At 46.5% G+C, this 288358-nt stretch overlaps 2 protein-coding genes across 9 annotated transcripts; one reads left to right on the plus strand and one right to left on the minus strand.

Moving 5' to 3' along the window:
* Positions 1-9965: 9965 nt before the first annotated feature.
* RASAL2 (RAS protein activator like 2) lies at positions 9966-174742 on the minus strand. 8 transcript variants are annotated; one of them, XM_054285626.1, is made up of 20 exons: positions 174578-174742; positions 93041-93168; positions 84403-84526; positions 57462-57568; positions 47043-47152; positions 38254-38407; positions 36655-36753; positions 35331-35885; positions 33057-33201; positions 30327-30471; positions 29219-29455; positions 28360-28561; positions 25898-26097; positions 23729-24581; positions 20329-20463; positions 19084-19286; positions 18561-18648; positions 16632-16662; positions 14711-14770; positions 9966-14609 (listed from the first exon to the last, which is right to left on the minus strand). In XM_054285626.1, exons 1-20 carry the CDS (start codon positions 174735-174737, stop codon positions 14545-14547), a joined length of 3801 nt encoding a protein of 1266 aa, XP_054141601.1. In that variant the 5' UTR covers positions 174738-174742; the 3' UTR covers positions 9966-14544. The 8 variants fall into 8 exon arrangements, with proteins under 8 accessions (XP_054141601.1, XP_054141603.1, XP_054141605.1 ...); XM_054285628.1 differs by having other exon boundaries at positions 9966-14770; positions 25898-26076; XM_054285630.1 differs by lacking the exon at positions 16632-16662.
* Positions 174743-201421: 26679 nt separating this feature from the next.
* On the plus strand, positions 201422-221976 carry SEC16B (SEC16 homolog B, endoplasmic reticulum export factor). The gene is given in 25 exon segments (XM_054286197.1): positions 201422-201678; positions 202644-202750; positions 203251-203350; positions 203468-203564; positions 204638-204794; positions 205153-205310; positions 205896-205957; positions 207557-207692; positions 208846-209070; positions 209719-209816; positions 210745-210826; positions 210941-211058; positions 211574-211685; positions 211875-211980; positions 212665-212805; positions 215680-215793; positions 216412-216484; positions 218487-218738; positions 219581-219627; positions 219897-220055; positions 220196-220303; positions 221162-221243; positions 221346-221437; positions 221511-221603; positions 221914-221976. Coding segments are annotated over 25 exon segments (3039 nt in total).
* The last annotated feature ends 66382 nt before the right edge of the window (positions 221977-288358 follow it).

The following is a 288358-nucleotide window of genomic DNA, read 5'->3' on the forward strand; positions in this document are numbered from 1 at the left end:
CTAAATGAACTTGCAGTTTTAATGACAGGAACCTTGAGAAATTCAAAGCTAGCTCCAGCTCTGTTGGTTGGCCAAAAACTAAATAGTTCATGTCTGACCTAATTAATGCTCAAATACACATCAGCAACTTTCAGGTGCCAAGGCACAAATTTGTGATGAGTGAGGTTCAGGAAAATATCTCTCTCTTCACCCACCAGAAAACCCCTTCAGTATCCCTATCATGCAGGATGCTTTGGGGTGGCACTGGAATGCCTCTTTGGGACTCTGGGGAGCAGGTTCTGGGTTAGACAGACTCAAGTCCTGTGTGAAATGTCAGAGCCCTTTATTCTAGTTCTCATCACTGCTCTGGTCCCTCCTACCTGCCCCAGGTGCTTTTCCTCAACTTTTCAGAAGGTGTGTCATATTTTTACCTCTTTATTACCCCCATATCATACTGAGACTCCCATATCAGTATCTTTACTGAGGCTCTATTTACATTTCAAAGTGTTGAGCCTGTAGCATTTGTCTGTGAGTTTTGAGATTCTAATTAGATGCAGTGCCTCATTTTAAGCTAAATACGCAAAAACATATGCAAAAGTTGAAATACATTTTAACCAGTGTGTGTTGCATGTAAGCAAAGCTGTGGATTTTTTCCAGTCTGAAAAGCTTCCAAACCTATTCACTTCAAGCATTCCCTTGTGGGTTCCCTCTCACCTACGTAGAGAGGCCCATATTTATTTTCATTTTAATAATATCTTCACCACAAAACTGGTTTGATATGTTTATCTATCAAACTATATCACATTCATCAATTAAGGCTTGGAAATGATACACAAACAACATGAAAAAAATGCAGCCATCTTTCCTTCTCCCACGCAAAATCTAACTTGTAAAACCAGAATTTCACGGCATTTTATAGCAGCTATTGAATTTTCCAGCTCATCCCAGATCAAACTAAGTTTTATATGCAGCAACAACTTGTACAATGCATGCGATGGTTTCACTTGCAGGAGGAAGGGAAGTAGCCAATGCATGGAGGCTCTAACACACACCTACCACTGCCAGGCTGGGAAGAGGGAGGAAGGTGAAAAAAAGGTGGATGCTTCTGTTCCATATGAATTCAGCAGGAATTTTATCACAAACCCCTCAAAATGTGACCCTTTGTTAGCACAAATGTGATGCCATGGGAGTTTGTGAACCCTCTGATTTGAAATAACCCTCCCTCCATCTGTGCCCATCTCCCCACCTTTTGGGTAGTGTTCTTGGTGGTTCAGGAGATTTTTGTCAACTGAAAGTATTTTTATGGTGTACAAGTTTTGTTTTTATGGAAGGTAGTTTTTTCCCCCTAAGCTGTGTAGGTAAAACAAAATCTGCAAGAGCAAATTTCTAAGAAAAGGGGTTCACTCTACAGCTAGAACAGTTATTTCAGTCTTCCCTCTGCTATGTCATATAGCAAAGCCAGAAGATAAATATTTTGGGATTTACCATCTAGTCACTAGCCCAAGCACCTCATTTCTGGCCTTTCATTAGATCTTTGGCCAAATACAGCCTGATATATTTGGAGGTCCAAATACTGCTTTAGTAGCACTCAGGGGAATTTTCAGGGAGAAAAAGCCATTTCAGAGCCCCTCACCTTCCAAAACATCAACACACCCACAGCTCATATTTTAATAAAGCTCTATCAGGTAGAAACAAGCATCCAGCTGCCAAGCATTTAACTGTTAGACCACAACAAATGAGGAAAAAAATCTCTCTCTTCTATCAAAATCATGGGCTGAGGGGCAGAAATGCTTTGATGATATTTTTCTGAAAAATTAACCTTCAAACATAATTACCAGAGGCACTGAGGTTGCACCTGAAGGCTGCACTGTTGGGGAGAAGTGCTGCAGAAGGGGCCTGCAGGGCAGGAACGTGGCAGGTAAACACAAGGAAAGTCTGCACAGAGATAATGGGATGCAGGGCAGCAGGAAGAGCATGGCTTCAGGGCATGGAAGTGCTGCCACTGCCACTTTCCACATGCCAGCAGAGGTGATGGTGACTTGGTTGACATTGCATGAACAGTAATCTTTGAAAACAGACACTCTGAAGCATAAAGCTGAGCTGGAGAGCATGAAACCAATGCTGCCTCTGCTAAAATCTTGTAATGCTGAAACCATTTTAGTAGCAGAAAAAAAAGAACTGAGCTAGATTCAGTCTGAGCAGTTCTACATCTACATTGTACCTTGAGATCAGAGATAAAAGGAGCAGCGATTTCAGTCTTTGCAAGCTTTCCATCCCTATTTTGCAGATCCATGAGTTAAGGAAGAGGCATAAGCATCCAAAATCTGGTGTGGCTACATGATCCTTATCTCCTGCCTGCATTACCTGGTGTCTGCAGAACACTGAGACTGTGTGCTGTGCCTTCTGAAATTACAGTGAGGGGAGGGACAAGACAGGACTGAAAATCAGCTTTTCAAAATTTCTGGACCACAGCACTATTTAGTGCCAGTACACTTGGATATGTATCAGGACAGTATCTAGCCCAGAGTGATTTCTTCTTCTTCAGGCATCTGAGCTAGACTGATCTATCCAAACTCCCTGCACTTCCCCACTCAGCCTGACCTTTACAATCAGCTCAAAAGCATTCAGGAGTTGTATGCAAATATAAAAGATGTAATTCTTGGAGCTCGTGTTTCAGGGAATGCAAATAAGAGCAGCATGGAAGGGGGCCAGGCCTGTTTGGGGTGTGATTTGCAGAAGCAATTGATGTGGAAGATCCCAGTGTTAGCAGGCACAAGAGAAACGACACACAGCCAGTTTTGAAAGGCAGCAATTTCCAGTTTCTACTTGGCCTTCCAATTTTTTCTCCCTGGGATGAAGGGCCCTGGCTCACACCACTTGCATTGCACCCTGGCCTGAGTTTCTGCCACCATAAAGCAGAAGCAGTGGGCTGGCTTTAGTGTTTAGTGTCTCAGAGAGAACATTCCCAAAACAGCTTCTCCAGCAGTCCACTGAACCAAACATGCAGGGCTTTGCTCCCAACAGCCACAGCTGTGTGTCCCAGGATAGTGCAGGGATAGCACAGCATCCCTTGGGATTTGCTTACATCATCTCACAAATCTGCATGCTCTGATGGCTGTGATAAATTTGTGCTTTAAACCACTAATGCTGCAGTCAGAGCTGAGCTCCAGGGATTTTACAGCTCTATTCCTGTCTGCCTGCAGCTCCACAGGGGGCTTGTCTGGCTCCACAACAGAGAGAGAGGCACCAGCAGGAAACACAGGCAAGGAACATGTCTTACCTAAGTTCTTGCCTCCACAACTCACATCATACAATCCAGACAATCCAGAGTTTTGCTTCTCTGTTGGTTTTCTGTTCCTGGCAAACTGGGTGCCTGAAGAGGGAGAGAATACACCAAATTCCATGGCAAAGCCATCGGTTGTAGTGTTCTAGCTCAGTGTGAAGGCAAGGTAAGCCCCACAAAGCCTCTGCTGGGAACATGGTATTAAAATCCTCCCATGGAGATAAACTCCCTTCACTCAGGGCTGAATCTGTCCTGCTTGCCTAGCACACACTTTGGATGGAGCCACAAATGCCAATCCTCAGAGGATCCTGCCCTCTTGGAAGAACACACTGAAATATGCAATTATTACTCTCCAAAATGGTGCCTGAGATGGCACAAAAGCTGAGCCTCTTTTTAGCCCTGTTTGCAGTGAGCAAAGCATCCAGCCCATGTAACAATAGTTCATTATCCTCAGGATTTCTGTTGACACAGGGGGGAAATTAAAATCCCTGCTATGTGTAACAAAATTCCATCCCTGCAAAGGAGATGCAAACTGGGTGGTGCTGCCGTGGCTCTGCTCTGGTTTGCTTGGTTAGCGTGGAACAGCCTTTCTGTGCCTGCTGTCTGTCTGCCTCATAGGCCAGGTGGGATTCCCTCATGCATTTCTGCACAGTGAATCACTAATTACTACATCCAAACCCAGTCACACTATTATTACTATATGTAGTTGTATAACTTGTCTGTTTGTACTTTCAGTACTTTCCTTCCTTTTCCCACACCTGAACCCTGTTATTTTTATTCCAGCCCATCCAGTTAGTTTTCTAAGATGCTCTAGTCCTCACATTTTTGAGAATAGCTCCCAAATTTGTATCCTCCAAGTCTTGTTAGCATATCCATGGTGTTCATCCTGAGGTCAAAATCAATAAATGCTAATCAGTGTCACAAGTTGAGACTCACCACACAACTTCAGAAGGCTTTAAGCATTTGCCCACACAGAGTAACACCAGACCACTTCAGAAGGCTGCAAGCATCTGCTCTTCTTGTTCTTTAGCCCAACCTTTTATCCCCTCATGTTCAAACAGTGTACCTGTGTGCCCTCTGCTCCCTTTGGTGGTTGCTCAGTGCCCTGGGCACTCCATGGCTCATTGCTGTCAGTGCTGCTCACCTGCTGCTCACAGCTGTAACCCACTCCCCATCACCACAAACTCTGTCCCTACAAATCAAGGTCTTGGAACTGCATTTTATGACAATGTACTGCCCTCCTTTCCAGAGAGATTCTTACATTCCAGTCTGCTAGTAATCTTCTGACCTCCACTTAAAGCTACAGCTTTCCATGTCTTATCCAGGATCTGTCCAAAGCTGAAGCAGCAAGATCTGCTGCATATCCCTCATGGGGAATGCCCCCAGCTCCCAAACAGGAGATATTCCCTGTTACCACCCCTCAGTCACAGAAACTTGAGGCTCTTTACTCACAGTCTCTTTACTCACAGTCTTGACCTTTTTTGTTGGGGTGAGAATTTGCCAAGGGGGAGTAGGTTCCATGGTGAAGAGCTTTCAGCTCATCCTCATTGATACAAGCAAAGCCTGTGATTATTGCTCTCTGTCCACTTCTCATGCCAGGCTCTTTATTTACATCAGTGTGTTATTGCACAGCCATTGATCATTAGCTCACTTTTCCTAATAAATATCACTTCTGTAAGAGAAATATTTCAGCCCAGCCCTGTGGGTAGGAAGGAGAGATTTGTTTAGCTGGGCAGCATCTGTTTTGTCCTGTTTTTTATGTTACTAGTTCTTCAGGGACACAAATTAGAGGGCAGCATGAGTGGGAAGTCTCCATGGACACTGTCACAGCGACAGATTTTGATGTGGTCTCAGAGAGGTCTGGAGTTAGCAGGGATGGCCTAAGGCCTTCAGGAAAGATGAGCATTCTACTGACAGCCATTCCAAGTGGATTGAATTGCAAATGTTACTGAACCTGTTTGCTGATAAGGCTTGTAGCTCTCCCAGCATCTGCACAAGTGTATTTGCCCAAGATACTCCACATACTTGTTTTTCGTGCTGATAAGGGAGCAGTGGTTAAGGAAACACTTGTAGCAATGAGTGTGTTCATGTCATGCCTGCGTAGGAATCATTTATCAAATTCATTCCAGACTCACTCCAGTAGAGGCCCCTCTGATAGCTGTGACCCTTAGAAGCCAAAAAGTGCAGCAGGAACGTGAGAAATGAGGAAAAACTGGGCTTGAGTGTGGTATGTACTCACCCACCACTCACACAGCTATTAGAGACTAAAATGAAATTAAAACCTTGCAGGTTCCCTGTGGAGCCCTGGCAATGAAAATGCCAATCCCCACATGGAGGAACTACAGGCAGGTTGAGATAACGATGCCAAAACTTTTGATTCACTGCATTTTCTCCTTTCCCATGGGGAAAGCAGCCAGCCTGCCACAAACTGGGCTGGGCCAGGTCCAAGTTAAGCAGATTCCAGGTTACTGGGCTCCTCCAGGCTTTCTATCAGCTGATAAAAGCATCACCACTCTGATGAGCCCACCAGGATGGTCTCTTTATGATCATGCACCTTCAAATCTCTGATCCAAGTCAACTGCAAATGTTGTACTGAAAGGTGTAAAAACTTCATTGTCACTTTAAAATCTTCAAATTATTTGATTGCATCCTGCTTTGTGTCTGGGGCGTGGGTCAGCAGCCAAAGTACTGGTGCTGATGCTCCAAAGACTGTGAGACAATGACTCCACTTTTACCTCATGCCAAGGAGTGCAGTGAGCATATCTGGAGCAAAAATTGATTTTAATGTTTAGGGTCAGGGCTAGGCCATTTATTGCCCCAATCTGGAAGGGCATCTGTTGTTGGGGAGCATGAGCATGACACCAGGCCTGCCCCAGTGTGAGAGTAAATCAGTACCAGCACAGTCCTACACCTGGGCAAGCTGCAGGAAAGCTGCGAACCCAGGAAAGCTGCACAGAGCCAAATCACCAGGGCAACACCTGCCCAAATCTTCACATCCAGAACCAGCCAAATACTTGGATCCTAAAATCATCCTGAAATCAGATGCCTGTGTATTTTTGACCCAAGGACCATCTGAGCTGCTCCCAGAGGACAAATCTGCCAAAGCAGCTCATTCCTGCCCCTTAGCATTGCAGCCATTCCTGCCCTGGGCTGAGGGCAGGGCAGCAGCTGTGCTCCCACCAGCGCTGCTGACAGGACACCAACCCCGGCTGGGACCCACCCAGCTCCTCTGGGCTGCAGGGGCTGCAGTCTGCAGTCAGGGCCCAGCAGCCACCAGATGAGGAGGTCATTTTAGTAGCTTTGAAAGGCACTTGAAAAGCCACTCTTACAATAAATTGTTACCACTGCTGCTTGCTGTGAACTCCCCAGGTGCCCCTGATAACCCTGAGCCTCTGTGCCTGGCCAGGGCAGGAGAAACCCTGCAGCCAAGAGGGAGCAGCAGCTGGGGACATGATGCCAGCTCTCCAGAGCACATCACCACAGCAAACACCCTCAGGAACACCCCCCAGACAGCAGCACACGGGCAGAGCTCTCACAACACCTGGGAGCCACGAGGGAGCAGAGCATGGCTGTGGTGAGCTGTGAGCAGGACCGAGGACATGGCTTCCTTCACCCTTTGCCTCTTCCCCTTAGGCACATGGCTGATTCCAGTGCTGATTCCAGCACAGTTGTCAAGTCAGCAGCTGGGGCAGATGGACTTTCCATTTTAAGATCCCTGTTTTCCCAAAGCCACAGTCTGGAATCTGCCCATGGGGAGAGCTTTCAAAAAAAAAAAAAAACCCAAAACAAAAGCAAAAAACCCCAACACAAAACAAAACAAAAGCCCAACAACAACACCCACCAAAAAAAAAAAAAAAAAAACCAACAAAAAAATCCAACAAAAAACCCCAACAAAAACCCATGACAAAAAAGGGGTAACTGAGGGAGCAACAATCTCTCCATCCTTCAGTCAACCCCAGAGGAGATGGCAAGTATTTTATTCACTTTTTTAGCCTTATTCATTTCTACAGAAATGACTTTTAAAATACTTCCCAGTAGAGCACAGATTCTGGCATGACAGGGAGCTGCCAATCAGTTTCCCAAAGTATGAGAAAAATCTGAAAGGCTCTACTTAATCCCAGTTATGACAGTCTCTATCAGGCCCAAGTTCTTCTGGCCTTCCTGATCCTAATAACCATCCAACAATATAAACTAAATATTTGCAGTACCTTCTGGTACTGAGGAAAAGGGAAGTCAATCCTCCACCAATCCTTCCCACCAGGGAAGTCCTGAGTCCTGGAAAAAGTCCTTTGAAAGTGCTGAGGGAGCCAGTGCACACAGAGGTGTCACTCAGGAACAGAGCTCTGAACTGTGAGACACAGCTATGATCCACACCTGAGGTGCAGGGAAAAGGGACTTGTTCTAGGAACAACCCCATGCCCAAAGGGATGTGAGCTCCCAGGCACTGCAGCTAACTGGGAGGACACACTCTCACTGGTAAGAACTGAAATCCACCCAGCAACTTTTCAAAGCCTTCAGAGAGTTGTTTTTTACTGGACATTCCTAGTTTGTGTCCCTGGTGAGGGCAGCTCCTCCTTTCAGAGACACTGCTGGCTCTGCAGCAGGATGTTCTGCTCTGGAATGCTCAGGGAATGCTCAGGAGTCACAGCCCTGCTGCCTGACAGAGCAATGCAAGCCCTGTCCTCTGAGGGAGGAAGGGCAAATCCTCACAACAGCCCCTCCAACAACAGTAACAATCCATAGTGGAGTTTCAGGTAGGGTCCAGCATGGATGGTCCATGTCAGACCCTCGTGAGGGCAGGGAAGGGCTGAGTACCTGCATCCTGCAGTAATTGCATCCTGCAGTACCTGCATCCTGCAGTACCTGCATCCTGCAGTAATTGCATCCTGCAGCTCAGCTCCAACTCCTCCCTCACTGCAGGCAGAACTTGCACCTAGCCATGCAGAGCAGGAACTGCTCCCACTGTCTGCATCCTGCAGCCAGCAGGAGCCTGGACAGCAGAGAAAAGGTGGTGAGAAATGTCACTCATCTCTGTGCAGGTCACTTTTCACTCTGAGTTAGCTTCTGTCATCACTGTGTCATTCTTCACTGGGGTCAGCACTGAGTCCCTTGTGATCCCCCTCCACTTGTGACACAACAACCCTTTGGCTCCCATTATAGTGTGAAAGCTGGGAAAACTTGGAGGGTACTGGGACCATCCATCCCAAATGCCCTGCTCCCAAATATGGCATCTGCAATATCAGTAATAATTCCTTCCATTTCAGCCCAGGCTGCTTTGCTACTGAGCTGGGCTAAGGAGGGCCTTGAAAAGTGGTCTCAGGTCCACAAAACTCACATTTCCAATCACATCAGCAGGATGGAGCTGAGTAAGGACAAGGAATTCATGCTGGCTGCAGGAAGAACAGACAGGTAGCCAGGTCTCATGCCTACAACCAGGATATTTGATCTACCCCTAGAGCAAAAAGCAGAAATTTAATACAACTTCTGGAGACATGAGGATATTTAATCTGTGGGACCAGGAGAAAGGTGAAGGGCAGCAATGTGAGATGGGCCCTAGCAAGACCAAGGACTCTCTTCTCCTGACACTCATATCTCAGAGTAAGCAAATTGCTATTCCATCTGCTAATGGATCTAAGCAGCAGCTGCTGTTCAATGTAAAGCAGCAGCAGACATCCTTGGAAATCAGTCAAGGTTGTACACTTGCATCCTTTGGGCAGGAGGACTCTTGGAGGGGAGCTTCTCCCAAGGAATTTCCCAAGGGAACTGCAAGAGTGGCAGGGCAGGCTCCAGAGCCCTGTGTACTCTGTCCAGAGTGGCTGGAAATGGGAGAAGAATTTGCACATTCACATACAGTTTTACACAGTGGAGTAAAGTGGAATCCAAAGCCTTCTGCAGGACAGAACACCTGGGTTTGGGACAGAAAAGCCCAGAGCTGCCCCAGTTTTATTGCTGTACTATCCCAGTGCCATGCAGGGGCTGGAGCAGAGCACACAGGGCAGGGTCAGCCCCAAGGCACAGCAGGTCTGCCTTTTGCATCCTGCAGGCTTTGAAACTATGGAGAAAGAATAACTCTGTGAAATTCAAATAGAGACTTTGCCAAAACACCCCCTTGAATATGGATTTTACTTACTCAGTAAGTTCACTGTGGAAGGTTTTCCCATTCACTATACACAAATTTTCATACATATATGAAGAATAAATGTAAATATCAGAATCCAGCATTTGATGTGAACCTGTAAATAATATCCCTCTGCATGTCCATGCCTCCAACTCTGCAGCTTTGGGCTGCTGTGTGAGAATGTGTAATTTAGGAATGGTCTGAACAGGAAAACCAGGCTGATCACATTCTCTGGTTTGGTGTGAGGGGAATAACCACAGTAATTAATACACAGAACTCTCTTTTCAGCACTCACTGAGAAACCCCACAGCCAAAGGAAGCAGAGAGCAGTTCTCCCTGTCTCCACAGCTTGTCGCTCTCTCACTCCACAATGCCAGGATTTCCCAGCCTCAGGAGGCAGGAACTGATCCTGTTCCCCTCAGCCCTTGGTTTGCTGGGGTTGTTCCAGGCAGGAGCTGCTCTGTCCCAACCATTTTGTCCCAGTGGGAATTCCTTCCCCTCCACCCCCTGCATTTACACAAACACAACCCGAGAACAGAATAGAGGGGGACTTAAAATCAGTGTAAGTTTACAGAGTCCAAACTGTTTAAAGTTAAAGTTTATTTGTATTCTTTGTAGGAATATCAATAAAAGTCCTCAAATGTATCTATATCTGTACATATTACAAGAACCTTCAAAAATTATTCACAGAACAAAAATAAATCTTCTTTAGAACAAACCCAGGCAATGAAATGCAGAAATGGATCTCAGAGACCAAACAGTCCAGTGCTACAAGCATAAAAATACGGCTTGAAAAACAAGTTTATTCCTTTTTAAAGGTGTACTTTGTTGAAATAAAAAATAAATTATTTAGAGCTATCACTGTAGAACAGTTCTGTGTAGTAACACTCTTATTAAGGCCCTTGAGACAGAAAAATCTATTTTTGCAGGTAGGATTCCTGGCAGGCATGATCTGAAAGGACATGCTCACTCTCCTGGGGGTTAACTTACTGTGGAGAAGGAAACATTTAAAAACATCACCCTAAATTTAACTCTTTTTCCTCTGGCAGACCATGCCCACCACTGATGGAAATGCACATCATGGTTCAACTGGGACAGGAATTGTTCTCCAGGAACAACACAGACATTTTTGCAGAACACAAGCAGAATTCATCCACACAAGTAAGTATTGCTGACACATTCCATGGACATGGCTGTAAAATTCATGGACTTCCAAGTTAAAAGCTGGTGGGTTTATGCAAGCATCAGAACATGAAATGAATATATCATGGGGGAAAAACTCACAGCCAAACCAAAGCAATTACATGAATGCAAAATCAACCCCATTTCTTTGATGATTTATTAGATGGATAAATAATTTATTAGTGATTACACCTCATATTCTCTAACTAGAAAATACACACATCTCTTTCCACGCTCCTGTAGATTCCCTGCCTGAGTTATGCCACTGGAGAGGAATGTGGCAAAATGTGTAGCTGTATGGATCTGTGCTTTTGTAAAAAGCTGCCCATTTTGGATAGATCAAGGAAGTAACAGTTGGTAATTCCTAGATTTGAAACCTATTTTCCCTAAAGAAAAAGGGCTGAATTCCTACAGTTGCAAAGAACAGGGATTTACAGGATGCTGCCTAGGCCGTGCTCCCTCTGTCCTCTCAGAGCCTGTCCCTGCTCACCTCACACCCTGCAGACACCACACACGACATGCCAAGGGGCCACACACAAGAGGCTGCTCCATCTCCCTGCCCTGCTGTGTTGGCCTCAGGCTTTTCCTGAGCACTCAGGAAGCCCAGGTGGCTTTGGGGTTTGGAGAGAACCCTCCTAGAACGTGGCTAGCACGGACTGCGACACCAAGATGGGGTGACTTTCCTGTTCAGTCTGAGGAACACGAGTATTCCTCCTCCAGGCTATCCAATTTTTCCTGCACTACTTCATCTGTTCCCCAGTGAGAGCAGCAGCTCCTTGCACAGCATTAGACACAGCCATCAGCCTTTGCTCAGAGTGTGAACACAAAGCCAGCTCCCCATCACACCTTGCACCATTTACTCCCTCAGAGCCCACTGGCCACGAGTCTAAACCCAAATGTGATCAGGCCCAGGCAGGGCTCCTGCTCCTGAACAGAGCATGGATTTTATCAATCTGGACAAAATGGAAACTGGCATTTTCACATATTGTCAGCTTGAGGCGGCTGAAAGTTTTCTGGAAGGCTGCTTGGTAACAAACTAGGAGAGACAGCTGCCTGCAGGACTCAGGAGCAGTGTTTTGGGCTGCAGCAGATCAATTCCAGTCCAGCAGCACTGACTCTGCAACCTTCACCCCTTGGTGGCAGAGCTGGAGGAGCACGCCTGGCACCTGAGGGGAGAAACTGGAAAAGCAGAGAAACAACCAACCTAGCAACGAGCTCTGAGACCACAGAGAGGGGTCAGGCTCTGAGAGAGCCACTGCTTCTTCCTACAAGCATCCTACAAGCTTGAGAAACACACAGGAGAAGATACAGTATTGGAATGATGCACTATCCAAGATCTCACCAATACTGGGGCAGGGATTAATTCCCCTCTAAAAATCCAGGCTGAAATGCTGCCTCTACTGCAGAAACCAAAGTGGACACCTCAGCATCAAACCACACAGGTCAGCCAGTGACCTCTGACATTACCAGAGCACTGGGGAGCTCTGGGGAAAGGTGTTTCCCAAGATAATGCTGGAATAACTCTCCTAGACCAACACATCTGCTTCTGCCTCGTTCTGTCAGTGCAGCCCCACGGGCGCTCGCTCACACCTCACCCACATCACCTGCACCGTGCCACAAGGGAGCAGTTCACATGCCCATCCCAAAAGGGATGGGAACACGTTCCCCCATGCTACAGCTGTGCAATTACAGTACATGGCTACAGGGACATGCAGAGCCCACAGAAAGAGCCCACAAAAAGGGTTTGTGTAAAAGAGGCCCTCACGTGACAGCTCAACACAAAGTGGAGAAGTTGCTACGGCTGCGATGCCTGAAGGGAGAAAGGAGAAACTCAAAGGCACAGTTTGAGGAATAAAATATCAGAGGTCAGCAAGGATCTGAGCTGGAAGACGGTTTGGAAAGTATGGAAAAGTAACCACTGCTGAGCCAATGCAGAGCACAACCCCAGGTGTGTCAGTGCCACCAGCACCGAGTCCTGGCCGAGCAGCCAGAGCAGCTGTGATCCCAAAGAGCGGAGCATTAACCCCAAATCCCAGCTCACTGCTGTGCTCCAGAAGGCCTGGCTAGGATGGATGCACACACATCCTACAGCACAGGAGTCTCTGCACTGATGCACAGAACACACAGGGGTGGTGATGGTGGCTTGAGCATCGTGACACCAGAGCACACACAATGCTCTGCCACCTCCTGCATCAGCCACAGGGCTGGGGTGAATTCATTTCCAAAAACCAGGCTAACTTAGCAACGGACACCAGGTTTGGGTCTTGGTATTGCCAATAACTCGTGTGCAGGGAACTGGCTAAGAGACTCCTGGATTTTTCATGAGACAATCCCACACTGAGGCACCTCTCAAGGTTTTGTCTCAAATTGAAGTAAACTTTTCCAATTTCCACAGCACGTGAGAATGGTTAATCACACTCACTGGTATCAATATGCTTCTGTAATGAACAATTTCAATCAGTGCTGCAATACTTTCATTTACTGTGAAGGTTTGAGGGCTAGAAATGAACAGCAAAAGCTGGAAGTAAAAATTCACACTTGACTTCAGAATCTGAGATTTAAAAAAAAAACAACAACTCTCTCTCAGATTAAATATTGTGGCACTTGATGAAATCATGAGAATTGACAATACCAAGCCATTTAGTGTTCATCTGTTACAGGTGGTGAATGTCACTGTCTCCCAGGAGAAGGTCACTTTGGAGCAATATCCCATTCATACACAGTCTGGAATCATGCTTCTATGAAACACAACTGAAAGAAACTGGAGACAAAAACTTAGTCAAAACTCCTGAAAAGAACTGCAGTGTACAGAACTCAAAAAAATCCCTTTAAATTATCCAGAGAAAGGAAACTTTTAGCAGAAATGGAAGATCTTTCAACAAAGGTGCCAAAAGCACCTTTCATTGGAACTACACTGGCTAAGCCAGTGGCTGAAATAGTGAAAATTAGCAAGCATTAAAATACAGAAATCCTCTAGAAAAAGGGACTTTTGCATATGGAATTTCCTGTGCTGGGCATGGGCACCCTTTGGTTAGCCCTTTCCCGAGAGGATTAACCTGTCTGTTCCTGATGGAGAGCAGAGAGGGAATTCAGGGTGCCTCTGCAGGGAGTGTACAGTAGGGATTGGCTAGAAATCGTTAAAAAAGTATTTACAGGTCTGTAAATCCTCCAAACAGAAGAAAATATAAAACTGCATCAGAACTGGGCTACAAAAGAAAGAATCCTACCACAAAATCCTGCAGATTCCCTCTGTCTGACAGGAAGCCTGACTGTGCAAATTCCAGGAATCCAGCTTGCTGCTGCCACTTTGTACCTTCTCCAGAAAGGCTGTTTATGACAGAGCCCTATGGGAAGTAGGTACAGGACACAGCAAGAGCCAGTTCTCTTGCTAAAATGTTTGCTATCAAGTTTGCATTCAGCTAAAGACCAGCTGGGGAAGAGGGGAATAAACCCAGCTGGTGAGTTTTCCTATGGAATTCATTTCACTCCATTCATGTCCTTTGATCAGCCAGTTGCTGCCTCAGGTCATCCACAACACGCACGCACACACACCCCCCTCTTCCTCCTCCCAGGACTGCAGTGCTTTCAACAAGAGAAAAACAACAACATCAACAATAACAACAACAACAACATAATTATAATAATAATAAAAAAAATAGCAATAATTAAAAAATCTACAGTATTCACTTCCTTTTGGTATATTACATTGGCATTTTCTGTACACAACCCAAGAGCTCCCTCTATTTACACAGTGATCCACAAGGACTTCTTCTGGGGAGCCTGGTTCTCCTGGCCCTGAGTGGGGAATTAAAGCCCACCCTTCGGAGTTGCTTTTCAATTTTATTGAATGTACAATACTATCTTAAAACAATTTAAAATACAATTTTAAAATACAACTCTAAAACAATTTTAGAACAATCTTCAAACAATACAATCTTCAAACAATACAATTTTCCTTTTACAGAAGAACTATGTGCAACAATCAGTGACGGTGAGGGGTCTTGGCTCTGCTCCGTCTTGCTCTTCCACGGAGGTGGTTGGCAGCACCTGCAGAATTAGAAACTGCTGTTCTTAAATTCACCATTCTCCGTGATGGAAAGCTTGGGAGGGTTGCCATTCCGGACGTGCATGGTGTAGCGCTCCTTTACCTGCGTCAGGGCACTCATCAGCCGCGTGTTGGCCGAGTCCAGGAACACGATCCGCTTCTCCTGCAAAGACACCCCACAGCGTCAGCGCTGCCGCCCGCCCTGGCTGGGAGCAGCCTGGGCTCTGGCAGAGGCAGCTGGGCCAGCGCTCCCTGCCCACATGGGCTGTCTGCCTCTTTCTGTTTTCGGGGTGCCACGGGCTCCTCTGCGGCCGCTCCGGCCCTCCGGGGCTTTTTGTGCGACGAATCCGAGTTACAGCGGGGAATTGATAGAAGCTCCACCCAGCCAGGCAGGGTTTTGCCACAGGGGAGTGGGAGGGGGTCGGTGTTAATAACAATGGTAGCCAATTTCCATATTACATTTTAGAAGTATATTAGAAAAACAGAAACAGGCAGCAGAAAATAAAAGTGGTGTGGGGGGGTTTCATCTGGCAGAGAAAAGTGCAGGTGGTATCTGCCGACCATTGTCTCTGTACTTTGGATGGAGTGTGCTCAGAGTAAACTCATGGGATGCTTGAAATAAATAAATAAACAATAATAAAAAAAAAAAAAAGCAGATAATGGCAGCCTGCGGTGACGGTGCAACAGCAACACAGAGAAGCAGCAGCCAAAGCTAACGCTGAGGGTTACTGGAGGTGAGGGGGAGAGGGCACTGTGGGTGGAGGGGAGATGCCATCGACAGAACACAAAGAACAAACATGGAACACGCTGCTCCTAAACCCATTCCAGCTCGGGGGGCTCCTGGGCTCCTCGAATGCACGTGCCTGGTTGATTGTCCTTGCACAGAACGTGCCAGCCTCCACTCGGAGCAGCTCAGGGATGTGTGCTGCTAAATTGACATAACCCATCACCAGACCCAGCCTGCTAACAGCGGGATACAGCACCGGAGGGGCAAGCCAAGGCATAATCAGAGATGACAATTTCCATCTTTCTCCAAAAAAATAATAATAATGCAGCTGCAGAAAGCAGTGCTAGAGATAGCAGGAAGGTTACTGTGCTCTCCATGCCACCAGCCGATTGGCTTTTGTTCTTTGAGAAGGAAAATGTCTAATTTGCTCAACCAAAACAAGTTGCACGTGGGAACTCTTCCCAGTCCAGCCCATTGAGAAACAAAATGGAGGGAAAAATGACGCACAGAAGGCATAAACATTAAGGAACAGTTCAGACACACTGCTCAGGAGACTCACGTGCCACCACAGCCCCTTGGGATTCGGATCCCAGCACATCAGTGCGTGCTACAGCACTAATCAGCAATGTCTGCTTTTCTCAGTGGGCTCCCCAACAGGGCTGAGTGCTCAGGTGCAAAAACAAACCAGAATTTAAGTCCTGCTTCTCTTACAGCCCTGAAGATGCTGAGCTCTGTGTAAAGCCAACAGAGGAGGAAGAGGCAAAAGAACAAGGCCTGCTTTAGCCCTCATCCCAGTCCAGCTGATGGGAGCAGGGAGAACACAGAGCCAAGGAGTTACAGGCCTCTCCTCCCAGGCTGAAATGAGCCCTGCAGAACACAACTGCCTCAGAAGGAATGTGCTCCTCAGCCAGGCAAAGCTCCTACTCCTCCAACTGTATTTCACCTGGAACATACAATTTAAAATGAAAATTTTCCTTCTGCAACTTTTTCAGAAAACTTTCTAAAAATCTTTTCAAAGAGTTGAGAATGAAGGGCTGGGTGTTTTCAGACACTGCTGAGCACTCACTGAGCCAGTCTGCAAAACAGCTGGAAACCCACACTTGGAAAATCAATCTGAAAAGCACAAGGTTGGTGAGTAGAGGCATCTTCTCACTGAAAGGAAAATTGGATCTACCAGGCACGTCTCTGTAACATGCTCAGGGCACAGGGAGCAGGAGGAGCTGGAATGGGTAGGAGGTCAGTGTGCTGGGCCAGGACTGGGTACTGCTCAGCTAGAGAACTGATTGGGTTTACTTGCCTGTTGGAATTATCTCATCCCCATTTATGACCTGTAATTTAACACAGCGGAGATGTCACTTGCAATAGCAACCGGGCCAGTTCTCTTTGCAGCTGCGCCGCTCCGAGGAGAGACTCTGGCCAGACCTATCCCTGCTCAGGCTCCAGAGCCAGAACAGCTCGTGTCTGTGTGCATGGGGGCAGTGCTGGGAGCTGCCCTGCACCCCTCAGACCATCCCAGGCTGGTGTCCCTAAGCACAGGGTCCCAGGGCACTGCTGCTCCTGGCGCCTTTAACTCTTCAGCTGGGGGTGATGAGCCAGGGTCCAGCCCCACTCAGTGAAATCTCACACAAAAAAACCACCTTTCCTTCTAGCCACTGAAGGAATCAGACTAAATAAAATCTTCCCAGCACGACTTCAAGGGATTGCTACAGAACCCAGCAGACACCTGGGCTCCCCTGGTGAGTCTGCTCTGAATCTTTCAGCAGTTTCCTCCTCTGCTCAGGTACTCGAGGAAGGACAGTGACAACTGCACCTCCCCCATGCACTGCCTGACAGTGAAGCAGTTGAGGTTTGCCAGTGACCTTGCTTGACCAAGAAAAAGAGAAATCATTAATGCTGCTGTTTTGCTCCTTTTTTTTCACTGGTTTTTCACTGGTTTCCACCACAGGTGATAAATGCTGCATCACTTGATGAAGTGTGACCGAGGATTACACCCTTCCAGCCCTGAGGGTCTGAAGGTCTCACAGGTCAGCAGAGGTCCCCTCTGCCAGCTGGTGACACTGGGACCACAATGGTCCATGCTCCACCTTGCTATCCCATAACCAACACCAAGGCTGAGAGCCTCGGGGCACACACAGGTAACAGGCAAGTTCCTTACTCAGTCCCAATCTCTTCCCTCCCAAAATCACTTTGCATGTTTGCCCAGTTTCCTCTTGAGGCAGATGAAAAATGCATCCACCCATTTCAGAATCCAGGCTGCTGCCTGGATGAGCTGCCATTCCATGTCTGTAACAGCAAGATGCCCTGACTGTGCCTAGCTCCAAAAAACACAGCTCTTTGCTGCCTTATATTTTCCCTACAGCTCCACAGGAGTTCAAGTATTTCTAATACCCCAGTGCCATGTTTAACCATGTTCAGCTGAGACTCCCACCACCATTCTTTGTGTAGGGAATAACTTAGGTTATTCCTGAAAAAATGATTAAAGAAAGTTTCCATATGGAACTACTGAAAAGCCCAGAAGCAGGAAAGAGACCCTCCAAATGCAAATACCACAAATGTAAACATGGCAGGCAGATACAAACCAGTCCCAGGTTCTGTTGTGGGATCAGCACACACACAGAGGAAAAGCTGGAATGACCCCCCAGGATACACCCACATGCACTTCCCACTGGGTTCCCCTCCCCACAGCTGCCCAGGGTGACCGAGGTGGGAGCTGCAGGTTTGTGGGAAATGGGCATTTCCCAGGACTGCCGGGGACGGCCAGTGGGTGAAATGCCACAAGTGACATTCCCAGGACAATGCTCCATTGCAGCATTCTCTTTCCTGGACTCCACTGTCCAAAGCCATGCTGTTGCTGGCACAGCTGAGATGCATGCACATGGCAGCTAAACTATGCTGGGGTGAGGCACAGCTTCCCACAGGTCCCAGGCCCACACTTGGAACAACATCTACACAATGCACTGCTAATCCTTTACTCCCTTGGGATCTCAAAAAGCAGCAAAGGTTTTGGAGACGTGATCAGTCCTAGGATTTGTTGCCAGGCTGCCTCAAAGCCCAGGTCAGACAGTATTAAATAAAGCCCAAAGTTGTCTCCCAGAGGCAATAAGTGACCTGTGTCACACTGAGGGCTGATATGGCTTGGAAGTAGAGAACAGTGCTGGGGCAGGAGAGAGGGGCCAAGAACAGGTTCTACACACAGGTTCTGGGAGATCCCAAGCTCTTTACCTACCTGTGCATCAATGATTTTCTGCTTTGCATCAATGACTGCTTGCATCTCAGCGTGATCCTTCTTCAGCTCCTCTTCAACAGCCATGAGTCTGATGAGCAAAGAGAGGGACAGATTAGGACAGTTTAATATTATTCCAAGTGTTTCAGATACTCTGGCCTGTTGGTTTGACTTCTCTGCTTCTCCTGGCTCTCCAAAAGAAGAATTCTGCTGCTCTCAGGAAAGCTTATCTCTCCATATGACACTCCCAGTTGCCCAACCATATTATTTTCAGAATGGATATTGCCAAAAATTTCACTGCTCTGAAAAACTGATTTCATGAACAGATTCCAAACAACAACAAAAATAAAGACCTAGACTCAGAGACCTAAGGTAAAAATTCCTGAATATTTTCTTTTACCTTCCTGACAATCTCAGGCAAGTTTCCACACTGCATCCCCATTTCTTCAGCTCTGAGGCTGGAGTTGCACAGGGGAGCCGCTCGTCTCGTTTGGAAAACCCAGTCCTGAGCTTCCCAAAGCCTCACCTGCTGATGATACTTTTCATCTGGCTGTCCTTCTCCTCCTGCTGCCTGCGCAGCCTGTCCTCGCTGTCTTCCAGCCGGGATTTGTAGTCTGTGAGCAGCTTCTGCATCTGCTGCTCCTGCACCAGGAGCCGCCGCTCGTACTCCTCCAGCCGGCGGCTGGACACGCGCAGGCGCTCCTTCAGCTTGGCGATCTCCTGCTCGTACTGGCAGCCAGGGAGGCACCAGGGAAACAGGAGAAAAAAGAAGAGATCAGATCCTTATAATGCTTTGCTGCTCTTTAGGAGAGTGTTGTTGTTTGGTTTTTTTTAGGGAAATATAAGCTGATGGAAGCAAAGGAAGTGAGAAGCAAACATAGGGGCGACCATAGAGAAGGAATATCCAGCTGCTCCCACGCTGTGGGGTATCACTCTGCAGCACAATTCCAGCAGTCAGAGGGCTCTGACATGGCTCCTCAGCCCTGACTGGTCACATTCTGCCTTACTCCAGACTCCAGCAGTTCTCAGGCAGATGCTGGTGACATCTGGAAATGCAGCTAATGGTGACATCTGCTAATTGCAGAAATGGCCTGGGCTGCCCAAACTTACAAACCCAGAGCTGTGTAGGACCCAAATAACTCACTCTTCAGGACCTAATCAATCAGGGCAGGTCAGAGCAAACCAGTCACTGCAAACCAGAGCCTTACTTGGCTGAGCTTTTGTTCTTCTTGTCTCTCTGGGCAATCATTTCTGCAATAGTGCCATGAATCTCAATATATTGCTTTGTTTTGGGTTCATTCCCCTTTCCTAACAATCCTATGCTTCTGCTTCTTTGTCCACTAAACATTCTTCTCACTCCCTGCCTTCTCAAAATACCAGACCTCTTACACAACAACTCCATCCCCACAGCAACACATGACTGTGACTGTATTTGGAAAAATGGGATCTACTCCTGAAAAAACACACACTTTCAAATACAGACCATGCAGATTTCTGGTGTATCTGGGTGACAGGCATTTGCCTCAGGAGAAGCCCAAGACAAATCTGACTGCTGCTACTGATGAAAGCTGAGCTACAGCCCTGCACAGTCCCTGTGCATGTCCTAAGCCATGCTCAGTGGGGGTTAACAATCCTGATTCACTTTATTTACTGAGTTAATGATTGCTATAACCAATATAACTTGTGTGAGAATGTGTGACACTGTGACAGCAGGACCTGAAAGCCCCTCTGAACTCGCTGTGGGGTGCACAGCACTCAGAACCAAATCTACCTTCTCGGCATGCTTGACTTCATCCAGGCTCTGAGTTGTGTCCTTCTTGGTGTCCTCGTACTGGCCGTTGTTGAACACCCACGCCGCCGTCCTCTCCACCGGGGACAGCGTGGCCGAGTCCACCGGTGACTGCACCTGGGGCAGAGACACCTGGGTGTTGGCATCCACCAGACAAACTGCACACTAACCAGCTCTGACATCCAGCTCAGCTGGAGGAGAAAGGTACCCATGGATCTGGCAGCCTCAAAGGATCCCCAGAAGGTCTCCTGCAGGGATACTCCATCCCGCCCTGACTTTGGACCTGCAGCACCTACCTGAATCCTCTAAAACCAACCCACTTTAGAAATTTTTCTTCCTCTCCAAGTGAGTTACTCTCTGAAAGTTCTTGTTTCCCAATCCCATTCACATCCACCTCTTCCCTTTGCCACGCTGTCAGCAAGGCTTTCTCACCCTGCCACCTCTTGCACAGAGAACACACAGTGACAGAGCTCTGCTCACAGCGTGTTCCAGTGAGACAGGTTGGTTTCCCTGGAGTGCTGAGGAGCTGAACTTGGGAGCAGCTTCCTCAGCCAGGCTGGGACAGACTGCAGTGGAGCCTGGGACTGTACAGTTGATGTGGCAGGGAGGTGTGGCATGATCCCAGCAGTGCCTGCCAGGTTTGGATGGTCCATTGCAGCGTAGCTGCCCTGCCAGGGCCAGCTGTGCTGATGGGGGAAAATGTCCAACCTCTCTGGAGGCTCTCTCTCCCCTCTTCAAGGGAATCCAAACAGGGAGCCAAGAAAAGAGACAAGAAACTCTCTGCCTGGCTGGGGAAAACATGGCTTGCTACAAATTCCAAGCAATTTTCACAGACAAAGACAAGTTTATAAGCGCAGGAATTAGCATAATGACTCCTGAAAGAGCAACATTGTCTTATGTTTTTGAGAAATGCAAAAGATCAACTTTTCCCCAACTGCAGCTTCTTTTTGTGTCCAGGCAGCTCTTCAGCTCCCTGCCTGGCCCAGTGGTGCACCCAAGTGCACTGTGCTCCCTGGCTGGAGCTTGTCAAATCCCAGTCTCAGCCAGGAGCTCTCCATGGGGGAGGAAGAGCTGCTTTAGGAGCCAGGGATCATGTCACCCTCCTGCTGTGTTTCTCCTGCTCAGAAAGAAGCCTCAGCAGAAGTGTAAAGCCAAAGAAAAGGCATAGGAATTAGGCAAAAATCCCTGGATTTACGCAAAGGCCTTTTGTGTAGAAGGAAGTCTTCACAACAAGAAAGTTAACAGCCCCTTAGGTGTGGTGTGGCAGCCTGGCAAAGCTCATTAATTCAGATTTTTTTGATGGCATTTGCTGTCAGGCAGCCAGAGCAAGGGAGACCATGGCCCATGCGTGGCTGTGAATGGCTGGAGAATGAGGAGCAGGATGGATGAACACTGTCACCAGCCACTGGAGCTGCAGGGGACTCAGACAGCAGAAAGGTGACTATAAAGTACATCCCCAGCCCTGCACCAGACTGCTGAGCAGCAGCAAACCTGGCCAAACAAGCTTCCAAGTGTAGGACAGAATATTTCCAGCAGCAAAATTGTGGAAGCTGTCAAGACCAAGTGGATGGTAAGTCACACATGCTAATGGGTCACAAGTTATTCTCCAAAAAAGGGCAAAAAAAAAAGAATTAGCCTGCTAGGATCATGTATTAATTCCCCTCTTTGCCTCTCTTCCAGAGGAACACACTGACATTTCTGTTCCCACCTACCTCCTAAATGGAAATGGAAGGCAAGAAGTGACCTCTCCCAGCAAACAAAGGGCCCAGCTCTATATTCAGAAACAAATGGGACTTGTAGAGAACAGAGTCTAATAATTATAACGCCCACAAAACATGCCTAGAAAGAACATGCCCAGAAAGAACATGCCCAACTTCTCTTTTCTCTTTCTCTTTTTTAAACAAGAACAGAATTCCACAACAAGATTTGCAATTAAAAGGATGCAATGGAATTTGCCTTGACAAAAATGTTGGCCACTCCATTTGGCACCATTCAAGACGTTGTTCATGGGTGTGGGGAAGGAGAGAACAAATTGATTTCTCTGGATAAAGCAGGAGCAAGCACTCTAATGAATCCAGTGGAAACAATTAGTACAGAAAGTACAGTGGGAAAACAAGTGGATGCACATCCCCTTCAATTTATCCTTGTTACTGGCCTAAAATGTGCTACCAGAACCACACAAGGTCTGGTTGAATTCCACAAAAAACCCCTCACCTAGCCATGCCCCTATGCCCCACTGTAAAACACACACTGCAGGGAGTGCAAACACACACACACTTCAAAGAACAAACAATTACTTCTTTTGGTATCACTAACTTGGCATACTAAGCTTAGGCTTGTGATTCAGTGTTTCTGGTCTCATACTTCAATGAACTTGAGGTATATCAAAGTAGTTTTGAAGCCCTGATTGCTCCTGGGTTCCCAGGTATCACCCAGGTTTTTCTGTAACATTCAGGACTTTGCCAAAAAAGCTCCACTGTCAGGGAACACCAAGAAAACCTTGGGCACAGCAGAGGTTGTTCTGCCACCTTCACCTCACAGCCCAAAGCCTTCCCCCTGCAAGAGCTCTGACCTGCAGATCATGTTTTCCACCTTCACTGTAGCATTGAAATACTCACTTCTTCTGTAAAATTAAACTAATGTAGGAAAATATTTTCATACATAGCAAATCACAACAGGATTGTTATTATTTTTTTTTAAAGATAAAGGAATGTTGGCTTTTTGACAGGAAAACCTTGATTTATAGTTGCCTATGAGCAACTGATAATGTGCATTAGGAGTTGGTAGATATAAGCATTCCTTTCCACAAAAAAATTTGCATTATTCATAGTTTGGGATGATTAATGAAAAAGCAGCAGTTTTCTGAGGAACAGCAAGAGATTGCTTCATCACGGTGAAATATGGATTTCTCTACACTTCAGACAACTGTGCTTATTTGTTATTTTGGCAGCAATTATCCTGTGATGTTTTATCTTTGTTCATTTCCCTGTTTCGAGGCAGCTCTGCTTTTAAATTAGCACCACAGGGCAAACACAGTCTCACGTGGTGATCTGAACTACCACTACAAAGCTGCTCCTGGTTTTTTTTTCCTTTGTATTCAGGGAAATTTTCCAGTTCTGTTTCTTACAGCAGGTTTGCTGCTACCTTAGTAAATGGAAAACAGTTATTTTTTTCTTCAGATTTAGTACAAAAGCATCCCAGTGGCACAGATAAGGCGGCTTGCCGAGCTTGTGAGAGTGACAAGCATGATTATTCCTTACACTCGCTGCTATCGGCCACCGGTGTAAGCGCTGCTATTATTGATTCAGCTTAGAGGTCCAGAAAGCTTTGGAGGCCAAGGGCTGAGCACCAAAGCAGAGGCCTGGAGGCAGGACTTCCTTACCTGCTGCGTTTGCTGCCGCTGGATGGCGCGCACCTTGGGCACGGGGCTTTCCCTGGAGGACGAGGACTGGTGCCGGGAGCGGCTCCCGTTCTGCACGGGCTCCGCGCCCAGGGCCCCCGAGGCCCCCGAGACGCTGCCGGTGCTGCGCAGGGAGGGGCTGTGCGTCAGCGTGTGCAGCGTCTTGGCCCTGGTGCCCAGCACGGCCTGCTCCATCTTGCGGATCTGCGCCTGGCTGCTGCTGTTCTGCCGCGGCAGCACCACGGGCACGTGCCGCTCGGGGCGCCGCGCCGAGTCCTCGCTCTGCGAGCTGCGCTTGGCCGACTCCTCCAGGCTGCTGTTGCTGCGCCCGCTGGGCTTGAAGTCCTCGCTGTTGCTGCGGCTGCGGGAGCTGGCCGTGCTCAGGTTCTCCGGGCTGGAGTCCACAGAGGCCTTGGCCGTGGGGGGGCTCGGGTTGTTCAGCTGGTACACCGGGTTTTGGAAGGAGAGGGGCCGCAGGCTGCCCTGCTGGTTCCAGGCCGGATGCAGCGGCCTCCGCACCTGGGGAGCGCTCTGGGGCGTGCTCTGGGTGTCCCACAGCTGCTTGATGGTGGCCACCTGGGTGACGGAGAGCTGGCTGCCCGCCAGGCGCAAAGGCACGTCGTGCATCATGGAGGCGCCGTCGCCGTGAGCGGCGTGGGGGTCCTGCAGGTCCATCAGGGAGATGCTGCGGCCGTTGGGCAAGACACTTACCTTCTCATCCTTCTCTGAGCAAGTCATGCTCTGGGTGGATGCCTGCTGAACCAGCAGTAAGGTCTTGCCCCTAAAATGTCCATCTACATTTTCCTGGGTTGGAGACTTCAACTTGTTTATGTCACTGTGGAGTGGAAAGGAATTTGGTTAATTTTTGAGCAGCCAAGATCCCGAGAGATCTGTCCCAGAGAAGTCTTTCTACCTCACTTAACCTCCCCCCACTGAAAGCTTCAAGGAGCCAGACTTCCTTTTATGAGCTCTTTGTGTGCAAGTCAGAACACACTCTTCCTTAATTACTGCTTATCTTGGAGAATTGTGCTTGATTCAAGAAGTTCTTTATCTTTATTTTTTTACAGGTGAAATCTAAACCACTCTCCCTAAATCCTCCCCCCCCCCAGTCACTTCTGTCTCTAGCAACACTTCAGATGCCATTTAACCCTTTGCCATTATGTAACAAGAGATGGGACAAAAGGAAATTGCCTCAAGTTGTGCCAGGGATGGTTTAAATTGGATACCAGGAAACATTTGCTCACCCAAAGGATTGTCAACACTGGCTCAGGCTGCCCAGTCAGTGCTGGAGTCACCATACTTGGAAGGTGTTAGGATGTGGCACACGAGGACATGGTTTAGTGGTGGCCTTGGCAGTGCAGGGCTAACAGTTGGACTCAATACTCTCAGAGGGCTTTTCCAACCTTAATGATTCTACGACTCTCTGTATTGTGGAGGTCTTAAAATTCAGCAGGAGCTGTGTGAAGGCTCCTTCAGAGCTGGATGTAAGCTCAGGGGGCATGTGACAACCTGGCCCTTGTGCCTGACAGCACAGGTACTGCAGCAGCTGAGCCCTTTGGCAGCTCTGCCATGTCACAGCTGCAGATTAATAGCTGTTACAGCATTAGAAATGCTGCACAAACACAGGAGGGACTATTTCTGCTGTTCAACAGGCAATAAGTTTCACCTACAGCTCAGTTTTTCCATTAGCAGCCTGCTGGCCAGAAGGAAACACCATGGCTGACCATACACTCAGGCTGGCAGTAAATCACAGAACTGGTTTTTTTATCAGCTCAAGTCATTGACTCCCAGAGATGTGGTTGAGTCCTGGGTAAGTCCAAAGCTCCCGGTGCCCAGTGCCACCTTGTGCATCTCTTACTGGGATGGTCTAGTCCCCGTGAGAGAGGCTCCATTCCACAGCTCAGGTGATGAAGCCACCAGCCCTCAGAACCACAGAATGGTTTTTGCAGGAAGGAGACAAAGGTGCCCAGTGCCACCTTGTGCACCTCTTACTGGGATGGTCTATTCCCTGTGAGAGAGTTCCCATTCCACAGCTCAGGTGATGAAGCCCCCAACCCTCAGAACCACAGAATGGTGTGGGCTGGAAGGAGACCTCGAGGATCATCTCATTCCCACTCCTCACAGCTTTACAACCCCACAGCTGGGACGTACCCATCGCTGGGGTCCTCAGTTATCTTCTGAAGTCCCGAGGAGAGACTCCCGGCGACATTGGGGCTGGAGCTGTGCTCCGTGAAACGCTTCAGCTGCTGCTGCGTGGGTGTGGGGCTGCTCATGGATTTTGTGATATCCGCAAGAATACGAGGGAGAGGTCCCAGTTTTGCCACGGTTGCCTGTAGGAAGGAATTTTCACCCTAATTGGATACAAGCACCACGACATCCGGCGGGTTTGTGATTTTTTGGTACCGATGCACAGAGGGATGGAGTGGAAGGAAGGAGGGTGGGTGGTTGTGTGCGGGTGTGCCAGGATCGGAATGCAGTGTTATGGAGCAGCGCAACGACGGCGACCAGATGGATGGAGGAGACGAAACGGGGTGCAGCAGACATTGAGGAAAGAAAAGGAAATAGAAAAGAAATTAGGATTGACCCCCAAAAAATAAAAATCATGCTCAATAAAACAAAACTACTGCCATTCCAATGCAAAACTATCATGCAAAGCACACTGGGTCCCGGGTGGGTGAGGTCAAAGTGAAAACTACGGCATCTGCTCATTGAAGGGCATTCAAAGGCTACAGATTCGGCTGGTGGGGGGGACTTTCCAGGCAAAGGGGGTCATGTGGTAAAGGAAATGCATGCCAACAGATGAGGGGATCATGAGAGGATCGAGGGTGACGGGGAAAGGGAAGGTTTTCATTTCATAAGCCTTTCAGTTTTGGTATCCTGCATGGATGCCATCTCCTTCTGCACCGTTATCAACAATTAATTAAGCCATTCTTCCCTACCCAAACTTGAAAAATAACTGCATGAGAGCATCAGTGATCCTCATCCCAGTATCACCCCATCAGCATGGGATGAAAAGTGTGGCTCCAATTACAGGTTAGCTCAGTGCTGGCCAGGCTGAGGATAAGAGCAGCTGGCCTTCAGCAAGGAAGGCTGCTCCTCCAGGCCCTGGCTGCTCACCCTTTTGGGCCACTGCTGGGAGATCAGCTACAGGGCATCTCCAGGCTCCTGGGACTGCAGGAAGAAGGTGAAGGAGCTGCAGATTCATTAAAAAATTTAAATTCTGCTACAAAACCAACGTTCTTCTCAAAGATACCCTTGTTTTCCCCATAAGCAGGTATTCAGCCAGTTTGGCTCCAGAGAAAGGTCTCTTTACAGACACTTTCATACAGCACTGTGGCTATTAAAATCTCCAAGGTGGCTCCTCTCCTTATTTACCAGTCATTCCCTGCAGTAAAGCCATAATGCAAGTAACTTTACCCCTTAATTCTTTTTTTAGGAAACCACTGTGCCAGCTCCCAAGGGCCTGCTAGGATAGATCCATACATCTAACCTACAGAAAGGGCCATGCAGATCCATACATTTGGAATCTACACTGGATGAGGCAAATTGAAAACCAGCATCATAACTTATTATCAAACTAAGATTAATATACAGACTGTCTTTTTGAGTCAAGGGCATTTCAATTTACTCTGACACAACAAGCTCAGATTTTTGTTTTTTCTTTTAAGTAATGTAGAGTGAAAAAATAGATACACAACCAGTAACTACTTTGGCAAACCCTAATGCAATAAAAATTGAGTGCATTGCTATTCACCTTACTTCTCCAGTTTCAAAAGAAAGAATAATATACATGGAAAATGGACAAAATAATGCACCTCTAAAAATTGAAGTATGGAACAGTTCCAAGCACTTAAAAAAATAAAAATACTCAGTTCAGCTTTTCTGGGCCTTATCAACTACATTTGCTACCAAGATTTTAATGATTTTGGTTCCTGCAAACCCACATAGCCAAGGAAGATCAAAGTTCTGCCTTTCCTGCTTCTATAGCTAAAAGGAAGCAGTGCTCATTGCTGGTGGTGTCTGCTGGGATCAGAAGAACAGAACCTGGACCCTGCACAGGAGCCAGCCCAGGGCACAGCAGAAAGCATCTTGCTTTGCTGCAGGATGGCACTCGGAGCAGATCCAGCCTCTGACATGGCATTCCTTGTGTGCCAAAATCAAAGGAAATGAGAGCATCTCAGCAGGCTTTGGATGGGGCTCTTGATGAGCACAGCTCCACAGGGCCAACTCATTCCTCCATCAGAACAGGGGAGGGCCTGCTGGGCAGCAAAGCACCTCCCTCAGCACCACCAGGCACAGCAACCTGGCCTTTTCCTGTCCAAATGCCTCACTTATGAGACAGGATGGGCTGCCCAGGGATTTCAGGTCCACTTCCAAGCAATGCCCTCAGCACCTGACCTTCCTAAAGGCTCTGCAAAGGGTCTGCAGTGCTGCTGAAGCACAACCACCTCACACACCCTGCTGCAGGGCCGGATCTGAAATCACAGATGGAGCAGCTGTGAAACAGCACCATCACACATTCCACTCCTGCCTTCCCCTGGTGCTCCCCAGTGTTTGCTGTTGCCATGGAACCATCCCTGTATTCTCCTTCCAGGGCCTCCAAACAGCTTTACCTTATCAAGCTGGGACACAACCTCCCAGAGGAGGGAATGCAGCACCGAGAGCTCCTTGCCCAGGTCGATGTAGCCGTCGTATCCAGGCATGTTGGAGATGGTATCTGGGTTAGAGAGCTCCCTCAGAAAACGCTGCATTCCTCCCCACTCATGTTCCAAAAACTCATTCATGAAGGCCATGTACTCTTCCTTGATACCAAACCTGCAGGAAAAGGAGGTGGGGGGAAACCCAGTCAATAACCTCCACACAATATACAGAGTACAAGTGCTTACAGACAATTACTTAAACTTTACTTTAGACCCATCTTCCTGAAGATTTGGAGTATCTTCCAAAAAATAAAAATTCAAAATCTGAAGACTTTGAAGTCTTGGAGAGAAAAAACCACATGGACAATTTAAGAGATTCACTGCTTTGTTGTACTTACTTAAATACTACTACCTCACTACTTATATTACAAATCACACCTCTCCCTGCTCCCTCCCACACATACTCTTTCTCTCCTGCCATGTAGGAGATGTGCCATGCCCTTTGTATCATTCAACTGAGAATTCTGGAGGGAGAAAACATGAAAATCATGATCCTTGAAACAGCAAGGATCTTCTTTCCCTTTGAAACAGCATAGAAAATATGGTAGTGCATGACTCCTCTTGGTTTTATGCTGGGTCCCCTCCACAGAATCCAACACACTCCAGTCTGCACATAAGGAGAATTTATCTGAGGTGTCTCAAGTGTTCACATCCAAGTGAGAAGATTCCCCCTGTGCTAAATCTGGCTTCAGTCTGCCACAGAACCAGCTGCCTGTGAGCACAGCCAGGAGTGGGGCACGCTGCAGGTTTTGGTTGCCCTGGCAGCACCTACTTGGCGAAGTTGGCGAGGTTCTGGATGACCTTGGCGATGAGGGTGAGCGTGCGGGAGGTTTGGTCGTCGGGGTACTCCTGCATCAGGTTGAAGAGGCTGGGGGACATGATGGCAGGGCACAGGAAGCGCAGGAACAGCGAGGCGCTGATCAGGCGCTCGCTGATGTCCTGCTTGCCCCTGTTCAGGCACTGCTGCTTCCAGGATGCAAACACCTCCTTCAGCTCACGAGGGAACACGCTGGAAAGCAAAAGAAAACAAAAAAAAAAGGGAAATTAAATTGCACTGGCAACGAGATGCAAAAAGTTGAACTGGTGATCAGTCACTCAAAAACATCAGCTCTTTTTTACCTCCCCTTTTTTTCTCTTTCTCTCTAGGCTAGGTAATGTCATTAAGCCTCTATTCATAGATCCCCATTTAATCTGGTGGCACTTAAGTAGTCTTTAAAGCACCCCTTGTTCATCTGTGTTAAGTGAAGCCATTTCCAGACAGGCTGATTTGCAAGCTAGAACTACTTATCCATTGCTACCCTAGAGCAAACAGGGTATTAGAATACCGAAAACAAACGAGCCAAACTGAGCTCATCTCCATATCTGACAGTTTTACCTTGCTTGTTAGGCTCTCAATATTATGCCTTTGCTTCATGCCAAAGCAGAAAGGCCCCTCTTCTTCCACTGCTACTCAGAAACAGAGATTAATAGAACTCTCCCTGCCAGGGCTTCCTCTCTGTGATTTCCTGTTCAATCCCACACATCTGAAGGGTCTAAAAGTCTTCTGTACACATCAAAACTTGCAGCTTTTTATGGCAAGTCCAAGCTAAGCTGTTATCTCCTGACTTTATTCCCTCCTTATCCAGTCACACTCAGCATGTGCTCCCTTGGCAGGGATTTGGGGAGGTGTGGTTTGTGGGTTGGACCCCTCAGTCTGGGCACAGGTTCACCTGCAATCTGGAGTTTTGCAGGAAGGCAGTGAGGAGAGGGCACAAAGGCAGCCTGGGAGGATGGAAGGGGCTGCGCTCCTTCCCTGTCCCACTGCTGCTCCCTCGCCCTCAGAGGAGGAACAGGCACCCCATAGCAAACAGGGACAAAGGGAGGGAAGGAAGGTGCCTTACCAGTAAGAATTGATAATCTTGCAGAAGACCAGCTCACAACACATTTTCAGGTTGCACTGATGATCTGCTAATTCACTCTGTGAGCACCTGCTGGGATCTGCTTCACAGTTTTCATCTGACTCATACACAGCCTTGATAAACTCCCCTGGAAAAAGGGAAGAGAAGGAACCAGGGTAGTTACAAGAAAAGCCTACTTGACACACCTTTAAATCCTGCTTATGTTTTTCCCTGGCAACTGCCTGTCCTGCTCTGGGGGTCTGCAGCTCAGCCTCCAGACACCAGCTGTTGGGGACACTCCTCCCAGCCCTTTCCCAACAGAGCACAGCCTGGGCTCTGATGCTGCAGCCTCTGTGCCCTTGTGTCCCCAAGCACAGGTGTAAAAACAGGATGACTCTGCTTAGCAACCCTGCAGGCACTTCCCTTATGGCCTAGAGAGGAGGATTTGACTTGGTATTCAGTGTTATCAAGTATGAAATTATCCACAGTCCTAGAAATGAAGCTGTGTGCTATTTGTCTTCATAATTTCCCCAGAAAATGCTCTGGCAATGATATTTATTTATATTAATGCTAAATCTACCCTTTTTTTTTAATTTTAAAAAATGTCACCTTGCTCTTGAATAAGAGTAATACCCAAGCCCTAGCTAGATACTGCTAATTTTCTCAATCTCTTATATCAACACCTTACAGTGTTTTTATGGCCTGCATCTTTCAAGCTCCTTGGCATTTCTGTCACCCTTCCCTTTCAGCATCACAACAGAAACTGCTCACATACAAACCACATGAAGCTGCCTTTGTCTGACTGACTGGAATGAGCTACTCAGTGCTTTCCCTCCTCTGTATGCAGGCATTTCAAGTGATTTTTAAGCTGTTGGGTGTTCACTAGGAAAAACCCTTTATTCACTGGTTTAATGATTCAATGTCTTTCAAGTTCATCTCCTCAGATGATCTCACTGGCTCTGAGCTAACACAAGGCTTATTTGTGGAAAAGGGGTTTGTTTTTAGCCTTTGCTTTCCTAAAACCCCTTCAACACCTCTCAGCCCCTTCCCAAATCTCAGCTTGGTGTTGTTGCAAGTAAAGCAGGCACCACATTTTCTTAATTTTTGCTTACTTGCAAAACTGCTGGCATCACTTTTGTTGAGTCGATTCTGCTTTAACTCTTGTTTACTGGATAATATTTTTTTATCCTTAAATATATTTGAAACTCACTCTTTGTGGCCCAAAAGACCCTGCTATAATCAGATATAAGATTCCCTTCCAGACATGTTACATTGCTAACACCAACCACAGTGTCATTAATCCTTTCAAAGAACAGGGCAGTTGAGTAAAATGACATTTAAAACCCGACAAAGAATTAGATGGGGATATTGTCATGAGCAAAGTTGCCCTGAGCTGCAGACAAGCTGGACAGCCTTGGGGGCATTTTCCATCTCTCCTGCCTGTGATTTACCATCTTATCACTCAGTGCTAAATGATGTATTAGCAGTCATTAATGTTAGAATATTTTATGCAATTACTGCACATTAAGGAGCTTGCAGTCAGCTGTAATGGAGTGGTCCCCCAGCTGATGTTCAGCCTGCTGGGAAGCACAGCACAAAGCACCAGGCTGCTCGTTTCTCTGTACGAGGTGAGAGCCCACAACTGTGACTTGCACTCAGAGGTCCCACCCAGGAGAATAAAACTACCAGAACAGGCTCATTACACTCCAGAAATGGCCAAACTGGATGTAATCCCAGTGACTGCAGTGACCCTTGGAGCACTAATTTAGCCAGCTATCTCCTTGATGCCTTGCCAGAGTCTGGGATTGCTGAGGACAAGCGACACTGCTGGGAAAGCAAGCAGCTTGGCTTTTTTTCCCCCCTTTTTGAGAAAGGATGTGGTGTGGGACTTGGCTTTGGCCTGATCTTGTTTCTCTTGTATCAATTTCTAAAGCTTTCTTCATCCCAGAAACAACCGGGGGTGGGGTGGCTCATTGTGCAACTGTGGAGAAGGAAGATTTGTGTGGAGCTGCTGAAACCCGACTGTGGTGAGGCTGTGTGAGGCAGCCAGCCTGGGTTTGGTGCCCTTTGCTGCTGACTTTGGGTGGCCAGGAATTCCCCAGGCACTGGGTTATGACTAGAGCAGAACCTTTTGGTGGAAGGGAGACAATCAGAGTCCACCCTGGCACATAACAGTGGGCATGAGGACCCTGTGGGGAGGATGGAGTAGGAAATCCCAGGATGGCCAAGGAGTTTTAATGAGTCAGTGAATAAAGAGCAGGGATAAACACAGGCAAGAGGCTTCTCAGACAGGATGCATCTTGATCTCCTGTCCTGGGATGCTCAGCAGCCTTGCAGCCTCACTCCCTGGCCTTGTCTCTCCAAGGACGATGTGTCAAAACCCCTTTTTCAAGCCTATATCAGATGGGACAAGCACCATTGCTCACAAAGAAATGGCAGTGTTATACCTATTTAGCATGCTAGAGACACAAAACAAAGTTACCCAGAAAAACAGAACATGGCAATGCAAACTTGAAGAGGGACTCAGCTACATCAAATCTTGCCTTGCATGGGTGCTGCTCCTGCAGGCACCAAAGAGCACCTTCTCCACATGGAGGAAGGACACGGAGGGCAGGACAGTGTGCTGTCTGTGTATGGGACACTGAGGCTGAGGCTGTTCCTTCCCATCCCACATTCCCAGCTGCAGCCACAGCTCAGGGTCAGCCCTTGCTGTGCAAACAGGGGGTTTCTTACCCAGAGCATCCTGGAGGTACTTCTGTCCTACCAGCTTGAGGTATTCCTCAATAGCTTTGGTAGCAAGTGTGTTCTCCCTGAAGATCAAGACATCATGTTCTGCACAACGATCTACCTCAGCCATCACCAAGTCTGTCAAGAAGTCCTGAGGGAAAAAGGTCAAATGGCAAAGGTGATTTGAACCTGCTCAGTTGTGCCAGGCTAACTGCAGAAGCCAAGAAGGAAGGATATTTCAGGATAATAAATGATTTCTCAGCCTGAGACAAGGGGTGCAGCTGCCACATGAAGTAAGGACTGAGGAAATAGCCAGGTCTCCTCTTGGGTTTATTATATTTGTAGAATGATATAGATCACAAATTATAAAGGATGAAGCAAAAGTCTCTAAAAAAAACCTTTACAGCCAAGCTTGTGTTTCAGTTCAGCTCCAGAACAGAACCTCTCAGCAGCTTGTTTATCAGAGGCTTTGTCTGCTGACAGAAACTGTGCTATTATATTAATCCTTATCTTTATAAGCAACATTCCATAGAAACATGGATTTAAAAATCCAAATTAGAAGTGACACACAAGTTATTACAGCTTGATGATATTTGAATAAGAAAAATGGCTTAACAAATTAAATTCGCAAACCAAGACTGCTTTAGGATTTGGAAAAATAAAAGTTAACATTCAAATTGCTGGTTATCTACATGGCTTAACTTGAACTGTATTTGATTGTCCAGGCAGGAACTGTCAGCAAGCCTTGATACAGAGAATAATCTCTTGATATAGGGTCTAATTCTACAGTAATACTTATTTCCTCAAGTGGTAACTTTATGTGAGTAAACAGCATTTAGCACTCTTGGATTTCAGTCCATTATTGTTGTTTCTTTTTTAACAAAACCCACAAGAATTCTTTTCACCTGGCACAAACTGGGAACATCCGGCTGCATCCCCATCAGCAGAAGTATGAGCTGGAAACACCCTCTAAGGAGCTTTATGGCAGCCTGAGCCACCTGTGCTTCCCATAAATAGAGGTTCAGAACTTCACACACCAGGAATGCAAAGTTATAACACTAATTTATCAACTTGTTGCAGCAGGCACTGCAGCAGTGCAGAGCCTGTTTTCCAGCAGGGTTTCAACACAATCTTAGCTACCCGCTTCTCTCGTCAGATCACTTAAGGAACATGTTCCTGTCACACACAGTGTCACAGAGATGTTTCCAAGGGGCAAGCAGAAAAGCACCTTTTTGGGAATAGCTGGGTGAGGCTGTCCCTTGGGTGTTGTTTACAGCCATCCTTCCCCATCTCTATCCCTCTGATTTGTGCTTTGTTTGCTCTAGCTGGATTCACTGGCAGAAGGTGCCTCCAGTGTGGCCCTACTCACACAGCAGCAGTAGCCAGAGAGATCAATGCAGGCCAATGCTTCCAGAACTTCCCATGACCTGCAGGACACTCTCCCACAACCCATCTGAAGGAACCAGTGTGCACCCAGAGGTCCTCAGAGCACCCTTGGGGCAGGTGGGATCACCATTAAGTCGGTACAGATCCCCCAAATGGCTGCTCAAACACTGACCAGATCGATGCTGCATTGATCTGCTGACTCAGCGCTGACTCAGCACCAGCACCCACTGCTCACTGTAGCACAGGCTTATTTATAGAAGCACTTCTCCAGTTTACCAACCTCCTGTTCACTCCTCTCTTAACCTACATCCTGACTTTAGAACTGCAATGGGACACTCAAAGATAGGTGCTGATTTTCAGAATAACACCAAGTTACAGAGTCCTCCCGCTTACACTTCATACACAACATCCATTGTAAATCAGAGGCGACTGATGAAGGTGAGAGAACGATGAGGAGGACTCCATGGATATCAGAAGGCTAATTAATTATTTTATTATACTATACTATATACATTCCATCTAAACTGAATCTGCCAAGCACTCACTCTGCACACACTGCACTGAATCTTGTGACTGTCCCAACAGTCCCAACACAAACACACACACACACTTGGCCCTGATAAGTCAAGGAAACAAAACACCATCACTTTGGATAAACAATCTCCATATTGCATTCTACTTTAGCACAACACAGGCACAGCAAGTGATAAGAATTGTGTTTTCCCTTTCTCTGAGGTTCAGAGAATGTGAATCTTAGAAATCCTTGGGAAGAATTGTGCCTTGCTTTTCTCTGTGAAGAGAAATGTGGTAACAAACATCTGCTGCTCTCCAGTTTGCACCAGGAATCCCTTATGAGTAGCCAGAGTCACTCCAGCAGGAGCCACCTGTGCTTACCTTGGCTCTCCCAGTGCTCTGAAGGATGTGCACCAAGGCAGAAGCCATCTCCTCCTTGTTCTTGACGCTGATGACGGGTTCCAGCACGGAGCACAGCAGGGCGTAGTTGCTGGTAACATACTCCCCAAATTCCTTGTACTGCTCCATGGGCAGGATGGTGATGGTCTGGTAGCGGGATTTGATGCGGATGGAGGGCCCCCCTGCCTTGCCTTTGCTGGCTGTGGGGGTGCTCACTGGGTACCATTTCTCCACAAACTGCCGGCCGCTCACGCTGGCCGTGGGGATGTTGACCAGCCCTACGTAATTGTTCTTGTCCTTTTTCTTCTTCTTCTCCACGTCCTTGTAGATGTGAACAGTGATGCTCTGAATGTGCGGGAGGCTGTAGAACTCAAAGTGCTCCCCCCAGAAAATGTTGTCTGCTTTTGCTTTGCTGGTGGTGCGGGCAAAGAGGGTGTCATCAAGGCACAGCTCACAGAAGTATTTCTTCTTAGGGGTCAGGTCCTTGGCCTCTATGATCCAGAGGCGAAGCACGTTTTCAGCTCGACGGCAATTGTCCTGTGCAGGAGAGAGAGATCAGTTCTGATTCCAAACCCCTAAAAGTTGAATATTTCATCTTCTGAAGCAGTAGCAAAGGTGCTGCCTTTTCTGTCTGAGGCAAGGACAGAGTCAGAATTCAGAATCAGACAGTCTGATCCAGAGAGAATTGGAATCTCTAGAAAAATAGACATTTTCTAAAACAGAGGCAAAGGGCTGTCTTTTGTATGTCAAGAATGCTGGAATATTTTTCTTCTTCAAAAGCTGTATTTGAAATGCTTTAGAAAACAAACACTCCGCACAAGAGGCTGTCCAAAGCTGCCAGACTGGTGAGGAATCCCAGAGCACTCTTAGTCTGTCCCTGGGAGGTAGGATTGGAGCTATGGAGTGACCTATCAGACATTTCCAGCTGACCTATAACTTGATTCCCTGTCTCACTCCAGCTCCAATTGGTTTAATGTTGGATTTTTTCGGTTCCTAGATTAAAACACGACCCTTATGAAGGCATGCCCCATCTTTCCCAGGTGCATGGCCTCAGGAATCCAGCCTGCATCCCAAGCTGGCACTGGGCAGGGATCAGGAACAGGCTGGTGTGTGTTTACTCATTAAAGGTCTGCCCTGCTGCACTCCTGGAATAGCACAGGGCAGCTTTAGACACACGGATGAGCAGACAGCTCCCCAGACTAAATTAATTGAAGATGCATCTGTGGGAAGCCCTGGTACACTGGACTAAAATCCAATCATCCCACCTCCATTCCCCCACTAATCTCATTTCTGCAGCTCCCATTACCTTCATCGGCTGCGATAGTCTGCGTATGTTTTCCATCCACCAGTCCCTCTCTGCTGCAGAGGAACAACTGAAGCATTTACTGCCCTTGGAGTAGGTTACCTGCAATGAATAAATGACAGACTGAGCCAAGGCAAGCCTAGAAGACATGGAAGAAGCTGCAAAAAGCAAGGAGGAAGATAAACAACGTTTGAGTAACAAACTAAATATGAAAAAGGGAGGTGAAAATACAGCGGCCTAGAAGGCAGAGAGGATAAAAGGCCCACAAAATGCAGAGAGCAAAAGAAGTTTGAGGTTCTATAAAAGTAGAGAAACTAAAGAATTTATATAAAATTAAGAGCACCAGAGGCTCCTATTAAAGACTTTTAAACAAAGCTTTAATCAGCCAGTTAATCTTTCTATTTTAAAAGAGTTGTTAATTGATCTGTGGCTATTAAAGCTTGCTGATTTCCCTGTGAAGGCCCAGGGGCACAGGATCTGGTTACCAACAGTGTAAGGACAGACAGAACTGACAATGCATTGGCATAAGGCAAAACCCACTGGCCATAATGACTTCAATAAATACAAAATATTTCCAGGGGTCCATATAGGCAGCAGCAGCCTAAACAAACTGAGGGAGCTGTGCTCTGCTCCAGCCCTGACAGCTCTGCTTTCCCACACCAGGGAACCGCCTTGTTCCTTCCCCTCTTACGTGGCCTGACAAGCCTCATTTACTCTTTCCATTCATTTGTGCTCACAATTACAAAGCAGTTTGAGGCAACAGCCTCAGAGCTAAGCTGCTGCCAGTGTTTTCCACCCAACTCCCCAAGCCCAAGCAAACTGCAAAGTGTTTCCAGCCAGAAGAATGAGGCTGAAGCAAACAGGAACAGTTCCTGGATGCATCATGAGGGACCAGAGCCTGATATGCTGATTTACTGCCAGAATTTTTCAGGTTGTAAACAGATCTTTGTTCCAGAAATTCAGACACATCTGACTAATCCTGCTGAAGGCAGAGTGACCTGCCCCTGCCACGACAGGTGATGTGGCCTCAGCTGCATGCAGACACACAGGGCTGCACTGCTGGAGCTGTGATGGCAGGACTGAGCTCACACAGAGCCACAGCCTGCAGCCTCTGCTGAAACAGCCAAGGGAGCTTTGGATCCTGCTTCACGGAGCCATGGACACGTCCACAGCCACTGAGGCTTCTCCTCTGGCAACTTGAAAGCACTGAGCTAATGGAATGGGGCTCTGACTGGAAAACTCATTTCTTGGGTACAGTCAATTTTCTAAATTCAATTTTAGGTGAATTTGGAGGGGTGAACACACAGCTAATGTACACACTATTGCATATCCATTGTGCTGTATGTATCAACCATACATTTGCATGCACACTACAAATGCTTATCAAATGAAGAGATTTTTCAATTAGAAAAAGACTTCTCTCTGTTTCAGTGACTGATGCCATTAGCCTCAAGGACTTCAAAAGTCACATGGAGGCTCAACAGCTCCCACCCAAACCTCAGCCAGGCAGTGGCTGCTCTGTTTTCCAGTCCCCAGTCCTGGAGCAGCATTCCCCAAGGGTTCAGGGGGATGGCAGCTGCCTGTGTTGGAGCCTGTCCCTACCTCAAAGCAGAAGTCTCGTCCAAGGATGCTGTTGTGAAGTGGTTTGACAAAGACTGCTTCTTCTGCTGCAAAGTCCAGAGTCTCTATGGTGCTGGCTTGGTTCAGTAAAGACTCATGGGAACGGGACTCCTTCAGCTTGGGCAGCTCACGTGGTCTGGAGGACAAGGAGGAAAGGAAATGTCTTGGTTTTTCTCACAATTACCAAAAAGAGCTGGCAAGATGCCAGACAAAGCTGCAGCTTGTCTCGGTGCTTATTCAGAGCAACTTCCACAATTAGTCTGCAAACCTTATGAAAATAACATTAGGCCAGCAACCCCAGACTCCCAAGGCAATATCCAGCCTAGGAAGTTCATTCCCACTGACCTAGAAATTATAGCTGCCAAGCTGTCAGTGAAAGAATAGCAGCAAAAAATTCAGAACTTAACTGCTGAAAATTTTAAAAAGCCCATATAGGTAGCTTTGGATGTAATACTGAAAATACTTGTTACTAGCTAGATTAGTAGACAGATGTTGTGTATTAGCAGCAAAGAGCACATGGATCCCTAAATCTGTAACCAATGCAGAATGAGGATTATTCATTAGAGCAGATGACCCTTCACAATATACTTGATTTTTCACATTCAAAGCCTTTACACTAAATATACAAATACACAAACCACACAAATTCCATCCCACTTCACGATTGCTCAAATCAGTCATCTTGCATTTTCCTTTTCAGCCGCTTCTTCCAGCTTGAATTTCCAATTTTTTTGATACTTTCTTTCTCTTTAACTTCTCACTAACACACACTGCTTCTCCTTTCCAGCTGATTTCCTGTAAATCCCTGAGCTCCACCAGAGCTGAAATCTCCCACATTGACAGCACTTTTTTATCAAGGCAGTTTTCTCTTTGTCCCCACCAGTTCTTGAACACTTCTCAAAGGCATTTCCCTCCCTCCACTGTGCCACAGCTTTTGACAATCAACAGTGACATTATCAAATGTGTTTTAACCCTTTCTGTACTCTCCCAATATGATTTAACGCAACATTTGTGCACAGTGGGGAGCTCTGCTGTCAAACAGCACTGCAAAATGTGCCCAGTGTAGAGGTGATGTGGCTTCTCCTTCTGCCTCCAACCTGCCCTAGAGGCTTCTGCAACAGCCACAGAACACCTGAGGCACAGCTTGCAGCTCAAGGTAAACATCACATGCAGACACATCTTATTTTTCCTGTGGCTGGAATTGAGTCAAGTCCTTCACAGCTGAGCAGCAAGGAGGAGGAGCACAGAGTCCCAGCTTAGCAGAGAAGGAGCTGCTGGCCTGGCAGGTCCAGCTTTTGTTAAGATATTGAAGTCCCTGTGCTCAGTGATCCCTGAAGGCAAGTCCATAAATGTGGCTGCCCATCCAGCAAGTGTGACTGGGCACAAGGAACAGATGTGGAAGCAGAGAGGCATCAGCTCTCAGCACATCACTCAGAGAAACACAGAGCTCCTGTGTTCATCCTCACAGTGTTTCCTCTTTGATTCAGTCCCCAGTATCAAATGGAAAATGTTAAAAAATGTTATTTATAGAGGAAAGAAAAGCACAGCTACCTCCAACAGCTTCCCTAATTTTGAAAAGTAATTAGTTTCTCTACACTTCTCTCACATATACAAAAAAAGTTCCTCACATTCTTTATCCTTAGCAAAATCAAACTCCTCCCACCTGTGAGCAATTCTATAGGGGAACTCAGAGGCAAAAAACCCCAAACATTTGGAAAAGGCATCCGAACGAAGGCTGCTTAACAAAACCCTGGGTACCACAAAGGATCCAGGCAATGCAACAAGCAGAGCTCACCCAGCTGCTCTTTTGTATGGTAAGAAATGCTGCAGGTATTGGAGCAGATTCACACACGATAAGATTTATTAAACAGCGAGGGAGGACTTGGTTCCCATTTCATATACTGAATGACCTAAGTGCAGGCAGCAAAACTCTTTGATGGGAGGAATATTCCAAAGCCAGATTTCAGATGCAAAGCAGCAGCCCTGGCTGTGCTGTGCTTTGTTCTAACAGGTTCCAGCGGCAGCTGAACCAAGGCAAACCCAAACCTCAGCCATGTATAATTGAGCACTTGCTGCAGTTAAGGTAGGGCAAGTCTAAAATAAACACACCACAATACACCACTCTAATGTCATCTCTGCAAAATCCTCTCTAATTTTTCCTCTCAAGAAAGCACTGCTGAGGTCACTTGGCTTCTGTCCCTGCCTCAAACTGAGCAATTCCTGTCCTTACAAAGTACTGGGAGCCTGCAGCCAGCGCCTGGTCAGTGAAGGAAAGCATGGAGTGAGCACAAAGAGGGGGAAGAGGAGGGAAAGAGAAATAATTACCAAAGAAAGAAGGGGGGGGGGAAATGAAAAAAAAGATATGTAGCAATTTCCAGTTAAGCAGAGGCTGCACTTGGAGCAAGACAAGGCAGCAGACCTACACAAAACAACTGTAGAGCCACTTAGCAGAGCATCTCCAGATCATAGCGGTGCCTCATGCCACAGCCCTTCCTTCCCTCCAAACCTCCTGCTCCTGCCACATCTCACACAACAAATCCTGCCCAGAGAGGAAGAAAGGCACAAACAAATCCAACAGGAGCTCTTCCTCAAGCCTCAGGTTACAGATTTCAGAGGAACACCGTGCCAGGCAGACAGGCTGGGACCAGGAGAGCAGCCACAGGTACAGTGAGGAAAGCTCCCTCCTTGGTGAGGAAGGCTCCCTCCTTGTCAGCTCTGCTCTCTCCCCACAGAGCCAGGAGAGGCTCCTGCCTGCTCCTGGGTTGCCAAGGCACAGACAGCATCCCCTAAGGAGATTAGGGGGGGCTGGCAGCCAGCAGAGGCAGCTCTGCAGGCGTGGCTAAGGTGACCTTCCTAGACACAGAAGTTCCTCCTTGTCCTTTCCTACAGCTTTGATGAGATCCAGACATTAAAGGCAACGTGAGAGAGCAAGGAATCTTCCAGGAAAGCCTCCAAACAGCCTCGGGGAACAGGGCAGGGGCAAGGCAGGTACACACAGCAGATGCACTCCAAGCCTGCACACCCATCTGGCAAGTCACACCTTTCAGGAGCATCTCTGCTGCTCCACTGCTCGTCTGACCAGTGGGCTGTGAGCACTGGGGGTTGCTGCAGAGCAGCTGGAGCACTGGTAGTTTTGTTGACTCAGGGTCCCGTGGCAGACAAATGTCAGTCTGTTCCAGCAATCCTTTGAAGTTACCATATTTAAAACAGCTCAATAAACTGATGAAGTGGCTTAGAACTGGCACTTTATCTTCCACAAACATCAGAACATCCTAAAGCTGTTGGTTAGATGCAACCACATGCATTTACAAACACAAGTGCATGCATTTGTGAGCACCACAGTATAGATTTCATCTATTGATAGATCTGCAAGGCAAATCTTTGACTTGTGCCTATATCAGCAGCATCCCAATCAATACAGGCAATAATTATACAGAAATAATACTTCTCTGTTGCTTTAAAGCCTCATCTGATCTGCTGAATCTGTAAAAAGGAAAGAAAATTGCTTGCTGGCTTCCTTTTGCCATAGATGCCACTAATTCACATCCCAGTGTCCAGCAAAGGGGCTGGATTAACAGGGTCCTTCCTGTATTAGGTAGGAAGCTACTGGGAAAATGAGCATTGCTCAGACTCTGTCAGCAGAGAGGTAATCCCAGGGAAGCAGATTACTGTAAACAGGAAGATCACACATGCAAAAAGTGGGGGAAGGGTTGTTTGTCCAAATCTGTTTCTGTTAAACAGCTCCATTAACAACACAAATCCTGTTTTAAATTACAACTAACCTCCCATGATCAACTTTTCATCCTGTTGCTTTTTCTATCTATGTCTGTAAACAACAGAGATTGCAAAGGAACTACATGGGAGTTCAAACAGTTATCAAGGCACCAAATAATTCTTATAAACTCTCCATAAATTCTTTCCCATAGGACAAACAGACAGAGGAGGAGCACGTCAGGGAGTATTTTAAACTTCTCACCTCTTTTCACATGTTTTGGAGCACTGGTCTTCAGAGCTGCATCACTTCCTTGTAAATCAGAGCCCAGACAATGCCCTAAACCACTGACCTGGCAGCAGCATGCAACTGCCACTGAGAAAGAGCTCTCCAACCACCCCATCTTGCCGGCCCAGCCCCAAGCTGACCCTTTCTCCTTGCACACCATAATTCAGTAATTTTCCATGACAGGAAAATCTCAGTTGTAAGCCGGGAACTGGAAACCTCTGGCTTTCAGTGGCTGCCCATGGCACACAGCAGCCTATTAGCAAAGCCCTATTATAGTCTACTGTCTGTAAGGCACGTAGAATAAAGGGTTAAAATCCTAATTGCTCTGGTTATGAAGTTCTCCTGCTGATTTTGACCTATTTAAAAGCCAACCTACAAGGCACAAAAGACTTCCAATTACCGAGCTTACCAGGGAGAGCTCTATATTACTTGTAAAACAAGCCTGTGGACATCAATAATCCAAAAGATTTGGAAGAAAAAAAAGTTTAAAAATGAACTTTCCTTTACCAAACTGGTGTGAAAGGAAACAGCTCAGCCCAAGCACCCAGCTACAGCCAAGTCTCCAAATTGCCTTACACCAAGCTGCTCGTCTGCATGCTTCAAATAATTCCAGCAATCCCCATGTGCTGGGAGGCACTCCCCAAGAGCAGAAAGTCGAATTCAATACTCAGCCACTCTGCAAAGTCACAGGGGAGAGCCTGGACTGTAATGCAGAGAATTTTCTGCTGTTCTCCCAGCTCCCAGCCCCGTGGAATGGGACCCTACCGTCTCCAGCATCCCCTGCAATTCACCGGCTCTGCCCGTGCTGCAGCACCAGGATTTTCCCTGTCCAAATGCTCATTTTGTAGGCACCACACCCCTCTTCATTTTCCAACTGCCAATTATCTGAACATCCTATTACCTGGTCAACAATTCTACAAGTCTAACCAGTTTTATTATTAATTTTTTTTTTGAAAAATCAGAAACTTAGGGTAACTTATTTATCTGCAAGTCACACTCAGGTGTGATTAAATGCTGGGGTTTTCTGGGTATATTTTTCTAGTCTTCCACTGAGATTCTGGTCCTTTCTGGCAAGGTCCTACCCAAAGCCTCATTGTTTGAATCCTGGATTTGCAAAGCCCTTCCCTGCCTGCCTTCTCTCCCTGCAGATCACAGCTTGTCTAACAGACACCTCTCAGGGCTCAGCCAAGCAGGCTGCTGAATTTCACAGCAGGAGAGTTCTCCTCTCTCCTCTGGTCTCTGCTGTTAACGTTTCCAATTGGTTTGTTTTGATGGACCAGAAATGCTTAATTGATGCAGTTTCATTTCCCTGCTAAACTCAAGGTGAATGCTCCACGGAGGAGCCTTTGCAGAGAAGCATCAGCCATTAGGAAATATCTATTTATAAAGGGGTCAAGTGAGCTTGCAGGTGGGAGAGAGTAGCCCAGCACTAAGGGGAAGGTCTGTGACAAATGCTGGGGTCTTGTTAAATTTTCAGTGGAAAACCAAACAACTGCTGAAAGAAATAAGTTCACCAAAGCAGGAGTGAGGCATCCCTCCAGAAACAAACCACTCCTCCCTCCCCTTTCCCCACACTCCAGAGTGCTGATAGCTACAGATATGCTGAATGAATGCAAGCTGGGAGTGAGTCAAGCCTTAATAAGGCATTGTGTAACACAGATTTCCATCCTGACAGCTAAATCAGGGAGAAAATCCCCCACCCTTTTTTTCAAAAACCGACGTTAAATTAGAGCGAACCTGAAAAACACGGCAGGTTTTGCTTCTATGAGTTACACGAGCCCTGCTATTTTCTCACTGCAAAGAGGCAAGGAGGGAGGAACAGGAACTCACCCAAAGTAGAAGAAGCTGTGGCTGGAGGAGTGGTACCTTTTGACCATGAAGCCCAGAGCCATGGCTACCTGCTTCCCTGTGCCCTGCCGGAGCCCATTCCCAGCCCCGCTGCCTCTGGCTCATAATGCCAGAAATGACTTTTAGCAAAGCAGGAGGATTCCCACGTGGCAGTAAATCCCAACAGGGCAAAGCCCTCCCAGCTGTCTGCAGAGCTTTGCTGCAGTCACTGAGACCATATGCAGCCAGTCACAATCATCGCTGCTCCCTCTCTGTAAACAAAACTGCTGGTCCTCTTGGAGATACCCTCAAATTCCTGCCCACAAACTGGAAATATTCATTTGGCCTCTCCTTTCAAATAAAATTTTCCTTAAGTCTTTTCTCAAGCCTTTTTTACATGTTTTATATATTATGGACACTGAGAAAGCATTACAGATGAATGTGTGAGTTGAAAAGCCCAAAGGAAGCAGGAGGAAACAGGCTGGAAAAGCTGTGAAAGATGCCACGGTGACACGGTGCCAGGTCCCCTCATGGTGAGAGCTGTTGGCAACCTGGTGAGATGCTGCACTGGCCACACATTAAAGAGCCTCATTCCCACCTGCCCTGGCTCACAAAGGAGCACAGTCTAGTCCTGCCACAGCAGTGGCTTGTAAAGACAACACATTCAAGCACAAAAAACCACCAGCAAACAACCTGAGCCTGAGAAACAGGAGGGATGTGAATTACAGACTGAGAGGTTATGGATTTATTCCTACAGGACACCTGGATGCTGATCCATGTTTCTAGAGGGGCACCAGAACTCTCTCCTCTCCCTACCCACTAACCCAGACACACTGAAATAAAGTTAAAAACCAGAAAAGGTACATTAGCCAATTGCTTTCTGCTGAAACAGAAAATCTGATTACAAAAAAATCTGCAACTCATCTCCATCCCTGCTCCCGACAGCATTCCTGACTCCCTTCTGTTTTAAATCAGCTCTGAACAGACAGCATCCATCCTCTGTCATCATCCAGCATGGCATGCAATGTTACAGTATCCCACATCTTGATGTGCACCAGGATAACCAATCTTCCTTAGTCCAGAATTTTAGAGGTATTTATCTGTAAAATCTCCACTTTCTTGACAGGTCCCAAACACCCTAAAAAGCATGAAAAGACAGTGTGACAGCAGCCTCTATTTCCTTCTAATCCATGCAGGGTTTTCATTTATAAAGCTGTATAATACTTTCTTTGAAGGCAGGGCTCTTGTGTTTGTCAGAGCAAGAAAAGGGAGATGCTATCACTCATCCTGGCCCTGAAAACCTGTGCAACACCATGACATCACCCAGAATCACCTGCCTGAAATGGGAAAGGGCTGACTCACCAGGGCAGGACAGCAAAGTTCTCACTGCTACAGACTGAGAGGCTCAAACAGAATGGGGGGGACAGAAGGTGAGAGAGAGGCAATTCCTGCTCATGGATTTAGAGTCAGCTCTATGTTCAATAATGGCACCATGTGATCAAGTACCTGGATTTTATGCTTTTGTGCTTTCATGAATTTCCTGAAATTTTTTTGAATTTTCATCAAAGAAAATTCACATTTCATTTCAGTCTAGTTGAAATTTTGTGCCCACACAGGCAGGGAGTGGAAGGGGGTCTGCTTTTTCAGAGAAGGCAGCTTTGCTGTGTGTTACATCATATCTTAAACCAAAGATGTAGGAATTAATTATAGCTATATTTATTAGCTTTCCCAGAAAAACAGTGCTTCCCTGACACTACAAAAGCAAGTATCCAGGAAAGACAACCAGATTATTTATGGCAAAGAAATCTTCACATTACAAAAATTCAAGCAAAGCTGCTTTCAAACAACGGTAAAAATAACAGGTACTTGATTGCCTGGTCGCATTATTCAAGATGCTTATGCTCACTGAGTTGCTATTATAGCCACATTGCAACACTCTGAAAGTAGAGATTTATGGGAAAACTTGCATCAAAGCAGCCTGGGTGGACTACAGGAGCAAGGCCATCTAGATGGTTAGTCACATCTGGTAAGCAGCAGGCTTTTCTGTAACTCCTGATGTTAACAGACCTCCAACATCCACAGCCTTGGTATCTCTGTGATTTTATGGTCTGCCTTTCAGATGGAGAAGGCAGCACCATTGATTGAAGCAGCACAGCATGACAGATACAACTAATGAATTCAGCCCAGCTAAAGGAGAAGGGAAAATGCACTGAACAATGTCAGATCACAGAAGCCTGCCGTGGCCTCCAGTACAGGCCAACTGATTTTTCACTCTCTCTACTTCTCCTGCTGGGCTACTCTGGAATGTAACACAGAATATGTTTAATAAAAACAATCAAGGGACTTTGCAAACAGTTAGGAAACACTGTGTGTAAGAGCCTTTGCTTGCCTTGTATACAATCCAGCCAAAAGCCAAGATAAACCAAGTGGAGCACTAAGATGGTCAGAAACTACTGAGTTTTCCAGTTTTCTGAAAAAACAGATCATCGGTTCCTTGTGGTAACACTGCAATAACCAAAACACCAACACTGCAAGGGTCCTCAGAGTGCCTGAATTGCACTGCACACCTCTGGGCTGTGCCAGCACTGGTGGAACCACCCTGCTCACACCAACACAACTCCTCCTCTCACTGGCCTGCAGGCAAGCCCTGCATGCTGCAAGGCAGATTTCTCTCCAGCTGATCAATCCCATGGTTTTGTATCATACAATTGGAAGTCTGCAGCTTATTTGAAACAGATGCAGGACAAGGTACTGGAGTCCATCTGCTTAACCTGAGCTTTTGGACAGCTGTGAGGAGCAGCAGTATCAGCAGTACACTGCACACTAAGCTTAAAGGTACAGAGGCAGCCCCACAAACCCCCCTCATGCCAGCTGGACAATAAATCCCCCTCCTGCCCTCCTCCCCTGGGTGCACCCACTGCTGGGTGCCAGCTCTGCCCCTTACCTGTCCTCAGAGTTGTTGGGGGAGGGCAGACGGAAGCTGATGTTCCTGTCCAGCTTGGACTGGCTCTTTGTCCTCTTGATGGACCCTTTCAGGCGCTTGCTGAAGAAGCCCTGCAGTGAGAAGGTGCAGAAGTGAAACAGGGAAACTGATGGCAGCCATGAATCACCCAGTGCTCTGCCACTGAGCCCAAACACAGAGGTTTGATGCCAGCCACAGGACGGGCTGGACTGGGATTGCTGGGAGCAGGAAGAAAGGCAGGGCTGGGTTGGCAGTGACAGTTCCAGGAGGGGAGAGCCTCAGTTGCAATAATTAGCACTACTCACATTACTGGGGCACTTCAGTGGATTCCAGCTATTATACAAGAGATCCTAACCCCACAATCATCATTTAAAAAGGAGCAATCTTCAATATCAGTATTTGTTCCTACTTCCCCTCTCTATGCCATGTTTTTAATTCTTGGTGAGCTTCAAAGTACAGAGGTTCTTATATTATGAGCTTCTATTAAGCCTACAGTTGCAGCCAGGTTTGCCTTTTTAATTGTGATATAGCACATTAAACCTTTAAATAATTCATAATTTCAATAATCTGGCTAGCCAGAACAGAAAATTTCAAAGCATTTCCCACACCACTGGGAAATCTGGCTTCAGATATCAGTTATAATATTAGTAAGAAGCAAAGCTCAATTAAAAAATCTGCTTAGGATCTAAAAATAAAATAAATCTTCAAAGAATCTCTCTTCAAACTACAATTTTTCCCCCAACAATCACAGCCCAAAGCCATGTTAGTTGGAGGGAGCCTCTGGGATCATCTCCTGCTCAATGGGAGTGTGCTGCCAACACTAGGTCAGCCTAATTCTGAGTTGGTCTAGCCAAGTAGTGAAAACCTCTGGAGACAGAGGAAACAAAGGAAGGGGAATCTGCTTTCTGCATCTGAAGGCAGTGCTACATTTAAGACTGCCCTTCAGTTTTAGTTTCTGAGCCAGAGGCTCCTCAGGAGTGAAAGCTGCTATATTCTCCTGATAAAGCGGAAAAGAAAAGGCTTGATATCGAAATAAAAAAAAAAAAAAAAAAAAACCCACACCAAAACCAAACCAACAAAAAACCTCAACCAGAAAAAAAAACAAAACAAAAACCACCCAAAAACCCCTCCAAACAATAAAACCAAACCCCACAAATGTATCCAATGTGCTCAATGTGCTGGGGGGGAAGGTCCCGTCAAAAGGGCAGAGTGTTTTCAGCTGTGTGTGCTGCTCACTCTGCCCATGATGCTGCATTTCTCTTGGTCCTGGTATTGAAAAAGTGCCTTTGAAAAATCACTGTAATCAACAGATGCTCCTGGGCTTCTCTTGGGGCAGTTGCTGGAATTCAAGTAGAGGATGTGCAGCCCTTTCAAAGGCACTTTTGTATATTCTGACCTCTCAGCATAAAAGGTAACAAACCCAGCCACAGGGATTCAGATCTGCTGGACCCTGGCTTCAGTCCAGGCCCTCCCAGTCTACTCCAGCTGCAAACATGAAATAAGAAGGCTTTTTCCCCTTAAGGGCAAATAAGACAAAGCTGACCCAATTCAGCAGGGGTCCAGAAGTATTTGTATTGAATAATTCCAAATCACACTCAGAGAAAGATGGTGAACATTCATTTTTGTGTGCATGTACAGTTTTAAATTGGTACTGCTTTAACATGGAACATGTTCTTGGTTTAATTGAACATAATCTATACCCCACTGAAACAAATGTTCTGTGTGGGGTTGAATAAGGCTAGCCAGAGCTGACTATACAAAAAACCAAAATAAAACAAAATCAAAAAACAAACAGGGTAAGAACATATTTAAAGACAACAATTTATTCAAACAAAGGGTGTGCTTATTGGTCATCCTCAAGAGTTGAAAACATTTTCAGTATTTGTTCTGTGCTGGCAGTTCATGCAGGGCCAGTGCTTACAGATGGACAAACTGGGAGCAGCATGAAAAATTCACACGTGCCAGAACTGAGCAGAGTTTTTTGACTTCCATTTGCCAAAGGAAATGCTTTTAAATACCAAGTGCAGATAGAAAAAAAAAAATATAGTGATGAAAAATAAACTTCTATTTGCAACAACACCACCTAACTGAAAGTTTTATTTCCTTTTACTCCTATAGACAAGAAATTCCCGCCAATGTTTACAAAGCAGCCTGCACCATTAAAAAGACAAAAACACCTCTACTGCTTTTCTTATGTCTAGCCATTTCTCCTAAATACTTATTTCAACACAAAACTGACTCTTGTTTGGCTCTTATACCTAAATGTAATGGAGTGTCTGAGCTTTAAGAATCATCATGGAACTTCTTTAAAAACAGTGAGAATTTTACTGCTTAAACAAACACCCTCAGACAAAAAGATGTAAATTATTACCCAAACTGCCCAAATTGATGAGACTATGTTCTTAATCAAAAAAAGTACAAAATATCTGGTAGGATAACTAGCCAGGATGAAATTTGAAAAGCGACAGATTTGAGGTTCACACTTGATGAGATGGAGTTCAGTGCAAATAGCCCTCAGAGTCACGGGTTTAGGGGAACAAGGATGGAAAAGAGAGATGGGGAGAGAGCAATGGTGCACAACCACACACACACAATCAGGAACAGGTCAGGGCTGGTTTGTCACCTCATCCAAAAGCATCAAACACTGGCCTAAGAAAACCCAATGATAACAACCTCTAAAAATAATTCAATCCCACTGAGAATTCTGTTCATCTCATTTGGAAGTGAAGCCACTCGACTCTCCCTCTCTGCCAAGAAGCAATCTCCACAGGAGAAGGGATAATTCAGCAGGCTCTTGGAAACTTCCCCTCATGGCTGCACAGGGAAAGCACAGAAACTCTCACCCCCAAGTATTTCCAACCCAGGAGTGGTGGCTGTTGAGGGCAGTTTAGGCTTTAGGAAAAGATGAATTTGTTTAAAGATGCCAACTGGCTGTTTGTCCTTAACCTGAGCAGGGCAGCACAGAAGTGTGTGACAAATTCAAAGGCAGCCCAAGTATGAGCTACTCAACTCCTGGACTGCTGCTCCCTATGGACATGATGATTCTCCACTCCAGGGAGAGCAGCCCATGCATAATAAATAATGATTGTCCTGGCTGTTCTAAAGGGAAAGGTGAATTCAGCCATGAACAAATGAAATTGTGTATAACCAGAACACAGATCAGCCATCTATAAAAGGCAATGGTATCAGTGCAAGTTTCAGAGCACTAAAAGTGGGGTAAAATGGGCAACAAAAAAATTCCATCTTACACACGGTGCTGTTCCCTCCATTAGTTCTTTCTGGGGACAAACACACTGCATCTGAGCCTTGCAATGCTTCTTGAACATCTGTAATTCTTGATGAGGAGCACCAATGCATTATTAATAACACCAGGTGGGTAACTTCATTTACAGAGCCATGAGACTCATCATCTCTGAGGGGAAGGGCTGGATGGGTACAAAGAGAACCCTCAAGTGGCTGTGGATGACAGCAGAACTGCCTCCCCACAAACATGCCTGGTGAGGACATGAAGCATTTTATTCCTTAAGCTGTTCACAAGCAGCTATCAAGGCAAAAAACAATGTCATAGCCAAGTGAAAACACTGTCCTGTGCCAGTAATGCTGTACAGCTATGGGAAGGCAAAGAAGCAGAGGAAGATGGCCAGGTGGTAAAATGGAAAGATAAAACTAGAAGGATATTCCAGGAATGAGCAGCAAAATGCTGAAGTTTGCTATTCCTTGCAGAACAACAGCAGAAGGCAAATTTAACTATCAAGGAAGTGAAGTTTGCTTATGAGCCCAGTAACACTCAGCATTAAAATATCAGCAGTGACTCCCTTTGAAAAGCCTCAGAACCACTCACACAGTAGAAAAGCAGAAGAAAACAAGCCTGGATAGACTTTGGAGGTGATATCCAGAACAAGACAGGGACTTACAACAGCCACGTTCCATCATCCCAAAACCTGGCCCTATGTTACTGAACAGGAGGTTTGTGCACAGGCACAGAACAATAAAAAGCATGTTTGAATGTCCAAACAAACAGAAGATAAAGCCCAATAAAAGCAGAGTGGTGTTATGTAAATCTGCTGTAGCTTTCACTCTAATGCATCACTCTTCTGATTTTCTCATCTCAGCAAGAAAGCTGGAACAAAACAGAACTCCAGAAGTATAAACTGATTAAAGGCAACAAGAGGGGGATTTACAAATGATATATTTTAAAGACCAACTATTTATTTTAGGAACAAAGGCAAGACAGGATTATAGATGTATAAAACAAATAGAATGGAAATTATCTAAGCTCCTCATGCACCCTGTTACATAAGAAAACCAAAGGGCAATTTAACATGAGAGGCAGCACGTTTCAGATTGTCAGGAGACTTTTCCTAATGCTATCTATAAATGAGCCCATCCAATTCACCAGCACAAGATATTATACAGACAAATTTTTTTTCAGCAAGATTAAAAAAGGATTATGTGTTTATATAAGGAAGAATAACATATGTAGCTGCATTAGTCAGGTTTAAAAATAACAAGAGTGAGCAATAATCATGCTTCAGGACACAAGCTGATCAACAGCAAGGATCAGGAAAGATATTTTTCCCCTGATGGGACAGCACTGCAGATTTGGCCAGATAACAATTTCAACTTCCCAATGAAAGATGGTCTGCAGCCACAGGAGGGATGCAGAATAGGAGGAACAAGTTTAGGAACAGTAATAAGAAACCCAGGGAAATGCAGAGGATACTGTAACAAGGGTACATTGATAATACACCTGTTAATAAAATGCATCCTAGCATTGCGTGCACTCTGCATGACGTGCAGCCAGAAGTCCTGCAGGAGTCCAATTTCCAAGTCCCTGGGAATTATACTGAAAAATGCATGAGGAAACAAGAGCTACCTGATAGCCAAGAGGGCCACAGCAGCTTTTCAGATCCCAGTTCAGCAAAGTGTTTAGCATGGACACAACTGGGAGCAGCACCTGGCTGCCCACAGCAGGGACAGCAGATGGAAGGAGCATCCTAAAAAGCCCCTATCCAGGAATTAAGGAATAAAGGTAAAAAGTCTGTTTGGAGAACAACTGAACAACAGTGATAAAAAAGTAACATGATAAGAAACAGGTCACCTGAGCCTGTCAGGAAGGGCAGGCAATGATTTCCTGACCCTGGCTCTCTCCCTGGCATGCAGCCCAACACTTCAGAACACCTTCTGATAACGTAGCACACATGCTAATTACAAAAAAGTTATTAAAAATGAGCTTTGCTAAAGCTTGTAACATGGACCTGAGGAATGGCTGCAGGAATATCTAACAAGAGTAATTACAACAAGTGATAAGGTATCAAGGCAGAAGGAAGGGTCCAATGGGATGTGGTGGGGATAGTGGCCTGACTGCTTCTGCTTAACATCCCTGTTAATCATCTGGAAGCAAAGTTAAACAGCACATTAATTACACTGAGCTATATTAAATTAGGAGGTGAAGCGAGGGCCAGGGAGGACAGAGAAATAACACAAAGGGTTAGGAGCAATTAGGAACTGGTAACACACATTCCTGTGAACTTCAGTACCAGAACTTGGAGAATCAATTGAAGGGAATTAAAAACACAAGAGCAAGAAAAGTGATAAAAGGGCCAGAAGGATTCATTTGCAGAGGATGCATTAATTAAACTTTGCATAACTTGACTAAGTCATGATTTGGAGGTGAAGAATAAAATGAGTTGGTGCATATTTAAATACTACTAAGCCAAGGACAACTGGAATGTGAGCAGTGTTTAAAGCTATGTACATTCATAGCTCCCCTACACTAACTAAGGAATAAAAGGAATTGGATAAGGTCAGGTTTACACCAAGCCAGAGAATAATGCTCGTGCTGTTGAGGTCCACCAGAGAGTGTCAGAGCCTGGATATCCCCATCATTGATGCAACACTGAAGTTTGATATAATGAACAAATCTGCTGTGGCAGCAAGACACTGTGAAGGTTACAGAGCCTATGAGCAGCACTTCCCCAGAATAAACATGGATGAAAGTGTGGTGAGCACCCTGGAGATAGTCAGTCACCTATTTATGCTTTCTGACATAATTCATGGAATAGCCAGCATATCTAAGACATCACAGCACAGACAAGTGATAAAAACTGGAGTAGATTCAAATAAACATGTCACAGGAAGTAAAGAGTAGAAAGTGGAAGGAAAAATGTAAATTTCTATTGAGGGGACAGATTTGAGCACAATGTTTTTCATGGGGGATGCTGTGGTACCTCACACTGATGCAAATCCACAGCTCCATCTCTGCATTGGTGCTGATGCAGAATTAAAAATGTGTATTTGTATGCCACAGGGTCACACAGGCAGCACAGCTCAGCCTTGTCTTACCCGGGCAGCACAGCAGGAGCAGAGCAGTGCTCTGGAGAAGCAACAATCTTGCTGACTGCATAAAAGATGAGGCTGGGCAGCCACGAGATCTCATCAAGCTTTGACCTTCACTGGGGCTGGCTGCATTGTCTTCTGTTCCATTTAGCAGTACTCTTAAAGAGCAAAGAGGCAGACAGCACTTCTATAGATCCAATTATACCCTCAGCCAGAAACAAACCAAGGAAGGCAATCTGCAAGTATCCTACATCAGGGTTCCTATAAAAATCATTGTATTTACTTCAAGGATTGTGCTCTGGCTTTCCTGTCTCATTCACACTCGTTCCTTTGCCTCTTTCTCATCTTTCTCTCCCCATTAGCCAGCAGACAGGGATGAATCATATTATTTGTAATGACAACTCTGAGCCAAAACTGGAGAGTGCAGCATGAGTCTGAAGGGTGAATTTAGAGATTCCTCTCCATCCTGCAGGAGGACAAGGATGTGCACAGTCCCACATTTACCCAATTCCAACTGCAGAGCAGTGAGGGAATGTGCCAGGCTGCAGCAGTGCTGCTGGGGCTGCACAGTGCCCCAGCAGGGAAGGGGATGCAGGGAGAAGGAGGCACTGCCAGGACATGGTGTGTGTGGGAAGGGAAAGCTGCTCTCTCGCCCACCCATGCGTCACAGATCCCACTGGGAGCCAGCTCCCTCTGCCTCCCTGTTTGTTCAGTCAAATAAGATCCAGTATTAAAAATATGACTTCTTCTATATGTGTATTTATAAACAGCACACATCTGTCTGTATGTGAGTAGAGACATTTCTTCATCTCTGTTTTGCCACCTTTTGTGCCCTTCCCTTCTCTCCTGACACACCTGGAAGTTGTCAAACATCAATGTAAACAGCTGAACTTAGATGGAGACTAATGTTTCAAGTGCAGATAAGAAAATTTGAGGCAGTGGGGAAGAAAAAGAAAGGACAAGCACCAAGAGCTCTTCTCTCTGTCTGTGTTGTGCAGTGTCAGCATTTGCAGAATACCCTTTACTCCCCTTGGTGGGAGATAATCAGAATCATGGAATCAGAGAATGGTTTGGCTTGGGAGGGACCTTAAAGATCATCTCATTCCAACCCCCTGCCATGGGGGGTTTTCCACTAGCCCAGGTTGCTCAGAGCCCCATCCAGCCTGGCCTTGAACACTGCCAGGAATGGAGCACCCACAGGTTTTACTGGGCAGCCTGTGCCAGGGCCTCACCACCCTCACAACACATACGGCACGCTGGTCCATGTAGTGGTTCATCCTGAAATTCTGCTTTTCACACACTAGTACATTTAAAAATACATCTTTTCCTCCAGTGCCCATGCAGGAGGTAAAAAGGCAAATTTCCCAAACTTTACACATCAGCCCTTAAAAATAAATCCCTCATTGACCACCACCACTGAAGAGATGACTTAAAAAATGCATTGTCAAGGAAATGTTTGCTTAAAGGCAATTATGCTGTGATGAATCAAAATTCCAGATGCTAAAGCAATGCCAATTAGCAGCATTAAAAAAACAGATGCCTTGTTCTGAGTGAGTACCACTGCCTGTGCTTGAAAGGAAAAAACCTGCACAGAACATGCTGGAAGCCACTGTCCTATTGAGAAGACAGCTTTTAAATAGCTGCTCTGAGAGACAAACTTAAAAAGCTGTAAAAGCAACTTATTATGAAAGTCTCAGCATAATTTTCCATCAGGATGGAAGAAGGTTAAGCTGTCCCCTGCCTTAAGCTGCTTTCTGTTAGAAATCCAAGCAGTGAGTAGACAAGGTATGGCACAAAGTCAGGGCCAGGGGAAGAATCACTGAGACAGCACTATGCTGCAGCTGCCTGGAGCCCTCCAACCTGCACTCTAGGTGACAAAGCCTGGAAAAACAAAAAAGCAAGTTCTTTTACTGGTAATCTCCTTTATATGCAGAATAAATCCCTGTCAACTAGGGACACCCTCGCAGACACAAATTTGAAGCCGTCTTTTGCATCCTTCACTTACAGCGCTTCTCAGATCACTGATCCAAGACTGCCCAAGTCACCTTTCCTCCTTCTCTGAGAGCTGGGAAATTCTTATTATCAATCAAAGGCAGGAACATGATTCCTCCCCATCTTCTCAGCCACCTATTAGGTGTGTGCCAATCTACCAAGTTAACAGTGGGTTTGGTTTCAGCAGTTTTGGCTTGAGCTCATCTGTATTGTTAAGAAAGCTGACTTCTAATTGCAGCTTGTTCTTTTAAACAGCAAGGTGCCATGCTTTAAAGCAGGGTGATCTCAGCCCCCATTTAGGAGTAACAGGGTATAAGTGGGTTACTCAGAACAAAACCTCCAAAGCCAGAAGCCTTGTCCCCATGAGCAGGACAGGAGGGTGCATTATGCTCCTGGGTGTACAGGTGGTCAGGCAGACAAAGCAGCAGAACCCAGCTCCACGTGGCACAAATAGCTTCTAGCTCTCTGCTGGTTTGTGCCCAAGGAAAGCAGCCAGGTACTGCTTCCTGAGCCTATTTGCCAGAGTCCTAAAAGCACAACACACCACCAGGGGAAATGAGAAACATTCTGCAGGGTTCTTGTTTTGAAAGGGAACAGGAGCTAAGAAATATCAGAGAACTATTAGAGAAGAATTAGAGAGCCATTAAAACATTACTTAAGAGATAGGATCATCATTAAAAGGAATGGTACAAAAAAAAGGAAAAAAAGGAGGCATATAAAGGCATATAAAATAAACAATACAGATAGTCATCAAACACTTCTGACACTTGTTAGACAAAGACTACTACAAAGCACATATACATCTAAAGGATTGAGCTATTACTTATAGATGAAGGCAAAGAAAACAGAATTTCTTATAAATGAAGACATGGATAAGACTTTTGAAGGTTCTCAGAGTTCAGAAATCTTCCTGGAACTCTGTGTATCATAGATTCAGTATCAAAATCTCAGAACTTGACATAACAGAATATTCTTTTGTCAACTTCACATACAACTAGATCAAGGCCCCTTTTTCCCCAAGTACCATCCAGAAAACAGATCTCTGAAGTGACAGAGGATCCTTCACAGAACACAGAATAGCTCAGGTGGGAAAGCACCTCTGGAGATTGTCTGGTCCCTTCCAATCTGTACTAATCTGTGACTCTGAAAAGAGCCCAAGTAAGGATATCCACTGCATTCACTGCTTCCTTGGTCCCTTTCTGCATTCCAATATATCATGAATTCACAGGTTGTTTTAAACACCATGTATTCTATACACTCTGATCAACCTTAATACTTGAATAATTTAAATAAGTCTCATTAAATCTTTTGGCTGTTTTTTAATTTTATTTTTAAAATGACATGATGCAGGATTTATTCTGAAGTACAAAGATTGCTTGCCAAAAGTAAAGGAGAGCATGAAAACATTCACAATATTCAAGTTAGATATTTTAAAACATGAACAAATATTGTTGAAAATTACTGGGCACCTCATTTTAACTTGAAGCATTTGTCTTCAGTCTAATAATAGAAATGCCTTTGTGCTCCTGGACACACTGACCAAAGACTGCCCAAGCAAAACCCAGGCTGTAACTGAACCACTCTCATGCAGACTCACAGCCAACCAAACTCAGGACAAACCCCAAAGAGCTAAAGAGGAATTAAAGCACCTGCAGAAATTTCATCAGCTTCTGAATAAACTATAAAGCATTTCAATTTTCTATGTACTTCACTGGCAAGAGGGAAAAATAACCAACCTAAAGGAACTTGTTTCCTTGTCAGGATTGAATATGGAATGCAATCCCTGGAGGTGACTTCAAAAGTATTTATATAGGTCGCTGCCTACATTAACACTGATGTTTCTCTATCTGCAACTTCACATCAAGGCAATGAAAAGGAGCAAGTTAGGGATACATCAGGAATCTTACTGATAATATATGACACTTGATAGCAAAACCTCTTGGTCTACTGGCAATATTAACCAAATATCCCTCTGCCCCCAGGCTCCCCCAGCCTGGCTGTACGCTGATATTTGAATGTCCTCCTCCCATGCAATGAGACAATGCCCCTGTGCAGGGCAGGCACACTTACTGGTACTCTGAAAGGAGAAGTGTTCGGGACATCCATGGAGTTGGTTTTCTCAGAGGTGCTGGTCCCCGAGATGCTCCGTCTGCGAGGAGATCTCTCTGCTGGGACCTCTGAGGGAGAGAAGAACAAGGTGGTGAATGGGTGCCCGGGGGTGGGGAATAGTCAGGCTTTGTGCTCTCTAGGACAGGAGCCTCAGGAAAGTTTTGAGTGCCTTACTAAACTGCTGAATGAACCCACCTCTATTTACCTGTATCTTATTCCCTTGTTAACCTACAATGGCATTTTCACTGGCAGATTCAAGGTTCTGAATCTGATTTGACTGTGGAAGATTAAAATAAAAAGTGCTGGTAAAGATCAATACCTGGCCATACTTAATATTCCGTTACTGTTTGAGAGACAGTATTCAGAGAACTTAAATCTATTTTGTTTTAGATTGAATTTTTTTACGTAAGCAGTGCAGTAATTAAGAGAAAACTCTAACCAAGACCCAGGGCAGCTCAATTTTAGTCCCAGCTGAATGCAATTCAGCAAAGGTCAAAGTTTGGTCCTGTATGATCCCACTACTTGCTCAAAGCATGCAACCAGCAGAAGACTTATAAGTGCCTGGCAATATGACATATATATCTCTGCAGATAAAAAAAAAAAAAATAGGTCAACTTCTCCTTGTTCTGGCTGTATGACCTTACTAAGACATGACTTTGGCATCTTAAATCCATGCAGACTGATCTGATGAGCACGAATATTCATAAAATCTGCACTAGTCTTTGACTAGTACAAATACTGGAATAGCAGCATGACAAAGTACACACAGCATTAAAAACCTCTCCACAAACACACATCTATGCATTTTTATATCGAGCTAGATATGCATATGTATGCATACAGATACCTTTATCACAAGTGCTGCCCATCTCCAGCTCAATTGCCAGACTTTAAAGAATCCAGCTTCACAAAACACCCCCCGACACGGGGAGGGAAAAAATCACTTCCTAGCAGAAAGTCCATTGTTATCTTCTGAACCTTAAAGAGCAGGAGCAAGCCGTGACTCCGGGCAGGGACATTCTGACTCCTGCCGTTCTCCTTTCAAGAGCCAGACGCTGCCTCAAGTTCCATTGCCGGCCCCGGGGATCCGCGGCTGGCCCCGGAGGGATCGCGGCGCTCGGACCGCCCTGCCTGCCTCCCTCCCTGGCGGGGAGCAGCGAGCGGAGCGGCAGCAGCAGCGCCCAGCGCTGACTGCAGCTCCTCAATCAATCGCTCCGGCTGCACATCCTCATTAGTTACTTTCAGGCTATTAACAGCCGCCCAACTGCCGCCTTCCCTCCGCTGCCGAAATTTTCCCTGAGCATCCTGATCCACGGCAGCGAAAAGCAAGGTTTATGGGGAGAGACAGCCAGCTGGTGCCACGAGAGCGGCGTTCTCCTCCAAAGAGCCGGGGAAAAAAAAGGAGAGAAGCTTTCTTCAGGGATAGCATTACTTGTGATGCCTTTGCACGCCGGATTTTGATTTCAGCAGAGTTATGATGCGTCTCTCCCATGGATGCTTGGAGACTGACAAAATGGAGCACAGAGGAGGAGAGGCGAAGGAATCCGGACCCTGCAGTATTAGTCTCTCACTCGGCAGATATTTATCTTTTAACAAAAGCAAACTGCTGACATGGAGCCCCTCGCTGTTGGGGAAAGGAGTGCTAAGAGGGGGAGCAGCCTGGGGACCGGGCAGAGCCCAGCACACACAGGTGTGGTGTGGCACCGAGGCACAGCCGGCTGTGGGGGCGATGCCCCAGCCCTGCCCGCAGCCACCGAGCCCATCCCGGCCCACCAGAGCCAGCGGGAACAGCAAGGAGAGAGAGATGCTCTGTGGGCACAGCCCTCCTCCTCCTCCGGAGCAGCACCGGCTCTGCTACAGCATCACCTGCTCCAGAGCTGCGGGGTGAGTCCCCACCAGGGCACCCTTGGAGAACAAAGCACTTGGAGCAGGGCCAGTCCAGCCCAAGGTTTTGAGTCCGTCAGTCCCAGCAGCTCAGGAGCCTTTGCAGTGCTGCCAGTTTTACCTGACTGTGCACTTTGCTATCACCAGCTGCCTCCCTGGCCTAGATGAAGGGAAACTTTATTTTCTGCAGCACCTGTAAGTACTGCTCTGCCCAGGGTATAAAGAATTGTCTCTGCCATTCCCATGTCCATGTAACAAAGGCAAACGGGATTGATGTATTATTCCATTGGAACGGGGCTAGAGTGAGCACCTTTGATCTCACTCTGACTAGGAAGCAGTAACGTAAGAGGTTTGGCTTCCTCCGCTCCTCACGAGCAGGAAATCACATCAAAGCTGCCCCGGTAATTTAAAACACTCTGTTAACTTTGCTGAGTCATAAATGGAAACACCAGCACTAATTCCTCACTATTTTCCACAACACGTTCTGCAGGAGGGGCAGTTTGGGGAAGAGCTTAACTTTAAACTGAATGGAGTTGAAAAGCTTCCACAAGGAATGTGCCTGGCTCCCTCACCTTCCCTCTCCTCCCCAACATCCCCCCAGCAGCAATCCAACTTTTCTGCAAATAAAATGTAGGCATTTCATCAGCAAAATGAGTTTCTTCTTTTCTCACACCACCACAGAAGTGTACCAAATGGGGAAGGGAAAATGAAATATTCACTAGGTGCCTGCAGTGAACTAAAAATAAAAACTACCTTTCCCTCTTCTTCTCCTTCTAAAAACAAGAGCAAATAGATACACTTAGTCCCTAGGAAAAGGAAGACCCAGATGCAGCAAAGTTGTAGGGATATATTAACTGGAAATCAAAAGCTGAAGCAACTTGCTATGACGCCTGTAGAACAGCATTTTTGCTGAGTCTTGAGAAAGAAATCTATACTGTCACCACCAGGCAAAAAATTAAGACAGTTCCCTCCCCTGCTCCACTAGTAATGCTTGAGGCTACTCTTGCATAATCTTCACCTGCTGCAAAAATCAATGCACCTCTCATCAGCTTAGTATTAAATTACAAGTGCTTTCTGCATTGCTCACTCTCAGGGAGCAAGGCTACAGACAGATCACATTGTTTATCCATCAAAACAACCTGAAAGCATTATCAGCCCATCTGTTTCTGGGAAGAAAAGGGAAAAAAAAAAAGGCAAAAGGGAAGAAAACCCACCTGACAGCTCCTCCCCATTTCAATCTTTAACAAAAAAATTGTAGAATCTTGCAATGGTTTGGGATTGAAGGGGCCTTAAAGACCATCCAGGCAGGGACACTTTCCACCATACCATCAAACAAATGAGTTGTAAACATGCCAACGGGTCACTTTTATCACCTGATATCTTGGTGATACCAGTAATACTTATGGAAATAAGTATTTCTCCAAATAACTATTTACACATTACATAGCAACAGTCATTTCCTAATTAGCTGAGCCAATGACTCTGCAGTGGCACATGCCTCTGAGGAGGGAACTGCCCAAGGATACAATGCAGGTAGGTCTCTTCTCCCATCCTGTTGAGCCACTCTCCACCCACAGCAACACCAAGGCTTGTTCTGTAGGCCAGGAGGAAGGTTTGTGTAAGCCAGGTGCCAATTACTACATGGAGCAGTGGTGAGGGTGCCCTCCTCTGAAGGAACCTCTCTGCCACAGTGGTGTAGCCTCAGTGCCCTCTGGTCACCACAGGGCTCTGGGGGCTCCCCTAAATTTCCTGTTGCTGGGCCCTGTGGCCACTTGGAACATTTGCTGTGGTGGAAATTTGTGTTTTCACTGTGAAGAGCTTTTTCTCCAGGTGGGAGAAGCAGACACTAAACAAACCTCCCAGCTTTCTGGTTCAGCCGCACCAGCTAGGAATTATTTGCAGATATAGAAGGAAGAACAAGAAGAGGAAGAAGTGTTTCAACAGCATTTTTCTGATGGGGATTACCTAGTGAAATAGGAAGCTTCATATAAAAGTAAATAAAAAAGTTAATGTTTTATCTTGCAATAAGCATTCTCTCTCATTTTGCTCACTTGGGGAGAATTCAGACTTGGGCCCAATCCACAGATTATCATAAAAATTTCATTAAATGCCTGTACAAAAAACCTAAGGTAAAAGAACACTCAAACCCCCTAATCTCTTTTAAGTCCTGAAGTCCAAGTTTGTATTCTGACTAAAATACATTATGCAAATCCTGCAAGGTATAACTTAAAGAAAAAAAGGGAAATTTGCAGAGATAGCTTTTCCACATTTATCAAGGCAACCAGACAGGGAAAATAATCACAAGAAGATACATCAGAGTGAATGCAACCAAGTTTCAGGACACTGAAGTGCACAAAAGCTGCCAAGCCTGGAAAGGGAAATATAAAGGGAACCCTGCAAAGCTCACTGGCTGTAGAACTCCAGCATCAAATAACTGCTAGATACAAACTATGATCAAAAACTCTCCCAGTCCATTAGCAGGGGTTTGAAAAGAACTTACTGTGCTTTACTAAGAATTGGGTCGATCAGATAAATCTTGGAAGATGACCCAGGTAACTATAAAAGATTTTTAATTTACAGACAGGCAATTCTGTTGGTGTTAGACACCTGCATTGTGCTGGCACATAAAAAAGGTATAATTGAATCAGTGCCCAGTATGGAAGGTGCATAGAAAGCAACCGAAATGATACAAACAGTCACTTAAAAGATTCTTAACTCATTATTCCTAAACAACTTTACAGTCTGAAAGACAAGACCTAACATGTGCAGTAGGGGAACACTAGAGGAGGCTGGAAGAAAAGGCACAGATATCACAGGAGAGAATAATTTGGGGGATTCAAGTAAAAACTTCCGCAATTTATTTTCCCTGAAAGTTTGGAGGAAACTGTAATGGCATTGAGTGAGTACAACATCAGTTGTTCTTACACTGATGCATTCACTTTGAAGCAGAAGAACAAATCCTCCAGCTCTGCAAACCAAGTCAGAAATGAAGCAGATGCACATCCCTAAACTGCTCAACACATCCTCTGCCTGGCTGTACAAAACTTGGGATAGTTGCCCCTTTCTGACCTCCCCATGCAGCAGCCTCTAAAACCTCCCTTAATGGTTGACTCCACACACAGCCAAACAAATTGCCTGGACAACAGCGCCAACACAAAAGCAGAGACAAGGAGCTGCTGCCCATGACCTGGAGATGCTGATGTCCTCGTTAGTTCCTAATGATCTTGGACTGCCCCTGCTAATTCAAATTACCTTGTGTTTGCTGCAGAGATTGCACACAGACAATTAACACGGATCAGCTGAGGCATGGTAACTTGTTCCTGCAGCCTAATTTGTTTAGAGGCTTATGACTTAAACACACATTAGTATGATATCAATATTTATTGTCCTCATTATTAAACAACGGCCTTGAGCCACAGCTTTCCAAACCAATCTTTTCACTGTCTGTAAAAGGGCTGTGAATAGAGGCATTCTATTGCTATCCCAAAGCAATCCTTTGGGACAGCCCCGCTGGCTCTTGAATACACCAAAGCTCAACAGCTCCTGCCTGCTCCTCTCCATGGCCCAGAAAGCTGCTCCCAGCCTCAGCACTTCTTGCTCTGTGGCAGGATTTTGTCCCTGAGCAGAAGGAATTATTGTTATGGACACAGGAAAAGACACAATGCACTGCAGATGTCCAAGAGGTGCCAGTGAACCCTAAACCTGGTCCCACAGTTAAGACACCCCTTGGGAATTTTGATTCTAAATGCATCTGCACATTTCTCTTAAGAAGAAAAACTTTGAGCAGTCTCCCCTGATTTATCTTGCTGCCATCACACAGTTCAGAAGTCAGGCAAGCTGACAGAAATGAGAGGAAGTGGACTGAGCCCAGCGATCAGCTTGTCAAAAGGCACAGAGAGGAAAACCAGAGCAGTAAATAACATTGTTTATCCAGTTCAGTTCATGGGCTGCAGGGCACATGCCCATTTACAAGGTAACCCTTGCCCAGTGTGTTTGTAACTATTTCAAACACGCTGTAACCAAGTTCTAATTAAACTTGACACCACTTAAAAGCTCCTAAAAAGAAATAAGGTCAGGTAACTGAAACACCAAAGAAATTAAGCACCAAAGTGGTAAAGTTTCCCAGTAAAGTGTTAAAACCCCAAAAATGCAGTTTGTACCCTACCGTACCAAGGAACGAGAGAAGGCTTTTCTCATCTTCAGTGCTGCTATCCAGCCATTCAGCCACATGCCCAGGAGAAAGCAGACTTATTCTCCAGCCAGAAAACTTTTCCATACAGAACACAGTAAGTGATCGAAGCAGGGTAGGAAGGATGGGGAAGAGCTGATGGTCTTGGGGTTGCAGCACTCCAGTTATTGCCTACACTGGCAAACATGGGAGCCTGATCTGCACTGTTCTCCCAACCCTACCTCTGCCACGGCAGGCATGGGTGGGAGCAGCAACTGGGATTTGTACCTGACCCTTTGTGGCAGATTTCAGTCCAAGCAGGAACAGAGAGAAGGCAAAAAAGGGAAGCAGGGGACACTGAGGTCTCAAAATCCAGAAAAGGCAGCAGGTTATGACAGAATCAACTTAAGCAAAAAAGTAGAAACACATCAGTGCTGAAGAAGCTCAAATAAGTCAGCACAATAGCTCATCAGCTAAGTGCAATGTAGCCCTACCACTCCTCACAGTGTTGGCTTTGTTTGAAGGCTCAGGTATTGCGCTTTTTGCTAGGAAAAAAAAAAAAAAACAACCCAGCAAGCTCAGAGGCAATTTAAATCCCCTCCCCACTTCTAACGAGCCTGCATTCCCCTGTTTACAAGCCCCTTCCTGCTCCAGCTATTATCCCAGCATCCCAGCCTTCCTTGCAATGAATTTGTTCATGCAATGGCAGGTTGATCAATGTGTGAATAGGAAGCTCCCACCCCTCCCTCTCCCCTCCTCCTGCATGGCGGCGCGTTGATCGGCAATAATGGAATCTGCTGCTGGCTGCCAACAGCAGCACGGACAGGGAACTGCTCCTCTGCCTCAGCACCACGACAGGGGAATCCCTCCTCTTCCTCAGCACCGAGCACAGCCACAGCCCTGCTGGACTCGGCCCCCACTGCCACAGACACAGGTAAGGACACAGCAGCAATCCCGGGGGCTCAAAGAAGCCAGCAGCACTGATGGGTGGTTATTTATCTAAAAAAAATAAAAACCAAGCCATCAGCACTGATGGGTGTTATTTGTCTAAAAAAATTAAAACCAAGCCATCAGCACTGATGGGTGGTTATTTATCTAAAACAAAAAAAAATAAAAACAAGGTAAATGGGAAATAACTCTGCCCTGCCTGGACAGCGAGCTGGCTCTGCAGTGAAGCCTCGTTGCTGTGACTTTATGAGGGGTCACATTTAATGTGCAGGATTTACAGTGTAGGATTTATTCCACACAAAAGAGCGTTTTGCAGGTTTACACATGCACGAGCAGTGACGAATCCTGGTAAGTGAGGGACTCCTGGGCCCCACAAATCAAAATTGCCTTTGTCCTCAGGGGATGGGGCTGATGCTCTGATCAAACTGCACTCTTTAAAGAGACAGCTGCCTTTTGCTCACCAGTTTCTGAACCTGTCTTTATTTTAAATAATTCATACACTTGCCAGTCCCTATTACAAATAAGGATATTTGCTGACCACTGACTAAAACCCAAGCTACACCAAAAAGCCATTAGATCAGCAAAGCAAAAAATTAGATACCAACCAACAAATGAATTGGAAAAAAAAAAGAGAGAGCTATCAAGTCCCAGCAGGGAGGAAAATTCCAATTACTAAGACAAACTGTAGCAAGTATTGTTTGTGCAGGACAGATATTTTCATAAAACACCTGCCAAGCAGGGCAGATGCTCTACAGAATTCCCAGTTAATGAGGGAACATGGGACAGGCAGTCAGGAGCCAGGTACCCCAGCAGCATGCCAGACTGAGCAGAGCTGTCCTCCTGTTCCCACTGAACAAGTGCAGCTGTATCCCATGGCTGGGATGGAAACCTAAAAACATTCCCTACATCACATAAAATCCTGTGATAGATAGATTTCCACCTGTGGTAATTTAATTTAAAATTTATTATTAAGTCACCTGAGCTGATTTATATTTTTTTAATGAACTGTTCCAACAGATTTCCCTCTGTGTGTGGGAGGATCACATTTTGTCCAACTTTAACAAGTAGAACCTTTTCTTTAAGACTGTGCAAATCGATGATGTAAATCTACTCGCAACAAGAATGGAATTAAATAACTTTTCCAGAAAGGATTAGATAATTATTTTGGTCTATCTGGTTGGTCAATATGAAATTAAAATTTCAACTCCTTTCTTATAGTTCCCTAATCAAATCCTGTACTTGCAATCACCTGGGTGTCTTTCCATTAAAAACTTGCTATATTAACTATCTTCTCTATAAATAAAAGGTTCTAGAGAAAACAGAGTTATGAGTATTGATTTCCTATGAACACTTACCAATTTTGTGTCCTTTCTAGGAGTACAAATCACATACAGATCCTGTTTTCCTCCCTGGCTGCCTCATCTTGTGTAATAATTTATCTTTATTAATCCCTTCCAATATTTTAAAATGTTCATGATAGCAGGGAAAATATATTGCATATCAAATAAGAAACTGGCTTATTGGAGTATTTTAAAATATGGGAAGATTAAAAAAAGCTTTGTTAAAAATAGAACTAGAACTGGCAAAGACTTCAGGCAGGAGGATGCAACTAGGAACTGAAAGGACAGTGAAGTTTTTGATAAGCAGATTTTCCTGGGAGTTAACATTCCTGGGGAAACCCTGCATAAATGCATCCCTATTATTTATCTTAGTTCTGTGTGGTTTAACAGGTCACACTAACATGCAGTGCAATACAACAGTAACCTGCCTGCAAGGGACTGTCAGGAGGTGGAGACTGACATCAGAACAAAAGCAAGAATTAAAAAGTCCTTGTAAGAGAGTAAGTCATGAACACAGTCCCCCTAGAAGTCCTGGGAATTTGAAGTGATAGAAAAGATGTAGGAGAGACACCAGATCCATCTAACCTGACTTGAAACACCTTTAGAACCTCCCCCAGTGACTTTATCCATCCCCTGAATTCTCTCTGAACAAAGACCTGGCTGCCAGAAAAAGGGACCCCCAGTTGTCAGCACCCTCACAAAGCCACAAAGAGCCTGTCTGATCCCCTGTAAGCTGTTCCAATGGTTAACTCCCCTCTGCTTAGCAAATTGCTCCTTAGATCCAAGACTGAATTTATCAGCCTCATCTCCCAACCACTGGGCTCTGGCTGAGGTTTGTGTGCTTTGACAGACCATTATCAAACCCTGGGATCAGAAGTGTCATCTCTGCTTACATCCTTTGAATACCTAGTTTCAAACAATTCCTTCAAACATATCTTCAGACTCCTCTGAGCATTGATTTTGATTTTAAAACCTTTGCTGTGCAAGAAAGCCAGAGACAGGCTCCACAGCTGCAGGAGGTGCTGCTCACAGCAGAACTTTTATTGTGAATACCTTCTTAAATTTGTCTTAAAGGAGGTCTTGTGCTCTAAAGCTTTCCAAAAACCATAAAAAAGTCTTGTCCAAATTTTCCAGGACAGCCAGATTGTAAGATAAAATGCAAATCAGCATGAGAAGACTATTCAAAATATGACTAACTTATTTTCATGCTGTGGGACCTACCTACACTGGGAGTTTGTTGAACCAATGCAAATCCAGATGCAAATGGCTCTACTGACCAGAGCAGAAGTATGGAAAATATGAAAATATAGAGAGGTGGGAAGGGTCAGCAAAGTAGTAATTAAAAAAAACAAACCAAAAAAAACCCAATCAAAAAGCAGGGACAAGAAGCAGTTAATATCTATCTTGAGAGACTGCTTTCCAAAATTAGCACCAGTAGCTGCACAGGATAGCAGGTGAGAACATGAGAAAACCTGTTCAAAGTGTTTGGGTTTATCTCCCTCACCCCTGAGTTCTAAAAGCAGATGAGTTCTCAAGTCTGGAAATTAAAGCAAGCACTTCTGCTTTGGAGCATCTTAAAAAAACCAATCATTTAAAACTTGTCTGCATCCCTCCCTGGTAATTCCTGCATTACAGCCACTGACTGAACTCTGCAGTTGTCACAAATGTCACTCTCCTGAAGTTATGAGTCTGGAACCTGTGAAGCTAAGCAGCTTTGCCATCCTGTGAATTTAAAAATTAGCAAATCAGCTGTCTTGATCAGTGAAACTACCCAGAAGCATAAGTCTCAGAGTTTTCTACAGGAATTTTTAGTAAGTGAGAATTCATAATATATACAAATAATAGAGCAAAGATGCCTTGTGATGCAGATGCTTTGTAAGCACATAGTGTAGGATTATAAATCATAATGTATTAATGTTCTCTGCATGAGGCATTTTCAAGGGGAGGAAAAATGGGTCTTACATGCACTAGGGACAGGTGCTGACAGACTGACTGATGGATATTGCTTTAGGCAGGAGATGATGTCCTCACAGCAATATATGTTAGATATTGTACACCCAAGTCATTCTTAATAAAATGTCTTACAGAAAATTTAGGAGGGAATAAGAAACAATGAGTGTTTGTTTCTCCAACCTCTGGAACAATGTCATGTGTCAGGCAAAACTACTCACCTTCATTCCTGCCCATCAGGAAATAACAGGAGTTATCTGAGCACTTTGCCCCAGAAAAATGCAAAGCAGAACTAACTTTCCAGTCCTATTCTCAATGCCATAGCATGGAACGAGCAGCTGGCTTGAAAATAAATTTCTCAGACACCTAAAAATGTCAATTCTATATGCACAAGGCTCCGTTTCCTTCATTAAATCATTTTAAGTGTCTATCTATAATGAAAGTAATTTTGCTTTGAGGAGCAGCATTACAATCTAACAGCCTCCTAACCAAGCTGTGATCTAGTTCAACAGGATCCCAGTGGACAAGGCTGAGTAACTCAGTCTGTATTAGGAAATAATGATGGGAGTATTCACAGTTATTCTGGAACATGGGTAACTTTTTTGGCTTAAACTACCTGAGCAAAAGCAGCGTGTAGTGAGTGCTGTGACAGGATCCTGTGAGCAAGCTATGAGCAGAATAACTCTGTTGCAGTGTAAATCAATAGCAGAATTATGTCAGACATGAGAAGATGGAGACAGCCCCATTGGAGCATGGCATAGTACACAGAAAACCCTTTTTAATCAGAAAAAATAAATGGATGGACACTCAAGTCTCTCTTCAAGCCAGTTCATTTATTGTGGAAAGTGAAACCCTGCTGATGAAGTGCCAGCCCACACATACACATTATAGCCCAGTGTTTTATCCTTTCAGATTGCTTAATGAAGTGATTTTAGCACAGTCACTGATCTCTACACTTACTCTCAACAGCTCTTAACCAGCTGCAGATGACAACCTCTGCACACTGGTGTAATATTGTCACTTAGCTGGGAAATTGTCCTCCTCCCTTCCAGAGTGAGCACCACCAGCCCTCCCAGCCCAGCTGAGATCAGAGACCTTTACCAGTGCTTACTCAGGATGGGGGCAGGAAAAAAGAATTTCCTAAATAACAATTTCAGGAACACAGAGGAATCCAGGGGCAGTGAAAGCTGTGCCTGCTGACAGCCTGGAAAGATAAATAGGGACAGAAAGGCTCAAAAGGAAGGTGAGAAAAACAACAAACCTTGAACTTCTGTAGTATATAACAATACAGGTAATTCAGCTGGGCACAACTGTTGGATTTCCAGAACTTCACTGATGAACAACCATGGGGTATTTTTTCCCACATCCACACCAACTTAATTACATTTTTGTACTCAAGCCAACTTCCCTGGTATCCTCAGAATAGCCAAGGGATTCAGCTAAGTTACACTTCTAGCAGGACTGCAAGTTTCTAAGTACCTATTAATGACCACTCCAAAAATATTAAGCTAATTTAATTCCAAATTAGGGCCAAGATGTTATTTACAGAGCCATCCACTCTGGAGTGCCTTTCACTGTGAACCATATGCCTCATGTCAACAGGCATTTTGTATTAAAGTGTGAATACACCCAGCTATATATATTTAAGGAACAGAATGTAAAGGGTGCTTCACTTCTGATGCTGGCATTCACAAAATAACATTTTTCCCAGGAGTTTTTCTTCCTCACCTTGCAGGCCACATAGTTTGCGCAATTCATGTGTTCACAAGTGCTGTATTTTGTGAAAATAATTGATTAAGGCAGTTTTGTTGGCATGCTTCCACCATTCATGTTGGTCTCTACTATTATTTCCTGACCTTCTGTTTTTCCTTGGGCATAGAGGCTCAACCAGAGCTGGGAAACACCCAGGATAGATTTTTCTTATTTAGACTCATTTAGATGACATCTCCAACAAGCAAACAAATGAAAGAACAAGTTAGTGAGGGCTGGGGTTTGGGTGGTGGTTGGTTTGGAGTCCTTCTATGCCTTCACAGAATAACAGAACTAGAATTTTGAGAAAACCAGTTCACATGGCAGAGAACTAAATATGAGAGAGAAATAAATATCTTATCATTCAGTCTGCACCATTCTGGTTCCATCAGAATGCCTGACACCCACACAGATGGCTTCCATTCACCATGACCGATGTGATGATCTACTGACCATGACACTTAAGCTTCTGGCCAGATCACACAGGAACTGCCCAATCAACTGAAGCATTATTTACCCTCTTCCTCCAAGGTTTGGCTCCAGGTAACAGCCTCTCATAGCACTCCCACAACGAGTCCAACTTGTTGCTTTCAGCACAACCCAAATACCAGCGATTCCTGCAGAGCAGGGTTGAGGGTGCCGTGCCAGCAGGGAGCTTTACTCCACCCTCAGGTCACTGCTTGCTCCCTTTATGCACCAAGAAACCACAGCTTTGCCAACACCATCAGGTGGGAGCTGAACTCTCCATGACTGGCACAGACTAAAAAAGAAGTTACCTGCATTTTTAACACCACTTAAGGAGACAGAAAACCACCACCAAAAAGCTCTCAGTGTGCAGTGGCCCCAAAGCACCTGGCTGGCACTTCCCAGGCAGCAGAAAAGTAGGAGCATTCCAGAGAATGAGTGACTGTGACCAGCAGCATGATTCCCTACCCCTGCCCATGAATCATGGTCTCCCTCCCTCTCACCACTCAGTTCCACCTGTGTTTATAGGAAGACTATGCTAATCTCTGCCTGAGCACCAAAATACAGCAACTGCCAAAGACCAAGGCCCTGCCAAACACTGGGGATTGGTGCAAGAAAGGCAGCATATGGAGGGGATTTTTAATCTGTTCCCAAATTAGGGACCAGATTTGGTGGTGAAGCAATGAAGCACAGCAAGGGAAGAGACTGCAGAGTTGAAGGAATTTTTACAAGGACATACCAAGTCCTCCATCTTGTGGACACGACCTTAATTTCTGACTGATGCAATATCTTAGAGCTTCCTCCTCGACACTCAGTATGGAGAAAATACAGCTGACATTTTGGAGTGACCTTGGGAGATACTGGGCCAGGGTTTAAGGGCATGAATGCTGTGAAAGCTGGCATTGGAATTGTGCTTTCTTTTGTATAGTTGGCATTTTTCTGTAGCCATTACCCCTGGAACCAAACAGATGTGGAGACAATTACAACATCTATTCTAGAGAAAGGACCTGTCTGTAACAGTTTCAGTGAGACTGAGCGTGGAAATCTGACTGAAGCCTACTCAAAACGAATCAAAACAATTAGGAAAATGGATAAATAAATAGAAAGAAATGGTTTCAATCCTCTCTTTTAAAGCCAGATGTTGATTTTTCCATGCTTGTGGGTTGGTGCCACTTTTGAAGGTTGCCCAGAGACTCGACTCTAAGGAACATTTTGGCAGAGCTGCTCCACTTCCCTGGCAGGTGTTCACATCACAACATTGCCCTCCTAAAGTCCCTGCTCATCACACTGCAGGTGCAGGAGAAGAAAAATGCAATATCACACATTACCACAGCAGACCCACAGCCCAAGGATCAGCACTGTTCTGCTAGGCAAGGATGCATCAGGAGCAATTTCTTCACTGAAACAGTGGTGAAGAACTGGAACAGGCTGCCCAGGGAAGTGGTGGAGTCACCTGGAAGTGTTAAAAAATGTGTGCATGTGGCCTTTAGGGACATTGTTTAGTGGTGGCCTCAGAGGTGCCAGGGTAATGGTTGGAGCTGATGATCCTGGAGATCATTTCCAACCTTAATGGTTCTATGGTTCCACACAAACTCACCACAGCCATTTGTAGCTGCCACCACCTGCTCAGAGGAGCAGCCATTCCTCTGTAACCCAATTTTACAGTCGTGTGTACCACAACAGTTTCACCATCATTTCCCATTAAATCCATAACAAACACACTCCTAGCCTGTAGACAATTTTACATGTGGAAGTGATAGTGCTGAAACCATGAGTTCTGCCTGTAGTTGCATTACTTGCTTGCTGACTTCCTGTGCAGATTTCCCTCTCCCTTACCAGAAGCAGTCACCCATAGCTAAAGAAAATTAAATGGAAGGGGATCATTAGGTCTCCCTTCTGCCACTGGCCCAGTTTCAAATCCCACCATTATTGGCCCTCCTAAAAAACATTTGTGCTGTTTGATGCCAATTAGCCAAGAAATCTAGATAAAAGGAAGCTTTGCCTTTGTGGAGAATTAAAGCTTGGACAAGGTACTTACCTCTAGAGGCTGGAGAATGAATCTGTCTCTTGATGCCAATGAGCCATTTACAAATGCCATCCACACCTTGTAATTTGCTGCAGCCCCAAATTCTTTGACTTCCAGTATTACACGTTACACTGACTCCCAGATAGCAGAAAATGGCAATACAAGGCTCAGTGTAGCAGAATGTCCCTTCCTCCTGCTCATGCACAAATGAAGCTGATTTGTTCCCATGAGCTTTAAAGAGCCATGACAGATCTTTCTGACACAAGTCACCTCAAGTATTCATTGCAATTACACTTTTTTTCCCTCCCTGGAGATTTTAAAGAGAGAAAGAGTACCCACAGAATATCAGATAAAGCTGGGCAACAACATGAAGAATTTGCAGGAATGTAAGTTGCTGCTCACATCTGCCTTCCACAGCTCCCCTGTATTGTACTCTTAATTCTCTACCCTATTAACATGTTAATCACATGAAAGAGCCCCAAAAAAGAGACAAGAAATTCTAAAGGCAACCTCGTGGTAACTACCCCAAAAATCACTTAAATGAAATTTGGAAGGAATAGGCATTGTGGTGCCTTGAACTTTTCTGAGCAGTTTGCCAAAAGTTTGCTTTCTCAAAGAATTGCATGTTTGTCTGAAAAAAAGCTGAGGCAGAAGGTTTTCATTTTCTGATCATGTAATTCAAAAGCAGCTGCAGAACAAGCCCATTGGTTCAGGCTAACAAAAACAGTCTCTCCAAGTTAGTAAATTAGTATTCACCCTGTCTATGGATGAGGAGGATAATGACTAAGGAGGAGGTCGTAATCAGTACCTATTAAAGGAGGTTTCCAAGGTAGAAAACATTTGACTCAGGAGATTCCATTCCCCGGTTCCTTAGACAGCATTTATTGGTTTTGTACCTACTGGAAACTGCTCAACCATATCAAAAGGCAGAAAACTTAAATGCTTTCTAGCTTGCTATCACTTAATATATTTTAGGACAAAAGCTGCTGGAAAAGCAAGTGCCATTGCTAAGGCAGTGTCCTTTATATTGAAAGGAAACCGAATCTTCTTGTTTTTTATGTGCAACCTGTAGGATTCCCTGAACTGCTTTGATTTACCATCACTTTCTAGGGGACAGGAAGCAAGGTTGGCAACACCCTTCCTATGCTAGAAACATCTCATAATGCCTGCCACAAGGAAACCCTGACAAATATTCCTACAGGGTGCCCTTAAATGATGGCCTTATCTAGAAATCCAATGTCATTTAAAAATGTACTACCTTAGGTAAAGTAAGGGCTTAGGTAAGGGCTTTCAGTGAGAGGGAGAAAAAGAAACCTCGTGATTTTAGTGGCAACAAAATAGATTTTAAGCAGTTTACAAAAACCTGTTCTTCATCTTTGCATCTACACGTTGTTCTAATACTAACACTTAATTTCTGTACCAGTGAACAGAAAAGTACCAACATAAACATCTCTTTAAAGGAATGTATCCCTTTAAGGACCTTTGCACCAAGCTGAAACAACGAATAAAAGGAAAATGCATAAATGAATAGAAAATGCACAGACGTGTAACAGGGACAAAACCCCGGCAAGTTTCTAGTCGCTTTGAGTCAAGTCATTTAAACCTCCAGCAGAACACCTCTGTGCCTCGCAGCCAACCCCGCCCCGCTGGGATCAGGGCAGGAATCGCGGCAGGGATATCCAGGCAGGAATATCGGGGCAGGGATAGCGCGGCGGGAAGATCGGGGCAGGGATATCGGGGCAGGGATCACGGCAGGAATGTCTCAGCAGGGACATCGCGGGCAGGGACATCGCGGCGGGGATATCGGGGCAGGAATATCAGGGCAGGGATATCGGGGCAGGGATATCGCGGCAGGAATCCGGCCGTGTCCGGAGGGATGTGTCTCACCTGCGCCCTGCATTCTCTGGGGATCCCCTCAGCTCCACCATGGTCCTGCCAGGATGCCGGGCAGGGGCAGCGGAGGCTCCGCGCTCTGTTCCCCGCGCAGCCGGAGCCGGGTCCGGCCCAGCCCAGGCTCCCTATGGAGCTGCCCGGCCCGGGCTGGCCGAGAGCCGCCCCCCGAGAGCCGCCTGCGCTGCCAGCCCCGCGGGTGCTCCCCAAAGGCGGCGGCAGGAGCCAGCCGGGACGGGCACACGACCCATTCTCCCGTCCCAGGGAGCCGGGAGGCAGCGCAGGAACGCGGGGTGGGGTGGGAGGGGTGTGGGCAGCAGGAGACGCTCCTGGGAAAAGCTGCCTGAGAAAACTCAGGGATTGCGAGCAGCTGGCTCCGAGGCTAAAATCGGCGACAGGGAAACTTTAAGAGGGTGGCATCTCACTGCAGACGATGCCCAGAGTGCAAGAAGCCGGTTTACATGAAAACAGCTCATGAGCTGGACCAGGAAATGTATCGGAATCTGCTTGGAAACTGCACTTCCTTTGAAGATGTTTCCCCACTTCAAATGCTTCTACAGCTTAGGAAATACACAGCACCAAAAAAGCCCCAAGAGCCACTTAAGCAAACAATAAACTTCCCTGCCTCCTCTTTGTTTTCTGCAATGCGTTTTATTTTTGTCCTTAAATTCAAAGATCTGTGACTTTGGGAGTGAAACGGTGGAGTCTGATACCAATTGCTTTTTCCTGAGCTCTGTTCCTTTTATTTTTTTTTTATTTCAGAAGTGCCGTGAGATGAACTTTCAGGCATAGCATTTTTATTTATTTGTAGCTCTTTAAGGCACAGAAGCCAAACCCTACAGAGTTTGGTTGCTGCTGCCACCACGTTGTGACACCCCGACAAAAGAGGGTGTCATATTTAAAAGCCCATTTTTAAAGTGCCCTCCGGCAGGTCCCACCTGCCAGCCAGGGGCACCAGAGCACACACACACACACACAGAGGAAGAATGTGAAGTTGTTCAGCCTGTTGCTAAACAAAAATTACTCATCAAGCACTGAGGGGCTGCCTTTTGCTGTTGACAAGAGCAAGTGTTCTATTTATTTTTAATTTTCTTCAATTTTTCCCTAATTTTATCTAATTTTGCCATTTGATTGCAATACCTCTGATTCACCCCTTTTTTTCCACTACCTTTTTTTCTAGCAGGGTTACTTAGAACAGCTCCTGCACATTTTTACCTGAGACAATTTCCCACACCCTCAGTGTCTCACCCAGAAAAAACAGCTTTGGTCACCCTGCCTCCTGCCAAGGCTCAGGTGGAAAATCTGTGAAAAAAAACAAGCCAACCCTTGGGAAAGAAACTTACTGAATGTATGCTTAAACAATACTGACTCCAAAGTAAATAATAAAAAATTGTTATTGCTCCATTGCCCTCTAAAACCATTCACTAAATTACACCCAGGAATCCTGCATCAAGAGTAGCACTGGAAGGGAAGCTCCAAAAAAAGGCATTCTCCCACAAATAGCAGAGTAACATAATATACAGTCCTTCCAAAGCACAAATTGATTTGAGATGCTGCTTGGAAATGCTGAATTACTGTAAGCAGCAGGGAAAACTTGGGACCAGGTGGAGCCAGACTTTGTAGAAGGGCAGCAACAGCTCCTAAGGGCCCATGATCTCCTCTCCCCAAGGCACAGAGCCAGGAACGCTCAGTAATTACACAGCATCTCCACTCCAGAGCTGGGCACCAGCACCACAGAAAAGCATCACTCCAGAGGGTGGAGCAACAGCACACAGGGCATGAGGGAAAAGATGGAAAAATTAAGGACTGGGACATGAAAGTTAGCCTGTGCATCTCTACAAAGGGTTCTTGTGCTTTTTTGGGCAAATAATGGATTTTTGTTGTTATTATTATTATCATCATCATCATATTAATTATCATTATCATTACCACCATTATTACCACCATTATTATCACCATTATTATTATTATCATTATTTTCATTATAATATTTATTTTTTAATTGCTTATTATTTTTATTTATTTATTCGTCATTTGGATTTGTTCCCATGTTTTCCTTTTTTCTTTTTCCGTCATTTAGGAATCCTCTGTTTTAAAATCAGGTTCTAACAGAAGGGTTAAAACTTCAGATTCATCTCTGAAATACGGCCATAATCTGCCTATTTCTCCCAAAGAAGCCATTTTTAGTGATGCAAGAAGGTTCCATCCTGGTAGCTATTTCTGTCAATCCTACAACTTGCTGTATGGGCCTCAAAAAAAGATTTCTGAAATGCTGAAGAATCTGTCTGACTCAAGCAAAGGCATCTGCTGAAGACTTAGGTAGAAAGAGTGAATGGGGCAATAAATAAATAAATAAATCAATTAGGGGTGGGAAAGACAGATTATTACAAGTACTTGGAATTAATCTAGAAATCTACCCAGATTCAGAAATTCAAAATACAACTTGCAAAGTCTAGGGATAAAAGTTGTTTCCCAAAGACTGTGACATTGAATAAAAATTATTAGAAACCCCTGATAATATTACATTACTTATGGTCAAATATCAGGACTTTTATGCTACTGCTTTAGCTTGTCCATGGCACAGAACTGTGGGAAAAGACCATTGGTGAGGAGGAACAAGTGAAATGACTAAAGTTTGCAGTGGTCAGATCCTCACCTAAACTGCATCCAGCTCACTGAAAAGTCAAGGAAATATCTGCAGTTTCAACTGAGACAAAAAAATGAAGCAGAAAAACCCTTCAGTTCTTCACTGGGTGATGCACGAGATCAAGCAGCCTCAAAAATCAAGAATTATTAGTCTGTAGTCAAAAGCACTTTACTGGACACCAATTGTACCTTAATGGGCACTAATCACTGCTAGTATGTGCAGTCCTCTCCTGCTCCAAGGCTGCTTTTGGGTCTCCAGGATGAGCTTGCAGCACAGAGGTGCCTGCTGGAAGAGCTCCTGATGAACTCCAGTGGAGTTCAACAGCCCAATTTCCTCTTGGAGGAGTACAATTTTCCTCTGTGCCTTTATTATTTCTCCTTTAAGTAAATTATCTCTCTCTGCTGAGCTGCTCAAACGCTTTTTGTCCATTTTGCAGATAAAAATCACAGTTCTAATCCTTCCCTCCCCTTGTGCCTTTAAAGAGGGATCACTGACAAAGGGTGGCAGGTTAATAAAACCCCCAGTACACGCTTGGGTTGTGGCTCCACTCCTACTGTGAGCGCACTGGCTCCATCAAAGCCAGCACAGAGAGCAGCTCTGTTCTACACCCAAGCTCCTGGAACTCCAGGCTGCTGCTGGGGGTGATTTGGAACATCTCCCAGGTCAGACTCAGAGCCAGCCCATCACCACAACAAGGATGTGAGCAGGATTTCTCTGCATGGAGCCGAATCCATTCCCCTGGCAAGAGACAGCAGCAGCACCAAGGAGGGTGGGAGAGCAGGGAGAGAGGAACGTCACACCCCTGCACAGCACAGACAGCTTTGTACACTGAATTTCAAACTAAATGCACCTAACCCAATCTCATCAATACCTGCATTTTTGAGCATCAATTTATACTAAAGCAATAAAATGAGCAACAGCTAATTCTGTAAACTAAAACCCAACTCTGAACCAGATCAGTATGTTTAAGCTTAGCTCAACAGTCCAAACTAACTCTAGACAAGACAAGGTAATACAGGCAGTAGGAAGGAAGGCTAATTGTCCATTAAGTGTTAAGCCAGTTGTTACTGATGGAAAAAAGGTAAGTATACATGGTTGAGTGAAGTGTAATTACTTTTTGCCACAAGACAAACAACTAGAAAAGAGAAGCTACAAAATTGAACAATCCATGGTGAGTTCTTGTATGATTTAAGGTAGATTTCTCTAAAGAACTTCAAAAATATTTTTTATTGCTGTTCCTGAGGAAACAAAGGAAAATCACAGAGTCTTTCATTACAAACCAAGGTTTGGTTAGAACACAGGCAACAAATCTGCCCTAGATGGCACAAGAGCCACCAGTTCTCAGAAATTGCTACATTGCACAACATGCTCTCCTTACAGGGTGTTCTTTATACTCTCAACATAAAATTAAAAAATCACTAAAGTGATTTTTTTGTCTATGCTCTGGAAGCAGTGGGCAAGGATGTAATATACATTTCCAAGGGGAAAAAAAGCCCTAATGGATTGTGTGTCAATATTAGAAAGCTGAGATTATGTGTTCTTACGCTTTATCTCTGCCCTAAAAAGGTTTAAGATCTAAACAGATAAAATTTGCTTCATGATGAAACTCAGCTTTCAGCAGAGATGATCTATGTGCAGGGGAATAAAGTTTCAGCAGCATTCAGAACAAACTAAAATCCTTTGGCTTCACTTGTGTTATAAAAGAAGAAAGATAGCAGCTTGGCAATTTTCTGTATACAAATAACTCCAATTGCCCAGGGGAATGTCACTGAGATCCAGGCTCCTGTTTGTTACATCCAGCCTCCCTGGAGTCAGCTTTAATTTCAAGCAGAGTTGCCTAAACTCTCCATCCTTCCAAGGCAGGCAAATTGCACTGTACATTGTCCAAATTTCAGATCACTTCAGGGCTTTTCCCAAAGTTTCTTAACCTCTTTTGTGGATGCAAAAGATAGCAGGGCACTTTTCACACAGTAGATGTTTCCCTCTGTAGCCTGTAAAGGTGTCCAAGATGTCCTGGATTTCACAGAAGGTTTTTTAAAAGGCAACTCATGGTTTGCATGCATTTGCATTTTGGGATAGATCATGATGGGTAAACAATACCATCTAAAGACTTAAAAGTTTTCAAATTTCAATTGATCTTGGCATAATTACGCTCCCTACTCCTCATACCCAAGTCCCAGCACTAAGAGATCATGACCCAAGGCAGCAGACAGGGAAGCAGGCAAAGGTTGTGGTTGTCAGCAAAGCCTTGTTTGTGTAATTACATCAGCCAAAGGCTTCAGATCCCAGCTTGCTAAAGGCTCCCACACATGGGTTCTGCAAACTCTGGGCTGAAGGGAAGTAGAGAATGGAAGCAGAAAATGCATGGGAGCACCTGCAGCCTGTGGAAACACAGGGTGGTGTCACATCCCCTGCTCCCTGTCCCACCTCACTCCAGCATCACCTGGCAGCTGCTGGGGGCACTGAAATTGAGCTTTGTGGTACAAAGCAGAGGTCAAAAAGAAAAAGAAGATCCCCAACCACCCACTGAGGCTTGCTAAATGACATGATAAAGGGAACTGGCAGCAAGGCATCTGATTCTCCTGGGTCTGCAGAGAGGAGGATGGGAGTCTCTCACAGGTACACACAAACAGGCTCGTGCAAGCCCAGCTTGGGCAAACCCAGAGAGCTGCAAACATGTCAAGTCAGCACATCTGAATCCATCTTCCTGCCAGAGATACTGCCAAACACACCCCTCAGTGTGAGGGCTGAACCCAAGCCCTGTTTTGTATCCCTGCCATGCACAACAGTTGGCAGTAGATGGGGATTTTGCACATGGCAGCAGGATGAAAAAGCAGACAGGGCTACTGGGAAAATGACTGCACCAAGACACATCATAAATCCCTACAGATGAGATACAGGGAGCTGTGAAGTGCATTTTTTCATTCCTACTTCCTGACAGATATTCTTTGTAGGCCAAGCTGAGTGGTGGAGGCTGAAGGACAGCCCTCTTGTTGGCACACAGTTTTCTCAGAAGTTACAGGGCTTCCATCATATCAAATTCCTGAATATCTCCTAAATAAATCTTTGCTGAACATAAAAACCTTTACTGAATGTAAAAACTGGTGCATTGCAGATTCTTCCATTGAGCAGGTCACAAACAATCCTTTTTGTTCTAAAACAGTCTCCCTCTCTCCACCTCCAAAACTAGTAACCCTTTCCAGGTATTTATCTTAGCTGTTACTGCACAGGGATCTTAATTATGTGGTGAGCACAGAGTAAATCTATTTTTTCTTTCATCACAAGTACTCATTCCAGCTGGAATATACAGAAAGCAAAGCTCAGCTTTGATAGTTTTAGTTGTAAACAACTTTGTCTTAGAAAAAGAAGTTATTAAAATCACCCCAGGAATCTTTTTGGCTCTTTTCTGCTCTCTCCTGCCAGGTTTTTACCTGAAGGAAGAGCATGGGCTGGGTACTGGAGCAATCCTCCCCAGGCAGGAGGGCTCAGCAGAGACTTGCAGGAGCTGTTCTAAGAGGCACACAGCATGCAGCAGTGAAACCAGATGCTGCTTAACTCATCTTCTGATGCTCACTCCAATTCCAAAGCCTCTGGATTTTTAGAAGAGTAGAGAGGCAGGATTTCTGTCTGAGCCCAGCTAACTGCTCACCTGGTGGCAATGTAGTTTAGGCCTGGCATCAAAACACATCTGAGCTTCATTCTCAATGCTAGTGACTCAGGGTGAGGGCAAAACTGAAATTTGCAAGGGGCACCTTCATCTCTGACCTCCTTTCAGCAACCCTTTTTCAAGAGATGCATATTCAGACTGAGAAAAAGCAGGGTTAATTTGTTTTGACAAGTGAAATAGTCTTTTTTATGCTTCTTGGATGATTTCACCTCCAAATATAAAAATATTTATTTACATCACTACTAGCCTTTCCAAAAACTCTCACTAATGATGCTCTTTCCTGATACTTTAAAATTAAAAAAAAACAACAGCAACAAAACCAGATCCCAAAGCCTTTCCTCACTTTCAATTTCTCCTGATATTTTCACATATGCAGGCAAAAAAGATCTCTTATTAATGCCACAAAGCTGCCAGAATCCAAACTTTTGCTGCGTAGTCTCCTTAACAACTCTCATTTAGAGTGAGCAGGTGGCAAGAAGGAAGCAGAGCAAGAGAGAAGACAATTATTTTGGGAAAGGAAGTGGTAACTGCTACTAGCCTGTCAAACAGCATGAATGGTGGAAATCTGAATCATGCTTTTACTGTATGAATGGGCTAATTCCAACAAACTGCTATAAACAACAATCCTCTAAAAGGATGTAATCTCCCCAACAGGAAAAAATACACCTGTTAGAAAAAGAGCAGGATCTGAAGCAGAAATCAGGCAAAACAGAGATGGCCCAGCTTGAGTTCCTCTTCCTGTGACATTTAGGTGCTGCTCTCCAGGGTCTGCATCACACTTTGTATCAGAATTACCCCACTGCAAATAACACTTGAAAGAAGGTTAGGGGCTGTCAAGCTGGAGTTAGGAAGAAATTACAGCTCCATTTTTAGCTTTCTTGAATGGAGGCTCCTCTGAGTAAGTGGTGCCAAGATGAAATCCTAGCAAGCAAATGACATATTTAGAGTGTGCCTGTTCACTCACAGAGGTATTACTACAATGATAGGGATTATGCACCAAGGAAATTTCAGGGCATATATTTAACGGATGGCTTGCTGACACAACTCAGGGTACAGTCTATCTTCCAGACAGGAATTAGAAATCTCAGCATTAGCAACAACCTCTCCCCTGCCTGCAAGCAGAGAGAAAGCTGCTAAGCTAGCAGCAAATGCTGAGTGTCTGGAGTTAGAGTTTTTAAATGATCTTATTAGTTTTCAGTGTTTAAACAAGTCACTTCCTATCTTGTGCTTTTTTCCTGTGCTGCCCCTCCGGCCCTTGTTTGAGGGTGACCACAGTGGTTTGTGCTGCTCAGAAGGGATGGCTCAGCTGCTCCTCTGGCAGCTGCTGAACCATCACAAATTACAGCTTGCTGTACAGAAGTATGTGGAAATTGGTGTCTATCTTAGTACAAGGGACTGTAACCACAGTGGTGCAGCAGCTGCCTCCCAAACAGCTGAGCCAACCCTGCAGCAAGGGGGAAAATGAAAGACACTGAGAGAATGACTTCAGCAGCCCTTGGGTGAAGCACACTTGACTGAGTGCTGAACTTTGGGGAGCTACACATTTCTTGCTTCCATTTCTCAGATGTAACGTGGGTAGTTTGTCTCCCACACACTTCCTAGGAATGGTGCCACACGGATGTGTGCATAATTCTGTAAAGAATGCCACAGAAATCTGCAGAATGGGTGCTACAGCTGATGATGCAAAGCCTTTGAATAACACACACTGTTCCACTTGCTCCATTAACAAAAAGATTCTCATACAAGTTATAACTTCATTGCTACCAATGAAAAAGAACCCCATCACCTTACAGCTCCTTTTTGATTTTTAATAAATAAATCTATTAATTAGCAAATCACAAGAGAGCAAATGCCTTCACCTCTGCACTAGAGCAAATCCTAAGGAGCTCTTCTGCAAGGAGTAATTTCAGATATCACTGTCAGATACATGGCCTGCAGTTACCATGTTATCCACATGCTTCCCTGGGACAAGCTTGATATTCTTATCAGCTCTGCATAGCAATTTCTCTACCAGATACTGTAGCTGCCTCTGCTGTGCCTTTCAGCTTTTGGTGTCCATTCCAAAGCTATTTTAGTGCAGTTGTTATCTGTACTGCTTGTCATAGGTCCTGGCTGCCACCATCTCCTTCTTCCTCTGTATAAGGATATGCAATGGTTCCCTTCACTAATGTGTCCTCTGGCTCAGCATCTTGACATAAAGCCATTCCCACTGCTTGCTATCAACCCACTTTTTTCATTAGCAGGAATTCTGTAATCATGACAAGAGACATTTTTAACCTGGATGTGAGAACAAGAGAAGTACCTAGGGCACTGCAATCTGAGATTACATATGACCTTCCTCACACTCTCATCTACGCTCACAGAAAGGGCATTGCTCAATTTTTCCCTTCCCATTGCATGCCCAGTTCCTTTACCCACACACTCTGTGACATCTGTATTCACTACAGCTGTAGCTCTCACATGGAGATATCTGGTACTTTTAATATATTCTTGTCAGGCATATATCAAATAACACACTACAAGATGCCACTTGCATCTAAAACTGCAGCAAGATACACAGCAAAGCAGATACCAAATAGCAGAGTCATCCATTCTCTATGGCCTTGAAGGAAAACAAAGAATGTTACAAGGTTTCATGGAAAAACATAACACTGGCGTTTCCAGCTATTGAGATGCTCAGAGAAGTCTAGAAAATCCACTCATTTTTGCACATGGTATAGAAGAAGAAGGAATTTAAATCTTATATTTTTAAAGGTCTTTCTAGCTTATGAAGCTATAAATAATATTCAGAGCCTAGTGCAGACTGGCTGGAATACAATTCTTTATTCCCCTCACTCGCCATATACCTGGAGTAAGTATTTTGCCTACAACACCATGTAAAGATGATTAATACCAGGTTTAGTTCCAAGCAAGAATGAACATTTATTCATCTGGCAAAACAAAATGATCATTCAGAAGTGTATTTGAAACTCCACAAACAAATCCAATCAGGGCTCTTTTCATGTCACTCATCTCAAAGTATTTTGCAGTTTTCCCTCCTAAATCCCCAACTTTGCCCTGTTTATTTTCTGACTTCCAGTCTGTAATCTAAGAAATACAAAAAAAAGAACCTTATCTGCCTTCCTTAAATAAGAAAGAGTTAAACAGTGCTATTGACAAGTACAAATAAATAAGCAATACAGTTCAATATGTTAATTTACCATCTACATGGGTGGGATTTTCCTTACTTGTGTGCAATATACTCACAAAATAAAATACTTAGTAAAAAAACCCAACAGCTGAGGCTGTGAAATGAAAAATACCTTATCTGCTCTTCACCTTGGATAGCAGCTATCAAGGCTGCTTTACTATTTACAGATCCATGTTTATTCCTCATAGTTCACTCTGTCAGGAGTGACATTTTTCAAAGCTGCACCAGGGAAGAACTGCTCCTAAGTCTCACCAGCCTGTGTGAAGGAAAGCTTCTTGCACAGGCTGGGAAGAGAAAGAAAAGCTCATTTGTGTGTGGTTGCTGCTTCTTCCTTCTTTTCTGGGAAGAGCTGGAATGGTGCTGTTCATGCAACCACAGGTGGGGTGGAAAACAGGGGGAACTGGGCCAAACCTGGACCTGGGGAACCACTGCAACTTTGCCTGTCATTTTTAATACTTTTCTTATGCTTTGCCTAAACTTCAAAATGTATAATTATAGCCAACAGCAGTCAGATAGCTGCTTCTTTTAGAAATGGCACCCTGAACAGGTAAGCTAGAGAAAAACCTGTTACTGGGTGCTTGTTGTGAAAACATGAAGCCAAGGAAATTCCAGAGGTGAGGTAAAACACAACCAGCTACCAGCGCTAAACCAGCAGGAACCACTTAGAGCCATCCACAAGAGCTGCATTCCTACTGACCTGCATCCAGCAGCTCTCACCTCTAAATCCCAGCGCTGCCTAGTGAGTTTAAAAACGCAGCTACAAAGCTCCCCAGGTACCAGCATCCCATAAGCATCTCCCTGATATGTGGATAAGTCCTGGTGTTTGGCAGTCGCTTTGCTGGGGGCATTTACACACAATGTCCGGGCTGCATCCTGGGGTGGTACCTGCCTGGCCAGGCTGCTCTGGCAGGCGCGGCCCTCTGAGAGCTCGCAGCTCCCCGATATATTTATTTTATTTCTCTCTCGCGGTTCTCTTACCTAGCTGGGCGGCCCCCTCTGCCGGGTACTCGGGGAACTGGCCCTCCGAGGGCACGCTGACCGTGCGGCGCAGGCAGCGCCCGCGGGAGGCATCCGGCGCCTCCGGGATCCCTTCTGCAGGCACCTGCGGGAAAAGCGACAGCTGTTAGCTGGGCACCGGGACACCCTGTTCATGTGCCATCTTCACAGGGGACTGTCACTGCCAGGTCTTCTGAAAAATCCTCTTTGCCCAGGATTTCTTCTCCTGGGAAGCTGAGAAGCCTCAGAGAAGAATAAAAACAATAATTATCTGATTGCTTCTTCTGGTTTTTGCTGCTTTGGAATGTGGTTGGAGATTGTCTATCCAACAGGTGTTTGTTTGATTGGTTTCATGTGAATTGTTTTGACTTAATGACCAATGTCCAGCTGTGTCAGGACTCTGGAAGCAGTCACGAGTTTTCATTATCATTCTTTTATAACCTTCTGTCTGTATCCTTTCTCTATTCTTTAGTATAGTTTTAGTACAGTATATAGAATCAAATTCTGAATTCCTCCTTCATCCTGGGAACCCCAAAAATACCACAGGGGACTTCATTTTCTCCTCATCTGCTAATAGCTCTCGGGCATAGTGTGCATTTGTGGCCTTAACACAAAATTCCAGAGGCTCCCCAGGAGAGTGCAGCAGCAGTGAAGGGCACGCTCAGCCCAGCATCCTCTGACCCCCTGACTACCTCCTCTCCTGCCTTTCCAAACTGCTTCCCTAAGGCCAGACCATGGCTGCTTCCAGATGCTGCTGCTCAGATTGCTCCAAGCCAAACTTGGAGAAAACTTGTGCCAGCTACCTGGTGCACATAGGTGCTGCACAGGCACTCCCAGGGTTCAGAGAGCCTCACCACGAGCAGAACGCTCATGGCTACGGCCCGGCAGGTCCTGTCATGCTCAGGTGGTAACTGAGCTCAGGATTGGAGAACCACTGGTTCACCAGTTGGTGAATTTGTACTTCACCACCGTTGGTGAATTTGTGGTTGCTCCAGCCCAGAGAGACCTGCAGCCACCTGCAGGCAATGGCACTGCTCAGTGCTGGCCACCACACCCTCTCTTGGTGGCCACCACGCCTCCTGGTGCTTGTTTCCATGCCTGGAACCTGTGGCTGGGCAGGACTCCCCTGAACCTTCCACAGCTGGAAGGAACCTCAGCGATGAGGGAGATTCAGCACCCAGGGGCTGGAGGGAGGCACAAAACACCTCAGTGTACTTTTGAGTACAACTGCAGTACATGTAGCATGGCAGCTTCTTTTCATGTGGCTACATAACACACAGCTGGCACCCAAAGAAATAGAAGCCCCTGTCCTATTTCCTGTGCTGCTTCTCCTTTCATATCTTCCATCAACTCTGAAAAATGAGTATTAATAGCAAACAAAAAGCTATCATTCATTTGCACTGAAGGTTGTAAAAGATCTCAGAGATACTGCATTTTTTAGAAACAGGCTGGACACTACAATGGCTCTCAAAACTAGCTCTGGCATTTCCTGATTTTCAAGCACTTAACATTCTCTTACGGTCATTTTAAATGCTATTTATTACTATCCTGATTTATTTGTCTCCTTCAAACAGCGCCCATTTTTCAAAACAAGTTTCCCAAACCCCTGGTGCTTATTCTGATCAGACTATTGTCTTCTCTGGTGATTGTTACAGCTGTATAAACTCTTGTGCAAAAGCAGATTGGTAAGTTAAACAGAGACTAATTTTGTTAGTTTATGCCACACTTGTTCAATCAAATTCACATATTAAATTTTTGGTTCTCATCTGGAGGCTCCATTCAGTCTTATTCCCTTCTAAACACTCTCCTGATCCTCTGCCTCTCCTGATTTCCCTGGTTTTCTTTTGGGAGATGCTGCAAGCCAGATTTTCCTGAGGATCTTTTGGTGGGATGCTGAGAGCCAGATTTTCAGATCAGCTATTACCAGCCATAGCCCACACCTGCTTCAGCAGCCCTTAAAGCCCTGCCACAGTGAACTCACTGCACTACACCCACCTGCTTGCTCTAGACCAATACAGCTACTGCAGCATTGATTTCCCCCCCAGAGTAACTCAAAAAGATCCCCTTAAGTCAGACTTGAAAATGCTTTATTTAGTAAAACTTCTCCAAAACCATTGTCTCCATTTGTATTGACAAAAAGAACCAACTCCAAGACTGCAGGACCAGTATTTATTGCTTAGCATGAGACCAGCCTGCTCTAAAAAAAATACAGATTTGTGAACATGTAAAATGAGCTTGGTCAGCAGCTCTGCATCCCTTGGGACTGAACACATTTTAAACAGTTCTATAAAGTGCTCTGTGGTCAGACAATGGAAAAATGGATGGAGACACACCAAAACCCAAGGAAGAGCACAAATAAATACCATGTGAAAACCAAGGCAGACATCTGCAACCTTTCCAACACTCCTGTAGCCCCTCCAACCCAGCAGGCAGTTCAGCAAAGGATTGAAGGGAATGGCACAGCCTTGCAGAGTCAGGACTCTAATGGTGATTCAGTCTTTCAGCTTTTTATTTTCTCCCCCATCCAGCTTTATCCTCTTCTTTCCCTGCTGAGATTCACCAACCTGGGAATTCTCTGACCCTGAGCTGACATGCTGAAGCAGCTGGTTCAGGACTGGGGTCTGAGCAGTGTTGACTCCGTGATAAAAAGGTACACAGGGACAGTGCAGATGCTGATCATTTCAGCAATCTTAACAATTTTCATCACAGGTCACGTTTCTGTGACAAATTTCACAATTAATGAGGATGGGTTCAGAGCTCAGATTCTAAATCCATGAACAGCATCCCAGCTGATGTGCCACTGAATATACTTTTTAAGTATAAAAGGTCTGTATTAGGGATTTCTAACAGTTTGATGATGAGGGGATTTCAGAAGAAATAGGAGTAAGAGCTTTCCAAGCATTTAATGCCTCTTAAAGGCAAACTAAGATAATCACTTTTAAAAAAAGCAGATGAAAAAAATAGATAAGATTTGTCCAGATTGGAAAGAGTGGTTCAAGACAAACTTGAGAATTTGCAGACTCCTCTGATCTAACAGTCAGGAAGTTTGGAATCATGTAAAAACCACTTAAATAATGCATTTTAATTTGTACCTTCCTTCAGAAAGTTAGAAGCTAGCTAAAATTTTGACATGGAAATCCACTTAAAAAATGACAGCAAACATTTCTCTGGGCTTTTGGAAATTAAATAATTAAATCTGCTTGGGAATTAAGGCAAATCTTACCTTATGGCTGGGTTCAGCCTTGACAAACTCTTATTTACAGGTGAAACATGTTTGCTCTAAGAGCCTCAGTGTGACAAGTCCTTTGAGGAGGGCAGTGAGATGTGGGAAGAGCTTCCCCATGCAGAAGTGTTTGCTCCCTTGGGATCACCAGTGTCACACCACCACTGGTGTCAGTCACAGGAAAGAAGGAAAACACCTCCCAGGTGTGCTGCTGCTGCTGGCCTCTGTCACCAGCACCAGTGAGCAGCAGATCTTGTCACAGTGTATGTAGGTCTTTGCTATCCTTTGCCCTTGATTAAAACCACCTCTAAATCTGAGAAGAAAGATGAGATTTGGGTGCAGGGAGGGGAAAAAGAAGAGTCTAACACAGTGAAAAGTGCTGTTCATCTTCATTTCCAAGTGAACACAAAACAAACATTCTGCAGGACTGCAGCCAAGCTGCTGACAAAGCCCAGCTGAAAAGCAGCCCAGAGCCAGGTGCAGCCATTTGTCACATGCCTCCAAGTGGAAGTGCTGTGCACAGGGTTGTGTGTCTGAACCACTCTTCATGAACACTCATTCCCTTCCCTTGTTTCAAATGGCTCTGATTTTGCAGACATGCCTACTTGTCAGAACCCAGGAAATTCCTCTGGCTGCCCTGGGGGACTCGAGCCCCTGCCCAGGGGGCTCAGAGACCTTGACACAGAGCCCAAGGCCCCTGTGCCTTTGATTCAGCCCTTGGAAAAAACAATTACCAACCTTATATGAAGAATTACAAGCCACAAAAGGTGAAGTAGAATGATAGTGAATTTATCACAGGGTGAAAAACGGATTTTTTGGGGTTTTTAGCATGGAGGTTCAGGGGGCAAGATGGAGGAATCTGGGCATGTTCTGTCTTTCTCCTTCTTCTTCTTGGCCTCCATCTTTTACTGTGATGTTGGCACTTACAGATTGGTTTAGAGTAGAAGCTCCCTGTCTAACATAGGTGATAGGTATTGGAAAGTAATTGTAAATATTGTACATGTAGTTTTTATATAAAAAGATAACACTGCCCCGAGGGCAGCCAGAGTGCCTCTGTCTGACCTGCTGAGCGGACTTTGGCTGGACAGCAGAAAAAAATTTCATAGACAAAGAACAATAAACAACCTTGAGACCGAGAAATGAAGAGCTCAGACTCCTTCTTTGACTGCTGGGCTGGGAAAAGAGACTTTTTAACACATCTTGGGGTCACTCTGAGCAGGAGAGAACCCGAGACCTACTGTGCCCTCCCAGACCCTCCCACCTGATGGAACAGGTTTCCCAGAGCAGATGAAAACATGTACACCTTTCTGACAGGGAAGACTCTTCCTTGTAGAAGAAATGCCTGATTTGTATGGGCATCAATCTAGGCCTGTTTTCCTTGTCTTGGAAAATGCTGCTAAATATTATCACACTGTGTAATAATTGCACGCCTCCTGTCACTCAGGATTCCTTATTTGCTAAGTCATCTCCTATGTTCCTACAGGGATTAATTTTCTTTCTACTTACTTTTTAGGCATTGAACTCTTCCTTTCATTAATAATTTTCATTCTTCAGTCTCACCTATTCTCATTTTATAAAGTTGACAAGGTGTCAAGTAATTAATGTTTTTCTACACTACACAAGGTGATACTGCCAGACTATTTTTGTCTAAGTAATTACAGATATTTTTGGATCAAGTTGCACTTCAACAGGCCTCTGATTTTCAACCTACTCTTGCACAGCACAAACTTTCTCTTGCATATACTTCATTCAAACTGCCTTGACAATAAATCCATAGCAGTGGGACACTATGAGAAATTAGTTTTCTCTATTACAATGTTTATTTCTGTAGTGTTCCCTTGGTCTTAAAAATCTGCTGTATTTTTAGCAGGACTAACTGAAAAAACCCCACATTTAGCATTATAACTGAAACAGTGGAGAATTCTTCCATTTAGCTGTTTACATTTTGTATATATTTTTCAATTTCTGACTTGGACACACATACCTGCGGAAGGATTTTACAAAGCAGTATAAACACACATTTCTGCTCCCTTCCAGACTCACACAAGCCAAGCTTCTTGGATTTCATTCCATGAAGTAACAAAGCAGATGCACAGAGAATAAAATGAGAGGTTTCAGACTTACATCTTTCAAGTTATGCCAGCCTTGTGAGGTTGCAAGTGCTCCTGATGCCTAAAGTTTGAGCTTTCATATTTTCCAGATTCTGTTCTGCATTAATATATAACTCTGAACTTCATATAAAAAGTCTTAGCACGTTCTCTTCACAGTTTAGTTTGACAAAAAAATCCTTTTCCAACCTCAGAACCAAGGACACCATTGCAGCTTCAGACCCAAAAAGTTTAAAGAACAGAGAATTGAGGAGAGCAGACTGGGAGGATGGGACTGCATCACCCGGAGCTGGAATTGGACAATGAACCCCAACGTGGAAATGGACCAAAGCTTATAAAAGTGTGAAAACTCATGACCCATCTTGGGTGTAGCCTCAGCCAGTAGCCTCTTGTGCTGCCCAAGGTGTATCCTGTGAAGGCCTTTTAATAAATCCCTACTTTATTCCATAACACTGCCCAGCCTCTGTTCCAGGCAGCCTCTCAAGGCATCCATCACTCCCTCTGGGCTGCAAGGGCACTCTGCTGTTCCCATCTCTTCCTTCTTCCCCTACACCCTCTCCCTCATTGGTGGGTGTCCCTCTGTCCTGAACATGGATTCTATGATCCTCCTCAGCAGCCCTAAGGAATTCTGACCTACTCACTCTATCAGTAATGACTGTGTTCAGAGCAGGAATCTCTCCTGCTCCTGTTTCCTATTGCCTGGTTTGAGTCAAAAAACAATTCCTCCAGCATTACCTTTCCAGTAATTTTACTCTGAACATAATCTTTTTTTTTTTTTCCTTAAAGTAACCTCCCTCTTCTTTGTTCACCTGGTCTTTGCTTAGGCTCCCTGCACCAGTGGTCCCACCCAGGATCCTTTTATGGTTCCCCGTATACAGACTTTTCCATCATCATGCTCTTAACAAGCATCTCACCCCACTGCTGCCTTAGGCCTTTGTGCACTCCTGTTTCTAGATCACATTTCATGGAGCCTCTTTCAACTCTGAATGACTTGCCAAGAAAAATTCAACTGCATTGCCTGCCCTCCCCTTTCTCAGGAAGGCTGCAAAGGGATACTCCTAGTTCAGAAAAAATTAGAAGAAAGTATAAATCCAGAATATCAGCCCCGTGTCTCTCTCTCCTGACTGGCAGCTCTACATGTTGTGCGTTTCTGAAAGGGACTCAGAAGCCAGACTAAACCAACCTCTGATTTTCCTACTGAACACTCATGGCTCTGCAAGGAGTTCCCTTTTTCCTTTCATTTCACAGTAGCCACAAATTACTTGAAAATCAGAATGGCAAATCTGACTCCAGCTACAGGCTTCTGAAACAAATCCCATTATCAGCATGTGGAGTCACACCTGCACCAAAGGCATGTCTGCTTGGCCCATCTGCATGCAGCATTTCCCAAAATAAGCTATTTCTCATTGTGGTAGTGCAGGAAGATCCCTTTGAAAGAGCACTGCAAGAATTTACACTTCTCCTTGCTTTTTTGGGGGTTATTGCTACACTTAAACCTCAGGCCCTCTACAGCCTATATTGAATTTCCTCAGCTTCTGAGAAAAAACAAGGTATTTAACCATAGAATATAATGTGACACATTGGACTTCCCACATTTACTCCTCAGGATCCTGTCAAAAGACTCATCTTACTCCCAGCAAAATGCTTTCAGCTGTCTGTGGTAGGGGAAATAAGAGCCCCTAAGTGCATGATTACCACCTTCAGGTAACTATTTGTGATATGAGCCAGTGTTGTTTCAATTACATTTCTTAATGAGATGCATCCTTTTGGTCCAGCCATGCTGGAACAGCACTGTTTTAGAAATGATTCTCACATCTCCTTAAGTTTCTTCAGTGAACACTTCAATTCCTCAGGTGTCAGTCCTGTCAGACTAGAAAAGGAATTACATAGTAAACAAATAGCATTAAATGGGCCTTCCATTTTGCCTGCTTTTGATCACCTCTCCCACACATCAGCATTAATGCTGTTCCCTTCTAATAACTCAAGTCCTTCTCTAAACCATTACCTCCCACTCTCCCTATGCAAGGCAATATTTCATTGCAAATAAACCTGAGCACAGCTGACTAGTATTTTGTTCCACACCAGGAACAGGTCTCACTCTCAGGATGTAACAGCCATACAAAGAAGCTTCAAAAGAATCAAGAAAAACCACAGAAACTGGGGTCATCACCAAATATAGGAAACTATGGCATTAGACTAAAACTCATGGATAAAAAGCCTTCATTTTTCCCTACCTTTATGCCTGGACTGCCATAGAGAGGCAGGTTTACAGAGCTGTGGTGGCTTTGACCACCATTAAAAGAAGTGGTAACACAGGAAGACCACAGTGGCAGACAAACACAGGCTGCAGAGCTCCAGGAGGGAGTTTCACTTTGGCTGCTGTCACCTCTTCTGTGCCACCAGCACCTGGGCCAGCTGGACTATAACTGTGTGCACCACTCCATTCACACACAGGAGAGCTTAGCTCCCCTTTCCATAGAATGGGAAGGGGCTGGAAGGGACCTTAAAGATCACCTGTCCCAACCCCTGCCATGGTCAGGGATACCTCCCACTAAACCAGGTTGCTCAAGGCCTTATCCAGCTTGGCCTTGAACACCTACAAGGATGGGGCATCCACAACCTCCCTGGGCAGCCCGTTTCAGTGTCTCACCACTCTGGCAGTAAAGAATTTCTTTTTAAATTCCCTTTTCCCCCTCACACATGTTTCAAAGGATTTGTGAGTGAAGTAAAGGGGAGATGAAGAAAGCTGCCTTCTCCTTTGACCAATAAAGGCTGATGCCTTCTGAAGGCTGACCCAGAGCAGAGACTAGACAGAGCTAAAGAATAAAGTAGGGATTTATTAAGAGGCCTCAGTGGATCCATCTTGGGCAGCACAACCCAAAACGGCCACAAAATGAACAACCAGTCACAGGTCATTCATGTAAATTTATAAAACTCTTATAAGTTCTCGTCCATTTGCATATTGGAGTTAATTCTCCAATTACAGCTTTAGCCCATGAAGTCTCATCCCCCTTGTTTTTCTCTCTTCAGTGCACGTTGTTTGTGCTCTTGGGCCTGAGATTTGGATCATTTGTCCTTGGTGCCCAGCTACAGCAGGAATTGTTTTGTCTCCCTACTCTGTGCAGAGAGCTCACCATCCCCTCATAAGAAGCCCAGACCCACACACTAAAGCAGCACAGAATGTGAAAAATACAAAAACTAAAACCAGAGGCATGATTTCCCCCCTGTTCCCAAAGGGCAGGTACATTCCCCCCTATTCCCAAAGGGCACCAGTGTGATCCTGTCTCACCTCCTTCTCCCTGTTGAGCAGCACCAGCTGGCTGTCTGTCAGGATGCAGTATTTCCTCTCCCATGTTGTCATCTCGGTGTAGGGGGACTGGCCACAGGACAGTCGGTGGGTGGGTGGTCCTTTCACATCTGGGAACAGAAAACCACCCCTTGTTAGCACGTGGCATTTATACCTTCTTTGCTTTCACAGCTCTGCAGTGAGATCTGAACCAAAACTGCACTTTGTGCTGAGTGGGGCCTGTTTCAGCATTTTAAAAGGTGAAATGGGAATCCTGGGAGGCACCCATGTGCTACTAATATTTATTTACTTATAGCATGACTTACAAAAATAGCAATACCAGAGATGAATATGAATGTCTTTGTCAAAGGCTGAAATATATTGAAAAGACCAAGAGCTCTTATGAAAACTTAATCTTCCTTCCCCTCCCCTCTCAAAACCACGGTTCAAAGGAGTACAGCTCCAAATGTACTCTAAATCTTAATGAAGTGGATTATTTGAGACTAAGGATAGAGAGATATAGGAAGGAAGACAGGGATCAAGTAAGGCAGGCTTGAACAAGGGAAGGAAAAATTCAAAGGGATGAACATTTAATTGAGAAGGGCTTACTGGCACCTTTTGGTGGGGAGCCTACTTGATGAAATTGTGCATTTTCATTTAGCCACAGACACTAAATTCATACTTGAAAAGAACCCCAAACAACACCTCCAAACACAACAAATCAAACCATAATCCAAATAATTTGGTTCCCAGTCCTGATCTATTAAAATTTATTTTAAAATCGATTTCCTATAAATTGCTCTTGATTAAGCTGCATATGATATTGTGCCTGTCACTAATAACAAAGTCCCTTCCAACCCAAACCCTTCTAGGATTCTGTGATTCATCTCTTTACAAAGTTTTGATATTACATTCTGATTGCTTGATAAGATTAAGTTTCATTTTCATCTCACACTCCAGTTCTACACAATTTACTTGCAATGATCTAAAAATCATCCATTCCCAATGGATGTAGATCCCTCAAGTGCCAGGGGTTTGAAACAGACACTGCAAAAATCAAGGGAATTCCTGCACAGGAGTCCAGGACCTGCTTTAACTGTTTCAGGAGCAAAGTGAGTGTTCAAACCCGAAATGCTTTGCAGCACTACCTGCCTTTTAGCACACCCAGCAGCACGCACAGAGATAATCAAGCTGCTTCTCGTAGCTTCTCCCCAGCGTCACCACTAGAGGCCAGCGAATCCTCAATCACCCAGCACCTTCCAGGGCCAGCCAGCCCAAAGGCCAGCGATAAACCTGCCCCCAACTCGCTTCCCTCCTGCTCGTGCCCCCTCTGTATCAAAAACACTGCAGCATCTTCATGCTCTCTTCCTGCAGCTCTGCCTCTGCACTGCAAGGGATGTGTCAGGCTTGGGAGATGCCTTTCAGTGCCTTGGCCAACCTCACATTCCGTCAGGATTTTGTGATTATTCATGAAAGTGCTTGGAACAGGCAACCTCTGAGAAGGCTGCATGGCTCCTGCTGCTCTGAATAACAAAGAATGGCACCTTTGTGTCCTCAATGTCAGGTAAAATGATTCAGGGAAGATGAGATGCAGACTCAGATGACACACTGTTACTTCCGATACAACTCAGTTTGTGAGAGTGACAACAAATGCTGTGTGGCTCAAAATTGTCCAAAACTCTATTTAAGCATAAAGATAATGAAGGGAAACCACCATAAGCTCTGTAAAGCAAAAGTACATTTGTGCAAACTTCTGGAGCACAATAGACTCTCCCACAAGTTCTGTATTAGTCCATTTTACAGACATGAACCCTCCAGGTAGATTTTTGGCATAACTGCAATTCACATTTATCATGATGTCCAACCAAAACCCAAACCAGATGTAAAACAAAACCACTGCTGCTCCTGCATTGACCTTGGCTTCCCAAGCAGCACACGAGCCCTATTCCTGCCTAAGCATGACAAATCTGACAGAGAGTAGAGGAGCAGGATGAAGCCATGAGCTCCTGGTAGAAGAGTGCAACAGAAACAGCATGATGAGAGCTCTGGGGATCTGATCTCCTGGGTAAGGAAGGCATGTGATAAATCAGCAGGGGGAGAAAAGGATGAAGGAATGTGTGCCCTGTCCTGCTGACGTGGGTGGGCTGGCAGTGAGAGTGCCTCTCTCTAACCAAGGAACTGCATTTGGAACTGCTGGTAAACTTTGTGATGGCAAAAGAAAACCCTCCTGGGCCATCAGCTCCAACGCAGAATCTACAGTCACGACTTGCCCAGCCCCAAAAGATCTTTGTGTTATAATTTCTTCTAACTACAGGCCTTGGCAGGATACCATCCAACAGATCCACGGGCTGCACAAAAGGAATTAAAGAACAGAACGACTTCTTCCACTGCAATAACAACTCCAGGACTTAACTGAGTCATCAGGCACTGTGAGCCAGCCATGGCTGTGTTGCCAAGTGGGTTGGCTACGTCAGAACAGCTTTCCACAGGCTGCTGGCAGACTGACATGCCATGCTGTGTCTGGAGCTGTCAGTCACCCCTATAGAACACCCCAGTGGTGCCATTTTGTGTGTGCACTGGGGTCCTTTTGAACACAAGTTGGGCACAGCCCAGCACCCCTGCAAGCCTCTCTTCAGCAAGCTGGTTTTCCAGAGCATGGGACCCCATAACTCCAGTGTGATGCTGTGAGCCCACTGCAAACTCCACAGGTGTGGAGGATTTCTGCACAGACAAGAAAGAGCCCCAGGAAGGGAGCAGTGATGAGATAGTGCCCACAACAAGCTCCAGATGAACAACTGAAAACCAAACTGGCTGCCTTTCCTTGAAGCCTGAACTACACCATGCAGGCTGTCTCTTTTAGAAGCTCTCATCTTTGGCTTTATTTCCAGAAAGCAGGTATTTCCACTGTCACTGATGTCACCCTATAAACTTCATTTCCCAGAAAACTCACAGCAACAACAACCCCAGTGTAGCTTTGGTGCCTCAGTCCCACCTATTTAAATTATTTCTCAGCTCTCCCTCCTGCATGGCTGATATCTTTGGAGCCTCTCACAACAGCTGTGACTTCAAAATTTATTCTGAAGTATGTTACCAGTTTAGACAGAAGACTCTTTGGGACTTTGCACAGTATCACATACACGCTTGGTCGCCCACAAACCCTGTTCTGCTTTCCGGTGCTCTTCATCTTCGGTTTTCATTTTACATTCTTGGCTCCAGCATTTCACGTGCATGTAATAAAACCCACCAACCTCTTCCACTAAAGCCCCATAAAACTAATTAAGCACCATGCTTTGAATCACTACAGAAGTGGATTGCAAGAAGTCCATTTGTAACTAGGAACACTGAAACTTTTGGGCAAGACTGCAGGTCAGGATTGTCTTTTTAACTCTCTGTCAGCTCACACAGCAAGGCTTGAGCTTTGGAGATGAACGATAACTCACTGATGAGTGCAATGATCAATGATCACTCCTTCAGACAGGAGCTAGAGAAGAGATCAGGGAGGTGCATCTGAAAGCTCTGAGTTTGCAGATGTTACGTGTGGGATGGGCTCATGCAGCCACACACCTAAATAGACAAGTTCTGGTGACAGAAGATTTCTCTGGGTCTGATGCAATCCCTTCATTCTGCAGCACTACAATGAAGCATTCAAGTAAGCAGATCAGCAAGTCTACACATAGGATTAAAGGTCAGGCCTTATGTGCCTTCAAATGCTAATATCAGTTAAGTAACAGCTTGGAAAAAATCCCTTTCTTGGTACATCCCTGCTGCTGCCTCCCCTCCTGCCACATCCGACATCGCTCAAGACTGGAAACTGTGTTGTTTTTCCTCAGGGCTCTGAAATGCCACTAGCCATGATATAAATATCCACAAAGCTCCCTTTCTTTCAGTCAGATGACAACTTGTACCTTATTATTCTTGAAGTACAGGGCTTATTTTTAAAGAAGGGGAAAAAGAGAGGGGCAGTGATTCCATAATCACGTACCAACAGCAGAAGTGTTGAGTGGCGCAGGGGGAGGAAACGTGGAAAGCAGCAGCAGCCAGTGCCAAGCTAATCCCCACAGACAGGGAAAGACATCCCAGGAAATTGATGGCAGTTTAGTAGTATTTATGGAGCAGAGCAGTCCTATCAGATGGGAACATTTCTGAAAGCTTCCATTGCAAACATGCAACAATTATTTTCCTTAAAATTCCAAATGTGTTCATGAGTGGAGAATATTTTCCAAAAAGCAGGCAATGGGCAGAATCAGAAAATTATTTCCAAGAGATAATGGGTGCTTCAGTGTCATTTAGTCCCCAACAGCTCTCCTACAACCAGAAAAGCAGCATCTTCTTTCCTCAGAGCTAGTGAAAAGGACAGAATTACCAGAAACCAAGCCAACAGAACTACATTAAAGGCAAATTCATGCCTTCAGACTCTGCCAAAAAGCACTCTACTTACCATCAATAAAAACACAGAAATAACCCTCCAGCCCAGTGATGACAAGAGCACCCCTGGCACGCCTCAGAGCTCCTTTTTCTGAACTGCACTATTCCTATGGTGAAATCAAGGGCTAACTGAAGTACTTGCCAAATTTTCCTCCACTTTATTAGGGTCCATATTCTGTTCCTAGTATTTCCAGCAAGGAGCTGCCAAGCAGCTGAGTAACTAATGTGGTGGCCAAGTTTGTATGCTGGGAGGAATTTTTTTCCCCTGAAGAGAGATTAGTAGGAGCCCTCACACCTTTTGACAACAGGTCTGCTTGCCCAATGTCAATGTTTCCACAGTGTTTTATGTACTTACCATAGAGACAGGATGAGAGAAAAGCATTTTAGGTAAGTGCTGTCATCTGAGAGCTTGTCAGAACCCCAACCTACCCAGCTGTGCATGACCACACAGTCCAGTTTGAATAACCATCAGTTCCAACCCTGATAGAGCAGGCTGAAACAAGCCTTACTACTGACAGGAAGCTTCAAAGATAAGTAAGAACTACAAGTCCTTCCACTGAACTTCCACCATCTCAAAGCTCATGAAGGGATTCAAGGGCAAGATGTGGCAGAAAAGGAAATACAGAGTGTCTCAACATGCTCCATTCCCTCAAACCTTGGAACAAGGCAGGATTTCTGCAAAAGGAGTCACTAATGGGAGTGCAAATGAGCAGCAACAGTGGCTCTGTGACACACAGCTGGGTGGGTATGTGCACCCAGTTCAGACAGCTGCTGAAGGTGAAGATCTGCACAGGCACTGGAGCAATCCTGGCCCAGCTGCAAGAGGGGCAACATCCCAACATCTGCACTGGGCAGGGGACAGAGAGGTCAGCCACTGAGGGGCTGCAAGGGAAAGCACAACCAAGGCAACTCCTATTTTCCCTCATGCTGCTATACAGAGCTCTTGTTTGCATTTCTTATATCTCAAACCAACCCCCAGACATGTGCAATGGTTTCTGGTCCAACCAGAATAGTGCAGACAGACACTATCAAAAACTGCTCAAAGAGAAACTTATCACAATGCCCAAATTCACCTGGAAGAGGAAGGGACACTCCTCCTCCAAGTTTGTACAGACAATCACCACACTGCCCCAACACAGAAAAGACAATACTTATGGTATAATATTAGGAAAATTCAGCACATACTGTGTGTGGCAATGCAGAGACTGCCATGCTACAGAGAAAACACGATGCTCTCAGGGTTGATTAATTTTTCTCTGAATCACAACACACTTAGAAATATGACTGGCAGACATTAGAAACAACACCACTAATTTTGCCATTTTGTTTCAAAGCACAATGTGGGCTCCCTTTCTAGGAAACCTCTCATAGCTACTCTAAGATCCAGCAGTGCTCACTTGCCCCTCTAAATCACTCTGTGGCACGGCTCCATTTCAGCTAAGAGGTGCCTACATTTTCGTGGTCAGCAACAGATCCCTGGTGCAGCAGGTGGCATTTAAAGTGTAGAAAGTGTGAGCAGATCCTTTAAGATGAGAGGCATGCCATTCATGTAGGATGTTATTACAGAGGTAAGTATCTGGTGTGAATTCTTCCCGTTACATATCATGGCCACACTCAACAAAGTTCAGTCCACATGTAATGAGCAGCTCTCAATTCAGCGGAATCCAGTTGCTCTCCTCCAGCAGCTGCAGGCAATGATAACCAAATTCTTAGATGGAAATCCAATATCCTGGGTAGGAGGTAGAGAAGGCTTAGTCAAACCATCAGGTTTCAGAGATCTCAGAAGCTCTCATGCCAACCGCTTACAGCCAAAACACTACCTGGAAAATCCATTCTGCACAGAATAAAGTCATAAAATGTTTAAGTAGGTGAAAACAGTATTTTAGAAGCTGGCAGAAGCCATGACCAGTGCCATGACTTTCTCAGATTCCAATGTATTTGGCACTGTAACACACACTCTTCACAAGATCTTTAATTTTTCTAGTATAGGCCAATCTTGCCAATCTAACCTATTAACTTTCCACTGCTCTTTTATTGAGTGGCAGTGATCAGACACAGTCTTAAGACAGGTTTTCACTCTCCCAGTGAAGAATCTCATGAGCCACAGGGAGATTAAAGTAAAAACTGTTCAGTCAGGTGCAATTTTCATGTCCTATATCCTCAAAGAAATGTGACTCTGGCAATTTTCGTGCTTGTTGTGTGTGCTTCCATTTCCCTACCATCAGCATGTCAGCTCTGGGAGAAGCAATCTCTCAAAATTTAGAGATGGGAAGTCTGAAGGTGTCTGCTGTTCACTGCTTACAGGTGAGGTTTGAAGGATTTTCCCTTCCTCTGAATGAGAACTGTGTGTCTCTTCTGCCCATAGCTTTTCCCCAGCAGCTGCTGGGAAGCTTTGCTGAGATCTGTGATGGGCTGGGAGAAGGGTCACCTTGCTGCTCAGAATTTCTCACATGCAGCAGTCTCACCTTGACACCAAGAGGAAAGATTAACCTTTAAAACTCAAAGAGTGAGAATCAACATTTTGTCTGCTACCAGAGCTGCCAGCCAGATTCTTGAATTTCCGCACTAAGAAAACACGTCAGGAGCAATTTTTAAGTGGGGAGGAATAAACCATCAGATGAGGGAATGCCTTAACAGCCAAGGGCTGCCTCCTCTGCAACCAGCAGGAGACAAAATACAGAATGCTACTGTTCAACAAGCCTGGCATCTCCCAGCAGGACGGGATCTCTGGCTGACATCACTCCCACCCCTTCAATTCCTTCCCTAGGAGAGATCTGACTTGTTTGTGCAAGAGTCGGCCGGCGGCGAGCAAGGTACAGCAGCCTCCCTGCTGCAGCTGAGCTCCCAGACAGCTCTGCCAACTTCCCCTGGGCCCAAGTCCATACATCTGCCCTGTTCTTGCAACGTCACCACTGTGCCTATCTCCAGCTCGGGAGATTTCACACCAGGGCTGAGACTACGGCAGAGATCAGCCAAGATTTCCCTTCTCGCCTCCCCGTAACACGCAATCCCAACCCCAAACCTTTCCCAAGGCCTGTGCTCACACATTTGCCACCCTGACATCCCCTCAAAGGCCTCAGTGTTCCCTGGTACCCAAGGGCTCTGCAGAAGCTCGAGAGCACAAATTCAGTTAGGCCACAACCATGTGAGCAGTTGCACTGAGATTTTATTTTCAAAAGGAAAAATTATGGAGCTGTTCCAAAAAAGAAACCGCAAGTCTTAAAATCTTACGACTAGTTTAGTGAGCAGATGCTGAGCGTGCCAACAGTCTCAAGCTTTCTTGCAAAGTCCTAAAAAATGAGAGCTAAGGAACTAATGGCAGAGACAAAAATTAGGCATAAAGCTCACAGGGTAATTCTGACTAGAAAGCAGAAAGTTGCACCAGCTTGCTGTCATCGAGCAGCTTCTTTGAGCAAAAGGTGTGGGAGCTGTTAATAGCAGTTTAAAGCTACCAATTAGCTTGAGCACTACTGAGCTCCTCTAAGCTTCTTACTGGCTGCATAGCCGATTGCTAAATGTTAAACTTACAGAGGGTAACTGATCCTCGCCTTGCTCTCTGTCCCCGTCCTCCCAGGCTGTGCCCAGCCTGGCTCAGGGGACACAGCGTGCAAGATGTGCCTGTCAGGAGACATCAGCACCCTCTCAGATGGATCAGTGCCAGCAGCTTCCAATCAGGCAATCAGAGTGCAGTTGGTGGCTCAACAAGTGGAACCAGAAATCAGAGCCCAGCCAAGGTGGGGACTGTACAAACCACGCAGGTGCGCCCCGCGCTCGGCCCGGCCTCCCCGCGCGCCCGCGAACAAGGGGCTCTTTGTGCAGCCTCATAAATCTCATGACATCACCACAACAGAAGCTGCTCTCCCTGTAAAAAACCAATTTGGTTCCCAGGATAGCTAAGATTTCAAATAACCTGCAGTTGCTTGAAGCCATGGCTGTGACCCTTCCTTTCCTTCTTATTCAGGTCTCGTTCCCTGCCCAGGACTACTCATCTTTGCTCCTGAATATTAAGTACATTTTTCTCTCACAGTTAAATTCCCACTTGGCCTACAAAACACTTTGGAATCTCAAAACAGAAATGGTTATTACAAACCTGTAGAGAGGATTATAAAAGATTACATGCCCCTATTACATAGCTGCCAAGTTCTGAGAAGGTTCTCAAGTGACACTTCTCCCCAAAGCAAGGAGAGGCTTTCGTGAGAGGTTTAGAAAGCAGAAAATGGAGAATAGCAGAAAAGTTAATTATTCGTGGGAGGAAAAAAAGTCTGCAGTTTTTCCTCCTAATTTATGCATGGTCCTTTTCTTATCCAGCTCTATGCCCTTCACCTTGCTCTGTCCTCTGCAGTGCTTGCTCTCACCAACCCCTAATCTCCATCTCACAGCCTCTTCAGCACCAGGCATCCAGAGTGGGCTGTTCCCTCTTCATTCTTATTTTTTACAGCAGTGCAGGAAGAGGACAAAAGAAAAAATGTCCTGAACTTTAAAAGGACCTTGGTCCAAGGCAGCTGTGCAAAAAAAACCCCAACAAAACAATTTAAAAGCAAAAGCTGCTCAGTTCCTGCACAGATTTTTGGTGCACACACACAAAAATGTACCAGTGCACTGGGGGTCTAAATTAAACATGTGTGGCACAAGCACTGCACAGAGCTTGGCAAAAGCACCAACAGCAAAGTTCACAGACTGCTTTACCCCCACCCTTGCCAAGAAGGCATCAGCCAGATGGCATTCATTCATCCCCACTTTCAAAAGAGCACGACCCTTCTGCTTTCCCCAGTCCAGGAGGGAGGTATGGGAAGGGCAAAGGTAGGGAGGCATTTCTGCACAGACAAGAAAGAGCCACAGGAAGGGAGCAGTGATGAGACAGTGCCCACAACAAGCTCCAGATGAACAACTGAAAACCAAACTGGCTGCCTTTCCTTGCAGCCTGAACTACACCATGCAGGCTGTCTCTTTTAGAAGCTTTCACCTTTGGCTTTATTTCCAGAAAGCAGGTATTTTCATTGTCACTGATGTCACCCTATAAACTTCATTCCTCAGAGCAATGGCAGGATGGCTGAACTCCCCAGCTCTGAAAGAGAAACACACCCTATATGTTATCTCAAACCAACCCTCCCTGTGTGTGGTGGTGTTCATGACAAGAAAGAATAAAGTAAAAATGAAGAATAATATGTAAAAAAATCCCCCATGAAGATCTCACATGATGCTTTAAACACTTGCTCACCCTGCCATGACTGCACAGCCAGTTGCTGACGTACAATTTTAGCTATTTTCAGTCTGAATGTTTCTTGACTGTTTCTGGGTAGGCACATAAGCTATTAGGTGCCTCTTTTGGGTTTGGGTTTTTTTCTTGCCTCAACAGACTATGGGGAAAAGAGGACTTGGGAGCACTGCTGCTGTCTCATAGAGGGAAGTTTATTTCCCTTGTCAAAGGGAGACTTCACAGGACACTAAAATCTGCTGCAATAATGTGCATGGTTTTGCATATTTTGCAGGTTATTCAGGCATATAGGCTAAAGTTAGCTTTTGTATTTTAACCACTTAAAACAAATGACTAAGGGACCCCCTCAAGGGATTCAAATATCATGTACAATAAGCCCTGCAGTACTCCCCCTGCTATTTAGACAGACCCACTGTGTTTCCTTCTGGCATCTTCAAAATGTTTTCAGAAGAACCTGGAACCACCAGGTTATTATACATAAATTTGTTGATTTGACCTACTTAAAAGCAAAAGCACCAGAACACTCCTCATTAACATCTGAAAAGCCTTCCTGTATCTCAGTAAATCAACACTAATATTCAAAAGATGGGACTTTTTTCATCATTACTGAGAATGGCACAAAACTTTATAGAGGAAGGAGACTGGATTTTATAAAAATGCAATAGGGATCCTGAGCCATATTTACATTTATGCAAAGAGATGTCTTCTGGCAAATAACCTGAATCCCACATTTAATGCACTATGGCAATGACCTGTAGTACCTCTTTCATCAGCTCTACCCTTTAACCTTCAGTTAGAGGTTATGTGAGGTTGGTTTCCCTGTGTAATTTAACCCAGCTACTGCAGCTGGTTTAGGGAGGGAAACTGGCTTGGGGAGAAAAATCCCCTTTGGTTCAGCATAAGGAGGTCACCACCAAGATGGTCAAAGCAGGACACTGAGCTGCAGGCTGGCATCAGGGCTCAGGAACCTCCTGACTCAGTGTGCTCTGCTCTCCTCATTACCACACAGCATCAGGATTGGCAAACCAAGCTTCATTTTGTTCCAAAATTTCAGAATACAGAGGGTGATTTCTTTCTTCTTGCTTACTCTGCATGATATTGCCCAGAGAAGCTGTGTGGAAGTTTCAAAAAGCAGGCTGGGCAGGGCTTGGAGCAATCCAGTCTAGAGGAAGATGTCCCTGCCCACAGCACAGGGTTGGAAGTGGAGGATCTTTAAGATCCCATCCAACCCCAACCACTGTGGGATTCTGTGCTGTGGGAAGCCAGCTGTGAAAGAAAGAGGCAACAAGGGAGAAGTCACAGAGCCAGGCAGAGAACTGCCAGTGCTGAGCTAAGCCTGTGCCAGGGGAAGGACGTTTCCTGCAGGCCAGCCTGTTTGGACATTTGTGCCATGCTGAGCTCCAGGCTCCTGAGGTACCACCTGAGCAGGTGGAGCAGGCTCCCCACGCTTTGGCAAACCCCAAGCAGCATGATTAATGCATCCTTTGAGCTAATTAAAAGGATCTGGAGGCAGGGTGCAGCATTGCAGGTATTCTTCAGCTGGGTTTTCCCTCTACTCAATGTTTCCTTCTCCTTCCAGTAGCTCAGGCTGTGATGAACAAAGGCCACATCCTCACCCCAAACACTCATTACCCTTGAGCCTTCACCTTCTCACTTTCTTCCTCCTTACTCCTGCTCTGTTCCTCAAAACTTGGAAAATTTAAAGCTCATGAAGGCAAAACCTTTTGTTCTTCATTACACTGCTTTTTAGCTGATTTGTATTTTCAAGACGGATTTTTATACCTAAAAATTTATATTTTAAATTTTATTTTAATTTATATTAACATCTAATACCTAAGCACCAACATGCACTTGTCCCCAATTGTCCTCCCTTCTGAATGCTTTGCAAACTGACAGCACACAGCTCCCAGGGCAAACACAAACCCCCTTCTATCTGAAAGGTACTCCTCTCCAAAATCCTAGAAGGAGAACACATAAGCTCAGCAAGGATAAATAATAACCAGTGGAGAGGAAATGTCTGTCCTACAGCAATGCTAAAGAGAAATTTATAGGTCACAACCTTGCAGAAACAGGCTTGGTAACATCTAATTAGCAGTCCTGCTGAGCAATTGCATCTCATAACAGTAAACCCAACTAGACTGAAGGCAAAGGAGAGGGGAATTTTTATAGAAACGCAATAATTACAATATTTTGAAGAAATTTGCTTTATGTTGCTGTTTTGTGGGGATCCCCTTTCCAGTAGGAATAATCAACCCACACAAGTGATTTAATGAATTATTACTGAATTACATTTCACTCCTATTGGGAAACAATTTAAAAGGGCAGCACAGATTTTTATTAATTATTTATTTTTAAATTGAAATGCCAAGAATTCTGTTTGCTGCCAGAAGATGGGTGGAGGAGCCAAGGAAAGTTCACATACCCAGGAGACTATTAACTAGAACCAACTTGGACAATGCATTTGAGAAGCATTTCCTTCCAGCTACTGTAGAGAGCTGTCCTTAACATGCCTTTACTTAAGCAGCCAACTTTCCACCACTGAGTACAATGAGATTTCAAAACACACAAGAAATCAGAGTATAAACAGACACAAACATCCCACTTAGTGACACAACAAAAGAAAATCTGGGGCAAAAAGCTTCAGCTTCTCTATTTTGTGTCCTTCATAAAACAGCTTGGCATTTTAGGCAAAATGCTCCTCTTTTTTTAAATTCCCTTTTTTTTTTTTTTTTTTTTAGTGAGAGTATTAGCACAAAATACCTGGCTTAGCTGCCTAAGTAATGGTGCTCCTGAACAAAAAATGATTTCTGGGGGTTGAGAGATAAATCTCACCCAATATGGAATTGGAGGGATGGAGTTCCAGAGGAAACAAGCAGCTGACAGGACAGGAATGAGGCAGCAGCAGCAGAGCCAGCAGGAAGGAGTGGTGAACTGGGCAGAGCTGGTCCCTGCCAGCAGCACAAAGCAAGAACGTTGAAAATACGTATGAAGATCATGTCATGGAGAGCAGGAATGGCAAACAGATGAGGGGCAGCCCCAAAGAGTGAAAGACTAAGGAGCAACTCCCTTTCTTCAAGAGTTCTAGTTTGCCAGAGACAGATGGTGCTGCTTCCACATGGTTAGAGCTGGATGGTATCCTACCCCCCAACCCTTGATGGATGTCAAGCTTATTTTTGTAAATCTCTGGTGATAAAAACCATCCATGGCATCTTGCTCATTTCCCCCTCACTACTTTGCCAAAAACTTCCAGCTCTGCTTTCCTTGCCACATCTACAGACCAGTAGTATTTGTTCTGCTCTCAGTGACTAATGATGATTGTGCACATCCCTTGTCTTTGCAAAAGCCTTTTTAAACAATAGCACAAGAACTGAAAATGGTACCTCAGTACCTGGGACCACTTTTGTTAGCCCTGAAGCAATCAGACACAATGATGAAAAGAAAAAAAAAAAATCTATTTTTTCCCCCCAAACTCTCATGTGATTAAAATCCATTAAAATGCAAACAGACATGAATTTTATTTTATCCATCAGTGACCACACTTCACTATCCCTGGGCTATGGCTGTCTCTTTGTGAATTCTCTGCACGTAAGAGCAGCCAAGCTCTAGGTTTAGGAGCAATCAATCTAGCAAAGCTCACTAAATATATATGTGTGTGTATGTTTTATAATGATTTCCATTTTTCACGTTGATTTACATTGATCATTGGAAAGTACATTCAGCTTCATGTTTGCTTAGCTCTGAATAAACAAAGCGAAGGCTGTTGGGTATCCAAAGACAAATGAGACATTACAGATGTAGACAAAACCTATCATCACCCTGAAAGCATTTCTCTTTGAAATTATATAGCCATGCAGAAGTTATTCAGAGTGGAGATTGCTGTATGTGTTTTTAATTCAGGCTGGGCCTGTTGGGGGCAGGGAGGGAGAGTCTGATGAGCCTCTCTGCTGTCACTTTTCCTCTCCTGCATACCTGATCATTCAGAAATGTCTGAATCTAAGGATGTTTTTTCTTTCCCTTGTGTTCCCTAGTTTCCACTTCTCAGCATAGGTCTCCTTAGGTCCATATGTCTCACTGCATTTACAACACACCCACCTGGATTTTTACCATTAAAATTACAACGAGCACATCAGCATCCATTTGAACATGCAATTCCACATCAAGCACAACCATGCAAATCCAGCACAGTTAGTGCCCCAGCTGGCTTCAAACTGCACAGAAGTATTTCTTTCTCATCTGCAGACCTTGTCCCCTCTTGCAGATAAACCCCCCCTGTTTCAGGGCTGTGCTGGAAATGATAGTTTCCACAGTAACAGTAGGAAGGTGTCACAAGTCTGGGTACATATGCTGCACAGCACAGCCAGGCTCCTGCATTTGGTGGCTGCTGGCTCTACAAGATGCTACATATGCACCCAATAAATTGCTTTGGTTCTGTGCAAACAGAAATTTTTCAATTAGTACGTTTGAGCCATTCATGTCTTTTGTCAAAGTAACTCAAAACTCCTGCTCAACACATATCATTCCCCCCAGAAAAAATAACAATGCATTTTACAATTATATTTAAGGGCCTTCACTTCCCTTTATAGGCACGAAGCATTTACAGAAAGCTCAAAAGAAACTCCACAATGAAGAAGGGAAAATAGATTTCCTGGAAAGAAGTCTTCCCCTTTTAGAGTATATCCAAGCAGGAGCTCAGGAACTGCCATTATAATGAGCTCCTCAGGCAGGTTTGATGGAGCCTCCTCCCTGCTGCTGTGGGTCCAGCAGCTGAAAATACCTTGTTAGCACAGCTAAAGAGGTGAACACAGCAGCCACAGCAGTGTCTGTGTGATGAGGGGGACAACAGCATCAGCAGGTATAACACCCCACAGCAGCCCCAGCTCCCCAGCCCTGGCCTGTGCTTAGCAGCACTTGGGTGTGTAGGAGGGCACAGCCTGATTTTGGATGTTTCAGGATTTGTCTCTGCACTGCCAAGATGCAGAAAATTTTGCACCACCTTTTCCTGACATGTCTTGGTTTGCTCTTTCCTTAGTATTAATCACAGACTGATTGTGCTGAAGTACCAGGGTGACTGTCCCAGACATTTTCTTGAGATTATGTAGTAACAATAAAAGATACAACAAAGACATAGAAAAGATATACAAACCTCTTGATGCCCAACCCCACAAAGGCACAAGGGTCTCACCTGCCAGGGTATCAACACTCTCCTGGACTGAAAGGCTTTTACCAACACAGGTCAGCCCTAACACTGTTTTACCATAAAGAAAAGCCAAATTATCACATGACAGCTGCACATGCAAGTGGGGGTGGGAGTCACAGTTGGAAATAATGAAAACCAAAATCAAGACAATTTGTCTCTGCCACAACAGATTGAAAACTTATCCCTTCTTTCCCCACTCCTTTGCAAAACTTCATCCCAATTTCTGTAAGAGTCAGTCTCAGTATCATTTAAGTGCTATGTCAATAAAGGAACAGGCTATCATACAAGACATCAGTGGCTTGAACCACACATTTTATCAGCTACAGGAGGGCTGACAGGAAACCTACAAATAAACCACAAGCAGCCAAAATCCTCCCCTTGCTGAGCACCACGCGCTCAGCCAGCCCAGCCTGCACAAGCAGCACCAGAGTACATCAGGCATGCAAGGATCCACTGCTTCACAAAGCTGGCAGAGGAAGTGGTGACTGAGAGAGGCTATTTATACAGGACACAGCCAAAATAGCCCATCAGTAATGTTAAAAAAAGCATGAGTGGGAGATAACTGAAGGCAACTGGGAGCTGTTTGGATCTGTGTGTTCACCTTCTTCCCTTCACAGGCAGTTCTCTCAGGGCCACTGCCTGGATCTGTGCTGCCAACAAAGCCTCTTCTTGTGTTACAAGTCAAGCCAGAACTAATAGGAGAGAAAAGGTAGATGGAGACACACTGCAAGAGTTTGCAGTTTGGTAGATTTTTTTTTGTAGTACTGTGTCAAAACCTGCCAAACCTGCCTGCCAAAGCCTCTGTGTCACTAAATGACTGCTAGAGGAAAACTGCTTTTAAGAGTATCTACATCAAAAGGGCTACTGGTTTTTCAATGAAAATGGGTTGTAAATTCATAGGTGTAAGTAGAAGAAATCTACAGCAACTCATCTTAGGATGAGTGGGGTGCAGCTAAAACTCTGACCATATTATCATCACAAACATCTGATAGTCTCAGAAGATTTTACTTGGGATCAGTCAGAATATGGGATGCAGGAAAGCTCCCAGGAAAGAAAGTTTCATAGTTTTTAAAGTTTTATTTATATAGTAAAACATGCAAAAGCAGCTGAAGTCAGACATAAAAGGTCTGCTTACAACTTGTCGTTGGATTTGCCAGAGTACCTTCTTGCACCTTTTAGAAAGAGGGATTTGTCTGTGGCAAGGAAGGGCTAAAAGAATAAGAGATCTTTGCACAATTAACAAATCTCAGGAACTAGAATTCAAACCTCAAAAAACCACTTAATTCTGCTCCCCTAAGTCTCAAACCTATAGGCAGCATCAATAGCAATGTGTGGTGACAGCTGACACAAATAAACGCATTTGACTGCAGCAGTGGCTTTGCTCACTCCTGTTCTCACACATCACTGTCACTCATCTGGCTCCTCTCTGCAGCAGCTTCCAGACAAGTGGTTTTTCATAGAACCATAGAACTCCAAAATGGTTTGGACTGAAAGGGATCTTAAAGATCATTTTGTTCCACCCCTGCCATGGACAGTGACACGTTTGACTGGACCAGGTTGCCCCAAGCCCTGATCTGGCCATGGATGCTTCAAGGGATAAGACAGCCACAGCTTCTCTGGGCACCCTGTGCCAGAGCCTCATCACTCTCACAGGGAAGAATCTCTTCTGAATATGGAAACCAAACTCACCCTCTTTCAGTTTAAAGCCTTAACCTCATATCCTATCACTACATGTCCTCATTAAATTCCCATGTTTTGAGAAAGATCTTCTATACCAGAATGCACAGATTGAAATGACCAGCTTATTCCCCACAAGACACAAAGACAGGGAATGCCTTCTCTCTAAAACATGAGCTTCTTTAAGAAGCTATTTTGGTAATTTTTTTCTATCACCTTCTCTGGAGGAAATATTTCTTAACTTCATATGAACAAGCGGTCCCGTAAGTAAAAAGCTCCCTCGCCCACAGAAGAGCAGATGTTGAGCTTCAGCTTTCCTCAGAGAAAGAGGAAAGGAGAGACAGTTGGTTTCGATGCTAACATGTCAAGAGTTTCATGCATTAGCCTATTGTTTACATAAACAGCTTCCTTTAAACAAGTGATGTTTTACAGGATTATGAAGTATTTATTTCAGAAGAGTCTAAAGAGTCTCTTGAGTAACTACACAGAGAAAGTATCACCACAGAAAGCATAAGGCTAAATGATAACACAAGTTAATTAGTTAAAGCAGGCAATCAAGTAACTCTATAGCAAAGTAATGGGATAAATAAGTGCACAGAGATAATCTTGCACATGTTTACATCTAAAATGCCATTGCTTTGAGTCCTAAATCACATACTGTTAGCACTGCAAATCTGCACCATTCGTTATTTGGAAGAAAACCAAAGGCCTAAAACCCAAATACTTTGCTCTGGGTTTGTTATTTTAAGGAAAAAAGGGTCAATGTGCCTCGGAAGCGCTCGCTGTGTGAGCACGCAGGCAATTCTCCTCTCGCGCCAAGCTCCATCACGGGCAGCGTCTGTGCAAATGCAAACCAGGGAGCTCTGCCTGGAGAAGTTCCCCTCTCACTGCAGGCCCCAAATGTGTGTGTGTCAGGAAGAGTTAAGGCTCCCATTTACAGTGTCAAATAAGCTTAGCTGGAACTGAACCACTGGGTACACTTCCCTTTTCTGTAGCCTCTGGCAGCTGCGATTTAGGGCTGTCTTGAAGAAGAACACAGAATTTTGAGAAGAGTCTAACACAGTTTCTTTCACACTTCCCAAGCCTGGGCTTGCTGACCCCTCAAGGGGATTGGCAAGGACCAGTCTGGGCCCCTCCTGGGCTGTGGGGAAGGTGCTGACATCCCTCAGACAGCCCTGGGCTGTGAGCATCTCCTGCTGCCCTCCAGGACATCCTTCCCTGTTGAGTCTCACAGCCCAAGCTTCTCTTTCTGGAGACTCCACAGCTGGAACACAGAGCTTTGTCAGAGACTCCAAACCCGCCTGCTCCAGACACAGCTTCTCCTTTGGAAAGCAAAGACTGTTTTTCCTCCTCCAGCCACCTCTTTTCGACCCTGTCTGGCCTGTTATCAAAGGAAAAGCTTCTCCCACCAAAACCCCAGAGCTTTACTTCACTGGGAGTCCTTTCTCCTAATCTCCACACTTCCACTCTTTGGCTGCCTCTGAGAAAGCTGCATCTCTTCAAAGGCCTCTCTCCTTGCTGGGAAAACACAGGAGACAAGAAGTCTCCAGGACACGATTACCCTCTCCTCAGATAATTCCCATGCAATAATTTCTCATGATCAAGGTAATCACAGATAATATTCCTGTATGCTCCAGCTGTCAGACTGCTCTGCACAAGCAGCACAAAGTACAACATCCCAACAGTCCCACAGATACAGGCTACAAAAATGGCAAAAAGGAACATAACACCCTGCCAGTCACTTGCCATGATTTCATGAGGCAGAAAAGAGCTCTTACAAATCATTCATCCCACTGCATGTGAATTTTTGGATTCTGACAAAGTGGTGTGGGGATTAAACACATGAAAATCACAGGTCAACGCTGAAATGAGTGCAGCTACTTGCACAGAGACAGTGTCTGTTAAATGGAATTAAAATCAGATCAGCATAATTTTATTGGCTTCAGATATTACAATAATTATCTTGTGTTGGTTCATAAATATTCAGCTGTGCAGCATTAGCCTATAGCCCACATTAAATGTTACAATGGCTGGGATGAACCAGGCAGAAGGAAGTAGTGGGGAGGGATGTTTAAGTGATACTTAAGGCTGTCAAATGCCAGAAATGTTCCCTGTGCATCCCCACATCCCTGTAATTTCAAATATACCATGTTAACACAACATTTACTACCCTGAGACCACACTACAGTTTAAAAAAGAGAGACCAGGCAGCAATGTGTTATTTTTGTATGTATAACTACACAATTATTTTCATATTTATAACTACAAAAACCGGCAGTTTAATATAACAAGGAATTTTGTACAAGCAGCTATCTTGAATCTACTCTGATAATTAAAAGTGCAGGAGTTTGAACATTAAGACTACACCTTTCCACAACAACATCAGGTTTCACAGCACAAGGCATTTGCACAGCACTTAAAGGAACACTTGAATAAGCTCAATTGTGTAAAACTTCCCTAATAAAAACCCCACCAAAAATAAACTACTTAAGAGCAAGAGAGATTTGGGAGTGGAGGAACATGAGTCAGTAGAAGGGCTTCTAAAATGGGCAAGTGGTTTTAAAAACATGAATACAAAAAAGCTGCTCCAATGAGTAATAAAGACTAAATTCCTACTCAAGAAGAAACAGCTTTGTATTTTGGGAATTGCTGAAAGAAACTAAACAGGAAACTGCCCTGGTTTTGAGTTATAAATGGGAAAATACAAATCTCTAGGTAAGTTTATATGGAAATATGTATGAAATTGAATTTAATAAACCTACAGTGTAAAGATCTTAAAGAGGGCATAGTTCAAATTACTTTAGTGAATTATAAGAAAGCCAAGCACTTCTGGAAAAGCGAGGATATAAAACATTCTCTTACTCAAGGCACAAAAAATCCTCTATAAAAGGAATGAAAGCTTGAAATCAAAATTAAAAGACCAAAGAAACATATCTTTATCCAGGTGACAAAAGAGAAGGAAGGAATTCTGAAGAACTGTCTTTATAAAAACATGAACAAGAGAGTGATTGTGAAAACCAAACACACACTAAGTAAAAGAACCCAGTGTTTACCCTCACCCCCTCAAACCAAACCAGAGATACCCAGGGAAGATATAGGTAAGGCATTCTACCGGAGGATTGTTTTGTCATCAGTCTACAATTAAACACACACCACCCTGAGATCCAGATAAGCAACAGTGAAATAAATGTTATCTGAGAACTCTCTCACAAACCCATTCTCAAGAGTGTGAAAGGGTCACTGCTATTACTCAGAAATAATAAGAACAGGTGCAGCTGCTCCCCCACAACCCTGCACCCAAGGCTTTGTCTGCATAGCTCCTTCCTTATCTTCTTCTTTCTACCCATATCATGGTATGTCCTCAATCAACAAGTTTATCAGAATGACACTTCTCCTTCCTCAAGCTAACATATTTACTAGAAATTAATGTGATATTAGATTTCTTAAATAGTAAATTGCTGGATTAAGACTTTTCCTGACCCAGAGATAGGGAGGGATTTTAAAAAATTTTATTCTATTTTCAGTCTCATGAGAAGGGTGAGATGTTATAATTCATGCTATTACCATCAGAAGCCAGTTATTTCCTAATTACAATACACTAAAGGTGTTAAATAATAACAGTAAATAAATGTATTTATTTAGTAGTAATTAATAAATAATAATATATATTTTATATATATATACTTAGAGATTACTTTATATATATATATACACTTATAGTTATATAATATACATTATATATTTATATATATACTTATAGTAATATTACTATAATTAGTAATAATAATAGTGAGTGTAAGGCCTTTTACCTTGAGGTTTTGCACATGCCAGGGGAAATGCTGGTTCCAAATGCCTGGCTCAAGGATGGTTAGGAATCAGCAGATATGCACCAAAATCACTTCATTCCCACCCAGAGCCGGCCCAGGCTGCTCCTGGGAAGGCCCACGCAGCACAGCAGGAGAGAGCTCTGCCATTCCTGCTGAGTGCCCACTCCATCTGTGCCCTCCTCCCCACAGCCACCCTGCAGGGGGATGCAGGATGTCTGCCATGCACTCTGGGGAGGCTCTGCACCCAGCCAAGGCTCGGGGCAGAGCCAAAGGACGCAGTTCTCCCGGGGTTCAGCATCCTTTCATCGCCTAAGAGGATGAGTGAGTCCATCCAGGAGGGATTTGCACAGCCAAGAACTGATGAAACAGTGTCTGAACATGCTTCCTAGACTGTGAGACCAACTGGAAAATATTTACCCAGATCTTGATTTTCTTTTCTTTTTAAATCCCACTTCCCTCTTCAAGCTGCCATAAAAACAACTGGTCCTCTTTTGGGAGTTAAGCATTTCCTGAAGAAGGGAACCATTCTGCCATTCTGGCACAGAGATGAAGCAAAACACAAGAGGCCAGGCAAGCATTAGAAGGAAGACAAACTTTTAAAAAAGTTGATAATCTCCAAGTATTTCAGAGGGAAGTGGAAATAGTTTTAATTGAGTGAGGCTGTGGAAGTAGAGGACTTGGCTTTGTGGACAGAACGTGCACCCCTGGGTTCTCCTGGTCCAAGTCCAAAGTGTGCCTCTCCCACTGTGTATTTCACAACACAGAAAAGGTCTCTTGGCTTTCAGTCATTGTGACAAGAATTTCTGTCCAAGCAGACATTTCCTGGGGCACTTTTGATCAAGCTTTTCAGTGTACAGCTGTTTGCATACTTTGGAGAAACCCAATGTCTCTCACCATCCTGTGGTTAGGTTGAGTGGCTGAGCACTTTACCACAGATCTCAGCTGCATGAGGATTACCAAGTTCTGCTTCTTGAGGAGAGGAAAACATCCCTTTTCTTGGATTTTTCCTTGAACAGTAAACAGGACTATAGGCATGGAAGGACACCCTCTGCCCACCCAAGCACCAAAACAGTCAGCAGACAATTCAGTGACCCCCACTGAATTAAACTGGTGTGGTTTTTGGAAGAACACAAGATTTGATCCCTTCTGAGCATCTAGATTGTGGGTGAAGAATATGACATTTCTCTCACCCCTTTTATCTTCAAGCCACCTCCCACAGACCTCAGCTGTAAACCCCAGGAGCTCACAAGTTTTACCACTATTTTAGCAGATCTCAGCCTGCAGCCTTGCACAGGGCAGGAGCCTCTGCCCAGCAGCTCCAGCTAATTATGGCACAGGCAGCACTTCTTCAAGGAAAAATAAAACCAGGAGAGCAATTAGTTGTCCTCTGACTGTATATCCCACCCAGCTGCACCTCTTAGAGGGTGAACTAGTTCTGTTAAACACAAGCTGTCATCCACCTGAGGGATCAGAGAGAGAATGTTTGTGATGGCAAAGGGTGAAAATAAACCCCATGGAGGTGTTTGTCCATCCCACCAAAAGCTCTGTTTTCCTGTGAAGTGGTCCAAGCAGGACCTGGCTGTTGCAAGTGATTTTATGGGTGACTTCATCAAACTTATTTCCCCAAACACCTTCTCAGCTACAATTTCCTCCCTCGAGAGAGTTTGACTTTTCATCTAGAGACCCATTGTTTTTCTCTCAGTTCCTGAATTGTGACTCCCTTTGCAAAACCAATTTTGGCAGGCTCAGACAGAGGTTTGGCCCACCCAAGAAAGAGCCAAAAGGCTCTGTCACTGTCCCATAACTGACATGAAGTAATTACCAAGTGGTGCCTTCTCACAAATAATCCTTTTCCTTTGTTTACACACTACTAAAAAACAAAGCATCCCAATAACACACAGACTGGAAATAAATGTGAATTATGAGAGAACCATTTGGTATCAAAGAGCACCAGAACAGAGGAAAGGATGCTCAGCCCTTCATACACTGTGGCATTTTCATCCAAAATGCTCCAAAATACCACATAGAATACCTTCCCAGAAGGTCTCAACAACAGTGAGAGCCTGTAGTAGAAACCTTTGCTCCTAATCTGAATAAATACAGAGGAAAAAACCCAACTAACTCCTTAATTAGAAGACTTCAACAGAAAAGAAAAAGAGGAAAAGTAGTTCTGTTACTTTCTTTTAATCACCCCCATGTGTTCCACACAATTCATTAAGCATCATCAAGCCAAATGTATATTGAAAAAGGTCTTGGAGAAATGAACCAGTGACTGTAAATAAATAGGCTTGAACAGATATCGTCCTTCTTAGTTATTTCTTGGTTTTGGTCATTTGTTTTTGTTTTAAAGCAATGTTACAGCTTCCAATGGCAAACACAAGCCTGTCAGGGACATTTCACTGGGACTGAAAGACTGAACACTCCTGCAGACACAGTATATGCTTCTTTCACTACTACTACTGAATTTTTTGGTATACTGATGACTTGTCCAGCAGCCTCAACCGTATCCAGATATCAGGTTTTTAGCATGATAATCTGGAGGACTCTGGAAAGTGCTGAGGTTTTGGGAAGAAGGAAAGTTTAAATTTGTAATAAAACCCAAAATAAAGTTTGTGGATTTTTTCCCAGGCATCATCAGTTACTGGTCTCAAGCTGGGTAGCCCACTAGAAAGTTTCAGAAAAGCCTGAGCAAAAAGACAAGCTTATCCTCTTTTTCCCCCACTTTTTTTCCCCACCCTGCCTTAAGAGTGTTATCAGCAGGGTAGATTTAAATGAAATCTCAGACTGGCATCTTGCTGACCTCAATCCCAACTGGCTAAACCCTTGCAACACGCCTGTCCTTGGCATCTACCAGAGAGCAGACACCAATCCAGCTGCTTGATTACGAAATGGACAATCTGGTATGAGGAACTAGATCCACTCCAGTGTCTGGAGCTCTGTTTAAAAGACAGCTTAATTTCTCTCTCTCCCTGGTACTTCATTGACAGGAGCAGGCTTGATATCTCAATCAGGGCAGCACAACACCACAGAGGATACTGTGCCTGCAGGACTGCTTATACCACACACTTGAGAAGGAAATGCTTCTGCTACCAGCAGGTGATGCTTGTTTTAAAGAGACCTCAGTTTTAAAGCACACACTGAAACATCTCACACCACTTCCTTATCAAGAAAGGACCTTTTTTCAGTTGCTTTTTAGAAGTTAAGACAGAACATCAGAGCATCACTGTCACGTTAATAAAGACAAGTTACAAAACAGTTTAAACAACTATCGTGTGTCTCACTACAGTCAGCTGTTACACAAACAGAACCAAACAAAAGCAAGCTCATTACCTGGACTCAAAATAATTGGATTGTCCTTTGTCTTCCCTTCAGTTCTGGGCTCCCCTCTGCGACTCATGATCTTTGCCAAGCCACTGGAGAGGGAGGAGAAGATGCCCTGGATGAAGTAGCCCTGGGGCTCGGCCCCGCTGCCGTGGGGCTCGGACAGCGAGCGGCTGAAGGGAACCCGCACTAGCCTGCTCCTTGTTGGGAAGGGTGTCTCAGGTGGGTCCTCCTGGAGATTGGCAGCACTGGTACCATCCATGCTTGCCGAACTTTTACCAAGACTTGGGTCACTGCATTCCCCTTTCAAACTGGAGGAGTCTGCTCTTCTGTTCACCCTCCAGGGAGGCCAAGGGTGCATTTGCCATCTGTACGCTCCAAGAGGTTTCTCTGAGTCAAAACTCATCTGTTTATTCAACTTCTTGCTTCTCATTCGGTGGTACCAGTGATAGTCCTTCAAGGCAGCTGTGTCAGCATCTTGGTCTGACAAAGATCTTCTGAAGGTCCTGGGAGAAAGACTATGATGCTTTTTGAAAGCGCTCATTTTCCACCCTTTGGATTCGACGCTTCACTTACATTGCTCGTTGCTTAGCAGTCACGTAGCTGTAGTTCCTCACTCACCATTTTACATCCCCAGTTACTTTGCTCATGGCTGGGAACTGCAGAACAGCAGAGGCTCTTCCTGAAGACCTTGAGCACCAATCCCAGAACCAGGTATTCCTACATCTCCACAAGAAGGACGTGCCCTCACCTGTAGCACACCGACTTCTAACAGCACATGAAGCTTTGCTGAGCTTGCTATCGCTTCCCGGGCTGTGACATTTCTGCACCAAGCTCTCAGGAAATGACTAAAAGAGCCCAGAAATGAAAACCCACAGTGCTGTTCTGTACCAATCACACTTCACTTTTTTCAGTCTACATTGAAGATTTGGTTAAAAAAAAAAAAAAAGGAATGCAAAAGTACTTTGCTCTAGAGACGCAGCAACATCTCAGAAAAGCATTGAAAATTTGCAGTACTCAACTAAGAGTCATGCACGTGTTCTTTGGTTAAGCAGCAAAGTATATTAATATATATAGTTAAGTATAAAGTTTCTCTTTACCACAGGTATGTTGTATCACTTAAGAGTACCTCAGAGCTGCCTTTTGGAGAAAGGTAATACAGACACATTTATCAGAATCGAGACAGATTTATCAGAATTGCGCTGGAAGCACGAGACAGGAAAGCAAAGAGGAGGAACGGAGGAAGGAGAACAAACCCTGCAACTCAATGCAGTGAGAGTGTAAATACACTGAGGGGAAATAAGTAAAGAGGAGGAGAGAAGGGTGGGTGGGACTTCACCAAACACAGACCAAAGGGAAGGGTTTGAGGCATGGCAAACAGAACAGGGCAGCAGGAAGATAGTCCTTTTTCTCCTCCCCCTTTCTTCCCTTTTTAAACAGCAGAATAGGGGATTATTTTTCATAAATCTAGTTGCAATAAATGAGATGGAAAAAATAGTCCTATCTGCTTAACCAAGAGGAAAAAACCCTCTTGCCTTCACTACAATTTAAGAAACAGCTGAGCATTCTAAAATCTCATAAAGAAAATATCCGCTGGTGAACGAAGAACATCCTTGCCAAGTTTTAGACCAGAACACTTAAATCTGAAGTCTACACAAATCCCTGAAAATAGGGGGTTTATAATGGAAATGCTGACACACCCTTGGCAATAAAGTAACAATGAAAACTACTCCTCTGGTTAAATAAAATGATAATCTGGTCTGGCAGACCAATAAAGCTTAAGTGACCCACTATGGGATCTCTCCTTTAAGCTAGGCTGCATTCATTAGCCAAAGCACATTCCTGACAGCTGCAGATGCAAAAACTTCCTTATTTATGTGTGTATGTGGGAAAGGGTACCACTGCTCCCTAGAACAGAGAGGGATTTACCCTAAAACCTCCTTCAAATCAAAAAATAATTTCTCTACTCAGTAGTAAGTTAAACTTTCCAATTATAAATGACAGAAGCAACTATCTAAAAATGACCATGTTTAAGAAGTCACAACAAATAACCCCAGAAACAGCTTGGACACTGCAATGCAATTTCTGCATCAAATAATGATGCTGCCTCTTGTGCTATGTCAACACAATGCTGCTCAGAACATAAGTCTGGAATGACAAAATGTACCTATACCACACCTCTGCTACAATCTCCATCCAGAGCAATGAAGTTTCAAAGAAGCACAAGCAGTGAACACAGAGATACTCCTGTGAAAAAGAGACACAGACTTCATCAGAAAATAGTTAGCTGGCTTTTGTCTTCTGCTTCTCGATCCCAAGGGTTGCTGATCACCTTTGGTTGCAGCCCATCTGGCCCCATGGCCTCACACAGGTTCTTTAAAGTAACTCCTGACTTGACCTTCATCTATTGCTGGTAGCTGTTCTCCTCCTTGATCCCTTTCACCAAGCACAGCGGCCACAGGTGTCCATGTTTCCAAGAATGAGGCAAAACCAGAAGCACTGGGAACCCTAAAGGTTTTTTGGGTCTGCTGTTACTGGGTCCCCCACCCCTTCCAGCAATGGGTTCTCCTTCTCCTTGGTGAGCCTTTTGCTGCTCGTGTGGCAGCAGTGCTTTGGCCAAATGCTTTGAATGAGGCAGGCTGGTAAAGCAGGCTCTGTGGAATGTCAGGAGCACAAATAAATCTGACAGATGATGATGTGGTTGGCTCCAGTGGCACAAGCCATAATCAGCAGGGAAAGCTGAGAATGTGAGGCAGGTTTCTGGTCAGCTCTGCAGGCTGGGTTTGCACAAGTTTTCACTAACACACTGACATCTCCTTTGGGGCTGGGAGCACAGAAGGGCAGGAGAGGACAGAAAACGCAGGCAGACGGTGCAGGAGCTGAAGTTCTCCTGGAGTTGCTTGCTGTGAATTTCTAGTGTGCTTTGTAGCTCCTGCTGATCTCTGGCAGGCTGGGCACCCACACAGACTCTTGAAAGAGCCCTTGGAGAGCCCTTACCTGCCCTGCTGGAACACTTGGTACCCCTGAGGAATGACTCAGCTCAGATAAAATGACCCCAGCAGCACCAGGGCAGGGATTTAGCACAAGAGCACTCTGGACAGCACAGAACTTCAGGCAAGACACCAGTCTCTGCATGAGGACAGAGATCATCTCCAGGATTCTCCCCTCCTTTTCCAGCACCATCCTGCGGACACCTGATTGTACAGAAAGATCCCTCCATCTCCTTCCCAATACAGCTGGCATTGCATTGACCACTGACTCACACAGACCACCCATTTCAGCAAGGGAACTCACAGAAAGATTACACACATCTCCAGTTCCAGCACAAAGCAACGTGCAAAACCAGTTATGGGTTAACTGCTACTCAAAACTATTTTTATTGGTGTGGCCAGGGGTAGGACCACAGCTCTGCACAGACCTAACAATACAGAGAAAGGCTTCAATAAGCACTCTACATGAAGCCCAAGAACAAAGTCACAGTTTAGTTTAAGTTCAAATAATATTGAGAAGGCTTTTTACTTATTTTTTACTTCTGCTTTCACTTTTTATTTCATGTTTCCACTACTCAGAAGAACAAGTTCTGTGATCAAAGGAACGTTACCCTTGGCCTAGCTGAGGTTTCACAGTGTACTCTAGAGAGGGTAAAAGGGTCTTTCTCAAAGTGCTTCCAAAAAGGCAGACAAGATTTACATGTTTATTAACATAAAAACACTGATAGACAAGTTTGCTTAGTCTACCAATAAGACAATTCTTTAAAACAGCTAACTCAAAAATTTTAGCCTGGGCTTCGAGTCAAACTGATCTCTCCCTTCCTTACACACATCAGCAGCAGCAATGATGATGTTCAAAAAAGCCTTTTGTCTACACTGAGTTAAAATTTGTCTCAAGTGGCTCCAGCATTTCTTGTGTCCACAGAAAATGCAGTGAGTAATCCAGAAGGCAGAACTTTCTCCTTGATCCCCAGCCCAGTCCTTCCAGAGCAGCAGCTTATCCTGGGAAGCATTTCCCAGTCTCAGTATCACAAAGAAATCAGCTTACAGCAGTGACTGCCACTGTATCAGTGATGTGAGATCCCAGCCATACTGAGCCTCCCACGCAGCTGTCAGCAGGTAAAATAATGTCAAGGGAAGAAATGAGTTTGTCAATTAAGTTGAGAAAATTTGAAATATTTTTACTCTTGTTTTTAATACCAACTGCCTACAAACGTGATCCTCCACCAGCATATTTTTCTCAGTTTTCTTTTTTTTTGGTAGTGTTTGCTGTTCATTGTGCCAAATCATTCATTTAGCTTTTCAAAAAATTACTATTTTCTTCCTAACAATCCAGTCACTTAATCATCACATTTGACATGTTTAACAGCATTATATTTCACTACTCCTAGATATTTAAGTAATTTATGCACAAAATGCAGATTTGCTATGTTGGAATGTAACTGTATTTCAGCTTTAAGATTGTATTGGGAAAACAATCTTTCTTAACTTTATAACATTTCACAGAAAATATACACAAGCAGCCTTCCATTTGCACCGAGCATATGAAGATAAATCTTTGCCAAGGGCCTCCTGTGTGGGAATTCTACTCTCCACCATTCAGCTCTCCAGAAAAAACTACCCAGATCTACTGCAAGGAGCTTCAGCAATTTCTCAGAGTATGTTGTTTAATAAATACTACCAGCCAATTAAAAAAGGAAAAAGCAATACCACAGAAAACCCCAAGTGCACCATTGCCAAGCAGCTGGAAGGAGGAGAACCTGGCTCTGATGTTACAAATTAATATTTAATGCTTGCTTGCTCTCTGGAAGCTGTCTAGTGCTTGAGTAAAGGCACAACAAAGTGCAAAATTTTAGTCCATAGCTTATATTGAAAAAAAAAAGGATGAACTGCAATAACCTATGACAGAACTGCTCCATTCTGAATTAGTTCTGGACCAAACAAACTTACCAGCTTCTCGTTTTTTACCAAGACATGGAGGGGGAAAGGGGAAAGAAAAGAGTTAAAAGAGAAAAAAAATAAAACCAAAATGCCACACAACCACCAACATCCATTATAAACCCTGAACATTTATTCACCACACTCGGTTTCAACCAAGTCCTCTCTTTTAATTGAGAAAAATCAGCAGGCTAAGCAAATACCACTTCTGAAAAGATCTCAGCTTAAGTCCCCAACAACCAGCCATCACATGAGCTTTAACCTGCAGAAAAGTAAACCAAATTGCACCCTGTATCCTCTCCAGAGGAAGCAGAAGGAATACAGAGGGTCAGGGATCCTGGATTTAGCAGTCTAGCTCCCCTTAGCTCTTCTCCCATTTACAACTAGCCCAGTGCATTGGAACAGTTCATGGAGCAGTAATCAATATATAAAGCAGGAATGAACACAGAAGTTTCCTAATTGACCCAACTTGACATGTGGTTAAATAGCACAGAAGATGAAAGACTTTTCCTTCCCTTTAAATTAGAGACTTTTCAAAATATTAAGTTTTGTTTATGCAAGGCTAAGTAATTAATGACCTAACATCCCCTTCCCATCTCCTATCACCAAGATGCATCTGTTTCCCCCTGCAACATTTCCTGCAGGTGGATATGACTTTTCCTCAGCTCAGGGCAGACCAGTGCACCTGACTTACTCCACCTCTTAATATTTAGTGCTAATTACTGTTTAGAAGTTACACAGAGGACAAATGAAACAGCACCTTAGAAATTGTGGCATTTGGGGTTAGAGTGACTGGAACTGGCTTTGCTGGAAGTCAGAGATCCCTTCCTGAGCCCAGAGCAGAGCTCCTGAGAGCAAAGCTGCCCCACGTGCCTCTCACAAGCCTGGAGCTGGCCAAGCCTTCAGTGACCAACTGCAAGCTCACCTGTCCCACATAAATCAAGATGTGCTGCTTCCACTCTCACTATGCTGAGACTGAAGTGCCTCTGGGCAAGCTACATGATGACAGAAGAGCATTTAAATGCCACCTAAATGTGGGTGTCAAGGCAGGCTGTAACTGCTGTCCCTGCCCCATGACTCCAAGCCCAACCTGTCCCTACAGCTGCAGCAAGCCAGCCTCACCCAGCTCTGCTTTTGCCAGGGTCTAGTTCCTGAAGGCAGGTGCTGAAAACTCCTAAAAACACACAGGAATCTCCACCTGAAGATGAGGAAGAACTTCTTCACTGTGCATTGAGCACACACTGGAAGAGATTGTCCAGAGATGTTGTGGAGTGTCCCTCACTGGAGATATCCCAGACCTGTCTGGATGCAATCCTCTGCTCTGGGATGATCCTGCTTGAGCAGGAAGGCAGGATCAGATGACCCCCTGCGCTCCCTTCCCACCTGACTCATTCAGTGACTCTGTGATTTCTGCCCTCTAATTCCTTGGCAAAACCCCTACAATTTCTCTGCTGACACAAACTCCCCACGTGAAACTCTCCTGGTTTCATTTTCCCATGCTGTTCCCGTGATCTGCATGAGAAGCTGCTACAGCCCTGTCAACTGAGCAGAGCAGAGAGAGATAATAGAAATTTATGAGATGCTGGGCTTTGGATGGATGCCAGCAAACGTTAGCAAGAAAATCCCATTTCAATACATTGAAATAAACCTGGAGAGCGGTGATGCCAGGTTTTAATTTCACTAGCAATCTTCTGTTGTTGTTGTTGACGACCAAACACAGCTCGTGCCAAGTTTCAAGGGCCATAAAAATGTACATTTAAGAGCCAGCCAGACACAGGCAGTGGCTGAGCCCACATGCTGCTGTGAGCCACTCCAGCCAGCCAAGGATTTCAGCAAATAAATAAATAAATGCATGACCTGGAGGTAAATATGCCAGTAACTACTCTAGTGGAGGCACTCCCCTCTGAAATTTGGGGAGATTTAGGGATTTCTGTAAGGAAGGGGAGCCCTCAACCCTGGCCTGGGACACACACAGGGAGCTCAGGCTGGGGAAACCCTCTGGAGGCACAGATCAAGCAGAGCCCCTGGAGAAACACAGCTGCACTGATCTACCCCACTGTCAACTTGTGCAACTCCACAAATAAATCAGTATGTTTATATAAATATATAAACATCAACTGCATAAAGAAAAAGCTCTTATGCCCAGCCTGACATCCATTTCTGTGTGATTACAGGTTGGGCTTCGTACCATCAGAGATATCATCCACAAGCTGCTCATTTCAGTTTGTAATAGCCTTGGTTTTCAGCAGGCTAAATTAACTTCCCATCACCCCTCTTCATTCTCAACTGAAGTGTTTGGGATTTTTGTGGAGAGAGTGGGGAAAAAATCATTACTGCTGCAATCTTAAAGCAAGGGTTGGGTTTTACCAGCCAAACCCAGTTTTACTGCTAGATGTGATCCCTGTGTTCATCAAGCCAATCACAGCCTAAGCTACTAGGGGAGGAAACACAGTTATAGTATATAGGCAACTTAATGGATAAACATCCCAAAAATGGTCTTGGTAACCATGCCCAAATAGCAGGTGCATTTATTTCAACTTCCCAACCTTTATTATTATGTAACTAGAAAGGAACATATCCTCACTGCAGACTGCTGCAAAAATAAGATATATCAATTCTCCACCAAGGATGTTAGGAGCTGGGGTTATAATTTCATTCTGGATATTTTTAAATCAGTTGCTGTAACTGTTATTTTATTTATAATTTATTATTATCTTATTTTAGCCATTTTAGATAAACTATCTTTATATCAACAACTCTTTCACACAATACTAGCTTTGTAAATAAATTTTAAAATGTAAATATATTTTAAAGGCTTCTCAAACCCTGGAAATCCCACTCTAAGAGCCAACTGGCAGCAAAAGATAACCACCAGCTAATTGACAACACTCTTCAAAATCACTGGAGAGTGTACTCTTACAGTGTATATAAACAAAGAACTTTAGCAACATGCATAATTAAATTCTTGCATTTATCATTCAAACACTACCAGTAACAGAAATACTCTGTCTGCTGTGATGACCTTTCAGACTGAATTCAGCCATGAGCCCAAAACTGTCAAGAGTACCACTAAGCCATGTGCCTAGACAGCAAAGCACAAGGAAGAATTTATAAATCCAGAATTATTTTAGGCTCTGGATTTAGGTAGGGAAATTCCTTGAGCTGGATGAGAAATATCCTAACACCCACCTTGCAGCCCCATCGGAATGTTGTGTTAATATCAGCAAATTAAAGTGCAACAACTGACAACAAATCAGTGACAGCTGGAATTTAGGATCAAACCTTCATCTAAATGGAGAAATAATCTCCAGAGAGGAAAGATTAAACATCCTGGTATCTCAAAATGCCAAAAGTCTGAAATGAAAACACATAGGACTACTGGGAAAAGGGTCTGTGTAAAATTTCAGGTGCTGTAGCACTGCATTGAGAAAGTAGTAAAAGAAACAACCAAAAAAGAAATAAAAAAAGAGATGAGGGGCAGGGGAAAAAAAGAGCATTTCCTAAATGTAAACGACCTTCTGAACAGCAGAGATTTCTCTCCACAGGTTGTCTGTCAGGAACAGCCTTGACTCAGTGCAGAAGCCACATGTCAGGGACAGTGATGAAGATGTAGCTGCTGCCAGGCCTGGAGGAGATTCCAGCCTTGCCAGCAGAGCCAAGGAATGAAGCAAGGTGACCTGCAGGCACCAAAACAGCACAGAGAGACAGAAAGGAGCACATCCTCCTTGGCTGAAGGTCTGTGCTTGCAATTTAAGGAATGATTAAAGATGTCCAGTGCAGGATATGGCTGGTGACACAGCATGTGATCTCTGAGATGAACCTGTGTGTCCTGGCAATTTCAGTGCACAAAAAGAGTCACTCAGAGACACAGGAGAATTCCAAGCTTTGAAGGGACAGGAAGGAGGGAGGAAGAGAAAGAAGATAATTTCTCTTTCACAGACTATTCAAGGAACTAATTTGTGACACCTGCACACACTTCCTCACCACAGGACAAAACAAAGAAGTGGACATTGTGGAAAAGGATTTGCATGAAGCACCAGCAATTGCATCCCAGGCAGGGTCCCAGGCCACCAGGGCCACCCCCAGCACGGCTGTGGGTGTCACATGGAGCCCCATCCTTCAGCAAGCCATGCACAAGCACTTCATCCCTTTTGTGTCTTCTTATTCATTACTGGGTACCAGAGATCACTTCTGCTTCAAGCTCCAAAATGACTGGTGTTGTTTCATTAGGTGTGAACACCAGATGACTGGAACTGCCTCTCTCTGAGGTCAGTCCTTCCCAAACTGAGCACAGTCTCATTTGTAAGTCTGTACAAGCAGGACTTTCAGTAGGCAGCCACTGTTTAGCAATCTCTTTTTAAAAAATACATTCTCTATTTTCATTGCAAAAAAAAAATGAAATTTTTACCAAAAGGTTTAACAGAATCATGAAAAAGACAAAGGAAACAAACCCCCCGAACTGCATGCTCTTGATTAGAGCAGAATCCTCTCCAGCTGACATTTCTGAAGTGCCTTTTTTTTTTTGTTTTCTCACTTCATGGGTAAAAGGGAAAATGAGCTGATATTTGCTATTTTTACCTTAACCACACCAGCACTGTTAGTAAACCATCCTCCATCCTCACCAAGCAGCATGGAACTGCTGTGAACAATAAAGCCTGACTTTGAAATCCTACCTTGACGTCTCAAACCAACCTGCCAAATAGTCCAGAATATTTGCTCTAAATATAAAACACAAAGGCACTCTGGGTTTTATAAAGATACAAGCAAGCACCAGAGTTAGACTAAATTAATGAGCATGTGTACTCCAATTCCAACAGACAGGACAGCACCCGTCTGGCTTCACTTAGGAACTTGTTATAATCTATGCCTTATAAAAAGGTTTTTACACATATGAAACACTCATATACCAGTGAGACATAAAATCAGGATGTAATCAAATCTCCACAGTTTTATGTACAAATCCCTCGGGACTTTAAGCTGCAAAGCCAAACGTGAATAATTGCATCTATTTTCTAATAAAGACCATGTGCTCTGGGCCATGAGTACACAAGTTTTCAAGAGCTCTGCATAATATTTTTGGAGGTATTTCTACTTCAAATAAGCAATCCAGTTAAGCAGAGCTAAACATGCACACACATCCCTGACCTTGTTCAAACAATGCACCAATCGCTGTGATAAATCTGGTTGCCAAATCTAAATATAGACTTTCAGGAAAAAACAATGGAGTTTGGGCAGAAGAGGCCTTCTCCTATTTACTGTTTACCTAACTACCCAAATGAATATGCAGTTTGGCCTCTGTCCCCTTTTGGAGAGTGGGAGCCAGGGGAGCTCTGGCTGTGACTGGAATCGCAGCGTGCTGCGGCACATTCGACGCTCCCAGTGCACTTGGTGCAATTTCAAAGCTTGTCTCACAGTTTGGGTATGTGCACACTCTGCTCCCCCAGACAGCCCCATGCCTGACACAAGGCAGATAGGCACTGCAGGGCTGACTCACTGCTACAGAAACAGGCTCTGAAAAAAATTTCTTAAGAAAAATCCCATTCAAAACCCACTCTTAAGTTTCCAACTTCGGGTGCCCAAGCAGGAAACGAGGGGAGGAGGGAGGAGAGGGCAAAAGGAGGAGGAGAAAGTTCTATTCAGGGTTGTATTTTTAGACTATTGCTAATTTTGTTTTGTCACTGTGCTACAGAAGCTAAACCTGGGTGAATTAATGCAGCATTATCCTTTCTAATTTTTGCTCAGTCCAGGCTGCATTCTAAACCTAATCTCCTTACATGGGACCTGGCAGGGCATTTGCTCCGCCTGCCCTGCTGTGGCTCATATCTTTCCACCAGATATTCCTGCCTGCAGCACACATCCAGCCATGTATTCCCTCTCTTCCCCAAAGCATGGAGAAGTCCCCCTTTTTGTCTTTGGAAACAAAAATCTATGTACTGATGATGACAAACCTGAAATCCTGATTTGTTGTGAAGTACACCAAGATAATGGGATTTATAACCACAATGTATGGGAAGGAACACCACTGAAATGCTGTTCCTTCTTGCTAAAAATACATCTTAAAGTGTCTTTGCCCTTCTTGATTTATGGATATTTATAAGCCAAATTTTGTTGGGCAGGCTGAGGCTAGAGGAGAGAAATCTGTGCCCTCTATTCCCTGCTCTATTTTAGTCTGTAACAGTGCATCCCATTTATGCATCCCATTTATTCTTATTGTTTCAAAGCAAGTTAGTTTTAACTTCTATTTTTTTAACAAGCTGCTGTCCCCAGCTGTCATTATTAGGGTTATTGCCAACCTATTTTTTTATTTCCTTTCTCCACATTTGCACAGCCCAGGCCCAACCCATTCGTGACTTCCCTCCCTAGATGCAAGTTGCCACACATAGATCAATTGCACAGAAATACAATGACTTACAGTAAAGAAATCATTGGGGAAAAAACAAACATATGGACCTCAACTTATTTATAAATATCTTCAAAAAGGAGCATGGAAACATCCCACCCCAGGCTGGCAGTGCACAAGGCTCAAGTGGCAGGGAGTGGCAAGGGAAGAGGGAGACAGACAAGGATTTTATTTTTTGTCTTATTAAAGTCTTGTTTTATTCTTTCCAGAAAAACAAGAAAGGCCAGGAAATCCTCAGAATCTGGCATTCCCAACACCACCTCTTTAGATGAACACAAGGTCCTCACTTCCCATTCCCTCCTCATTTCACAGCAAGTGAGGACAGAGCAGGACAATGCCAATGTCAGGAGCTGCCATCAAACAACTGCTCTACAAACAGAGAAGCCCTGTAAGCCAACCCTGGGCCAAATTGGGGTTATTTTGTTTATTTCTATTCCTGGGTGCTAATGCATCCAGGTTTTTTTAACTATGAAAACATAGGTCTTAAGAGTCACTGAAGCTCCTCCTACACGTCTCATCTTTGGAACAAAGATTAACTGACCCAGCTTTCTGCAAAATAGTCTCTTCTCTGACCATCAGCAGACAGAAGAATTTTGGGGTAAAGATGGTTAAACAGGAAAGAAAGAGGTACAAACCTGTAAACCAACCCTGTGCCAAACTGGAGTTATTCTGTTTATTTCTATTCCAAACTAATGCATCCAGGTTTTTTTAACTATGAAAACACAGGTCAGGTCTTAAAAGTCACTAAAGCTCCTCCTAACTTCTCATCTCTGGAGCAAAGATTAACTGACCCAGCTTCCTTCGAAATAGTGTCCTCTGTGACCATCAGTAGGCAGAAGAGCTGGTTAACCAGGGAGAAAAGAAGAAAGGGAAAGATCCCAAAGCTCAGAACAACCCTCTCCCCACTGCTGCAGGGAAAAGGAGGGGACACAGGAGCCCATTTAATGCTTCTCCTGCTCACACCAGGCATGGAAAAGTAGAAAAGTTGATGGAACACATAAAAGTCTCTTTTCCAACCTGTGCCATAGGTACAGCTTTGGAGCAGCTGTGCCCTCCTGCATCTCAAGCACAGTGCCAGGCACAAACAGCTCCAGACTAAAAGGTGCTGGTGCTCAGGACTGACACAATTTTGGGACCCATGAGAAGCTGCTGTGGTTTCACCACCATGCAGCTGGCATGATGTCCAGCAACAGGGGCCAAAACTTACCTCTCTGTACAAGCACACGTTTAGGGATAACTGAAACCAAAACAAAATCAAGTTCTTCCTGTCTGAAAAGCTGTCAAGCATATCAAGTCCTTCTTTTACCTTCTTAACTGTCTAGAAAACTGACATAAGAAAACTGATTATTACTCTGGAATAAACTGTAGTAGAAGACAAGAAAAAAAAAGAGCAAATTTGAGTTTATCTTCTTAAAATATAAACCCCTCAAGGAATACAATTTGCTGCAATTAAATACAAAAAGCCAATCCTCAAGATAAGCCCTAACAAATCACCTTGAGAATTTAATAAATTGTGGTTTGGTTTGGGGGATTTTTCAGTGCATCTGTTAATGCACTTACCTGGCCTGTCAAACATATTTTGAAGTTCTCACACCAGATGAACACAGAAGCCAGAGTAGAAAGTCAGCAAGACAGCGTGGGACCACTGAGAGAATTGTTTCAATAAAGAGGGTTTGAATATTTAATTATTAAACTAGAAAGAAGTCTCAGGTTTCAGCTTGTATCATATAAAATTTCACTGAAGTTATATGCACAGAGAGAGATATTGGGAAGAAATTCTTCTCAATTTCTTCCAATATCTAATCCTTTAGATGAGATATTGGGAAGAAATCCTTCCCTGTGAGGGTGGTGAGTCCCTGGCACAGGGTGCCCAGAGAAGCTGTGGCTGCCCCTGGATCCCTGAAAGTGCCCATGACCAGGTTGGACTGGCTTGGAGAAATCTGGGATATTTAAGGTGTCCTGCACATGGCAGGGGGTGGAACAAGACAAGCTTCAAGGTCCTTCCAACCCAAACCTTCTGGGATTCCATGATAAATCCATCCACCAGATGCAGCACCGTCACCGTGGGAAGCTGCACATCTGCCATCTAACTTTGGGATTATTTTAACTCTCACAGATGAGCAAGAAATTACTGATACAGTAAATACACAGTTGCTTTTACACTTAAAAATTTTTAGTTGTTGATATGTAAAATAACTCTTCTTCAGTCTTTAGATATAAAAGGTTATCTTAACAAGCTCTCTTTTGAGTCTGCAATTCAAATATTTTTTTTTTCTGGATCCCTAAACATTAGATGCAGGCCATATTTCTGATGCACAGAAGGCATGAGCTCCTCTTTCTCCATCCTCTTATTTTTTTTGTTCCCCATCATCCACAGATGATGTTCCCCAAGCAGCTGAGAAGTGGAATGCTCTGTTCCCAGAGCCAACACCATGAGTCAGTGTGTGCTCACTAGTCAGGGTACAAGATCTCCCAGCACTTTCCCCCAAATCCCAACCATTTTGCAAACTTGCATTGTGCCTAAATTAAGCAGCTTTTGTTATCAAGTGAATAAAGATTCACATTTCCTGCCAAGCCACTAAACCACATTTAAATGGCAGAATGTACACCCAATTTAGCATTTCCTAGTGGTTTAGGTGGGAATTCAGGTATGCAGAGAATGACTTTGCAAAGCTGCAATGGTCATCTTGACAGAAGGAGGATAAAGCCTGTGAAGTCCAGAGAGAATCAACACCTCAACATTTCCTGGATCTCAGAATGCATGCAAAGGCCAGCAAATCCAAACCTCACTGCTGCCACTGGGCTCCTGTACCCGGCAGGAGCTCTGGCTGGGGGCTGGCCTTGCAGGAGCACTTTGTTGTTCTGAGCTGTTTAAAACCTTTCCCTTTGGTACTTGTGGTTTTACAATTCCACAGTTTCAAGCAGCTCATCAAAGGAAACTGTAAGCAAAGGTGGGAGGACACAAATACTCTTAAACTGGCTTTGTTAACTAATCAGTCTGCAGTGGAATCTGAAGTCTGCAAGAAGATTTCCAGAAATAGTGCATGATTTATGCAGAGATGATTGCACATCAATTTCTTATTCAGAATCTTTGTCACATTCCCTGGGAAAAAGGTTGGGTTTATTTCTGTCCTTCATTCTTCTCCCCTACTGGGTTCTTTCAGTTACTTTTCCCACTTACTCTCCTCTGCTCTTCCAAGGCAACAAACTATCAAACACAGCCAATAAATGGATTAAATCCCACAAGCTTTCCTGCTGTAGTCATTGCACTTTTCACAGCTGAATAGTTCATATCCATTCAATTTCCATTTACAGGGACTGATCACTGAATTGAACAGGAGAGTTCATCCACCTGCACCTCTCTGCTTTCAGCCTATTTTCGAAAGTCCTTCTTATAATCACAGCTCTAGACTATCAAATGAATCACAGTTCAATAGATTGAATACTGCAAAAAATTTCTATTCCAACACTAACTTACATTTTCTCTTTTTAAAGATGGCAATGAAAGAATATTAAAATAGAAGCTGCAGCTCTTCTATCATTAAGAAATCTAAATTTTATACTACATCGATTTCGAGGGAACTTCTGAATGAACCAGAAGGTGGCAATTTCTGGTAATCCCACCAAAGCCAGGAAAGGCAGGGGGAAGGGAAATCACTGCTCTCACATTCTTTTCCTATTATTAAATGCAATACAATTAAATGCAAGTGTTCCCTGTAAAATAACTGAAGCCAATCACCACAAACTACGCTAGGGGGAAAATTAGGCAGAATTTATGCAGCAATACAGAAAAAAAAAGTGACACAGAACACAATGTCTCACTAAAGGATGAATAAATGTGCATTTAAAGCTCAGAAACTTAGAGCCAGAAATAAGAAGCAAAACAAGGCAGAGCGAGGAAGGGCAAGGGAAGAGAAGGAAGAAACATGTGCTCATTATCTCAAGAGCTTAACTCCAGAGGTTCCAGGAGTGAAGAAGCAGCAAAGAGATTCCAGTGCAGCAGCTTCTGACACAGACAGGTCTGATGCTGCCATTAGCTCACCATACACATCTGAGGATTGATGTGCAGCTCTTGAAATCCGACAGGTAGAAAGCTGCAATTTAGCAGGAATAGTTATTTAAAGCACTTACTCAGGAAAAAGCTGGATTTACCTCAAAGAAGAGGCCACTGCCTGTGACTGCCCCAGAAAATACCTGGCCATGGCAAAAATTTCATACAGGGACTTTTAAGACTTTAAAATCTACAGACACCATCATGAAATTAATGTTTGTATTTTTCTGACTAGCCTAATTATAACTTTCAGCCCCAGAGTTACTTTCAGTATCCACAAAACTCAGTTTAAATTCACTCTTCCTACTACCTAAGCTATCATCTAATTCGTTATCTCCTCTTAAACTGGAAACCTCGTTTTCAAAACTAATTCTCTTACTGTTACCTGATAACAGCCCTCAGGATTACATATTTAATCACAATAATAACTGAATACACTGACAGGTGAACCCAAATACTTCCAGTGTTTACACCAGCAGCAATAATTAGTGTTTTGTCATGTCAGAAAGTGACTGCAAATTTACCTCTACAAGGAAAGTGACTGGAACAATACAAGTAGCAGTCCCTTACTGAAGAGAAGATACAAGAAGAGGGAAAAGGTTACTTTTAATACAAGGTACCTACAATTTATTGCCAAACTGATTTATTACTAATCCAACTTTTTTTAGAGGCTAAAATGTTTTCATTATTAAAAGAAAATTAAAAGAAAAACATATACTAAGTTCCCAGCAAACAGAAATAGGAACTTGCTAAGATTTTTTACTTTACATGGCTCCATTTCCTCTCCCTCCTGCAATTATCTGTCTGCAGAGGAAATAGCACACAACATTCTGTGCCTGGCTAGGAGCTTCATAAGGACAATGAATATACAAGGTAATACCATGTTATTTTTAAACAGATCCTGTTGTTTTTGTTTGTTTTTAAAGAATATTAAAAGCCTTTCTGCAGACAGGATTCTGATGGCTCCATGACAGGAGAATGCAGCACTGCTAAATGCAAAACAGATCTGGAATATTTCTGACACCTGCGCTGCACGACTGTCATTAGAGGAGATGCTTTTCTGGGTAAATATGTTCTATAACATGTTCACTTGAAGGGGCAGCATAAATGTCACTGCACTCAGGTGATTAAATCCATACTGAAACTCCCTTAGCCATGGGTCCTGACATCTCAGCTCTGGGGCTACCACCCTTAAATCCATACTGCCCTACGTAAAGCTCCCTGATTTATCATCCTCAGCACTCTCAGACAGAAAATACTCCTGATGCTTAAATAAAATTACCCAAGCTCCCCGTTACTGCCATTATTTACCTGCCAACAGACAGAAATGTAAAGATGGTACAACCATTAAAGCTGTTACTTTTCTGCTATTTGAGAGCTTTGGTTTGACAACTTGAAAGTTCATTTAACAGCTCCTTGCATCCAATGTCACCCTGCAGAGCCTCCAGGTGATGTGGCAGCATCAGCTGTGGGGATGCAGCTGAATCAGGGCTGTCACAGTCAGAAAACAAAGGATCCTGCTTAGCTAAGTCCTTCTCAATAAGGTTTTGCTGCTTTGCTGTTCTTTAATGTGTTGAGTTTTCATTCAGTTTGTATTTTTATATAAGAAAAACAATAATGTTCAAGTACAACCAATTTCAGTTGACTTAAAAGTCTCTTCAGCTAGGGCACAGCTCAAGCTTGTTTCAGTTTACCCCTAATCCAAACAAGGGTTTGGATCTTCTCTGCAGCTGCACACCAGCACACAGGCAAATTAAAGAGTACTTAAAAGTAGCAGGGATCTCAAGAGAGGAGAGATAAACCCAGCAACATTTGTTAGGCTGGCAAAATGCCATTTGCTGATTTTGACCATGACATTTTATAACCTTTTTGTTTTAAATAAAGATCAAAACCTTAGGATGTTCAGTTTCACCACCACTTCACAAAATGCTCTCAAGTTCTCTGCCTTAACCAACCTTAAAGATATTTATACATTAATAGGAGTCATTAAGAATATTTCCTTATAATTAAATACTGCATTCTAAAGGGATCATTAAAAAAACCTACTGTCTCAAAGTATGTGGAATATAAATCCTGCTGAAATAGTATCTCACCACATCTGTTCTTATACAAAAGTCCCCACTTAAAAGTTCCTTTTAAAGTCTGATATTTCATGTACTTCATTAGTCCTGAAATCTCTGAAAGCTGCTGTAAGTTGTTAGTGGCTAATCAAATACGTAAATTGGGACCACACAAACCCATGATCACTTACAGATCTCCTTCAAGTAAATCTCTCCATAACAACTAAGAATGAAAGAAAATATTATTTTTAATTACATGAGAAGCTCTAAATAAAGAAGAATGGTCATCAAAGACTCTACTTAAAGACAAAATCAACATCTTTTGCAGCAGAATTTTTCTGTCAAAATAAAATGTAGCAACACAGAATAAGACGTAGATCTGTATTTTTACTGCTCCCCACACCATAAACACTGAAAAATAAATATTCTAAGTGTCATTTGTGCTTCTTTGTAATGTTTCCTTCCTGTGCCATTTCTTTTTCCATCTGACTGCTAATTGCAGGGGTCCTTTCATCCATGGGCTGGTATGGAGACCTGGGCAGCAGGCTGGGATTACAAACCAGAACTGAGGTCCCAGCACTCAACCCCCTGCAAATGCAGAAACCAGGCTGGCTTCAAGCACCAGCCTTCCCTGGGGCAGAATGAGTGCCTGGATTTGCACACCCTCTCCAAGTGCTTTTCCAAGGGGTACACTTGCTCCAGGATCACATTCCCCTCACCTCAACCTCCCAGCATCCTCACCTTCCTAACATCCTGCAGGCATTTAAAAACCCCTTTAACACACCTCCCACAGTGTAAACAGTGAGATTTAAGGGAAAAAGAACAAAACCAAAACAACACAGCTCTCCAGGGGTTCTGAAATCATGCTGAAAGTTATCAAAGCCAAGGCTATTTACATGTTGCCCTCTTGGCTGTGTTTCCCTCAACAAAGAGCTGTGCTTTCAAACACTGATGGACTAAAACTTCTCTGAAGAAATGTACACAAGGTATGTACATAAAGTACACTCTACACAAAGTAAATGTACTCTAGTCACTTAATACCTGCTAGACTTGCCTATAAAAAACCCCTCTATGTTAATTCTCAGACTGACCTTAAGTGAAATTGCAAGTAGAATAATTGCATTCTCCTTATCCCTGAAGCAAGCAAAAGGGGGCTAGAAGAAACCTGGAGAGGGACTTTTGACAAGGGCATGTAGTGACAGGACAAGGGGGAATGGGCTCACACTGACAGAGGGCAGGGTCAGATATTGGGATATTGGGAAGAAATTCTGCCCTGTGAGGGTGCTGAGGCCCTGGCACAGGGTGCCCAGAGAAGCTGTGGCTGCTCCATCCCCAGAAGTGTTCAGGGTCAGCTTGGAGGGGACTTGGAGCAACCTGGGCTAGTGGAAGGTGTCCCTGCCCATGGCAGGGAGGTTGGAATGAGATAATCTTTAAGGTTCCTTCAAACCAAACTATTCCATAGTTCTATGACATTTATTTTCTCTCAGCTTCTTTCTGTAAAGACTGGTTAATTTACCCAAAGCCCCAAGCTATTTATAGAGAGATCAAGGAGATCTCCTCTACAGTTTCCTGTATTTGTCACACAGCATCTGCCACAATGCAATCAAGGAGATTACTCTGTTTCAAGTCATATTTCAAGGCAGAAAGCCATGGATTCTGAGAAGTCCTGAGTGAATAGGGAGAGATCAGTAATTTTGGGCTAGAAGGGAATTGCATTTGTCAACAAGATCTCCTTCCTAGCAAAAGGCAACACAATACTTGGCACATCCAGTCTGTAACTTCTGCACAAGAGAAGTGCTTGTGCCTACACTGCCCCCTCCACACTCTCAGCTGCAGCCTGGGAGAGACTGGCAGCAGCCAATAACTCACACTAAAGTCCTCATTTCAAAGAGCAATTTTTCCATTAAAATTCACACCCTGATAAAGTTGGCACTTGGATAAACTTTATCACACGTGGCTCAGGTGTGTCCTCCTATCCTTATCCCAGCCTGGAGCAAAGAAGTTGTCCTGCTTCATGAGGGCTGTTTCAGTCTTTGATAATTTACCTAATCAGTCCTAATTATTCAGAGTCATTGATGAGCCTTCTGCCCTACTAAAGAGTCATTCCCTCAGCTATGGCACTGCAGAAATTGTTTCCTGCTGAGGCACTTTGGAATGTCTGCTTTGCAGAACAGCAACATGGAGAAAGGTGCTTGCACCAGAAAGCCACAAGGCTAATAAAATCAATTCTTGACATTTGAGACAGCCTCTTAAAAACAGTCACTGAGTATGCATGTAATCACACTCCATAATTACACTAATTTGCACAATTAAGAGCTTGATAAACACCATAAATTTAAATGAAAAACCGCAGGCACAGGCTGGTGCTGCTACTGGAATATTTTAAAATCCAAAATATCCAACACTGCTGATGACAATTTCTGTAACCACGCAACACAAGAGCACCTTACTGAAATCCAGAGAGATACTTGCCACCAAATGAAAAGAATAGGGACAAAGCAATAAAATAGCTTCTACAGCTCATCAGTGTTGTTTTCTTCTGAACCTCATCTTGTGGTGCAGTCACAACTGACACAACAGTTTAAACACTCCTGAGCTGCCTGTCTCCTGCAAACTCCCCACTCCCTCCAAAACTTCCAAAGCAGAGAGAGTGCTGCTGTTAGAGAGCCAAGCTAAGGCAGGAATCCCAGGGCAGGGAACAGACTTTAAACAGAAACAGCCTTTAAACACACATTCACCTGGATAACCATCATTTCCACGGACAATGCTTTGGCATTTTGTTGCCATCTCACACTGGAGATGAGAGATGAAACAACAGCAATACCCAGCAGCTCCTGCCACATTTCTCCTCCCAGGCACCCAAATCCCTTGAGCAGTTATCTTTCCCATCAGACAAGATGTTTCCCGCACTCACCGCTCCATGTCTTTGCCTGCATCAGCATCTTCCTCATCAGGCTTGCCATACTGGAATTTTTACCCGTGCTGCCTAAACCTGCTCAGGCCCAAACCAGGTGGAAGAGGTAAAAAAAGGCACCTGCATCTTGTGTGTGCCAGCAGCGTGGCTTTCCCTGCAGAGCTGCCCAGCTCCTGGAGCAGCAGGGCTGAGCACACACGCGTGCACGCACACGCACAGGAAGCCTGGGACTGAATCAGTGCTCAACTCAGTGACTTCCTTCTCCATGCTGCAGGAGCTGGGCTGTAAACAAGCACTGCACATGAGCCGAGCGAAGCCGAACAGTCCAGCAGTGAAGGACAAAAGAAGGGAGTGGCTCCAGCAAGGAATAACTATTTTAAATACACAAACATCTTCCCATCAGATTAAAAGTAGCTTTTAAATGAGGCAGATTCTGAAGCCATTGTTGTGACAGGGTAACACAAGACAAACAGGAGACGCTGCTTCCTCCTCTGGAGAGGTCTCCTGGATTTCCAGGATGGAGCGTCCCACAAGCATTCCAAGTGCCTGGTCAGAAAGTGTCCATGAAAAGAGTTCCACTCACTCCAGGGATAGAAGGCAAAGAAGGGGGAGGCAGATGTAGGAACAGGCTCCCAGAAGGGGTGCCACCAGCTACAGCTGCTGCACCTTGTGCAGGAGCAATGGAGGAGCAGAGGAGGATGCTGAGCTTGTGTACAGGTCAGAGCATGTGGCTTTGGCCTCCAGCCTGCCCCACAAGCCAGCCCCCACCCCAGCTCTCCATGAACAAGGTCAGCCTGGCAGAAATGAGAGTGTGTGCAGGGATTAAGCAGGAGTCAAACACATCCTCCCCAGCAGCATTTCAAGCGCAGCCTGCTTGTGTTCTGGGAGATCCCCACCTCACCACACAGAGCCTCAGGCTCCTTCAGCTCCCAATGGCTCTTCCCCACCACTTATTGCCATTTCCCTCACAGCATCTCCACATCTGAGCAAGCAGAACACACACCAGCATCATCAAACCCTTTTGCACAGGTCCAGAGGGCTCTAACATTTGCTCCACTGCTGGCAAAAAAAGCTCTGTTTGATGGAGAAGAGAGCAGACAGGTCAAATTCTAGTGACCCAAGATGCTCCAAAGGAAGATGTTGATTTCTTTGACAATTCCACTGGCTCCCCAGCAGGTCTGTGCACTTGGCAGGCATGATGAGCAAGGGCAGGCTGAGCCCATGAGAGAGACAGCAGCAGCCATTTGTGTCCAGTGCTGCACTCACAGACTGTGACAAGCTGGGTGGCTCAGGACAGTGCCCTCCCTGGTGTGTGAAGGGACAGAGACACACACAAATTCTGCCCATTGGCTCTCCAAAGCTGCATGTCTGCTGCCAGCAGGGAAACCTGCCACATCCAGGCATCCTTGGAAGGAGAGAAGAGGGAGGATGGACAGCAGAGCCTTGGTCCATCCCTGGTCAGCCAGACAGAGACCATTCTCACCTTGGCTGGGACACAGGCACAGCACCCTTCTGCTCACAGTAATGCAGTGCTGGGAAATGCCAGTGCAAAGGTGGACCTCCCCCAGCCAGCTGGGGTGGGAAAGGCTTTGCAGCACTAGAGACCCTTCCTGTCTCTGAAATCACACCAGAGTTACAGCAGGTCTTGCTCTGGAGCCTTCAGCAGGCAGTGTCCCCACTGAAAACACCAAAGAAAAGGTGCCTGACCTCCATGTGGATTGTGGAGCCAAGGCACTCTGTGGCTGGTACAAAAGGCTGAGTGAGGAGAGCCAGGAGCTGGGCAAGCCTCAGCCTCAAGATGATGAGAAGTGCCTGTCTGAAGGAGCTGCCTTCCTATGTGTTTTCAGATGTGCTTTTTATTTGTCCTTCTCTCAAAGACCACTTATCTCATAAAAGGCCTTTTTCACATCTAAACTAAAGCATTGAGAGATCTGCAACTATTCAAAGACCCTTTTTATTACCATCTTGCAAAGCTGGCTACTGAAGACCCCATCTTTTCTTACTCTCTTAATGAGGCAACAGCATATTCTTCTCCCCTCCTCCTTTCACCTTCTTTCAAGAAATTAAATTCTTATAAAAGTACAATTAAATTGCTGATACTCTTAATGGTAACTGTGAGATCAAGGGGTTGGAGTAAAAAAGTAACAGTGCTGCTCTCAAAACCAGAGAACTCAAATGAATCTTTCCAGGTAGAGTGGAGAAGTTTCACAACAACCCTCCAACACAAGAGAAGCACAGCTGCAGAGGCAAGGGAGCACAGGGCAAGCAGAGTGGAAGGACAGCGAAAGCCCAGTGGCCTTTTGCTGAAGGGCTCCTCTCCTCATTCCACCATCCAAGCCTGAAAAGCAGCACTTCATTATGGAAGAACTGCACCCAGTTTCAAACCTTCCTTTCCATTTCAGCAGCTAAAACTTGCTAACACAGAAGAGTTGGGCTGAGCAAGCATCCCTCCACCTTTGTTCCCTTCACTTGACCAGGTTTGGGTTGGAAGGGACCTTAAAGATCATCTCATTCCAAGGGACAGGGACACCTTCCACTAGGTCAGCTTGCTTCCATCTGGCACTGAACATTTCCAGGGGTGGGGCAGCCACTTCTTCTCTGGGCACCCCGTGCCAGGGCCTCCCCACACTCACAGGAAGAATTCCTTCCCAATATCCCATCTAACCCTGCCCTCTGTCAGCCATTCCCCCTTGTCCTCCCTTTGTAAAAATTCCCTCACAGCTCTCTTGAAGCCCTTTTAGGTATCAGAAAGTGCTGTAAGTTCATCCTGTAACCTTTTCTACTCCAGGCTGTACAACCCCAACTCTGCCAGCCTTTCTCCACAGGAGAGGTGCTCCAGCCTTTTCTTCTCCAGATTATTTCCATGGCCCTTCTCTGGACTTGCACCAACAGGTCCTCATCCTTCTCATGGGGGAGAGGATGGTGTAGCCCAGCATGCCAGATAACTGCCTCAATACTTATTTTAATGTACACATCTACCAAAAGACATTCAGAATTTAATTCTTCAAGTGCAATGAAATCACTGCTACAGTACAAAACATAAATAATTTCTTTAATCAGCCAAAGTGGGCTTCACAATAACACCCTTATCTCTGCCAAGAACCAAAACAATTGCCACATAAAGATTAACAGGGTTCCTTGGCAGGGTGATGTGACTATCACAGGGACTCTCAGGAGATACTGCAGGACACTTCAGATCTGCACCAATGTACAGATCAGCTGCTTCAGGCAGCAGAGGCTCCTCAGCCTGGTTGTGGAGGGGTTCTGTGTAGTAAAAATAAAAACCCTGGGATGAGACCACTTGGGAGTAAAGGAGAGAAAACACTCTGAGGAATCAAAGCCCTTCATGCTTCAGAAAGGAAAATGTGATAGCAGCTCTGCAGCTTCTCACACCCCGATAAGGAGAACAAAAACAATCTTGAATTTGTGATCCATTTTAAGGTCACATAGAAGATGAGTTTGGTCAGTTAAGCCCTTGAAGAGCTTTTCTGGGACAGACCAACACTAACATAGGAGATGACAATAGGAGAATGGAGAGCAGACACAGGCCTCAGACCAGCAAAGGCATGCTCAAACTCTTCCACCCACTTCCCCAGTGCTTGGGGCATTCACCTGTTACACACCAACTGAACAGAATGTTCTGCACTTCACTGGTGCAAAGTCAATTACAGCTCCTCACCTGGCTCCAGAAGCACCAGGAATCATGCAATTTCCTGAGCTGAGCCCAGGCCTTCTTGGCAGCCAAGGCTCTCAAACAGGCTTCAAAGATTTAAACTTTAGACTAAACCTTCACAAGCTGCAGTTCAAACCTGTGCATCTCCCCTTTGCTTCCCATGTGGTTACAGAAAGTTGTAGTAAAAGCTTGTTTCAAATAGAACTATAAGGCCAAACATATTTTTACTATTAAGCATAAAAACAGCAATTAGAATTTTTGCTTCAGTTTCAAATGGAATTGTAAAACCATATACTCAAAACCAAAAAAAAATTATCACCCAGAGTAGAGTCACAAGGTATATTTTAAGGTTGGAATCTCATATTTATAATACATGATCCTTGACCACGACAAAGAGGGTGCTGCAAATTCAGATCACATTTGTACTAAGGATGCACCAGCTCCTCTAATTTTACAGGCTTTACCAAAAAGGAAGGACATCCTCTCCCCACCCTTAGATACTGCTCCTTCGACAGACTCTACAAAAAAGAAGAAAAAAAAAAACCCACCCAACAAGTTGACACCCAGCACAGTGAGCTGATGTTTTGCAGGCATTTGCCCTCTGATAAGCACAGAAATGCCTTGTGCAGGGCGTTTTCCCTGTTAACCTTCCTGAGCAAAAACATTAGTACTGCAAGAAAACGGAACCCGATGCAGTAGGTAATGATACTAAATATAAGCATGAGTCAAATCACTTTGTTTCTCAGGCATCCAGCTCCACAAGTTGCTTCAGAACAGCAAAAATACAGTCCCTGTGCAGACCCTAGAAGAGCTGATCATTCCTCATTTTTATGGGATTTTTGGGGTTAAGCAGAATGTATTCCTAGAAATAGAGTTCCACAGAACTCTGTGAAACAGATGCCCTTCAGCAATTTTTTACAGCAGCAGCTACTATTAAAAACCCTCATCACCAGTGACCATCTAACAAAACATTCTTACAACTGGCCTAAGAAAAATGAGAGAGAGAGGAAAGCACATGATACAGGGGAGTATCCAGGGCACTGCTGAGATTGGTTTCAGATTGCTCCTGCCAACAAAACCACAGAATCATAGCATGAACTCTTCAGGCAGCACAGATTAAACTGCCTTGGTGGCCATGCCATGAGTGAATCTGCTCCTCAACTCCTCCAGCCCCAGCAGAAAGGCAGGATAAGTCCAAAGTGTTCAAGCCAAGTCTCAAGGCTGGCACAGTGACAGAAAGCCAGCAGGAGATGCTTCCCACCATGCAAGGGACAGTGGGAGGCTGCTTTTGAAACAGAAAAATACACACTTGCTAAAAAGAAGAGTTTAAATATCTAATGGCCAAGTCAATGGAGGAAATCAATGGTGCAGTAATAGCTTTGATCATTCTCAAAGTATTTGCACAGTCTGCATTCAAAGATTCTCTTGGGGGAAAAACCAACCAAACAAAAAAACTCCAAAACATACCACAGATCAAAGTATTATTTCAAAAATTCATAAGTTAGTTATTTAAAGTCTACCTCTACAGATACTCACCAACTCCCTACCTCCCATCCCCACAAATTGCATCCAATCTGAAAAAGCCATTTAAGTGAACAACTCCATATTTTAAGCATCTCCAATACCATGTCTGTCTCTGTACATTAACTGGGAATTAAGATAGGCAAGCAAAAGAACACTGAGACTACTTGGGAGATCACTATAAATTTGTCTCCAGAGTAAGTCTTTATTTGAGAGCAGGAGTTTATTTATTTACTATGTTTAAATGCCAATTGCAATTCCATATCTCTGTTTTGCTTTAGCAAAATTTAAAACAGAGTGAAAATGATCAGTAACTGCAGGCAGCACTAGCACTGCTGTGACTGATAGAACAATCAGGCTTTATGGGCCATGGAGAGCAAGGATAGGGGGTGTGGGAAGAACCACATTCCCTTCCAGAAATGTGCTAATAAAATGATATATTGTCTTCTTGAATCCAAGACATCAAAACCAAATGTCTCTAATAACTCTTGATAAGACAAAAAACCACCATAAAGAAATTACAAACATGGAGTCACCCTTTTTTTGCAGCAGGAATTCTCTAAAATGCAGCTCACTACTAGATCCAAGTCTGCAAAAATCAAAACTTCCCAGGAGCTGCTCTGCAAGTTCTCAGTGCAGGGCTGAGGTTCACCCTCCCCTCAACAATAACAAAATCCACCTTGGCTGTGGAGGTCTGAGCCCATGGCACAGCCTTCACCAAGGTTCCCAAGAGCTGTTTCAGCTCAACTTTGTCAAACCTCAGTCTCCTTCCCTGAGTCAGGTGCCCCAGTCTTCCCCAGCAATGCACATCCTCTGGCAAAAGTCTCCTCTCCCTGCAAGATGTTCTGCAAACATCTTACCCACGTTTGCAGAATTCATAGTGAAAAAGAAGAGGGGAGAGGAGGATGGGGAGATAAAGCCAGGTCCTTTCACAGAGAGATATTGGGGGGGGGGGGGGGGGTCTCATGTCCTTAGGTGGGAAGGGACCTCAAAGCCCATCTCATTCCACCCTTCTGCCATGGGCAGGGACACCTCCCACTGTCCCAGATTGCTCCAAGCCCCCTCCAGCCTGGCCTTGGACACTGCCAGGGGCAGCCACAGCTTCTCTGGGCACCCTTTGCCAGAGCCTCCCCACCCTCACAGGGAAGAATTTCCTCTTAATACAAAATTTAAATCTACCCTCCTGCAGCCTAAAGCCATTCTCCCTTGTCCCATCAGCAGCTACAGGTGGTGGCAGAGCAAGACAGGCAGGCCATGACTGCCTGCAATTGTCTGTTCTACCTCCACACAAATCCTGCAAGGATCAGGCAAAAAATTCCCCCAAAATACAAGCTATACACAGTGACAAGTATTTCTCACCTCTTGCACAATGAACAAATTAAGTTTCTTGGAGTTCATACAGCATTTTAAAGTGCACTCCAGAAAAAAAAAAGTGAAGTTTCAGTTTCTGTCAAAGGGTTTTGATAAGGAAGAATTTGTAGATTGTTCTCTCTTCTCCCACTGCTCTCCCTCCCTTGGGACACAGGCAATTTTCTACATAAGCTTGCAGGAAAGACATACTAACGACTGCTTTGAGCTGCAATTTGAGCCAGACAGAAAAGAAAAAAAAGAAAATAGACAAAAAGAAGAAAGAAAAAAAAAAAAGACAAGAAGCTAAATTCAGAAGCAGGGAAATCTGAACCAAAAGATGAAAAATAACTGCACAAATGATGCCATTGCCAGTAAGGGGTAAAGGCTTTGTGGCTGAGCCACAGCGGCCAGTGCCAGCCTGGCAGATCTCAGCCACAAGGAGCTTTCAGCAGCTTAATTGCCTCCCTGAACTGGTGAGTGAATAACTCAGCATCCAGACAAACAGGAAATTCATTGGAAACTGAACAAGAGACAGCCAGTGGCTCTTTCTGCAGGTTAATGTGCTTTTAAATAAAATGAACTATACAAAGATTACAGCTTCCTAATCAAACCACACTTTTTAAAGATGAAAGGGAAGGAAAAAAGAGGAAGTCAGGGAGGCTGAGGATGGGAAGCTAAAATAAGATGAAGTATCTACAACAGATTAAATGGGGCAAAACCAGAAGAAATATGCACTTGGGTTAGTCTTTACCTACTCTCCTGGGTCCTCACACAGGACTTTGCAGTCCATCACCCATGTCAGCAAAGCTGGGAATGCAGATGGCATTTCTCTAGGAAAAAATCCTGGGCTGCATATCAGAGACAAGTGCACTTCTATAACCCTGTGTTCAGCACAAGGAGGAAATGCTGTTTGCACCTGCAGAACATCCATCTCCCTTCTGACCACCATTACCACAGCACTCTCCCAGTGTTTGCCACCAGCTTTGCTGGGAGGTGAGATAAATGATTTTCTTGTCAGCAGCAGTGCAAAGAAAAGCACATCAGATCTCAGCCTCCCCTGCACTTCTTGTTTTAGAGGAGGATTTCTAGCCAAACTATGCTAAAAAGACAAAAGAACAAATGTCTCCTCACACAGTTTGCTTGCTGGTGCACCATAGAAAGAGTACATCATTCATTAGTATGCTAATAAATTTTCTGTTTCATTGCAGGATGCTGCCAAGTTAAAATAACAAAATACTGCTATTACTCTGTTAGTTCACTATCTTATCTTTGTAAGTAACAGAACATCCAGCTAACTGACAGTAATTGCAGCCTGGGCTACTCTGCAAGGTACAAGAGACTCAAAGGGACCCACTTCCCTCATTCTCATTAACCTCGTGGTGCTATAAAATTTATTCAGTGCAGCTCTATTGATAATTTGGAAGTCTGAGATTTATCATATTGGCACCTGCAATAAATATGAGAAAGATGCAGATATTCATCTTTAACTAAAGGTTTTCTTTACCAAGAAGGTCAGCCAACCAAAATGACCACTTCAAAAAACAAACAAATAAACAACAAACAAACCAACCCCCCACCTTTCTCTGGGACAGTGCTGGCACTGAGAGATCACACTGCTTTCAGTGGGAGGAGATACTGCTTTAGGAATATTATGAAACCAATCCAGCACAAAACAAACAGAGCCAACTGTTCTCTCTGTGGACTTGTGGGAGAGCACAGTGCAGAGCCACCCTCCAACCTGGAGTGATCCTCCCAGCAGGAATTTATAATCTGAGAGGCCAGACTGCTGAGGTCCTGCTCAAAAACAGCAGAAGAAATTTGCTGGTCTCTTCTTTTCTCCTCCTGGAATCTCCCTTTTCCCCACCACAGACCAGACATGCTTAATGGCTGTGCCTGCACACAAGGTCCTACTTTTGCTGTTGGCAGACAGCTGCCAGAAACCTCCTCTTAATCCCTAAACTTGGGCACATCAGTAAGGAAAACAGGAGCTCAGAACCACAGGAGAATCTTGTAATTTGCTCTCTGAAATAACCCAGAAAGCCCACTGCAATCCACGTGCAAAAGAATGTGTTTTCCCTCAAAAAACCTCAAATGAGCATTTCAGTCCCTTGTCATCGTGGGAATCACAAGTGCCCCTTTTGATAACTCATGGATTTCCACGTTGGCTGGGTGAAAGTCTGAACAGGCAGCCTAGAGAAGCAATGGTTTTTCCTTTAGCAGAACACCAAGTTGTTTTCAATTGTTTCGCACAACTCTTCCTCATGGTCCTTGTATTTTAGTGTTGATGAGAGATAAAAAAAAAAAGCTACAAGATGTGATTTGCTTTTTTGGGTTACCATATCTTCACAATAGATTCCAGGTGTGTTGCTGAATGGTACTTTGTGAATTTTCTCTCCTGTGTGCTGGTATTCCTGGGTTTTTTCAGAACTACAATTAGAGGACACCAAGTAGGGAAAAAATCCACTGACCTTCATCTCTTTCCTTGCTTTCAAATGTTTGACTGGAGAGGAGGAAAGCATGAAGCAGCATTTATGAGATGCCAGTTTTACTGCAGAAACCAGGAATACCTTTAAGCATAAGCACCAGCTGCCTTGTTTACTGGGGCAGAGTTGACCCAACCACTCCTTGCTGTCTTGTGAGTGGGACTGAGTCACCAGCCGGCTGCAGAGCCTCAGCTGAGGGTTGTGCCAAAGCTGCTCAAGTTTTTCTAAGAGGGGGTAAGTCAGTCAGGCATTTGACAGCCTGCTGGACTGCAACCAGTGCAAGCAACAGGCAGACAAAAATGCAGCTCCCAAGAGAGGAGCTCTCCCCACCAGCACAGAATGGCTCTGGGATACCATTTCTGTGCAAGGCAAAAGGCACTCTGCACCCCCCGAGCACGGATTCACATGCAAACTCACCACTGGCACGTCAATAACTGCCTAGAATAATCTGTGCAAAATTGTTTTATGTAAAAGGACTCTCCCAAAAAAAAGTACAAACATGGAATTTGAGAGAAGGGACTGTAGAGACTATCCCCTTGGCATGGAGAGAAGGGAAGGCTTGGACTCTTTGGGGCAGCTCCTGCAAACCTCTCTAATTCTGCAACAACCTGAAAAAGAAAGCAGATAAAGCTGTCCTAAAAAACATCCCTCTCAAAAGGATAAGAATTTTAATCTAAAAACGAGCAAGATGGCACTACTGCTGCACGTGGGGCAGCAGTAAGGAAGGGAAGGACACAAACAAAAGAGACAGGATGAGAAATACCATGAACTAGAGAAGAAGGAAATGAGAGAGGAGGAAGAAGAGAAATAATAAACCAGACTGGTTGTTTTGGGAGTGGAAGAAAAGATGAAATATAGGAAGTGTCATAATTAAAGTGCACATTATTGCTTCTTTCCTATAAAACCACAGGGGACAAGATCATACAGGTATTTTCCATCTCATCCAATAAGCACACATCCCCCAGCTAGTGAGTGCCAGGTGTATTTTTCCTATGACTTGAGGAAACGCTTGTATTAAAATTAAAAATAAAAGGGAATGCTCACTTAATCTGCTCTGCAACCTGAATCCCCACTTATAAATGGCAGGGGCTGGAGACAATGAGAAATTGCTAGATTACAGAGGCCTCTGCAATGCAGTGAGCAACAGCTGAGGGGTAAAGTTGGAACACCACCAGCGGGCTTCAGAATGCCAAATTAAGTTTGCTTGCACAGTTGTTGCTAATAAAAACCACAAAGCCTTTCTCCCTGTCTCTGCACCACCTCATTCATCCTGCTCCATAATGCTGAAACACAACTAAAATCAACAGGAGAGCCTCAGCAAAATAATCCTGTCTCCAACATCCTCCAGTATTCCCTGCAGCAAGGGAACAGAGGGGCTGCAAGGACAGGTATGGCTTCACTGAGGATCCAAAGTAGCCATGATATTTTCTGAAAAATCCCTTCGCCAGGATTTTTCTCCTGAGAAGCCTCAGAGGAAAAGAAAAAGAATAATTATCTGCTGCTGTGGAATGCAACAGGTGCATGTTTGATTGGTCCATGTTGGTTGTTTCTAATTAATGGCCAATCACAGTGAGCTGTCTCGGACTCTGAGAGTCAGGAGCCTTTGTTATCATTTCATTTTTTCCTTGCTAGCCTTCTGATGAAATCCTTTCTTCTATTATTTTAGTATAATCTTAATATATCATTTTCTTTTAATATAATATATATAATAAAACAATAAATCAGCTTTCTGAAACATGGGGGTCAAGATTCTCATCTCTTCCCTCATCCTGGGACCCCTGTGAACAGCACCACAATCCTTCACCATGGAAGTGAGGATCCCCCACAGTGGTAAAGTCCATGAGTGACACAGGTGGGAGTTGTCACTCCAAAGACAAAGCACCCCAGCAGGAGAGGCACTTCCAAAAGTGCCATTTCAAGCCAGTGAAGTCACGACACACAATCAGACAGACAAATATTTTCCTACTATGTCACGGATAAGCAGAACCTGCTGATGTTTATTGAGAGGTCTGCTGGGAGCTACAAAATGATTTCTTCATTTTTTAAAGGCACAAACTCCTCACCAAGCAGGAAGGGCTGTCCTGCAACCCAGAGCAAATGGAAAGCAATAATGTGCACTGAGCTGCTCTGTCAGAGCTCAGTAATTACATGAAGGAGCTGATCTGTTAGCAGCCAGTCTAAATACAGCCCCTCAAGGGGCTCCAGCTCAATCACTGGCACTTGGAAAGGCACAGTGCTGCTCCAAGGGAGCTGCAGCAGCAGAAGGGAACACCAGACATGTGGTTATCAGCAAAGAGGAATTACCTACTTATGGAATAATAAATTGTGCTATAAAAAAAAAAAAAAAGAAAAAACCATCATGCTGCAAGGAACTTCATTTCACACAGGCCACATTTAGAAGCACATCAGTTAACTCTAATTTGCCTTAATATAGCAGATTAGCAATAGAAATTCTCAGCTTGCCTCTAAAGTGAAGGGTTTCCCAGCTGCATTAGCACAGTGAAAATCACAGCACTGTGATTTTCCTAACAGTTTTATTGTTGGGAAAATGGTTTTGACTTTAGAAGGGAGCTTCTCCTGCAGTAAGGAAGATGTCTCAGGGAGTTATTCAGCCCAACAGCTCTTTGACACTCAACCCTACCAGCCTTCAGACAGGAGGAATAACTACCAGAGTACAATGCATTTTGCAGAGCAAACTGATCCCAAAAGCCCCAATAAAATTGTGCTGTAGCCAAGAGTCATCTTTCAAAGAAACACGTGCTCCTGACTGCTTTCTTGTGTAAGCAACACTGTAAAACAAGTATTTACTTTCACAGGTCAAGCTTACCAAAATTAATCACATAAAATATGTGCATGTTTTCTACAAATTCAGATTATTTCCATTTTATCACAGTCCTATACCTAAAGACCACGATTCTGTGGAACAGAAAATATTTGGGGAAATACTTAACTCAGTTAAACAACAGCATAGATTCTTCTTTTTGCAAGTAGCCACTACAGATGTCATCAAATCCATGCATGGCTCTCAGGCCTGTTGAAACCCTCCCTCCATAGCACAACATACTGTTCTTCACAAAGAGCAGCCCTACTTGCATCCCAGACTTGTTAAAGATTGTTCTGGCTTTTTAAAGAAAAAAGGAAATGCTCCGCCATCACTCACCTCTCCCCATTACAACAGGAATAATGCACAGAGCACAAGCTGCTCTTTTTTTTTTCCTTCAATCTGTATTATATGCAACACACAGGAAAAGCCCATTAAAGGAGGAGGATTATTTGCATGTAGCAGAGCCCAAAAAGTCAAAGAGCAGACATGAGGAAGGCTGCCCAGTCAGATGTGGTGCTGCATTCCTTAGAAATACTATCATTTTATTACATTCCTCTTCAAGGAATTAGGCAAAGCTGCAGAACTTCTGAAGATGAATGAAAGGAAAAAGGGATAAAGAAATGAAGGCGTGGCAAACCCTAGTCAGAAACCAAAATTACAAAGACACTCTTGTAAATAAACATGCTTTGTTGCCTGCCTTTTATTTTGCATCTTTGACATACTTCTCTGCTTATATTCGAGCATATGTTTGTTTTTTCTTTAGGAAAAAAAAGAAAACTGCACACAGCTTGGATTGTGTCTGTGAAAGTGTAATTCTGTATGAGCAGGGAACAGCCACAGGCCAAGTCAGCAACTTTCAACACAGCTGGCATCAGGGATTCCACAGACTATGGTCCTTTTGTTACCAGAGCTGAAGGATGTCAAATATTTTGCTCATTTGACTAGCACATGTTGCTCTATCCTGCTTGGATTTTATGCAGTCTAAGCCTTCAGTCTGAAATAGAGAGGAAGTTTTTAAAATTTGTAATTTTATATTTCCAAATGTGACTGAAGGATCAAACATTAGTCCACCACATTCAGCAAACTGAAATGGTTGCCCTTACAAGATGTTCATCAGGTCTGAACATCATCAGATGTTCAGCAGGATACTTTAATTATAATTTTTGATCAGCCATTTTTATGAGGTTTTCTTGAACAGAAAAATAGAGGAGATGGAAAAGCCATACAAGAATACATTGGAAAGATCAGATATAAAAGGCACAGCAGCAGATCTTAAAGGGAAAACTTCTAATTGAGCAATGCTGAATGTAAATGAAAACAAAAGTTGAAAGAAAAAGGTTGCTACACACTGTCAAGTGTTACTTCATCAGTAAGAGACCTGCTGAAATGTCACACCTGGGGCTGTGCTCAGACACCTCAGTGCCACATGGCAGCAGGGGCTTGCAAAGGGAGAAACTCCTGCTCCTTTCTGCCTTTGTGCTCTCAGGTGGAAAACCCACCCTAAAATCACTTCCTTGGTAATACACAGTGTCAGTTAGGGCTTGGAGTCAACAATATCCCAAACACAAAGAGCACTCCTTGTGCTCCTGAGAACAGCAGTCTCCACAGGCAGTCACTTGGCACCATCATAAATCACACTTTTATTACCCAGGCTTTTCCCTTTATCTTCAGTTATGCTGCACCACCATCCAGGGTTCTTTGGGACACTCACACTGCAAGATCCCAGGCACTCTCTTACAGTCCATTAGGCTTTTCTTCTGCATAATACAATTCTCAAGCTTCCCACTACTCATCCTTGGGCCAAGTCCAGCTGTCTTGTTCAGTATCCAGCATCTCTCCAGGAGGAACACACACACACCACACTTACACCAGACATACTTCAGACCCCATGCATGGGCAAAAGTCACAAAACAAGACACAGGTGTGTATGAACATCCAGTCAGAAACTTCTGGGACTGCTGCCAGTAAAGAAATCATCATAAGAACAGGTTTATTCAGCAAGAGAAATGATACCAGTTATGCAGGAGGCCTTCTTGTTCCTGTTTCCTAGTTATGCAGTAAATCTGGACTGGGTTTAAGGTACAAGGCTGACTCCTGCATGGCACTGCATTCATAAAATAGATAAGGAAAATTTCAGCTTGCAAACTAAAAATGAAATTCAAGGCAGCTATAAGCATGAGTGTAAAACAATGAGGAGGTGGAAGAAAAAAGATAAGGACATTTCTCCGAGGCCAAGTATTGAGGCAACTGTTGAGGGAGGTTTCCTTCATTGCAATCCCTCCTTGGTGCAGAGAAACACTTCTAAGCTAAGCCACCATTCACTAAAATTCTTCAATTAAATTGGAGCAGATACTTTGAAACAAGCTTCAAATTAGAGAGTGGCCCTGAAGGCTCTTTGTAAAATTTATTTATTTAGGTAATCAATAAAATAATAAAGGCTGGAGACAAAGGGGCAAGATCAGCACTAATATCCTACTTGAAAAAATAAAACCCACAGAAAAAGACACCCACAGTAAAAATAACTCCCAAACCCCTCACTTCAGCCTTCAGAAATCATCTTTCTGCTGCCCTGAAACAATAGGGCTGTGTGTTCTCTTTGTGAGATGTTTTATTTCAGCCACCACACCCAGTTCTGGGAAGGGCAGGACGATAGCTGCTGATTTGTTTGCAAGATGGTGCAAGGTGAAGTCAAAGTTACTGTTCCTGTATCCTGTTCAATTTATTTTTTTTTAAATTTCACACTAGTAAATATGGAGACAAAATTCACTCATAAGCTAAAAGGAAAAGGGAGGACAGCTTCCACCACCTCACCAGCTCAGCCTTAATTGGCACAAGCTTCAAAGCAAGGAAAAATTCTTCCCTCCCTACATTTGAGCCTCAACCTCTGCAAAACCAACACCCTGCACAGAACTTTCTTCAGGAGGGAACAAGTCAAAAATCAGAATTGTTTTGCATATAATACCCTGAGCTTATTTTCAGTTATGACCTAGATAGACAAATTATACAAATCCAGACTAAATCAAAATAAACCTGCACATGCACTGGGGGGAGTGTGTGTCTAATGTTAAAGTTGTACATCACATGGTCCTTTATCCAGACTGGGGACCTGAAGAGGACAAGCAGAAACCTTTTTTAAAAGCCTGTTGTGTTAACCATCACCAAGCTGGCCACTTGGCTAAAACAATAAAAGGATTCCAGCCAAGTGAGCATGACTTCCTCTAGACTGTCTTTTAAAAATTAAACTCTGGAAAGATAACAACAGTCATGCTCAGAGCTAATTATAGCAGAAACATTGCAGCAGCTAAAAATGCTAAAAAGAAGTGGTGGGAAAGGAAGGAAGGTAGCTTAAAGGGGAAAAAAAAGCAGGGAATGGCAAACCTGTCATATGTGTGACACTTGGCCTTCGTGCAGTGCTCACAGAGAGAGGGAAGGTAAAAGCTCATCAGGTCTGTGGACAACCAAAGTCCCAAACTCTAGGAAATTCAAAGACACAGAAGACCCAAAAATGCTGCAAGGAACCAAGAGATGTACGAGTAATGTGCAAATTAAGTGGAAAAATTAAGAAAGGATTCTCACCCTGTTTTTTATCCCAGCTCAGAGCAGAGCTCCAAAAGAACTATGCTGCTCCCATGCTCACACCCAACTCCCAAAGCCCAGCCTGGCAGAGCACAGGTATGAGGCTGCTTTATTTTAGGCTGGTTTATTTCAGTGATTTTAGCAAGAGAACTGTAAGCCTGCAGAAATCCCAGAGCCATGGAGCCTCGTGAGGAGCAGCAGAGTGTGCTGCCAGCCTCCCTGAGCAGCTGATGAAGAATCTTGCTCTCATGTGTAATCTCTACTTGTGTTTTCTTGTCATATTATTTTCTTTCCAACCCTATAATCAAACATTTAGAAGCTACTTCAACAGCACACATACTACTTTGTCCTTCTATTCCTAAACTTTGGCTAGTAATCAGGTGACCCAAACAAGGGCAGACTACTCATTTGTTTGGGAGTGGCAAATCAATGAATGGAGGAAATTCACAACACCCTTTGCCCAGCACTAAACCAGGTTAGTAGAGCCTTTCCTTCGGCCTGTGCCTCGGGGAATCACCTCCCCTTGGAATCAGCAAGGGTGAGAGTAGTGAAATATCAAGGAGAAAATGAGAAGCCTCTGATTAATGAAGCTTTCCAACACAGCAGAGTATGTGCATAAACTGTGTTCCAACACTGACCCACCAGAGGATCCAGCACAGGCTGGAGGATGCAGAGGGATCCACCAGCATGAAATGACTGTAGAAATTACTGATGCCTCCCTGCCCTCCCCCAAAAATCCTCCAATCATTAAGGCTGGAAAAAGAAGGCTATTTCTTTCTGCACATTCAAGTAGCTGTGAATTCATAACTTCTCAAACCCACACACACTAACAACTGTCCTCATTTAAAAGATTTCTCACAGTTGCTACAAGCCAGGAATAAAATGGATATGAAAGTATTGCAAAAGGCACTGGAACGAGAAAAAAATGTCAGCAGAAAAGATACTGGAAAGAGAGGGAAAAGTTTTGATGCTTATTCATGCTAGTTATATGGCAGGATGATTTTCCCCAAATATCTGTAAAATCAGCTTGTAAAATTGGAAAATAAAGTTTCACCATCTGTGAAATCAGCACAAATACCAGAGATTCTGATCTGAAATAAAGTTCAGTTCCATAGTAGCTGGGTTAAAAAAAACAGTAGGTTTGGTTAACTGAGGATGCCTAATCAAATGGGACAGCACTCAAACAAACGTGCCCTAAGCTGCAGCACGTTATCATTCTTTATTCTGCATGGGGGAAAAATAATCCTTGAGGCTGGTCAGGACAAGGAGCTGGGACAATGTTTGATCACCAAAATAAAATCCAAAATTTAAACAGAGCTGAAATTAGGAAAAAAAGGAACTTATAATCAGTTTTGAGAGAGGGTTCCAGTCTCCTCTGGACCTGTAAGCCACCTTTCCCTGTATCTTGTCTCCACAGCAGGTGCAGCCAGGTAGGATATTGCTCCAAGTCCATGATAAAATGCCATTTGTGCCTGCAAACACGAATATTCATCAATTCTGCCTGCAGATAAAACAATAAATGTTTGCTCCCACAAATGGAGGCGATGTTATTTAAACCATGATCTATTCCAGTAAATCCAAGCCAGATGGGGCAGGATTCAGGGATAACTGAGGTTGCTGTGGTTATGATAAGGGAATTAGAGTGACAGAAAGCCTCGTGCTGGGAAGTGTGGGATCTGGTAGATCTGCATTTGCTTCATGGAGCTGATTGTCCCACAAATACACTGTTCAAGGTCAGTGAGCCAGAACAGTTTGGAGGTAAGGGGTCCATCCTAAAAGAGGGGACCCAAATTCCTGGGTAGCTGTTATACCAAGGAGCATCCACAGAGACTGGCAGGTCACTGCAAACAAACCTGATGTAAGTTTTTGACAAATCCTACTTCTCTCTCTGGAAACACTAAGTAAAAGTTTGGGGGAAAGGGGGAAAGCAGGAGAGAAAACACTCACATCTCTCAGATCATAAGAAATAGAGGGAAAGTATATTCAAAGTTAAATTTGAATAATATTTTTCTTTAGAAAATTAACAGTGATACAGTGTCTGTGATTTACTGATACCAAGTACACACAAAGTAACTTAAACTTTTCCATCTCATATAATCAAAATACTGTTGAAATGAAGACAGGATTAAAATATACTGTACCTCCAGCTCCAACTTGGCTACAGCTTACTTAAACTGTTGGGGTTTTTTGAGCCAGCACAGAAAGAGTCAAAGGTGTTAACAGAAAAGTCAGACTAGTACTCTGTGACCAGGAAAGCCAAATTTATCCCCTCCAGCAAAGGCTGACAGAGCCATTACTCAGGCAAGGCTTCTGATAAGGCACCACTGGAGTGGAGTTCCAACATAATGCAGGGTCCCTGCTCTTGGTTCATCTACCACAGCTGTTAATACAGTGGGGGAAAGAGAAACAAAAGAATGTAAAAGAAAAGAAGGCAAGCTTGCATGCACTATTTCTGCAAAAAAATAGATGCACACAGGCCACATTAAGATGATGTTAAAAACCTGGCATTTTTCTAATGAGCCAGTATTTTAAAGATGCTATCTGAAAGAAGGATCAGACTAAAAAGGCTGCAGGGCAAAAATGAAGACATGAAGAAACCAATCACATGTATATGAACTAAGGCAGCTGCCAAAACTTACTTAGAATGTTTAATTGGACAGGTAAAACTAGGGTAAATTTTAAGTGCCCAGGTTCACTGAACAGAATCTGTACCATTTCAGGCATGAGAGATGCTGTGCATCTACTTTGTATCCTACTGTCAGTCTGCTTTCTGATTGTGTACCTTCAAACCCCAACTCTGCTGATAGCATCTTGCTGAACTTCTAACAGGGACTTTTATTTTCCCACTTGAGAAAAATCTTTTGAGTACAATAACAAAGCAATTCCTTTACACACTCTATTTCTCACTTCAGCATCACCCTATGAACTTCAGCCTGCTGATAATATTAATATCAGTGTTACTAAAGGCTTAGAGCCTGCAAGAGGAAAGACAGCCCCTTTTTTTGGGCTTTGTTTGGAGTAAATGAGGAAGAAGCTGAGATACTATAAGTTGAAACTAAGGACAGAAAAAGCACAGAATGAGTACACATTGTATAGCTTAAAATAAGCAAAAAATATTACTTCCTCATGGTCAACCTTCAGATCCAAGGAGAAGGAGGAAAAAAAAAAGTCTCATTCCAACAGGAAATGAAGGTCAAAACCACTGAAATCAACAACTTAACATTTGAGATGGGGAAAAATAAACATATTGTTATTGATGTTCAGAGGGACAGGGTCAACAGGCAGCAGCAGTTTCCTACACCACTTGTTAGAAACATGGCAAGTTTAAAAGGCCACCATATTTGTATGTATTTATGCCTTTGCTGATTTTATACAGCAAAATTGCAACTACACTAAAATAGAAAAACAATGAACAGCTCAAGCTTAGAAAAACAACCTTCTAAACCTGTTTTCATCACATCTCCTGATTTAATGGTTGGCGTGACATGTCAGAAGTAAACGAGCTTCGTGTAATTATCATGTCTCCTGCTTGATCTCTGTCTTCCTCAAACACTTCTAAAAGAGCAAAAACATTGCTTAAAATACAAGTGCAAGGAGCATTTCATCTTTACAGCAAAACCTGTTTTTTCTGGTCTTATCATGAGAGGTGCTTTTAGTCCTATCTTCCATCTTTACTACTTTAATCCATATTGATGCTGAAACACTGTAAAAGTATGCAGCAGGTCACAGGCTTAACACTGCTCTTTTCTTCCTCCTTTTTTCCAAAAGTTTCTTAGAAACCATTTCTTCCTGCAGCAATGAATCTGTTCCACTGCACCAGACTGGAATTCCAAAGCCTCTTTGGTGGTTCCCTCATTGGCACACAATCCCCAACCCCCTATTTTTAAAACAGTGCAGTTCTGAGAGTGTTCAATTTCTTAATAAGCTGTCACTGGAAAAGCCTCAAGACAGCAATAATGCTGACACTTACCAGCAACCAGGTAGTTTCCAAAAAGAAAAAGAATAAAACCAAACAATATCTAGACTTTGCTATCCTCAGTACTAAAGGATGTAATCACTTCAAAAGTGTCATACATTTTATCCATGCTTTATTTCTGTTACAGAGGTTTTGATAGGAGGCTTTGACAATTATTACATTATTCTTATGCTGTTTTCTTAGTTCAGTAAATTTAGCTAGTGCATTTAATGCATCTTTAAAAACAGGTCTCCCACCCCCAAAGCCTAAACAGCAAAAAAAGGGAGGTGAGGGGAATCATATGCAGAAAAGGGATAGGTTAGAAAAAAGATCAGCTTTACACACTAGAATTGTTGATTATGCCACTATTTTGCAGGGAGATTTTATTTTGATTTCAAATGCTCACCTAACCTTCCCATACACATCTTTCAGATCTAATAACTGATGTGCTGCCATTCTTCTACTTGCTGACAATGAGCTTGGGAGAGTGAGAGACACAGAAAAAATGCTCAAGTCACCAGGACAGATATTCAAAGCTACTGATGGGAAACAAACCAGGGAAGCAGGAGCTTTGGACAACATACAGAGCGGGAGATTATCATAGAAACTGAGCCAGGACAGGTCCTGGATGCAAATGAGGGATCCCAGAGGATGTGTGCTGTGACCGTGCCCAGAGCAGTACAACACTTTTTGACATTTCTGGTGCCACCCCTGAGCTGTGAGTGAAGAAAAGCAATACCAGAATGCTGAGATGCAAGATTCACACTTATGTGGTGCAACAGCCTGAAACTCCACCAGCTTCAAGAAGCTGGCAGTAGTCCTGAGCTATAAAACCATAGAATGGTTTGGGCTGGAAGGGACCTTGATGGTCACTTACAGCCCCTTGCTGTGGGCAGGGACACCTTCAAATATCCCAGGGTGCTCCAAGCCACGTCCAACCTGGCCTTGGAGCAGCCACAGCTTCTCTGGGCACCCTGTGCCAGGGCCTCCCCACCTCACAGGGAAGAGTTTTCACTTTACATCTAATCTAAACCTACTCTTTCATTTTGAGCCCATTTCTTCTTCATCCTATCATTCCATGTTCTTGTAGTAAATAGTGTCTGTCCATCTGTCTCATGGGCTCCCTTCAGGCACTGAAGGTCACCATGAGGTCACCCCAAAGCCTTCCCTGCTCCAGGCTCAACAATCCCAATTCCCTCAGCCTGTGCTCACAGCAGAGCTGCCCCATGCCCCTGATCATCCTGGTGCCTCCTCTGGATACTCCAGCAGGTCCTTGTCCTTCCTGTGCTGGAACCCTACAGCAGAAGGCAGCTCTGCACAGATCCCTAATCCCAACCAATCCCTGCCATTTAACAATGCTCTACTCCTACTTTCTAGATTCCCTCAGCCTTTCAGGCACAGCATGAGCAGAACACAAGGCTTTAGTTATTATTGTCAGCAAATAACACACATACCAAACCAAACACTGCAGCACCAGCCTCCTTGTTCAAGGTGTTGGATGTTTGCTACAGCAAACTGCTTTCCAGACAACTAAAATATTTAAATAGAATATGATGTGACTTCTTTGCATTGACTACTAAATAAAATTAGAAATTCAAAGTTCACAAAACTCCCCGAGTGCTTTCTGGGAACACCCCAAATGCACAGAGAGAAGCTGCTGAAGCAGCATAACCTGGAACATGAAATTACAGTGGAAATACCTATAAGCATTCTTGTAAACAGATCATGCATGGCTGATTGGGATAAAGGCTGATGTGAAAGAGCAGATAACCTACTAAAATATTCAGCTGCTGAGGAGATGACGGAAGGAAAGGCTATTAAAATGTTTATTATGGTAATCATAGAAATTAATTTGAAAAAATCAGCTGCCACTATACAAGCCTCATAATGAGCTTATAGCCTAAACACTGATGCTTTGTCAGATTAAGCAGACTTTCTTCTTTTGTATTTTTGATGTGATATAGCTACATGCTGGGTTTTTTCTTTAAAAGACATCTTCAATATTCTATTACCAGAAAAATGGGGCTGAAAGACACAAGTGTCAGCCTTTGAAAGGCAACAGGATTTAAAAATGAACTGAGGGGAAAAAACGTCCTGTTATCTGTTAATATGAGACCTTTTAATTTTTTTTTAAAGCAAATTAATGTCATTTTACAGTTCAGAACTTGGGTTACAGAGATAACAGGATTTATAAGATCATGACAATTTTTAAAATACCCCATCACTGTTACTAAATTTTACTTGTCCTGCAGACAAGTCAAAGCAATTTTCTACTTGTCAGAGATGATAAATCAGTTGTTGGGTGACACTGACAGGTGGATTTGTCAAATCTCCCATGAAGAGCTTTGGTCTCTGCTTTCAGGCTGCCTGTGAACCCCTGAGAGGGCAGTAACACAATTGATTAAGACAGATTAGGAAAAGTTTGGATTTTCAGGGCTGCTGGCCCTTTCCCCAGCTTCCCTGGCATTTTTCTTTCTGCTTTAGCATCCAAGTGGGTGCACAGCATCAAGCTGCTGCTGGGTTTTATTCTAGCACTTCACCCACAGAATTCCAGTTAAAAGTAGAGCAGTTTAAAAAAAAACCCTCCAAACCACACACTGCATTTGAAAATACGTTATTTGGTTTAAAAATAACGATTTTTCTTCAAGACAAAGGGACACCTTCAGAAAAATAAGAATCAATCTCCATTTTTTCTCCCCATTTTGTTTGCTACTACATAAGTTACTCAAAAGAAACAACTGGTATTTGAGTGAGAGCAAAGAATCTATGGCAAAGATGTGTGAATGGAAGTTCATACCTTTTGTGTACCAGCCACAAAAAAAAATCCACTTACTAAGAGTAAAGGTGGAAATGTTCTAGTGAAATACTTCATGTACTGACATTAAACGAGTTTGACAAGACAACTGAGCCAAGCTGCTCCCTTTTTAGCCCTTTCTTCACAAAATAAATGAGAGTGGTGTTAATATTCTGTCTGGGCTGCACATCTAAATCTTGTTTAGGAGCCATGGCAGGTGTAGCAGAGAGACTAATTTGGAAAAATAACAAGCTACAGATAGTAGAAATTAGAAAATGCACAATAGGAAATGTTCTTTCCTAGTGCCCTTGGGAGTGACACCCCTTGGGCCCTGGGGTGATGCTCCAGTGCTCTGCAGAGACTTTCCTGATGCAAAGAGAAATACAAGCAGCAGTTGACACTGGTTCAGCAGATAAGAAAAGATGGGAAGCCTCAAAGTGAAGCCCAGAGGTAGAATCTCAAATGGAAGGCTCCTCCCAGGCAAGGGAGTCTGTCCAGGAGCCATTGAGCCCCACCTCATCTTTCAGACCTTTCATACAGACCTTGGAGTTGGGTTTGACCTCTGGGACTTGCTGTGCTCCATCTCCAGGACACTGCAGCCATGGCTTCCCTGGCGTGGCACAGAACTCTGCTGTGTTTGGCATGGAATTCCACTGCTCTGAAGTTCAGAGAACCAGCAGATGGGATTTGCATCCTGCCATACAAAATGTGAGCTACTTCCCAACTAAAACAAGGCAACTCCCTACTCATGAGCCTGTTCACTGAACACCTGAAAAGAGTATGGTTTTTAATTGCATTTTCTGTCACCCAAAGAATTTGCAGGTTTCAGGTGGAGCATTGGTTTTGCTGTGTCCTAGGATAACATTTGTACTGTCCTCTAAATATCCACATTCAGTCCTCAAGATGAAGGACTTTTTTTATATCATTTTGCCAGGAAGGTAGTTCATCCTTATTCCTGAGCTGTTGTAAAGCAGGTCTTCTTCCTGCATGTTATGCTCAGCATTACAGTAAGTGGGGAGAAAGACATTTCCAGCCACTGACAGAGCCTGAACAAACTGCCTGGCAGCAGCACTCAGTTCCCTGCATTCCCATTTATCCAGGGCTGAGTCAGAGCTGCCTCCCCCCACTGAAAGGAGGCAGTGTGGAAATGATGACAAACTGTTTCAGAGGCTACAAGATGAACTAAGACCTTTGGCATTAGTGTAATGCAGACACAATTCTAATTCCAATAAAGTCATTTATTGGAGCTGCTAAGTGCAGCTGTTCTGCCCTCACTGTACTACGAGCAGCAGGAGTGAAGCTGAGGGGTGAGGCAAAGAAACCAAGAGGGAAAATGAAATAAATCATTTGGAAAACAGCTGGACAGTAAAAAGGCCAGCCCTTAGGCTGGAGAGCTACTCTAGATTTACACTACCATTAAGATGAAACTAATTGCCATTTGGGTAAGCAAGCTGCATTTTAAAAGACATGTGTCTTTTAAAATTAATTTGCAGTTATTTCTAAAGATAAGCTGTAACTGGAATGAGACTTTTGCCAGAGAATCCAGAGGAGAGTTGCTCAGTGTCTTTAGAGGAAAAAAGTTTATTCCTTGGAAGAGCTGTGATTCCCCATGAAAAATTTCTGAGGATTTCTTCCTTGCATGAATAATTTATGTGCTTTGGTAGTCATAGTATTAGAGAGACAATTATGAACAGGAGATAACTCTTCAATTTTAAAAGTTGTTACTAATTCAGGCTTCATTTGTACTACTGTGGAGGAAAGAAAATCATACTAACCACGCTCCTCCTTTCTGCTGTCACAGGAAAATTGTGCAAAGCACAGAGCCAGCCAATATCCCTTTTAATCCTAAACCAACAGCATTCAGACTGCAATATGAGTTTCAAGGAAAAAAAAAACGGAAAAAGCCACAGAGGAATAATACCCATGGTGGCTCATCAGAATATTAAGGAGATTGCAGATTGTCAAAGCTCTGGAATCAGATGCTGATAATTCAGAGCTCCTGCCCAGCTCAGATTCAAGCAACAAATCTATTCTGCACGTGTTGGGGAATAGATTTGCATTCATTGTTTCCTATATGCTGATGAAGGGAAAGATTAAAAAAAACCCCAAGGTATGAAGCTCAGTAGCTATCCCTCATGGGCACCAATGTTTCACTTGCTTTGCTGGATATTTCAACCAGAGAAAAAGAAGATCCTAAAAAGCCCCAAACCACTAACAGCTTTCACATGCCATGCCTCTGGACCAGCATGGCCTCTTGTACCAAGCTTGCTTCCAACAAAAACAGCACCTCCCCGCCTGCACCCAGCATCCTGCTGGCAGGAAACATGGAGACACGGATGGTGTACCCAGAAATGCACTGGGGCTCTCCAGCTGGCACCCCCACACTTGCTGAATTCTGCATTTTCTGCCCAGTCACACAGAGCTCCTTTAACCTCAGAGCCCTGGTAACGCTCAGCACAATGCCAGAGGTTGCCTTTTGAGGCAAATGACTCCATTCAGCTGTATTTTTAGCCCCCCAGACTCTTCCAGGACTCCATTTACAAGCAAAGCTCCGCCTCCTGTTTACAGCAGCACAGGAGCCCACAGCTGGTTAGACACCAGGCAGCAAGGGAGGCAGGGAGGACTCTGAATTACAGCAGTGGCTACCAGAACATCCTTCTCCTCCTGTACTGGTGAACATCTCCTGTGGTTCAAGCTCTCCATTCACCTTCTGGTAAAGGTTTGCCTAAAAGGCTTAAGGGCACTCTGCACCCAACCCCAGATGAGCTCCAAGTTCAACTCCAGACCCCAATGAGAGCTCAGTGTCACCTTGGTTGAAATTCCTTTGACATTGACACACACAGAAACAATTTCCCTCACGGCTGGAATTGCTGTTCCAAGCAAAAACTGTGTAGTTAAAATTAATAGCATGCTCATTTTATAACAGAGTCACACACACACAAAGCTGGCTAATCTTTGCTGGAAACCAAAAAGCCACCAAGGTTCCAGAAAAAGGACTGGAGTAGATTTTTCTTTTGGGTAACCCAAGTGAAATGAAGTAGGGAGAAAAGCAGCCACTTTTATGAGATTATGATTACAAATGCTGTGTCAGCTCTGTGAAATTACAGGAGTGAATTATTTTTTTCCAATGAGGTATTAATCCCCCCATAAGACTTAGCTAAATGTTACATATCTGCTGAAAACTGCACATCTGCATCACAATAACTGGTTTTGAAGTGTCCTCACAAAGAAGTAAACACACACCTCCTGCCCCAAATAAAAAGCAAAGGCACCACTAATTGAAGAGAGATATAGCCTCAAACTGATTCACCACCAGTGGGAACTACAGAGAAAACCACAAGGAGCAGCACAGATGAAGAACACCCCAGAGTGAGTAAAAGGAATAAGAACTGGGATGTTGCTTCCTCCATCTGTGTAAGTGCTTAAGTAATAAGCACATGACATACTGCAGGGCCCTGCAGGGACAAGAGGCCAACACACTGCCCCTAAAAGCCACAGGGCTGGCCAGTTCCATCATGAGTAATGAGAGCTCCAAGGAAACACAGGCATTTCCTTCCCTAATTCTCCAAACACCCAGCTCCAAGGTCTCAAAGTGGTCAGCAACAACTCGGTAAGGAAAGCACCCCAAAGTCAATTACATCATCTGCCCTGGCTGTAAGCAGAAGGCCACTCAGGCTGGTCCAGTTTTCATAAACTGGCTAGTGAGCTTCCAGCATTTCTCATGAAGGCACTTCCTTTTGGAAGGGAATGGAAAAAGCAACCTTCAAGCAGAAAAGTAGGTCACAAAGAAGCCACATCAATAAAGTCTGGAAACAAAACAGGGAGGGATACTGTGTCAGCTACAGAATTGGGTGGTTCTTCTAAATGGAAATCAGAAGTACAGCTAGAACATCTCAACTGGTAAACTGATGAAACAGATTAACTACACTCCAAGTGATACATTACAGCTTTTCCTCTCTAAGTCTCCTGCAAAGCCACTCTAAGTTTTAAACTTAATTGCATGCTTTTTAGCCTGAACTCGTGATAACCCTTCTGAACTCCACCAGCAACAATAGCAGTCTGGACAGCAAAGATTTATGGTGCTGGGTATCAACCTCCCACCACCCCTCTGTCACCACAGCTTTCACATGAGACTCATCCCAAAGCTTTTTTAGAGCCATCCAGGTAGAGACTGAACTGCAAACAGATGTGGTGGTTATGTTTTACAGTTTTACATATGTCAGCCAAGAGATCTCATGGCCGGGCCAGCAGATGCCAGTGGTAATCTTGCAAAGATGGCCGTAAAGTCAGCCTGAACACACAGAAAACCAGGGCCCAGCAGTCCACTCTCACCTTTTTTTCCCCCAGAATTAAGTGAAACATCAAAGCTAATGCAACCTGTAATCAGAGCCAGTATCTCCTCAGCATGGAAGCAGCAGGCTGATTTAATTCTTGGCACCTTTTTACAGGAACACCTATGTGCTCAAAGGGGAAACCACCTTAACTCCTACCAGAGCACTTGCTGTGTCCCAGGCTGTCTGGTTCCCAACCCATTCTGAGAAGAGATTTGGACCACTGCAAAGAAAGCAGGTACTGCCTTTTGATACTAACAGCTATTGCTCTTCAAATTATCCATAAAGAAAGGGATTATCATCTGTTTTTATAAAAATGTGTAACTCAAAATATAGGACGAAGGAAAAAGCCGCCTTCTAGTTGGTTATGTACAATTCACAGTTGCTTACCAAATGTAATAATTAGGTATGACCAATATTAAATCACCATTATATATAAGCAGCAGGTTAAAGGTGCCAAGAGAGCCAGTAAACCCAAATTACCAAAAATGCACAATTTGTACAAACTGGCCAAACACCCAGCTAAAGTCAGGATCCAGATAAATCTGAGCCATGATGATTCAGGTGAATGCTGCCCTCACAGCAAACATATATTTATCACTGACAGCCATGCTGCATTTTCAGACAGTTTTGTATTTTCACCCTTTTCTGGTTTAACACAGAAAGAGCAATGTATTCTGACAAAATAAAATAGCAGAAAGCAAGTTGTGCCAGAATTGCAAAGATTAATGCCATTTCATACCACTTACATTTTCAACTATTACTACAGCATTCCTCTCAATATTTTTTTTCAGCAAAGTTTCAGACATATTTTGACTTCTACAACATGCAAATTCCCCATTTCTAGCACTGTCTGGAATTAAAAAAATATTTACTTCCTTCTTATCATCCTTCCTTTTATCCTGTACATTCATCATTTCTGCAAACAGAGGCCCTTTACTTCACATTCCTGACTTCCCTATTAGTAAGTCCAAAACAAAGAAAAAAAAAAGAAATTAGAGCAGAAAATGCTTAACTTCTGTCTGTAAAGCTTGTCTAGGCTGATAAAAAATAAAACAGGCTTTCCTCCTAATTTGATTTAATGGTTGTAATGATTTAATGACTATAAATTGAGAAATTAGCAACCACTGGCATCAAAATGAGGAGAGCTGAATTAGAAATGCCCAGTTCTGTAGGTACTGTCAGGGCAGTGTGAACTGAGGCCATGAACAACCACAGGAGCTTCTTTAAGCAGAGGAGTCTCCAGTCAAGGGTATGTGGAAGCAAACTGACATAAATATTTATGGCAAGACCATAAAACTTTTTTTGCTACTTCACTATATGGGATATAAAACTCATTATCTCTAGGGAGTTGAGGCTCTTTGAAAACTTCAGTGAGCAAGGCCTGAGCTAATGGAAGGAGTTAAGGAAGGACCCCATGAAATCTGCTCAACAGGGTAATTAATCACTCCACACCTCACTGACATCCTAAGCAAGTGCTGCCAGAGAGTGAGAGAGAAAGGGAACCCATAAACCAATGCCATTTAGAAGATAAATCTTCCCAAACCTGGTTTAAGAGGATGTTGGTTTCTTTCCTGACTTCTGATTTTCCAGGATACCTATCAACTACTCACCATTCTGAACAAAAAAAAAAAAAAAAAAAAGATGGAAAATAATTACAGAAACATAGCTCAAAATAGGAAATACTTGGCATTATTTGACAAGGAAGTCCAATGATTTCCTAGCAAGTGTGAGCACATTGTGTTTTGCTGGTGATGTACGTGTTCCAGTACATTTAAACAAGTAGGAAATGCAGCAGAGGCAGCAGCTTGTCTGTACAGCTTGAGGTATAACCTCATAATGTAAATAAACATCTTCTCAGGAAGCATTTTGCCTCCTCTTCTTTCCTAGAGCCTGCAAGACTGTACTCCTAAGATAAAATACCTAACTAACATGGAAAACTACTATGGATCAGTGAAGGGCTGGCAAAGCCAACCAAACTTGTGTTATGCACTGGCACCTGGTCCCAAATGGCACAGGAAGGATGTTGGAGCTCAAAGGGCTTTAACCATTGTTCTGTGCTTTTCCAGCTTTGATCTGGGATGTGTTTGCTTCCCCCAGTCAGCAGTGAGGAGTTACCTACCTGAAAGTAATGATTCAGGCACCAGCCCGCCCTGCTTACAAATTAGGGAAAGATAATGAGTGCTGGCTGTCCAACACCTTCATACCAGTGGTCCAGCCTGCTATCACTGAAATTAGACAAGTTTATTCCATTTTGAAGGCCAACAAAGCTTCACCTTTGGCTTCTCGGGGAGTAAGAAAAAAAATAAAAGGAACAATTAGGTGCCATCACCTGAATGTAAGTCTCCCCCTCTGAGGGCATCTTGCCCTGCTGACCTACAGATCTGACAGCTAACAGGGTGTTTGAGAGGATTATTAATAGTTACACAGGTTCCAAGTAAAGGCTTAGAGGCACCCCAAACACAAAGCAGTGCAACCCAAGGCACGCAAGCAAAGCTCTGTAGGTGTCTCAGGAGATCTGGCATCTGTTGCCAAGTTTCTTGGATGTCCTTGGACAAGTTATCTGATCTATTTGTGCCTCATTTCCTCACCTTCTCAGCTCAGAGCAGCCCTCTCAAATAAAACCATTAATGCTTTGGATGCACTCATCCAACAAGGCAATGAATGGTGCAAGTCAGTGAAACTGATCCTCCTTTAGCCCTGATGGAATTGTTAATAAAGCAGTCACCATTTGTCAAGACAAAATGGAACAGAAAACTGAAGCAAAGCCGTCATTTAATTTCCAAATGAGATTCAAGGACTGCATTCAGCCCTCCCAGCCTCTGCTGCTTTGCACACATTTTCCTGGAAGCCTCATAGCACACACTGTGCTGAGTAGTGCAGCATCTGTCCCCTATCTTGTTGAGACCAGTATCAGAGCACTAAAGAGTCAGCTAAATGAGGGTGTGAATTACCTCCGCTTATCTCAAGCCAATCCACTGACTCAAGTAATGAGATCCTGAAAAAGCAAGCAGGTTTTTAACTCTGTCCTGCAGAAACCCCTCCAGAAGTTCTAAATCCACCTATATTTCCTCCAAGCCCTTACTAGCAAAAGATGATGTACATCCCAAGAGGAGAAATGTAGTTACACTGTTGTATTCCATGGAGTAACTTCAAGTTCCTCTGTGAGGGATCTCCCAAAAAACAGATGTGTCATAAATTTCCAGGCTTCCCAGCTTACTCAGCCTAACCTGAAGACTGCTATTCCAGAGCTGGGGAGCATCAGAGCTCTCTCAGGAGAGCATGGAGCTGTTGTTGGTGCAGTTTGGCTCACTGCCATCCTGTGCCTGTCCCACAGACCCCACTGCTTTAAGTGTCCTGCCTTTCCCCACACAAAACATCTCCTCCTGAAGCCCTAGAAAAAACAGAACCAAAACATTTCCTCCTGAAGCCCTAGGAAAAAAAAAAAAAAAAAAAAAAAAAAAAGAAAAAGAAACATCATCTCCTGAAGCCCTAGGAAAAAAAAAACAAAAACCATCTCCTCCTGAAGCCCTAGAAGGTGGTAGTGGGCATCCAGCATTTCTTACACATTATGTGGATGCAATGGACACAAAATGCTTATTCCTAGGAAGTTTTGTCTCCTTTTTGGAAATTTCAAGTCAAAACCCAAGTAATGTTCCTCTTTTTCAATTCCCTGCCTCCCAGTACCTTGCTTCAATCCCCTGCTACCAGAGTTGGGAGTTTTCTCAGACTGAATGCCAGAGTCCACCTCAAGGAATTTCCCACACTGTTTTCATGCCATCCAGACTGAGAATAGGACCAAGGTGAAGAGGTTCTGCTCAATCTCTTGGACTGTTACTGTGAAAGCCTAAGGCTGGGAGGGATTAAGTCTGAGATCATTTTTAGTCACAGATTCCTCAACACTTCTTTTCCTCTCATCACAGCACCGATTTCCATTCCCACACCGCCTTGGAAGCTGGGACTGAATGCACACAATCCCCTCCCAGCTCCTGATACTGCACCGTGTAATCCTCCATCCACTTTCAAACACATTTGCCATTTTTCATGTTTGCTGTGTCCTTTATTCTCTGGTCCTGGCTACAAATTCCAAAAGACAAGCAAAGCAGCCTCTGTCTATATGGCACCAAGCACATCTACAGTGCAGTACTGTGTAAATAAAATGAATTATCTTAAGACAGAAAAAACCGGGGTATTTTCAATTAAACCATTAACAGCCAAGAATGCAGACACAGCAACAGAAGAAGAGAAAAGGTGCCTGCAAGTTTTAATCAAGGCAGAAACTCACAGAGAAGCATATGCATTCTTATGCAAATCTGCACCAGACGCATCGCACATCTGCTGAAATGGGTGTCGTTTTCCCACAGTTTGCAGAATTAATGTGTTTAACTAAGTGCCTGCCAGTGCTTGCAGTGTAAGAGCTAATTTCTAATGGGGTATTCCCAGTTGGAAAAAAAAAAATCCCTTTAGATAATAAAGGATCTAAATCCAGGACTTGGTTTTACATTTACTTAAGTGCAAAGACCCCTTCACCTCCAAGAGCTCCTTGCTTGCACTGCTCCAGCTTGCTTTACAATTAAAAATAATCCCGACTCTTGGAGAAGAGCCTTTCTACATTTCTGTGACCTTTGGAAACCCTGTTAAAGAGAATGGACAAAAGCTATTCCCTCCTGATCAATTTTATAAGGGTTTTCTGAGATAGGAGGGTGTCAAAACACACAAAGGGCTTTGAGAGAATTTTGCAAACCAAAACATAGCAATATTTCTTTTCACTTGGTTACCTTCCTTGCAGATGCAATTTGTATTTCCATGATTACTATGTGTCTTCACAGAGGATTTTGAAAGAATTCAGATGAGATTTTAACTTCTGACCCTGAGGCTAAAAAGGCATATATGTCAGAAAATACCAAAGTCTCAGCTATTTTTTATAAAAATCTATAAATATTAGTTAAAAGGAATCCATGATCTCATAATAAGTCAACAGGTCACAGTTATGCTCTTCTTATCTTCCCTTTTTTTTCCCCTATTGTTTAAAAATAGGAAACAGCACCACATGAAAATGTTCAGCCAGAGATAAATCGTGTGACTGAAACACAGGAGTCAGGAAACCAGTGTTTTAAAATAATGTCATCCTCATTTTCCCCAGCATACTCTAGTACTGTTGATGCCTCCAAATATTTAAGTGACTTAATAAATTAGTAACCTAGGCAACCTTGCAACAACACAGCCAGCTGAAGGAGTCCAGCTAAAAACTCCCTCCCCCCAAAAAAATTTAAAACTTCATTTATGTATAAATTCCTGTCAATGTTCCTTAAAAAGAGGAAAGGCAAGCAGTTTTAATGTCAAAGGGCTGATTATGCAATAAGATTTTGGAGTAAAGCAACCAAGGAGCAAACAGGCTGTGTCCAGCCCCCAGCTCCACTCCAAGTCACCTCTGTCACTGCACAGGAGAATGAGCAGAGAGGATCTGTAATTCACCCCCTGCATGCCTGCAAGAACTCCCTGGAGTCAAACAGGGCTGTTGGAGGAGCTGTCCCAGAGCAGGCATGAGCAGATCACCTGTAAGAGCACTTCACTCATCTTCTGATATTACCTGCTGCTGGCTGGCAAGGGAAGGCAGCATCTCTGCCCTGTTTTTCATCTGTAGCAAATGCAGTCGCTTAAAACCTTGGTTTTGATTAAACTCTGCCTTTTACAATGGGGCTCCAACTAAAATTCATTGTTGCTTATCAACCAAACTAACAAAAGCTTTGTGCTGTCGGCATTCAACGTCTGTCCCTCACTGGGTACCTGAGGGCTGTGATAAGGTCAAACACCACCACAGCAGGCATTGTCCAAACTCTCAGGAAATGACATTTCCCGCCCAACGAGGTTTATCTCCCAAGCCTGCTTTTGCACCAACTTTCTGGGTGAGTTAAAAATAAGCCTATTGATCAGAAGGGGAAAGAAACGCTGGTCAACACTGCCCTTCTTTCCTTTCCAACACAAGAGTGGCTGCACAGATCCCGTGCAGCTCTCCAGAATCTTTGCAGCTTTCCAGGGCTCTGCACCTTCACCTTATCTCCTGGTAAGCCTTTCCTAAAAGCAAATGTTCTCCTGCAAGGAATTGGAGATCCATACCCACTCAGAAAGGCAGTGGGATACAAACCCCAGCCCAGCTCACATCTCAAGGAGGGAAAACCTTAGTGCCAGCCATCTCACCTAGCGGATTGCCTGGCTACGAGGGTTTTATCGGTTCTTACATTAATTACACCGTTCCCACCTCCCCCTTGTCAGGCGGCCTCTGGAGTAGTTTGTAACTGAGCTGGCGGAGATGAGCGATAAGGTTTGGGAACAGAGAGGACCGGATCCCCCCGCGTGTTCCGGGCACCCTGGGCAGGTCCTGCAGCAGCGCAATGAAGATGCCGCCACCTGGTGGGACCTGCTCGGGCTCGGCCGGAGGCCGGGGGACAGGCGGGACCCCGGGCAGGGAGGTGGCAGCTCACACTCCCCATCCCCGCACAAGGCCGGCCAGCAGCATGAGCAGGGTGGAGGGAAAGGATCTGCTGACAACAAGATGCTGCTCGTTACCAAAGCCTGTTGGTACCCATCCAAAGAAGGATGCTTCAGAAATGGATAATCTTTGTGTTTTCAGCTACAACTACAAACAGTGGAATAAAATAAGAGCTTTAAAAGAAAAGGTAGATAGAAAAAGCTACTTTCACAGTCATAGCAAGGCAGGCTGTAAAGAACCAGAAACCCCTCAGAACAGAGCTGAAATCATTGATATAAAAGAGCTGAGCAAGGCAGATGACAAACTGCTGGAGTAGATAGCTCACAGAAATTGGGCTTTTGAACTGAATTTCACATGATCAGGAGATGCTTCTGCTCAGTGCCCAAGCCACAGCTATTTTTTAATCTCTGCATGACACCACGCACATTAGCATGGCTTCAGTCCTGAGCATGAGTCTGGTATTTTCTGAGAGCCAATACTTAAAAGCCTGGAACTCAGGTCTGAGGCAGCCAAGAGATGTTTCTGTCTGCTTGCACAGGGACTGGGGCTTTTTGTGGAGCTAGAAGCTCTGTCTGCAGATTGATATCCATGAAAAGGCATGGAGCCCTTCTAGCCTGTGCTTAGAGAGCCTTCTCCTCCTGCCAGCAGAAAGGGGGGTGAGGAGGGTCATTCCAGCAGTGAGGAATGTCTCCAGGCTGCCCACAGGATTAGAGGACAAGGTGATGAAAGAGTCCACATCCTATCTGCACTCAAGTTTGTACAACCACCGTCAGCTTTTAGCACTGCTGCTAAAAGAAAAAGACATTTCCTAGTCCAGATAAGGCCCCAGAGCAACAATGTCTGTTTGCAGGATGAGCACTCAAGAACAGACTCATCCCTGTGCTATTTTTTACATACTTCAGCAACTCTTCTTTTGCAGTTTTAGCACAGGAGCTTTTGCAGCGAGCTTAGAGCAGGCACATCATCAATGAATCTGACAACCCCATCACAGAAGTTTGCAACCTGTTTAGACACAAATTGTACATCAGGCAAAACCCAATCCTACCCTCATCACATGCAACATTTAACACCAATGCTGTGATGCTGGCTTTAGAATTCATTCCTGCAAAACCCATGGATGTTCAGTCAGCCACACCAGGCAATGTAATTGCTCTGTTTCCACAGTTAGCACTGAAAATGCTGTCTATTCAGTTATTGCCCTGCCTCCTCCTCACAAAACCTGTTTCAAAGGGCGGAGAAAAAGATCTTGAAACATGGGTGGATGCTTTCAAAAGTCAGTTATCACTTTTAGAGAGAGGGAAAAAAGTAAAAAAATCAAAGCATTAATCCAGGCAAGACACCTCCCCCCTCCTAGCCGCTGCACACATGCCACGAGTCTGAATGGAAGCCGTCACCCAGAACACATGTCGATACATATTTTACAGAAACATTAGTTGTGTGTCAAAACCAGTTCTTGGAAACATCATCTAACAGCACTCACATGATTTGTGTTTCACGAGCAATTAAACCTATCACTCTGACAAGCAACTCTGCTGCTCCTGTCCACTATTCAAACATCAGCTTAGAGGAAACTAATTATATTTCAAACTCCGTCCATGGGTAGGGAAACTGTATTTCCATGATAATGTCCTGGCTAATTCACTTAAGCAGAAGCTGCTGAACCTCCAGAGCACAGAATGAAACAGCCACCCTTGGAACTAGTGCAGCTAAGGCAGGAAATGCAAAAATAGCCAGACTGTGATTTAGATCTCGGAGTGAAGTCAGACAAGACCTCAGTGTCACACTGAAATCACATCCCAGACATTGTAAAGTCCTACTGTATTCACATCACTGTCATACTGCTGGCAAGCCACAGAGCCCAGCAACGATGGGACTCCACTGCTAAACTCTTTTCTCTGTAGGTGTCATGAAGTTTCGCAGGCTCTGCAACCAGACCAGCTCTCCTCATGGCAGTAATTGCTTCTCTGGACAGAGACAAAGTGGATGGCACACCACTGCCAAGTAGAGACGCACAGAAATAAACAGCTGTCTGTCTTGAAGTGGCTGCTGAGCTCTTTTTCTTTAAAATACATGCTTCTACTACTAGGGACACTGTTCAGACAGTCACCTTTCATTTGGAACAACAGCCCTACAAGGCAGTTCACATTCACAGAGACACGTGGAAATGAAATGCAGTGACATCAAAAGCTGCATTTCTCACCGTGCCAGAAAACGCTTCTCCACTTTTCATGTGCTCGGTATTCCTTCCCTCTCCCAGCCATTCACGGTGAAATAATTAGTGTTAGTGTTCTCATTGTTTATCAGACAATACAGACAATAAGGCTAAGCTTTCTGCTCCTGTTTTCTTTCGCTATGCTGCTGTGGTTCCTCAAACAACTGTGCAAGGCTTTACTTTTAATCCTATGAATAACACTTGTCACTCATGGGTTTGTAACCCATATTTAGCTGTGCACAAACACAGTGCACATGGCACAGTTTCAGCTTGATTCATTGTCTACAAACTTCTCCAGATGTGCTCATGCAAGGAAAAAAAAGGCTAATAAACAGGAGGAAACAAACAAATACCAGCTAATCCGATTGCAATTTCTTAGGGAAGGAGAGAAGACACTAGCACATCAGATTCTTTATGAGGGAGAGGGATAATGAGTTGTTTTTAAACACAGACTAGGAATAATTAGTTATTGTCCTTGGGCTACAAGATGTGTTTTCATGGGCTTGAAGTGCATGGTGATTTTTATAGCCTGTGAGCTAGCTAGGCCCTGTCACAGTGGATTTTCCCCATTTATCTCCACGTTAACGTCAAACTACAAGCACATCACAACATATGACTTTATCAGCAAGCAATGTTCCTCACTGTGGCTAATTTTGAAACCACATTCCTGCTTCCACTCATCGAAGATACAACCTTGGGTAACAATCAGATAGGCTGGTGCCAGACATCCTCTTCTTAAGTACATTCTCATTTTACCTTTAGAAAGTGTTCTCAACAAACAAACAATCTCAAGACAAATGGCTTTCTTTGGAACTCCTCTCAACAACAGCAGCCAGATATTTTTGCATAAGGCTGCATTTTATAGTCCCAGCTCCAGGCTGGGATTAACAAAAGCAAGGTAAGCAAGAAGCAGCAGGCTAAACAGTGCAAACTACTAAAAATCCCAAACTTCTATTACAATTAATTCTGCTAAGTATAACTTCATTCATTGATGCACCAGACAGAAAGCAGACAGACAACCTCATCCCACTGCACCAGCTTTTCAAGCTTCCAAAATAAACACAAAGGTCTTTGAACAGACCATGCTCTCCAGAAAACCTGCAGCCTGATCTTCCTCATTTGATATGTGTGAAGGCTCAGGCTGGTGGTACTCACAATAATTACCTGCCATCAGCCAAGAAATGCAGCAGAGTTGTTGCAGATAACTTATTCATGTCATCGTTGTGTTTCAGGAATAACACAACCAGTAACAGATCAGTGACACGGGTAACAGAGAGCATTTGCTTCTAGTTTTACAGGTCAGGGAAAACCTGGAGAACCTCGTTGGGAACCAGGGCAGGGGAGGAAGAAGAAAGGGACAATCATCAGAGTAAAACATGTTAAAAAGTCCCAATAAAAAAGTGTTTTTACAGGTTCTCCATCATCATAGAAACTTGGAATGGTTTGGGTTGGGACCTTAAAGATGGTTTTGTTCCAACCTCCCTGCCATGGGCAGGGACATTTTCCATTAGACCAGGTTGGTCCCATCCAACCTGGCCTTGAACACTTTCAAGGAAGAGGCAACAATAATAATATCAGACAAAGGTACCATGTGCACACACCACGACCTTTTCGAGGCTGGACCATCAAATTTGTTACAGGAGGGAAAACAAAATAATGCCTGCAGTACTCTTCACTCTGAAACGTGGGAGTAATTATCCTCAGATTACCAAGACAAACAAGAGGGAGAGACAAGGAAAAGATAAAACAGAATTTCCACTATTTAGGTGCCGATCGAGAGATAAAATCCGACTGCACTTCAGCTGGAAGCCTAAACAAACCAGAGGCCCGGCCACATAAATCAAGCTAATTTAAAAAGGTTACATACCAGGGAGAGTTTGACAAAGAAGGGGAAACAACCCCGCGTCCTGCACTGCTGAGGACCCTAACATCGTTTTTATAAATTACAAAGGTGCCAATGTAACACAGACCAGTAAGTCTGGGGCGACGGGACCCACGGTATCAGCACCTCGCGGGCCTTTTGCGGCTCATTAATACTAATTAGATCCGGGAGTGCTCAGCCCCGCCGGCACCGCATCCCGGGCACACATCGTGCGGCTCCGGGCACACAAAGCTCGGGACGCGGATCCCAGCACAGGAGCATCCCGCACCTCGGCGGCGGGGAAGGCGTGGCCGGGGCGAGCCCGGGGCTCCGGGAGCCCGGCGGGGAGGGGGAGGCAAGGGAATTGGGAGCTTCGGCCGCGGGGAGAAGAAGAAAGGGAGAAAGAAGTTGGGGCCGGGAAGTTTTCCGCCGCTCCCCGCCCCGGCGCCCCTTACCGTAGACGCGGACCCAGCCCTGCTGCTGGCAGACCGACTCCCGCAGGACGCGGTCCAGCGCGCTGCCCGCCTCCAGCTCCTCCGAGCCCGGCTCCGGCTCCGCGAAGGGCTCTGCCGCCCATGCCGCCGGCTCCGCCGCCGCTCCCGCGGCCGCCTCCATGCTGCCGTGGGGACGAGGAGGCGCCGCCACCGCCCGCGCTGCGCCCCGGCCCCGCTTCGCCTTAGTACGGCTCCATCCCTCCCTCCTTTCCTCCCTCCCCCGGGCCGCCCCTGCCCGCCCTCCGCGTCAGCGCGGGCGGAGCCCCGCCGCCCCGCCCCGGGCCGGAGGGGAGGCGGGCGGTGGCGGGAGGCTCTGCCCCCGCTGCCCCCGGAGCCGCCGGCAGCCCTTTCCCCGGCCCCCGCCTGTCCCTGAGGCTGCCTCTCTGCGCGGGGCTTCGTGTGGCAGTCCGGAGGAGACTCAAGATGGTTCCTCCTCTCAGTTCCACGGCGGCTCGGGAGAGGCGTCCCGAAGGAATACGAGTCGGGATGGTCCGGCCGGGGCCCGTGCCCCTCACAGCGGCCCGTGCCCCTCACAGCGGCCCATGGCACAGCGGCCCGTGCCCCTCACAGCGGCCCGTGCCCCTCACAGCGGCCCATGGCACAGCGGCCCATGGCACAGTGGCCCGTGCCCTTCACAGCGGCCCGTGCCCCTCCGTGCCCCTCACAGTGCCTCATGCCCCTCACAGCGGCCTGTGCCCCTCTGTGCCCCTCACTGTGCCTCATGCCCCTCACAGCAGCCCGGCCCGTTCTCCCAGTCACGCCGGGGTGATGGGTCAGTCTCAAACAGCCCCGGCTGCCGTGGGGCTCCCCAGGCTCAGACCTGCGCTCGCACACCTGACCAAGACTGATAAATCTTTCATGCTCTCGCACAGGCTGTTTCTCTCAGGTACATGAGGAGATGTGCTGCAGGGAAAGGAGGGCAGCTGGCTTGATGAAGTGTGTTTCATTTAGGGGATTTGCAGGCTGGCTTGTCCTGAATGTGTATTTACTGACCTCCCCCAGTACATCGTGTTTCAGTTTTCTATTTCCCGTTTGTATTTTGGTGAATTTCCCAGTGCTTGAGGTACATGCTCTTTAAAAGTCTAGAATAGAACAGCTGTGAATAAAGCATGCATCCTGCAGTGTCTTTTAAATCATGGCATTATGACTTGAATTTTCAGGAAGGTGGGCAGAGGGGTTCAGCTTGCTTTGTTTTCCATCCCTGTAATCTCTTGGACTGAGTCTGCGCCTGTCCATGATCAATATGGACTGTGTGGGCTCACTCCAGCACCCAGATCCAGTGATTATCTCCACTAGCACAGGCTGTTTCCAAGGGCTCACCTCTGTACTCAACTTAGAGGCACAAACAGGTTTTTTTCAGCTCTTTATTGAAAGAGCAGTTGATTTAGTGTGGACCTGTAGCAGTTATGCTGCCATAAAGCTGCTTTAAAGTAGATAACAGCTCCCACACCTTCTAAACACACTTCTGTCATCTTGTTTTGTTTTGCAGCAGAGCAGAGCAAGCAGGTTTACATAGCAAGTTGTGGCTGAAGAACAGCAGCTTCACTTAGAAAGGAAGGACTGCAACTGTGTGAGCTCTGCAGCTTGACAGGTCCCAGTCCATTGCCTGAACATGAAGGTTTGTCTTAGGAGTTCCCAAAAGCTCCTCTTGGGAGTGAACAGTGCCCTGTTGAAACACGTGAGTTGCAATACCCTCACACCACACAGTTGTGTCTGTCATGGAAGCTGCATTAACTGTTTCAATGGAGGAAGAAAGTCCTGCCAGCCCCATGACTAATTGATGAAACCTCATTTCTGTGAGTTTCTGTCTCATGCTTGACTGAGAGCTTGACCTGAATCTTGCCCTACAATTGGGTTATTCTCTACCCAGCTGGAAGGGAGCAGGATGGGTGGGCATATGCACCCTGCTGCAATTTCCAGGCTGAGTTGGAAAATGAAGAAAGCTCCTTCTTCCAAATGTTAGGTTGTTTCCTGATTGGCAGAGCTGGTGTACTCCAGTTTCCTACAGATTCATACCTGGCAGAGGGTGGACACCCTCAGTGAAGAGGCTTGTAGGATCTCACTGAGCCAGGATTAGCTCTTCTTGCACATTTATCCCTCTGTTTTGTTTAAAACAAACCAGTGAGTTCAGCACTTCCAGAGGTTGTAGGAGGTAAGAGACACGGCCAGGGGAAAGAAAGATCCAATGAGTTTAATGGTGTCAGCTTCAATTCTCTGGGGGAAAAAAAGGGTCTTTAAAACTACCCTTTTAACCAGGATGAAATCTGGTGAGGATTTGACCCTCCACCACTGTGACAGGTGTGATTCTGCACAGAAGCAGCACAACTGGGACATCCAGTAACATTTCCTTGCTCCTTCCCACCCTAAAACATGTTCTGCAGCGTGGTTTCCAAAGTTCTGGGAGTTGAGGGTGTGCAGGATACTCCTTCCAGAGCAGACATCTGCATAAATTGCCATAATAATACTGTAAAGCAGTAGGAAAAGCAGTTTTCCCTCCTACGTGCTCTCTACCCCTGCTCATTCCCAATGCTCCTGATAATATAAAATGCACGTATTCTCCCAGCTTATCATTTAGTGGCCACAATCCAATAAACTCCTCAAAGTTTTCCCCTCCTGCTCTCCCCACAGCCCCCTTCTTGCCTCCAGCCTCCCAGAGACATCCCCATCCCTGGGCTCTTTCCCTGCTGCAGGAAACTCACACAAGCAGACACAAGGGGAAAAGGGGGATGAAGCTGCTTTGAGAAGCAGGAGAGGAGCTGGCCTGTAGTGAGGGAAGGATGTGGCTGCTAAACTTCTGCCAAAAGTGGAGATTGAAAAAGCTGCCACACAACCCTGGGACAGCATTTATACAGGAGCAGTGCAAGGCAGCAGCAACTGGTTCCCATCAAGCGAGGACTGGTTGGATCTGCAAGTAAGATCAAGCCATCCCAACAGCAAGGTCTGGAAGGACTGGCTAGTGTGGTTTCTGAAATTCACATGGCACCAGAAGACAAAATCCATTCTGCAGCCTTTATTCGTGGGGTTCAGGGCAACATAAACAATAACAAAGAGCAGGATGACTAAAATAGGAAGGCTGGTTTTGCGGGCATGACAGGAGCAAAAATAGACATATTTTATAAATAAAGATGTCCTGGAAATCAGAGACTCCCAAGTTTCATGCTCACCAGTTCAGCTGTTCTGGCTGGAGGTCTTCTCCACCAGTAGTGCTCAGGGGATTTGTGAAGGCATAAATGAGCAGTAATATAAGCACATGCATGAAATTCCCTTCGTGTAAACCAGCCCCATTAGCTGATGGACTTGTGGATGTCATTTTAACCAACAGACTCTAGTTAAATTAGGGCTGGGGGGTTGCTCAGAATAGGTTAAATCCAAGTATTTGAAGAGAGCTGCACGTGTATTTTCATTAATACTGCTGTATGTGTTGTTAAAGAACTCAAAGTACACCAGTGTGGCTTGAGAAAAGAAAGCTTTTGAGCTGACCTTCTTCCAGGAGAATGAATTCATGTCTTCAGAAGTGAACAAGTCTCACTTCAGTGATCTTATCTCAAAAAAAAAAAAGGCAATAAGAAAATGAGAAGAGACACGGAGGAGGGAGGTAAGGACAGTGGAAGTGATGGGATAGATACCAGATGAGGAGGAAAGACTAGAAAAACAAGGAGGCTCCAGTTTGGAAGATAAAAACCTTGGGGCAAATAAAGACAGAGAAGTCTGGAGAGGTCAAGAGAGGTCTGGTATGGACCTGGAATTCTTTTTCCTTTTTCTTCACAACACAAGAACATGGAGAGGAATGTTCAGGAGCCAGGTCTCAAGCAGACAAAAGGAAGTACTTTTTCACACAACACATAATTACACTGTGGAACTTATTGCCACAGGATGTCATGGAGGCCAAAAGTATAAATGAATGAGGGAAAAAAAAAACAAAAGGGATTACACAAATTCATGCAACCTCCGGCTTAGGAAGTCCCTCAACTGCTGATTACCAGGAGCCAGGAGGAAATGCCGGAGGAAGGATCACTTTATACTCTCCCTCTTCCCATATCCCTTCCCAAGCATCTGCAGCTGGCCACAGCCAGGCCCTGCTTGTTGCCCAAGTGGACATTTATTCTGAGACAGCCTGACAATGTTTAGATCCTCCTGGGAACTCCCTTAGGGATGGAGCCTTAGGGACCAGAGGTGTCTCCTGCAGAGGCACAGGACTGACCCCTCATTTTGTTACCTGCAGCCCGATGTGGTCCCAGTGAGGTCTGTGGTGGCCACTCTTTGCTGGTTTAGGCTGCTGTAATTGAGGCCAGATTGAGCCCTGGAACCTTCAGAGAGACTCTTCCGCTTTCCCTGCCCCTGGGATTAAGCACTGAAATCTCTCTGCTAAAACCCTCTTTGAACAGGGATGGCAGATAATGCACAAACTGATTAAAAAAAAACCCAGCACTGGGGAAAGTTAAATATTAAAGAGCCAAGGCCCAGTTTTAACTGCTGCTGCCGTCCCTCCTTCATCTTGTGCCAACTGCCTCCAGGATACATGTGCTGACACTGACTTTCTACCTCACAAAAGCGGCCACAGCACAGGCTTTAAAACTCAGCCCATTAATACTGGGATAGGAAGCAGAAAAATAGAACAAAGGCAGCAAGGGACTCCCCTGGTTCCCACTGTGACCATGCCCAATCCATCCCTGCAGCATCACAGGGCATGGTATCCCTACCCCAGTGAGGCATTCTGCCCCTTTGACTTCCCAGCATTAGCTGATTGAAAATATTTTGCTGCCTGCTTTGCCCTGCTGTAACTAAACTATAATTTTCACTAGCAGAGAGGAGGGATTTGGGAGAAACATCTGGTCTCATTTCATCAGGATAACAGCTCTGTCTCTATTTATACCCGCGCCGGGATCGCTGTGCCTCTCAGCTGTTCTGCTCCCGACAGTCCCTTTCAAGCTGCCGTGTCCTGCTCTGCTGGGGCAGGCACCGGGTCGAGGCCAACCCTGCTGCCACGTGAAACAGGAACCAGGCCCAAAAATGTGAGCTTGTGGGAGCTTGTCCCCTCCACACCTGGGGCTTGCTGTCTGCCATCCTGGTGACAATGTGCCTTGATGGATGGTCGTTCCTGTCCTTGTATCCTGCTGCGGAGAAAACAGGGAAAACCCATCTGACTAGACAGTTTGTTGAACTGGATGATCTTTAAGGTCCCTTCTGACCCAAACCATCCTTTAACTGGAAAATAATTTTCTTGGTAATCCCAGAGACTTTGCTGGTCAAGGATCAGGCCTGCAGTGATCAGCCTTATTGGTTTGAATACATCAACCTCAGTAGTCTGAAGTTTTCTCTGAAATCACAGTGAGGAAAGATCAGCCAGCTCTGGCTTTTCTGTAAGGTGTTAGCAAATAAACTGTGACCCTACAGAGGCACGGGAAGGTCAGGGACTCTGCTGGGGAAGGCAGCACGTCCTACTTAATTCACTACAGTGGGAAAAATCCGCTCTGCTGCCTCCCCTCCAGTGCTCACAAGACATCACATCTCATCCAGCATGTTTAAAAAACCCTCAAGTCAAATGGCCAAGTACCTGGAAAATTACCACGTAGCACGTTCAGCAGCGCGAGTCAGGGTCTGAAAGGAGCTCGTACCCTGAATGATGATGGAGTGTGGGTCAGCATTCATCATCTCAAGCAAGTCTGTCCCACTGCCCTGCTTTTCCCTCAAACAGGCTCTGCCTCTGCTCCCATCCCAATCCCCTTACAGCCCCACGTGCCCCCAGCACACAGCTATTTCAGCATCACTCCCCCTCCTGTTTTCAGCAGCTCTGGAGTGTTCATTAATTATTTTCTTACACTCAGCTGCTAAAGGAGGAGCCGCTCAGGGACACAGGGGTTTTGTAACCCAAATGAGACCAGCGTTTTCAGATGCTCCTATTGATTGTACTAAGGTTGCAATGTCCCTGGAGCAGGGTTGAATTTCACCCTGCATTTCTACCCTCTGATGTGATCCTGCCCCTTCAATATACTCCTTCAGAACGCTCTTCTCAGCTGTGACCTGAGGTTGAGTGGATCAATATTTGTTTACTCAGCTTGGGTCTAATTTTCATATGTGCTGGGTAATCCAAGTCCACCTGAAAGCAGCAGATAGGGCCACTCCTGCCTGTTGTGTGAATCAGGCTGAAATGTGGACCCTGCCTGAAACACCAGCCTTTTGGAGCAACTTGAGGCAGTAAATATGACTCAGTCTTGGGAGAACATCATCCAAATATAAACCCTGGTGATGCTGTGGACAGTTGGGCTGAGGGGTCACCAGCTGAACCCTTGTGAGCTCTTCACTTCCATGACTTTTCTGGCTGAGAAACATTTTTCTTCCTCATTTGAGTCACTCCTTTTGTGGCGCATTAAATATTTTTGCAAAATGTGTCAGAAGTGCACCAAACCAGCCATTTCTATGTAATTGCTGAGAAATGTTCTCTCAACCTAAGTAAAACTATTCAGAGGAGACTGAGGGAGCAACCTGAGATAACAGCACCTTATCCTTCCAACAGCATGTTCTTAGGGTGAAATGTGCCTTCATCTCTACCCCTTTATAAAAAGCAAATGTGAAGGCATATGCAGCACTAAATGTAATTTTTTTTTACCTCCTCATGGGATTTGGGGAGGAGGGAAATGAAGAAAGGCTGGTGCTGGCATAGAAAGGTCTGATTTTGGAACTTTGGAAACAAAGCTCAAGGAATGGATGGATGTGGCCATGCCAGGGTACCTGAAGTCTGATTAAAGGCTCTCACAAGTCAGCACAGAGCCCTTGTTAAAGAAGGTGAAGGTTCCTCTCTGTCTGCTGGAGCTGCTCAAATCCTATTCCATGACAACACATCCCCTCACCTTGCAGGTCAGGAATATCCAGACATAAAAAATCCTTCAGCCCGTCAAAAGCAGTCAGCTGGCTTTAAAGCCCAAATGACTTTTTCTTTTTTAAATTTCTCCTTTTAATAGTGGCTGCCTGTCTGCTGCTGCCCTGACTTTAAAACAAAATAACCAGCCTCCAGCAACCTTCAGAACAGATCTGTAAAACTCTCCAACTGACTGTAACAAGCAAAGGCAAGACTGTGACAAACCTACCAGCTTTCTCTTCATGGGCTGGATCCTCTTCAGGGAGCCCAGGACTGCTTTAAAAATGCAGCCTTTGAACAGGTCCCTTTTTGGGGATAAAGCTGGTCCCCAGGACACTGGGGAGGTGATGGCAGCAGATGCTGTGATGAGTCAGTGCAGAAAAGGTCATGGGATGAACATGGGGTCAGTGAAAGGCTGCAGTTACTGGGCTGTAACTCAGCCAGAGAGGTTTGGGGTTTGTCTTTGAGCAAGAAATAAGGCCAGTAAGGAAGGAATTATGTGTTTGTCTCTATTTGTCTTGTCAGGTTCCTGGTTAGGTGATTTGGCTTGAATTTTGAACAAAGAGTAGTCACTGGATTTATCTCCATCTCTAGAATCACGGGCTTCTTTCTCTGGGATTCCTATATTACAAATGTAACCAACTTCCCTCTGCTGTATTTTTGTTCTCCATTGCCCAGACAGATGGGTTCTCTTCCTTCACTATTGTGAGCAGAGGCAGATGCAAATAAATAGGCACTTGTGCTCTGCTGTGTGGTTACCTAGAGAGGCTGTTGTTTGCAAACAAAGGCTGCACCAGCACACAAATAACCTCACTTGGTGTAGCCTGGAGATGGCTCTTCATTACAAACACAGCCCTGGGGTTCTCCATGCTGCACTGCCACATTTACCACGGCATCATTCACCAAGCAGGAGTGATCAGGAGCACTGTAAGATGCTGAGACTTCAGAAAAAAAGGAGGAGCAAACTCCTCCTCTCCCCTCCCAGAACCTATTGTTCGCTGAGATGTTTGAATAAATAAAGGAAAAACACTGCTCTGGAGTTTGTAACAGCTCACACACACAAATACAACATCCAGCCTTCTCCTCTGTCTTGTGAGCAGACCCTGAGAGCTGATGCACATTCCCTTGCACCACAAACAGGAGCTTCTCCTGGTTTTACAGGGGATGGATGCCAGTTTGGGGGATTTCCTCCTGGACCACACAAAAGTGCTTGGCTGGAGCTGCCAGCTCTCAAAGGAATTCCTGTGTCCCACTAGGAGGGCACCTGCAAAGATGCTGGGTTGGAGATGCATCACCTGTGAACCTCCCGGGAGCAGAGCTTATCCCACAGCTTACCCATGGTGGGTCCTGCTCCAGGAGCAGGCATCACTGTGACATGGATGAGATACTCAGTCCCTGTTAAAAACACAGAGATGATTAAAGCTTTCTGCTGATGCTTGTGGTCGTTCAGGCCACCTTTAAAATAAGATGTAGGCACCCCAGAAGTGGGCTGCACAAACCAAAACTGAGTCTCAGTGCAGGAATGGTGGGAAATGGCTGTGTGGTGCTGGTCACAGCAGCCCTGCAGCCCTAAGAGTGCAGTCAAGGTGTAGGGTTGTGAGGAGGAGATTTGGGGCAGTGGTACAGAGGCAGGTTGAAAATCACAGAAACATCTTGGGCACTTGAGAAGAAGCACCTGAACAGCTACACCTCCACTGAGCACCAGGATTTAAGCCCATCACAACAGCCACAACGAGAGCTGTGATGTAGCTTTGTGTTTCTCAGCAGTGTTCTCTCCTGAGGAGAAGGTCTGGGCTCCCTTAGTTACCATGTGAACCTCAGGTCTCACTCCTCAGGCCTTCATTTTTCCTGCCAGGGTCTCTGCAAGGATTTTGATGCTCTGTCCCACTGGGTGAGAGAGTACCAACCTACCTGGTATTTATTTTACCTCCAGGAGGTACCTGCCACTCATGCTGTGCCTACACGGCATTTGGGGCATCAGATATTCTACCCAAGTCAATTAAAATGTCCCAGGGAAAAAATACATCCATGCTTTTCCAGGAATAGAGCAGGCAGTTTGGAGCACAGGTGCCAGCAGTGCTATCCATACAGGAGGGGAGAAAGTCCTGAAGGTGTTGGGCAGCTTGGAGCAACACTCAGCTGCTGCAGCACAGGCAAAGAGCAGCAGCACAGGATGGTACTCTGTTTACAGTCCCTATTCTTCCCTTAATTACAAGCTTCAGCAATGGCTAATAAAGATGATCCAAAACAAATAAATTGAGATGCTGCTGTAATTAAGTGGCTTTTGCTGCGTGCAGTGAGCCAGACCCGTCTGTGTCGTAGTTCAGCAGAAGCCAGGAGGGTTCTACAAGGGATTCATTGCAATTTCATCTGAGCTGCTTCTAAGGTGGAGCTGACCATCCTGTTTGCTAAGAAACACCATTCTGTCCCCCAGGCAGTGATCCTGGGCAGGGACACAGTCATTCTCAGACATTTAAGCTGGCTGCATCTGCCCTCATGGCAGGTACATCCAGGTGAGACCTTCCTTGCTCGTGGGAGGGAAGCTGGAAGCTGGTGGGAAGCAGCATTTGCTCCTCTGGGCAGAAAATCCCACAGGGATGACATGTGGTGGCTGTGCCCCTGGTTTTTAATCAGGGCTGTACAGCAGAGACAAGGAGCAATTACTGCTGGCTCTGTGCTTATTTGATGGATGAAATGAGCTGACAGGCTCCCTGTGGCAAAGAGCAGCAAAAGGCTTCTCAGGTTGTCCACTTGAGCTCACAGGTGAGGGCTGATGCCTGGCAAGGGCAGATGTGAAGGGCAGTGTACACAGAGCCCTGACTGCCCTGCAGATGTACAGCTTGAATTGCAGGAGCCTGAGCTCCCACACCATGGCTAATGCTCCCACAAGCCTCCCCTGTCCAGATGTGCAGTGCCCACTCCCCTCTGCAGGTACAGTCCAAAATGTTTAGGGCTTTTTTTAGGGCTTCCTGTGCATGGGTGCAGATTTTAGCCTGAGAAATATTGAGCATCTGGGAGCTGCACTGGGTATTTTTCCTTCCACTTCTGTATTTTCTATAGGAGTGTAGTCTCAGCACTTCTATGACCACAGCTGATATGTTAAAATCCACTTGTCCCAGAGAAGAGCCAGTTCATGGTCCTTTTGCAGGATTTCAACCCAAGCTGTGCATGATGTCTAGTAACAACCTGGTATGTCTAAAAATGGTCCTAGCACTCAGCTAGAGCCTGCTCCCCTTCTCTTTCACATCACCACAAGGTGCCAGGGCTAGTGGTCATGACCCTAGTAAGAGAGGCACTCTCTCCCTAAGCTACCAAAATCCCACCTACTGGAGCTAATCCTTGAAGGAAAAAGGGGATACACAGAAAATCTCACACCCATTGTGTTACTGTGCATCCCACACTGTGGCACTGAGCACAGGGCACAGATCCTGCCTCTCCCCCCTTCCATTTGCCCTTTAGAGCTCTTGCAGGATTTTATGAGAGGAGTTCACCTCTCTTCCTGATCCTGAGTGCCAGATGAAAGGGTGCTCACATGTAAACCTGCTGCTTCACTCCAGATAAAGAAGCACAGGTGGTGTGATCACCACTGCCAGCCGGGAGCTGCCTCCAGAGCAATCAGCCAGCCAGGTTTTCCCCACACCAGAGCAATCAGCCAGCCAGGTTTTCCCCACACCAGAACAATCAGCCAGCCAGGTTTTCCCCACACCAGAGCAATCAGCCAGCCAGGTTCGCCCCACACCAGAGCAATCAGCCAGCCAGGTTCGCCCCACACCAGAGCAATCAGCCAGCCAGGTTCGCCCCACACCTGGCAGGACACAGACAGGGACAGCCACGCTGGCACTGCCACACCCAACCCCAGCCCTGGCTCTCTGTCAGGCAGCTGCTGTGTGGAGCACTAATGCTGGGTGGGCTCTGCTCTTCCTCTTAGGTCACAGCTGTAACAAACAGCCACACTGATTTCCTCACCCTCAAACTTTTTGTCTCATCATCCCTCCCCCACATGCATTCCCATCTGCCTTCGGGCAGAGAGTTTTTATAGGATGTTTCAGCCCAGATTGTTTTCTCCGAAAATAGTTTTCTCCAAAAATCACGCGCAAGAGGCAGCGCAGCTTTGGGAGTGTGGGATCCCCCAGGGGAAGGGACAAAGCTGTGGTGAAACTGTGGGGTGGAGAGTCAGCAGATCAGGGTTCTCACCCCTTGGCTCTCTGAGCTCTGACTCAACCCATGGCCCCTGAATGTTTGGTTTCCCCTTTGGGAAAACCGGTGTGATGACACACTGTGATGGCATCACACAGCCCTTTTTTACTGCTGGGAACCACCACAGGCTTCTGCAAAGGCACAGTCTCTCAAAAAATATTAAAAAAATTAAAAATAAGCTTTTGGAAGCCAAAATGCTTCTCTGCAAAGTTTTCATCTGGTGTGGTTCACTGAAGCTGCAAAGATCTACTTAGATACTCTAAATATTTACCTGGCATTTTTATATTTGCCCAATACTGAAAGCAGCAGTCAGTGCTCAGTCCCCTGGGACGCACAGCTGTGCCCTGGGTGCTGTGCTGGGAGCAGGACTGTGAGGAGTTGCAGTGACCCTGTTGCCTCTCAAGTCCCCCCAAGCTGGAACAGGGCATCCTTTCTTTTTTCCCGTTCTCTTTTCCCCATCATTCATCATCTCTTCCCTTCAGCACCCTCTGGCTCCCCCAGGAGTGCCTGCACTCAGCCCCACTGCAGGGCTTCCTTTGCTTTCCCCCCAAGCCCAGTACTGAAGATCTTTGCTTCCATACCAACATTTGGAGCATCCCAAAGATGCTCCTTGGCTTCATTTGTAAGAGCTTTATGAAACACTGCCCTGGTAAGAGCGTGGTGGAGCCTTCCCTCTTGCAGGCTCTGGGACAGCCCTCCTGAACAGAAGATGCTCAAGGCTACCAAACAGGCAAAGCTTCTGGTCATGTGGAGTGTCTCATGCCCTGCTCTGCAGCCCCACAAAGTACAGGGATCACTGCAAAGGCTTGTGTGGCACTTATGGGTCACTGAGGATAATCTAACACCCTTACACTGGGGAAGTAAATCAAGTCATGTTTCTCAAGGGGGCTTCTACCTGCCCTGCCTGTCTTTGCTGTTCCTCTGCTCCCCTCTTTCAGCCCCAGTCGTCTCCCCCTCCACCACCCCCTTCACTTTGCATCTCTCCTTGTCCCCTCTACAAACACTGACAGGGCAGTGGCCATCAGCTTCACACCCTGGAGAAAGCCGTGCTCTGGGAATTTGATTGTGCCTCCAGCCCCCCTCTTCAAACCCTCTGCCCGGTCCCTTTGCCCTGAAAACCTCCTTAACATGAGAACCTGCTTATTTTTTATAGTATTTGGGCAACACCTTACAACAGCATAAGCCTTGTTTTCAAATCAGACCCTTTAAACGCTGCATTAGTAAGAAAAATTTCCCTCTCTTCACTGATACATCTGCAGGCTCTTTACCGAGAGGAAAAGAGCCTTTGGCTCCCTTTAAGAAGTGTGGACACTGAATTTACACAGGTGACTTGGCCAAGATCTTCCAGAGGAGGAGCAGCAGCACAGCTGAAAGTTATTTTAAGTCCCATCCCAGTGAACCTTGCTAAGAACAGGAAAATACAAATTTACGTGAATGTTGCAAAAAGTGTACAAGATGGAGGAGAAGAGGAAGGTTAATCCAGGATGCAAGGCAGTGATGTTCAGAGCTCCCTCCTCTCCCACATGTCACTTCCAGCGTCTGCCAGCACATCCCAGACTACACCCCCACCACACTGGAGTGTTCAGGATCTACTTGCCTCATTTTTTGAAAAGCAACCTCATTTTTCCCAAATATTTCCACTAGGGAAAGGGCATGTCAAGCTTAAAATCCTCAAGGCTCCATGTACCTGCACCCAGGAGCTAAAATCCACACAAGCCTCCTGCAATGATCAAAGACTAAAAGAAAAAACCATCCAAAACTGTCCTAGCACTGCTGCTCCTCAATGCTGCCCACTTCCCACCACCTCCCACGGGACAGCATCACCTGGATCAGGAAGATGATGCAGAACATCTACCTGCACTAAGGATTTAAAATCCATGGGATTCTCCTGTAATGATCCAACCAGGCTGGAAGAGCACCTTTCAGTGCCTGGGTAATGCTTACATGGTCCTTCTCACACCAAGCTCTTCCTGCTGAGCCATCTCCTTTGGTTTTCCAGTCCAAGTGTCTCCTGTGTCTTGGTCACAATCCAAAGGGGTGAAAATGTCGCCTCTCCTCTGCAAAACCACCCCGGTATTCCCGAAGAGAGGAAATCCCTCTCCAGTGAAGCAGAGCTGTTGCTGGGCTGTTGCTGCCATCTTCTGCCCGTCTGGAGTGTTGCTGCTCACAACTTCCCCAGCCTTTGGCCCGTGTCAAGGCAAAGGAGGTAAGGGAAATGCAGGGATACAAGGCTTTAGGAACGGGCTGGTGTTCCCTCATGGGTCAGAGAGGGTGGAGATCCAGGGCTGTGCCATGGGGGTGCCCCCTTCCAGCCTTGGCACCTTGAGGGTGCCGAGCTCTGCCGATGGAGAAGGCACGGGCTCTGCCTGAGGAGCCACATCCAGGAGATGAAGGGGCTAAATACCCTCACTTAATGCAGTTGCTAAGTGAACTGTTACCAGACACAGCGTGAGCTGTTCACGGTTCTTCCTGAAAACATAGGGAAATCAAATGTTTAATTCAGAGAGAACAGCAGGACTATGTGATTTCCCTCCTGACACCCATCCAATGAGGGAGTTTTGGCAGGGAAGCAGAGAGAGTGGTGTGACTGCCACTAACGCTGTGGCAGCAGAGCGTGTCGTTGATCAGAAGGTGAGGATACAGAGCCATTGTTTTCCAAAACTGCAAAGACTTTTGTCCATTTGTTCAGGGCTTTAGTTCTGCCTGAACTGCTGCCTTGCAACCCTCAGATTACTTTTTTCCCCTTATCCTGTCGTTTTTGGCAGAGAGTGATGCTTGGGGGAAGTTATCCTAACAGTGGGCTGTTAAAATATGTAATAAAACTACTTAATACCAAGTATTTTTACAGGCTCAGTATAAATCAGTATTTTTAACAGGCTTAAGTACCAAGCTCCACCATGGGTTCAGCTCAACAGATCTCTGGCCCCATAACATTTGGAATTACTTGTCACAGGGATTAATGTCACAGGTCTTTAGGCAGGTGCTGTAGCAGATCCCTGGAGGTGTAGTATGAGGACATGGTGCAATTCCCAACCACTTGTGGCACAATTTCACTGCTTCTTGGCCACTGGACATGGACTTAATCAGTGTAAACAGCAGCAGCTGCTCAGGGGGCAGCACATGAAGCACAACCCTACACCTGGGTATTTCAGCTGTCAAAAATTTGCCCAAAAAGCTGGCATCTTGTCTCTTTGGCACCTATCTATGTAAGCTGAGGTGATAATTTCAGGTTTGCATCTTGATTTAACCTCCCTCTAAGGTCCCACGGAGGTGAGGATTGCACAGGGTCCAGCTGGGATGCAGCCAGTGAGAGATTCAGTCAGATTCATTTCAACAGTCTGAAGGTGTCAGGGGCTGCAGGGAAGGCAACTCTTACAAACCAAACCCACACAGACACAGTGCAAACTTCAGAACTGTTCAGCACAAACTTTCTACCCAGAATGTGACACTCCTGGGGAACCTGTTCAGTGCTGAAACACCACAGGCCACGTGCAGTAGTGAGTTAATTCCCCTTTCCCCTCAGTGGGAGCATCCTGAGCTGGCCCTGTCACAAAGCTGTCTCACCACAGAGCAGCTCAGGGTCCCCTGATGGGCTCCAGGGCAGCAGCTCTGGCTGTGAGCAGCAGTGTCTGTGCCACTCAGCCTCACCAGGGAGCTGCAGCAGGGGTGTCCAGCTCCTGCAATATTCAGCAGCAGCTGCCAGCTGAAATGCCAAGTTCTCCACTCCTCTGAAAGATGGGAACATCCCGAGACAAAGCCATTGAAAGGAAACAATGTCCTGAGGTTCATACAGACAGACAGCAGCAAAGGAGGGGACAGGCTGCAGGAATCATTTCTATACCTTGATCCATGCCACCCTGTGGTATTTTTGGGGTCCCCTGCGGCAGGAAGGAAATTATGAATCTGACTCCATGTTCTTAGAAGGCTAATTTATTATTCTATTCTATTCTATTCTATTCTATTCTATTCTATTCTATTCATTATGCTACACTAAAATTATACTAAAGAATAGAGAAAGGATACTTATAGAAGGCTTAACAACATACTAATTAAAACTTGTGACTGCTTCCAGAGTCCCAACACAGCTGGACAGTGATTGGTCATTAAGTCAAAGCAATTCACATGAAACCAATCAAACAACCACCTGTTGGATAAACAATCTCCAACCACATCCCAAAGTAGCAAAACACAGGTGAAGCAATTAGATAATTATTGTTTTCATTCTTCTCTGAGGCTTTTCAGCTTCTCAGGAGAAGAAATTCTGATGGGATTTTTCAGAAAATATGACAGTGACAGAGGCCATCAGTGGGGACAGAGGCCATCAGTGGGGACAGAATCACAGAAAGGGTTGGGTTGGGAGGCACCTTAAAGCTCATCTCATTCCACCCCTTTTTTTTTTTTTTTTTTTGTTTTTTGGTGTTTTTGTTTTGTTCTGGGGTTTTATTTGGTAGAAACAGAGTTTTGTGAGCATTTAGGCCCCTGGCACAGGAACTCCGGAGTCCTGGTTCTCTAAGAAACAAAAATATTAAATCAAGAAATCCCATTTCCCCCTCATCCTTTTAAATCTTCTTTCACTGGGTTGGAGCCAGGGTGTCATTAACTCCTGGTTGGGTACTGCAAGGCCAGAATTGTGATGTGCTTAGTGGCAATGCCATAAAAACCCACTCATTCCCGTACCAAAGGGCTTGTGTTCTTAAAGAATAATGTGTTGGGATAATGCCTTAGAAGTGGATTAGTGGATCCTGATGCTCCTTCATTTGCATTTTCCCCCTGGAGCATGTTTGAAGGTGTTCAAATAATTTTTTAAACTTATTCAATGGCATTTTAATCCTTAGGTAATGGCTGAGCTCCACAGAAATATTTACATAGCCACCATCCAGCACACTCAAGGATGTAGAGCAGAGGGATAGCCAGGAGCTGCTCTGGTCCTGCATTATTTCAACCCCAGGAGTAAAAAGCCCAGGCTCAGCTGCAGACTTCTTCACACACCCCATTCTGCCCCTTCCTTCCCTGCAAAGCCTCATGGCCATCTCCACAAATTCTGAGTGAATTTGCAGCTAAATGAAGCCTTCAACCACCTGCTCCAGCACAGGGCCACAGGAAAGGCCACAGGTGTAAGCTGGCTCCTCACACTGCTTATCCAGCCCCATCACAAGGCTGGGGACACCTTTTCCCCCCTGACAGCAGCCCAATTCTGTGCCTGGGCTGCAGTCAGAGCCTATGGCAGCAGAGCATCACAGCTCACTTCCAGCTGCTCCTTCCAGTTTGAGCTGCACAAAGAGCTGCTGAGGTTAATCAGGGTCCCACTGGTGCCCCTTTGGGAGCCACTGCCATAGGGGGTGAGGCACAGGGTGCCCAGAGAAGCTGTGGCTGCCCCTGGAAGTGCCCAAGGCCAGGCTGGACAGGGCTTGGAGCAGGCTGGGACAGTGGAAGGTGTCCTGCCCATGGCAGGGGGTAGGACAAGATGAGCCTTAAGGTCCCTTCTGAGCCCAACCACTCTGTGGTTGTGTGTCAGAGCAGTGTCCCATCAGCAGCTGCACAGAAAGGTCTGGGCTGAAATGAGGCCCAAAATCTGAAAGATGGCAGGGCACAGTTTGTGTGCTTTGCACAGGGAATGAAATCCATCCAGCCACCAGCAGTGAGCAGCAAGGAAGGGACAGTGCTCCCCTGCCCTCCCTGCACACAGCCTGCCACATTCCCAGGCATTTTTGCCTGGGGAGAGTGACTGTGCTCCTGACCCTCCATCAGCCCAGCCTGGTCCCAGGAGGGGCCATTACAGACTCTGTTACCTCTGAAAGAGCCACTGCTAACAAAGGGACCCTGAGATGCCACTAACGAGCTGGCTGCTACTCTTTGAAGCTTAACGAGAGAAACCCGAGCTACAAGGGGCTGTGGAGTCACAACAGTCAGAGCATTTCATCTGTCAATTTGTCCGTGCTGTGCCCTGCTGTTCCTGCATCAGAGCAGCTCTGGCTCCATGAGCTGCTCCAGCACTGCCCGTGCTGCAATACCCCTCCCGGCTTCCTTCTGCAGCTCCAGTCCTGCTTGGCAGTGCCTTAAACCCTGGAGGAAGTTTTGCTAACTCCCATCCATCCTTTAAAAGCTTTGAAAATTCATCACATCATGCACAGCTTCTCATTGTGGAAGAAAAGAAGTGGGTGTTTAGCTTATTTCACTGGTAATAGCAGAAAATGGTCTATTGCAGCAAAGAATTTGTCCAAATAAGCTGTGAGCCATAGCCTTCCTGCAGATAAAATCCAGCTCATTTGAGTGCCCTGGAAGCACTCTACAGGTATCCACTATTGAAGCATCATTGTACTTTGGATAAATGTGCTGCTTAAAGATAGCTGTCAGCACAGGCTGCTGAATAATGTCTTCATTTTATACACTCAAATTGTTCCCCAAGTTATTGGCAACACCTAAAGTTGGTAGTCTGACAGCAGAAGAATAGTCAGCATGATGGTGGAAGAGCAGGACCCTGACCCTGTGGCACCCACTGAGCTTCCAGCAGCGTTAAAGGGCTTTAATAGGTTACACCCAAGTTACTGCATTTATTATTGTCAGCCATCACCCTTCCATCACTCTGCTCTGCTGGAGTCGTGTCTCTGCTGTGCTCAGGTCACACCCCTGGAGGTTCCACACTTCAGTTACACGCTGTACATACAGAAATCCCAAATAAGCAGATTTTAAGCCTATCTAATAGCATATATTCTTATATAGAATTACACTTACAACAAGTATTTATCACAGAGGGAAGGAATGCTGCTTCCCTCTACCATCTTTTCTTTTGCTCTTCCTTTACTCACCTAAAAGAATCTTTGAGCCTTGAGAGACTACTACATGTTATAGCCTTACCTTTTCAAGGATAGAGAAGCATTTCTAAGGCTCCCGTTCCTCTTTCACATATATTTATTTAAATTAAAGTTATAAGCACCTTCATTGGCTCATTACTCTTGATTATTTTTTCCAGGTTTTAGCCCCTACTTCTAAATCTGATATATAACTTCAATAATAACTTCAGTTCAGCTCTTTCTTCAACAGCACAGCAGCCTTTAGCTGCTCTACCTCTCCTTAAGTGCCTCTGGTGCATCCCCACCCTTGGGCTGGGGCTCTAAATAAGCTCAGCCCGGGGGCTTTGCTGCTCTCTAAGCCTTGAGTAGCACCACTAATCTCTAGCTCAGCAGTGAGCCTGGCCTTAGAGCCTACTGCTCTGGGCCTGGCCAAGCCTGTTTGCTTCCCTGGACCTGATCCCAGCCTGGGGACAGACTGACCACCTGGACTTGAGACCTGTTTCATCCCTGCAGAGGTGCCTGATGCCTGCATTCTCAGGGGGTGCTCAGCACTGTCTCCTCAGGCTCCAAGAGGAGGTAAAACCTTGGCTACCTATTTTATATTCCAATGCCAGCAATTTATCACAATTTGTTGCTCTTGCTGAATATTTTCTACCACCCAGGTGGCTCCTGGGTGGAATCTTTCCTGCAGCAGAGCTGTTTGTCCCACTGAGGGCAGCAGGGGCTGTGGCAGAGCTGGGTGGCTTTTGGGGGGGTTCTGTGGGATCTGATGCTCCTGTTCCCCCACATCTGGATGGCAGGAGGCACCCTGGGGATGTGTTTCCCATTTGAGCTCCTGCAGCCGAGCCCTGGCACCCCAGTGGAGGCTCCTGAGTGCAGTGGGAAGGCTGTGCCCCCCCAGCCAGGCTTCCTTCAGCACATCGGGGTGCAGCCAGCTCTGGGGGGCTGTTCCTGCCTGCTGAGCACTTTGTTACTGCTCCTCCTCCACAGCTGCTCCTCAGCCTCACGCTGGGGTCGCTGAGCAATTTGGGCGAGGAGGGGGCATTGTTGGCCCGTGTGTTTCACACCCCTGCTAGGCAGAGTTAGCTGAGGGGGGAACATTGTGACTACCCACAGGGTGTTGGCTTTTTCAGCAGCTGTGAAGGATTTCTTTAGTTCCTCAAAATGTCTGGAGTTTTAGTACTTACAATCAGCAAAAATTGGCATGGAATATCAACGGAGCACAGCTTTCAGAAACTCATTTTCTTTTTCCTTTCTAACTGACAATGGGATTTTAAGAAAAACTTTGAATAATGGATATACTTTTGAATAATGGATGTTTCACAGCCAAAGTCCCTTGACTTTTCTTTCTGTGCCTGAATGAGAAGCCTTTTAATTGCACAACACGTGGCGAGGAGGTACAAAACGCTTTGTGTCTTGTGCTGCTGATTAACTGATGCATACACTCCCATTAAACATTCAGAGAGGGCTAAGTGTATCCCAGCCTGAAGCTGTGTGCTATGCACGTTGGGTTTTTATCAGCTGAGACTCTGGCATGAGATGTTTTGTGATTTTCCTTGTCTCTGTCATGGCTGCTCATTATTTCCCCTCTTTTGTGTGTGTGTATACTTTGGATCTTTTCTCTTTCTGGGGAGGCATTTTCTACCTGGAGAGCTTGTAGCTTGTGCTCTGGGCTTGTGCAATGGGCTGTGAGGTCACCTTGTGAAGTGAAGAAGATTGCTGAGCTGAAAGTGTGGAATAAACCCTGTTTTCCAAAATAGCAGTGGTTTTTTTTTTTTCTTTTCTTTTTATTTCGTTGGTTTGGGTTTTTGGGTTTTTATTTTTGCAAGAGTTTTCCTGAGAAATGGTGAAAGAGGTTCCTGGTGCCTTTGCCAGGCTAGATGTTCTGTCATGGTGAGATGGAGAAGCTGCAGTGCATGGAGCAATTTGAGCCCCCTGGAAATTGCTAATGTGGGATGCAGGCAGGGGAATTAGCAGGAGCAGCAGTGGTCTGGGTCTTTGTTGCTTTCATTCCATCATGTTGCTGTCTGTCCCTGGAGCTGGCTCTTCTCCAAGTTAATTCAGCTTTCATGAAAGTTTAACTCTGCTGCAGAAGAGAAAAGACAAGTCACTGTGGCCCTGAAAAATGTAAAGGGTGGTTTGGGGTCAAGTTTTCTTGTCCTCAGTTTCCCCAGGTCTTGGTGCAGTGCCCAGCACTTTGAGTGAGCCCAGATGGGCTCAGCAGAGTGAAACCCTGCTGTGTTAGTACTTCTCTAACTTCTGTTTGCACAAGAAAACCCCAACAAACCCCAAAACTTTAAACAATGACCCCATCAGCTTCCCAGTTTTCTTTCCAAGCCCAAATTCAGGCTGAGGACCAAGCCTCAATGGATAAATGCTGCTGGAGCCTGGCTCTGTCCTGCTCCCAGCCCTCTGTGTCCTGGCTGTGAGGGACTTCAGCTCAGTTTATAGAGTGAAATCCTCTGAGTCTGGACTGTTTAAACTCTTGGGATTACCCCACAGAAGACCTACAGAGGCACCCTGGGGTTGCCCAGGGGGTCCTGTGGGCTCCCTGCTATCAGGAATTTCTCTTTCACTGAGGGGTTTTTGTGGTCCTTGCCTCTTCAAGCCATGGGAGGCTGCCAGCAGGATTTCTGGCTTTAAACAGAGCTTATTCTCTCTCAATTTTGCAGCTTCTTGCTTCGAGCACAACTGCAATTTAGCTTTATTTCACAAAATCTGACATGACTGGAGACTGTGATTTACTGGCCTTGGAGGATATGGTGTATGTAACTGTGCAGGGCATAAGTGGCTTTTCATGGCAGAGGAGTCATAAATTGAGATGAGAAAAAACGAGGGAAACGGGTTAGTGTCCAACTTTACAAGGCAGCAGTAGGAACAGGACACAGGCAGGTGATCTGTAACTGTCACGGGGCTTTATTGCCCCTGATTGCCTGCAATAAAGCTGCTCGAGCAGGGTTCAGGTGCCTGGAGAGACACAAGATGGCAATGTTCTCAAAAGGACACCCTGCAGCTTCCCGGGGCTGAGGGTGTCCAGCTGATCAGCTTTCCCTGCTCTGGCACTGGATGGGGACCTGGGGAAGGGTCTGTGGCTGGTCACCCCTCCGTGGCCACCAGGAAAGGAGCCTGGGGGTGAGGGGGGATGTGGAAGTCTCTGGGGGCACCAGCTCGAAGTGAGCTGGTGTTGCCCTGGCCTCAATCCAGAGCTTGGCATTCCTGCCCTGCTTCTCCATGGCACACACACCAGGAGGTGTTGTGGCAGCAGTTGGGGCCACTGGGGTTTCTTCTTTTATCATCTGCATCCCCTCTTTGCCTTCTGTGCCCTCCACACCTTCCAACAGACCCAGATCCAGAAGGACATTTTAGACAAGGAATACCAACCTTTTCTTGGCTTTTTTTTTCTCCTTTTTTTTTGGCTTTGTTTTACTTAATGCCACAAGAATAGCTGCAGGATTTGTCCCACTTAAAAATTAATTTTCCCTGGTTGAGCAGGGGGTGGTGTGGGGTAGGTGGAAGAATTGCCACTGCTTTGTTGTTGTTTTTTTTTGCATTTGCCTGACAAATATTTCTGGGTCCCTTGGCATTATATGTTAATTTTCAGCTTAAAGGTTGTAAGGCATTGCAATGTGGCACGGGAAGGGGTGGTGTGACAGTCTCCAGGCTGCCTGTGCTCGTTTTATCCGCAAATGGCTGCATTTGCAATGTGTAATGATCTCTGTAAGGCAGTTAGAAGTGAGATAAACATCAATTTTATGGCTGGGAAAACATAAGGGGTGTTGCACAGGAAAACGAGAGGACCTGAATACTGAAAACTCTCCGGCCTCCTCACTCTCTGCTGTTGGGTTTGGCTCTTGTCTCTCCATGGATCCCTGTGCATCCCAATCCCTCCTGTGCTGGGTCCTGGCTGGTGAGGTGCTGCAAGCCAGGGATGCAGGAGCTGCACAGCCTCTCCTTTAAGGGTGGGGGATGCAGGTAGCCAGGATTTAGTATTCCCAGCCAGGTGTTCAGGAGGGTTGGCTGAAGTGGGAATGAAGTAACACCAAGATTAGGAAATTTTCTGGGATTTGTTTTGTAACAGGAGCTCCCACACAAGGCTGAGGTCACGATTCTGGGGCATCCAGAGTGGGGATGTGTTTTGAGTTTCACAAATAACAAATAACAGCTTTTTGCAGCTCTGTTTCTTCACCACATACGATGCAGGGTACAAAATGCTTTTTCTAATATGCTGAATGCCTCTGGAATGCAATTAATATTCTTGCCTAAGTCTCCAGAAATTAACAGGCGTGTCTGGAAGCTGCTGAACGTGGCTCTGTGTGTGCAGGGGGGTGCTGGGGAGGGACAGCTCAGTTCATCCAAGCTGGAAACCACCTCACATGGGGAAGGAAGGTGCAAAAGCATGGGTGGGAACTGGAGCTCCCAGAGTGGCTGCAGAAAAACAGGGAGAGTCCCCCCATGGGCAGATCACAGCCACAGGATGGTGCTGAGGCTTGTAGGTGGGAGCAGACCCCATCCCAGCTGCTTTAGGTGACACCACCTTCGTCCCACCAGCATGCCCATGGCCTGGGGAGCTCCGAATGCCACCCCCCAGCTGGAGCAAGGGCTCTCCCAGCTCCTTCCCTTTGAGCCTGACAGGGGTGATCAAGCTAATTATTAATGAGCTGCCGTTGAGACTGACTGGGGATGAGGGCTCTCCCCATGTGGTGCAGGTGCTCAGCCTGCCTGGGAACCTGAGCCTGGGTGCTTTTTGTTTTCTTGCTCTGTGTGACATGGAATAGGCTGCCAAAAGCTGGCAGCACGTTCAGGGCTGGTGTTTTTTGCTGTGTAGAATATTTAAAATGAGTTTTCACATCTTATGTAGCTCATCTGCTACTTCCATCTCTGCCCTGCATGATGCTCAAGACATCTCCACACACAAAAAAAAAGAAGCATTTGTTTACATATATATTTTTCACATTTATAAGGGGCTGAAGCTCAGAGATTAACAAAGCTTCCTATCAATTCTGCTTTAAAAAAAAATAAACCTCATCTCAGAACCAAGTAGAAACAACATAAATCACCTCAAAATAGCTTCAGGTGCTGAAGCCACCTGAATTTCTTCTCTTGGGTTACAAAGGTTTCAGATGAGGTTGGGTTTTCTGTGGGGGACTGACCTGAGAGCCTGGGGCTGGCTGTGATCAGGGCCCCAAGGAGATGCACAAACACACCGAGGGCATGAAGAAAAATGTTTTCCACCTAATCTTGTTACTGTAACAACAGCAGTGAAATCTTTTAAAGCAGAAAAATGTGATGTTTTAACGTGATAGCGGTGTCCCTTCAGCTCTGTGACAAATGCTATCTGCTGTCTGCATTGCCAGGGCTCTGTAAGCTTGATGGCAGTCCTAGGGCACAGGGCTTCCATTTCCAAGGAAGCTCTGACTCCTTTAAAATAGTCATTTTTTGGTTGGATGTGATGACGTTGAAAGGTTATCCTTTTCTTCCCCTCTTTCTAGCTCATCTGAGCCTTTTTTCTCTGTTTTTACTTCTGTCACTTTTCATTCCCCGGCTCCTTTTCTTGGCTCTTTCTTTTTCCAACACTTTCCTGCTTTTGCCTTAAAGTTGGTGCTCCCCATCCATTTTAAACCACTTCTGCTCAAAGCTTTGTGTTGGTGGTGTTCTTCCCCTAGCAAGAACAGGAATTGTTTCCACACATCTCAAACACAAGCATCACAAGCTGCAGCTGCTTTTATGCAAGACAAGCTCCCAAATCTTCCTTGTAATCCAAACCTCCCAGGTTAGGCTGCCAACAGCAGCCTGAGGATCACAGAGATGGAGTAGTTTGGGTTGGAAAGGATTTTTAAAGGTCATCCAGTCCAACTCCCCTTGCAGTGAGCAGGGACATCTTCAAGCAGATCAGCTTGCTCAGAGCCCCATCCAAGCTGACATTCAACACTTCAGGGATCCAGGGGCAGCCACAGCTTCTGTGGGCAGCCTGTGCCAGGGCCTCACCACCCTCACTGTAAAAACTCCTTCCTTATATCTCATTTAAATTGACTCCCCTCTCCAGCATCTTTATGTGATGCTGATTGAGCCCTGCAGGCTCCCAGTATAGATTTGTGTTGTTGCTAGAAAACAGATTGGAAATATCCAGCAATCAACCTCTTGGCTAAAAAAACCCTAAAATTATTAGCCAGAAACCAAGTAGAATTATGTTATTTATATTTATGAAATGTCCTATCAATTTGTGTATTTTTAAAGTGTGACTCTCATAGTTCCTAGGGATCCTTTCTTGCTTCCCCTGAGCCCTGATCTGTCCATGACAGACCTTTCACTTCAAAACCTCCTGAAGTTTTGAAGGGCAGCTGTGAAATGAAGAGGAGATGCTTAATTTCATTCTGCTGCAGCAGCTCAGCAGCACAAAGACAGCTCAGCCCTGGTTTCTGTTTCTCCCAGTCGGGTTTCTGTATGGCTGAGTGCTAAGGATATTTTTTTAACTTGAAATCTTGAATTCTGCAGAGACTGAGTGCTTATTTCTCAGAATCACCAGGGAAAATTTCTTACTCTCCCAGCAGGGTGGAAATTTCAAGGTCTGAAGCTGTAATATATGTAGTCTTTCAACATCATTAAAGGAGGGGGTTTCTGACAGTGCCGCCATGATGCTAAGCAAACTCTCCTGCCTGTGAATCCCAAATCAGTCAGTGCTGTGATGTTCCAGTGGAGGCAATTTGGAGGCTTCAGGAATGGGGCAGAAGGTGAGGCATCACTAAACTGCTGGGTGGTAGATGATGGACCTTATATCTTGCTTTTAATGTGGTTTTCTATGACATAATTTGCCTTGATTTGCTCATTTTCTCAGTTTTTAAGGAGCCATGGGGAGTTCAGGATGGGGTCTCCAGGCAGGAATCTCTGGTCACTTAGGGAACAAGGCCATTATAGTGTTGTAATGACTGAGATGAGGCAGTGCTGGGGTGGAGCCCAGCTCCATCCTGCACAAATTCTGCCCTGGGGAGGACATGGTGGGATGGATTTTATTTGCTTGACTTGTGGCTGGGTCTGAATGAAACCAATCAGGTTTTTTAAAATTATTTATTTATTTATTTATTTATTTATTGTTATTATTTAGGAGATGAGAGGATGTATCAAGGAAGACACTTCATAGTACCCTGAAATGGTTGGGGTTGGAAGGGACCTTAAAGCCGATCTCATTCCACCCCCTGCCATGGGCAGGGACACCTTCCACCGTCCCAGGCTGCTCCAAGCCCCCTCCAACCTGGCCATGGACACTTCCAGGGATCCAGGGGCAGCCACAGCTTCTCTGGGCACATTGTGCCAGGGCCTCCCCACCCTCACAGGGAAAAATTCCCTCCTCACATCTAATCTAAATCTCTGCTCTTACAGCTTAAAGCTGTTCACCTTTGTCCTTTCCCTATCAGCCCCTTCTTACTTCATAGCATTAAAAAACTCCCCAGGAGAAACTTCTGGGTTTTTCAGGGCTCAGAGGGCTGCATGTTCCTTACCTGGGGTGGGAGGAGACCCAAGGGATGGGAGAGGTGACCCTCAGGATGCAAAGAGCAGCAGGAATCCCCCGGGAGCCGAGCGTGCGGCCGGCGCAGGGTGGAGGAGCAGGGGCTGCCCTTTGCCCCCTGGCCCATGTGGAAGTGGACTTTGGAAGTGGCAACAGGGAGCAGAGGAAGGGCCCTGACAGCCTCTGAGCAGGTGTGTGTGGCTGCTGAGGGGGGAAGGATGGTGGTGGGAACCCCTGGCCAAAAAGTGGGGTGGGCCCTCGGTGGGACTGGAATAGTGGGTGCCTGGATGTTTGTGGCTGGGGGCTGTTTAGGGCCAGGGTTTACCTGGATGTCACCTAGAGAGCCACAAACTGAGCCACCTCTGTTCAGACCTGTGTGTTTTCCAGTTCTGAAATGACCCCAAAGTGCCCTAAACTTTGAGGGGGAGGAGTGAGGAGGGGGTTCAGACAGCATCTGGCCATCTCCCTGTGTTGGGGAGGCCTGGAGTGGTGGGGGCACTTGGGGTACTGATGCTGCAAGAGGAGACGTGGGGGGCTTGAGGGTGACATCCCCCTGGCAGCTGGGGCTTCACCCATGTGCCACCCTGGGCTCTCCTCAGGATTTCCTCTTCTGCATGGCACTGCTATAACCAAATCTGGTGCCCACTTGGAATTCTGAAAGGCAGGAGGAAATCCCTGTTTCCACCCCATCCCATAGCTCACAAGAACAAAGCTCCATTTCTCCATGCTTTCTCATTTCTTTGAGCAAAACTCCTTGTCCTGCCCAAAGCTTTGCCCCCTTAGTGCATATCAGATGGGGTTTCACTGCCTGTCACAGAGGGGAGGGGGATTTCTCACCCTCAGAGCTTGAGGGGGTTGTGAGTGTAGGAGGTTCCTACCTATAAGAGGGCTTTTTAAGGTAAGGACAAATTTTATGGCAGAGCCTGTAGCAATAGGGCAAGGGGTGATGGTTTTAAACTGAAAGAGGAGAGATTCAGGTTAGGTATTGGGAAGAAATTCTTTCCTGTGAGGGTGGTGAGGCCCTGGCACAGGTTGCCCAGAGAAACTCCTCATCTCTGGAAGTGCTCAACAACAGGTTGGATGGGGCTTTGGGCAATCTGGTCTAATGGAAGGTGTCCCTGCCCATGGTAGGGGTTTGGAAGTAGATGATTTTTAAGGTCCCTTTCAACCCAAACCATCTTGAGACTCTTTTTCTGGGAAGAAATAGATTCATCATTTCATCCTGGTGTTTTAAGGGGACCTTCAAGTTAAGGAAGATATAGAGATGACTTTTCCTTGCCTCTGGGTATTTTGGAAAGGATCCTGGGTTTCTAGGATGCTCCCAAAAAGCAGAGAGTAGCTGGCAATGAGGGCGTTGAAAAGCTGCTGATCAAACACTCTGACTTATCTTTGCAGGCCACTAAAGCCATTTGGGGCTCAGGCCCCCCAGACCCAGAGAGGATTTGGCTGGCAAGCAGGTGATGGAGCCCTGGGCCCCTGGCCATTCACCCCAGCCCCGGGAGAGGCCGGCAGCACGGGGCTCGTGGGCAGAGGGGCTCCCCGGGGCCCCGGCCCCGCTGCGGCAGCGCCTCCTGCAGGCAGGGCAGGCCCCAAGGCCCGGCTCCTGGCACGGGAGGCACGGCCCTGGTCACCCCTGGGATGAGGGACAGCACCCCCACGGTGACACCCGGCCGGCGTCCCGTGCTGACAGCACCTACCCCAGCCAGCCCCACGCCAGGTGAGAGCCCTTGGTCCCTCTTATGGAAACCTTCTCAAATTAACAGCTGCCCATTGCACTGCTCAAAGGTCCTGCCCTTGTGACTACAGAGGGTCAGGAGGTGAGGTCCAGCTATTCAAGCAGGTCCATGACTTCTATATTTAAGGTTGTATAGCATTTTCAGCTCTGATTTCTTCTTAAAACTGTGGCTTCTGTGGTTGGTGCTTGACAAGTTCAGCCTCAGCCCTGAGATGCATTTTTCTTACAGGTTTGATTAAATGCAGTTCCTTTTTCCTAAGTGCAAGGTGAACAATAAAAATACAAGTGGTAATATAGGAGCAAGAGGCAGCCTGCAAGCTCAGCTGCTGAAACAGTGAAGAGTGGATGGATAAAATGTGGGCTGGAGGATGTTCTCAGTGCTGAGAAAGAGCTTCCAGCAAATCTGGCTTGATTTGCCTGAGTTATTGCCCTCAGTGAGTTATGGAGTCGGTACGTGGGGTTTTGTGCTGAGGTCGTGTGATGCAGATGGGATATTAGGAAGTAAATTTTCTCTCTGAGGGTGGGGAGGCTCTGGCACAGGTTGCCCAGAGAAGCTGTGACTGCTCTATCCCTGGAAGTGTTCAAGGCCAGGTTGGACAGGGCTTGGAGCACCCTGGTCTAGTGGAAGGTGTCCCTGCCCGTGGCAGGGGTTGAAATGAGATGACCTTAAAGGTCCCTTGGAATCCAAACCATTATTGGATTCTGTAAAACTGGGCATCACCTGCAACTGCAGGTTTCTTATAGCTGGTGGCAGCAAAGCATCCAAACCTCACCCTTCTCCTTCCAGGTGTGATGCTGGATCAGTTCCTGGCCCTGCCAGAGCAGGGGACCTGGCTTTATTTCCACCCCCTTTGCTGCCTCAAAAGGTCCCAAGCAGGAGGGAACCTAGATGTGACCCTGGAACCCTTTCTCCCCCAGATAGATCAGTGTGTTGTGTTGTTTTCCAGGCAGAGCTATGAAGATCCCCACTGGCAGTATCCTGCAGCTGGCAACAGGGATGGCTACTCCTACCAAAGCCACCAGTGGCAGCCAGTGACATGGCAGGATGACAGAGGTATGGGCTCATCCTTTGGGCATGGAGGCAGCTTGCAGGAGAAGTGATGCTTTCCCCAGGATGGCTTCTTCTCCCAAGGCTTGCACACATCCAGGGCTCTCTCCTGCCCACAATCCTGGGTGGTGGTGGGTGCTCTGTGCAGCACTGCATTTAAAAAATGTGAGCAGGAGCTAGGTGCACCCAAGGGATGTTTGATCTTCATGACCATGGCTAAAAACCTGTGTCATTCCTGGTTCCAGCCTGAGTTTGATGGTGCTGTGTGATCAGAGGCCAGGGCCTTTTTGCTGTTTCTGGACCGAACAGTAAAGGAGGGAGGAGAGAGAAAAGGACATCAGTGCTGTGCTGACAAATGTGCACAAGGCATTGTTATCATATCTCCAATGTGTTGGGACCATTTGGAAGCAAGCTGAGTGGGCATGGCAAATTGCCTGACTCATGGATTTTCTTCTGCAACTTCACTGTTGCTCTGAGGTGTGATGCTGACTCTTGATTCTCTCTAGACCCGAGGCAGGGAGAGTCTCATGGCAAGAGTCACCGGGACCAGCACTACTACAGGGGCTACCACCCCAACCTGGCCACGGGCCCCCCAGGGCATGACAGGTAAAGCTGGGGAGTCTGGGCTGCCCTGTGAAACCACCTGCTGCAAACTGAGTGGGTTTGTGGGTGGTTCAAAAATCTCAGACCTTCAGTGTGTCCTCCCTTTGCTCCCACCTGCAGGGCCTACAACTTCTATGAGGAGAGCTACACCTCAACTGCCAGGAGGGAAGGAACCCTCAGCAGTGATTCAGGGGAGGCTGGTGGCTGGTCCCAAGAGGTAAACTCAAGATAGGCAGGGGTGGAAGACAAGAATGTCTCAGAGATTTGGAAAAAATCCATATGTCCCCCTCCAACTGAGAAGAGGGCCCCTTTGCAATGTTGCACTCAGTGCCTGACGGTCCCTGGGGATTGTTGCAGTGGGTTTTTAGTGTTTGTGTTCTCTCCATCTGCTAGGCTGTCCCTCCCCCAGGGGCAGGGCTGTATGCTCAGCCCAGGAGCAACACAGAAATCCAGGCTTAGTGGGATGTTCTGCAATGGAGCTGGGGAAGGGTCTGGAGGACAAGGAGAGGCCGAGAGGACTGTGGGGGTTCAGCCTGGAGGAAAGGAGGCTCAGGGGTGACCTTGTCACTCGCTAGAACTCCCAGAAGGTTGTAGCCAGGTGGGGATCAGGCTCCTCTCCCACAGAACAAGTGACAGAACACGAGGAAACAGCTTTAAGTTGTGCCAGGGAAGGTTTAGGTTGGATACTAGGAAAAAACCTCTTCAACAAAAGGGTCGTCAAACCCTGGCATAGGCTGCCCAGGGATGTAGTAGAGGCACCATCCCTGGGGGAATTTTAAAGACATGTAGATGTGGCAGTTGGGGACATGGTTTAGTGGTGAACATGGCAGTGCTGGAACAGAGAGCTTTTCCAACCTTAATGATTCCATGATTCCACGATTCTAGCCCTCCGAGGTAGCTGACAGCTGTGTGTCATTGTCAGCTCTGTCCACCAAGTCATGCTCCATTCACACTTTGTCCTGACTGCTGGGTTTTGCCAAGAGAAAATTAAAAGATCAAATCAAAGCTCCTCTGGTGATTTTGCTCCTGGGTGATGTGGTTTTGGGTTTCCAAGCCCCATCTCCTTGGCTGTGGTGAGGAGCTCATGCTAGGGCTAGGACAGCTATCAGACTACAGCTGTGGCTGATGTAAATTCCTTTTCTAAGCTGTTGGGTGAACCCAAGCTGGTGTAGGGTGTGAGTTGCTGGGATGGGAATTGGCTGTGCTGTTCCTGCTGGGCACTTCCCTGCAGCAGCAGAGCCTCCCTCACTGCCTGGGGGCAGGGAATCAGCAGTGTCCCTAGTTTTTGAGCCAGGTTTGTGTGCTCTCCCTCCCTTGCAGCCCAGCCTGCTCCTGCAGTACCAAGAGTCAGGACTCAGCTCCAGCAGCCATGAGCTCAGCCAGTACATCCGGGATGGTGCTGATGACTACAGCCCTGGAATGGGGTCCTGGAATGTGGGACAAACAGGTGAGGTGGAATGGGGGGCTCAGACAAGGGGAAAGCAAGGGAATAAATGGCTGGTGGTAGGATATTGGCTGTCTCTCAGCTGGGTCCTCTCCTGGAGGATGTTGTGCAGGCACAAGGCATGGCTGGGGGGCTGCAGGGTGGGTGAATGGTCTGGGGGCTCTGCCTGGGTAGGTTTAGGAGCTGCTGTGCACATCTGCTGCTTTGGGGGACAATTCTTGCACAGGGGGGTCAGTGGAGGGCCACTTAAGTTGGGGGACAAGTTTGGGACTGGTGAAGTTTGGGACTGGTGAAGCCCTCCACAGTGGATGTGGTGTGTGATCAGCGTGAGTGGCTCACAGTGGCCTGTGTGTCATTGCAGGGGAGCCCTCGGTGTCCACCCCACCCCCAGCAGTCCCCCTCAAGTTCCCACAGCTGCACACAGCTCTGTGCTTTGGAGCTGGGGGCCACCTGGTGCTGGTGTGTCCCCACCACCCTGCTGAGAGACAGCTGCCCCGTGTCGAGCTGCACAGCCTGGAGGTAGGACACAGCTGGCCCTCCAGGCCCCCTGTCCCCTCCCTGGAGTGGCTCCTGTCACCCTGAGGGATGCAGACATGGTTCATAACCCCAGCAGCCTCCTCAGCAGCCTTCCCATTCCTTGCTCCCATCTTCTGTCCATCCCACATGGACATTTGAGTCTCCATCGTGTCTCCAGCCTGTGCCTGGGTGGTATTTTCAGCCTTCTGAAACCCTGGGTAGCTGTGACCTGCTCACAGGGATCCCTTCTCATGGGGACAGATGGGGTTTGTCCCTCTCCAAAGGACAACTCCAGTCATTTCCCAAGGTGCTCCAATACAGGGGCCTTGTCCATGCCCTGAGTCTCCCACAGCATTCCAGTCTCCTATTTTACCTCCAGAAGGAGGCAGATTTTCAGACATTTCTTTACTGGGCCTTAGCATTGGAGTCCATGTGATAGCTCAGGCTCTGTGCTCTGTGGTTACCTTAACACAGCACAAGGTTCACTGGCACTGTTGAATCCTTGGCCATGGCACTGGCTTCCAATAGCCCAGGTGGGGCTGATCTGATTGCTGGAGGCCAGCTGCTGAATTTACTTTTGTTTTTCAGGCAATCCTTCATGGCACAGAAGAGCTGGAGGAGCTGCAAGCCTTCCCCGGGCCCCTGGCCAGGTATGGCAGCACAGGCAGGTCCAGGAGCTGTGTCCTCCTGGCTGTCTCCTTCATGAGGAGATGTGAGCTCCAGGCAGACTCAAAGGGTCCCTGTGGTTTTGAGTTATTCACAAAGGCCATGTCTAAGTTCAGGCTGGGAGCCCAGCCCCTTTGATGCAGTCTGGGCTGGTTTGGGTTGTGGGATGTGGTATTTGAATATTCATAGGATGTGGGTTTAGTGTGGTTTGTACATCTGACCTTATTTTGTACTAATTTTGTCTCAGAAAATTTTTTTTTTATTTCTTTGGACATATGAAGCCCTGGGTCAACCTGTGGCTTAGCTTTTCCAAAAGTTTTGGTCCCCTGAGATGGCTGAGCCACAGCTGGGTCAGACCCAGTGTGTTCCTTCATCCAGTATGAGCTGGGGATGAATCAGGAGTGCTGCATCAGGCTGTCTCTATTTCTGGCCACTCCCAGCCAAGGCAGGGAGAGAAAAGGAAAAAGCATTCACCAAGCAAAAGGGCTGTGCATACACAGAAGCTGCAGGGAATATCTGGAGCTTGCCCTGTGAGCTCTCATGAGACCCACCTGGAGTGCTGCAAACAGGTCTGGGGCCACCAGCACAGGAAGGACATGGAACTGTTGGAGCAAGTCCAGAGGAGGATAAAGGGACTGGAGAAACCTCCCTATGCAGACAGGCTGAGGAAGTTGGGGCTGGAGAGGAGAAGGTTGTGTGGAGACATCACAGCACCTTCCAGTATCTGAAATGGCTACAATGAAGCCAGAGAGGGTCTCATTGTCAGCAACTGTAGAGACAGGACAAAGGGCAGCAAGTGCAAATTGAAAAAGGGCAACTTTAGGTTGGATATATGGAAAAAAATCTTCCCTGTGAGGGTAGTAAGGCCTCAAGTTGCCCAGAGAAGTGGTGGATGCTCTATCCCTGGAAGTGTTCAAGGCCAAATTGGACAGGGCTTGGTCTAGTGGAAGGTGAGGGGTTGGACTAGATGAGCTTTAAGCTCCCTTTCAACCCTCAGACCATTCTGTGATTCTGGGTTACCATTTGTTCCAAAGGGTACATCAGGAATCTCCATATAATATGTTGGAATGACTGAGTCAGGATCAACATCTCCACCTGCAGTTTCTCTCTCCTGTTTCATACACTCTTTCTTTCTAACTGAATGGTTATTTTATTGTATGGCAGCACTTCTGCCTGGCTTGCACGTAGCTGAAGGGTTTCTGTGGTCACACAAGTGACCCTCCACTCTGCCTCCACAACAGATTGTGCCTGCTTCTGCAGCCTTGGACATCCATGGATGTAATGGCAGCACAGCAAATCCAAACTGTTTCTTTGCAGATGGATTGAGGAAAATATTATCAGGAGAGCAAAGAGTGGGTTCAAAATGTACTTTGCATCCCTGAAATGCAGAGATCTGCTAGGAGTCACAATAAATTTGAGTGTGTTGGAACTTTAAAGTAGTCATTGGTACTGGGGATCTTTTTTCCTCCAGCTCTTGCTTGGAATCTTTGTCATCCCCATCAGTGTACCTGGGGACTGAGCCTGAATAGTGCCCTAGGTTTTTTTGCCTTGGGTTTCTTTGATGTTTCTTTCTGCTGCTGTAGGGAAGATCTGCACAAGGTGGATGTGATGACCTTTTGCCAGCAGAAGATAAACACAGGCTGTGATGTCTCAACACAGAGGGGCAGAGATTCCTCTCTCCTCTGGAAACTCCTGGTCCTCCTCTGCCGGCAGAATGGGGTAGGTGTCCCATGGAAGGGGCTGACCCTTTTGATCTTGGACATGAGACAAGTAATATGTCCCTTAGGTGCCTCTTGATCCAGTTGCAGTTTTTTGGGGGAAGGGCTGTACCTTGAGAGGATCTGATTTTCATTCCTCAGTTTGATGCTGCCTGGGTATTTGTAGCAAATCCTTCTCTGCGATTGCTTTTTGTCCTTGGGAACTGCCAACAGCCCAGTGAAGGGGACTGGTGCCACCTTCATGGAGGAGCCAGCACTTACACTTAAAAGGGGGCTGTTCCCTTAATCCACTGAAATCCACCCAATCCAGTCTGCAGCTGCTTGTTGGAAACAGGTCAGAGGGAGTGTTGTGAAGGTCTTGTTAATTGTGCTGAGTCCTTTTCCTTCCAACTCCCCGTGCTGGTGGCCAAAGCTGGTCTTGTTTGGGGCACGTGCTGGGGCAAGGATGCAGGTGTAAGAAGGGGGCAGACTGGAAGTGCCATCAGCCTTTGCTTGTGGGGTTTCAGGTTTCCGTGGTTGAGATGACTCCTGAGGTGTTAGAAAGTCTTTTTTCTTAGCTCCATGACCAAAGAAGAAGTTGAGTTTTGTCAGTTTTGCTTTTCAAGGTTGTTTATTTTCTCTTATCTGTTCCATTTTTTCTCTGACCTGCTGAGGTCTGTCCAGCAGGTCAGGCTGTGGCACAGCGACTGCCCTTGGGGTGGTGTTAGCTTTTTATACTGCAAACTACGTGTACTTTATTTATAATAATTTTCCAACACCTATCACCTATGTTAGGCACTCTGTCTCTACTCTAAACCAATCAGAAAGTCACCATCCCAGCAGAAGATGGAGGACACGAAGAAGAAGAAGGACAGGACATGCTCAGATTCCTCCATCTTGCTTCTTGAACTCCCATTGTAAAATCCCAAAAAGTCTACTTTTTCACCCAGTGACAAATTAACTATCATCCTGCTCAAACTCTTCTGGCTTCTAAATCTTCACACAAAGTTGATAATTGTTTCCATGGCTAAAATCGAAGGCACAGGTGTTTGTGACTCCGTGCCAAGGTCTCTGAGCCCCCTGCCAGGGTCTGGAATCACCCAGGGCAGCCAGAGCAATGTCCTGGGTCCGACCCTGGGGCAGCCTCCAGGTGGCTCCTTCCTTCCCTTTGGCAGTCCATGGTGGGCTCGGACGCGGCGGAGCTGCTGATGCAGGACTGCAGGCGCCAGGACAGGTACAGGAGGCAGGAGCCTGCAGCCAACCTGCCGGGCATGGCCGACGACGAGTGGGCGCAGCGGCAGCCGCTGGACCTCATCACCGGGGAGCTCCCGCCCGTCGTGGAGACACAGGCACAGATCGTGGAGAAGTTCACCAAGCTCCTCTACTATGGCAGGAAGAAAGTAAGTGGTGAGTGGGATCCAGGATGTGGGGCTGGAGGTTTTGTTCTTCTTGGACCTGTTGGCCTCTTCAGGCAGGTTTTAAAGGGAAGGGTGCTCCTTCACCCTTCAAGAAGTGACTTGTGCTTGTGGGATCAATCCTCCAAGCTGTGTTTGTGCAATGGGGATTATGGCAGTGATGTCCCACCACTGGGAACTGGGATGGGAGACCCAAGTGAAGATGAGATGAAGAGGCTTTTACCAGCACTTCTACCACATTTAGTTTCACAGAGTCCCAGAATGGTTTGCTTTGGAAGGGACCTTAAAGGTCGTCTTGTTCCAAACCCATTTGCAGCTATGTGATCTCACAAGATTCCTAAGGCACAAGGAGAAGAGGGAGGAGGGCTGCAGCTTGGATGCCCAGACTGGCATCCCACAGCTTTGAGGGCACAGGCAGCACAGACCTGGAAATCTAGGGGACACAGCAATGCTTTGAAGGCCCAAGTTCTTGTAATTTTTCAAGGTAGAAAGACAAAGGGACCCAGAAGAGATTTTTGGAGGATGCTAATTAAAACCAGAACAGTTACTGGGACTCTTCTCTGAGCTGGGGGAGCAGAGGAGGGAGGAAGCAGAGTTGGTGCAAACCCTGTTTCTTCTCCCCCTCACCTGCAGGAGGCTCTGGTGTGGGCCATGAGAAACCAGCTGTGGGGCCATGCCCTGTTCCTCTCCAGCAAGATGGACCCTCGGACGTACAGCTGGGTCCTCACTGGGTAAGCTGGAGATGTTCAAGCAGGGTTTGATGTTCCATGGCTGGCTTTCCAAGGCTGCTATCCCTTCAGTGCCCCCTGGATTGGAAAAGAGCATTAATTCCAGCTAGAGCCTTTCCAGAGGGGGCAAAGGGGACAGAGGACATCCGTCCAAACAGGCCTGAGTCCTTCAGGCTTCCCAATGGACAGGAGAAACCAGGTGGGGGGCTGGAAAGCAGGAGGAAAGCCAGTCCCTGGAGATGGAGGGTGCATTTATTGTGAGTCTCTGGCTTTGCCCATGCTGCCCTAGCAAAGACAGCCATGGGGCAGGGGGAGCTGAGCAATTTTCACTGTGATCCAGTCTAGTCCCAGCTGTTCATCCCACTTGTATGAGCATTTTCTGGTGGAATTTAATGTACTTAGTCTGGATTGGGTTGATCCCTTCAGGGAGAGTTAAGCAGAAATTTTCTGTCTTGTGGAACCCAAATCCTTTTAAGGAGGTTTTATGCAACGTTGTCCTGGAGACCTGCCTTCTCTGAAGGTAATACAGATCATCACCCCCAGAGGCTGGTGATCCTCTCTGCCTCCTATTTACAAGGGCATGGAGTGAAAGGATAGGGAGGAACAGCTTCAGCTGAAGGAGGGTAGATTTAGATTAGATGTTAGAAAGAAATCCTTCCCTGTGAGGGTGGGCAGGCCCCAGAGCAGCTGTGGCTGCCTCATCTCTGGAAGTGTCCAAGGCCAGGTTGGACTGGGCTTGAAGCACCCTGGGATGGTGGAAGGTGTCCCTGCCTATGGAAGGAAGTTTGGACTAAAAGGTGCTTTCCAAGTCAGTCCTTTCTTGGATTCTCTGGGAAACCCCTAGAGACATCAGTTTCTTGGGCTGTGCTCTGGGAGGTGAGTGAAGGTTTGGGGTCCTGGGGTGCAGCCCTTCTCTGCTGTCTCCTCACAGGTTCACCAGCACACTGGCCACCAACGACCCACTGCAGACCCTCTTCCAGCTGATGTCAGGGAGGATCCCTCAGGCAGCTCTGGTCCGTGAGCAAGAGGCTGGCCCTGGCATGTGCTCCCCTGTGCTGTCACCTGCCTGTGACACCCACCTTTGGTGACCATCTCTGCTCACCTCTGCTCTCCTCCTCTCTGTCCAGTGCTGCGGGGATGCCACATGGGGGGACTGGAGGCCCCACCTGGCTGTGATGCTGTCCAACAAGGTTGGAGACACAGAGCTGAACCACCGAGCCATTGTCACCATGGGGGACACTCTGGGTGAGCTGGGATCACTGGGAGCAGCCACAACAGGGGTGGGCACTGCAGAGTCACCGTGCATGTCCACACTGAGATGGTTGTGCCTGCACCCCTGGAGCTGCAGTGCCTGTGTGGTGGAAGGGGTGAGGTGTCAATGGATCCTCAGGTGAATTGGGCTCAGGCACATCCATTAGATGTTCTTGTGGAGACAGCTGGAAAAGTTGGCCCAGGGAAGCGTAGGTAACTGCAGGGACTGAGCCTTGCTCCCTGTGATGGGATTTTATGCACCCTGCAAGAGTTGGAGCTGGCCTTGCTCAGGGTCACCCAGCTCTACCATTGAACAGAAACCTCCTGAAACAAAAAGCAGCAACTGGGAAAAACAGACAAGCAACAAGGACAAGGGAGGGATCAGGGTCTGCATGGCCAGGAAAGGGAGACAGTTGGGTTTGTATTTCATGGGTGAGCTTGAGGGCCTCCAAAGCAAAGCAGACCATGTGGTGATGTCTCAGACTAATTGTCTGTCTTTTTCCATGCAGCCAGCAAGGGAGCAGTGGAAGCAGCTCATTTCTGCTACCTGATGGCAGACGTTCCCTTTGGTTACTTTGGAGCAAAGGCAGATCGCATGGCCCTGCTGGGCAGCAGCCACCGGTGAGCAAGCACTGCAGGCTGGCATTCTTGCCAGAGTCACCTGCCCCCGTTTTCCCCCTCCCTGGGATCTCACTCTGATGAAGAATCAATCCCTGGTCGGGGCTTTTCCCGCCGCTGATGTGCGCTCTGTGTGGGGCTGTTTGGGAGGAGCTCTGCTCCTGCCCGCTGAGCCCGCCCCTCTCCCCGCAGCCTGGCGTTCTCCCAGTTCGCCCGGACAGAGGCCATCCAGAGGACGGAAATCTTCGAGTACTGCCAGCAGCTGCGACAGCCCGAGTCCTTCCTGCTCCCCTTCCAGGTAGTGCAAGTGCTCAACTGCATCTCGTGCAGAGCTCAGACTTGCCCCAAAACATCTCCCTGAAGCCTGGAATTCAAGCTGTTCCTGAGGCTAGTCCCCTTACTGGGCTTTGGGAGTGATGGGGAGGTTGCCTTGGCCAAGGGACTCATTCAGGGCAGGTTTTGGGGTGCACAGTGTGTCTGGTCAGTGCTTGCTCAGCTCTCATTGCCTTCCTGCTCTCTGGGTAACAGCTGAGCATTTCCTATTGCAAAGCAGCACCCAGCTCTTGCTGCCTTGGGGTGGACAAGGCCAGGCTGGATGGAGCTTGGAGCAACCTGGTCCAGTGGGAGGTGTCCCTGGCCATGTCAGGGGGCTGGAACTAGATAAGCTCTGATGTCCCTTCCAAACCAAACCATTCTAGGATTCTATGAAGCTCCCTGGTTCGAGGAGAGGGGGCTGGATGCCTCCATGGGGATGGGTGGAAGCGACCTCTGGGTGCAGGATCCAGGATTCTATGAAGCTCCCTGGCTCAAGGAGAGGGAGCTGGATGCCTCCATGGGGATGGGTGGAAGTTGCAGGTGACCTCTGGGTGCGCGATCCAGGGCGCTGTGAGCCACGCTGGGGCCATGTGCCTGGCACAGGGCACCCACAGCCCTGTCCATCTCCCTGCTCCCACCCCTGGCTGCTCTGCCTCCCTTCCCCAAGGTGTACAAGCTGCTCTACGCCTCCCGCCTGGCTGACCACGGGCTGCCAGCCCAGGCCCTGCAGTACTGCGAGCTCGTGGCCACCGCGCTCCTGCGCCGCGACCCCGCCGCGCACCCCGTCCTGGCACGGCAAGTGGTGAGGGTGAGTCTGCACCTCCTACATTCCAACCTGGGTGTGATACCCGCTTAGGAACTGCTGGGGTGGGAGGGGTTGGCAGCTCTGAGCAGCCCTCTGGGGTTTGCTGCCGAGTACAGCAAAGCCAGGGCTTCCACAGGGTTTCTAATCCCCATGGATTTCGGGTAGAAAACAAAGGTGTCATGTTGACTGCCAAGTAGGAGCAGAGTTATTTGGAAACAAAGGAGGTTTTTAAGTCTGGTGGGGTTTTCTGAACTTCTAAGTGTCACAGGCTTAAGAAGTGAAGTCTAAGTGCACATTTCCCCTCCAGCATATCTTCTACAACTCTCTTTACCTCCTGAGGATGTGTTCTGGAGTGACACTGAGAGGGAGCATGGCCCAAAGTGTAGCACCAAGTGCAGCCCCTCTACTTCCTGAGCAGAGGGCTGGGACAGAGAGGAGCAAGACCAAGTGTCCCAGGTCCCCTTGGGGCTCTCACAGGACCAGGGCAGTGCTGAGGCTGCTTGTCACCTTCCTCCAGCCTTTAGGACCAGGTTGGATGGGGCTTTGGTGGGTTTAGTGGAAGGTGTCCCTGCAAATGGCAGGGGCATTGGAACAAGATGAGCTTTAAGGTCCCTTCCAACCCAAACCATTCTGTGATTCTATGAAAGCCACTAAAGCCCTGGTGCTGTGAGGTGAGGGGCAGCAAGATGCCTGTCTGAAGTGGGTGCTGCTGAGTTCACCCAAAATTTGGCTGGCACTGCTTCCTCACCCCATCATTGAAGCCTATTTGCTGTCTAACAGCCTTTTAGATCTGCCATTCTGCTGGGGATAAAGCTTCTCCTGGGAGAAAACACTTTCATCTGGAAAACTGGTGCATTCGTAGATGCTCTTGTCTTTGATGTTCTAGACTGTGTTACAAATTATGATACACATTAGTGTTTGATTAAGACTTCCCCTCTTTTGAAGCTGGGGATGATGCACAACCAGGTGCTGGTTCATTAATACTGGATCAAAGTGCACATAAGCTTTTGGATTAAACATTCCCCCCGTTTAGGAGTAATCATGTTTATAATTTCTTTTTTCCTGTGATTGATTCAGGATGAGCATAGGTGTGTTTGTAGAGAGATGGGACAGTGGGTAGAGCAGGTTCCTGGTTGGCTGCAGGGTTACTTTGCTCTCCTGGCCAGTCCCAAGCTGGGGTCTGGTTGTGCAGGTCCTGCTTTGCTCTAAGCTCCCAGACCTGGCAAGTGTGCTTGGTGCTGGTTTACGGTTTGTGTTTTAAAAGCTCAGGGATAGAAAGAAATGGCTGCTAGGACTGGTGCAGGAAGGAACAGCTGAGTCTTGTGTGGCTGTGGAGGGTGGCTGAGCTGCAAAGTCACCTCGGGGTGGCTTTTGGTGGCCCTCAAGGTGGCAGCCTTGTAGCAAAGCATTGAAGATAAGGCAGCATGAAATAGCCAGAGGAAACTTGAGAAATCCCCTAGAATCCTGGAATGGTTTGGCTTGGAAGGGACCTCAGAGATCACCTAGTCCCAACTCCCCTGCCATGGGGGACACCTTCCACTAGATCAGGGGCTGATATCAGAGAGAAAATTCAGTATAGATGTGGATGAAGAGCAGTACTTTGAGTGCCATCTCCCCTCACCCAGCTGTCTTAAAACTGGATCCTTATCTAAACAACTCCTTCAGGCAGGGAATGAGCTCTGCAGGGAGCCCTGCATCCCACCTTGGACTCCTGGGTCGCCCTGGAAGAGCCTTTTGCTCCATTGATGGGAGCTGGAGCCCCAAGTCACCGAGATGGCTGCAGCCAGGGCAGCACAGACCCCTCTTCTGCAGGAGAAATTAAACACACAGCAGCAATACTGCAGAGAGGGACCTGGGGGAGATAGTGGAGCATGGAAAAAATACTGAGCAGCAGCATAACAGGATGCTCTTACAAAAGAAAAAAAAAAAACCTCACCATGTTATAGCGTTATTCTGGGTTGTGAGAGTACAACTGTCATATCTGAGACAAGGAGGTGATAATCCCCCCGTGCTGGGGTCTCAGGGGTCTTGGCTGGGGCCTGTTTGGGCTGCTGCATGTGGAGACAGGGCTAAATTGGAGTGAGTGTGGGAGTGGAGAGCTGGGGTGATAAGAGATTGAGGGGAAAATGACCTCTGAAGAAGGCCTGAGGGTTATTTCTTCTAGGCAAGATATGGTGGGGGAGAAAGGGGTACGAGGGATGTGATAACAGCCCTCCAGCCCTCCAGCACACAGGAGGCTGCTTGGGGGGATGCTGGCTGGCTCCTCTCACAGCTTCCATGGAGCAGGGATAGAGAGGCTTAATTTGCAGTAGGGAAGATTTCACTTAGATATTAAGAAAATACTCTTTAGCTCTGAGGACATCAAGCATCTGGACAAGCCTGGGAGGCTGTGGAATCTTCTCAGAGATTTGTAAATGCAGATCAGAAAAACACCAGCTCCCATCCATCCTCATGGGGTAGGTGAGGAGCTTATGAGCTGCCCTGGGAGCTGGGCTCTTTCCAGGGCTTCTGGTGGGGTGTCCTGCAAACCTGCCAGTGCCCCAGGATGGCTGTTAGGGGGGTGATTAAAGCCACTCATTTTCCTCAGGAGGGAAAGGGGATGGTGATATTTACCTGTCTCTTTGATGCACGGAGCACCTCTGACAGAGTATTTTGGCATCTCTGTGGAGGTGCTGAGCCAGCTCTGCTGAGACTGTGGGGCATGGGATGGGCCAGCACCTCTGTGGGGGTGTGGGAGAGGGAATAAACCCTGCACAAGAGGCTGGTGTTATTTAACCCCCGTATTATGAAGTGATACTGTTTTCCTGAGCCCCTGTGTGACAGATCCCTGCGGATCTGACCCGTGTGCTAATCCCTGCTGTCCCCCTGGCCCTGCAGCTGGCTGAGAGGCTGAAGCTCTGTGACCCTCTGCTCCTGGAGATGCCAGAGCAGGAGCAGGCACTGGAGCCTGACTGGCTGGAGCAGCTCCGAGCCTGCTGCCAGGAGTGGGAGGTGAGGAGGGGCAGTGGGACAGCTGCTCTGTGCTGTGGTCTGTCTGCAGGAGCATCTCCTCCTCTTCCCTGAGTCCAGGGGGATGGAGAGTCAGAAGCTGCTGTTCTTCTCTGCCTGTGAGCTCTGAGATGTGGTCTCTGCTCTGGGACCTGCAGATGCAGTGGGAGCAAGGGGCTTGCAGTGCCTGAGGGCTGCAGAGCTTCACAGAGGGCAAAATCTCTTTGATTTGGCTCGAGGAGGGCAGGCAGGGGCTGGTGGGGGAGTGATGGTCTCCCTTTGCAGGGAGGACATTGCAGAGCTCACTGGTGGGGTGTCACCTTGTGGGTGTACTCTGGGGTCTTTTAACTATGGTCTGGTGCTTGGAATAATGCTCTTCATTCAGATTTCACACCTGCTTTTGGTTTTGTAGCCTTTTCCATCTTGTTTCCCCTCCTGCCTGCTCTCAGGGGTGCTGCAGCCCCTCTGAGCTGGTGTGGGTCTCTCCTGCAGCCTGGCGTGGGCTATGAGCTCCAAATCCACGAGCACTGTGCTTTCCTTTGCATTAGCTTTGTGATTTCCTTAGTTTTTGTCCTGTGCCACCCTTTCCCCTGTCCATTTTACCACGTTTCTCCTCTGCAGGTGGAAGATGATCTTCCTCCAGAGGTGGCACCTGCTCAGCTGGAGCTGCCCTGTGCTGTTCTACCAACAGCAGGTAAACAGAACAAAGCAGCAGGCTGTGGTCACCCCAGTGGGCTCTCCCTGCGTGGAACTGTGCTGCCATGGGCTGGGAAGCAGCTTCCCAATCCCTGGAGTTTTTACCAGCAGCAACTCCTTGCTCCTTGCATCCCCCCGGAGCTCAAAGGCTGCTCCTGCCTGGATGCATCCCTCAGGCATGGGCTGCAAAGTGAGGGTTCTGTACAAAGTCTGAGTAATTGGGCCTAATTACCACAGCTTCGGGGTTCCTCTGGGTGCTGTGGGAGGAGAAGAGCAGCTGGGGGTGGGTGCTGGATGAGCCTCCCAGCTGAGCCTCAGGGGAGACAGCCCCATTCCCAGGCAGTCCTCTGAGGGTGCAAACTGGAGCTGAACTAAAGGGATTTCACACTTAGACAGCAAAGGATTCAGGAAGGAGCTCAGCCTGCTCTGTGCCAGGCTGCAGGATGCCTGCTGCTGCAGAATCAGCATTTCTCCTTCCCTGCTGCCTCTCTGATCCCTTTGCTTCACCCTTTGGTGACCCCAAGAGTCCAGAGACATCAAGAGGAGGGGCACAGCCATCCCCTGGTGCCAAGGGAAGTGCATGGGGGGCTTTTCTTTCCCAGCTGGGCAGGCATCCATTGGGATGTCCCACAGAGGAGAAGTCAGGGGGAGGTGTTGCTTCACATCCAACTCCATCAGCAGGATGCTCCTGCACAGTCCTCTGCTCCTTGGATGTGCCTTTGACTGGGAATGCTGGCACTGAAGTGTGGAGAGCAGAGGCTGGTGCAGACAGGATGAAACACAACTAATTCCTCCAAGCCGTTTCTTCCTATCACCTTTCCCTGCTGCTGCCAAATTCCTTTTCAAAGAGCTCTCCCAGGCAGTAAAAAGGATCATCAATCCTGATTGCCTTCTGCTGCTATCAGGGCTCAGATTATGATCTTCCTTCCCTGGAAGGAAATTGCAAGTGTGATGATCCCATTGGCTTGGCTTCTCTGAGCAGCCAGGTCTGCTCCATGTGGTCTCCACAGCTCACCTTCCCTGTGCTTGGCCCTTTCCTTCATGGTGAAGGCCATCCAGAGCCACCACCTGAGGGACCTGCGTGCAGAGAAGGCTGGCTTGGTGCTGTATCCATCCATCTTGGAAAGAAAAAGCCCAAATCAGGTGCCAAGCTGGGATCCATGTGGTCCTCCCCGACTTGTTCCAGCTGAGCCTGCCAGGCAGCATGAGTTTGAGCATCCATCCTCCTCCTTGTGGATCTTGACCATCTCCAGGCCATGTGGGAGCAGCTCATGGGTGTGAAGCCAATCCTCAGTGGGCTGGAGGTGATGCTGGCAGCAAAGCAAAGGGTTTGACAGCATCAAGAGGTGCCCTAATCCTTCCCTATGGGATCTGGGTCCTGCCTCCCAGCAATGGGAGAGGAGTTCCCCAGTGCCCAGTGTTTCTGGCAGGAGCCTGCTGAGCTGGAATGGGCAGGACACACACCTGGGGCCAACGTGTGTGTGAAATAAAACCAATCCTCCTCGCTCAACTTGCCTTTCAAACCAAAAAATCCCAACCCTGAATAAATCTGCCTAAAGCAAGGAACTCATCCGTGGGTGCTGCTGTGGAACAGGAATGAAAGCTACCTGCTGTCTATTGCCTGCTCAGAGTGTGCAGCAGGAGTGGGGGTAAAGGCTGGAGACCTCAGCCTTCTTTGAGCTGCTGGTGTGTGCTGCTTGTGGGCCCTTTGCTTCCATAGCATTCCCCTTCTGAGTTCATTTATAGCCTCAGGTACATTCCCAGCATTAAAAAATAATTCCCCCAGTCTTTCCCAGCCCACCTTCCTTGAAACCTCTGGAAGGTTCCTTTTGCTGTGCTGTGTCCTACCTCCTCCCTTGCCTGGTCCCTGAAGCCTTTCCTCACTCCCCCAGCTTCTGCTGATGTTTAATGGAAAAGGGGAGAAATCTGTGCAACAGTCTGATAGAATTATAAACATTTCAAAAATTGTAAACTCCTGAGGTGTGGGGTTTTTTTGGCAGATGAAGAGCCTGGCAATGAGATTCCCCAGAGTGAAAGCTATCAGTATGACCAGTGGTTTGAGCCTGTGCCATCCCAGGGACTGAGGCCCCAGGAGGACGTGTCCCTGAGGTCCCCAGCACCTGCTCAGGTGGTGGCATCACCAGTGCCCAGCCTTGGGAGAGACCTGCAGCCCCCTGTGCTCAGCCAGGAGACACCTGCCGCTCTGTCAGGGGGTTCTGCTGAGCTCCCTCCACAGCCAGTGCTGCCAGCAGGTGAGTGCTGCAGCCTCGTTTCCCTGCAGAAATCACAGAATCCCTGAATGATTTGTGTTGGGAAAGGATGGTAAAGATCATCTGGTTCCAACCCCCTGCTATGGGCAGGGATACTGTGGTGCTGTTCACAAGGGTCTTAGGATGAGGGAAGAGATGAGGATCTGACTCCATGTTTCAGAAGGTTTGATTTATTATTTTATGATATATATATTACATTAAAACTATACTAAAAGAATAGAAGAAAGGATTTCATCAGAAGGCTAGCTAAGAATAGAAAAAGAATGATAACAAAGGCTTGTGACTGACCGAGACAGTCTGGACAGCTGGGCTGTGATTGGCCATGAATTAGAAACATCCACATGAGACCAATCACAGATGCACCTGTTGCATTCCACAGCAGCAGATAACCATTGCTTACATTTTGTTTCTGAGGCCTCTCAGCTTCTCAGGAGAAAAAATCCTAAGGAAAGGATTTTCCAGAAAATATGGCTACAGGACACCTTCCACCCAGGGATACCTTCCACTAGACCAGGTCCCATTCCAGAGATGGTGCAGCCACAGCTGCTCTGGGCAGCCTGTGCCAGGGCTTTCCCACCCTCACAGCAAGGAATTTCTTCCTTAAAAGTTGCCTTTGAGATGCACCAGTTCAGCCTCACCACTTACTTCCTGGTGCTGGCAGGGACGGGGACCAGAATGGCCTTTTGCATCTCTTGGGGGACTTCTTGGCCACCACATGGGTGGCTGCGCTCTGGCCATGGTAGAAGCTCTGGAAATAGCTCTGATGGATAAATCCATAGCTCCACAGATCAAAGCTTGACTGTGTCCTTCCCTTTCCTCCACAGGAGAAGCTGAGGAGCCCTGGGGTGCCAGGCTGTCCCCTGTAGAGCAGGTGAGTCAGAGGAGCCAGAGAGACCATCCCACTGAGGGCCCTGGCTGGATCTGGGATGTGCTGGCCCATCCTTCCATGCACTGAACTCACATGGAATCCCCCCATCATGGTGCCAGTTGTTCCCTTGGGTGAAAGCTGTGCCCTGCTGTGGGTATTCCTGCTGTGTTAAGGGGTCCCTGGGAATGCTTCCCATTCATGTGGATGTGGAGCAGTCCCAGGGGGGCTCTGACCATGCTCAGTGCAGCTCCTGTGGGAGCAGCACATGGCAGCTTCCATGTCTCTGATGGCAGGAGGAGTTACCAGCCAGGACTCGGACTCTCTCAGACACCTCCACTGTCTCCCTGGGGGACAGCCAGCCCTCCTTGGACAGCGCAGCTGAGGACACTGCTGAGGAGCAGGCAGAGGCCATGAAGCTAGAGGAAGACAAGGTGAGCATGCCAGAGCCATCATGAGCCTCATGCATCCAGCCCTGTCCCTGGAAAACTGGTGCCTACTCCCAGCAAGCACCTAGAGGAGCCTGGTATCCACCCTTTCTTATCCCTTTCCACTCTTTTCCTTCATTTCCCAGAGCTCTGGATTCAGGTGGTTTGGCTGGTTTCGGTCGAAACCCACCAAGGAAACTTCTCCCAAAGCTGAGTCTGACACAGGCTCAGACTCTCCCACGTCAGGACCACAGGTAGGGGACAAAAAGCCATCCTGTCCCTGGTGACATGCAGGGTGCAGCTGTGAGAATGGGTGACACATCTCCCCATTTCTCCCTGTCCTCATGCAGGGGCCATGGCCATTCCATTTGGGGGCAGATGGGGACTGGGAGCCCTTTTAGCCTGGAAGTGAATCCTTGATTAACAATAACTGTAAATTCATATAGCCTCTTTCATATATATATATATATATATAATACAAATTCATATAGCCTCCTTCAGCCATGAGGTCATCCAAGCCCTTGGCAAACTCTGCAGGGATCTCTCGCCCTCCGCTGGAGCGGAACACAGCAGCTGTGAGCAGCACTGCTCTGGCAGGGTTTGGGAGGTGCAGGGAAGGGAAAACCTCTTTAATTGGAAGTGCAGCAGTGAGGGGGAAGCAGCCATGCGTGGTTACCCCAGACCTAGTCAGCTCCTAAGGGCATCACATCCCTGATGGCTTGGAGCTTGGAGCAAGAACCTCCCCTGGAAATTTCTTCCTGGTAGAGAATGATCTACAGTCCCAGTACAAAAACATGTTGGGATATTCTACTCAAACTAGCAGGAGATGAAGAACAGAAGGGGAGCCATGCACCTTGGCCCCTCACGCTGTACCCAGGCTTGGTGTCCAGCTCCTGCCTGATTTTGAGCCCTCAGGCTGGTTTAGCTTTGTGCCCGAGTTGCTTGCCTGACCCTGTAGCCCCTCCTTAGCCGTGTGTCCTGCAGCTCCTGGGGTACCTCTGCAGCAGGAGGGGTGCAGGATGGGTACCCCAAAAGCCTGGTGTGCTATCTGGTGCAGAGGTCTTCTCCCAGCTCAAGGAGCTTCTGCTCTAAATGGGTGGATGTGGTTTCAGGAGCGAGCGTCACCATCCCCACCCATTGCCCCTCTGGCTGCTGGAACAAACCCTTTGGCTCAGCCTCTCTCCAGAAATCCTGGTAAATACCTCACAGTTCCCCTCACCTCTCTCTCCCACCACCCTTTTACAAGTTTCTCCTCCTTATTTTAAATTGGCTTTTGTTTTTGGTTGCTGGCCCTAGGAGGAATGGAGGGTGAAAGCACCTTTGCTGTTAGTTCAGTGTCTGCAGAGGTGAAAGGCTCAGGGGATGGAAAGCAGTCATCAGGACAGCAGGTGAGGAGGGGAGCGAAGTGTACCTGTGTGTGATGGGGTGGCCAGGACACCTCTCTGCTTGGGGTTTGTTAAGTTTCTCTCTCTTTGGTCCTTCCAGGCTGTCTACCGTGGACCTCTCCCACCAGTGGCTTCAGTTCCTCTCTTCAACCCTGCCCAGGTTGCTCAGGTGAGAGCATTTTCATGAGGGTGGTGCTGCATGGGACCTGGGGTGGCTCCTGATTTTGGGAAGAAGTGTCCTGGATTTTGGGATGGTGCCAGATTTCAGGTGATCTGCTATGGGCAGGGGGGTTTAGGTAATACCAGTTTTGGGAATAAGGGCTTTTTATAAGTAAATCAATAGTGGGAGGACAGCAATGGGAGGTTGTGATGAATGAGTGAAATGTAGGGAGGATGGATATGGTTGCATCCTGATGATGACAAATCAACATTATGGGGTACAGCCCATTGCTCACACCACCTCTCTCTCTGTTTCCCAGCTTCCTGCCCGACCCACCCAACCCAGGCTGCTTTCCCGGCATCGCTACCCCAACCCACTGTGAGGTGGTGGGTGGGGACGGCAGAGACCAATTACACAAAGTTTTTTTAACCAAAATGGTGTTTGTGGTTATTTTGGATGGGTAGGAATGGTTGGGCTTGGTTGGTGGAGGGTGTTGTAAAATAAAGGGGAGGTTTCTGAGTTTAAAAGTCAGTAACTGGGGGGTGTGAGGCTGGTGAATAATTTGGTGATTCAGGGAGAACCCAGGCCTCTACTTTTACAAAATTTAGGTGTGGTTTGAATACCTCATTGTTATCATCCCTTATGCGTGGTTCCTGAAGTCCACTCCAGTATTTCCTTTTACCTTTCTTTGCTAACATTTAGGTATTTACACATTGATATTTAAATGAAATCCTCTCTCTTCACTCACCCTTTCCTCATAAGCGAGATGCTCCTTAATCTTTGTTGCCCTCTGCTGGGCTCCAGGTTTGAGGGGTTGAAGTCAGGAATAAGTAGAGGGTAGTAGAAGTCAGTAATAAGTAGGGTGGAACACTGAGCTGGGTGGGGAAGGAAAGGAGGGTGGGAGAAGGGAAAGGTAAGGAGGGTGGAAGGATGGCGAAAAAGTGAAAGTAAAAAAGGGTGTCCGGGGGAGAGTAGTCTGAATTGGGTTATGGGGCGCTGCCCCACCTCACCCATTGGACTCAGCGCGCCGGCCGTGAGTCTGTCTCAAAGCACCGCGGGGCCATGAGCATCCGCCGGGGCTCCCCGTGGAGGAACCGCCGCGGCTTCTCCTGCCCGGGCCGGCCCGCGCGGCGCCCCCCCTTGCTGGTGGCTCACCCGCCCGTCGCGGGCGGGGCCCTGCTGGGGCCGCGGGCGGCCCTTCCCTCAGACCTTCCCCGAGGCGGGGCGCGGGTGACGCGCACCCCGTGGGTGGCCTCGGCAGTGAGCTTCCCCCGGACGCTGTTTCGCCCGCTTCCGCCGCTATATAAAGGGCTCCTAACCTGGCTACTTCTATATTAGGGTGAGACGCTGGTTCTACCGGCTTGCATTGCGGTTATATGCTGATTAAGAGTCGCCCATTGGTCGGAAGGGGGCTGAGGGCGTGTCGCGGTGTGAGGGTTAAAGCGCAGGCTCATGGTGGGGGAGGCGCCGCCCGAGGGGCTGCGCTGGAAGTCGTGAGGGCTGTCGGGCTGAAACCTGCCCGTGACGGGCTGTGTGGGGAGCTGCGGGCACGAACTTGTGGGGCTGAAACCTACCCGTGACGGGCTGTGTGGGGAGCTGCGGGCACGAACCTTTGGAGTGGGTTGTGGGGCTGAAACCTGCCCGTGACAGGGTGTGTGGGGAGCTGCGGGCAGGGACCTGTGGGGTAGACGTGGTTATGCCAGACCTAGCCAGCTCCTAAGGGCAGCTCTTTGGGGGGTCTGTATGTTGCTTTTTGGCCTGACAGAGGCTTTTTGCTGCCCTACAGTCCTTTGAGTTGGTTTAAAGGGGTGTGAGTGTGCAAATCTCTCGCCTCAGGGCTCTGACATCCTTCTCTTCCAAGACTGAACATGGTCTATCCTGCTGCTCAGGCAATCTCTTTTTCAGAGGAAAATTATAAATACAGGGGACTTTTTTCATGTGGAAGTTGCAAAGCTGACAAATAATTTTAGAAATAAATCCTGTGATTTTAGATTTGCTCCTCAAATTTTTGGTTTCTGACTCTTCTTCTACCCCATACACCTTGACCCTGGACTCTCACTGCAGGAGCTGCATAAGGGTTCAGAGCAAGACCTGGGGCTGTCTCTGCCATTCAAGCACATATATATTAAATATTACTCTTCTTTTGCACTTCATCCCCCTGAAGTTGTAAGGAGTCAAGTAGCAAAACTTTTCTGAAGTAGAGAGTGCTGCAAATCCCCTTAGACTCAGTGTGCAGCCATGCACGTGGGGTACAGGAGGTTCTTTGCTTGCCTGTGGCTCTCTTGATACCACATTTGGACATTTGGAGATCAAGGCTCACAGAAGAGTTTAGAGGCTGAATCAGCCTTAACTGGTGCACCTGAGTTGGGTATCAAAAGAGTCTGTGGCATCTTCCACCCAAGGTTGTCTCATTTTTAGTGAGGGGTGATTTTCCAGTAGCTATTTTCTTTATGTGGAAACATGGAGGTAGGGCAGCTGTCTGCTTGGATTAGGAGGGCTGAATGAGCTGATTTTTTCCTATGGGGCTTTTTCAGAAGTTGGGAATATCCCAAGGAACCTGGATATGTGGAAAGTTTGCCTGTGAGTTGCTTTTTTGTGGCCTCCCAGTGAACTCGAGGTAAACTGGGACTAAGACTCCCTTTTCCTTCTCCATCCTCCCCCGAGAGCAGTGGAAATGCATTAACATGATGCTAATTGTTAATGTGATGGATGGCAGCAATTAGGGTCTGTAATCCAGTCTCTGCACGTGGAGTGCTGTAGTACAGCCTGGGGAAGCTCTCTGCTAAACACCCTGAGTTGGGATGCAGCATTCCAGGAAGCCCTGGGGTGCTCCTAAATGCTCCTGCCCTTGGAGGGAGTTGTGTGTGTTCCCTGCAGTGGGATAAGTGTGCCCGAAACAGCAATTTAATTCAGATTTACAGCCCTGTTTTGGTGGATGTTGCTTCCTCCAACAGCATCCCCCTGGTCAGGGTTTGCTGAGAGGAGGCACATTGCAGTTTGGGCATCTTTGTCCCTGCTGCTTCCAGTCTCACGTGGGTCCTGCTGGGCATGGCAAGGCCATGCTCATTTAGAGCTGTTATTTATTAAAAGAAGTGCTGGGTGATGACCCTGTCTCTGTCCCTTCAGCTCCTGGTGACATCAGTGACGCAGCTGGTCCTGCAAGGTCACTCTTGCCCTTTGTTTAATGATCTGCTGGTGCAAACGAGCTTCCAGTGCTCTCTGGGGTGTCGCTGGAACATGAATATTGATGAAAGCTCGGTGGTCCTGGTGCTGTCACAGCGTGGAGGGCTCATTTGGAGCTGCCAGGCAGCGTGGGGAACTCTGTGATGGAGCGATAATAAAGTGGTGCTGAACTCTGCTCCGAGGTGCTGCTCAACACTTGGAACTTGCAGGCTCCTGGCACAGCAGGGGGAGGCTGGGCTGGTGTTTTCCAAAGCAGGGACACAGCACTGTGAGCATTAACAGGGGAGGGGCTATCCCTGAAACATCTATGGGGGTGCTGCAGGTACAGGAGAGTTTGTTGGCTGCAGCTTCAGGTGGCAAATCATCTGGTTAATGAACCTAATATTTTCCTAACCTAAATATTTTCCGAGGTGGAACTTGGAATGCAATGCAACATCTCTTGAAACGGTCATTTTGGGCTGTGGGTATGGAAATCACTATAAGAAATGGGATGTGGCTGTTGTAGATATGCAAAGGAAGAGTGTGATTTTTAAATTTGCAGACTGCATTAGTCCAGGTAAGTCCCTTCCAGATTCTTCTATCCTGTGAAGAAAAGCCAAGGTGACAACTGAGTTATGGTAAACAGGACAATTTTTTCTTTGAAAAAATGAGGTATTTTACATGCTGATTTAGAATAGATCATGCAATATGCTGTGCCTTTAAGAAGAGTGTATTTAATATATCTGCTTGAATGGCAGAGACAATCCCAGGTCTTGCTCTGAACCCTGATGTAGCTCCTGCAGTGAGTCCAGGGTCAAGGTGTATGGGGCAGAAGGTTGGTGACCTTTATTTTCCTAACTGTGGAGAAGGATCTGCTTCACTCTTGGTGTAATGCAGATCTGACCTGCTTTTGCTTACAGCAGTATCTTCCCTTCCTGCCTCAGATGCTCTCTGTGTCTAGAGAGGTTGCAGGAGAGCCCTTCTGCAGGGATTTCTGCTGGGTTGAGGCCATAGGATCCTGGCAGTGTCTGGTGTTAGTAATGGACACTAAAAGATGCACATTCTCCCTCAAAACCTTCATGTAACAGTGCCTGTAGGAGCTGCCTCTTGATCAGGTTTTTGCACTGTGCTCTTTTGCTGTGCAGCCCCTTGCTACACTGAGGGACTGTCCCAAAAGCCTCTGATCAAACAGAGCATTGCCTTTCTTGCAGGTCCTGCCAGATGTGGCAAAACTGAGCTCTTTTTTAAGAAAAGTGGATATTGGCTTGTGTGATCTCTAAGCCAATGGCCAGTGGCAGCTGTTGTGTCTTAGCAGTGTGGAAAACCTTCTGTAGTAGGAAGACTACTGGGCTGCCTTTGGAAAGGGTGCACATGGAAACAGATACAGTTGGACTAGACAGTCTTAGAGGTCTTTTCCATCCTTAATGATTCCATGACTCATGTTTCCTCATCTTTGCAGAGCACATGGGACATCCTCAGCCCTCTAAGGATTTTAGGAAAGACTGTCCCATTAAATCCTTTCAGAACTTGTGCCCATGCACTAGTGTTTCTGGAGCATAATCTGTATGAGTAATAAGTAGGAGGGGCTGTGAACCCTGAGGGATCTGTGCCACTGGTCTTGGAGATATAAGGGTCTGAATAGTGCCTTGAGAATGTGGATTATATTCATGCTGGGGGGAAGGAAGCAAAAAAAAAAAAAAATTATTATGCTTTTGACAGTGTAGGGTAGAAGCATCACCTTTCCTGACATGTTTGTCTTGAGAGGAGATGGTATCCAGTGGTAGGATGAAGAGAAGTTGCATGCTGTCTGGTGTTAATTACAAAGGGAAAACCACAGGAAAATCAAACGAAATTGAATCCCACTGCATTTGATATTCCCAGAGTTGAAGGCCTCAGTACGTCTCATTAGTTTAAAACCCCTGATGGAGAGAGCTCAGCTTCGAACGGGAAAATTGATATGACATTGAGACCTGGGAGAGGATTAGCTGCCTGCCTCAGAACTTGTCCAGAGGAGTCAAACATGCAAATGTTCCCACAGAGCAGCTCCCTGCAAGAGGGATCCTGGATAATTAAGGCCCCTGGGACCACACAGTTGCAGCGAGGGAGGGATGAGGTCTTTGTGTCTGAAAAGTCCTTCCACTGCATTCTCTCTGTGGGGGAAATAATGCCTGGGCAGTACAGACAAGCCCAAAGCTTTGTGTGTGCTGACTGCTGGTCACAGAGATGCTCTGTTCCACCCCTCAGTGGGATTTGCAGGTGCTGGATTAGGATTGAACTATGTAGGGTACAGCATTGTTGGACTGATGAATTGCCTTATCTATCAAAGGTGTCCATGCATGACTGAGACATAAACCTGGGTTTGGCCCACTGTGTGACTTGAGCTTTTGTGGCAAAGAGTTTGGTTCCATTTTGTGACCCTGCAGCAGTGCTGAAGGCCCAAACACACCCCTGTGTTCAGTGGTATGAGAATCACAACACCGAGGCAACATGTGTAGAAAGGTGTAACTGCTTTTCTGGGGCTCGAGCTGGTAGGAGGTGTTTGCTGGGGAATGCAAGCCATGGGGTGTACTGTGCCTGTCAGTTTGTACCTGTGAGTCTGCTTTGGGCCCTGCTGGGTTCCCTGTTGTGATGAAGTGTTTTCTAACAGCTGTATGTGGAGAGAGGATATTTCCCATTTTCTCCTGCAAGCCCCAGCTGTGCTGTGTGTGCTCTTAGGCAAGGTGCTAATGATGAAGAATCCATGACTTGGCAGTGCACCAGGGTTTTCAGCTTCTGAAAACAAAATGTGTTGGTGCACTGGCTGTGATCTCTGTGGCAGGTGGAGCTTGCACACATATCAGCATCACTGTGCTCCTTGTGTACTCAGAGGGTTGTTTCTGGCTGGGACATTGCAGTCCTCAGGCAGGATTACTGGAGAAAGGCTGGCAGGACCCCCTTCTTCCAGCAGGCTGATGGAGGCTGTGGAAGCCTGCAGGAATCTGGCCATCAGCATGATGCCTCTTTGGGCAGAAACTCCTGCCCAAGTAGCCAGGAGGTGACAATCTGTGCATCCCTCTGGCACAGGCTTTCTCACAGGGAAATCTTGTCTCTTGTTGAAGCAGTGACCTGAGGCAGGGATCCTCCTCACCCATCTTCCGCCTGTGCCTCTCTCTAGCCTGCTTAAAATAAACAGCCCTTCAGATTCTCCCCTGGAAGAGCAGCTCCAGGGAGGAGCCCCAGAGGAGAAGACTTGTCCCAGCACAGGCATTGCTCATGCTTGATATTGCTGCTGGAGAAGGTGTTGGCAAGAGCAAGGAGCTGTGCTTTATAAAACTTGGTGTCACAGATTCCAACTGAGGGTAGCCTAGGTCAGGACTCACCAGCTTGGGAAAAGCATCAACAAGGGGGACTTGGGACGTGGATAAAATCACCCAAGAAGATGATTAGAAGGTAATTGTCTCCTGCAGGGTAAGAAAATAATGGACTTCAGGTTTAAATCAAACAGCTTTACATGCTGTCTGTGTGTGGGGACCTAATTCAGCCTTGGAAATGTGTTGTCCTGGGATGTTGTGGTGGCCAAAAAATATCACAAACCTTTAAAAGGGAACTTGGCAATTTCATGGCAGATAACTCTTGATGATGGGCCTAAACACAGCCCTGAAGCAATTTACAGCTTGAGAGTTTGTAAGTGCTGGGCTGCTAGGAGCTGGAGAATCATCCTGGGAAAACACTTCCACCTTCTCTTTGGTTCTTGCCATTAGCATCAAGCCCAGTTCCTGTGAGGGACAAGGCTGAGTTAGATCCTCCAATCTCTTGGCTGATGGCTTTCATGAGCGGACAAAGGTGGATGAGTGACCCTATCACACATCTTCTGAAGTGAGAGGCTCCTTTTTTGGGATCAAAGGGGCATTTTGGGTCTAGCACTGGTGCCACGTGTTCCTCAGTACAGGCAGACGCTCGAGTGGCTCCTGCGGTGCCCACGCCTGCCTGGGCAGGAGTGGAAGTTGTGTTTAGGGAGTTGCTTGGTGACAGTTCCTCTGGGAAAGTTTAGAGAACCAAACAGTTAAGTAGTTTTAATAAAAATGTATCAAAATTTGTAAACATATGTATCACATCTCTTTGATAATGAAGGAGCAGTTAATAAGTATTTGCAATCAATGTTCCTACCTGGAAGCTTTCTCTGAAAGCATTTCTGAGGCTGCTCAAACAACCCATTTATTTCTATCATTTTAACAACCTGTTTTCTCAAGGCAATTGAAATTACTTGCTCAAAGAGCTGTCTCCCCTCCTCTCCACCTACGACACGCTCTATTTTACAAAGCCTTGGCTCAGGCTCTGCCTTCTGGCTGTTTCTTGAACAGCTGGGGAAGATCCTGGAACTGGTGCTGGCTGGGATCCTGCTCTGCTGGAGGTGTTGGCAGGGTCGGTGGGCAGCTTTGGGTGGCAGTGATAAGCTTGGGCTGTAATCACTCACGTGGGGATCCCTACCTAAAAACCAGCTTATGGGGGAAGTCAGGAGCTGCCTTGATGCACAGCTTGGGTGTATGTGTGCTCTAGAAATACTTGGACTGGCTGGAGGAGCCCTGGTTTGGCAATGTGTGGAGCAGGGCACTTCTTCAGCTGTTCTTTAGAATAAAATGATGTGACATCCCACTGATGTGTTCTGAGGACTTGTAGTACATTTCTTAGTCCACTGACCTCTGTGCCTGGTGCTTTCAGCATCTTGATGAGCTGTTGTTGTGATATATGAAAACCATATATCCTGGTTTTCCTCTGGCACAGAGGTCCAGGGCCCTACCTGCTGCTTCCAGCATGTGTGGGCATCATGTAGGTTTGAATTACTTCTTTGGGCTGTTGGATCAGTGTTTCTTCCTCTTCATAGCAGTGTGTGTGAGTGGGTGGCTGGCTCTCAAGCACTGATGTGCCTTCTTGAAGACTGCAGGATTAGTTGGGCTTGGTGCAGGAGTAGTTTAGGTCTCCCAGCCTGGGCACATCGCAGGACAAGGCTTAATAGGCCAGTGTTGAAAATGCCTGTTACAGAAGCAGCTTACTTTTGTCTAAGAAAAGATGGCAGGTGATAAGTGAGAGCTTCAGCTTGCAGGATTCTTCCCCACATACTTCTTGCAAGGATTTAATTTCTCAGGCTGTACTGGTGCTTTGCCTTTCCCTGGGAAATTGGGAGCCATGTGGTTCTGACATTCTCTTGTTCCCTGGGGTCATTCCCTGTCCTGCTCTCTGGGGCTGTGTTAGGGCTCTGCTTTGTGAGATGACTGATAGGGCTGTCATCCCCTGTGTCCCCAGAACCTGAGAAGACAAATAGTCCAACATGTGTAGCCACCTTTGCAGTCCTGGGGCCCCGGCAGGAGCCAGCAGGGTGACGGATGGGCTGACGAGAGGGGCTGACACAACTGGGTCAGCACCAATGTCAAAGGGGTGGAAGCTGTGCCTCCTTCTCCCCTCTGCTTGGCACCCCAGTGCCTCTGGGCCAGACAGAGGCCACTTATCACCCCTTCCTGCAGTGCCTGCTCTAAGCTGGCAGCACCAGAGCCTTGTCTAGAGGAAAGACACGAGTCATGGTCCTAATGCTCTGCTGTGGAGCTGCCATCTGTCCACTCCTTGGATGCCGCTGCCAGGGCAGCCTGGGAACATAACCCAGTGCTGAGGCTCTGTCAGGCAAACATCTGGTTGGCCTGTGCTCTGTGCCTCTGCCTTCCCAGCACACCGTGGTGCTGTGTTCCCTCAAATTGGTGAGCTTCATGTACCTGCACATACAGATGTGGATATATATCTTTTTTTTTAGAATTCCAACTCTGTGCTTTGCATCTTAATGCTGCTTTCCTTGCCCAGCCTCCTACAGCCTCTCCTCTGTCATCTGGAGCCAGCTTCTGTGCTGTGGGAAGGGTTGCTTGTTTGGAGAGGACCGTGCAGATAATCTCATGAGTTTCTCCCTTTATGGATGGGTGAGGAAAATTTGGCAAAGTGGCTGCAAGTGAATCTTGTGAGCGTTCTGGGAGGATGAGCTGAGAGCCCTGAGCCAGTCTCAGTGTGCAAAATCCATTAGCCACGAGCAGAGCTGCTTCTGGACTCGGCATTCAGTACCTGTTACGGCCTGAATTAGTCCCTAATTTCTGTCCCTTACAGTTAGAATTACTCAGACATTTCTTTTTGAGACGGGATATTGCTTCTGACTAAATACCCTAAAGCCATGGCTCTACTGACTATTAGATTGTTCTCAGGAATGCACTGATCCTCTTGTCTCCGGGTCAGTGTAGGCTGGTGCTGTCATCTGCATGCTGCTGTGGGGTTGGGAGCGGTGCTTTGCTTTGCTGTAGGCAAGCAAATGCTGAGACACATTGGAGGACTCGATGGCTGCAGGTTTAATAAGATCAATACTACCTCTGGAAAAGATTATATGGTATACTAGGCAGCAAATAGAGCACTTCTGCTGGATTTGGAACCGTTTATTGAGTCTAATAGGGATGGTGAGGTAGAGGGGATACAGCTGGAGTGAATTGCACAGTCGCAGTAGTTGAGACTCCCACATTAAGGGTTTTGCAGTCTATTAAATAATGGAGTTAAAATCAAAGTAAATGAGGACGTTTTGTCCAAGAAGTCCTACCTGCAGCCACATCATCAGCCAAAGAACAGGGAGAAACATGCTGCCCAGAAGAGGAGTGCTTGCTCCTGTATCCGTTGGCCTGCACCGCCTCCCTGATGCCTTGAAAGATGTCAGGAAGAGGGGAGAGATGTCTGTCAGGCTCCTGTCAGGACAAAGAGCCAGTCAAGGTGGAAGCTTGGAGATCCTCCTCCTCCCACCCAGCAGGCTGTTGGCTCTTCCACCCACAGCTGGCAGGCCCAAAGTTGTTTTGTGCTGTGGAACATCCCTTGTGCCGCAGTGTGTGCTCTACAGCCAGGGTTAATGCTGCTGCCTAACGCGGCCCACCGTGGGCTGGCATGAGTTAAGGAGCAGCTTTGGGGAGCTCTGTTGGGCTTGTCTGAGCTGCCCTTGTGCTGCCATCACCTCCTGCGGTGTGCCCTGCAATAATTAGCTGTAATCAGACATGAGCAATAGCCTGCCTGGTCACCCTCCCTGCTCCTGGGGAGCACGGCAGGGCACCCGACTCCTGTCACTTCTCTGGTGCTCTGTCCAGTCTCATTTGAAATGCCTTGCAGGATGAATTACAGTGCTCCAAGGGAATCTGCAAAGCAGGATCACAGGCCAATTGAATCCATCTGCAAAATGCGGGAGGATGATGGATCGCCCTGCGGATGGATTCTGCTCACCCCTTAATATATTTTTAAAATTTTATTTTAAAACTCTTGGTGAGAGTAAGAACAACAAATGCTTGAGGAACGAGGAGCTGGATCAGGCCATGCTGACTAAAGGTGGGTGATGCAGAAGGAAGTAGGGAAGCAAGGAGAGGTTCACACTGTCTGCTGGCCAGTCTGGTCCCTCTGAAAGCGGCTGATCTATGGGAGTGTTTCATGGCATAAAATGTGCTGGGACAGGCTGGAATTACCACCCATGGGGAGGCTTTAGGGACAAATAACAACCTGCCCAAGTCAATCAAAGCATCCTCTAGCAGGAGCTGTGCAGGTGCTGTGACCCACGTGGATGTTGCAGGTACCCCGGGGCACAAGGGCAGCTGAATGCAGCCCTCAGGATCCGATTTAGCAATTCCTGGCTGGCTGGCCTGGGAATGTGGCCAAGGTCACCCATGTTGGCCCTGGTGTGGTTGGACTGCCAAGGAAGAAGCTAACCCCCCTGCACTTTGGGCGGATTGAGGTTGGGCTGGTGTTACTGAGCTTCCTCCTCCTCTGGCTGGGATGCTCCAGCCATGGCCTGAGGGGGAAGGGAAATGAATTAAACCCATCTTCAGACACGTTTGTATTGATTCTGTCACTTTCTTGCTGCTTGCTGACAGGTGATGGATGGCTCATAATGCGACTGGCACAGTACATTACGTTTCCCATCCAGGGACTCCTAAATCATTTCAAATTTTCAAATTCCCTAATCAATATTTTATCAGTAGCAGAAGAAAGCGGAACAGACCCATTTCTCAAGAGGTAGAAGAATGAGTGTGTGTGGATGCGTGCCTGCACATACATAGGCATGGGAGTTTGGGTATTTATAATCACAACTAAGGCACCCTTAGTATAACAATTATATCTGCAACCTGAAAAATAAATACAGAAGTAGGACCAGGAGTGATGCTTACATTTAAGTGACTTTAGGATGAAGTAAATTAGAGATTTGGATTTCTGATATGAACATGGAGGATTAATGCCATGTGGGCTTTGCACTCGTTGCTCAGCTGGTCGCTCCATCCTTATGCAGGGTGCAGGGGGGTTGAGGCAGGTGCAAACATGCCTCATTTTTTGGGGAAGGAAATTGGATTTTCAAGCGCCTCTAATGCAGCAGGACTCGGATCTCTCACATGGCACTGAAGCAGTAATGGGGAAATATCCCTAGCAAGCCTGTCTGGAGCTGGCTTACGTGGCCTGGATGGTTGTTTGTCTGGCACTTTAACCAAGCATGGTGCTGCTTGCTTGGGACTGGGCTGGGCAGAGAAGCATCCTGTTGCTGCCATGGTGTGTTGGCTCCTGGGGCACTGGAAGACTAAATGGGAATGTGCCTGCAATGATGTGTGCTTGAAATGGTCCTGAGCAAACAGGGTGTGCCTTTCTATGCCAGTGCTGGCACTTCCTGCTGCACTAGGATGGGATTCAGGTGGGGCTGAGTGAGGACAGAGAAGGAGGGACTGGGGCATTTCAGAGGAGATGCAGGCGGACTCCATGATGTTAGAATACTGTGTGGAGTGGCTGGCTCCAAACTGAGTCCCAGATTCAGTGGCTTTCCATGTTTTCCACACTGGAGTTCCTTCACCAGTAGCTCCCAGTTCCTGCCTGGCATCTGGCTTTCTGCTGAGCTTTGGGAGGGAAGAGCTCAGGGAAGAAAGGAGCTGGTTCCCCCTGTTGTAGGAGGGTGGTCTGTGCAAAGTGGGGTTAGCACAGGGCTTTGTTCTTTCCCCTCCAAAGATGATCCTGGTGAAACAGCTGGAGCATGCCTGCTTTCCCCAAACCCTTCCTGTGCTGGTGGTCCTTCCTTTGTGCTCCTTGCATGCCCTGACCTCACTGCTCGACAATCTTTCTCCATCCAATTACTCATTCTCTTAGACTCTTGTTTTTTATTCCCAGGCTGGATGTTTTCCAAGTAAAAGATTTATTCTTAAGCTATTTTTTCCTTCCCTGTGAAGAGAGCTTCCAAAGAGCACAGATGTGGAGCTAAACATAACCTTCCTTGTTACTGTCACCTCTCCTCAGCGTTTGCCTGGCTGATCTGGTGTTGCTTTGCTTCCAAGTGTTGTTTCACAGCTCAGTTGTAGCTTGCTGCTGGAATACACAAGGCAGGCTTGCAGGGGGGAGCAGGGCTGCTGCTCTTGGGGGCACAAGGTGGAGCTCAAGGGTGGCACTCAGACCCGCGCTGACCTCCTGGCCCTTTCCCAGGCTGGGTGGGCACCCTTAGCCCTTTGGGCTGGTGTGGTGGTGTGGGCTGAATAACAGGAGAGCCAGGCTCTCCTTCTAGAGGTAGTTTAAAAAACTGCTTTTTACTCACAGAAGAAACTTCTGTGCCTTTCCATCCTGACCTCTCTGTGGTCTAGGGAAGACACACAATGCTCTTTCCCCAAGGCAAGAGTGGCCTCACCACCAGCAGGGAGGTCTCATGCTGCAGCACTTCTATGCCAACGTTTTTTCTCTATGTTCAAAGTTTTCTGTGGGCTTGGTTTCAGAGGCTTGATCCCTGCTGTGCCCATGTGGAGGTGAAGTTTGCAGCTGTACCCTTGTCTCTCTGTTATCACATGCTCAGGGTTTGTCAGGGATGGGGGAGGCCTCTGCTTTGTGCTGTCCACACGGCTTGCTCCCCTGGAGGCACTGTGTGTAACAGGAACCTGGTTGAACAGTGCAAAAAAAAATGTGTGGAAATAACTGATTTTCTTCTTCTGAAAGCCTGTGCCTGATCTACAGGAGCAGGAATCCTTTTGAAGAGCTCCTGCATACTTCATGTGTACCTGAGGCAGATTGCAAGGCTGTTTTCCTTTTTCTTGGTTAAAGATAAAATTTAATTGAACCGGGGAGAAGTCATTGTTTGCAGTGTCATTTACTGATCTGATGGCTGTTTGCAGTTGGGTCTGAAAGTGTCTGGAGGCAGAATTCCTTCAACCATGCTGCTCTGGGCAATGTGTCCATGATTCCTGGAGCACAGCAGGAGAGAGGAAAGAAGCTGAGGTGCCTCCCAGAGAGACAAAGTATTTGTCATGTAGCTGTCACCTACCACTCTTCAAACAAACTTGGTCACCCACACTGCCTGCTGCTTTCCCTCTTTTAAGTCCAACAGCAGGAATTGCCTTTTCCCTCCTGCTTTGGTGGTAACCTCCTCTTGTTCTGGTGCTTTTTGAGGACACAGCATGTGTTTCACTGTGAGCAGGACAAGAGACAGACCCAGACCTTTGCAACACAAGTGTGAGTCCCTGTCAATGACTGCATTGGGCTGATAAACTCAGTCCTTCTGCACGAGGGGTGAAGCCCATTGTTTGTTTCCCGGGATGAGAGATGTTCTGAAAAACTCTACCTGAGAGAGAAATGGGCCCTTACCACCTGAAAAAGTTTGCTGTGTGTTGCAGTTCTCTTCTTTGTGGTTGCTGTGCCTGAGAAAGAGCAGAGGAACTGGGAAACTCTGCAAGCAGTATGAGGATTAGCTCAAACAGGAGGGGATGGGGTGAACTGGCTCCCCAAAGGCAGTGCTTAACCCCCATTTGTCCTTAGGACCAGAAATGTGTTCAACCCTAAAGCTCCAGGATGCAGCTCCACCCTAAATCTTAAGAGGTCTTTTCCAACCTAAATGATTGCGTGATTCTGTATCTTACATGTTTTAAAATATACTTGGGTGTCGTGAAAGGATCTCAGGTGAGGAGCTGGGATTTATGTCCCTCAGGACAAAGAGCCTGTGGCAAACAGATCTCAGCTTGGCTTGTCACCTCTCTCAGCTGGCAGTGCCAGGGTTTCCTGCCCTTTTCCTGCCTTTTCGACAGAGCTGGACATGGTGGCACAGCTGCTGTAAGGAGGAGGAGTTGCTTGGGCAAGGAGGATGTGGGCTGAAGATACCTTGAGACTTCAGAGCTGTCACTTGCCAGCCTGACCACAATACCGTGCAGGAAAGTGAAATTTGGGTAGCTTAGCAAAACAACACAAAGGCTCTGCGTGCTTTTCAAATGAGCTGTGGTGGCATGAAGGGGAAATGCCCAGCTGGTTTTAATATCCAGCTTAAAGGAAGTCCTCTTGTTCATTTAGTCTTGATTTAAAGTGGTCTGAGGAGGTGTAATCCTCTTGCCTCATCTGGGTCTAATCTAAGCTGGGTGCTGATAAGCAAAGAGCTGCTTTTCCCTGACAGCCACTTCTGCCAAGCCAGAAATAGCCTGCCCGAGTAAGCTCACCATAGCAGCATTTCTCATTCAAAAGTTAATAAGCTTTGAAATTGGATTTTAATCAACTAATCTTTGATCCTAGGCACTAGAGCTTGATTAGGAGTGTCCAGTAAACCAAGTAACATCTCTCTTCCCTGATGTCTCCCCCACAATCTAGCAAAGAAAAGGTTGAGAAATGTTTCAGCATTTGAGGACCTCTGCATTTTAGGGTTTGTGTTGTCCCCGTTCTTTTGATCTGATCCATTCCATGAATGAATGGAAAAAACTGATCTCTGGTGGACATTTGCTCTTCCAAGGCTGTAAATGTCTTTTCTGAGCTCCTTTAGGGGAAAAAGGATGGGCCCCTTTTTTTAAAAAGGTTTGGATTTAATCAGATGAGCTGGGATGAGGAATAGAAGATCTGCTGGGGCCCTAACCATATCCCTCTTATTCCCAGCATCAAAATAGAGTCCCATGAACTCTGCATCACACAGAATCATGAAATAGCTGAGGTTGAAGGGACCTCTGGCATTTTTCCAGGCTGCAGGGGAAATCATAGCTGGACTTCAGGGTTACACTTCTGCTCAAGGGATGGATTCAGTTCAGACCTCTCCAACCCACTCCCCCTCCTCATAAATCTGAGCAAACACTCCTGTCTCAATTTACCATCCAAACACTTTTCTCTTGATCAGATAGAGGCTGGTTTTATTTTTTTAAAGCTATATTTAGATTTGGAGAAAGCTTCTGTTTCCTACAGAAACACTGGCTTAGTGAGCTCCCCAAGGACCACACAGTTCATCCCTGTGCTTGTGGAATGGTCAAATCAAATGGGGGAGAGGATTTTTTTGGGCAGCAGAGTGAGCACACAGAGCTCACATGCTGTAGTCTTGTTATCTTGAGTCACCCCTGACACTGCCATGGTGCCAGGGTTGGGGTGGGCAGTCACTATAGGACACGAAACAACACGACACAAGCTCACTGCTCTTTCTAAGGTAGAAAAGGGACTTCATTTTTCTGGCTCTAACATTTATAGATTTCTAAAAGTGACAGTGGATTGGAGGGTGGAAGTGCCACCTCCCCAGTGACGCTGGACAAACTAACAGTCTATCAAATTTCTCCTCCTCTACAAAAGGATGTAAAACACTAAGTTATTTACAGAAAGTGTGTGAGAAAGTTTGTTACAAGAATGTAAACATCAGAAGGCTTAGAAAAATCTCAAAAAATCAGGGTGGGCTCTCTGAGGGGCACCTCTCTCCCTAACACCACACATTTGGGATGCTGGGAGAGGCCCTGGAGTGGGCTTGCCATGGGTGGTTTGGGTTTGCTGGGACATTGGGGGCTGGTCATGCTGGCTCCAAGCAGAGTCTCTGCTCTCCAGTACTTCTCACTCTTCCACAGGATGTTGTATTTCCCTTGCCCTGGGCTAAGAACATCTCCTGGACATTTATCTTCTTTCCTCTGAGGAAAGGCAGCCAAGGGAGTGTAATGATCCTTCCAAACACACTTTACAACCTAGAATATCTATTCCATATAAAACGACCCTAATGGCCAGCTTTTACCGTTTCCAATGCTTTACAGGGATTTAAGCTCTGTGATGGTACTTGCCAGGAATATGAACTGTGGTGTGTCAGCTTTTGGGGGCTGTCCAGCCTGTGCTGGGCTGACAGGTAGCTTGAAGGGAAGCTGCTCTAGTGGGCAGGATTGGCTGAAGACTGTTCAGAAAACAGTGTGCTTAGGGTGAGTCAGCTTCCTCTGGAGGTGATGCTTCCAGCCAGCCACAGCCACATGATGAATGAAAAGTGACATTAATCTACTAACCCTCAGGCCAATACAGTTAGCAGAGCTGATTGTACCAAGGGAGGGATGGAGTTAGCCTGGTTAGGATCCTCTGAGGCCTCTGGATTTTAGAGACCTTGGAGGGTGCTGATCCCCAGACATCCCCAAGCTGTGAGTGGAATTCAGAAACACTCAGTGGGCTGATCCTTAGAAGGAGTCCAGAGCAGGTCTGATGCCCCACAGAATGGCAGGTGGTGTCCCAGAAGCTTTTTCCAGGCCACACTGAAAATAGAAGAGGTCTTGCCTTGTGTAGCCCCAGCTGTGAAGAGATGGTGGCCTTGTACAGGGAAATCTGCAGAATATTTCAAGTTTTTCCTCATGTTTTCCATTCCTACTTGATATTTCTAGCTGGGACTAGTTTTTTCTTTCTAAGTATAGATAAAGACCTGACCCCCAATAAACCTCAGTCCTTTCTTGGGTAGCCAAACACCAAACTGTTCTCTCTCTGGTGGTCAATTATTTTGTGAAACTTTTTGGAGTGAAGTTGTCCAATCCCATAGCAGAGCAGCAAGTCTGGTGTAGCCAAACAGCATTGATCCTGCTTGCTTTGGGATGTGTGAATGTTTTGACCTTCTTAGGGCCTCCCATTGCAATGTTTTAGGACCTGATTTCTGACAGGGCTCTGCATCTCCCAGCTCGTGTCCAGCTCTCTTGCCCAGCTGACCCCAAATTGAGCATGAGATCAGGTCTGGGCACTTCTCTGTGTGCTGTGGTGTACGTTTGTGTGGCTGAAGAGAGCAACCATAGCCCAAAACATCTAGGAGAGAGTAATTCATCCTATTCCTTCCTCCTGTCCATCTTTTCAAGGTGTTTCCTCCTTGTTGCTTCCAGCAAGCCACTGGAAGGGCTAAATTCTCTGGAGATGTCCCTTCTGGAGAACCACCCAAGTTAGAGCCAGCTGGTGAGCTACAACTTTCACATTTGAGATATTTTTTCGATGGTGCCTGAATGGAAAGGCTGCGTGTCCAGTGAGTTGTGCTTATGTTTGGTTTTGGTTGGGTTTTTTGGAGGAAAAAAAATGAAGGCTAAATGAATTATGCTGTGCAGGTAGAGGTAAGAGGCTGATGGTCATGGAAGCAGATGGTCATGGAAGTTCAAGGTCTTGGGGAGGTGCATGAGTTGAAAATATGGGAGAACCAATTTTGAATCCATATCCACCTGGATTCAGAGCAATATTGATCTTTTTCCTTCTCTTAGGCTCATGGCCTAAGGAACCTCTCTTTTGATCTGTGCTTTATGGATCCATCTCCAACTTTATGGATCCATCTCCTTGAAAAAGGTTGGAAATAAGGAAATAGCACTTGTAACTGTCTTTTTCATGGTTGTGTTGTGTTGGGGCAGGTTTGGTTATGACTGAGGGAGCTAGTAGGAGGGTGCTATGGAAATGCAAGGCTGGGCAAGGAGGAGGAAGAGGAATGGAAATTTATTGTAAAGCCATTGCTGCAATGGCAGGGGAGGGTGTTTGCCTAGGAGTGTTTTGAAGGACTGGTGCTCAGTTGGCTGACTGTGATGAACCACTTGGAAGATTTGATGGTGCTTAGAAGTTTGGACTGGGGACCCACCAGTGACATTATTGTTTCCTTTTAATGAGGGCAGAGTTTTTCTGTATCCTTAAGGAGGAGGACCTGGACTTATGTAGGGATGGTAGTGCCCAGCTCTCCCCTGGGCTGGCCTGGATGAACTACAGAATTTACTTGTCTGCCCTTCTCCCTGTCCCAGCACACAGTGACCTCCAGCTCAGCCCAGGATCTGTGGCTCATCCCTTGAGGAGGACACAGTGAAATCTTGCCCAGGTGACGATCCCCAGGGAATGCTTTGCAAAGACTTGCCAGAGCCGTGGCAACCACAGACTCACTTAAATTCCAACAGTGAGCTAGCTGGTGCCAGATCCCATTTGTATCACTGAGAAAAATGGTAAAATCATTGTTAGGTGTTCACTAAAATACTCTAAATTTTAGAGAACACGAGGCATGAGTCAGGCATTGAAGCCAGCATCCAAAGGAGGGAGGGAGTGGCGAGAGGCAGCAGGAGTGCTTATGAAATATTTTGTTTCACTGGCAAGAGGACAAGAAATAATTGGGCCTTAAATCAAGGAAATGGGAGAATAGGAACAGCAAATCAAGGGAAATGGTGGAAAATTAGGTCTTAGAGTAGAGAAATGTGTACACATGATCACCTGGTGGTTCTGGCAGAGATATGTGCCCATAAATCTTCCCTTTTAACCTCTTCCCTGTTGCTTTACGGGGAATAGTGTCAGGCTTGCTGGCCCCATCCATCTTTTCTAGAGACTACTGGTTTTGGTTTCAGCTTGCTTGGTGGCCTGGATCTGCTTTAGAACTGGAGAGGGAGCTCCCAGCCTGTCTGGACTCCTTGGGGCAGCCTGGAGACTGTGACCCCCAAGAGAAGATCCATCTTGTATGTGGGAAGGGGTTGGATGGCTGGGATGAGCCATGGAGGACTCTCTCCTGGAGCTGTGGTGTGTGGGTGCACACTCAAAGATCTTAAAACACAGAACTAACAGATGTTAAAACCTAGAAGAGCAAGGTAACCTCTTTGGAGACCCAGGCACCTCCCTCCTATTTAAACACAGGACATCTCAGCAGGTTCTTCCAGCTGCAAATTCTGCTATTTAAAAAAAAAAAAAGAGATAAAAAATTAAAAATCCCCTTTACACCTCCCTTAAGGTCCCAGGCTTATTTTTCTTATGAAAATAATGAAATGTAAAACTGAAGCTTCCCCTGTTTGCTTTGTGCCAGCCATCCCTCCCTTTGCACAGTGCTCATTAACTCCCCGAACGCTCGAGTCAGACGCGGCCTCTGGTTAAAAACAGCAACCGCCCTCGTGCCGCGCCTGTTTCCCAGGAGCTGACAGCCAGACAATAACACCAATGGGATCAGCCTCATCAGGAGATGTCAGCCCCTCTGTGAAATTTACATAACTTGGGTTTGGAGTCGGTGGCGGCAGGGGGAGAGGAGGGAAGCGGATTGAAAAATAAATAAAGAATGTTGGAAAAAGAAGTGGAAAGAGGGAAGCTGCTGTTCGGGAGAGGCTGCTGGGGAAGCTGCCTCTCTGCGTGTCCCTGCTGAAGGATCTTTTGGGCAGGTGGGAATTTCTGCTCCAGGATCACAGGTGGTGTGAGTTATGTGGCTGCATCAGTGTTTGGGCTTGATCTTGGAAGTGTTTTCCAACCTTAATGATTCTCTGGTTTTCTCCAGCACAGCTTTTCTGATCCAGTCTGGTACCTGGGGTGAGAGTACTCAGCAAGAGCAGGGTGTTAAATTATTCTGTCAGAAACAAAAGTCTCTGCTGAACGTTGTTCTAAAATAGCCAGCCTGGGCCACATGGTTTGAGGAGCTCTATTAGTCAGATAAAAACATTGTCTTCTGCTATTTAGGCAGAACGGGGGTGTCCAGAAATGTCTTAACACAAAAGCTGCTCCTGCAAAGCCTGTAATCTGATTTTGTTTGGCTGCTGGAACATCCTGGTGGCAGTCTGCTGTTGACCCACCTTTGGCTGCTCTAGGGCAGCTGCCCAAGGAAGGCAAGGCCAAGCCCAGGGTGTAGGGACTGTTAGGGTGACACTGCTGATCCAATTCCTGCTTGAAATGGCTGCACACCCAGGGACAGCCTTCCCCAGGGGGAAGGGGAGAAAGCCATCACTCACTGGACATCCAATTTGGGCATCTGGGATGAGGCTCCTCAGCTACCTGGAGAAAGCTCCTTCACCTGAGGCTGTCAACATAGCCCAGTCTGGTGTTACATGGTTTTGGGGTTCAGTGCTTAATGCTGTCGTGGATCCCCTTTCATGGCCTGGGTGTTGGGGGTTTTGTTTTGTTTTTTTTAGTTATCATCACTCCAAAGTGATGCAGAGGAGTGAACATTTGTGCCAGCAGCAGCTGAGGGTATCAGCAGCTGTCTGGGGCCATTTTGCAGGAGTTCAAGTCCTGGCCAGCGCGCTGAGTCCTAACAATCCCTGACTGAAGGCACATCTGAGACATGTCAGGCAAAAACTTATTCTTTATCAGTGTATGCTTTTTTGAATGTGGGAGATGCTGCTTGAAATGAGTGTCTGGGCACAACAGCATTGCTGTTCCTGCCTGCTTTTCCATCACCTCAGTCTCTGTGCCAGTTTGTTTGCTATTGTGGCTGTACTATTTTATTCTGTCCCCCCTTGTTTCATCTGTGGCATAAGAAGTTATTCAGCCCCCGAGTGCGCGGGAGCCCATTGTGCACAGAGAGCTGCAGCACAAAGGATTCCTGAGACGATCTTGTTCCCTCTCGTCAGCACAAGCTGCCCAGCCAGATTCACAAACACATCTGCAAGTCTTAAAAGGAGTTGTGCTCTGTTTGACTGCAGCTTAAAGCACGGGGAATAGGGGAGGGAGAGGCCTTTCAGGAGCCTGGTGGGTTTTATCAGCCCACTCATGGTCCTGTGGCACAGCTGCAGCCCAGCCTGTGCAGCTGTTAGTGAATGCCCATGTTTGAGATGGAGATTTACTTTGCAGCTGGTCTGAAGATAAGCAGTGGACAAACTCTCCCCTTGGGAACCTCTGGTTTGTGGGGTATGGAGATGCCCCCCAGGCAGGCTGCAATTTTAGCACCAGAATGGCTGCCTTGGTGCTGTGGGAATGCTCATTAGTCCTGATGTTCAGCAGGGCTCAAATGTGGGTGCAGACCTCCTCAACTGCTCTCCTGCAGTGGCAGCTGTGAATGGCACTGTGCTGTAGGCATGGATCTACTTCCTCAGCAGCAGCTTTGTGTTTTCCAGGGCTCCCAGAGAGTGTCTGTGCAGGGACACCAGAGCCCTGTGTGTTGCCAGCCCTGGCACATGGTGGCTGTCAAGGGCAGTGAAGCACAACAGATGAGTTCAGGAGACCTGGGTGCCTGCATTTCCCAGAGCTGTTCCAGCCTGCTTGAATGCTGTCTTGCCACTTGGCATAGCCCAACTTCCATAGCAGGGATGGGAGAAGCTCTAAGCTTGGGTTCTGCAGGTCAGTTTAGCCACTGGTCTGTTTGACTATAGCTCTGGTCCAGCTGGGGCAAAATGGGGTTTTTCTGACTACAGAATAACAGGATGGTTGGGATTGGAAGGGGCCTTACAGATCTTCCCATTCCATGGGAATTCCAGTGGGTAATTACCATTGCAAGGACACCTCCCACTAGACCAAATTGCTCTGAGTCCCATCCTGCCTGGCCTGGAACACTTCCAGGGATAGGGCAGCCACAGCTTTTCTGGGCAGCCTGTGCCAGGGCCTCACCACCCTCACAGGGAAGAATGTTTTGCAAATATCTAATCTGACCTCCTCTCTTTCAGTTTAGAGCCATTCCTCCTTTTTCTGTTGCTCCAGAACCTTGTCCAAAGTCCTTTTCCAGCTCTCTTGTAGCCTCTCTCAGCATGGGAAAGGGCTCTAAGGTTTCCCTGGAGCCTTTTCTTCTTCAGGCTGGACAGCTCCAACTCTCCCAACCTATCTTCAGTGAGAGAGGTGTTCATCCCTCTGAGCATCTTTGTGGCCTTCCTCTGGACTGGCTTCAAGAGGTTCACATAAACCTGCGGAAAACCAGGGAAACCCCTCATCTCTAGACCTGCACAGATGGGAGGGTTGGTTAAACCCATGCCACTAATCTTTCCTTGCTCCAGTCTTGTGAGACAAAAGTATTCCCAAGTCCATGGATCAACCCTCAAGCTGAGACGTGCTCTGTGAAATGTCAGGATTTGGGTGACCTCTTCCATTTCACCTTGGATGCTGCTGCAGTTCAGCGCTGCACCGAAACAGGAGAAGAGGAGGTGTCCAAGCAAGTGGCAGGGACAAACAGCTTTAAAAAAGCCCTGCCTTTGCAGAGTGCTGTTTCTTTTAACCTCTAAAGACTCTGCCTTGCTTCTTTTCAAAGCCTCCTGCTTTGATTTCCCGTTCACAGTTGTCTTTCTGGCAGCCCGTGGTAGAAAGGAGACACGGATGGGGGTTAAAGAACAGCTGCAGGAACATAATTAATGCTTTGCAACATTTCTGAAGGCCTTTAGCACCTTGCCGTGACCCAGCCTGTAACATCTGTGCGTTGGCAGCAGCCAGGCTGTAAAACTCCCCTCCTCCAAGCACTGCACAGAGCAACTGTGGCCCGCCCGAGGCGTGCAATCAGGGCAAAAACGTAACAAATCAGTACAAAAGGCAGGCTGCAACACAGATGGCAGCTCCTTGGGTGCTGGGCTTGGCAGTGCTAAGGGGCCTCCAGCTGTTGATCCTTGTTAGGTGTCCAAGGGGGGAGGTGGAAGGATGCTGCTGTTGCAGAGATTTGATAGGAGAAATAGGACACGGCCGAGTGTGAGCGTCCCTGCTCTGTCCTGTGTTGTCCCCACAGAATGGGTGTGGGCCAGAGGCAGAGCCCCAGCACTGTCAGGGTCATTGCCTGTGCAGCTGGCACCTACCCTGAGGGATGCCAAGTGTGTCCCCATTTGGATAGTGTTTTATCAAGGTCTGTCTTTTGCAGCACTTCTCCCTTTATGTGGCTAAAGGGCACCTTCAGGGCTTGCCACCCTCATTTTTATGTGAGCTGTAACTCAGTACAAAGAAGACACACAAGTGACTTCTAACCCAATTCCATAGGGTTCCAGCTGGTGTCCTCCTTTCAGTCCCAGACGCAAGGCACAGCTGGAGCTAACTTGGTGACCAAAGAGAAGATGAACAAAACCATTTTGGTTTTGAAGATTAACTTTTTTTTCCTCTTCCATATCTCCCTTTTCCTCCCTGTTTTGCTGCAGCCAGCCCTGCTGAGTTTCCAGCCTTCAAAGCCCCTGGTATCCAGCTGGACAGGAGCGAGCTTGCCAAGGGGAACTGTTCATCCTTTGCTCTTTTTGGTTCTCTGAGAGGCCTGGGACTCTAGTGAATGTGCCAAGCAGCCCTGACCTTCACCTGACTGGAGTTCCCAGCTGCTACAGTGTTATTACAGCATCTCTGCCTGACAAAAATTCAGCTTTGTTCCTTGTACCTGGAAATTTTATATGACAAATGTGTCTAATTTCCAATTCTAGCCTCCTTTAGGTGGACCAGAATGTCTGCTGCCTGGGAGAGGTTTGTTGATCCGAAAGGCTGGAAGGAAGCACTACATTTCTCTCCTTTGCCTCCTGTTAGAAATGTGCCAGAGACACTAATCCAGCATTTGAATTTCAGCCAGGTATCTGGAAGGGATTGCATCTCCTCAGCACCTTCCTCTGATGGACTGCCCAGCTCTGCTTCTCGTCACGCTTCCCTGTGCTTCTCTTCCTTGGGGCAGGAGGGAGGTGTTGCTGCAGAGACCGACTTCCCTTAAAGAAATCTCTTGCTTCACAAGTCAGATGAGGGTGTTTTGCTGCATCTCTGATGAATTTTTCTCCCCTTTGGAAGGAAAAGTGGCTGGGTTTGCAGCAGGCTCCCTCCTGGTAATAAAAATGATGGGATTACTTCAGGGACTTCAGCTGGGGAATTAGGCCTGAGTAACAGCATATCCTAACATCTCAGACATCTTTGTTTATGCAGCTTAAACAACGCCTGAGCCACGACATCCCTGTGGGCTTGGTGAGCCCCATCAGCTCTGTGGGCACCTAGGGCACCTTGGAGGCAGATCTCTGCTTTTGCAGCAGCTGTGGGTTTAACCCTGTGTCTGTAGCTACATGCCTATGCACAACTTTCCTTGGTGGGGAGGAATACAAATTCCTGCCTCGCTGAGATGGCTTGGCTATGTTTAGATTTCTGGTGCTGGATTATTTTTCTTTTGGCTGGCTTTCATAAGGAGGTATTTTGGGGGTTTTTTCCTGGTGTTAGTGCCCTAGGGTCCTAATTCTTGACCAGCTTCTTTTGCTGGATGCCATGCAATCACCTCCTCACCCTGCAATCAGTGTGTTCTTTAAGGGAGCTGGAAGAAGCCACAGAGTATTATTTTCATTTGGGAATTGGAGCTGAAATAGAAACTTCCTTGCTCTGGTGGTCAGTCCAGTGTCAGATGTGTCCAGCTGTGCTGGCTGGAAAATGGTAAGCAAGTTGCTGCATGAAGGAGAAAAAGGAGAGAGAATAATCAAGGGGGAGCAAAAGCTGAAATGCTCTGAAGATCTGGTACCAACAGTCAGGAGTATGAGGGAACACTTTGGGCTCTGCAGGCACATCAGAGGCAAAGAGGAAATAAATGGCATGCCAGAGAGGAAAGGGCAGTGGATTAATAAGTTACACAAATAGGATTGCCATCACTCCTGCTCTTGGTTTTATTCCTCTCAACTCCAAGACAGTGATTTTAAAAAGAAAATTATTGCCAAGACTGTGTGTGGAACATACATGAAATCCCAAGCGTTTGGTTAGGAAGCTTCTTGTTTCTCTCAAAATATTTTTTCTCTCTGTGCAAATGTACATGCTCTGGGCAAATCCCCTTAAAGTTACTCAGTGGTGAAGGCTCTTGAATGCTGGTGGTTGAATGAGAGCATATTTCACTTTTGCACTGGAATTTCTAATTGTGTGGGGAAAACCCTCATGTTTCTACCCAATTCTGCTGAAGCAAGGAAGCGTTACATTCTTCTGCTTTGCCTCTTATTAGCAGAGTTTCCAGAGGTGCTGAGCTCCTGCAGTTCCCAGTGACGTGAGCAGGGCTAAAGCAACCTTGGAAACAAGATGTGAGAGCTCTCCAGAGAGAGCTTTCCTTGCAATCCCAGTGCATCCTGCAAGATCCCAGATGTGGGACGTGGTGTGTTTGCCGTAGGATTCTCACCTGCTTTATTGCCCTGTGTGCTGGGATACTCAAACCAGGGAATGATGGGACCTGATCTGAGCACTATTACTTTTGGGTAGTGGTTGTTTCCCTTTGATTGCTGGGCATAAATCTCCTGGGGCTTTGTCATAAATATGTCAGTGAGACCCTGGCTGTAGAGTCAGTGTCTGAGGCACTGCCTGTGTGTTTGTCCCCAGTCCTGTTGATGTGGCAGAGTGCAAAGGACCAGTTAATCAAACTGCGGAAATTAGGTGTCACCTGGTGATCAGACAGAGCAGTTGCTCCAACAGCCCCAAGCACTCAGCCTGTGGTGTTGGACAGCGAATTAAACAGCAGGACCAAACTTTCTGCTCCTTTGCTCTTACAAATGGGGACTGAGTCCTCAAAGCAACCGTTCACCTGTGGAGGGGAGGAGGAAGAACGGGGATTGTAAAATAAAACAGACCGGTCAAGTAATTTAATTCTTAAATCTAGTCTCCCTTGGGCTAATCTACTCCAAGCCATTCTTTGCTCAGGTCAACTGCTTTTAATTAGCAAGCTTCATTGATCAGGGCAGGAGTGGGAGCTGGTGGGTTGCTGTCCAGGTCTTTTTAATTAGAAGCTTTTCTTGCTTGCTGGAGGAATGGTATTACCCAGAGAGGAACCTGGCAAGAAGGCCTGCAATTGTTTGAAGAAGGCTGACCTACGACTGCCTGCATGGCATCTCTCCTGGCAGTGTCAGGGGTTAGCAAGTTTTCAAGTGGAGAAAGAGGGAGGAAAAAGAACCAAGCCTGAAAGAAAGTTGTGGTAGCACTGGGAATTACTGCAGAGATATAGTTGCAGGCAGGAGTGTGGGAGTGTGTTTTTTGTCCTTCCTAGGGAAAAGCAGAAAAAACCAAAGGTCATTGCAGACACCTCCAGTTTCTCCAGCACCTTCAGTCTGCTTTCTGAAATGTTGCTGCCCAGCAACAGGAGCAGTGGAGCACCTTTGTGGGAAGGAGAGTGAAGAATACTTGCTCCCTGCCTTGGAGAGGAATGCCTGCATTCCAACAAGGTAGAGGTTGCTAGCACAGTTTTTCCCTCTCACAGGGATTCTCTGGGGCATTGATAGTAGTGGGGTGGGGGTTTTTTTTGCCCTCTTACAGTGGTTCTCTGGGGCATTAATAGTAGGGATGGGGCTCACCATTTAACTGCAGCTTTGGGCAGGGGTGGTGATGCTGACTGGCTTCTCTAGCTCTTGTACCCTTCTCAGGGTACAAGACTGAAAGTGAACCCCTAAAATCTTCCATCTTCCTGAAGGGCGACACTTTACTCCTCTTCCCTGTAAATGGAAAACAACTGATATTACCTGATTTTAATCCTTCTTTACTCCATTACCAGAAGTGGTAATTTCTATTAAGTGTAGATGCCCACACTTCAAGCATGTGGATGCACCTGTACCTCTGTCCCCTGAATTTTGGATTGATTCTGGCACAGGTGGTTGGCTGTGTGGTGACTGCAGGTGCAAATCTATAGGCTGTCATGATGTGGTTCCTGGGTGATAATGCTCTCAGCCTCTGGGCCTCTGCAATTCATGGTTAAGGAAAATACATCTACCATTAATTAATTAGCACAAATTTGCTATTTTATGTATTTGATCAACTCAGCCATGAAAATTCTGAAATGCAGTTAAATCAAACAGAAAGGAAGTGGCTTTGTATCAAATGACTGAATTAATATAATTATCTTATTGATTTAATAATCAAATCAACCTGCAGCTCCTTTATCTGCTTTCCTTGGCCATTTGGGAAAGCATCAGCTCTCAGTCCCTGAAGCCCCATTCTCAGTGCCAATGCCTGCCTTTATATTCCAGTCAGAGAGCTGATCTGCAGGTGATCTCCAGCTGAATCTCCCCTGGAGAGCCAGGCTCTGATGTCCATTACAGCTGTCAACCAAAATTATATATATTTGGGCAAGAGGTGAGCTCTTGTATACCCACTCTCTTGTGAATCATAGAATGGTTTGTGTTTCAAGGGACCTTAAATATCATCCAGTTTGTTGTTCCAGGGGTGGAAAGGCTGGTGAGCCATGACTTTTTAGGGTTCTACGTGCCATAGGAACACAGGAACCTGTCTTGCAGGCCAAGAGCTACTTCAGGGGCTGCTTCTGGAGCTGGGGAGGTGCCCTTGAAATGTCTTCTCTAATACTTTGTGTGACTCTTTCTTGCAATGGGTTTCCTGTTCTTGCATCTTGAGGAAAAAAGTGCATGAGTGGAAAGATATTGATGTTATTATTAATAAATACTAACGTGGGCTAGCTTAGGGAGACCTCCCCACAGGACTGATGTTCTGCTGCAAGTAATTTTAGCCAGTGGGTATAGTTGCTCAGCTATTTAATGTATCACACTGGTTTCCTGGCTGGAGGTTGCTGTTTGAATCCTGTCAACTACGAGACTTTGCTATACTGGCCCTGATTCTTGGTGCCTCACCAGAAGTGTGAGAGGAAACAGCAATGTCATAAAGAAGTTATGTCAGGGAGAGCCTGGCAGCTGCAACTTGGAGCTGTAAAATGTGGGTTGAAGTTTAAATGAGGGTCAGCTTCCCATTGGAGTAATCCAAGTTTTAACCAGGCAGCCAGCCAAGAGCTGGCAGTGATTAGACAGAGCCATTATGATCTGTGAGCCCACTTCTGTTGACCCTGCAGGACTCCCAACTTGAAAACATTAAAAACTTGACACAATTTGGTCCTAAAATTATCATTGAGCCCCTCAAAGTTTTATCTTCCATAGACATGTGCAAGAGCCAGTTGCTGCCTCTGCAAGCAGATAAGTTTAAGTTGGTTTTGGGCTTTGAAGCAATGCTGAGCTTTGTGTAGGAGTTGGACAAAAGGTTAGGTCTTTTGAGAAAGTCCCTGCTTTGGGCTCTGTTTCCCAGTCCCAGTCTGTGGCTGTCTCAGTGGTCCTGCAGCCACCTCAGTGCTGATAAGCGATGCCATTTCATCCTGAATCATTCCAGCTGACAGCAGCGAGGATGACTCACGCACAGCGCTGTTGTTGGAGTGTGAGTTTAGCCTCCGATTGTGCCGTGAGGAGAGAACAAGCAGGAAGGGCTCCCAAAGAGGCTCTGTTGTTCCTGCCAGCTCAGGGCTGCTGGCAGGGGGCTCAGGCACGGACAATATTGCTGGGCTCTCTGAAATCTCACTCCTGACACGCCTCAGCAGGGGGTGAAAGGGTAAAAAAAAAAAAAAAAAAGGGACACGATCCAGGTTTGGCTTTGTGCTGTGCTCAAACTTCTCCATGGTTCCTCCTTCTCCAGGAAACAGTCGCTCTGCAGGTGAGGCGTGAAATACATCCACTGAAGAAATTGAAAGAGACTGCCTCAGCAGGGGAGGGATTCGAATTCTGTCAGATTTGGGGGAGAGGTTTCCAGCCTTCCTTGGATGCAGATTTCCTAGAGGTGATGCTTTTCGTCCTGCATGTGATTTTTGCTTTTGGCAAGCTGCCCTTTGGCGCTGTGTGTTGCTTGAGATGAAAGGCTGGAGCGAAGCATGTTCTTAACACTTAGGAAACCAGCTGTGTTGTCAGATTCACCTTGAAATACTGATGAACAGCTTTGCAGGGGCCAGCCCTTGTGTTACCCTGCCTTGTCCAGGCTGCTGCCTTGGCCGGAATCCATAGATCTGAGGAAGACCATGGCCTCCCTTTCTGGTAGAGACAGCAGCAGGAGAGACGAGTTGATTCAAGACACAGAGAAGGAATGGTTTGGTTCTAGCCTCTGATTCTGGAAGTCTGGCTCAGCCTTTGAGCTTGCACCCTGTGCTGATGTCCTCTCTGTGATAAGCCAGTCCTACCTGGGCTGTCCCTGAGCGACCCCATTTGTCCTGGTTCCCTCCTGGAGAGCTGTCACATTCACCCATCGCTGTCAACTGATGGGACCTTCCTCTTGTTGTCAGGATTTGCTTTCTTCTGATAATGTTGAGACATGGGAGCTTCACCTTGGAGAGATACTTTCAAGTGGATGGGATTAATAATTTCTAGGTGGATGGAAATAGCTGAAGAAGCATCACTTGGAAGTGTGTGCAGGTCAGGCACTGAGAGCATCCTTGGCCTGACATTAAAGTCAACATTTCTGGCTGTGTACAGCAAAGTGATGATGGGTTGTTATTACAAGTATCTGCAGTGCAAGGGGGACCCCTCTGCTGGAGAAGGTCACTCTGTAGCAGGTGTGTGTGATTCTGATAGTACCTGGTGTGATCCATACAGACACTCTGGTGTCAGTGCTCTGATTTATAACCCTTTCAGTGCCATGGTGCCTGCACTGCAGTGTCAGAAACCTCTCCTCCCCATCTCTGATGCCTTGCTTGCTTTGTGCTGATAAATTTTAGGAGCAGCTCTTGTAGATTTGTGTAAGATCAGGCGCCTTCTCTTCTTCCTCCTTCCTTCCAGTATGCCTGAACAGCGTGCATCTGACAGGTTGATGTGCCCCAGGAAGATCTGTCTGTTCCCTGTTGGACATCACAACCCTTTTCTCTCTTTGCTTCTCTCAACCAGTCAAGGTTTCTGACAGGGGAACGCTCTGACTGCTGGACCGTGCTGGTGTTTGAGCATCACTGGGCTATGCATGAGCTGCAGGTGGGAGGGTGCCCCAGGTGCTTGATGCCTTTGTTTTCCTGGCTTATCCAAGGAGGGTGCCATGGGGGTTTGCTCCCCTTTCCCCCTCGGTATTCCCTCACCTGAGAGCAGATGCTCCAGCACAGGATTAGGTGTCAGTGCTGGCACGGCTCACGACACTGCACATGGTAGCAATTCCAAACTGTTCCAGCCCTGCAGCATCTCTCTCCTCTCCTCTTTCCCTTCCTTGCCCTCCTTGGACTGCCCACATGTCTGCACAGGGCCATGGCTATTCACCCTGTGGAGAACTCTGAGTGTGGACTACTCTTTTTTGGCAGAACAACAATCTGTGCTTAGGTCAGCTGTAAATTTAATCGAGTGGCACAAAGGATTTAGAGCACCTTGTGGATAAAAATTGCCTTGGGCTGGACAAAAGAAACACACGTGGCATTCCCTTTCTCTCTTCCTGTGGCTGCTTAGGCTGTGGTTGTTTTTTTCCCTTTTGTCTCCCACTCCATGACATACAACGCAGATGTTGTTTGCATCTTGGTGCGTCTCAAAACACTATGAGGCTTCTTACCAGCAATGATGAATTCAGTGTACGCAGCATAGAGCTGTGATTTCCCTCAGGGTCCTTTGTAGTAATAATTTCTGTAAATAAAGGCTGGAATTGGGATCTCTGTTGTAATAGGATTTTATTTGTGCAAGGGCTGGTAGCCATGTCCCCCTGATGCTGCCCTGTATTAGGATTATGACAGCTTTGTGTGTGGGATGGGAAGGGTGGGCAGGCACAGAATACTCTTGAAGGGAGGGAGAGGAGTAGGATTCATCTGTGGGAAGTGCTGGGAAGTTTGTGGGCCAGAAACACAGTGCTTGAATTGCTGGATCTTACCAGAATGGCTTTCTGTAAAGACCCCATGGCCAGGGTAAACTCTCCATCCTGCGTAAGGTGCCAAAGCCTGGGAGTCTTGGAGGAGAAGGAAGAACCAGAGAGGGTAAGGTCTGACAGGCTCCAGCAGCTCTTGCTGCTGCTGCTGTGGCTGCACTGATGTGTGGAGCAGAGCTGCAGCCTCTCAGTTTGTCTCTGGGCTTGCAGATCTGGCAGTTCCGTGCGCCGGTGACCGCATCCCGAGGCAGCTGCCTTTCCGAGAAGCTCACCTCCATAAAACACTCACCAGTGCTGAGAGAGCAGTTTGTCATCCCCCTGGAATGGAGAGTGCAAGGAAAGGGTGCCTTTAATTATGGCTGCTTGGGAGGGAGGCGAGCGAGGAGCGCGTGTGATCGCAAGCCTTGGGGGCTGCTAGATTTTCTTCTCACCTGTTCTGTCAGCAAGAGGCGCATGGGGGAAGCACATGCCTGTTCACACATTCACTCTGCTACCCCTGCTGGGTGCAGTAACTCTTCCTGTGCTGCTGAAAGGATGCTGATGGAAACTTCTCTTCAGTGGGAGGACTGGTGGCTGTGCTGGAAGTGATGGGGGCTTTTGTTCCTGGGCTGCTGCAGCACTGCAGAGCATCGTTTCTGCAGGATCCTGAGCAGCTGTGGGTGAATGCAACATGCTTTGAACATACCTCAGACATGTTGGTTAATTAAGGTTTCTATTCTTGTGCTGGCTGTATCTCATCCTGAATTGGTCCTGTACCCGGGTTAGGTGGGCTCAGTACCACCCAGTGATGTGAAGCTGAGCTGTAGCTCTACTGCACTATGGAGGTGAGAGGCTTTTCCTCAGGCAATGATGGCAAAGGATGCGTGCCAGGTTCTGTGTCAGCAGCACAGAGTTGTGCTGTTCTCAAAAATAACCAGGTGCCAGAATTGTTTGTCACGTGCAAAGGTGTTCTGGCGCTTCATCCCTCCCTGGCATCACCCAGAAGGCTCAAGTGAGTTCTGACAAAGCCTGCACACCATTCACAGCGTAATTAGCACCACAAGTCTTGCTAATTGCTGAGGGTTATTTCTTTTCCCCCTCCCTTTTTCCAGCGCAAAATTTTTCTTGTTATCTGAGGTTATCATCATGGTAGACAGTGTGCTAAGCCTGGATGCTCCTTCTGAGGGCTGGTGTCAGGAATAATTACTGCCATAGTAAGCTGATCAGCCCTTCCTTATTAGCTGCTGTTGTTGTTACTCGACATTGATTAGTAATTTGTAGCTGCCAGTGCTTCCCTCTGCCCTCAAAGCCCAGGGTTTGCTGGTGCTGTTCTGCCAAGGAAAAATGAATGTTTTCCCCCCTTGCCACCCCGGAGCCTTCCTGTCTAGAGTGTGGTTTTTAAATCTCCAGCTCATGGCTGGGAGAGCAGCAGCAGCCCTGCCTGAATGCTGACTTTGCAGGTGAAAATTGCTGAAGGTCCCAGCTGGCTGCAGTGGTGAGTGACTCAGTGGTGGGACACTGTAGTTTTAGGCTGAGAGCTTTGCAGTGATGCCCTCAAGTCCTGCATCATCCTGCTGGCTGGAGAGGTCAGTGGAGGTGCCACCTGAAATATCAAATGGCTCCAGAGAGATCTGTGATGTTTGTAGGTGGCTGCTCACACACGTTCATGTCTGAGCTGGTGAGCAGTGGTGGGGGCAGGTTTTGGAGGGGAAAGAGGAGAAAACACACCTGCAGCCTCTGTCCTGTTGTGAGGTGTTCAGTTTGTTCTGAAGTGAGGCCACTTAGCAACTTGAAACTGCAAATGCTGGGAGAAGGGGAGCCTCCCAAGCAAGACCTGGGGTCAGGGGTCCTTGCTCACAGTGCTCACTCTCTGTGGCTGGGTCTGTCTCTCATGTCCTTCAGCTGTTCCGTGCTAGCTCCGAGAGCCACGTGCCATCCCTTGTTTGTGTGACCTGCTGCTCTGTGGGCCAGCTGTGCCTGTCAAAGCAGGGTCAGGGAGCAGGAGGCAGGCTTGCAAGCCTGTGCTGGGATGGAGAGGGAAGTTTGGGGAAAGGAATAAAGGAATCCTACTGCCTTTCATGTAATCTGTGTCTCTTGTGTCAGCATGTAGCCAACTCACATATTGTCTCAGGACCTCAGCAGCAAATCTTGTGAGCATTTTGTCTTGTCACCCTTGCAGAGTGGCATCCCAGGAGATGCTCTCCCATGCAAACAGTAATCTACCCCGGGCAAGCCCTCTGTGGAGGGGACATGGAGGAAGGCTGGGGCTGGCCTGGAGCAGAGCAGTGCCCCATCCATCTCTGCCAGCCGTGCCGCCAGCGCTGGGAGGCAGCGTGTGCCATCGCTGTCCGTCTGTCGCTGTCGGTCTGACACAGCAGGTATAAATCACGCACGGGCGGCACAGACGGCGGGGAACGCGCCTCCTCTCACCGCTCCTCTGCCCAGCATCCCCGCGGTGCCGGGGGGTGGCAGGGGGCAAAGCCTGATGTCACATCTTGGCACCGTGCGAGACGTTATTCAGAGAGACGCTGACCTCTCCTGGCACGCCGAGCGCTGCCGGGGACCTCCGGCCCCGCGTCTGCGGCAAATCAAATGATGTGCTGTGGGAGGGCAGGGCCGGCGCTCAGACATCCATCACCGGCCTCCTGGCCGGGGAGGGGAGGGAGAGAGCTGCCACGAGCCTCCCCTCCATCAGTCCTCGCGGCTTAAATCCCGGGGTGTCTTCTTACTCATCCCTTAGTGGGCACTGACCACAGCTCCCGGTGCAAGCGCCTTAATGGCTGCCTCATCTGGACAAGCCCTAATTAAGACTGAGGAGTGGTTTCTTTTCAAAACCCGTGCTCAAGTGTGTTTTGCTAGTTTCTCACCTTGCCAGACGAGATTTCCAGGGCTCAGGCTAGGTGATTTTTCTTTTCTTTAGTAGTTCCAGTGATTCACCAGTTTAAGAACGTGAGAGGACTGCAGGACACCCGATCAGGCTTCCTTTCTGATCACACATTCAGGGGATTTTATTATCTTTTCTTTTCCTCCCCAGAGAGCTCAAGCTCCGAGGTAGCTCAGGTAGAAACCTGCAAACCACAGAAATTAATCTTTGCTGACAAAAGCTTTCTGACTAAGCACTGGTCTGGATTTGAGGATGTGCTGGATGCTCCCAGGTGAGCTTGCAAAGGTGGAGGGAGCAGTGGCATGTGGCAGTGGATCACAACAGGCTGTGCACTGACCGTGGGGCAGAATTAGGGGGTCCAGGCCACTCTCTGTATGTGACAGTCACTGTGCAGTGCTGTTGCTGGGGATCTTGGAGGCTGAGACCAGAGAAGTGCTAGAGATCTGCATCTTGCTTGCAGGCTGCTCTGTAGGGCTGAGAGCTTTCTTCAGCTTGGAGGCTGCATGCTTCAGCTCTTGTTCTTCACTGGTACAACCCAGTCTACACCAGTGACTTCAATGGGCCAGCCTCAGTTTACCTAGCATGAGGATGTTGCCTTTGAGCTCAGCTGCACCCCCTGGCTGATCCTCTCCCTTTTGATCTCCCCATCTTCTGGTCCAGCTTGTCCCTGCTGTGGAGGCCACCATGTCAGCCACAGGAGCAATGCTGGGTCATGTACCACTGGAAAGGGTTGGGGCTGCTGTGCTCTCCCCCTTCCTTGGGCTTTGGGGTAGGTGTGGTTTCACAGCACTGAGCACACCAGTGGGGGACACTGCAGAGAGCCCTGTGAGTGCCCCATGTGTTCATGGCCTGAACCGTGGCTCTCTGTGGAGGACCTGCCTCCCCCTGCTGATGAGGAGGTGCTGGTGATGTGACACTCTGCTCCTGTGTGATGGAGGCAGCAGCATGTGAGAGGCTGTTGACTTGGAGAGCAGCATGGGCAAAACAATGCGGTGGAGAATGTCTGTGGTTTGAAGTGGTGTCTGCTGGGATCTGAGCCTGCCTTTACAGAGCACTTTGGGTGGTTGGCACTTTCTTGTGTGCAGAAAGAGTCTGAGATGCTCAGCTGAGCCAGATGCTTTCACACCCATTTCCTGGGATTCAGGAAATTTCCCATTTCAGGCACTGCAGTGGTGCTGCCTTGGTGTCTCCCCCCTCAGCATGGTCTGCCCAAGGGTGCAGAGACCCTTCTCCAGCTCACATCTCTCCAAGTGGCATGCTGAGGGCAAGACAAGCTTTCAAACACGCCAAAGCAGAAGGAACAATTGTTACCCAAGCCCTGGCCAAGCTCTCCTGAGGAGAAAAGAAAGACCCAAGTGTTGCAACATCACTTAAAGCTCTCTGAGCAATGACGGCTGCGATCTCCTGGAGCCTGGTCCACGCTGTGCTCCCAAGCACAGGTCAGGTTCCTGTCCCTTCTGACAGGTCTCCGCCACACAGGTGCCTGGGGAGTGTGGGAATTCCTGCCAGGTTTCCCCAAGCCCGTTCACAGGCCAGGCAGCGGGCTCTAGATGGCAGTGTTTCTGTTCAGGAGCCCAGCAGCGGCTCCCAGGCCAGCTCCATGGATCCCTTTCGTGCCAGGCTTTGGAGAAGCTCCGAGATTAACGCTGGGCTCAAGTGGGCAGCTTAGCACCCCGCTGCCTCTTATCGCTCCCTCAGTGAGAGTGGCTGGAATTCTGTGCCCTTAGGGGACCAGCGGCTTTAGCAGGCTGGACAGCACGTCCTGGCTGTCCTTCCCCACCACCTGATGAAATTGGCTCAGGGTTGATTGCTTGGACAATTGCCTGTTGGTCAGGGAGGTAGCAGGGATGGTGGTGGTGGTGAGTGTCCTTTGCTGTGACAAAGCCCAGGTAGTTTTCTGTGTGTGCTTGAGGATGCAGGCAGGGGGATCTGCTCTTCCCAGTGCCTGTGTGGGACTAGGGCCTTGTCTTTGGCTGGAGGAGAGCTGGGAGCTTAGGGAAGGAACATGTTGCTGGAGAGAGGACTGTAATTGCTCCTGCACACTTGGAGCTGTCACTTGCTGTCACCTCCTCCCTACACTTGTATCTGTTCGCTGCCTGAGTGATGGGGATGCTGGGCTCAGTACCATCCTCCTTTCCTTTCCCTGTGATGCTGAATGGAGACCACACCTCAGAGGCTGTGCCTGTGTTTATCTTCTCTCCTGGATGCCAGGGTGACAGGTACTTTCTCTGTCCATTTAAGTGTCAAGGGAGAAAGATGGAGGGAGCCTGGAGGCTGCTGTCCCTCACTGGCTGCACTTGATAGCTTTGCTTCAAGCTTGGGGCTGATCTCACTTGGCTTCTGACCACATTTTATCATGGATTCAACCCATTTAGGGTCAAGAAGAGGAGAGGAAGACTCAGAAGACCAGGGATGTGTTCCTGCCCCTGGGCACAGTGAAATGCAGCAGATGTAGATTGGGGTTCTGTAACTCTTCCCTATTACAGCCCTCCTGTAGCTGGCAGCAAAACCCAGCCCTTGCCAGGGCCCCCAGAGAGCTGGGCAGGGGGGAAGGCAAGCACCATGTTCAGCAAAGGTCTGGGCCATTTTTCTCATGGTGCCCCTTGGGGCTTTGTGAATCTAAGTGTACCCTCATTGAGGGACAACTGGGTTAACTCTGTGGACCACACATAGAGGCTGGACCCAGATCTGCTTGAACCTGGCTGCTGTGGTGACAACAGCTGACCTGGCATCTAGGGCAGTCTCCTCTTCAGCTAATTCCTGCCACTTCCACTAAGGGAACTGTTGAGGTGGGTGTGACAGTGTTTCCTTCTGTATGGCAAGGATGGAGGAGCAAGCCCTGCTCCTGAAGCTCTCCTCTTGTACTCTATCCCCTCCTTCTCCCCTCTGCCTGCCCGGCCTGGCTGCTCATGCTCCCCTGCAGCACTGTGGAGAGCCTGGAGCTGCTCCTGAGCAGCAGAACAGTGCTGGTGCTGCAAAGTGTGGAAGGGATACTGGATTTCAGGGGCTGCAGGAGATGCCAATCGTTTCCCAGCTCTGCTATAGCAGAAGAGAAATCATTCCTATCTCCCTGTGCATCATCTCCCTCTGCATAAAGCAGTCAGTGATCCTTTTCTTGCCTCCTTGAGTCGATGCCAAAGGAGGGAGACTGGTTCCTCCTTGTTTTCCCCAGCACAGATGATAGTCTCTTTGGGGTTGGTGTGGTCATGCCTGGGCTTTCCAGTCCCCCAGGAGACCTTTGCAGGCCTATGGCAGGAGAGACGAGCTGCCTGGCTGTCCCTCAGCCTCTCAAGGCCATGAGACAGCTCCTCCCAGCCCTTGCAGGAGCTTTCTCTGCCAGTCCTGCACCTGCAGCCTGGGAAAATGGCTCCAGTCATGCTGCAGCAGGCATGGACAATTGATTATAAGTGGTCATAGATTACCTGGAGCAATGCTATTAAATTTAATACACTTCTCCACCGGCTCTTGGGGCTCAGCCTTGGGTTGTGTAGCTGACATCTTGTTGCAAAGCATTTTGGGCACATTGCAAGGGGCGGGAGGCAAAGAGATTCGACTGTAAAAAGAGTGAGAAGAAGATGAGTTTCTGTTGAGATTTATTTCCTGCCCTATAATTGCCCAGAAAAGCTGTGTAAACCTTCTCTGTTTGTGGAACAAATACTGCAAGAGTTACTGCTCTGACCTTTTTTTTTCTTTTCCACTGGACAATTGTCTGTGCCCTTGCTATTCTGAAGCCTTGATATGCTGCTGGCAGATTTATGCCATGTTGAAGCCCACTTCTTATTGCCTCAGAGTTGATTGGAAGAAAGGAAACTTGCTTGCTGGAAAAATAAACCCACTACCATGTGCCCTGCATGCCAAGCTGGGGTTGGAGTTTAGAAGCCCTTTTTTCCTTGTCAGCTCCTTGTCTCCTGCCACTGTGTCATCTTTGAAAGGTGAGGGACCATCTCCAGAGAGGATCACCACTGGATTTAGGCAAGAGTGAGGTACCTAATGAGCAGCCCACACTGTGATGCAGCGAGGCCACTGCTTCCTCTTGAGGGAAGGGTTGTTCAGCGTCCAAGTCCTGCCCTGGCTTAACAAAAGCTTGTGGCAAATCCCCATGTGAACTCTCACATTGATTTGGCAGCTGCTAAATTTGGGAATAAATCCACCTTCCATGGCAGCAATAGTAAATCAGATGAGCCATGTCCAGAGAGGGTTTGGAGTCCACTGCAAAAATGCAATGCTCCTGGTTTGTGTGTGGTTCAGAGCTTGCCTGTGCTGAAGAGGACTTGGTGCTAAAGCTCTCTGGAACAAACCTTGGAGTTTTAATCCTGTCCTGGGTGAGATCCCAGGTGAGATGTCACTTAGGGCTTGTTGGAATCTTCATCACTCTGCAAGCCTCTGATATTGATGCTTAGAGCCCCTTTTCCCTCTGTATCAGCACAGAACTGACAAGCCAACAGGGCTGTACAGTAGCCAGACAGCCTAGAGAGGCTGCTCAACAAAGGCCACTTGGAGTCATCAATCCTCCCCTGGAATGCCACACAAGCGCAGATGCCACTTGCCAGCCTCAGCTCCTCGTAAGTGCTGGATGGGTTTGAGGTCTTTTGCTGCTGGCCCTGTCCAAGCAGGGGTGGCTCTGTCTGTAAGTTTTATTCTGGGTAATACAGGCTCTGGTGGGAGCTGGCAAATGTCAGCCCTCATTAGGGATGTGTATCTTCTCGAGGGTGTGTTTCTCCTTGTGTTGGAGGCTACTGGTGTTTCACCGAGTGTCTGAGGGGAGAATCAGGCCTGAATATGTGTGTGTGTCTGAATGTCCCTGTGCAATTCCTCCTGCAGGTGACAGGAGAGCAGAGGGTGTGGGGTTTAATCCATGTGTCTGTGTGGGCAGCTCTGTTTGTCAGCTGGGATCCCAGCACAGGGCTCTGCAGCATCAGCCCTGGCTTTCTTTTTGCCTTCTGTCACATTTGGAAGGAGGGAAGATGTAGCTGAGTCTTGCAATAGTAGGTCAAAACATACTGCAGCACTAAAGATCAGAGCAAAAGCTTTCTTGTACAAACACATGGTTTTATTCATCCTGTTATTTTCTTTATCAAATGCTTACTTGCCTTTATGGAGCAGCTTTCAGCCCCAGGGCAAAAAAGTGTCTCTGGGAGGGAAGCTGGGCTAGTGACTGGAGTGGGTGACAGTTATGGAAAATGGGCAATCTGGACTTTTATTCCTGATTCCTGTCCTCCGGAGCTGCAAAAATGAAGTGCAGGGGCTGTCACTGCATCTGTACGTGGCACAGAGCGTGGTGGCACCCCCAGAGCACCCTGGGCACAGCAAGAAATGCCAGTCATGCTTGCAGCTGTTTCTGGCTGGGGAGCAGCCTGGTTAGGGTACAGCCTGGTTAGGGTGCTGGAACGAGCTCTTTTATCCAGGCAGAGCTTTGCCTGGGATTCTTCCACGTCCAGACATGCAGACAGCTTCTTTTTAAGGTCTCATTTGAAAGATGTCAGCTCCCCCTCCCTACTCTTCCCCAGGCAGCGAGAGCAGAAAACTAAATTTATCTGCATTGGGACAGAGAGAGCTGGAGTAAACCAGCCAGGCGCTGCTCCAGATCTGCTGGGTGGAACAGCTGGCACAGAGCTGTCTGTCTGTCCGAGCCAGAGCGGCTGGGGTGCAGCTGATGCTGGGCTGGCTGTGACACCTGCACAGCGTTTTCCATCCCTGTCCCCAGGGTTCAGAGTTTGCTGGAAAGTTTGCCTTGTGTAGGTGATGCTTTATCAGTCTCTGGGTTAAAATATTTCTTCTGTAGATGAGGCAAAGCAGTCTCTCTGCTTGTTGGGAGACAGATGAGGAGCATCACTCCTTGCCTTGCTTCCCAAGACCTTGTGAGAACCCCAGGGTGGAAACAGTGCTGGACAAGAGGTGAAGCCCTTGTTGCTCAGGAACTTTTGAGTATCCTGTAGGTAGTGCATAGGGATGGGAGCTCTGAAGGACTCAAGTATTTTCAAATTGAGGGTAGCTGCTCACAGAGCCTTTTTGGGGTCATTCTTGATTGGTGGAAGGGAACACAGGGCAGATGTTTGAATGGGTGTGTGCTGCACACTGCTGTGTGCCTGAGGTGAAGAAGAGACTCTTTACTGTCTTCCTTCCTGAGCCTGTCTGGGGCATGGGCAGGTGGGGAATCAGCAGGATCTGTTTTTTCTTTTCCCCTTCCTAAAACTGGAGCATCCTTCTCTGTCAGGCTGCTGCTAATGAGTTAGTTAAACAGCATCTCCTTACTGGAAACTCTTTTCAGTCCAATTAAGATCTTGCAATATGTCAGTTGTGACAATAAAAGTGAATTAAGGCTCATTTCTCCTTTTTTTACTGTGTTTATTAGGAGATGGGAATGCTCATTTAGAGGAGCTAATCGTGGTTATTTATTTGTCAGTGGCACCAAGAAGGCCCTGCTCAGGCTAGAGACCCAGTGCCAGATGCTGTGTGTGCTCATGGAAGGAGTGGGAGCCAGCCTTGGAGAAACATGCAGGAGGAGCCCAGGGGAGGTGGGGAGGCTCCTGTGAGCATTTAGCCCCAGCTGCAGGACCTGCTGCTGCCTGGGGATGCTGTGAGAGCCACTGGGGTCACAGAAGGCAAGAGGAGGATGTGAAATTCATCTGCCCTCTCAAGCTGCTTTGATTCAGTGGCTTGGCCAAGACTTAAAGCGAGCAAGTTGGGCTGCTGGTGAAGATGCTTTCCAGCACACCTAACAGGGAAAAGGAGTTGTTTTATTGCTGTGAGGAAGCCAGGCAGGTGGATGAAATAGAAAAGACCTGTAGGAAGGTTTAGTGCTTCACCTTGTTTTCAAGGGGAGCTTGGTTTGTGCTTCTCAAACTCTTACCCAATAAAATTAGAAGATCCAGTAATTAGGAGCAGAAATCCAAGGACATGGAGGCACAGAGACTGAGAAGTTGGCCAGGAAGGAAAAAGCCAAACTGATGATCCTCCCCTGCTGCCTGTCCTGCAGAGAACCAAGAAGAGTCAGCCCTCAGTGCCTCTCCCTGTGAGGGTGACCCTGTGCTGGAGGCAGGGATAAGGGTCTGGCTCCCCTTTCCCTGAGGCTGCCATGTGGGGAGGGGCAGAATTTACTGAATTTACTGAAGGCAGAGGCATTGAGCACAATCAGGCAAATTGTCCTGCGGGCACTGCAGTCCCATGCTGGCGGCAGCAGTCGCTGAGCTGTGGGCTGCTGAGCTCTGTTCTAGTCTGTGTTTTGGGCTTCCACATTCTGTCCCTCAGTCTGTGCTCCTGCCTGGCTTGTGGGCTCCTTCCTCAGGAGTTTTTGCTGTGTGCTGTTATGCTTATGAGTGCCATCCACACCCTGGGTCCTGCCCTGGTGCCAGGCTCGCAGAAACATGGGCTGGGCTCTGAGGGCTGCTGTGTGGAGGACAGAAGCTGAGGGCTTTGCAGATCATGCTGGACATGAGAATGGAGAAAGCTGAGGTAGATGAGGCTGCAGGATGTGCTGACTTGCTCCCAACCTCCTCATCGGGATTTCCAGGCCGGGATGAGCCACAGCAGCTTGTGGGGAACTGAGATTCCAGGCTGCTTGTGGCCACATGAGTACAACACACTGGGGCTCTTCCCCGCCCATGAACCCAGCCTGATGTGTTGTAGCAGGCTGAATCTCTGTCTTTAATGCTGTAAAAACGTCACTCTTCTTTCAGTCCTGCAGCTGTTGGTGTTTTGAAGTTACAAAAACATTTAAATGATGAAAAAAAACCCCAAACCAAACAACCCAGCCTTGGTTTATCAAGGGAACTTCTAATGAGGAGAAGGGGAGGGGGAACAGACACGGGGAGGGCAGCAGAGAGTAACAGCCTGGCAGAGCACTTGTCATCTTGACAGCACAGCGAGTTTCAAACCGGGCTGGCTCCCGACGTTTGCCTGAAGGTACATTTGGCTGGTGCGGGAGCAGCGGTGTGCCCCTCCGAGCCCAGGGAGCCTCCACGGGCTGAGCCGGCCTTGGGGAGGGGGGAGATGGACTCCGAGTGGAAATCGTGCCCCTTGCCTGCCTGTGCGTGTGTGTGCAGCCGGACTGCGAGGCTGGAGAGAGAGGATGCCAATGAGCCGTGAGCCGGCTGCGCTCCGTGCTTGCTGCCACCGGCCCTCCTCTTCCTCTCGCTGCTGCTCTGCCTGCACCTCGGGTTTGGCGGATGGAAGTGCGCGCTTCTCTTTGAAGCGGGAGGGGTGACAAGCAAACAGGATGGGAGCTCGAATTCTGCTTTCGCGGGGCTAGGCTAAATTGTCAGAGGGTACGCAAAGCTTCTAGGAGGGATTTGCAGCCTTTGGGACTGATGGGAGATTCTGGGTTTTGCAGGTTCAGTGAGGTGCAAAGAAGGATCTTTCAGTGGCTCTGTGCTGCGGCCAGAAATCTTTTACTGTAGTTTTTTTGTCTTTTTTTTTTTTTTTTTCAGGCCCTGACTTGGAGTGCTCTGTGCTGCAGGGCTGCTGCTCCTTTGTGTGGAGCTCCAAACCCCCAACCCTTTTACTCCAAAACTTTCAAAGTGCTCCTCCCACCTCCCTCAAACACCTTTCAGCTCTCCCTGCTGCAGCAGGACCTGCTCCATCTCTCCTGTCCAGGTATTCCTGCCTTCTTCCCCACTGCCCCTGGCTCTTACCTCCCCTTCTTCCCCCCAGTTTTCCCTGTTTTAGTCAATTTTCAGTCCCCAGAACCTGTCCTATGGGATTTCAGAAACAGAGACGTGAACTGTGCCTCCAGAAATCCCAATATGGTGCTTACAGACCATAGGCTTGTGTTGAATCTGCATTACCAGCCCATGGGAGTGAAAAGTATCATCTCTCCTCAAACATGCCTGCAACCAAAATAATTGAATTTCTAAGGTTGGAAAAGACCTCTAAGATCATTGAGTCTGACTGGTAACCCAGCACTGCTGTGCTCACCTCTAAGCCATGTCCCCAGAATAATCCAGCCAGCCACAGGAGAGCAGGAGGCTTAATGTCTGCTCCTGTGTTGTGAGGAGGTTCTGTGGCACAGCTTAAGGCTCACACATTGACATTGGATGCTGCTGAAAAGGAATGTGATTGGTTTTTTCATAGTGAGTGACTTTTTGGCATTTCTGAGAAGCAAACTCCCAGCTAGGAGGCAGAACAAGCTGGGCATGTGAGATGGGAGTTGTGCCACGAGCCAGAGCATCTGCTGTATTGGAGGGTCTGAAGTGTCCCGTTGCTTTCATCACATCCCCAGGCATCCCATGGCACCTCCCTGCATGCAGAGAAACATCTGGAAGGGTGCAAATGCCAGTCTGTGTTTGTACTGGCCCTCTGTAACAAAGCCAGCCACCTCCCAGCATCAGGAAGAGATGGAAACTCAGTGTTAGACACTGGAGTGGGGGCCCTGCCTGGGAGCCTTGCCTGGGAATGGGCTAAAATCAGGGATGTTAGTCCATGCTCTCTCTTGCAGCTGTATGGTTTTATCTTCCTTTCTAGATTGGCTTTAAGATATAGGAAAGCATTGAGATTCTTCCCACAGGAGAGATTTGCTGAGGTCCTTAGCTGGTACAAATCAATCAAGCTCTAACTCACAAAGCACCCTATGGGGACACAACTTCGATAGGAACCTTCCCTCTGAAGTTTGATGTGATTTCCTCTTCTTGCAGCCACACATTTTCCTCTTTTCACTGCAAAAATAGAAGCTGTGACAAAGCCTGGCACAGCCCCAGAGCTGGTCCCCACCTCCCCTGTCCCAGCCTTCATGCCCTCCGTCAGAAAACTCTGAGTCACCACCTCTTGGCTCCTCCAGCTTTGTAATGGTTTTTTTTTCCTCCTCCCTGTTCCCCCATCCCAGCTGGGGTGAAGAAGCAAGAAAGCAAATAGGAATAAATACCTCCAGCCATAAAAGTGAAATAAATCAATACCTCTTCTCTGAAGCCAGAGATGCTTAATAGGCAAGGATCACTGCCAGATTGTAAAAAATGTGTTTAGTGTGCGGCTGGGGCAAGTTTAACCCTTGGACATAAACAGTGAGCAGCTTCTCTCACCTCTGAATTAAATAACTTTAACTGCAGAGGGCTGTGATTAATGGGGGCTCCTCTGCTTGGGATGCTGCAGGTAGTTGGTGCCTATGGACTGTCTGGGAGTTTGGGATGGAGAAGTTGTGCCAGGTCCCTTCTGCAGGCTCAGTGATGCTTTTATCCCATGAAGGTATGGCTCTATCCATGGGTAAGGGAGCTCCTGGGCACTGGGCTGAATTGGTGAGACTTGAGCCGCCTTTCCCAGGAATTAAGGACCTTTCCAGCTCTCTGTGGTGGGAAAGCTTGGCTGAGACAGTGATAGGACCTGAAGGAATGGCATGAATCTGTGTCAGGGGAGGTTTAGGCTGGATATTAGGAAAATGTTCCTCATCCAGAGGGTGGTTGGGAACAGGCTTCCCAAGGAAGTGGTCACCCCATGGCTGCCAGAATTCAAGGAGCATTTGGACATGCTCCCTGAAGTCTGGCAGCCGTGGTGGGGTTGTTGGGGATGTCCTGTGCAGGACCAGGAGCTGAACTGGATGATCCTGGAGGATCCTTGCTAACTCAGAATATTCTGATTCACTAGGATGACCAGACACAGCCAAGGCTGGAGCAACAGGGAATGTTGGAAGCCCCAGTGAGATGCTGCTGGGGAAAATGTTAGCCTTGCTGTCAGCTAGACTGGTGAGACCACATCAGGAATAATGGGGATACTGTGGCCAGTCTTTCTGAGGACCAGTAAGGTCAAATGGGAGCAGGTAAATTCAGAATCACCCAAGTCCTTTCACACCCTGAGTTTGGCTTCACAAAATCAAGGCTAAGAGGTGATGCACTCTGGGGGAAGAACTGTTTAGAGTAAACAGATGTTGGCACAAGGACAGGTATTTATGGGCTGTCCATGAGTTTGGGAGACTGGCAACAAGCAGAAAGACAGTGATCCCTTCCAGCAGCCATGGAGCAGGGAAGCACTGGGACTGGTTTAAAGTGAAGCTGAGCAGGAGTGATTATTTGACATAACTCCAGCGCTGCTCAGAGGCTGGATGTAGGGATGTGGGATTTCTTACAGCTCTTATTTATGATGGTGTGTGTGCCTTTTGCTGGGGCTAGGAGCTCCAAGATAGCCAAGGCATTTCAGGAGAGGATTAGGGTCAGTTTCCTACAAAGCCTTCGTGCACCTGGATAAACTCCTTGTTCCCCTGGCACACAGTCTCACACTCAGTTCAGTGCTGCCTGACACACATATGTTTTCCTGAACTGCTGAGGAGAGCCACATGATGGAAGTTAACTTGGTGTTGAGGAGCTGGCAGCATCTGACACAACTCAAAGCCAGCTGGTTTCTGTGCAAAAGGAAGACAGGTTCTGCTGAGGTGATCCTAGAAATACACTTGTATTGTTTTGATGCTTATTTTCATGGGTACAAGAAATTGCGTATCTTGTTAACATAAGCTTACCACAGGTGTGGGAGTTATTAAAGTAGCAGTGGAACAGACTATTCCAAATATGCCCTGATTTTGCTCTTCTCCCATGGAGACTGTTGCTGTTAGTTGGGGCAGAACAAACAGGTTGAGGTCATGGTTGGCATAAAATGGGCAGGATTTGTCCCATCACTTGTGCCAGACTTTCCTTGTGGGAAGCAGCAGAGAAACCTTGGTCATACACAGAAAAAAAGGGCTTTGCTGACTTTTGATGCATTGCCTCTTCCTTGCTCTGCAGTCTGTCAGGCAGCTTCTACTCCTCCCTGCCAGATTCCAGGTGTTTGGACCTGAAAGTCCTTGTGGTTAGACCAGGTGCTGTCACAGGTAGCTCTCTACACCTAAATCCACTTAATTAAGGCCAGAAAAGATTTCCAAGTTCATCAAGTCCAACTATTAACCTAGCACTGGCTTTTTTCAGCCTCTCAATCCCTTCCAATATGAAGAGATATGGACAGCATTGCCTGTAAGGGTCTACTGCCTCCAGGACCCCAGTGTTTTGGATGAGGTGGTGTCCTGTGGGCATCCAACATCCCTGTGGCTTTGTGTGTGTCATTCCTTGCCTGCTCGTCCAAACGTGGGAGAAAATCCTCTTGGTGGTGCCTGCAGAGTTGTCTGTGAAAGGCCAGCCATGGAGGAGCTGGTGAGTTGTTTTTCTGCCCAAAGCAAAGGAAGTGCTCCTGGTGGGAAAATCAATCTTCACAAGAGCTCCCCCAGCCGAAGATGAACGCCCTGACTTTATGGAGTGTGGAGCAGCTCCCCTGCAATGCCAGGAGGGCCCCTCCCAGGCAGGAGCTCACCTGTGGGATGGGGAGAGAGAGAGTGTGTGTGTGTTTTAAGGTCATAAAAGGCTCGGTGGAGCAAGGCTCTGGCTGTTACACGTGCTGACAGCAGAGCTCCCGGCACTTCAGCTTCCTTGGCGTAAAATCACAGCGGCGGATAAATCCTGGAGAAATAAAACCAACCCAATCGAATTAGCCCAGAACCGTGTGCAGGAGGTGGGAAATGTTTTCACAGGGTTTCATCCTCTCTTGCGGGTACTGAATCACTGAGGGTAATTTCTCAGCTCGGTGCAGTTCAAACCAGCCAGGGCTCCTTGCTGGTTAATCCTGACGAGGGAGGGAGGCCCCTCTGTTGGTCTGACAGTACCACACTGCTCTTGTGCTGCCCAAAATGGTAAGGAAAGGCACTGGCAGTGGGTTTTGGGGTGCCCTTTTCCTTCCTCCTTGGACTTGCTGATGCAGGAGGGAAGGATGCTCCCTAATGTCAGCCAGCAATGGTACCCCAGCCATCCCAGCCTTGCTGGCTGCCCCAGGGTGGGAGCCATCACCCAGGCTGGGATTCCTCCAGAGGCTAGGAAGTAGCTGCCAGGCTGGATCTGGGATGGGGGAAGGGAAAGGCTTGGTTTCTTTCAGTATCTGAGGGTGGATTAAGTGGAGCGTTCCTTGTTAGCTAATTGAAACAGTCAAAATGTCAAATGAGGCATTTCAATAATAGTGATGTTAGGAGCTTTACGTTTTTATTTCCTTCCCTCTCTCCTTTGTATCATGCCTTCCAGACATGAGGACCTAAGTCTGCTTTTACAGAAACCCTCTTAAAGAGGGGCTTCAGGGGGATGGGGCAAGGACTGAAGCTGTTTTAATCCCCTCCAATTCCAACATTATTGTGTTTCAGCAAATATTTTGCAAAAGGATTTTCAGGCTGAACTTCAAACAGGCAAATTCCTCACTCCAGTGACTCGGGTAGCTTTGCAAATTTAGAAAAGAAAATGAAGATTGTTTTAGCTGACATTTAAACCTCTTCTCTTTCCCCAGCCTGTCAGGAAGCTTCATACACTTTGGGTCAGACGCTCTTTCCCTGAAGAAGAAAAGGATATTTATAGCTGGGTAGGACCTTAAAGGGGAAATCTCTAGGCTGCAGTACCTGTCAGATGGAGTTACACATTGCCCCAATAGGAGCAGTCAACCTGGAACCCACTAGATGGAAGCAAAAAGGTGATGGTCCAGCCCCGGGCCACACAGGAGGCTCTAGCCCAGGTAATTTGGCCAAATTCCAGGAGGGTGAAAGTAGGCTTGGCTGGAGTGTGGTATTTTTTGGGTTTTCTTTATGGCTCATTGTGTTTTGTTGCCCTTCTGAATCTTGGAGGGTGTTGACACACAGAGACATTGAAATGTGGTTTGGATCATTCCTGCTCCTTGGGGAGGTAGGAAAGGGATTGGTGAGAGAGGCAAACCCAAAGAAAGCCAGTTTGTCACGCAGAGAGGCTGTGCCTGGCCTGCCCTGGTTGGTTAGGAGCTCCTGAGGGGCTGATGGAGCACCTGGCTGCAGGTCTTGGTTCCTCCTTGCTCCTTCAGGCAGGGCAGGATCCAGGCTGGCAGTGCCAGGCAGTGAGCAGCTGTCTGGGCTGTGCGTGGAGCAATTTACTCCCAGGGATTAGAGTGATTGGGGTTTCTTAAGGTAAAGACAGCTTGCAAAGAAAAGCAGCATGTCTGGGGACAGCAGAGCTCTGCCACAGCCTGCTCTTACCCACAGCTTGTTCTGCACAAGGAGTTTCTGTGGGCACATCACCTCTCCTCCAGAAGTGGTCAGGAAGGAGGGGAGCTCACCCTTTGGGGCTGGGGAGTGGGGTTGGGGTTGTCTTCTGCAGCTGATGGGGCTGCACAGGAGGTTTTGGCATCAGCTTTTCTGCAGCCTGAGCCCTGGGGCTTGCTCTGAGGCCCCAGGTACGACACGAAGGGCATTTTGGTGTAGCCCAAGGTAGCTGGAATCTGGATGAAGGTTGGTGTCAGGCTAATGTGGCTCTGGGGCTGCTATTTCTGTGTGGTATTGGCTTATTGGGCTACAGTGTGGGAATCTCTGGTAAGCTCCAACTAAACCTGGGAGCATCTCCCACAGTGTAGGTCCAAGTGTTCTTTTGGCCAGCATGGGCTGGGTGTTCTGTGCACTCTGGGATATTTTCCCATATCTCTTCAGATTTTAAGGGGAAGAAATCCAGGTGCCGTGTCTGGAGAAGGAACTGTGATGTGTTCTGGCCAAGAATCCTGATTTAGCCATAAGTGTGTGGTGGCCCATTCTTTGTGCAATGGGCATGTAGGTGCCACCCAGAGCTGTGTGGGGTGCTGCAGGCAGGCTTTCCTTGTTGGAAAACCACCTGGGCTGAAGGAATAACAAAACCCCTCTGACAGACCACATCTCATGGAGATGAGACCCAGAGGGATCTTCTCTGGTGACTCTCAGCTGGTGCTGCTCCTGTGGGCTCTGCAGGATTGGGAGAGCCCAGGGCACTGTGCAGGATGTTCTGGGGGGTGTCAGGTTTGCTCTGGCCACTCTTGGTTCTGCTTCCATGCTCCTTCAGATACCAGCCCCACCAGTGCAGTCCTGGAGCTGAGCTGCCCATGCTTTCACCATCCCATAAAGAAAAGGAACAAATCTCTTACACACGGAGCTCTCCAACGGGGTTTTCCCACCTTCTGCCCACCCTGGTGGATGTTAACAAGCTAGTAGATCTAGACCTGCTGTGCCTTGATAGAAAGATTTATTTTTAGGGCCTTGATATTTAAAATGATCTGTTATAATTTCATGCTTAAATAACACTAAATAATGTTCCCTGTTTGCACAGTGTAATTGGAAGAGGCGAATAAACCAAACAAACCAGCTATGACTGAGCTTCCTTAGTATTTTCAGACTGAAACAAACAGCAAAAAACAAGGGCTTAGCCAATTTAACACTTTGGGGGTATTTTCTAGTTGGCATTTCACTTTTTCATTTTCACAGGCCAAGAAACATGAGAGTTCTAAAGAGCCAGTGGCTTCTTGCCAAAGAAAACTCAGTTGATCTTAGATTGCAAAAAAAAGGAAAAAAATCAGAAGTGAACTTATTGTTTATTTTTTAGGAACTGGCAGGGCTAATGACTCTGCAAGTGCCATGGGATTTTCTGCAAGTGCAGAAAAGACTTAGAAAATATTCAGCAAGTTCATTTAGGCTCCTTTCATGCTTCTCAAATCCTGAGGCTTCTTTATTGCTTCTTTATGTCAAATTGGCACTGCTTGATTTCGCTGCCGCCCTCAATGTTCTTGCAATGGCATTGCTGTGCTCCATGTGGAGCAGGTCCTGCTCTGATCACATCCCATGTAACCTGCCTGGGCTTTTAGGGGATTGAATTAAAACCCCAGCCTTTGGTTGACCCTTTTTGGGTATAGGGAGTTCAGGCCAAGCTGCCATTCCCTGTGTGCAAAGCCCTCGGTGTCATTATTTAGGCAAAGAGATTTTGTGATTAGTCATGAATAGGTTGTGTTCCCTTCTGGAAAACTGCCATTGGAGAGGGAATATAGCCTGGGCTGATGAAGCTGCTGCACATCAGCTCATTGGTATGTCTTTATCTGGCAGGATCTCTCTAACCAAGTGTTCAAAAAGTGTTAGGACAACATTCTTAGGGCAGGGCCAGGAGCTGGACACGATGGTCCTTGTGGGTCACTATGATTTTATGGTTCTCCTGTTAGAAGGGTGTGAGTAAGTTTTCCCTCTGTGTCCCTGTGCTGAGATGCCCCATGGAGCAATCTCCTGCAGGCTCAGGCTGTGGCAGTGATGATGCTGACCCTCCTGATGAGCGCTGCATCCTCCTCTTGGTCCTTCCCTTTCCTTGCAGTGCTCTGTCCTCCCTCTGCCCCGCCTATCCTGGGGTGAGCAGGCTTCCCCCAGTGCCTCCCCTCCTTCCTGGCTGGTGAAATCCTTCTCCCTCCTCCCCTCCCTGTGCTCCACACGAGCCTCAGCTCTGTTTGTGCCCACATTAGCATTTCTGCTGACTGCAAGGATCGCTTTAATTTCATGGGTGTCATTTCCTTCAAGAAATCTCTCTCTGAGCAGCAGCCCGACGAATGCCTGATAAAACATATTTTCCTACGGTAATGATTTTATGGACCCATAAGTCATGAATTTATTATGATCTCAGCCCCTGCTGCTGATTGCTGTAAAATGCAAAGTAATTAACAGCGAGCGGTAGCAGCTATTCCCACCTGGTAGCGTGTTCTTGGGCACGCTGATGGCTTTGATTAAAGTAATGGCTAAAGTGTACAGCCTGGCTGTAAAATATTAGCATGATTAATGCACTATCCTAAATAAGAAACAAAACTAATGGGCATGGTTTAAGGAATTAAATATATATATGTATATATACACATATATATACACATTCCTCTCCCACCCTCTAGCTATTGTTCTGGCTCATTTGTGCTTTCTTTTCTGTTAAATAATGTATGGGCTTGAGGACCGGGGGCCAGGCTACAGATGCATATTGCAGTTTCATAACATCTTAAGTGCTTGTGTTAATTTTTCACTCCTTCCTCCTCTTTCCCCTCAACTTGCCATCTCCCATCGTGTAGGGGGAGAAGGATAATCGAGTTTCCCGAACTTGGCCTGAAGTCAGATGTGATTTGATTTGGATTGCAGACAGCCTGGAGAAGTGGCTCCGAGGCCACTTGGAGAGTTGGACGTGGTTTGTGGCCTCTCAGAAGAGAAACTCTGGTGCTGCGTTCACATTCCCGTGGCTGGGGGTGATCTCTGAGCCATCTCAACAGCCGGCAGCCCAGAAGTTTCTCACACATGAAGAATAACCACATCTGTCCAAAAGCTGCACTTCTTCTGCTGGGAAAAGAATGCTTCTGATTTTCTTTTTCTGAACAGCCTAAAAAAGTCAATGACTGGATTTTAGCGGAAAATAAGACCCAAGTCAGATTTATCCCTGCCACCCTTCCCAAAACTGTGATGAATTTGGCTTCTGGCATTTTCCAATGGGAAATTTCCCAATCAGAAATTACTTTGGCTTGGGTGTGAGACAAGGAAATATGCTTTTTTTAAAGACCAGCGCTTGGAAAATTTTATTTGGAAATGGAGAAGAGATCTGATTGGGGAAAAAAAAAAGAAGAAGACAAAAAAGGCTTTCTGACCCATGCATTTTGATCAGCTCTTCTCTTCTCTTCCTGTTTCTAAAGATGTGTACACCAATGTCATCTAATTCCCTCTGATCAGCCTCTACCTTTTCAGGTCTATTGATCTGCTCTAGTTTATGAAGCTCCCAACTATTGGAAAGAAGAGCTTATAAATAACTACAGAGAAATGGGATTCTGTATCACAGGAGTTCCAGCTGTGCTGCTTTTGTTTATCACACAACACACATTTTTTGGAACTTTTCTTAACCAGGAGGTTGCAAAAGGAAGCCCAGCATGCCAATGTCCCTGAGAACCGTTGTGTTGTATTGTACTGTGCAAATGGTGTTTTCTCCCTCTTGGGATGGAAAGGTTTCTGGGTTTGTTTTTGTAGATAAGATATAAACTCAGTAGTGGTTCTGCTAGTAAATACAAGTAGCCTCAAGCTCTGGTATGTGTCTTGTTGGTCCCTCCAGTAATTTGACAAAGTACCCTTCCAACAACCTCCTGAAAAGTACAATATGAACAATTTTGTTCAGTATCCTCAGTATGTGGAATACTAGGAAGGGACACTTTGCCAGCGTTGGTGTGGGGTTTGGATGTCTCACCCATGTTCAGTGCTGGTCCATCCCAGGAATCAGATGTGTTACCAGGAGGGTGAGGAAAGTTCTCTCCCTAAAACTGCCACTTCTGGAATTTTGGCTACCTTTTGTGGGGAAAGGGGTAGGAAACCTCAAAGAGGTAGAGTCTGTAATTTACAGTACAGGGGAGCTTCCACACAAGGAGAGATTGATCAAACTGAATTGTGTTGTTTGACTAGAGAGGCAGCTGGGAGAGGGGGATGATCAAGCCAAGCACAGTCCAGAGAGGAGTAGGATGGTTTGCTGTATCTTGTGATGTGGGTTACCCAGTGAACTCATTAAGCAAAAAGTTTAAAGAAAATGAAGGTAAGTCCATTCTCCTGACATGCATAATTACATATATATTCCATCATCACCTGCTGCTGTGGAGTCCAAAAGAGGAGGATGAATAGATGTGAGGCAGCAACTAGATCATCGCGGAAGGCAGATCCCTGAGGATGCTGAATGTAATCAAAGGGTTTGCAGCAAGAAGAGAATCACAGATATCCTCATTTGCTTTCCCCCTTTTCCTCTTGGGAAGGCTGTGGCCATTTCTTATGCCTGCTTTGGCTTCTTGTCTGGTCTCAGAGGCTGAGTGCTGGAGGGTGTGGTGTGACTGACAGCACTTCCCTTCCTCAGCAATGGACGTCCCCAGTGTTCTCCCACCATGTGAGACCCTGTGTGCTGGATGAGGAAGCACGGGGCAGGTGGTGAAGGAAGGGCAGTGAAGCTGGAGCACATCATGATTCCCACCAGGACCATCTGGCCTGGGGGGCATGGAGGACACCACAAGCCCGTGGGGCTGAGGCACTGGGCTGGAGAGGTAAGAGCCAGGTGTGTGGATCTCGTAGCATCCCTGAGCTGTGACAGTGCCACAGCAAACCCTGTGAGGGTGCTGTGTGGTGCCTGGGCCAGGGGAGGCTGAGCCTTTTCGCCCCTCGTTTGGGCGCTGTTTGAGCCGGCTGCCGCAGCCAGGCTGCAGGGTCATATTTGGAAGGCTTTCTCAGCAGTGCACACATGTTAATGATGTTTGAGGAGTAGTTTCTGTGGGAGACCTGGGAGCCAGGCAGCTCTGCAAATCAGCCCATTAGTATTTTTAAAAGAAAACCTCCATCCTATAGGAACTGCTTTGGCCTCTGGAGACGTGCCAGAACTGTATCCCAGCCTGCACCGCATCCGCTTCTATTAGATCTTTCCCTCTCTCCTTTTATCCACCCCTTTTCCTTCCCTCCTGCCTAGAGCTTTCTCTTGCTTTTCTATCCAAAACACACTTGAGCTGTTCCTTTGGAAGTTTGCACAAGGATAGGTTGGCGTTTACTTTTCCCCCTGCCGTCTCCTTTCTCCTTTTGGAGCTAATCACCCCGGCGAAATTGAGCTGTAATTTAGTTGGCAGTGGTCAGATTGAGCTGAACGTGTGCTCCAGCACATCCCCAGATTCTTGCATCAACAAAAATGAGCACAGACAGGCACAAAGCAAAGGAGAGGTGGCGTGGCCTTGTTTAAAACACACTCGTGCAGCAGCGTCAGCCACCTGAACAAAAGCTGCCTGTCTGCTTTTTGGAGGTGGGTGAAAGCAGAGGTTATTTGGCTTGATGTGCACAGCAAGGAGGGGAGATGGTGCTTCCCCCTCCTCCCCCTGCCATCTGCAGCCTGGTGGCAGGTAGAGGAGGCTGCTTTGGTGGGGAGGATTTGTCGCTGCCGTGAGTCAGTCAGTGTGTCGGGGTAAATCAAGCCTGACGTTTTTAACATCTTCCCCACACAAAGAGGGGGGCAGGGGGGAACGGAGGAAGCAATTGTAATTTTATGTCTATATCCTGCTCGACTAATCAAGGTGAGCAAGAGACTTGCCAGCCAGAGGTTTTCCTCTTGTTAGCTTGTTCATTTCTCTGCTTTGCCTTTCTCCTTCCTTTCCTGGACTACTGTAGCAATATCCTTTGTAGGGAAAGAAGGATCCAGCTGATCAATGCTAGAGGCTTGGAGACAAATGGCTCTTGCTCTTCCAGACTGTCTCTTGTAGCAGGTCTCTAATTAGGTAAGTGAAAACTCATGGAAAAACACATTTTGGCAGAGGTTTGACTACCTTTGACCCTGTGTCCTGCCTCCTCACTCCTGTTCAGACCCTATACTTTGTGTTAGCCCTGGTGGTAGTGCTGTGGTGCACCACGTCCTCTCCTGCCCCTCTCAGGAGCACCTTGTTCAGGCTGGACAGGCCTACAGGTGAGCTATGGAAAGAAGGAATATCTGCATCATGAGGGGAAGGTAATTCCAGGAGATTTCCATCAGCAGCCTGGCTTTAGAGCTGTGCTTGGTACGCCTCTTGTCTTGCCTCAGGCACGTGCTGCTGCAAAGCCTCCCTGTGCCTTTTTCCTTGCTGCCAGCACAGGCTGCCTGCTCTAGTCCCAGGTGGGCTAATTCCCTCTGGAGAGCAAGGAGAGGAGGGGAGGCAGAGTAAATTCATAGACAGGTATCACTCTTCCCTTGCCACAGCCCAGAGAATGGGTGTGACACATGAGGTGCATCATGGTGTGAATACTGGGACTGACAGGATGCTCTTCCTTGTGCTGGGAGCCAGGATCCATGGGATACCTGGTGGCAGTGAGAAGGCTTGTGCTCCAGGGAACAGCCTGGCAGCTTCAGAGCTGTCTTCCAGCCCATGGCACGGGCTGTCCTGAAGGTGAGAGAGGTGGATCCTCACGGTCCTGAGCTGGAGCTGTTGAGCAGCATTAACTCTGGCCTCTCTCTGCTGTTCTACTCAAGCAATCAACAACAGATTTTGACTTTTGAGCCAAAGCTGACAATCTCGGGTCTGACTTGCCCAGTTCCCTTTTGTGCTGCCCAACTTAATGCAGATGGAATGTATTAAATTGGTAAAAAAGCCCAAAAGCTGCACGCTGGGTCCATGTGCTGGCAGGGCAGGGCAGCATCATTAAAATTCCTGGTGTGCACAGAAGTGGACTAAGTCATCAGCACAGGGCAGGGAGCCTCCGAGTCCTGAGTGCTCGTGCTGATTTACACCAGCTGGGGAACTGGGCCAAATCTGTCTCGTTCAATGAATGATCATTCAATTTTTCTCTCTGCTATCAAGCCCTTAAACAAAAGCCAATTGAAATCAATGGGAGACTTTCATCATTTTCAGGGTTATAGGCCTAAAAAATTGGATGCTTGGGGAAAAAGCAGGCAGGGGAAGAGAAAGGGAAGAAGGAATAAATGGTGCTGTAACATTATGGCTTACAACAGAAACAGATGGAAGTGAGAAATGCTTTAGTTACGATTCTCTGGCAGCAACAATTCAGCAAAGCTGTACATGGAGATGTGTACATTGAAGAGCATCCTTCCTTATGCAGACTGCTCTGTGGGTGCAAAGGGAGCCTGTCCGTCTGTGAATCCCATCTCTGCGTGTCCTATTTCTATATGTGATTAAGTTCTCCACTCTTCCATTGCAGTTAAAGTTATTATTAGTGGTAAGCACATGCTCCACAGCTGGCTGTTCCACACAGAAATGCAGGAAGAAGTGCTGCCTTCTGCTCCCAGAAACCAGCAGGATTTTTTTCCTTTTTTTTTTTTTCCTTTTTTTTTTTTTTTTTGCAATAGCTGGAAGAGGGGGAGGTTAATATCTCATCCAGCCTCTGGCTGTATTTTGATAAAATCCTTTGTCCAATGACTGCAAAGCATTTTGCACATACAGCAGGATAAATCCCCTTCAGACAGGTATTATCTGGCCTATTTTTACAGCTGAGAATTTGCAGCCTTCGGAGCCATCCTGCACCTTGTGATCTCCCCGGCTGAGTGAATGTGTCAGGATGGGTGCTTCAAACCCAGCCCCCGTTCCAACACAGCCCTCCAGAGTGCCTGGGTACCTTAGATCCTTCCTCCTCAGCCTCCCCATCCCTATCACAGGTATGACAATCATCCCTTCCCCCGGGTAAACATTTCATTATGCGCTGCTGCCGAAGCACCTTGGAGGGGAGAAGACCTACAGATAAGTCTGCATTCTCATTTTGGCTGTATTTGTGTGCCTGTTTTCTGCTTTAACTGCTCTTCCCTTTCTTTGCCTGCTCATTAGTTCTGCCTGAGTGCAGGACCTCTCCAAAAAATGCAGTGTTGGCAGTGGGCATGAATTCTTAACGACTCCTGTCTCTAATGACAGGATCCAGGGCCAGGCAGGCAGTTTGCTTGCTGGGAGAAGGAGAGGCAGATGAGACTGTGGCTCTTCCCCTTGCCACGGGGGTGAGTTTGCAAATTCACGGGAGGATCTGCAAAATATGCTCGGGTCTTGGACTGCTTCTCATGCTGCAAGGAGAATTGCTTGAGATGGCAGATGGAAAGAGATGCCTCTCGGGCTGTGGAAGGTGTTGGGTTTGTTTTTAAAGCTCACTCTGGCCTCTCTCTGCTGTTCTACCCAAGCAATCAACAACAAGATTTTGACTTTTGAGCCAAAGCTGAAAATCTCGAGTCTGACTTGCCCGGTGCCCTTTTGTGCTGCCCACAACTTGATGCAGATGGAATGTATTACATTGGTAAAAAAGCCCAAACAAAACAATACAACAATCAATTCACAGGAAAAAAACAGCTGCCAAGGGTTCCATTTTACTGAACAGGAGAAGGACTTTTAATAATGGAGAGATTAAAACTTATTTTTAGTAGTGTTTTTGTTGTCTTCCATTGTTATTCTGTCCTTGATTCAAAGTTTCCTTCGCTTTTTTTGCAGATGCAGCTTTTAACGTGAGTTTGCCTTTCTTTCACAGGCCATTTTATTTTGCTTAAAGAAGAAGGAACTCTTCACAAGCCAGAAGAGGTGATAAGAGAAAGACAGGTGAATCCTGCATGGGTGCCATTCTTTCTGTTTCATTTAATGCCAGGAATAAGAAGGAAAAGACCCATTAAAAACCTTTTATTTTTGATTTTTAAAAGTCAAACCAAGGAAAATTACAATTTTCATACTGGTGATGAAATCCTAGATTTTTAGTTTGGTGGATTTGTGCTGAAACGTCATTTGGCGGAATTGTTCTGTTTCTGATGAAATCTCAGTAGGCACTGAGAAAATTTCAAGTTGATTGTGGGATGACCAACCCCTCTTGAGGTTCTGGTTATTTCTTTTGATTTGTCCTGGTCTCTCCTTCCCACTTCCATCCTTGCTGATGGAATTTTTCCACTCCTATTCCTGTTGCACTGAAATTGCCAGCACCAAGACCATTAAAATGCCCATGAGGCGTTTCCATCCTGGATGGACTAGTTGGGTTAAGATCTTTGTGAATCCCAGAGATGTCGTTTATACTGAGGTGCCTTCATTTCCCACACTGTTGATGGAAAACTTTTCATTTTTATGCTCAGAGTGCTTCACTTCTCCTATAAGGAAAGGCAGATTCTGGCACCTGGGATATTCCACGTGGCCTGTGGAGGTTGGCCAGGCAGGCTGGATCTCTACCTGGATTGAATGCAGAGTTAATTCTGGCTTTGCAAAAACTGAAGTTCAGCCTTTTTTTGCTGGTTTATTGTTCCTCAGTACCTCATATCTGTTAAATAAATAAGCAAATAAATAAAAATGGCAGGATTCATTTGGGGAATCTTCAGAACCATAGGTAAGCCTTTGATTTGGAGGAAAGAGAAAGTTGGGACGTATCTTGTCCAGGGATTCTCCTTCCTCCCTCAGTCCCATCTGTGTCCATGGGCCCAGGAAATGAGCTGGGTTACACCCAGTTCTGACAGATGAGTGCATGCTGAAACACCGGTGTCTTGCACCTCTGGCAGTGCTCTTGGCAGAGTAATCTGAAAACCAAAGGGTCTCTGGAGCTCTCCTCAGAGCTCTGTGAAGGCTTCTTCTGCATGAAGCCTCTGCCATGGCTCTGGAGATGAGGCCTGGCCATCTCAAGAGCAGAGTGTTCTGCAGGAATGTGGAGCCACCACCCTTTGTGGCAGCCTGACGTTCTCTCCATGAAATACCCAAAATCCATTTGTGATGAGGTCTTTGGGACTCTCTTCTCCATGTGTTGCTGGCAGGAAGTTCCACCTTCTGTGTGTGCCTCCATCCCCTCAAGCAGGCGTGTTGATTCCACATTGCTCTTGCTCTCGAGGGCAGGTTTTGAAATCCTGTCGTAATTATTCACAAGCTTTGATTGGAGCCCACGCTCAGAAACACTATTTGCATCCAGGGAGGATGTGATTATAATTGCTGCAGAGAAGTTTGTTTGAGGCTGATTCTGTGTCAGCTTGAGATTTCTTGATGATGCTCTTTGGGCATGAGAACTGTGCAGGCTCAAGGTCCAGAGAAGGGCAGTGGAAGGGACTTGGGGTGTCAGGCTTGGGCATGGAAATTGGTTTTTTCTTCATAGAAGACGGATATGGAAGGAATGCTGAGCTGGAGAAAGAGCAGAGCAGCTGGAACTGGAATTACCTGGCTGGTCTTTGGGGCACCACTGTCCTCTCCACCCTAAAGACTTGAGGAGGCAGCCTGTTTTCTTCAGGGTGGTTGATTTGAATTACCCATTTTAATCATGATTTAAATCAACAAGCAGGAAATCTTGATTTTAAAACCACGTTTTAATCTTGTATTTTAAAGTTCATTTCCTAATGAAACGTGGTTTTTCATTGGTTGGCATAATTTGGAACTATTTTTGGCGAAGCAAAAGGGGATGCGACACCCATACATATTTATTGGTGTGACTGTATAGCTCAATAAATATCTGTTCTAACTTTTACATCTTTTTATTACATTGAAGGAATGGAAAGCATGTAATTTCTGATATAATAGCCGTGGCTTTGTTTTTTACACTTGTCTCAAGCTATATGAGGACAAAAATTAAAATGCAATTAAAAATGCATGAAGAAAGCAGTTAAAAAGTTTGTTGTTGGTATCGCAGAGGGCTGGAACAAACCTCTGCAGATAATCTACTCCATGTGTTGCCACCGAGGCAAGATCAATTACACCTTTCCCCTCCACACAGGTGTTTGTTTAACCTTTCCATAGAAGTCTCCAGTGAAAAATTCTGCAACTTCCCTGTGTCTGTTCTAGGTAGAAAGTTTTAAATCTTTTTTTTTTAGATGTCTAAACTTAAGCTTTCTTTGCTCCAAGTTAAATTATTTCTTCTTCTGTCACTGAACACAGAGAACAATCGACTGCTGTCTTAATAACCTGCAAGCTACTGGAAGATTGTTATGCCTCTGTGCCTTAGTCTTCTCCTTTTTTTTTCTAGGTTGAATGAACCTAGTTCGTTTAACCTTTCCTTGCCAGCTCTTCCTAAAGCTGTGACGGTTTAATTTCTTCTCCTCCAGACTGCCCCCTGCTTTTTCATCTCTTTCTGCATCTGCAGTGAAATTACTTTGGGGGTGCTTCAAGAGGAGAAATTGCTTGCCATGCCGTGTAGGCAAAGTGTGGAACTCATTGCTGTGGGATACTGTGGAGGCTAAAGATTAAATAGGTTTGGAAAGGGTTTAAACAAAGTAATGAAAGCTGTTCCTGAGCTGTGCGTTGCTGGAAGGCCTTGGGAGATTGGGATAAACAAAGGGTGAAATGCTATGCTCTGTCTTCAGGTTTCGTTGCTGGCTTTGGGAAGCTACCAACCCTGCCAGGGGTCATATTGCCATGCACTGCCCTGCATCCATGCCCTTGTGATGTACTGGGAGCTTGTCCCACTGCTGTGTTTCAGGGAAGGGCTGCAATGCGTCCATGTCTTCCCCCAGAGCTTGTCTTTCCAGCCTTTCCAGCAGCTGCCTTCCAACTGAGTGGAAAAACAGAGTCCAGCTCTGACTCGAGCACGTTGGGAATCAGAGCCTCAGGAAGCCTGGATGGCAGCAGGGGGGGGATGAATTTCCTGGGATTTGAATGTTAACCAGATGCTGTTTGGGTGACGCTCTGCTCCTCTGGCAAGCAGGATTGTGGGGTGGTGCTGGTGACCTTGTGGGGCACCAGGGTGGTTAATGACCCCCAGCCAGGCTGCACCAGTCTGTAAACAGCCGCCAGGAAGCAGAAATCTCTCTCTTCTCCAGAACCACTGCATTCGACAGCGCCCCTTTCATCTGCTCAGAAAGTGCTGAAGTGTTTCTAGCTCCTCTTCAAAAGCAATCCTGCACTGCCCAGAGGGGGCTGTAATTCACATGGGGAGCCAGGAAAAAATGGTACTCCCATCTCAGCAGATGAGCACAAACCATGTAAATTCTGGCTTCAGCTCCTCAGTGAGATTTAAAGGTGAGGGTGGGAATGTGGTGACAAGGACTCTGAGGGTCACCAGCAGGATAAAGGTGCACCAGGAAACCATTATTTCTGGAAAGGCAGGGTTTGAGGGTAGCAATGCTTAGCCCTGGAGCATCTTCAGGGGTGTTTAGAAAGGTAATGGGAGCCTGACTTTCCTGTTTGCCAAGCCTCATGCTGCTCTGTGGTTTTTGTAAGAATACCCTGTTATTGAAGGTCTTTATAGAGCAGTCCCTCTTTGTTCCCATCTGCTCTTGGGCTTCCAAATCCCTTTTTGCTTTTCAGTTCCCCTTATGGAGGGGAGCACTTTCTCAAAAGACCCTGCCTGATTTTAACTCTGCTGAGGCCACTGAAGCACAGCAAGGATTGGGTAGATTCACCATTCCTTGGGGGAGAATGAGGCCAATTCAACATTTAATGGGAAAGCGGGGATGTGGCTTTTGGTGGGCTGGGGATCACAGAATCCTAGGATATTTTGGGTTGCAAGGCACTTAGAGATCATGTGAGGCTGTGTGGAGGTGGAATTAGGCAGCAGTGAAACAGTGCTGATCGTGTTTCCCTCACCATGGTGGGGAGCCAGAGGGGACACTGGGATGGGCAAAGTGAAAAGCTGCTCATCATCTCCCAGGTGATGGTCCCAAAAGGAGAGTGGATGTGTCTGAAAGGGACTCATGGCAGTTATTGTGTCTCTTGCACCTCTTGAAAAACATTTGCACCAAGAGATGTCTTTGTTTTAAGAAATAATAAAGGTGGGCAGCTTGCAAGCCACGTGCTTGCCTTCTCCCTGGTGTTCCTGTGCTTGGCAGTGCCTTTGCTTTTGCAGAAGAAGTGTGGATTTGTTTTTTAACTCCTGCTGCTCTGGGAAAGAGAGCAGCCAGAGAATGAACAGTTTGGGATTTTGCAGGTAGGCAGGGGGTGGGCACCAGTCTTCTTTAATCTTGGGTGCTGAAGGTGATCAGAGCTTTTTATACAGACCTTTATCTGTTGGCAACTTAATTAACTAATGGTCCCAGAAAGCTCTTACAGAACAATTGATTGCATTCACTTCAATATCGTTATCTCTGTCCTATTGGCACCCAGGCCGTTGTGCAGACTTTTTTGGGTGCTGAAAGCTGGTCATGGCTTCCTTTCCCAACCCTGTGTTGTTTTTTTTTTTTATCCATAGGTTTTTGGATTAGAGATTTAGCTTCAGAGAGAATTAAATCCTCTCTGTCTGTGGCTGTGTGGGGAGCACGTGGCTGCAGCTGTAACAGCCTTAGAGTGTGAATGGCACAGGGCAGAGGAAACATGATCAGCATTGTTTCATTGCTGCCTTGCCTCGCTGTCTGTGCTCCCCCCCTGACCCCAGGACACACGTGAGAGCAATACAAGATATCCAGCCCCTCAGCACGTTGTGTCTTGTCTCTGCCTCTGGCCTCAACCCAGGTCTTTGGTTACCAGCTCTTGCAATTTTGCTGGTAGCCCTCCTGGTGATACATGTCACGTTGAACTCCGGTGTCGTGGGTGCATGTGACAGAGAGAATCACAGCCCTTATTTTAATAAAGCTTAATTCCTCTGCCTCCATAAGAAATATCTATGTAAGAAGACACAGCTGAGCCCTCGGGTCTGGATATGAGAAGGTAGAGGGAAGATCTCCCCTCGGGCTCTGTGTGTGTGTATTTAAAGTGCTTTCCCAGTGCAGGGGTGTGGACTCCTGGGCTCGTTGAATTCCCTGAGTTCTGTGACAGGGATTGCTGGGGCGAACTGGGATTTGATGAGAATTGAAGCTGCCTGTGAAAAAAAATTACCTGGGTCCTTCTCCAGCTTCATCCTGGGTTGGATTTTGCATCATCTTTGCCAAGGTCAGAAGAAATTCATAATGGCAGCTAGGGCCAGAACAAACAGCTTTATGACTTGATGGAAATCTTCCCCTTTTGCCATCCCTCCAGCTTCCTTGGACACCTGGTCATTCCCTCTTCCACCTGCCCTTTAACCCAGCAGCTCATCAATATGCCTGTCAAGCACTCTCTGGTACCTCTGTCTGTCCCCATTCCGTCCCTCTGTCCCCATTCCCATCCTAAGGCATCCTGACCCTACTGGCATTGCGGCAGGCTCCTTTCTGGGGCTGAGGGTGATTGTGTCAGCCCTTCCTGGGTGTGGTGCTCTGCAATAGAGGGAACTACTTCTCTTTTTATAAAAACATAATCAAATAGGCCAACACATATGGCGGCATCTCCATACAGATAAGATTGTGATCCTTTAGACCTGGAAATGAGAACCATCCAGATCCTGGGACAAGCAAATTTTACTTTCTTATATATTTTAGTCCTTTAGTGGGGTCTTCCGGACTGCTGGTGGCTGGGGAGATGATGTAGCTTTGTTTGAAACCCACAAAAGGTAATTTAATCAGTTTGGCTTCCTGTATGGCTGGGTGAGAGCACCCCAGAAATGTAATGGGCTGCTTCCACAGGCAGCAGCTCATGCTTGATATTTATAGAGAAACGGTGCTTTGAAAAGACCCCGTTTTTCAGCCTCTCCTGCTGTTCTCTAGCTAGGGCTGAGCGTTGCTGTTAATAAGGGAAATGCAGACATTTCTTCACAGTAAAGACAAAAAACCCTCCCCTTTGCTTTCCTTCCCATCTTGTCAGGAGCACCCTGCTGTGCCCCTCTGCTTTCTTCCCATATCACAGAGGGAATGGATTCTCTCTCTCAGTTGTACTCCTCACCAGAGCCCTGGCTGCTGAGTGTGTGTCCATGCAGCCATATCCCTTCAGCTGGCTTTTATTAGCAAGCAGAAAGCAAAGTGCAATGGTTTGGGGGGGGGGGGGAGAGGAGGGGTTTGGGAGACCTGAGGTTAAGCCTCAGTTGTGTTTTGGATTTACCGTACAGCTTTGGAAAAGTCATTTGTGTGCATCAGCTCTCTACCTGTAAGCATCAGTGTGGTCTGACCGACTTCTGCAGCATTAAATGGTAGTTATGTGTTGCTTTTAACCATATTCCAGCCACAGAAGAAAAGAAGTGGGTGTTGAAGCAAGGGTCACTTTGAAGCTGAGCCTCAGCCGTTTGTGTTTCTCAGGTACTTTCAGTAATGTGACCCATGCTTTATGTTACAGGCTGCAAATGCTGCAAAAGGCTATTTTGAGCCCTGGTAGATTTAATTGAGATCCAGGCTCCTAGCAGTCCTTGCAAAATGAGCGTGACACTCTGTTGTTCTAGTGAAAAAATGGGTTTCTTAAGCTTTTTGGCCGTGCTTTGGATGGATATTTGTGGTCTAAGGTGTCCGAGAGAACTGGGGCTCTGGCTCTGCAGGACTCTTCAGATGTGTCAGAATTCTGATTTCATTTTCTCTCTGGAAAATCACTGGCCATACAAGAAACTCAGATGAGAAAACGCTTGGTTAAAAACTCCAGGGACGCTCCATGGCAAACCCATGGGAGGATCCATTTCCCAAGTTTCCTTCTGTCTGCAGGGGCTATTAGGAGATTCATTTATTCTGCTTGAAGCCTGTAGATTTAAAAAGATAGGCTTTTCTCTTCAGCTGAGCTGATAAGAACAACATTTGAATTCTTTTGGGCCAGGAGCTGTCTGTCTCTACCATTCAGTTTAGGAGTGTAGCAGAGGGAAATGGGGAAAGCCAGGGGAGCACCAAAGGGTCTTGGTTTGTGCTGGACTAGGAAAACCTGCATCATGGTGAGGATGGGTAAAAAATGTCCTAATTAAACTTGTGCTGCTGCAGCATAGAAGGATTAGAGCTCTTAGTGCAGCATCCCTGGTGTAGGTGTGTGGATGAGGATGGGCCTGAGGACATGACTGGGCTTTTAGGCTTAGCTAAACTAACTGTGTTTTGGAAGGTGGGGCAATGGGCAGCTTTCCCTGGGCTGTGGCAACACTCAAAAGGACATGGTGGCATTTCTGGGGCCTCTGAATGTCACTGGTACGTTGCAGATGGCTTTGAGCTCATGGCTGAGAGGTGCTATCACAGGGAAACCCACCGTGTCTGAGAGCTTGCAGAGCTGAGGCTGGAGAAAACATGTGGGATGGCTTCTCTGTCTGTTTTCATTTTCCTGTGCCACACTCAGGAAGACTCAAATATCCAGAGACCTGCTCAGTTCTGAGGCCTCAGCCAGTCTGTAGCTGCTGGGGTCACTTTCACCCTGCGGGTGGATTGGAAGGCTCTCACTCCTTCCTGCACACGGATCGAAGGGTTCTGCTCCTTGCCTTGTGAGACAGAATGACTGCAGCTGCTGTGAGAGAGCAGGAAATCATCTCTGTAAAGCTGTCCAGAAAGCCTTGAATTCAGGTACAAGCCTCATGTTTATAGGAACATAAAAGGAACCATGGAAACTAAATATGGGTCAGGGCACCCGCAAATAGAAAAAACAGAGGGATTGCAGAGTTACACTAATTTCTCTGCCTTTTGATTTGTTGTGCTGGTTTCAAACCTGCCAGGGGTCCTAGGCTCTGAAGGAGGCTTTGGAATCTATAGGAATAAGGAATATTTTTGGGAAGGCAGAGGGCAGAAGACTTCATTGAAGCGCCTTCTTTAAATCCATTTAAGACTTCATTTAAGGGTCATGCTGCTCAGTGGTATGTAAGATGTGCTGGCTGTGACATTCCCATTGAGCCCCAAGGGAGATCAGGTACCTGGAGAGCAATGAAGAGCTTCACATGCATTGTTGACATGGAATTTAAAGTTTGCTTCCCTCTGTTCCCTTGTTTAGAGGATTACCCCGTGGAGCTCTGCATGCCCTCCTGGGCCTGTCGCAATGATTCAGCTGCTCTGCAGTCCTCAGCTTCATCACGGGGAAACTTCCTCACCTAGCTGCTGCCAGCATGCTTTTGGTGACCCTGGGTGTCCTGTCAGCTGTTACAGGCCATTAAGGGATTTGTTTCTCGGTGTATGAAAAGGCTTAATTCAATTCTCATTCTCTCCTGGCATTCCTCGGAGGTGAGTGCGTCCCCTCAGCATGAATCCTCCAATGCCGCTAATTGACTTGAAAGTAGCTCGTGTCTCCTTGGAAATGTCACCCAGCCCTTTTCAAGTGCAATTCCAGGCAATCAGGATCAATATGTTTCTTTAGCTAAGGGTATTAGCACATGAGTGACAGCCCTGCGGCATTAGCTTATTCATATGGACTTTCAGATGCTCATTTTTCTTCCCTGTCTCAGCTCCAGTCCCAGTTAGGAGAGCTTGGAGCAGAGCCATGCTCTGAGCTGCAGCTGTTCCCAGAGAAATGGGGGGTACTGGGCTGGCTCTGCCATCCCTGCCCCAAATCCATGGATTGCTCTCATTCCCTCAGGTGTCTCTCAGGTGAGTCAAACTGCATTGCCCCATCCCCTTGCTCACCACATCGTGGCCTCGAGGTGTCCCAGAAAGGATGGGGCTGGATTTCTCTGCCCCTGTTAATCAGCCTGGTGCTCCTTTGATGGAAGAAAAGGTGTCAGCACGTTTTGGCAGCACCTTTGCCCAGAGAATGCTGTCAGTGTAGCTGTCCCTCCTCAGATCCCTGCCCCTTGTGCTCCCAGCGAGGCTGCAGCAGCAGCAGAGGACTTCCCTTGCTTTCCTCATCTTGTGGCAATTGAGGGGTGGTCCTGGTGCCCAAAACATTTGGGGTTTTCGTTATGTCTTCCATCAACTGGACATTCTTCTGCTTCCTTGCCTCAGAAATGTTCATGAACTCATCTTCCCAGCACCCTGTGAGGAAGGGGCATGCTGCTCTCTCTGCTCAGGGACAGGGGTGAAAGCGCTGGGAAGTGAATTTAGAGGAGCTTACAAAAGCACTTGAGACAGTGAATTTAATCTGAACCCAGGTGCCCTCTGCCTTCCTTGCCTCTCCTTTAATAAGGCTGCCACAGCTGATGCATCCCCTCTGCTCCCCTGGAGAGACCTCCCATCCCTTCTGCACCCCAGCTCTGCCTCTTTCCTTGGGAAGCAGAGGGGGACTCACCACCCCCTACTTTGGGAAACACTCAGAAGTCTTACAAGCAACATCTCAGGAACAGATCATAGAATATTCAATGTTTTCGAAGGCAGAAGCTGAGTTGCTGAGAGACCAAGAGCCATGTCCTAGGTGAGATGACATTTCTCAGGCTTGGTTCTTCTGGGTCCCTGCTAGCAAGCAGTGCTCCCAGCTCTCCAAGAGCTCCTCCCTGGCATGCTAGAGCTGCAGGGAAAATGAAGCTAGCTCCCAAGCAGCAAGCATTAATATACAGAAGGATGAGATGTGCTGCACTGGAGTATTAGGAAAACTTTGAGGTCTTCTCTGCCATGCTGTGACTTAGAGTGCAGGGCACATCATCTGCCCCCACCTGGAATCTGTAACTGCTGCCAAGGCAGAGGTGGGGAATCTGTCAGGGAGCTGCTGAGAGCACGATCCCCAAAGGCATACCAAGAGAGAAGCAAGAAATCCTGGAAGTTTTAATCTCTCTGGATACCTGCAGGTGTGTTAGCTTTCCATGCCCTCTGGAATTAGGCAGCAAGGAGTTAAGGTGTGTGCCCTGTGAGACAGCCAGAGAGCTCATCCCAAACTCCAGCAATCAGAGCAAAGCAACAATTATTAACGCCTCGGCGTTTAATAATTAATTTAATTGTGGCAGGTCGCTTACGCCCCCGGTTATATTGTGAGCTCAATTCCAGAGCCCTCAGAATTGTCAGTCAGCAGGTCCATAGATCATGGCAACCTTAGCATCATGTCAAGGGGCCTCACTCCATCAGGGATAATGAGCATCTCCCACCGGTTCCTTCCCATCATTCATCTGACATCCAGAAGTTCATCATGCAAATGACAAACAGTGTTAATTTTCTGCAAATAATTCCTCCAGATGTCCGCAGGATTCCAGCACTCCTTGCCCAGAACAGTAAAATATGTTTGTCTTCCTCCCTTATAATTCATCACCAGGCCCACAAATCTCCCCAAAGGCCCTATAAACAAAGCAGGATGCAGAGTGCAGAGGGTAATAGTTCACTGCAATCATGTCTCTGGGTGCCTCTGTGCTCCACACAAGGAAAGGAGTGGTGGAAGAGGTCCAGAAGTTTCTTCTCATGTGAGCTGTGTTTGACTGCTTTTAGTCGTGCAAATACTGTGAGTGGGACGGTCTGAGCCAAGCCTCACACAAGCAAAGTCA

The sequence above is a fragment of the Melozone crissalis genome, unplaced genomic scaffold (assembly GCF_028551555.1).
Source record: "Melozone crissalis strain CALT ecotype California unplaced genomic scaffold, PUWL_Pcris_2 ptg000045l_1, whole genome shotgun sequence".
NCBI classification, from domain to species: domain Eukaryota; kingdom Metazoa; phylum Chordata; class Aves; order Passeriformes; family Passerellidae; genus Melozone; species Melozone crissalis.

What these genes read in the sequence shown, in the direction of transcription:
- RASAL2 (XM_054285625.1), bottom strand. Translation starts at nt 174,737, where the DNA reads ATGGAGGCGGCCGCGGGAGCGGCGGCGGAGCCGGCGGCATGGGCGGCA. An exon ending in AACCTCGCCAACTTCGCCAA is followed by an intron (nt 28,562 to 29,218) that starts GTAGGTGCTGCC and finishes CTTTTCCTGCAG; the next exon opens with GTTTGGTATCAAGGAAGAGT. An exon ending in ATGAAAAGTATCATCAGCAG is followed by an intron (nt 18,649 to 19,083) that starts GTGAGGCTTTGG and finishes TTTGCTCATCAG; the next exon opens with ACTCATGGCTGTTGAAGAGG.